Below are 288358 nucleotides of genomic sequence, written 5' to 3'. Positions count from 1 at the left end.
TCCTGTATCCATGGCCAGGCTTCTGCACACAGTGGGTGCTCAGCCCAGGGAGAATGAGGAGGGAGGCCTCTCTTGGCATGGGAGATGACTCTGTGTTTCCATTCAGGGAACCTCAGTCGACGACTCTTCCCATACCTAGTGGGGTCAACCTTTCTCTAAAACTCAGAAGCCTAAGAATGACCTCTCTATTTTTCAGTAACTGATCTTGATTTTTCATTTTGTACTTCATTTCTGCCTGGTAATGGGGACTTCATCTCAGCCAATGCAAGATCTCAAGCTTGTGGGCCAATCTGGCCTTCTCTGTGTTGCCTCCTCTCCGTCTCTGTTGCACAAGACTTGGCTGGGACAGAGTGCTCCTGTGAATGTCACTCAGGTTAGGAGAACCTGGCTTCAGGGAGCGGCCTTGAGAAAGGGAAAGATAGAAAAGCCATTGTGTTTCTGTGACTAAAAATGAGAGTTTGCTATGCTCCTGCCAGGCTGGCAGTCCCCGTTCCCACCCACTGTGGCCAACAGCTGGAACATAGCAACACCCTGGTGCCACCCACTCGGAGCATGCAGCAGAATTTTGATTGATGTGTGAAATTTGGGGGACAACTGAATCCATTCAAATGGTGAAGAGGGAGGCGATGTGAAGAATCCAGAGCAGGCTGTGTGTTGCAGGAGCAAAGATGAGGGAAACGGAGCATCAGATCAAGTGTGCACCAAGCTTTGAAGGAGAACACAGTTGGGAAAGGAGATGGTCCTCAGATCATAGCACAGGGCCCTGGTGGTGCTGATCAGGGCTCCTGCTTGCAAAGCAATCTAGTTAATCATCAGACTAGAAATGCATTAAAAGGATATCAAAGATCTATAGATAAATGATTGCAGAATTGCTTTGGGAAAATGGTGAGGATTAACTAGGTGACCAGGGCCACAGTACCATTTTTTGTGTCTAGAATGCTATCCCTACCGAGCATGAGCATGCCAATGCTCCCTGTGCCCAGGGTACTGATCTACTGCCTCAGCCACTTGGGAATGGGGGAATGAGCTCACAGGTCTTCATGCTTGCTGGGGGCAATTGATTCTGAACCCTGCTGCCCTCCAGGGATCAGGGAGGACTTATTTCTGTCCCCTTAGGGAAGCAGGGTCTTGCTCTGCATCATACAATTGACTCCCCAAACATTAGAAGGCCATTCTGATGCTGATAAAGCTCATCATTCACTTTTCTGTTAGTAATAATACAATACCACAGACTGGTAAATTATAAAGAAAAGAGGTTTAATTTGGCTCATGGTTCTGGTTGTGCAAGGCCAAAGCACAAGGCATTACATGATAAGAGCAGGGAGTGAGCCCACTTTCTGGTCTCACTCTTTTTATAAAGCCACCAGTATTCAGTTGTCAGGGCTCCTGCCTGACATTTCAGTCACCACCGGAAGACCCCCCACCTCTAAACACTGTAATTGGCTTCAGCTTCCACCTTCTTTTCTTTTTTCTTTTTTAATATTTTTTAGTTGTTGACAGACCTTTATTTTATTTATTTATTTGTATGTGGTGCTGAGAATTGAACCCAGTGCCTCATGCATGCTAGGCAAGTGCGCTACCACTGAGCCACAACCCAAGCCCCCAGCCACTTTCTTAATCTCACAAGAGAATGAACTCCAGGAATTTCAGAGGGAAAAAACCATAGTCAGACCTAGCAACACACAGAAAATAAAAAGTGGAAAAAATTCCACAATAACAACCAAGCGACCACTCAAGGGCCGTGGATGTTTCTAGCCCTTGAGGCTCCCTGTTTTACTAAAGGAGAACCATAGCTGATTGCTTTAATGTTGCCTGATCTTTTAAAAATCTTTTCAAGTGTTCCTCCATATTCTATTATTCTTAATTATGCTATGAACACAGAAAGTTTAGGGACTATTTTTTTAATACCTTAGACACAAGATAGTCTTGTATCTAAGCTATCAAAATAATATAAAACATATTTATGTTGTGATACCCAGGATTGAGAATCTACCCAAAGTTTTCTTCTAATAAACCAATAATTATTTTTAACAAGGATTAACACGCAGTCCCCTAATTCTTACATGAATTCTTTGGAGCAGGACTCTGTGTTCAGCATTTCATCCTTTACAATAAATGGCCAGGTGTGTAAACAGTTGGAGTGGCCAGTGGGTCAAGGTCAAATGCGGTTTGGGCAAGTTGGCAGCGGCATGGCAGGAGCCCAGGGTTGTGGGTGGAGGGTTGAGCAACTTTTCAATCAGCATCCTAGATAATGCAGCAGGGAGCTGACCACTTCGAGTCACATGTGGTCCTGACCATGGCCCCTGGGAGGCAGTGTCAGAATTCTAGATGGCAGCAGTCCTTGGTCTTGAGCTGGATTTTCACATTCAGCTAAGTTTAAGAGTGGGTGGTGCCTAGTTCCATGAGGGAGCACATCGGGGGTGAAAGAATGGTTGGAAGTGGGTGCAGAGGAGTGAGGTCTGAGGCGGGTGAATTTTTCCCCCTCTCCTGGCCTAATTTATCCCAGCTGGATGAAGATGGCCAGGCTTATAGGAGTGGAAATTTGTTAGGAAAAAGACTCCTATCCTATAGTCCCTAAAAATAGGCTATCTTATCATCTCTGAAAACAGTCTGGCATAGTGTCCCCAAAGGTCCCAGTGTGAGCTGGGAGCTTTTCAAGCAGGTCTCTGATTCTTCACAAGCCCCTCTGCTTGTGGACACCTGCCCCTGGCTTCCTGCAGAGTGTCTGCCTGCAACAGTGCATGGGGCCAGAAGGACCGTCCAGCCAGGGGCTGCGGTGTGCAGCTGCTGGAGTGAGGGGCAGGCCAGCCAGCTAGCAGGCACCACCCAGGCCCAGCTGCAGGGCTGGGTTTCCTGCAAACCACAAGTCTGGAGCAGGACAGCTGACCCCAGGCTATGTGTTTACAGTTTTCACCGCACCCCAGAGACAGCCATGGCCTCCCCACGCCTGTGGCCTCGTGGTGCTGTGCACCCTGACGGGAGCTGCTAGGATGTAGAAACACGAGCAGCTGTTTGTCCCCTGCAGCTTTGAGCAATCGGGGATGTTTGTTCATATCTCCTGTAAACAGTTGCTTTCCCAGTGACTGCCCAGCTCGTGTTAAATATTAACAAAGAGCTGCCTCCACAGCCGCTCTCAGGGCGTCTGCTTTAAAATATTTAAGTCATTGCTGTTCCCATCCCTGAGCGGCTCTTTGGCTCCAACTGCTCTGTAAGTGTTCTTGCCTCCCTGGTTATTGAGTTGTGTGAAATGTCCAATATTCTTTCCTCAGCACTGTCTGTCTGTCTTTCTCAGTGAACAGTGCTAGAGAAAAAGACAAAGAATAAAAGTAAACAGTTATCTCACTCACCTTTGGGAACACAGAAGGACACATTTGGTTCCAGAGTATTCTGCAAGGGACTGTGTGTGACGCCGCCCATTTAGATGCTTCTGGGAAGCAGGTGGCCTGTAAGCCTGGCTGTCTCACATGCTCTTGGTCAGATGTGAAGAGCTATGGTACCCCCACCACTGCCTCGCAGCTGGGGTGTATGCGTGCATATGTGCGCGTGAGCCGGGTGGGTTATGATTAAATGCAGTCACTGTGCATTTAATTACATCTAAGACCTCCTTACTGTCTGCACTCTTGCTTCACATCAGGGTTTGTGTGAGATGCATTGGTTTTCTTCTGAAGGGTAACAATGAAGAGGATTAGGACACCAAGAGCAGAAGAAGCACACAGGGCTATGTGGCCTCAGTCTCACAGCTGGGGGCTTCATAGCTCCCCAAGGATGGCAGCCTTTGCCCTTCTCTGAGTTACTCCATGATATATAGAATAGCAGTTTTCAGACGGTACCTGACCCTGAGTTACTCCATTGTATGAAGCAGTGGTTTGCCATCAGTTACTCCATTTTGTCTGTTAAGTGCCAAGGTAGAATGACTGTATACCTTGTTTGTAGAAATAAACAACCACCATCTGCCCAGTACAACCATAAAGCACAAATTGATCATGTCTTTGTGCCAATAAAATTAACGGATTAAATTAAAGCAGGTGCACACAGACATCTCAACTCATATAGAAACACCAGACACAGGAGATTATCAATATCACCGGATGTACCCACCTAATTCAAGGTTGGATGTGGCAGTATGCTGACCTGTCACCTGATCATTCATCTTAAGCCTTGCCCAGGAAAATTGATACAGCAATGAACTTTCGACTCTCTGTCCCCAGGCTTCAGTTCACTGTGGTTTCTCCTGCCTGTGGTGACACACTGTCCACTTCAAGTGGATGCTTCAAGCGGACAGTTCAGGCTAACACTTTGAAACAGCCTGCTTTCTGGACCTTTACTTTGACCCTGCCAGTTGGTTCCTTAAGACCTTTATCTGACCATCTGCAGGGACTCCACATTTGTATTTGCTCCTTTGTTCTTGATACAGGCTCTTAAAACCATGTGGCCACCTCCACTCCTTTTTAGCCATTCTATAATCAGTATATCACTGTGTCAAGCATGATGTGTGACCCGAGTATTATGGTGTTAGTAATTAAGATTGGAATAGAATAAAAGAACTTGTGTTTGTCATGGTTAGGGTATCAAGTGAGCCAGGAATACATGGTGAATTCAAGCGGATGAAATTGATGAACTTGTGAAATTTATTCTTATTCAATAAATTCTGATACTGCAGAAAGATATGAAAAACATGCCTGGTCTATGGTAATGGCATAACTTGCTCATAGCATTCTCCCAAGGATGAGTAGATAGAGGGGCTGAACTTGAAGGAGCTGGCATGCCAGGTCTCTAGGAGCTGTACTGGATGTTTCTGTCTCTGTGTGACATTTGATGGTGACCACAGGATTTTTGAATATTCAGCTTAAAACTACAACTCTACCTAGACTTAGCTGTGAAAATGTGAGTGAATCCAGCCTCAGACAAACACCATGGGGAGCCACAGGCAGTTGAATTTTTTCCCTCCTTCCTGGGTGAAATGTGAAGATGGAAATGCTACTGCAGTTCTCTCTAGAAGTGAATTTCCTTGTCCAAAGGAAGAGACAGGCTCTCCTTCCCTCCCTCCTACCTCTCCCTTAGTAAGGAGCCTCAGGTGTAAGGCAAAGAACAATCTTCCTCTAACTTGGCCCAGAGATATCTAGCTTCATTTCATGAGAAACCAAGACAATTATGCATTCCTAAACAGTTATTGAGATCACCACAAAATTAACTTAAAGTCACTTTGACTTATCTCAAGGGCTACCATGAAGGTTTCGAAAAACAAAAAAAAAAAAAATGAACTTCAATTATCTTTAATTTTTGAAAAAAAATACTTACATACATATAGGTATATATGTGTGCATATACGTATGTATGTGTGTGAGTATTCATATATATGTGTACATGTATGTGTGTGTGTATGTTTATTTTTTTTAGTTCCATTTTTAAACAAGGAGAAGGGATGGTTGTTGCAAAGTTACAATTTCTGCTTGACTCAGGTGGGAAGTCATGGTGCATCCCAGGGCCACTGTGTATGGGTGGAGTCTTCTAATAGAGGACAAATGTGGTACAGAACAGGTGCCTGGTGGGAGGTGTGGAGCCCAGCTGGGTGGCCTTTCTGCATCTTACCCGGGAACCCCATTCACTTTCTACATGAAGAAAGCAGAAGTACCTTTCTCCAAGTGTTGTTACGGAATTGACTTTGACCTTGTCAGTGACTGTGGAACCTGTACACAGAGAGTCAGCAACCAATGAGCTACTACTCCAGTCAGGACGACAGCAGGAGAGTGGTATTGTCTTGGGGCACTGGAAGCATCAGAGAGGCACATAGTGGTCAGTGGTAAAGGATGAGTGGACTTCCAGGCTGGGTGGCCTGGGGATGGTGGCATCTGCTGTCAGAAGATTTGTAAAAAAAAAAGGACTTCAAAAGCTGGGCAAAAGGACAGGTTGAGACTGAGGAGAAAGAGAGTCAAACTCACAGCTTAGAACATTGTCCAAGGGAGGCTTCAGAGAATGGTGCCTCATCTTTCCTGAACCCCAGCGGGGACAAAGGCCAGGCCTGCCAGCAGATTTGGAGGGTTGGAGAAGAAAAGTGCCAAAAAAGAACAGGACTAAGTAGAAGTCTGTTTAGGAAGCTGCTCAGGCATTTGGCCTCCCTGGTCCCAGACTCCAAGCAATTACGGTGTCAGCCTCCCTCTCTACCATGCCCTCAAAGTCCCTTTCAAAAGAAATTGAACAAATTTCCAAGAAGAGCTAGGCTTCCAGTGTAGGCTGACTCACTCCAAATGTTTTCTGGGACCAGCAGCATCCACATCACCTGAAATCTCCTGAAGGGCTTGTGAAGACATGGAGAGATGGGCCCAACCTGCGGAGTTTCTGGTTCAGAAGGCCTAAAGTGAGGCTGAGAATTTACATTTCTGTCAAGTTCCCAGGAGAACTTTGAGAGATACTGATACCTAGACCTCCATCCCCCAGAGGTTTTGACTTAGTTGGTTCTATACCCAGCCTGGATATCAGGATTTAAAATTGCATCTGGTCTAGATGCATCTGGATGGAGAACCACTTGGCACTTAGCCCTGCTCACCCCCCAAAGGAAGCTTCCATTTGTCAAATTATAATAATTTTGGGGGTGTTGCTGAGGACTGAATCCAGGGCCTTGCTGCTCTGCTACTAAGCACACCCCTAGCCATAATCTTAATTTGCTTTATCTTCAGTTCCAGAATCAGGCAACACTTAGTTTCATAAAACAGAACAAGAGCTCCAACAAGCCAAGTAGAGGAGGTTGGTTTTATAGACAGAAAAGTGCTGAAGAAATCGGAAACAAACAAACAAACAAAAAGCAGATTGGTCATTTCAAAATTACTTTCCTTGTAAGGTGTGGACAGAGAGACAGAATAATATGAGAATAACTGATCAGTTAATATCAGGTTTCTCCAGGTTACCATTTTTTGCATAAAGAGTAAAGCAGAGGGAACTTCATTATCATGCCAATTAAAACTGGTCTATTTGAGAAATTTGGCTGTTATCTCTCTAATCCAGATTTCTCAGAATGTAAGATAAACAGCTTAGTTTTAGCTCGGCGACCAGATTTGAGCATGGGTGACTCCATTTTTATTTTTAGCTTGGTCCAAAACAACCACCTACTATAATTTAATTTAATTTAACACAATACGCAAACGGTGTCCTTACACAACATTCACTGTTAGAGCAGTGGCCTCATGGGGACACAGACCTGCTACAACCCCAGACAAGCTGCACACAGGGTGCCAAGTCAGTCAGCCTTGTGCTGCACTCTTTTTTTTTTTTTTTTAATTCCAATCCTGGGGATTGAAGCCAGGGGAGCTCTACCACTGAGCTATAACCCCAGTTTTTTTGAAAAATTATAAATTTTGAGACAGAGTCTCACTAAGTTGCTAAGGTTGGCCTTGAACTTGGGATCCTCCTGCCTCAGCCTCCCAAGTCACTGTGATTATAGGCATGTGCCACTGTGCCAGTCCTTCACTTTCATCTATGACAGGAGGTCCAAGGTTTACCAGACACATAGGAAGACCGCAAGTGTGAGAGAAAAACATGAAATACAAAAACAACCAACCCCATAGGAAAAAGAAACAATTAAGAATTAGAGGATAATTCCTCAAAATCTTAACAAATATTTTCAGAGAGATATGAGAAGTATTGAGTCTATAAAACAAAAACTGGATGATATGAAAAAGAAATTATTGGATTATAAAGAAGGAAGCTTAGAAATTAAAAATCTGAACATTTAAATGTTTTCAATTAAAAATATGAATATTTAAATGTTTCAAGTAAGCATTCAAAAATTCTCCATAAAATAAAGTTGGGCAGCTTCCTAGATCATAGAATGAAAATGAGAAAGAAACTAAAACCATGAGTGAAAGACAAAAAGTTGTAGTAAATCAGTCCAGGATGTCTAACACTTGAGAATTATAGTTTCAGGAAATGCTGAGGAAAGAAAATAATCTAAGATATAACAGATTTTTCCTCAAAGATAGAAGACTTCAGGAAAAAAAAAAAGGCCTAACAAATACCAGTCTGAATTAATAATAAAATGTCTACATTTAGACACATTCACATGAAATTTGAGAAAACTAAGAATAAAAAGAAGATGTCAAAACGGCCAGAGAAATAAATAATTAAATAAAACAGAATGCCCAAAAAGAAATAAAACCCAGGCTTTTTAAGGAAAGTGGATTCTAGAAATCAAAGAAGCAAGACCTTTAAGGTTTAAGAAATATTTTTGAATATAAGATTCTATACTCTGTGAAACAATCTTAAAAAGCATTAGTACAAGCAAATGCATTTTTTCAGACAATTATGAATTCAGAAATTTTACAATATTTTCTCACAGAGTTTCTTGAGCAAAACAAAGAGAAATAAGAAGAAGAAAAAGAAGAAAACACAGGATTCAAGAAAACAGTAGGTCTAAAGCAACAGTTCAATGGCAGAACGTCCCCAGAGACACTGATTGCCTACGGAGCAAGGAGTCCAGATTTGAGCATGAGGTCTGGTGGTTGAGATGGATGCCTCCAGGCAAGGAAGAGTCAGTGCAATAGGTTGGCATATCAGTTAATGCCCATTCAGGAATAATGAAGCATCTCCAAATATTTCAATAGAGGAGGGTTTGAAATCAGACAATTGCTTTAAATATTGAAAGCAACTTCTGGTTTCTGGTTTAGCATGAAAAGAACTTGGAAGACATGATTCCTGTATCCACAACAAGAAAAGTGCATAACAAACTGAAAATCAACAACTCTTCTTAGATCTATTGAGACCTGAGGTCACAGACCAACTGCTGGCCCCAATTTGGAGAGACGGACAGATGGATACAGAGAATCACAATTTACCAGAGCAGAAGCTCAGAAGCAAAAACCTCATGGGAGCCAGGGATGGTGAAACATGCCTATAGTTCCAGTTACTCAGGAGGTTGAGGCAGGAGGATTGCTTGAGTCCAGGAACTGGAGGCCAGTCTGGGCAACACAGCAAGATTCCGTCTTCAAGAAACAAAACAAAATCTTCCATGGGAATCAGTGCTGTTAGGGTGGGAAAATCTAAACTGTAATTGGCAAGTTGCTGGAGATCCCATGTGGACAAGTTTGAGAGAAACTAGGGGGCCCAATATTAGAGGTTAGTGCACATTTTCATGAGTTTTTATCTCTAAGATCCCTACAGTGAAGACAGAAAATCTTCTTGGTTGACTCTGTTAGATGAATGGGAAACGTAGCCATTTCCCAATGTACCCAGGGCATTCTGTTCCCTAAAAGTCTGCTTTCAAAATAAACTATCTTGTCAGAATCTAATTGGCTGGAGTTTTGCTAGAGCCCATTGGGTCTGGGGAAAGGAAATACCCAACTCTATCTCCCTGCAGTCTTCTTGTCTCCCTTAAGTGAGGAAACTAAATCAAAGCACTTGTGAAGGTCATAGTCTGGGGACACAGTCTCACTAAAAGACTGAGACCTAATCATAGAACTATAAGTCCCCCTACATGCACTTTTACCCCCACAATAATAGGACTCATGTGTACTAACAGGGGATTGCAACAGAAAGAGATGCATGCCTCAGACTTATTTAAGAAGAATGCTCTAGAGAAACCCAAAGGCAACAGTAGAAATAAAAATAAGAACACTAGAGAAAAAGATAGCCTTTGACTCCTACACCTACAGTAAGTAGTAAACACAGCCTAATCCCAAGCCAAATATTCATAAAACCTGACAGTAAAGTCCTACTTACTTATTTTCCTTTTACCTGATACAACATGTCTGGCTTTCAACAAAAATGTACAAAGCAGACTAAAAGGAAAAAACACAATTTTTTTTTGTACTAGGAATTGAATCCAGGAGCATTTAACCACTAAGTCACATCCCTAGCCCTTTTTTGTATTTTATTTAGAGACTGGGTCTCGCCAAGTTGCTTAGGGCCTCGCTAAGTTACTGAGGCTGGCTTTGAACTCACCATCCTCCTGCCTCTGCATCCCAAGCCACTGGGATTACAGGTGTGCACCACTGTGCTCTCCAGAAAAACACAATTTAAAAAGACAGAGAAAGCATCAGAAACAGACTCAGCAGAAATGTTGGAATTAGAAGGCTGGGAAATTAAGATAATTATGAGTAATATAGTAGGGATTTTAATAGACACTAGACACCATTTGAGAACAAACAGGAAACAGAGGAAAACTCAAAGCATCATAAAGAAATGCTAGAAATAAAAAATACCATAACAGAAATAAAGAAGACCTTCAATAAGTTCACAAGCAGGTTGGACATAGCTGAGGGAGAAATTAGTCAATAAAAAGTTACAAAACTAGAATTCAAAAAGAAAAAAAGGTATGAAAGAACAAAGAAGCAGTAACTACTCAGTGTATTAGTCTGCTTGAGCTGTAATAACAAAATGTCAAAACAAAGCACCACAGACTGGGGCTCTTAACAGCCATTTGTCATAGTTCTAAGAGGCTAGAAGTTCATCATCAAGGTGCTCTTTGAGTTGGGTTTCTGGTGAGAGCTCTCTTTCTGGCTTACAGACAGCTGCCTTCTCACTATATCCTCTCACATGGCCTTCTCTTTGTGTGTTCACTCAGAGATCTCTGTTCTCTCTTCCTCTTCTTATAAGGACACCAGTCCTACAAGATTAGGGCCCCACCAATCTGATATCACTTAGCATTAATGAGTTCCTAAAGGCCCTCTCCAAATACATTGAGGGTTAGGGCTTCAACATATGAATTTGGAGGGTCACAAATATTCAGTACATGATACCCAGAGATGAGTAGCTACAGGAAGCCAGTATCTCTCTCTAGAGGAATAAAATGTAAATTGGGGTTACCTAGAGTACACTGACTCCTTTTATGGTTTTGACCTGGAATTTCCCCCCAAGTCTCATGTGTACAGAGGTGGGGCTTTCGGGCAATGATTGTATCTTGAGGGGTCTGATGATGATGGCTGCGTGGACCACTGGGAGCTGGGACCCCGTTGGAGGAAGTAGGGTAATGGAGGCATGCCCTAGAAGGGTTGATCTTCTCTCTGGCCCCTTCCTGTCTCTCTGATTCCTGGATGCTATGAGCTGAGCAGCTTTTCTAGGCCATGTCATTCTGCTATAAGGTTCTGCCTTACCTCTGACCCAGAGCAATGGAATCAGCTGACTATGGACTGAATCCTCCGAAACCAAAATAAATCGTTCCTCCTCTAACTTGTTCAGGTACTTTGGTCACAGTGTGAAAAGCTGGCTAACACACCTCCCATCCAGAAACCAGAATTCATCCCTCCAGCTGCTGCTACAATGCCTTAAAACAACATCCAGCACCACCACGTCTGCCACATCTACTACCAGTAAAGTTGCTGGTTGCGACTGTCGCCAGAGTTTTAGGCTGAAGGCCTGGCTCTAGGGGTCCCAACAGACTAGGTTCTGCCATCCATCCCAAGGTGCCAATCCAACAGATGAGCAGTGGCGAAGGCAGGAAAGGAAACTTAATCAGTATAGCTATACTGAGATGACAAGGAGACCTGTGTCCACAGCCCTGTCTCAAGAAAAATTGGTATCAGCTCCCAAATTATATAGGGAAGAGGCGATAGAAGTAGACATAGTCAAATAGTCTTGATCAAACTGTGATCTGATTGATCATTATCTCAGGATTTGTCAAGAGAGTCCTTGTCAGTGGTGGTGATAAGAAATTGCTATTGTCTGGAGGTGGGGAGTGGTAGGTAGTTTTGATTCATCACAAGATGTTCATGGACTGATCAGACCTATTGTTCCTGGAATTCAAGTGACTGCAGGAAAGAGTGACTCAGAGCAAAGAAGATAGATGCAAACGGAGGCAGAGAAGCCAAGTTTTTTTCCTGCTTTTAGTTACTTATTGAACATTTGCAGGCCCAAGTAAAGAGTCAGTGCTTTTAGCAAAAGCAGCCTCAAAGTCCTTATTATCTTACTATGGGAACAGAAGGAGAAATGCTTCCTTCATCTGCCTGCATTCTAGCATCCAGTGACTCTCACTGGCAGAAACTTGCAGGTAAGGGAAACTGGGAAATCGAGCTCACAGGCTTCCAGCCCTGACGGTGTATACGGTAGTATAAAAGGACCAGTTTGGAGCTGTGTCAACAGACAAATAAAAATCACATATGAAAAAATTCAGAAGCTTGAGAATCAGGAGACAGCAGTTATTCTTTGTTAACAAGAAAAAAAAGAAAGGCAATTAGAACATTATGGGGGGAAAAACCCAAAGAGCTCTCTGTGATAACCATGATCTTATCATAAATAAACTAAAAAACGTGTCATGGTTTTGAGTAAGAGGAAGATGTACAAAAGGAAAAAAAATCCATTTGACCTTGATGCTAAAATCATTACTCTTTGTGTGGCTCAGAGAAAGTCCTCAGCCCCATAGACAAGAAAACCACTCAACTGCTGTAAGTGGTGCTTGTGAGTGGTACAAATGCAAATGGCATTTATTCATTTTAACACATAGAGAATAGTATACATCCTTTGTGTTGTAAAAGGAAAAATCAGCTGATAAAGGAAGAGAAGGGAAGAAGAAAACAGGGAGATGGAAAAGAGGCTCCAGTGGCTTCCGCTCTGCGGTGAAGATTCAGTACTCTTTCAAATGGAGAGAAAAGCAAAGAGTGTGCAAGTCTATATTTACAGTTATAAATTTTAAAAATTGCAAATTATGATCTGGAGGAGGTGGGGTTAGAGTAAAATAAGTAAAATTTGCCTTTTAACAGTGCAGAATCCATAGATATTATTTAAAGTGAAAAATGAAAAAAGTCCTAAGCATATTAATTAGAGTTGTAATGGTGGAAAAAAACTTTATTATTTTTATTTAATAATCAGGTATTAAACCCAGGGCTTCACACATGCTAGGCAAGTGCTGTACCTCTGAGCTACATCCCTACCCGACCACCATTTTTTGAGATAGGGTCTCACTGAGTTGCCCAGGCTGACTGACCAGGCTCCTGCCTTGGCCTTCTGAATAGCTGAGATAACAGTTATGTGCCAACACGCCAGGCTTCTATAAACTATTTTTAATAATAGAAACAAGACCAAGAACTAACTGTAGGACTAGTCTTGGAGGGCTTTTCCTCCAGGATCCCGGGGTAGAAGGTCAGCTACCCCACGGCTGGCAGATACTTTTGTGGTCTGTTTAGTTCTTGTCCTTTGTCCTTTGCCTCTTAAAGTATTCACACAAGTTTCTGCATTTCGTTGAACTATAAGAAGGTGCTGGGGATTTTCTAGGCCTGTTTCTAGGCCTGTTTGTTTTACTGCGATCACCATGAAACTTTGAGTCCTCACAAATTAGATATTATTTGCTTAACTTCTCAAATTTACACTCTTGGCCAAAGTTACATTTTGCCTTTTCTTTCTTGCTTGCCCAGGGCAGGATAGTGAGCCTCGGTACAGCTTCAGATGCCTCTGAGGAGTAAACTGGCTGCTTTCTGCAGAGCTACGGCACGTGCGCTTCTGTCTGGGGGACTCCAAGTTGTTTCTAGCTGGGGAGATGGGGCACCTTCAGTAGCCAGTCGAGAGGCTGACCACACCAGCAGAGTGGGCCAGCTGGGTATTGCCCAACCCTGCAATCCTGCTGGACACATGACCTCTGACAATTTTCTCTACACACCGCTGGGCCCACTTCCCTGTCCGACAGGTATTAATGGTGCTGCATCGTGCATGGCCACCTAGGGAGGAGTGGGCCTCTCCTACTCCTTGCTTGAGACTTCTGTCTCCACCAAGGGCTGACACAGCCATCAAGTACCCTTCTGTTTTGCCCTCTAACAGGAAGCTGCCTACCAGGCATCTCTACCTCTTCCTGCCTCTGGGTCCTGCTTGCCAGGACTTGTGGTCACCTGCTTTGTCCTCTGGCTCAAGACTGTGTGTTGGTATTTCCAACATGCTGTATGTCCAGGTCCTTACTCTGGACACTGCTGTTGACTTTTCCTGTCTGGCTTCAACTCCTGACCTTGCTTCAACTCCAGGGACGGGCTTGATCTTTCCAACCCTGTGTTCATCCACCTTCACTTCAATGAGAGAGACCATTAGGTGACTCACTGCAGCCATGCTGTAACCAAAGGATGAATGAGGCATCAGAGGTCATAACAACCAAACTTTGTCCTTAGCAAGCCCTTACTATGCACCAAACATCATTCTAGGCATACAGCATGTGTTAACTCATTTGCTCTTCCACAAAAACACAATTTTATCTCCTTTCTCTAGATGAGGTTATTGAGACACAGATAGGTAAAGTAATTTGCCCAAGATCACACAGCCAGGAAGAGGCAAAGAAGGGGTTTGAATTCTAGTTCCAGAATCTTGTAATTCCCAGACTCCATTTCCTCTCCCTGAGAATTGTTGGTGACCTTGGCCTGACGTAAGGACGAATCCCATTAGATTGCTTCCACCCATGCCCAATTTGAAAGGAATATGCAGACATCCTTAGTGTCTCTGCCAAGGTCTGGATTTTTTAAAAATGTGGTTCTATTAGTTTCCTATTAGTATTGTAACATAATACCACCAACTGGGCAGCTTAAAACAACAGGAATTTTTTGTCTCAGAATTCTGAGGTGTCAGCAGGGGCCATGCTCCTTCTAGACCTCTATGGAGGAATTTGTCCTTGTCCTTTTCAGATTCTGGGGCCCCAAGCATTTTGGGGGCTTACAGTTTAAACACTCCAATCTCTTCCTCCAATAGCACCTGTTGTTATCCCTGTTTCTGTCTTCTTTTCTTATTTTTTTTCTTTTCATATTTTTTATTGGTGCACTGTTGTTGTACCTAATGGTTGCTACAAATTCATACATGCACATATTATAAAAATATATTTGGCTAATATCATTCCCCAGTATTTCCCCTGTATTTTCTTTTTATAAAGATACCAGTCTTGTCAGATCGATGTCCACCTTAATCCAGTATGACATCACCTTTACTTGATTACATCTGCAAAGACCCTATTTCCAAATAAAGTCATATGCACAAGTCCTGTTCAATACACCTTTTTTTCCTGTTCAATACATCTTTTTTCTTTTTTCTTTGAGGATGCAATTCAACTCATAGTATAGCCATCTTTGTTGTGCATTGTTCTTCATGCCCAGGAATAAATATAATTTTAATAACAGGCAGCCATACCATCTCCAACTTACAACTTACTTTCTTAGAAAAATCATATTTTCCTCACAAAATTTTCATTTGTGAAACAAGCTAATATAATTCTTCTGGGGCATTTTATCCAGGTAAATGAAACAGAAATACAAGAGCCTCAGCTGTCATGGTTGGGAGGGACCAATTAGTTCTCTTGTCAGGCCACATCATTGGAATGAAGAGGAAGTCAAAATCCCACGGGATCTGCCCTAAGTCACTCAGCAAGTCTGGAGGCACAGAGGTAGCACACATCAGATGTGCTGACATGGTCTAATTATCCCTTGTACCCACAGAGATCTGGGAGGAGAGGTTTCCAACAACTTCTGGTGGCCAAAGAGTCTTTCTTAGGCCCCCATAGGCCCGGCAACCTTTTTATTTTTTAGTCAGTGAGACAAAAGTGGGCATTTGCTTCTCCTTCCCTAATTAAAAAAAAAAAGCAGAGGTGCAGTTTGAAAGCTTGATGTGCAGATCTTGGCAGCCATCTTGTGATGGCTTCAGAGGAAGGTGGCACAACAGCTGAGGGAACATAGCAGAAGGGTCAAGGAGAGGCCCCATTGACACTGCGGAGTCCTGTCTAGGGACTGCCTGCCCCTCAAGTTCTTGGTGTTTAGTATGTATATGCAGAAACACTGTCTTCATTGTTTAAGCTGGATCTTCTGGCAGGCCCAAGGAGACTCACTTCTACCAAAACTCCTCCCAGTGCATTCCTTGTGGAAGGTACCCTGCCTCACAGGTCAGCCCAGGCAGCTGCAGGCTTGCTCCCAGGGGGATCTCGGGCAAGACAGAAGAGGTGCTTTGTGGATTCATTCATTCAGGTGTTGGTTCCCTCAACAAACACATGTGGGAAAACTATAGTGAGCAGCACTGGCAAGACACAGATGACCATGCCCTTGTGGTAGGGTCCCTGTGTGTCTCCCCCATTGCTGTGCTATGTGGTGTTGACCCATTACCTGTTTGTCTTCCCAACTTGACTGTGAACTTCTCAAAGGCAGGACAGTGGCTTGTGTGACTTGAATCCTCAGCAGTCACCCTAAAGAATTGAGGTGTCTCTCAAAAGCTCATGTGTGAGAAAATGCAAAAATTTTCAAAGGTGAAATTATCAGATTATGAAAGGTGTAACCTAATTAGTGGATTAATCCTCTGATATAGATAAACTGGCCAGTAATCTATATCAGTGCCTGGTAGGCAGGTAAGGTGCGGCTGGAGGAAGGAGGTCACTGGGGGTGTGCCTTTGGGGTGAGCAAAGCACTCTCTCTGCTTCCTGGTTGCCCTATCCTGAGCTGCTTTCCTCCTCCACACCCTTCTGCCCTGATACCCTGCCTCCCCTCAGGCCCAGAGCAATAGAGTTGGCCGACCATGGACTGAGCCTCTGAATCATGAGCCAGAATAAACATTTTCTCCTTTAAGTCATTATTGTCAGGTATTTTGGTCACCGCAACATAAAAACTGACTAGAACACTCACCATCTAGCAGGGAGTTGGGCCCTTGTCAGAACCCCTAACCCACCTCCTACAGACAGTGATGCTGACAGCCAATCAGGGCATGCCCCCAGCTGCTCAGCTGAGCTCCTGTGGCTGGAGACGCATTACAGAGGTAACTCAGTGGCTGCTGTTTGTACGCTGCTCTTCCCTTGCCAGGTCCCTCCCATCAGGGCCTCCTTGCTTTCAGGGCCCTGACAACTCTGCTCTCTTCCATGCCTGTCCATTTAAACAGGTCCCCGGATTCCTTTCCTCATCCTTCTCCTACCTCTTCTGCAGTGCCCTCCCCTGATCCTGTGGGAGTGCTGAGAGGGACCCCTGAGTAAGTTGCTGCAGGCCTTGCCCTGGATTCGAATACAGTCTGGGCACAAAGTGGCACTTAATTTTCCACTTCCCATCTGGAGTTCCAGCTCCTTCCTGGGAAGATACGAAGGAAGGATACCCAGATGGTGGCTACCCCTGGAGGGGTGGGGCTGGGGAGCAGACCCAAGGACACCTGAGGGGGTGCTGCTGATGCTCTGTCTTGGTCTGGGTGCAGTTGACATGGAAGGGTTCAGTTTGTGAAAATTTATCAAACTGTGCATATGACACATGCACTTTTCTGGCTGAACATAATGTCAATAAAAAGTAGATTTTTTTTTTTTTTTTTTTTTTTGCTTTTAGTGTTTGGTTAAACAATGGGAACATGCTGATTACCATTTTGCTTGTGAACAAAGAGAACACCAAAAACTGCTTCCCTCTGAGCCCTGGGTCCCAACCACTTTCTGAAGGGGACCTACTTCTGCCAGAGCCGGTTCCCCTGACAATGGCTGGAGGGAACCTGTGGGCACCCAGCTATCATCGCCATAGTCTTTGCCTCTCTTCCAGGGCTGCCTTTAGGGACTGTGGCTGGATCTGAATGCTGCTTGTTTACTGCTCTGGAATTTCCGTTTAGATGGTTTTGTGGGGTGTTTGCTGTGGGCCTGGGGCTGTTGGGCGTGGGTTTTATCAAGCACACTAATGTTTATGTGCATCCACAACTTTGCAACATTTGTATAAAGAGAATTAAAACCAAAGTAACTGCCATGATAAATGTCCATACCCTTGGCTCTTACCAGACCTTCTGGTAGAACTGGAGCCTGGATCAGTTCCAAGGAGGATAAACTTAATATTAATGATAATAATACTTTGCACTTGGTCTAGTAAAAATATTTTGAATGCAGCGGAGGCAAGGATATGAATGTTTGCTTGGCGCTATTTATCAGGAAGTGCTTCTGCTTGTTTATTATGTTAGGGCTTTGTGTACAGAAACTATTTTTTCCTCTCTCACCACCGGGGGCCATATTTCTTGTTGGTTGCTACATCCAAAGTTGAACAGGAAGCTGCTGTTCATATTTAAATGGTATGTTTTTAAAACATATCTGCAAATAGCCGAAGACAGAACGGCCCAAGGTGTGGAGTTGTTTAATCTTCTCCCTGACAGATATTTTTGCACTTGAAATTCCATCTCAGTCATTGTGAAGCAGGGAATTTAAGAGCACCACATGCAGGAAATTGGGAGACTGTAGCACTTATCTATCTTTGATTCTGTGAAGGTTCAGAGCTACTCGGGGAATGAGGACTTTTCTTTTTAATTGGAGGGTGAATCTGAAAAGGAACTCTTAGTGATATCCAAACATACTCCACGAAGCAGAAGAAATAAACTGGGATCTATATTCTTTCCTAGTTGACAGGGGAAAAAAACAAAACTTTTTATATGCAGGATGGTAGCTGTCTTCTTTCCAATAATTATTACAGAGTTTTCTCCTAGATCTTTCATTTCCTCCAGGGGCCATCTCCCTGATGTGTAATACATTATCCTGGGGACTCTCTGGCATCAATAAAACAGCAGCACAAGGATGATGGGTCCGAGCTGCACACATCCGAGCAACAGGTCCCTGAGATGCGTATTGCGGTAATCTGTCTCCAGCACCTGGCCTCGGATAATGTATTATTCACAGGCTGGAATCGCCCAAGGAGCAATACACTCAGGCTCGAACTCAGTTTAATTCTATGATGCAGCTTCAGGTTGCTTATTGGGTCCACATTGCAATAATTTTCAGTATTTGTAAACCTTTGCCACAACACATTTGGCTTTAGACCCATCTCAGATGACTATATTACCCCCCTTTATTATAAACTTTGTGCATCCAGAAACATAGAAGTGGCTGACTCAAGAACCTATAAGGTTCATTGACTCCTAGTTAGATATTTCTCAAGGTTAAAAAATAAACCAATTATGTGTGTATTCTACAGAAGCTTAATGACTTCTAAAACTAGGGGAAAACAGACTTCTGATTTAAGATGGTAGATTTCATATATAGACTTCTTCCTTCTGCTTTGGTTGGATCTTTTTGTTGTTGTTGTTGTTGTTGTTGTTTGGTATTAGGGATTGAACCCAGGGGTGCTCAGGCACTGAGTCACATCCTCAGCCCCCCCCGCCCTTTTTTTATGTTTTTATTTTTTGAAACAGGGTCTCACTAAGTTGCTGAGGCTGTTCTCAAACTTGCCTCAGCCTCCTGAGTTGCTGGATTATAAGCATGTGCCACTGTGCCAAGCTAGTTTGGATCTTGACTTTCCCCTAAATGTCCATGACTCTCCCCCAAAGGTCCATATGTTAAAGGCTTGGTCCCCAGCTTGGCATTATTGGGAGTGGTGGACTATTAAAGAGATGAGGCCCAGGGCAAGGTCTTTAGGTCATTGAGGGCATTCACTCAAAGGGGACAGGAAGACCTCAGATGTGTCCTTTGTCTCTCTTTCAATCCTAGCCATTAGATTGCACTGCCACACACACACACACACACTATGATGTGCCCCCATGGACCCAAAGCCGTGGGGCGCAGTCATGGACTCAGACCTCCAAAACTATGAGCCCAAATTCTGTTTATAAATTTATTTATCGCAGATATTGGTTACAGTACCAGAAAGCTCAGGAGCACAACTTCCAAGTTTCAATGAAGAAGTACAAAATGAAATAACCTTCCTAAACAGGAAGAGGGTTGGGAGTTATATGTATCAAGGCATTCAAACAAAGGGAGATGGGAAGCAGAGGGTAGAGGTGACAGATGGAACAGAGCCTAGGAGGGGTGTGCCAGTGCAGAGACAGGAGAGGTGGGGCTATAGCAGTGGTCAACTTACCCAACAGAATGTGGAGAGGGTTGGGATCAGAGCTGGAAATAAACCAGCCCCTTCCTTACATCCCACTCGGCTTCACAGGCAGAGACTGACAGACACCTACATCCACCCCCCAACCCAGGAAACAAAGTAACTAATAAGAGTGTCTTCTGTAAAAACATTTGACTAGGGAAATCTAAGGCTCTGGTGTAGATGTTGGTGTCCTGCTATTCTAATATCAAAGGATGGCCTCAAGACCATGGAAATTCTACCAAGCTGACTAAGTGCCCTGGTGCTCGAGTGCCTGCCTCCCACATCAAGCTCCCATTCAAGTCCTTATTCACTCAAGGGCGAGGCCCATCAGAGAGATGCAACATGCCAGCTCCTGTTAATTTGGTCCTTATGATATTATGACATATATTTGTTTCATGCATAAACCTTCATTTATAACTCCCTCCCCAGGGCAGGCCATAGAAACTAGAATTTCTCTTCTCTGGGTCATAGAAACTCCAACCTTCCTCTATCTTATTGTCTTGGAGCTGACCATCAAGAAATTCTCTGACCTACTTTCTTTGATAGATGATAAGACCCCCATTTCAGAGGGGGCCCTGCTCCATACCCACAAGGAAGGATGCTGCAGAACGTGAATGGTAACGGACTGTTAGCCCAAGGTCAGAACCATTTTGTCCAATCACATTTAAACATGGTCGTTTATGCTTCCCTCATGCCCACCTGATGAAGCCTCCATAAAACCCAAAGGGGCAGTACTTGGAGGGCCTCTGGACAGTTGAACACGTGGAGGTTCCTGGAGGGTGGCATGCCAGGAGTGGGCACGCGAGACCCACACCTTGATTAATGCATCTCTTCATTTGTATCCTTTTATGTTAAACAAGTGTTTCCCTGAGTTGGAGGAGCCACTTGAGCAGATTAATCAGACCAAGGAAAGGTTTGTGGGAACCCCTCTTCATGTCTAGCTGGTAAGAAGCACAGGGAAAAACAGCCTGGGGCTTGCTAGTGCATCTAAAGTACACGCGGGAGACAGTCCTGGGCCTGAGCCCTCGACCTGTGGGATCTCACACTACCTCAGGCAATGGTTTATCAGAGTTGAACTGGATGTGAGGATGCCAATTTGGAGTCTGCTGCTGCAGGGTTGATTGCTTCCTGGTGGGGAGAAGCCCCCACAGCTTTTGGAGTCACAGAAGTGATCTGTGTCATGAGCATAGAGTAGGAGAAGCTGAATCTGTACTGGAGTTGTTTTTTTTTCTATATCCACAATCTTTCAACCTCAAATATGAACAGAAGACAAAGGATCACCAGATACATGGGAAAAGCCAGTATCTGAAAGAAAAAACCAAGAACATTGAGCAGAGTAGCTGACCCCATAGGAAAAAAGGATAATCCAGGGAACAGAGAGGACTTGATAAAACTAATTAATCTTCTCAGAGAGATTGGAGGAGATTCTGTGCTCACAAATTCTGAAGTGGATGTTATGAAAAGAGGATAAAAAGAAGTTCTCAGAAGTTAAAAATAAAACAGAAGGACTGAGAGATAAAGGTGAGGAGAGCTTCCAGATGTGAAATACAAAGTCAAAGAGACTGCAAATAGGAGAGAAAACACAGGAGACCCAGTAGGTTTCTACAAGAGGTGCAACACCCAGCTAACAGCTGCAGAGCAAATGGAGAGAAGAGTGTTATCAAATAAAAACTAGGTACACTTTAGAAAGGGATCTGTCTTCTGATCAACATGGAAGACACACATGAATTAACTGCTGCTTTCTCTCCAAACTTCACTAAAATGACAATAAGAGGTGGATCTAAAATGTTCCCCAAAGACCACACGGTAGAGGTGTGGTCCCCAGCCTGTGATGCTGGTGGGAAGTGGAGGAACCTTTAGTAGATGGGACCTGGTGGAAGGAGTAAGGTCACTGGGGGCCTGCCCTTGAGGGTTTTTTGGAAACATCGCCCCTCTCCCTTCTCTATCTCTTCCCCCTTCCTGGCCTCTGCAAGGTGAATAGATTTGTTTTACCACACCCTGTCCCCCATGATGCTCTGCATTGCCACAGGCCCAGAAAACAACAGAGCCAAATGACCATGGACAGAAATCTCTGAAATCATGAGCCAAAATAAATACATCCCTTTAAGTTGATTTTCCTCAGGTATTTTGTCATAGCATCAGAAATTGACTAACATGAGGGGATACACCTGTCAGGACAAAGCAAATGGTGGAGGGAAAACCTGAAGTAATCCATTTGGAGGCTGGGAGGTAGATGGGTGAGTGGTCACTGTCAATGGGTCCAAGAAATCCAAAGCCTACAAGGTTCTAGGGAAAATCCAGATGCTTAAGGTCCCCCAAAGACTCAGGAGTTGGAAGCATCCATTAACTATGAGCAAAGGGATTGAGGAGGTCCAAAGAGAAAGACTGGTTAAAATCTGCACAAGACATAGGAAGACTTCCCAGAATTCCCTATAATAAATAAAATGATTCCAACTCTATACAAACTCTTCCAGAAAATTGAAGAGGAGAAATGATTTTCCTCACTAATTTTATGAGGCCAGCATTGCCTGGCAAACTGAATCTAAGAGTAAATGCAAATGATAATGCATCATTACCAGTTATACTTTAACCCTGAAATGTAACTTTGGTTCAACATCCAAACATCAATCACAGTAATTCATCATATTAGCAAAAAAAAGATGCAGAAAAAGTATTTTAAAAAATCCAACACCCATTCCTGATTTTAAAAAAAAAAAATGTCAGCAAAATAGAATTAGAAGAGAACTTTCTCAGACTCAAAAAGGATAGCTATAGAAAAACACAAAACTAGCATCCAACTTCACAGTGAAAATAAAAATGCTTAAAAGAACAAGAAGACACCACTGTACATCTATCAGAATGACCAAAATCCAAAGCATAGACACCACTAGGTGCTGGCGAAGATGTGGAACAATGGGGTCTCTCATTCATTGCTGGTAGAAATGCAAAATGGTAGTCATTTTGGAAGGCAGTTTGGCAATTTCTTACACACAAATCATATTCTTACCAGGTAATTCAGCAATTGCATTCCTTGGTATATACACAAATGAGTTAAAAACTTGTCTACACAAAACCCTGCAAATATTTACAGTACAGTTATTGGTAATTGCCCAAACCAAGGAAGCAACCAAGATGTACTTTTATAGGTGAATGAACAATAAACCATAGTCCATACCTAAAATGAACTATTATTCAGCAAATTTTAAAAATGAACTTCAAGTCATGCAGAGAGACATGGAGGAATATGAAATGCATACCACAATGTAAAAGAAGCCAATCTGAAAAGGCCGCATACTGCATCTCTCCAGCTATGTGGCATTGTGAAAAAGGCAAAATTATGGAGACAGTGAAAAAATTTTTTAAAAAAGAAATAATCTATGGTAACCAAAGGTTAGGGAGAAAGAGAGAAGAACAGGAGAACTGAGGAATTTCAAGGACAGTGAGAATACTTTGTATGATTTTATAATATAGATATCTGTGTCATCACACATTTTTCCAAACCCACAGAATGTATATCAAGAGTGAACCCTAATGTAAACTATGATTTCGGGTGATGATAATACATCAGTGTGGGTTTGTGGATTGTGAAAAATGTACCACCTTGGTGCCGGATGTTGATAGCAGCAGAGACTCTGAGTCCAGGGTGGGGGCTAATACGTGGGAACTCTCTGTATTTTCTGCTTAATTTTGCTGTGAACCTAAAATTTCCTCCCCAATAAAGTCTGTTTTAAGAAAAGGAAAAGCAGCCGCAATGTTTCAGTACATTGTGTTGCATCAAAAGAATTCACCTCATCCTCACAAGATTTCTTTTATGATTATGACTTTGTACCTCTAATAAAATGATCTCCTAAATTAAAAATATAGCTGAATGTTTTTCCTCTAAGATTAGGAAAAAGCCAGCATGTCTGCTTTCACTGCTGATATTCAGTCTCGTCCTGGAGGGTCTAGCCCACTCAATAAAGAAAAAAAAGATGGGAAAAAGAGAAAGGCTACTGATTCCAGACGGAAGAAAGAAAACCATCTTCCTTTGCAGAAATGATCATCTTTGTAGAAAGTCCTGGCAATCTACAAAAAAAAAAAAAAAGAAAAATCTACTGGAACCAAGAAGGATAGCAATGTAGTAAAATGTAAGATTAACACACTATTATGGCTTTAGACATGAAGAATCCCCCCAAAAGTGTCTGTGTGAGACAATGCAAGAAAGTTCAGAGATGAAATGATTTCACCTAATCAGTGAACTAAACCACTTGAATGGACTAACTGGGTGGTAACTGTAGACAGGTCAGATGTGACTGGAAGAAGTGGGTTCTGGGGCCATACCTTTGGGGATACGTATTTTGTCCCTGGTGAGCTCTCTCTCTCTCTCTCTCTCTCTCTCTCTCTCTCTCTCTTAGCTTAGTCTCTCTCTGCTTTCTGATTGTCATATTCTGGGCTGATTTCCACTGTCACGCCCTTCTACATGCTGTTCCACCTCACCTCAGGCCTGGAGCAATGGAATTGGCCATTTAGGGACTGAGAGCTCTGAAACCATGGATACCAGATAAACTTTTCCTCTCCTAAAATTGTTCTTGTCAAGTCTTTTGGACATAGTGGCAAAAAAACTACCTAAAGACATACAAAAGAAAATCACATGTATTTCCATAGATCATACATTGAAAATTCAAAAGCGATACCATTTAAAATAGTAACTAGCAGGGCACGGTTTCACATGCCTATACTTCCAGTGATTCAGGAGGCTGAGGCAGGAGGATCAAAGGTTCAAGGTCAGCCTCACCTACTTAACAAGGCCCTAAGCAACTTAGTGAGACCCTATCTCAAAATAAAGGGCTGGGGGTATAGTTCAGTGGTAAAACACCCTGGGGTTCAATCTTCAGAACCAAAAAAAAAAAAAAAGTAAAATAGTGTCCAAAATATAAAACTCTTAGGTGTAAATTTGACAAAAGATGCATTAGACATTTCCACTGAGTGGTAAATAATCTCTACAGACATTTTTCCAAAAAAGACTTACAAATGGCCAAAAAATATATGAAAAAAATATTCAATATGACTAATTATCAGGGGAATGCATACAAAAACCCCAATGAGTTATCATCTCATCTCATTTTAAATGGCCACAGTCAACAAGACAAAAAAATAACAAATATTGGATAGGATGCTGCAAAAGGGAAACTTCATACAGCAATGGTAGAAATGTACATTAGTACAGCCATACGGAAAACAATACGAAGGGTTTTCATAAAAACAGAAACCATAACTATCATATGATCCAGCTATCCCACTACTGAGTATGTAGCCAGAGGAAATGAAATCAGTATATCAAAGAGATACCTGCTCTCTCAGGTTTATTGAAGCAGCATTCACATAGCCAAGAAAGGGAATGAACAGATACCAAAATATTTTTACAGAGGAAGATTAAACTCTAGTGTTCTATTGCACAGTAAGGTGACTATAGTTTACAACAATGTATGTCTTCCACTGGAAACTACAAAACCACACAGACAGAAATTAAGGAAGATCTAAACAAATGGAGAGATATGCCAAGCTTATGGAGAAGACTCAATATTACTGAAATAGCAATTCTTTCCAAATTGAGATATAAATTTAACACAATTAAAATCCCAGAAGACTCTTTTGTGGAAAATGATTAACCATGCTAAGGAACTAGTTGAAATATGAAAAAAATGAATAAATTTGGAAGGCTTTCCCTACCTGACTTAAGACTTCTTATATAGCCACAGTAATCGAGCAATGTAGTTCTTGGTGTAGAGATGTGCAGACAGATTAATGGAAGACAGTAGAAAGTCCAGACATACATTCACACATATACTGACAATTGATTTTTTTTTTACTTTTTTTATTGGTTGTTAAAAACATTACAAAACTCATATCATATTTCATACATTAGATTCAAGTGGGTTATGAACTCCCATTTTTACCCCAAATACAGATTGCAGAACAATTGATTTTTGACAAGAATGCTAAAGCAATTTCTTTAGCACCCAGCTAAACTATACCTGGACTTCTGATCCACAGGAAAGGAATTCTGAGATAATAAATACATGAATTTAAGTTAGTAAGTTTTAAAAGTAATTAGTTACACAGTAATCATTAATATAAACAGTTTCTGTAAAAAGTAAACACACATATAAGTATTCTACCCTGGATATTTCTGAAAACATATTTCTATACAAAGTCTTATACATGAATGTTCATGGTAGATTTATTTTCCATAGCCCTGAACTTGGAAACAACTCACATATCAATCAACAGGTGAATAAATGAATAAATAAAATGTGGTATATACAATATACATTGGAACATGATGTAGGAAAAAAAGTAATAAAATGTTGACATGTGGAACATGGAAGAATCTTAAAATCCTTAGGCTGCATGAAAGAAGCCAAATGAAAAAATGGTATGAACTATATGTTTCAATTTCTATGAAGTTCTAGACCATGCAAACCAATCTACAGTGACAGAAAGTAAATTAGTGGTTATCTAAATACGGAATGGGATGGGCAAGGAGAAAAAGATTGTGGGGATTTAAAAAAAAGCATAAAAAACTTTGGGGTTCTAGATATGCTTATTATATGAGTATGTGTATGTTTTCATGGGTATATACATATGTTAAAAACTAATAAATGTTTTAAAAGTGTATGATTACATATTTATTATACCTCAATAAGGCTGAAAAAAGAATATTGTTGTGGAAAGGAACATTTTGAAAACAAAACTAAATTTAAGGAATTTAAATTTAAGTTTTTGGAATTTAAAACTGATTTTGCAATTTAAAAATTCAAAAGCAGAAATGAAAAATTCAGTGGAAACTCAGAAAGTAGAGGAAATATCCCCCAAATTAGAACTATTAGGACAAAGAAACAGAAAATGGAAGGGAAAAAAAAGTAAGAAAATTAGACTACAGAGAAAGTACAATAAGTCTAATAAGTCTTTAGAAAACAGAGAAAAAATAAAATGAAAGGGAACAATTTACCAAAGAAAAATTCAAGAAAATTTCCTAGACATTAAGGACAGGGGCCTGAAGTTCCCCAAGCACCCAGCACAATGAATGAAAAGGAAGCCACCCCAAACCCATCAGTGAGAAGTTTCAAAAGACTGGGGACAAAAGAAGTTACTAAAGCTCCCAGAGAGAAAGAACAGGTCTAATACAAAAGGTCTAGAATTAGTTATGCATTCAACTTCTCAAAAGAAATGCTGAAAGCTAATTGATAATAGAGTAAAGTTTTCAACATTCTTACTGACAATGATTTCCAGCTTGCTCAGCCAGCAGTCAACACACTGCCTGGATACAATAAGGACTATTGGACACTATTGGACTTGCCATGTCTCCATTTTTTTTTAATTGCTCCTGGTTTCTTTCTCAGGAAAGAGATTTTTCTCTTCTGTTGCAGAGTTTAGGAATGGATTTGTGATATATATATATATATATATATATATATATATATATATATATATGACAAAACCGGACAAGAAAGGAAATTATGAGTGCATCAGTACATGGCCATGACCTCAAATAGTATCTACATAGTCATAATCACATAAATGACAAATATCAATTTGTCCCCATTTTTTTTTTCAGTACTGAGAATTGAAGCCACTATATTCCTCAGCCCTTTTTATTTTTTATTTTGAGACAGGGTCTTGCTAAATTGTTGAGGTTGACCTCAGGCTTGTGATCCTCTTGCCTCAGCCTCCCAAGTAGCTGGGATTACAGGTGTGTGGCACCATGCCCAGCTAAAAATGAGAATGCCATTCTGCTAGAAAAAATGGGATGGAAAAGAAATATATTTGAGGGCATGAGAGTGGAGTAAGAAAGCTAAACCCTTGTTGTCCACTGCCTGAAGTAAAAATATATATGTGTACATATGTATGTGTATGTATGTATACACACATATTTATATTTAAAAGTTGATAAATAAGAATTGATGGGCTAGGGTTGTGGCTCAGTGGTGGGGTGCTTACCTAGCACATGTGAGGCACTGGGTTAGGTCCTCAGCACCACATAAAAATAAATAAATAAAATAAAGGTATTATGTCCATCTACAACCAAAAAAAAAATCAAAACAGGCAAATTAGAAATAAAGATGCAAATACCAGAAGACTGAAAGTATTGGAAGTTGTGGCTTCTGGGGCATTGGGGAGGCAACTGCTAATTTCACTGTTAGAGTTGTAGAACTATTAAGTTTTTAGACCATTCAATTGTATAACTTTTATCAAAATTAAAATAAGAATAAAGACATGACAGAAGGAAGCTTCTCAGAACTGAAGAAAGGCAGTTATCTCTGAACTAAAAGACCCTTCAAGTTCTGAGAAGGGCAAAGAATAAAAGGATCATGCCTTGATATAGATTCAAAATCTTTCAGAACATCAAATACAAAAAGAAAATTCCTAAGAAATTTCCAGGGAAGAAAAGAAAAATTATCCTCAAAAAGAACAACAAAATACTGGTCTCAGACATCTGAGCAGGAACCTTGGATACTAGAAGAAAAACATTCTGGAAACAGCACTGAAAACTCAGAATTCTGATACTCAGAACAAAGCATGTGAACAAAATAAAGGTTTAGACTTACAAGTATGAAGAGAATTTACCTGCAAAGCACCATTTCTGATGCTACAGATTGTGGCCCAGCCAAAAGAAATAAAGTAAAAAACTTCAAGAAACATGAGCTGGGCATGGTGGTGCATGCCTTAACAGGATTCAGTGACTTGAGAGGCTGAGGCAGGAGGATCACAAGTTAAAGGCTAGCCTCAGCAACCTAGCAAGACCCTGTCTCAGAATAAAATATAAAAAAGGACTAGGGATGAAAATCATCACTACAAAAAACAAAAACAAAACACCAAAAAAAAAAAAAAAAAACAACAATAGATATGAGTCTCTCACGTAAGAGACTCATATATATGTCTAGTATGTCTAAATAAAAACGAAACAAAAAAATGTGACATCAACTTAATAATTGTCCCAGTATGTTGCTTTTAGTTGATGACACAGTAGAAAAAGAAATAAAATGCTAACATACTGATTGCCTTTGATGGAACAATATTTATAGTCACAAGAATGTTCCCAGGGTTTGTTGGTATTTTAGATTTCTAGAATCAACATGAAAGACTTATGCTTATAAGACAGAATATAAAATTATCCACTCTGACAGTGAAACGTTAAGGATAGAGGAGAGAATCTGTGGTATTATCTGAACAAGAAATGAGACTTGGGCATGAGATTGAAAGTTACAAAAGTAACCAAAGGAAAAACAAAAATAATAATGCAAACTGTCAAAATTCAGCAAAGGATAGAGTATAAGTCAGCTGAAGTCTTGGGTTTCATGGCAAGGAATCAATGGATGCTGCCAAAATCAAAAATCAAGATAAAGATATAAGTATGCCATTTAGAATCAGGATGCCAGCCACCGGAAAAACCAAAGGCAGAAATGGTTAAGGGTAGTGACCTCTGGGACTAAGGATCAGGCAAAGGAATGGAGTAGGTGATTTACACTTTTCAAAATATGCCTTTTCTACCATGTATATTCTGCAAAACATTTTGAAATGCTTTAAATGAATAAAATAAAATGTTGAATGTTATGAAGACATGTTGATAGTAAGAGCCAATTTCCCAGATGAGTGTGTTCAGTATTCGTCATCCATTTGTTATTAAGTTCCAGGATGGTGACCCTGTCACAGAATGGAAGCATTAGAGCTTCTGGTCCCCCAGTTAAGGACAAGCTCACAATGGGCATGAGGTGCTATTTTGGTACAATGCATGGGTGCACACGTGCTGGAAGGTAACAGGAAAAATGAAATGTCCCAGTTCTGAATCAAAATTGCCAAGTTGTTTTTGTAAAATGTGATTCAGAAGAAGAAACCTGGAAAAAGGTTAAATATACATGAAATTCCATTAGTATGACCTGTAGATAGAGCCAATCACTCTATCCACGGGGACCCTCCATTCTAGTGGAATCCTGCTATGACCTCTGGTCAAAAGGAGAGTCCCTTATGTGCTGGTCTTGCGAGACAGCCACATGAGTGGCCCAGTTTAATTCAAGAGACTTGGAATCCCTTTTGTTTTTCTGTACATAACCAGTAGGCGTCCTCGGGGTCCTCACAGACAGCCCTTCCACTGAGTTGTTCCCTTGACTTTCTGCCTGGATGGAGTGAATGGACTCCTGTCGGACCTCTCTGACCACTGCAGGAGCAAGTTCCTTTTTGGTATGATTTTTTATACACATTCCCAGCAAAACTTTCTGTGTACTATCCCAGGCACAGTGTCCCATGCACCCTGAAACAGCAGGGACGTGGGCACACACACCCTGCTGGCTATGTTGTGTGAGGATGTGGGCAGACTGGGGGATGCTCAAATCTCGGCATCAGTGACTGTGATGACCTTTAAATCAAATCTGGTGCTTCGGGGCAATGACAGAATTTGGTAGATGACTTACATGTTTCACATGTGACCAAAAAATATGGGCTATCAATACTAGTGAGGATTCTCTAGGCCGACAGAACCAGCAGAACGGATGGAGAGAGAGAAAGAGAGATTCAGACGGTGGTGAGAAGAGATTTATTAAGAGAATGGACTCAGATAGCTAATGGAGGCTAAAATGTCACCACAGGCTACTTGCAAGCTGGGCACCCTCAGATAGATGCAGGTAGCATGACCCAGCCCAAGTCTGCAAACCTCAGAACCACGGAAACCAAAGGAGTAATTTTCAGTCTAAATCCAAAGGCCTGAAAACTTAGGGGACCATTGGTGTAGGTCCTGGAGTCCAGGGCTAGAAAGTCTGCAGTTATTATGTCCAAGGGCAGAAAGAGGACCGTCCCCAGTCCCAGGAGAGAGAGAAAAAAATCCTTTTTCCTGCCTTTTTGTTCTGTCCACGTCCCCAGCTGATTAGATGGTGTCTGCCCACACTGAGGACAATCTTCCCCACTGACTCACTTGTCAGTCTCCTCTGAAAACACCCTCACACCCATACACACCCAGAGATAGTGCTTTACCAGTTCTCTGAGTATTCCTTAATCCAGTCAAGTAGACACCTGCTGTAATTTGGATGTGGAATGTCCCCTCAGTCCCCATGAGTTAAAGTCTTGGTCCCCAGCATGATGTTATTGGGAGGTGATGGGTGATTTAAGAGGTAGGGCCTCATCAGAGGCCTTCTGGTCACTGGGGCAATGCCCTTGAAGGGAACAGAGTAATCCCTCTGGACGCTGGGTCCAAAGATGGTAGGTACAGCCTGCTCTCTATGACAAAGTGTTGATTAGTCAAAACTTTTGATTATCCTGCTACTGTGTATAGCTGGAATCGCAGCCCCTTCCTTTTTCTGTCTTTTGCATCCTGTCCACTTTGTAAGCAGCTTTGTTCCACCAGGCACACCACACCCTGTTGTGCTGCCTCACCACAGGCCCAAGAGCGATGGGGCCTCAAAACAGTGAGCCAAAATAAACCTTTCCTGTTTATAAATTGATTATCATGGGTATTTCTTACAGTAACGGAAAGCTGACAAGCACAAGATCTGAAATGTATCATCACACCATCTTATTAACTCTTTGAGGTTACTTTCAAAGTCATGATCTTTTTTGCCCACACTGACGATCTTACTCTGATTGTACTTTTCTGGGTTTTTATGACCCATAGGGATCTTTCCCTTTGGGGCTATGGCCTTGCATCTGATGGGAAAAACTCCTAACATTTGAACTAGAAGGCAGTGTTGGTTTGTATCCTTAATGTCTGTTAGCAGGAGGTATCCTCTCACCAATGGAGCTGGGTCAGGGGGGAATGTCACTGAAGATGCACTCAGCTAGAAAAGTGTTCAAATGATGGGCTAGGAGCAAAAGTTTGTGACATTTAGATAGCTCTTTGCCTTTTAACATGCTCATTTGGGGACAGCACTTTACAAGCTTTTCTGCCTTGAACCATCATTTTTTTCTTGGAAAAAATTAAAAAGCACAAAATAATGTTGAATAGAAAGAACTCAGGGTCCAAAGCCTGCTCCCTGTAACCTGCTAATCAAAACTTGTGGTTATCATACTATGGTGTATGGCTGACACAAACAACCAATTTAAGCAGTTAAAAAACAGTTCTAAAAAATATTCTGCGGTGGGTGCGATTTAATCAGTGATTCAGACAGTTCTGTGACTCCATGCAATTTTGACATTGACCACTGATGGGCTGAATATTGTCATTACTCTGTAGCTTCTCAGAAGAATGGTTAATGTTGAACTACAGCTAACAGACTATTGGATAAGCCCATTTTGTAGGCCCCTTGCCCTGTCCTTTCCCCCCTCTACTCAACAGCCTAACGTGAACTTGAAGGCAGTGTGGCCGACATTTCACCACCATGCTGGACTCCTCCTTAAGGGCAAGGGCCTCCTGTGTGGTGCTGGAGCTGCCCATGGTCATGTCTCCCATGCTAAATGTGGCTTGCTATGGGCACTGGGGACTGGCAAACAGTTGTTCTGTCCTTACCTGGTGGATCCACACAGGGCTGGGCACCTCTTCTCACAGGAGACACACCAGGAATCCACTAAGGATTAGATACAGGGATCTCATGGTCCTTCCATGGGAGACAAATGTCTTACAGACCCTCAGGAAAACATGGGGGGGGGGGCAGTAATAAGCAAGAAGAAAATGGAAGAAATGCAGGATAGAGCACTTAAGGAAGACACAGTCAGATATTAAGGAAAATGATGAAATAAAAGGAATAATTGTTGGGAAGGGGGTGCCTCTGGTTTAGATGATTATCCAGGTGGCTGAGGTATCTGGGGTAGACAGTGGGAACAGGGAAAGAAGTAGAGAGAAGGGTGAGAAGCAAACACACAGATGATGTGTACTCTCTCCCGGCTAGGGCCCTTGCAGGTTCTGGACAGTGGACACTTCTTGCCTCTGTCCTTCCCAGTCATGGAGCCTATGAAGACCAGGATCAGAAGGAACGGACAAGCAAAGAGTCTCTGTTCTAGGTCCCCACCCCCACCAAGTCCTTCTTAAAATAGTAGCAAAACCTCCCTAATGGGCAAGGTTTCTGAGCCATTGCTGTTCTAATGAATATTGGTGCTCAAGGCCCCAAGAGTTGGCATCTCTTTAGAATTTCACTTAATCTTGGTCTTTCTCCTCCTTTGTCTTTTTTTTCATTTTTATTTAGTCTTAGATTGTTTTTATCTGTCTAGATGTCTAACGGTCTGTTTTTGAGCTCAGCAAGACACTTTTTTTAAACATATACAGCATGATTTTTCATATCACTGGTTGTATATAAGGTATATTCACACCATTTGTGTCTTCATAAATGTACTTAGGGTAATGATAGATATCCATTTCATTTTTTACCCCCATACTCCCTCCCTTCCACTCCCATCCCTTTGCCCTACCTAGAGTTCATCTATTCCTCCCATGCTTCCCCTCCCAACCCCACTATGAATCAACCTCCTTATATCAGAGAAAACATTCAGCATTTGGTTTTGGGGATTGGCTAACTTCACTTAGCATTATAGTCTCCAACTCCATCCATTTACCTGCAAATACCATGATTTTATTCTCTTCTATTGCTGAATAATATTCCATTGTGTATATATACCACATTTTCTTTATCCATTCATCTACTGAAGGGCATCTAGGTTGGTTCCATAGTTTAGCTCTTGTGAATTATGCTGCTATAAACATTGATGTGGCTGTGTCCCTGTAGTATGCTGATTTTAAGTCCTTTGGGTATAGACCAAGGAGTGGAATAGCTGAGTCAAATGGTGGTTCCATTCCCAGTTTTCCAAGGAATCTCCATACTGCTTTTCATATTGGCTGCACCAATTTGCAGTCCCCACGGACAATGTATGAGTGTATTTTTTCCCCCACATCCTCGCCAACACTTATTGTTGTTCGTATTCTTAATAGCTGCCATTCTGACTGGAGTGAGATGATATCTTAGAGTAGTTTTGATTTGCATTTCTCTAATTACTAGAGATGTTAAACATTTTTTCATATATTTGTTGATTGATTGTATATCATCTTCTGAGAGGTGTCTGTTCAGTTTGTTGGCCTGTTTATTGATTGGGCTATTTGTTTTTTCGGTGTTTAGCTTTTTGAGTTCTTTATAATCCCTAGAGATTAGTGCTCTATTTTATGTGCAAGTGGTAAAAATTTGCTCCCAAGATGTAGGTTCTCTATTTACCTCACTGATTGTTTAACTCTTGATTTTAATTCTTGTGCTATAGGAGTCTTATTAAGGAAGTTGGGGCTTAACCCAACATAATGGACATTTGGGCCTACTTTTTCTCCTAATAGGCACAGTGTCTCTTGTTTAAATCCTATGTCTTTTATCCACTTTGAGTTTTTGTGCATGGTAAGAGATAGGGATTTAATTTCATTTGTTGCATATGAATTTCCAGTTTTCCCAGCACCATTTGTTGAAGAGGCTGTCTTTTCTCCAATCTATGTTTTTGGTGCCTTTGTCTAATAGAAGATAACTGTAATTGTGTGGGTTGGTCTCTGTGTCCTCTATTCTGTATCACTCAGCAGAACACTTTTAATAGTTTGAATTTCCTCAATTTCTGGCCCCAACAGAAAATGTTCTGTTTTTAAACTAAAAATTTAGCTTGTCACTTACTTTGAAAATATTAGTGGGCTGGAGCTATAGCTCAGTGGTAATGTGCTTGCCTCACATGTGTGAGGCACTGGGTTCAATCCTCAGTACCACATAAAAATAAATAAAGATACTGTGTGTTCAACTAATATATAACATATATATATATATATATATATATATATATACATACATATATATATATATATATATATATATATATATATATATATATATGTATATATATATATTAGCAATGCATTTCCTTACCCAGTTCCAACTTGAGCATTTGACACTCCCCACTCCCTGACTATGGTTGCTAGATTTAGTAAATGAAAACACAGGACAAACCAGACATGATGGTAAAGCTCATGAGTTTGAGTCTAGTCCAGACAAAATAGGAAGACCTCATCAAAAAAAAAAAAACCCAAAACAAATTAAAAAAAATACAGGACAACCAGGTTAGTTTTCTTTTCAGATAAATGACATATAATTTTTATTAGTATAATTATATCTCAATTACTCTGTGGGATGTACTCATACAAAACAAAAACTTTCATTGTTTATCTGAAATTCAAATTTAACTGACATCTAGTCTTTATCTAGCAGCACTACCAAACTAATTCCTCAACCAATTTACAATAAAAGCGTTTGATCCAAAGCTCAGATACAGTACACACATTTAGCCATTTTTATCTCTAGCAAGTGCCCATATTATTCATTGGTGGTATCTCTGTTTGGGCGCGTGCAGGTTTGTCTCAGATAGTAGTACAAAAGAAGCCCTCCTCTAAGTGACCCTTTGAATCCTGTGCTCCCAGGAGGAGGTTAATTGCACAGGTTGCTTTGGAGAGGTATTGAGTCCACTAGAGGGTTGGAAATGGGACACTTACCAGCTTTGCCAGAGGCAGGGTTTGGGCTCATATGGGAGTGGGATTTGGCACTGCTCTCACTGAATTGGAGAATTGTGGATTGGCCCTGGGAATCATGAGCTCAGCTTCCTGGAGGGTGGAGGAAACCTTTGCAACAGATGCTCCTCAGCCTTCCTTGAATGCTTCCCAGCGTGGGAAGCTCACCACCTCATGGGCAGCACACTGCCTCTGGGAGCGGCACTACCTGTTGGCTCACCCTCTGCCCAACCCATTCATTTTTCAGGTTTGGAAAAGGCGGCTCAGAGAGGCCAAGGGAGCCTCCCTCTATCGAGGAGTTCTCATCCGGACTTCTGTCTCTCCTCCCGCTCTTTTCCCATTGAACTCTGTTCTTTTTTTGCCCGTTAGAAGCTCACCAACAGTTGTTGTTTTTTCATGTCAAAAAGGACACACACATCCCAAATCTGTGATTTGAGCTGTCTGGGTGTGTGCACATGACGGCACAGGGCAGGGGCTCTCCCGGGTGATGGACGTGTGGTTCTGGACTCTGCCCGCTCCTCGCGGCCTGAGGGTCTGTCAAGGGAGACTGAAGTGACTGACAGGAGGATTTATTCCTGCCAGGGAGAGAATGGCTCATAATTTACAGCCTGCTGAGCCAGCTTCCTCCACGTCATTAGAGCCTGCTTTGTGTCGACAGTAATAAATTGTCTTATCACCAGTGCTGACATAACATGCTCCTTTTTAAGTGCACCATAATTTTTATTTTTAAGAGAATATTCATATTTGATGGTGGAGCTCCTGGGCATCTGAATGCTGCCCTGGAGAGGAGACTTTTTTCTTGGTCTTCTTTTTTAGGACAGTATAATCCAACTCCTGAAAGCCACGGGCAGTAGGTTTGACTTCTAAACATATGGAAGAGGGTAGGCGATGAGAACATCCTGGACCTTGATAGAGTGATTTGTCCCTCAGCAGGGAGGCGTCCAAAGGATCCCAGTAACATCAGGAGAGGGCTCCTCCTCACACCAGGCCATGTTGCAGCCTTTGGGGGAAGGAGGCAGGGGAGCTGGTGCATCTGTGGATTCTCCATCCCAGAGAACTGGTTTTGCAGCCACCTGGGACCCGCTCTCCTAAGCCCCCCTATAGGGAGGGATCTGGGGAGTGTGACAGTCAAAACAGCTCCGAGGTCTGCAGCCAGGCAGGTGGTTCCCAGCTTGGGCTCTCTGGGTTGGAAAGACCAGGCATCACGTGACTCTCCTCTGTCTCCTCTAGGGGGCGTCGGTGCGGCCTGCGGGTCCCGGGAGAGCACCCCAGGAGCACAGTCCTGGATGGGTTCACCACAGACCATCACTGATGACCTGCCACTCCCCAAGGCCTGTCCAGATCTCTGCACACCTGTGGATAGGCCAGCCTGTGGAGGGTTCTCCTACCCCTCCCTTCCAGGCTGCCGCCTTGGTCCTCCTTCCTTCATCCTTGGTTTGGCAGGAGAACTCAGGGACCTCTGGGCACTTCTCGGCCCCCTCCCTTTGCCTCTTGTCTTCCACCTTCACAGCCGTGGGAGCAGCCCCAGTCATCACTAGAGCCTTCACGATGGCCCTAACAAGTTGAGGAGGTTGGAGGCCTTAGGCAGGGCCCTTCCTCCTTCTGGGTCTGGGCTTCCTTCCTGTCAAAAGAGAAAAATGAGAAGCACAGCACCAGGCGGTTTTAGAAACAGCAAGATGCAGTGTGCTCCAGAGCCGTGCAGAGGGCTCAGTACACGTGAGGCCCTCGGCCCCTGCCACTCTTCTTTCCTTTCTCCCTTGGGTGCCCGTTTGCTCTTTTTTAATTACACACATTCAAGAATGGGCTAATTCCCCTGGGCTGTGTGAACCTTAGAAGTCTAGGATGTGAAGGGAGAAGGGAGGTTGGTCCAAGGGTCTTTTGTGGAAGTGGGGGATACAAGGTTGTCTGTTTCCCAGGGGGCTGGCTAGTCCCAGGTCCAACGGTGCCAACAAAGCTGCAGACACACATGTACTTCCAGAACCATCTATGTTACAAGTAGCATTTGATATTGCCAAAGCTCTGGTCCTATGATAATACCTCTCACATAATGTTGTCTAAGTGCCAGGCACAATTTCGGAGCACTTTACACTAATGTATTTGAGATGGACATTTATTGAGATACCCATTTAGAAACGGAGGCCCAGAGAGGTTAACTGACTCACCTGAGGTCACACAGCTAGGAAGTACAGAGATAGGATGAGGACCCAGATGGCCAGCCCTAGAATCTCTGCGCTAACCACAGTGCTACTGTCCTCTCATATTCCTGCCTGGGCAATCCTGCTGTGTGTGCTAGGACCATGCCCTGCCAATTCATGGGTCAGGACTTGAGTGTCACTTCTCATCACGCTGTCTATGGCCTTGCTAGGCACTGTAGAAGTCCTCAGCAAGCTTCAACCTGAGAAGTGTGAGTGAAAACGTTCCAGACTTCCCGTCTATCCAAGCTGAGGACTGAGTTAGGCATTCTTCTTGACGGTGACCCCCTGTGGCCCGTGATGAGCCAGTGCTCAGGAGTCCTGTGCTGATCCATTTAGCTTGTTTCTAATACAAGATCAGTTTTACAGGACGGAAGAGGAAAGGCTTCAGAAGGAGAAAGAAAAAGAACAACAAAGAGATTGGCCCTGATCCAGTGAAGAGCCCCATTAATTCAAGCCACAGAAATAATTAATCACCAAATTTTCAATCTTTGGAACATACAGTAAGATGGCAGGAATCAACGGCACTGTGGGGAGTCCTACCAGCAGGAAGAACTGGACACTGTGGCAGGTGACCCCTGGGTTCAGTGTGGCTGAACCTACAAAGGGTAAAGGACTTCCTGGGTGTCACTCCTGATGGGACAGGTTTGTGGGGAGCCCCAGAGGCTGCAATCACGCAACTGGTTCTCCTCCGCTGCTAGTGAGTTTGATTTAGGAAAAATATACAGCAGAAATGATTTTGTTTGGGCTGGGGGCTTGGGGAGTTTAGACTATCCATGGTGAAGAATATATAAAAAGCCTCAAGAGGATTTTTGGAAGGCCTAAATTCACCACATGGATGCAAGCAAGACAACAGAGATCCCTGACATGGCGGCCCCTTCCCACTGCCCCAGTGGACCTGCACAGGGTTCACCTCCGGCTGTCGAGCATCTGCCAGCATCTGCCAAGCCAAGGATGTCCACCTTTGAGGTTGGCTGCCAGCCTTGTCCTGCAAGACCAGTTCACTCACTCTCCACTGTCAGCCTCACCTGCAGTAGAGGAAACTGAGGCAGGGAGGTCCGTGCCCCGCCCCAGTCTCACAGCCAGCAAGCCGTGGGCTGGGTTCCACACTCAGCTGAATGAGGCCCACGCTAAAGGGCGCCCTGCAGGAAGTCACCCTAAAATCTGCAGAAAATCACGGCAGCACCTCTGAAGCAACACACCTGCCTCTGTGCCTTGCTTCTGGGACACTGGTTCCCTGGGACGCTCTCATTCTATTGGCCCTTATCTCACCTTAATGTACTGACCTTGTCCTCAAACCCCTTTGCTCTCCCACCAGCGCCTGCTCGGGAGGGTACAAGCCCATCCTGGGCACAGGGGTGTTCAGAACATACTGAGACCCGGAGTCACAGCCTTCCTGAGCTTGGCCAGTGTCCCCAGAGGCTGCTTCTAGCTCCTTGGTACCTATAAACAAACCTTCTGTTCTTGACTCTTTAAGGAAAAGCATTGTGACCAATATTGAGGGAAAGATGACCCAGAGGAGGTGATGTTTAGGATCTAAGTTGGTTGTCACATGTCTAGGAAAAACCCAGGACTCTGATGGATTTTTTAAAACCTGCTGGGTCCCTTTCAGAGCCCTCCTCCTGACACCATCCTTACCAGTCTCCTCTGCCACCTTCTCTCCCATCACAGCCCGTTCCTCGGCCTTCCCTCTTGCTTCCTACCACACCACGCTTTCTCCTGCCCCAGGGCCTTTGCTCATACAGGTCTCACTGCTGAGCAGTCTGCCTGGACACCTCAGCTGCTGCGGGGAGGGAGAGACTAGGACCTAAAAGAGGCTGCTGCAGGTAAATCCTAGATCAGAGGTTCTGAACCCGGGCGGAGCAAGATCATGGGGTCTGAGGCCGATCTTATCAGTGGGAGGGAATCAGGGCAGGGGCACAGGGAGCCCCTCTGGATGGGAAGCGGCTGCTGAGACTCCACCAAGAGCCAGGCCCTGGGCTGATGTAAAGGCTTCCCTGACCTCGGGTGGCAGTGGGGCCCCAAAACCTAAAGGCAATGGGACAGGGAAAGCAAATCTGCCTGGGACGACGGAGAGGAGCCTGTGGCTGAGGCACTTTCCCAGAGGTGACCTGTGGGAGGAATGTGAGTGTGGGGGGGTGGGCAGAGGGAGGCCTGCCCCAAGAGGGAATGGGGAGAGCCCAGGCGGCCGGGCCTGCATGGCCAGTCTGTCTGGAATCAGCCACTGGCCCTATGGCGGGGCAGGAAGAGCAAGAAAGACAGTGTCAGCTCCCTGTGGGCCGGGCCCCGGGTTTGGCCTCCACCCTGCTGGCTGGGAAGGTTCCACAGGGTCCAAGTAGGCTCATGGGACTTCCTGGAGACAAGGCTCTGGGACAGCTGGGACCGTGGTGGAGGGGCAGTGGCTGGAGCCAGAGGCCATCTGGGAAGTTATCAGAGCTGGGTGTGCCTGAGGGGGACCCTGCTAGGACAGCAGGGGACTGGCAGGAGAGGCAGAGTGGGCAGAGACCATGCAGGTCCCAGAGTGGGTGACACCTCTGAATGCTCAGGGCACCCTGGAGGCCGGGGTCCAGGAGGGGTGGGGTGAGGAGGTCGACACAGGCCGCTCTGGGCTTGAGGGGCCAGAGAGAGCAGAGATATTGTGTAAGGATACTGTATATGGGGGAGCCAATGTGTGACCTTCAAAACAAAGTAGGCCTGCAGACACAGGTTTGAGAGTCACAGAGGCCTGCCTGGTTGGGGCACGTGAGAGTCCCTTCTCTGCTTTCCATTCCTCTCAGGATGGAGTCCAAATTCTTGCCAAGGCTGACAAAGCTGTAACAGCCTGTCCTCTGACAACTCCTCTTGTCCCCAAATCCCACCAGCCTCCCTTCATTTTCAATGCCCCGTCTCTCTGCCTCCCCTCTAGTCCTTCCACCACACCAAGTTTCCTCCTGCCTCAGGGCCTTTGCACATGCTGGTACCGCTCCTGGGCACTCTGCCTGATCATCTCCAATCAGGAGTGAGAGAGACTAGGCTATTCTTGGGTTGCTTGAGTCATCGATTTCCCCCACCATAAATATTTAAGTGTGACTTCTGTTTTCCTACTTGGACCTGACTGATGGACCACTTATCTAGCAATTTCCTGTTTATTTCTCCAAGCTCAGCTTAAAAGTCACTTCCTCCAGGAAGCCTTGAGCATCTAGTTCAATTCTCTTCTAGCATCTGACAGGCTCCATTGTGTGTGCATGGTGTGTGGTGGGGGACATACACCTGTGGGAACTTTGGAGCCATGTAAGGAATGGGATTTTTCTCTGTATGAGACTAGAAGCTGTGGAAGAAATTTTGGGCCAAGGAAGTACCTGATCTGACTTCTGTTGCACATGATCCGGTGTGTTGAGGATTGATTAAAGAGGGCAAGGCAGAATAGAAACACCAATTAGGAGGCTATTAAGTTGCACTAAGTGACAGGTGAGGTGACTTAGCCCAGGGTGTAGTGATGGACATGAGGAGAAGTAGTCAGACTCTGAAGGAATTCTTTTCTTTTTTTGTTTATTTTTTATTGATTTTTTTAAAAAATACAAACAACAGTGGAATGCATTACTGTCCTTATTACACATATAGAGCACAATTTTTCATATCTCTGTATATAAAGTATGTTCATGTCAATTTATGTCATTATACATGTACTTTTTTGCATTACAATTCTTAATTCACATATATACCACAATTTTTCATATCTCTGTTTGTGTATAAGGTATGTTGACACTCAATTCAAGTCTTCATACATGTACTTTGTATAATGATGAATGGATTTTGAATGTAGAAACAACTGGATTCACTGAGAGCACAAACATGGTTAAAGGGGGCAGCATTAAAAAGGACCTTTGGCCTGAGCAATAGAAGGACAGAAACAGCATTTACTGGGATGGGAAAAACTGGGACAGGACAAAGGGTGTCTATTATCCTGTCTTGCTTTACTATAATAAAACACTCAAGGCTTGGTGACTTTATGAAGAAAAGAGGTTTGTTTTGGCTGATGGTTCTGGAGGTGCAAGGTCAAGAGGCCACATCAGGCGATGGTCTTTGTGTTGGCATAATCCCAAGCTGGCACAGGGCATCCCATGGTGAGAAGGAGGGAGCACACAGGTGTGTCTGTTTTCCTCTTCTTAAAAAGTCAGCAGGATTCCATCCTGGGGGCTCCACCCTGGTGACCTTCCCTAATCCTAATAGCCTCCCAAAGGCCCCACCTCTAAGCACCAGAGTCACATTAAGTTTCCGCCCTCTTAACACGACACAATGGGGATTCAATTTCAACCCTGACCCTTTGGGGGACACATCCAAACCATAGTGGGGGGGCTTGGGGGGGGACAGGCGCTCCGTGTTTGTGACATGCCTTAGCCCAGTAGAGATGCTGGCCGTGCGGAGTTCCGGAGTGAGATCTGAACCATGAAGCACCTGGGAGCCACCCACACGTAACAGGTTCGTGTTCTCCCTGAGAACAGCTGAGGTCATCAGTAGAGCAAGGTCAAGAGGAAAGAGAAGCCCGAGAACTGGGGCTTGGGGCAGCCAGGGACAGCCATGGACCTGAGGAGGGGTGGCAGCTGAGGTAGGAGGAGAACCGGGAGAGTGGGGACAGGGCAGAGAAGGGTGCTGGAAGTCAGGTGAGGACCAGGGTCACCAAGGCAAGGGCAGCTTTGGAGGGAGACAGGGCAGGAGATGAAGCACGAGGTGCTCAGGCCTTCTGGCCTTTGTCTCCGAAGGGAGAGAGGGGCGCTACGGGATCTGCAGGAACTAGCCCTGGAGCAGGGGCTGCCCAAGCCCACCCGCCCAGCCACGTCCTTTACGCTGCATCTTGGCAGTTCCTCTGCGATGAGCTCTTCCCCTTGGCTGTCCATCCAGCTTGTCAAAACCATTCTTTTGTAGGAAGGAGTGTTTCTGGCTCCTGCTTCTGACTGTGAATCCCCCACTCCCAGCCTCTTCTTCTGCCTCACCCCACTTGCCCCGACTAGGGAGGGAGCTCAAGTTCTAAATGATTCTCCCTTAGAGAAAAGCACTTAAGACGACAAACTCAAAACCCATCCTGAAGTCGCTGGATGTCTTCTCACTGGAGAGAGAGGCGTCTTCTACTGCTGGGCTGGAGTGAAGTGCAACCGGAATCCTGGCTCAGCTTGGCAGGAGGCTGGGGGAAGTGGGGACGGTCAGAGCGGCAGCTGCTTGAGGCTGGTTTGTGTTGTTGTTGTTGATTATTGAATGTATCCATTCCAAACAATACTTGAGACTTCCTCCTCTCCCCCCCTTTTTTATCACCCCCTTCCTTTGTTCTTCTGCACCCCCATACTGCCCTCTTCTCTCCCTTCCTTTCTTTCAGTAAATATTTGATGGAAGTCTGCGGTGTGCCTATCAGGATCTATATGAAAGTGATACAACGGAAGCAGAGAAAGGGAGGCGGCAGACCCACTGGGAACCCCCAGCAGCCTGCCTGGAGCTGCCTCCTGCTAACAGAATACTCGGTTTGTGCCATTGGGGGCAGCAAACGTGCTCAGGGGAATGTTTCCCCAGGGAAAAAGCAAAACGGATCCGAAGCAACCTGGGTAACCCTGTGCCCACTGTCAATCATTACTTGGCTGCAGAGCGAGGATCTAGGACCCAGTTTTGGTCAGTGGAGCCTGAGAGGAAATGGTTGGGGGTTCTGGGTGTCTCTTTGCTAGGGAGACGAGAGACGTTCAAGAGATAGGGGGAAGTGGGGAAGGTCCGAGCAGCCGCTTCCTCCCTTTCTTCCTTTGGGGCTGTCTAGAGAGGACATGATGCTTTAATTTGCAGAGGTCATCTAGGAACCGAAGGAGAAAGCTTGGCAAAGTGAATAAGAGCCATCTTGAGTCCTGGGATCTCTGGAACTGCTGAATTAACAACTCTAGAGCCACCTACCACCAGATTCCTGTTTGTGGAACAATGAATTGTATTTGTTGTTTGTGTTCCTTTTAGTTGGGCATTCTAGTATTTTGTGACCAAAGGCATCTCAGCTGTTACAAGAGGGAGGAAATAAACAGTTGTGCTTTTCTGTCATCTGTGGCCCAGAGCATCCTGGAAGTCAAGGCAAAAAAGGAAATCAGATAAATTGAAAAGCTCTCATTCTTAATGAGGAAGAGCTCCTCAGGGAGTTTCAGCGTTTTGCTCCTAAATTCCCTGTTTGACACTAAGTTTCTACATGGGAGTTTATGAAAAGAATGCTGAGAAACATGATTGCTAGATCCAGGATAACTGTTTCACAGGAAAAAGCAGTTTTTACAGCCTCTTTCTTAAGACAATTTTCTTAGGATCTAAATATAAAGGGAGACTCTAACCAGAGAGGCAGAGAGTGGGGTGAAAGCTGCTCCATGCCATCTGCACCCCACCCGGATGGTCACATCTACTCCCCGAAGAGAGTTCGGGGTAGTCCTTGTATCTTTTCTGTAGGATGTTAATAGATGCCACAAGGGGTTAAAATTAAAAAGGCAAATACATTTGAGAGAGTTCAATAGTTATCTTTATTGTGATATGTTTTGAAGGCATTGATACTATGACATCAAATTTGAGATACTCTTGATTGGAAAGTACATCATTATTTAATGCATCACTAAGAAAGAAAAAAAAAATGTCTAAGAATGGGAAGTGTCACAGGAGACCCCTCAATAAAGCTGGGACAATGAAAAGCTACACTCTCAGTATAGAAGAAAATGAGAAATAAACCCACTATAAAGAAAGAAATGACAAGGAACGGTCTGGCCTCCTCCTTCACCCTGGTGGAGGAGGAGAGAATTAGGGAGAAAATCCCTGCACTATCACTGGAACCCGAAGCTGGTTCTCAGCCTGAGGTCTCAATATACAAGTGGTCCTCAAGGAGTCCCAAAAGCTGGTGCCACCGCATCACTGGCAGAAGCAAACACAAACCCTCCCTGGAGAACTCAATTTGAATCCCAATCAGCAGTGAATGCAAAACACCAATTAAAAGATGTTCTGGACTTCAGGACGTTAAAGGTGGAGAGATTTAGCATGGATGGAGGTCAGTATACAGAGACGCCTGTGAGCAATGCAGAAAGACACAGCACATAGCCCCAACCACTCCATCCCACTGGGGAGTTCCAGGTGCTCAGCTGGGGCAGTGGTCACTGTTGCTCCCATTTCTGAAGTGTTTGCTGGCACCAAGTTCTGGGTTAGTTCTGGGTCAGTCAGCTCCTATTATCCTCACAGTGCCCCTGCACAGGGACAGCAACATCACTGCCATTTATAGCAGAGGACACAGAAGTGCTTAACTCACCTGAGGTTGAACACAAGTAAGGAGCATGGTGAAGCTGGGTTTTGAATGCATGCTCTTCTCTGATATCCTAAAGGTGGATGCCTATCAGACACTCTTCGAGAAATACCACCCTGGCCGCTGAACCTAGCACATTCTCCAAACTGCAATATGTCAGTCAACTGTCTATTGCCTAAGTGGAGGTAATTCTGAATCAAATTCTGTTCCAAAACACCCCCACAAGGTGTTTTGGAACAGAATTTGATTCTTCTGCTCTCCACTGGTCTTGGCTGAATGGGTGATGCTGGATCCAGGCAGGGCAATCCTGTAATTTCTGTAAAAGGTCAGCCATGGGCACGAGAACACAGTTTTAATACTCCTGGTGAAGACTCCTACCTTCTGGTTTGGAAAGATGCTGTATAAGTATCACATCTCTCTATTAACATTTTCTAACTTCTGAGATACAGCTAGGCTCCAGTCACCTTTCTGGTCCATGTCTGTCCCTTCTCAGTCTGGCTGACCTTAATCCAGGAAAACAGTAGGCTCCCCTGGCCCCAGAACTGAGCAGGGTGGCCAGGGCCATCTGGAGAGCGGGAGCTCAAGTGAGTAATAAATCCCCTCCCTGCAGGAAGAGGAGCCAAGTTTTATTACAGATCTTATCACAATGCAAAGGGTTGGTTCACCTATGATTGAGTTAATCCTGTCACTGTATAAATCAATAGGAAACTCAGAGGAGGTGATTTGATTTAGGATGTTCATTTTGGGAAGCTGGTCTTCTTACAATTTTGGAGCCAAGCTATGGCCCAGGTACTTCCATGACAAATGGAAAGTTTAGCCCCCAAAGGACCAGACTTGTTGATAAAATAAATTCAGATCCCTACAAATAAAAATTTCAGATGCATTTTAGTCTCCTCAGTTCAGTAGGCTGAATCCCTTAATCTACCAAATTATTATGGAAAAACTCTTATCTCATCCTGTCAAAATCACTGTTCTCATGGGGGTACTCTCTTGAGAGACATGAGTTGCTTCATAATCACTTAGATTATGCACAGTGTGCAATATCTTGAAGCAGACCACACACTTGAAGAAGTACAACATGGGAGTGGAATAAGTCCAAGAGACAGGCTGAACAATAAGGGCTATAGTGACACATATCACCAGGAGGGTTTGCTGACAGAGAAAGGATTCTAATTCCACCTCTGACTCAGTCCAGTGTCCCTTCTCTGTGGGCCAGAGACTGGGCAGTCAGGGGAACACTGGGTAAAGATAGGCCAAGCTAAGGGTTCTGAGTATTGTTTCTTTTTTTCTTTGTAGATAGACACAATACCTTTATTTGATTTATTTATTTTTTATGTGGTGCAGAAGATTGAACCCAGCACCTCACGCTTGCTACGCAAATGCTTTGCCATTAATCGACAACCCTAGCCCCTGAATATTGTTTCTGCCCAACAGGTGTGGCCTTCTCCTCTAGCACTAGCCAGTTTGTGTTAGGGCCTTGGGTCTTTCCCATGGGCAGTGTTCAGTGAGCAACCAGGCTGTGACACAAGGGACCTGTATTCTGCAGTGTGGGCAGCTCTGGAGTGATTTCCCAGGGAACTGCCCCATCTTGGTCAGGGGAGAGAAAGTATATCTGGTGCAAAAAAAGGGAAGGCCAATGGCGTGGGACATAGATCCTCAGGTTCCAAGGGGCCCTTGTGAACGTGAATATGGCTTGTCCGGGTTGGGCCTCCCACCACGCCTCCTGTTCTCCCACCTCCATTAGAGTGACTCATGCCTGCAGAAAGGATGAATCATGTGGGTTATGAAACCCAAGGACTCCTAAAAGGGAGACTGGAAAGGCCCTCAGGTAGCCATCTCTACAGATCCTGCCCTCTCCCTACCCTCTCTTGCCCCTGGTACACCACCTCTACCTGCCAAGCCACAGACTCAAGCAAGTGAATTATGCATAGCACTATAACCAAAGAGACTGCTCCTGGAATCTGAGCATTAGATAAGCAGTTTCTTTCCCACCTCAAGGCCTTCTCTACCTTTTTTGATTTTGTTTTGTTTCCCCTCCTGTATTAATCAGGCTGAAGGTTTGCATTCTGTGTGGAGTCAGTTGGGACCAACAGGTCCTGGGAGGAATAAGAGATCTTGCAGCCATCCTCACCTCTCATCATTACTTGTTCTTAGTGTGAACACTTCCATAATTCTCCAGGGTTCTCCAAATAATTACCTACTGGATATCAGGCTGCTCCAGGCAGGAGGTTGAGGATGATTCAACTCACTTTCTCACTGACTAGTCCCAGCTCAATGGGTGCTTTTTAAGAGTATACACAATCTAGGGACTACCTTCCACGTGGTGGCAGGCCCTGGGCTCATACAAAGCAAATATTTATCACAGCTGATTGCATGGCAAGAGCCGATGCCATCCTCAAAACAGCCATATGGAGTAGAAACCACAGTTACCACTATTTTGCAGATGGAGTGCCTACTCATCAAGGACAATAACTTGCCCAAGATCACACAGATGCTCCCTGGTCAGTCTGGAGATTCATCAGAACAGTCTGCCTCTCTAGGTGAGTTCTATAAACTAGTTGAATGCAGCTAATAGGCCTATGCCTTTGCCCAATTCAATGTGCCCCTTCAATCAGGCCGGGTCCTGGGACACCTCAGTGCTTTCGGGGAAGCCTTTTTCGTAGGATCCTGCACACCGGCAGGCAAGCCCACTCTCCGGTGGTCAGGTGGGCAAGGCTGCCTGGCCTAGGGGAACCACAGCCAGGTGAGTTCTGCCTCCCGGTACGCGATCCCTGGGAAGGCATCAGCGGAAACTCCTTGGGGAATGGGGAACTCACCTGAGATGTCCCAAAGACCTTACTGGCTCGCAGCAGAACTCGCGGGGACAAGGCTTCCGCTCAGGGCAGACCTGTGTGCTTAGAGCCCCAAAAGTCTGCGGAGAAGTTCCCCCGGTGGGGGGCGTTTCGGGCCTCCTCTGCGCCCAGCCCCGGGACTGGACGCAGGCTCCGGCGCCCGGCCGAACGAGCGAGGGCCCAGGGGCGCCACCGGGCCGCGCGGGCGGGAACGCGCCGCGGCCGCCTCCTCCTCCCTCGCTCCCGCCCGCGGCGGCGGCGGCGGCGGCGGCGCTTCCCCGGCGCGGAGCGGCTTTAAAAGGCGGCACCCCACCCCCCGGCGCACTCGCCGCTCGGGCGCCGCGCGAGCCTGCCGCTGCCATGCCTCCGCGCGCGCCGCCTGCGCCCGGGCCCCGGCCGCCGCCCAGGGCCACCGCCACCGCCGCCGCCGCGGGCGCAGGGGGCGCAGGGGGCGCAAGGAGAGCCGACGGACCAGGGCTCCGGCCGCTCGCACTGCGCCCCTGGCGCTGGCTGCTGCTGCTCGCGCTGCCCGCCGCCTGCTCCGCGCCGCCGCCGCCGCGTCCCGTCTACACCAACCACTGGGCAGTGCAAGTGCTGGGCGGCCCGGCCGCCGCGGACCGCGTGGCCGCCGCGCACGGCTACCTCAACTTGGGCCAGGTGAGTGCGGCCAGCCCAGCGCGTCGAAAACTTTCCCGGCGGCCGGCGGGCACGCGCGAAGGGGCGCCTCTGTCGCCTGCCCGGCCCGTGGCGCCGCGTGGGAAGGCGTCCGGGACGGCTTGGCCGGCTTGTTTGGGAGGGTGGTGGGGGCGTCCCGCCGGGAGTCGCCCGGGAGTGCGGCGCGTGGGACACCCTGCGGAGAGGACCAGGTGGCTCGGGTAAGCTGCCCGTGCAATCCGGCAGAGCTGGACGCGGGTTCCCTGGCAGTGCCGCCCAGCTCTGGCGCTCGGGAGTGTCGCCTCGGAAGCGGGCCCGGCACGGACACCTGCCCGTCAGAGCAGCACTAGGGAGCTCTCTGGAGCGTCGCACTCTGCTCACCCGCGCTGTCTTCATTGCCCACCCAGCCAGCCCTTTATGGCCTTCCAGTCCCAGTTCCTCCGCTCGGACCTCCTGCCCTCGACGGGCGGCGCGGGACTCTGGGCCTGGTGCTCGCGCTCCGGAGGCCAGTCGCTCAGTAGGTGTCATGCGCGTGGCCGGGCGTCCCTCGGGGACTCGCTTTCCCTGTATCCGCAAGCTCTGGGAGGCAGGGTGTCCTGGTACCTGCGCGGGAGCCAAGTCTCTTTCAGGAAGATTTCCCGGGCAGTGTAAGACCCAGTAGCATAGCCCGGGGGTTGGAGGCGGGGCTGGGGGCTGCGGGTCAAACCTTTCTAAGCCCAGAGGGTTGTTTTGTTTTTGCTATCTGCCTGCATTCTAGCTGTGTGACCTTAGGGAAGTCATTTCCCTGACTTGAGCATACGCTTAGGGATGGTGACAGTGCACACTGAATGCAGGTACTGGAACTAACCAATGTTGTTTGGAAGACCCAGTGTTTGGAAGTAACGTTGTTCAGAGAGGCAGAAGCACCCCTGCCCTCAGCCTCAAGCTATCCCTATCTTCATTTAGTAAGAAAGGCTGAGCCTTGGGCAGGAAGGCTGCATAGCTCCTCAGGACTCTCAAGGCAGTCCCCCTTTTTACTGTTGTAACCCCACAAAAGGCTGATGGAGTGGGCTGATCCGAATTTATGGCCCGTGGAGGACCTCAGCAGGCTGAAGTGTGCAGTCCCACCAGGGGACCGCTCAGTGCAGTTAACAAATATAGGAACTACACACTCAAGATGAGCAAGTGAAGTGACAAGGAAGCACTGCCTCATAACTCCAACTTGGTGCCAGGCGGTGTTAAATTTAGTTTCATCATTAACCATGACAGAAACCAGCAAAGTGTGGTGCAACCCTGATCTAACATTTCTCCCTCATCCCAAGTTGGGTGTTGATACTGCTAGTGTGGAGTATAAGACCTCTTGGAAGGGTAGATTCTGCCTTTTCAAGTTAACTTCACAAGGTGGTTCAGAGTTTTATCTGAAAAAACATACTCACATCTTTTGTATGTCTTTAAAAAAAATTTTTTTTTTGGCCCCTCAGGTCTCCTCAAATAGCCTGTGATGTAAGATTTTGCTTTGGGTAGCACTGTCTGTTTCTTTCTATAGCTTTCACATCTCCCTGGCTGATTGTCCAGGCTGTAGAAGGCACTCCTCCTGTTTGCTTAAGGGCTCTGGGTGCTCCTGCCACACTCTGCTGCTCTGCCCAGGTGGCCTAGCAATTTGTCTTCAGCTACAAGTGACTCTTAAACTGCATGGTAAATTACAAAGTGCTTGGATTTTGGGTTCCCATAATTAAAAGAGAAGAGGGGAGCTGAAGTTGAACTATAACTTCTTGGATATTGCAAGAGACAGGAAGAGAGGTGCAGTCAACCCTCCCTTGAAATTTCTGTCCCCAGAAATAAAACTGTCCAGCCCCTCCCTGATCATGCAAGGCCTTGGAATCAACTGTTAGATTAAGTTGCTTTCTCATAAAGTCTGCTCTCTTGATTTTGCCTGTGGGTGAGAAGGGTCCCCCCCTGCATGTAACCCTGTACTCAGAACATTCCAAGGTGTCTCTGAGGGTTTCCCCAGCTCTGCTCAGTGCAGTCAAGGTGGACTCTTACAGTCTGGTCACTCAGCTTGGTAGGCAGGCATGGTGTTGGTGGGGTCACTGGGACATTCACAAACTGAAAGATTACTTTGTTGGAGATAGGAACTGTCTCAAAGGCCTGGGCATGATTACTCAAGGGAGGCCTATTACTCTTTATTCCCAAACTGGCTTTCTGTCCCCACCTCTAAGTGCACTGCTAATGTGGAAAAGGCCTGGAGCTTTCCAACCTCTACCCACTCAATGAGAACTCTTTAAAAAGCTTATTGCCTTTTTTCAACCAGGAGAATTTGTGACTCATAAATAAGATGTAGATGTTATTACCTTTGATTTATAGATGAGTAAATGGGGGTAAAGCAAGGGAGGGAAGCTGTTTGTGTTCACATGGTAAGCCTGTGTCACCTCTGACAATTGCACTCCCTGCTCTTTTTTCTCTTGCTGTATTCTTTGGTCTGAGATCTCCTTTGTGTGACTTTCCAAATCCTTGATGAGCAATTAGCATTATGCTCTGTACCTGCCTGAATCACAGCACTGGTTTCCCCTCTATCATTGTGGCTGTGCTCTGAGTTCTTGCTTGACTATTTTACACAACTGATAATCTGACTCAGTTTATCTAACATGGTCCAAAGGTAATTTAGACCAGTGGTTATTCACTTTTTTTTTGAATCATAGATCTTTTTCAGAGTCTGATACAGTCTCTGGATCTTTCCCATTAAAAAATGCATCGTGGAGCTGGGGTTGTGGCTCAGTGGTAGAGAGCTGGCCTAGCATGTGAGAGGCCCTGGGTTCTATCCTTTAGCACCACATAAAAAATAAATAAAATAAAAGTATGAAGTCCAACCGCAACTAAAAAATAAATATTAAAAAATATGCATCACTCAGAAATAAGGCAAGCTAGCTACTCTTTGCCCCCTCTAGCCAACATTCCATATAATGCCAAAAAATAGGGTGGGGAGGAAAAAAAAACAGGAATAAAAATTTGGAAGAGTCAAATGTCATTATTGACAGATCACATAACTAAACTACTTGGATAATCCAAAGAAATATAAAGATTAACTATTAGAACTAAAAGGAAAGTTGAGTGTGCTGCTAGATCAACACGAGCTACCTGTATAACAGCAACTTTTATCTGAGAAGATAAAACAAATTGTAATTAATTTTAGTATAAAAGCTATAAGATACTTATGAATAAATCTAAAATAAAAGGAGACTTATGGAGAAATCTTAATTAAAAAAGAAATCTTTAAGCTTTAATGTTGCTAGTGATAGAACCCAGAGCCTTGTGCATGCAAGGCATGCACTCTACCACTCAGCTACATTCCCAGCCCCTGAAAATTACAAAACATTTAAAGGAAAGATTAAGGGTAAAAAAAGAGATGCATTATGTTCATGTATGGAAGGATTAAATATCATAGTTACTCCTAAATTAATCTGTTAATTCAGTGTAATTCTGTTTAAGACCCAACTGGATTACATGTGGAATATGAAATCCACCGAGGAACTTTAGAATTCATATGGAAACATGAGGTCTAAGAGTATCTCAAACAAGTATGAGAAAGAAGAGCAAGAAGGGAAGCTCTGGCAATCCTAGCAGTTCAGCACTGGCCCAGTGATTGTCCAGCCCCTTAGTGGAATGGACTCAACCAAGCATGTAGGGGAACCTGTATATGTGAGCAGAAGTATTACAAAGGGATGGGAAAACATGGACCACTTATTTAATGGTGCTGGGAGAACCAACTCTCCACATGGAGAAACAATTGGATTCTCACCTCACACTCCACAACAGTAAATTCCAGATAGTGTTAAAAGGCCTGAAAGAAGCTAATACAAAAAGGAAGGGATTGATACATTAAAATAAAAATTCTATATAAATAAGGACATCCTAACAATTAAAAACCAGTCATAGACCAGGAAAAGTATTATAACAAACCAATTAGTGCATAAGGTATTTTAAAAATTATAAGTCAGTGTGGAAAAGAGAAATGTCAGGTAAAGTGTGGAAGTATAAGAAGAGAGAATTCAAAAGAGGTGATCCAAATGGCCAATAAGCAGAAAAGATGCTCAGCCTCACTGGGAGTTACGGCAGCACAACAGCTTAAGGCAATAACGAGATACTATTTCACATCTATCAGATTGGCAAACATGTAAAGGCATTAGCATCAAGAGTTGGCAAGAATGTAGAGCAACGAGAACTTTCAGTTGCTGCTGGTGGAATTAGTATAAGTACTGAGGAGAGCATTTTGGCTTCTATGGCAAGGCTGCATTGTGCCTGTAAGTCCTCATCTAAGCTCATACTGGACAGACTCTTGCACACATGCATAGGGAGCCTGATATAGGAATGTGCTTTCAGGAATTTCTTAAGAAGAGAAAAACAACCTAAATACACACCAGCCGAAGAATGGAGAAATAAAAGTCACACCATGGAACACTATACAGTGGTTATAGATGAATAAACCAAGATATATATCTGTCGGGTTTCTGTTCACGACTAAAAGGCTCAGGGGTCATTCCAGGTGAACTGGGCTAATTGGGCTGCACGAAATAACCACAAAGAGATACAAATACCTTTTTCTTTGGGGTCACTGTGACGGCTCCTCTGATCTTAAGGGTCCGCAGGAAGAGAGAGAGAGAGAGCGCACCGGCTGACCCCTTTTATTGGGGAGAAGCTATTCAATGAGGCAAGGGGTCAGGTTTCAGGGGACTGAGTCTATCTTCATGATGTCCACTGTCAGCAGATTGACTGACATGTAGGTAGGCCACACACAAGGGCACAGTAAGAGAAGGGGACACACACAAGGCACTTCCATGAAACATTCTATCCTAAACAGGGCAAAGGGTTATATTACAAAGAACAGGTGAGCATAGCTCCACCCATGGGGCTGTAGGAAGTCACGCCCAGGCATAAAGACACAGTCACTGGAACACTAGAAGAGCGGGGCAGTCTAGCAGCATGGGTGCCTGATGCCACATCGCTCAGCAGGGGAGTTAACTCAGTCACTCGCGAGGTTTGTCTCCCACATATATCTACATGGATAAATTTCAGAAAGAATGTTGAGTTAAAAAAGGAAGTTGCAGATGTACTATGTAATGGTATTTATGCAAACTTTAAAAAATCCACAAAACAATAGTGTAATATTTATGGATGCTAACAGATGTAGTAAAAGTTTAGAAGCATGGGTTGCAAGGATACCCATCAACTTGTAGTTGGTAGTAGCCTCTGAGAAAAGAAAGAGGGAAAAGAAGCTGGGGGAAAAGATGTCAAAATTGACCTGCATTGTTCTCATTCATGATATACACGTGCATTCCCTCCATGTCCTTGGGTTTCTTGTTCCTGGCCTTAACCAACCCTGGATTGAAAGTGTATGGGGGGGAAAAATGCATCTGAACTAAAGATGTACAGACTTTTTGTCTTATCTTTGTTTCCTATGCAATAAGGTATAACAACTACTTGCATAGCATTTACATTATTTTGGGATTATATGTCCTCTAGAGATGGTTTTAAAGTATGTACAAGGATGTGTGTAGCAATTACTATATCATTTTATATAAAGGATTTGAACATCTGTGGATTTTGTTATCTGAGGGAATCCTGGAGCCAGTCCCCTATGAATATTAAGGTACAGTGCATGCAAATATGCATATACAAAATTGCATTTAGACATTCTATACTTTCTTCATATCAGAAAACATTACATATGAGAATTAATACATGTGCATACACACATGCTTATATATGTACACATACATGTATTGACATGTACATTACACACATACACACCTATATACAAATAAAATGTCGAAAGTGTAAAAAAATGTACATTATACATATATGCCATGGTGTTCCTGGACCACTTGAATCACATCTGTAGATGCACAGGTGCCTTTGGACCCAGATTGAGCATTCCCTGCTTTCGGCCTCTCAGCCTGGGCTGATCTGCTTATCAAGGAATGGTGACCTGGAGAAACAGAACGCCTGGCTGCAGATCATGTGGCTTTTTGGACAGAGCTGCACCCAGGACCCAGGAACCGTGGCTCCCAGCTCTTGTCCTTCCCTTCTATCAGATTCCCTTCTCTTTTGACTCATCTCTTGGCTGGGGGGAGGGGTGTCATTCCAACCCATGTGCATAGTTGCCTTTGACATTGATGACTCTGAGAAAAGTTAAGTTGTTTATGTAAAGAGAGCAAGATACTCTCTACACCCTGAATCACAGCACTCAGCATCTGCAACTTTGGGAAGTGATGCTTATCTGAAGGGTGACACTTAGACACCCTACTTCCCCTTGGATTTTTGCTTTGCCCGGGGTATTGAGCTAATTTGTTGGTTCTGTGTCTGAACATAAAAAGGCAGGCTGGCTGCCAGGGCCCTAAAAGATCTAAGAGCCTTAAATGATTTTGAACTTGCCTTAAATAGTTTTCTTAAAATAGCTGCTGAGCAGTTTGTACCTGGCCCAGAATTTCAGGTGGACCTGTGGAATTCATTTGTCAGCGGAGGAAAATTGTCATGATGCGGACAGCTTGTTCTCACAATGAAAAACCAGCTGAGGCCTTAACCAGGTGTTAGAATAATGTCCAGAATGTGTTCCAGCGAGAGTGTCAGGGGCTTGATAGGGACAAGGGGAAGCCCAGAATAGCAGTCACCTGTGACTAATTCTTGAATGTTCTTGGTGTTATGTGCTCTGAGCCAAGAGCCATGTGCATGGCTGGCCTGGGAGAGGTCCTGGGTGTGAACTGGGGGACACAGACAAGATTATGATTTTGAAGCTGCTTGTGTCATACCCTCTCATTTGGCATTTTTACTCAGTTGGTCACATATTTAAGCAGACAGGATTTAATTGAGTGGACTGCCCTCCTGAGTCATTGGGACTAGGGTGGAGAGTGGTAATGAAAGCTGAACTAGGTGTAGTATGTGGAGCTAGGAAGGCCCCAGAAGGCAGTGTTTGTCCAAAGGCAGACCCAGAATTAAGCCTGAGCACATGTTCCAGCTGACTGGTCCTTGGAAAGGGGTTGAGTTTCTCTAGGTAAAAACCAAGGGAGCAAATCTGAAATACTGAGCTGTTCACAGGGTCAGTGAGACTGGACTCATCAAGACCCCTTTCTGCCCTTGCAGTTTGAGTGGCCACAGGTCCATAAGGCTGACAAGACTCTGTTCTCCAGTGTCCACCAACTCCCTGCCATCCTGGGAACATCCTGAGCTCTTTTCCACATAGATTTTTCCATCCAAAAAGTAATTCCATGAATCCTCTCCAGTCCAGTCCAGGCTGCAGATGCCTCTCCCCTCCTCCTTCAAGTACCCTGCACATAATGTGCTTCTGAGTACTTATCCTCAGTCCCTGTGTCACTCCTGGCTCACAGGATCTGTGTCTGGCCTTGGCACTGACCAGAAGCCCAGACGTGTGCTTGCCCAGCTGACGTTTCTCACGTAAGTGCTCTTACTCAGGGAGCCTGTACCAACCCTGCAGGGAGGTGTCACCAGACTATTTAATGGTAATGAGGCCTTAGGTCCAACTGGGTTCTGACAAGCTGGTGACTGATAGGCTCCAAACCCGCACCCTCCAACTTGTCTTCTACCTTCATCACCTTTGACAGATGGGTCTTTCTCCTGCTTCTGAGTGAAGGGCCAGCCATCCAACAACTGGAAGCCTTTCAGCTCCTACTGGAATGAACAAATGAATGACAAATGGACCCTATCAGCCAGTCTTTCTTCTTCCTTCCACCTGGCACACACATGCACAGGTGCACACACACACACACACACATACACACACAGTGCTGCACGTTATGCTAGCATTATTCTGTCTGGCTTCTTATCAGCACTGAAACGTACATCTCTCCAATTACATAGAAAACATAAACTCATGTAAGAAAATAGTTTTCTTAAGGGCCTCAGTTGTCCCTTAATATTTTTCAAGTTAACTCCTTCATTCCCAAATTGGGAAAAATCTTTTCATGTAGACATTAGTTGATGACTTGGGTTAATGCATTGGCAGCTTAAATAGTGCCATTGGTGGGAGAGTGAGTGCCCTTGCATTTTTCCTCGCTACCTTTTCCTCACTAACTTTACTGACTATTGAGAGTAAAAGAAGAAACATTTAAACCTTTCCTTATCTTTGTAAAAGTGGCACATGCTTCTGAAGTTATTAAATACTTCAGGAAACAAACTGAAAGAATTGAATATAGCAGGGTAACTGCATGGACCATTGTTCTGCATTAGTACCCATTAACTGTTAATTCGTGATTTTTTTTTTTTCTAACACTATCTTTGTACAGATTCTAACAAAATGTGACACCATTAGATACTTTAAAAAGCTCTTGGTATTCAGAATGTTCTATGTATTGAACAAGCTGTAACTCAGGAAAATAAACACCTTTCTCATTGTTTGCCAACCCCCGCCCCCCCCCCCCAAAAAAAAAAAAGAAAGAAAGAAAACATAAACTCAACCCATCTGGTCCTCCTAGAATGATGTCACACTCAGTTACTGAAAACACACATTATCAACCACACTGATTGCCCTTTACTGCAAACCTCCTTCTGTGTGGGTCCCTGTCTCCAGAGAGGGATCCCCTGACCTGGTGCTTGAGACAGAGGCCTGGAATCCATCATTACCTCCACCTGCTCCAGTCATCCCATCTGGCCTATGATTAAACCTGTCTTATCTATCATTCTCCTGGTTCTTGGGTCCCCTGCTTCTCTGTGCCGCTGTCCAGTGCAGGCTGGGTCCTTGTCTTACCTATTTCATTGCTGTGACTAATGGACCTCACCAGAACAATTTTAGGGGAGGAAATGTTTATTTGAGGGCTCATGGTTTCAGAGGTCCTAGTCTATAAAAGGCCAGCTCCATTCCTCAGGGCTTGAAGTGAGGCAGAACCTCATGGTGGAAGAGTGTAGCAGAGGGAAGCAGCTCACATGGTGATTGGAAAGCAGAGAGAGAGACTCTACTGGTCAGATACAAATATACATCCCAAAGCCATGCCCCAATTCTACCTCTTCCAGCTATACCCCACCTGCCTCCAGTTACCAGTTAATCCCATTAGGTATGAATTACTTATTAGGTTAAGGCTATGCCCCAATCATTTTTCCTCCAAATCTTCTTGCATCGTCTCACAAATGAGCTTTTAGGGGATGCCAATCTAAACCCTAATAGTCCTCTTGCCTCCCACCTGCCTGCATTGCTTCCGGGCCTCTTGCTGTACCCCAATCTTTCTACCCCAGTCCCAGCCCCAACTCTGCTGAACCCTGTTCTTCGTGCTCTTGCTTCCTTTTAGGCTTTCTTATTCTGTTCTTTCTGCCCAGTGGGGTTTTTCCCCATCCACCTGGTTATCCCTCCTTCCTGGCTCAGTGCCATCATCAGATCCATCAGTGGGCCTCCCTTGATTTCCCCAGCCTAGTGGATGTGCCCTTCTGAGCTCCCCAGCCCCTGTCACCCTTTTATTTATGGCCTGCTGGCTTGTCTGTTCTGCCATTGGACTTTGGGCTTCCTGGGTGAGTCAGTCCAAAGTTGGTCCTCTGGCTGCTCACTATGATCAATTCCAATTCTGCCACCTCCATGATGGCTGCGAAGTTACACCAGGGCAGTCTGTGGCCACGGGACATGCATGCATTTATTAAGCTAGTGTTTGTTGTATACTCTCCCTTGGTGATCTTTGTGAAGAAGCATGGTCAAGCTCCTGCTCTTGCAGGTTAATTACTGAAACAACTCTACCACTGCCTTTTAATCTTAATTCCTTGTTTTTTGAAGTCATTCAGTGACTGATCCCTCCTGGTGGGTGTACCTGTGACACCTCCTTTAATTCTGGGTCAGGTCAGCTGCACGCAGAGCCAGTAATCCCATGGACCCTGGCACTGTTCCGGAGCCTACTATATATGCTTTTAGGATAGATGACTCCTGTCATCCTGTCCGATCATGGGTCTTCCTGATGTCATCATGACTCTGCTATTTGAGAATTTTGAAGCCCCAGTGGCAGGCATAAGTCCCCTGTCCAGTCCTGCGAGAAACGAGGATGAATAGCCATCAGCTGTCGGGAGCCTCATGCTCTGTGGGATGGGATTGGCAGCCTTGGGTGACCATGGTAACCAGCCCATCAATGCCCTCAGTGTCGAGATGGTGGCACTGCAGAGAGGAAGAAATAGTCTCATTGTCTCCCCCTTGGCCGCTTGGACACAAACAAGCCGCACCCCGCAGGGCCCCGCAGCCTGGCCAGACGTGCAGCTCTGCTGTGCTGTGCACAGTTCCCCTTGCTGAATTGGGCCAGGAAGGGGCTGTCAATGTCAGTTCTTTGACCCTCCTTGGGGCCTCTTAAGTTTCTGCCAGGAGCTGACATCACTTTTTCAGAGTTCTTGTTGGGTGAAGCCATCTTCTTAGTGGGAAGAAACAGCCACAATGGATCAGCCTCCTGAAGCTCAGAGTGGTCAGCCAGGTTGCTTCCACTATGAAGATAAGTAAATCAGTGACTGATGTTAGTGCTTGTGTTTTTGCAAGGAACCTTAATTTCTAAACTTTCCCCCTTTGGTTTGAAAACATCCTGGTGACAACTCTGAGAAATGATCAAGAAGAGCCAGCTTCTTGCCCACAGAGGCCCAAGTCCACCTCAGCAATCTTTACCAGACTCTCCTCCAGGTGCAGAATGAAGGAGGGCAGTGGAAGGGGAGGAGGGGCTGCCCTCTTGTCAGATAAGGGCCCTCTCTGCAGAGGCCAGGCCTGTCACTCTCCCTAGCCCACAACCACAGCCCAGAATGGACCTGCCCTCTTGCACTCTGGTAACACCCTGATTACTGCCACTCTGTTTTCCCTGCCTCCCTTCCGGGCCATTTCCCACACTGCCACAAGAAGGTCCTTCAGTGTCATAAGCCTCATGCTGTCCTCTGACTGCTTTAAAATCAGCAGAAGCTCCTGCTCAGCAGAGCACAATACGTTCAGCTGTTTGTGAGCAAGCTGTCCCTCCCTCCTGCTCCGTCTTCAACCCCAAAGGCCTCATTTTTACTACATTCTACAGCTCTTCCAGACCTTTGGTGTTCTAGAAACTCCCTGTATGCATTTTCTTTCTTTCATGCTTGCTATTTGTTATTGTTTTAACCTAGGTACCCATTCCCCATACAGTTTACCTGGAGAATCCTGCTCTCCTTCAGAATTAGCTAAAGTGATCTTTCCTGACCTTTCTGCTACTCAGCAGGGCTGGCAGTGTCCTCCCAGAGCTCCTTGAAAGGACTAGACCCTGGAATGCAAGGGTATCTGTCTCCCCACTAGACCACAGCATCTTGTGGTCAGTGTTTTTACTCTACTCATCTGGATTTTCTTGGGCCCTAACATGATTCCCGGGAATAAAAGTTTTAGTGAACAAGACACCTTTAGAAATTTTTTTTTTAGAAGGGAGTACTAGGGATTGAACCCAGGGGTGCTTAACCAACTGAGGCACATCCCCAGCCCTCTTTATTTTTTGAGACAAGGTTTCACTAAGTTGCTTAGGGCCTCACTAAATAGGTGAGGCTGGCTTTGAACTTGCAATCCTCCTGCCTCATCCTCTCGAGTTGCTTGAATTATAGACGTGTGCCACTCTAGAAATTTTTATATGAGGACTTGTGATTTCTTGATTCTACTCATCAAAGGTAAATGATCCTCAGAGCATGAGTAAAGGGAACATGTTGACTTTATTATCTCCCCTTCTGCTGAGCTCCAGGAGATTTCTGAGTGGCAGACATTTGGATGTTTCCTTATAGTCAAATCACTTGAGTTTTTCCTACCCAGTGACATTTCCTGGAACATTATCATTGGGCAGCATTTTCCCTAGCACTAGGTCTTATTGAGTGATCTTTCAGGGTCTCCTTCACTTGCAGGGCTTTGCAAATCAGATCTTTAGTCATCTATACCACATGACTGCTCCAGGGCAGAACTGGCAAATCTGGCAGAACCCACAATTCTGGACTAGTGTTCTCTATAAATGGGCAGTAAGCCCCTTGCTCCTAGGTGGGCAGAAGAGTAGGAAGAGAGGAAACCAACAAGAAAACCAGACTGGGGAAGCCCAAGAAGGGGAAATGTAGATAGTAAAGGAGAGGGTAGAAAAGCAGGCATAGACTTGTCCCAGGGCCTTAGTGGGAGTCTTTTCTGTGAAGTTTAGTCTGTAAAGAAGAAGCCAAGTCCTTGGAGCAAATAGCCTCTCCATTCCTAGGTGTAGCTGTATTTCATCAGAATGCTATCCAGATTGGTGAGCTCCAGTATCCCCAGTGTGACTGCCACCTTAGCTCTTACATAGTCCTTACTGTCCACCAAACAGTGATAATTCCCCAAGTTCTAGTATTGAAACCCCACTACTCCTATGAGCAAACTAGGCCCAGAGGACTTGAATAACTTACTAAGGTTTAGAAGGTGTCAGCTTGGTAAATGTCAGTGTGGACAACTTGAATTCATAGATAGTGTCAGTATCCTGTGTCTGCAAATTGCAGGTGGTACCTGAGCCAGTCGGGGGGCTGGAGTTGGGGTTTTCTAACTGCCTACATCAGAGAGGTACAATCCAGGCAAATGGGAGCCCGGGCAGGAAGGGTGCCCTGTGTGGTCCTCCTGGTGTGACAGTAACAGGATCCTCTCTTTTATTCAAGCCTCTGGCCTGGAGCTCATTTCAAAGGCTCATCTATGCAGGAATGAAGAATGACCAGCATTTTTTTTTTTTTATCATGATGCTACAGGTTCCGACCTATGGCCTCTTTCATGATAGCCAGTGCTCTACCACTGGGCCACACCGCAGCCCTCGATCCACATTCTAGATGTTGGTTCTAAGACTCTCAAGGGCAGGGAAATGTTCTTGGATCCCCTCCTCCCAGCATACCAGAGCCCACTGTGTTTCTCACGCCCTGGGAGGAGTAGGAGAGTGGACCACTGTGGAACTGAAAATCAGAGACAGAAAGCAGAACCCAGAGGAGAGAAGAGGCCTAATGAGGACCCAAGACTGCACAGAGGATGGCACAGCCTCGTTATGAAGTTTTATATTACTTGATCTTTCTCATAATACAAAAAGAGTACATGTATGTGGAAGATTTTGGAAACACACACACACACACACACACACACACACAAAATCATTCCTAATTCCACCAGCCAGAGATCATCATGGTTAAAATTTAGACCATGTCTTTTTGTTGTTTTTGTAATTCTGTCTTGAGTACATGTGTGCGTGTGAGCATGCATGCTTGTGCTCATATACAGACATCCACTTACACCTGTATATGCAGAAATGTCTTATACACATGAGATTATCCCAGTTTTCAACTTGACCCTCCCAAGCCAGCAACTGTCCTGTGGTATAATTTTTAATGGCTAATCAGTGTGCCATTGCATGGCTGGCTCAAATCTTGCTTAATCTTTCCCTGACATTTGGGTCAGTGGCTTCTTTGTGAGGCCTTGGGGAGGTGAATAGTGCTGTTGCTGGTTTGGAATGTCAGGACCTTGTAGCACCACTGCCCCGTCCCCATGATGTGCCCTGGGCCCCTGGTCATAGCAGCCTCTTCTCCCATTTTTCTGTCTCCCCATCCTATATCACTGGTCTTGCAGAGGGTCTATGATTGGGTAGTATTTTTTCAAGTCAGGATTTTAATGAGAATTATTTTTAAAAATTGCACATGTACTATATAAATACTCTCCTATTTAATTAGTTAATTAATTTATTGGTACCAGAGATTGAAACCAGGGGTGCTTAACCACTGAGCCACATCCCCAGCCCTTATTTATTTATTTATTGTAATTTAGAGATGGTCTCACTAAGTTGCTTAGGGCTCACTATGTTGCTAAGGCTGACTTTGAACTTGTGATCCTCCTGCTTCAACCTCCTCTACCCACCACACCCAGCTACATTCCCATTTTAAAGAGTTCAACTAGACTTGTATAAAGAGGAGAAATCCAGGTCTTTTCTCATCCCTTCCTCAATTTTCTCCTCCTGCAGATGTAACTTCCATTCCCACCTCAGTGTATGAGTGTCCTTTTTTGTGCCTTTAAGGATATGTGTATGTACACACATACACACATGTATAGTATTGGAGGCTTCATTTCTTACAAAACTTTGATCCAGCTAGCTTTCTTCTGCACCTAGTTTTTCTTAATCATCTTGAACATCTTTCCTTGCTGGTACATAGAGATCTACTCTATCCTTTCCACATAGTTTTATGACATTTTTATGGACACATATGTATTTTGTCATACCATTTACCTAAGACGGTTCATTTGATTTGCCTCCAGTTATTTTTCATATAATAAACAGTGTCACAGTGATCATCCTTGTTCATGTCTCTCTGGGCACATGAGTGAGATTTTCTATAGGCTGTATTATAGCAAAAACGAGACATAATAATAAATGATGGTTGCAGACACTGGTCTGGCCCTTATTATGTGCCTGGTAATTTTCCAAGTGCTTTCCTTGTATTGGCTCATTTAAGTTTCTTACAAGACATATAAGATAGGTGTTTTTATTATCCCCATTGAGCAGATACGGAAATCAAGGCATGGAGAGGTTAAGTAACTTGTTCTTGATTACACAGCTTGCAAATGCCAGAGCCAGGATTTGGATTGAGATGGTCAGGCTCCCAAGGCTGGGGACTGCTGCATCAAAGTATATATACATGTTACATTGTATGAGGCATTAGCCGTGGCTTTCCAGGTTTGTGGTGACAATTGACACTGTCCTCAGAAGTGTATGAGTGGAGGTCATTCATTTTGGGTGGAGATAACCAATTGTTATATTTGTCAATTCTTATATTGTTTTAATTTGCTTTTTTCCTGATGACTACTAAAGTTAAATATCTCTTCATGTATTTATTAGCCATTTTAATTATTCTCTGAATTGCTTATTTGTATTCTTTGTCCAGTTTTTCAATTGAGTTGTTTTTTAGTGATTTGTAGGTGTTCTTTCTATGTTATGACTGTTTATCCCTTGTTTTTAAGTATGTTGCAAATATTTTTCCCATCTGTCATTTTTCTTTGAACTTTGTTCAGAGGGTTTGATTGCTTGCTTATTGTTTTTTGAAGTAAAATCTGCAGTGCTGTTTGCAAGGCTCTGGGCTTGTTACTTTGTGTAATTCAGAGACAAACAGGACAGGATCCCTGTCTGCAACAGACAAGAACTCAGTCACCATTGAAGAGGAATAGGGGTGTGAAACAGAGATGGGGACATAATGTGCTTTAGGGGAGCAGAGGAGAGCAGGTTAGTTTCTGCCTAAGGGATTCAGGGAAGGCTTTGTAACCAGGGATATTTGAGCCAGACCTGAGAGTCCACCAGAATTTTTTATATAGACACAGGAGCAGCAAAGGAGGTGCCATATGGGCAGATGGATCCTGAGTATTTTCATCTGCATCCCATCAGAAAACTATTGGGAAACTACTCACCTTCCATGACTCAGTCAAGGAGAGTGTCAGGAATGGGCTGCAAGGGAACCAAAAAAGGGTCTTGAGGCACCCAGGGTCTAGCGGAGGTTGGGAGCTGCTGACCCACCTGTGGGAAGCAATAAGGACAAAATATTAGCAGAGCCTTGAGGGACCTGGAGCCGTGGAGGGTGCACCTTCCTTCTGGTGCCTCCCATTGGCCCAGATCATGTGGGCTTGAGGGCCTCACCCTTCAGGGCCTAAAGCAGGGTAGAGAGGGTGCAGACTAGCATGGCAAGAAAGGAAAGTTCTGGGAGTGTTAAGATCTCAGCAAACACCCTGATGCTATTAAGAGGGTAGGGACTCTCATTGTTTTTATTTAGCATTTTTGAGTGCTGTTATCAAGCCTGGCATAGTGCACGCAAGATACTGAGTTTTGAAGGTGGCCCGTGCACCCCAGTGATCCCTGCCATGGTGCTACTTTTAGCTTTGCATGCGTGTTCTCCGAGGGTCACAGCAGAAGCCTGTGGTTTTGTGTCTGTTAGCCCCCACATACCTGGATCAGTGCCTCCTTGTCCCAGTCAGAGTTTACTTAGGTGTGTCTGTCTGAGGACAGATTTTAACACAGAAAAGTAAGTCCATTTTTGGCCATCATTGCACTGGGTCTAACACACATCTTGATTTTCTGCTGTTTTTTTTTTTTTTTTAACTTAAACAAACAAGCAAAAAAAACCTCAATTTGTGTTCTTGATAAATCCTAATTTCTGGAAAAAGGAAAGAAAGCATATTCTGTCCTTCTATCAAGGTAACTAAGACCATTAACAGCAGTTACTCTTCTTATGCATGTCTCTTTATGTGTCACTTGCAGGAATGTGACATTATTAACCCCAGATAAGAAGCTGGGTTAGTTTCAATGGCGTAAACAGGTTTTTGTACCATGAGTTTGTCTATTAAAAACCCTCATAACCCTTCAGTTTATTTTTATTTATTCATTTGTTTATTTTGCAGTGCTGGGAGGGAACTCAGGGCCTTGTGCGGTCTAGGCAAGTGTTCTGCCCCCGAGCTACACCTCCAGCCTGTAACCCTTCATTTCAGCCCAAGATGCAAAATCTGTTTGTGGGAATGGATGTTTTCCATTCCCACAAATTTCATGTCACTGGACAAAATTAACTCATTAGTGCTTCCTGGTTTTTTGTTTGTTTGTATTTGTTTTTCCAGGAACAAGGACTTCTATCTTCTGATATCTGGTCACACCGGGAACATTATAAGATCAAGTTGATGCCTTCCCACATTAAATCATCTTAGAAACCAAAAGAAACCTCAGAGGCAGATGTGAATACACTGACTGTAGCAACATCATGAGGCTCACGTTGGGGAACAAGAACTCAGAAACCCACTCAAGGACGCATCCTGTCTTAGTATTCCTAGTCCAACTAAGTAAATTCAGTTGCAAAACCTCACCGTGAGAATCCACTTCCCATTTTTATTATCCCTCACAAAGAGCCCTGGGTGGATTTTCTGTTTTCTTCTGTCAGAAGTTCAGTGCAGAGAGCTACAGAAAAATCCTATCTATTTATTTTTTTGGACTCCAAGTTGGTTCTACTTTCCAGCAGTCGGTTTTCTTGAAGTAAGTCATTTACAGTGCTTTGTACTTGCCAGCCTGGGCTCGTCTTCGTGCCAGGCAGTGGCTCAGCCTCCTCCCTGAACATTGATCTCCTCAGTGTAGCCTTTCAATGGCCAGACGTTGCCATCGAGAGATCCTTTTCCCCCAAGGCCACAGATACTTGTGCGCTTGCTGCTGCCATTCTCCCTGCAGTGTCTGTGTTTTATTTGAATTGTGCTGTCAGATTGCATGAATAGATTGCAAGTCTCGAGGCTGGACCGTGTTTCTGCATGAACCTTGGGCGTGAAACTGATGCTCCAATGACCATTAGGAACCCTGGACACAGCCAGGAGGGAACAGTCATCTTGCCAAACTTACCCAGTCCATTTTAAATGCTGTGCCTTTGTCCAGAAGTCCGCTATCCTTGAACTCAGTTTGATTTCTTCATTAGCCTGTCACAGCAACAGATGACATGTTGACTGATGTGACCAGGCCCTCCCGGGCCAGCAGGGACTGTGCTGTGGCTTCCCTTCTTAGTCATGGGGCTTTGATGAGAGAATCAAGCCAAGTGCTTCCAGGACCAGTGTGCCTGACCTACTGATGTATTCTCAGCAGCCTGGGGTACGGCCTCTGTTTGATTTTCACCCCCAGAGCATTTTGGAGTTTCCTGGGTCATGTAACATGTAAAATTGTTTATCATAATTTTAAGTTTCTTAGCTCTATCCATAGGCAAATAGATAAATAAATGTGATGCAGTCATACAATGAGCAATAAAGAAGAACAGGCAGACTATACACATAACAATGTGGATGAGTCTCGTGGACTTTCTACCAAGTGAAAGAAGCTGCATACTAGAGCTAGGTGATTCCATTTATAGAAAGTTCTAGAACAGATGAAAACATTCTGTAGGGAAAACTAATCTATTGGGGCAGGTATTGGCTGGAAGGGTACACGGGAGACTTCTGGGATGATATCTTCTGAATCCTGGTAGGGGTTTGGGGTCACACAGGTGTATACATGTATCAAAACTCCACAGGTATAGAATGAGCATTTGCTTATTTCATCATAGGCAAATTTTACTTCAAAAGAAGAAAATCCATAAGCAAATACTTAACTCTTTGTACTGATGTGTATGTTGAAGTATTTAGGAGAAGTGTACTGATACTGCAGTGTAGTTTGGAGTTCACCAGAAATATTGAATCGATGGGTGGATCAATGGAGAAGAATATGAGTGATTTCAGTGAAGATGTTAATAATTGAATAGAGTGATGGATATATGGATGTTTGCTACACAAGCCTTTCAACTTTGCTATATTTGAAAATTTTTCAAAACAAGATATTGGGAGGAAAAGATTGGTAGGGCGGGGGTGGGGGGGGATGAGTTGGACTTGGGAGAAATCTCATGCTGTCTGTTCTTGGAGACATAATCACTAAGTTATGTTTAGAGATGATTAGAAGCCTTCTAGGGATTTAACAGGACAAGTAATGTCATCAAAGAAATCCCCATGGGATCTGGGTTTGGGGGCATTAACTTCAGTAGAGTCTGCTCTGGGGCCACAATGGCACCTGAAAGGATTATGTGGCTCCCGTGAGGCCCTCACTTCTTTTCTCTCTGGCAGAGAGTTTCAGCCCCAGGAGGTAGCTTCCCAAGAAATGCAAATGAGCAGAGTCCTGCAGTTGAAGGACCTTCCTGTTGAGGAGAGATAAGCCTGCTGCAGATACCCCTGGCATGCCAATGGGAGTTTGGGTTGCTTGCCTGCTAATTATCTTCTCCTTCTTGCTCTGTAGTATTTTTTTTCCTGGCTTCAGAATTTGAATTATTGACTTTCTGTAGACTTTTCAGCCTCTTTTGATTTGTTGAAATCGAAGGGCAGGACCAGTAGCCATTCTGCACAGATTCCTAATGGGTGGGCATCCTGAGTTGGAATCCTGCCATTGTATTCCCCAGGGTTCAACCCAGATCAGAAGCAGCCAAGATACAGCAATCACACTCCTGGTAGAAGAACCTCAGCCCAAGAGGGTCTGCTGGTAAATTTAGGGCATGCTCCAGAAGTGGGGGGTGGGGAGAGAGGAGAAGAATGAAAGCATTATTCTAAGAAGCTGCTTTTATTTATAGATTCTCCTAATTCTATTAAAATGAATGCCGGAGGGATATAAAACTTGGAACACATAACACATAATAGAAATGAAAGGACGTTAAACTAAAATAGGGAACAGTGGTGAAATTAGAAGAGAGTCTTAGCACCAAGGGGAAGATGTGACATTTTTCTGAAATAAAATCATCTTAGAGAGCATTGTATGGGGAAAGTGAATTAAAATAAGGACTTGGTCAGGAGAAAACTTGGAAGGAAACATAAAATATTTCATAATGAAAAGGAGAAAGTGTTAAGCTGACTCCAGGGGAAAACAAATATGGAGATTACACTAATTACATTATAAAGACAAATAAAATGCTATTGTTGTAAAAGGAAATAAAGCTAATTAAATACTTAATGTGCTTTAAGAGACGCTGGCAAAATAAAAATGTATTAAATATGATAAAATATGTAAATAGCCACAATTTGCTCACTTTGTTCCAGCAGCCAGTACAGTGCCTCACCTCCTGCATATGAAATGAGGGATTTTTGACTCCTGATCTAGGACATTGTGGGGATATGATACAAAATGAGTCCTCACTAACATTAGAAAAGCTTGAATCAAACAAGTGCTTTTAAATGAATGAACTGATGGTTGAATGAGGATTCCTTAAATTAGGAGATTAAAGCCACATATACTCAATGGGGAAAGCAGCAGAACTCCCTTCCAAGATTAAAGTCTCATGAATGAAGGCATGAACACTGTGCTTCTCTTTACTGACAGACACTTCCATTCCCTGTGCCTTAGCGTTTCTTTCTTTTTTTTTTTTTTAAAAATGGAAGTTAGTGGTACCTTCCACAACCAAAGGCTTGAAATTGTGCCAGCCTTATCGTTGTCATCATCATCATCACCACCACAGTGATTATTATTAACACTAATAGAAAGAGATACATGTCCTCCCTGAGTCAGACATTGGGATCACACTAGGAAGGGGGGTTACTTTTAAAAGCAAGAATTCAAAGCTAGTGAAAGGTATCATGGAGAAGTGCCTCTTTTACCTTTGGTTTCTTTTTGGGGAAAGGTGTCTTGTTGTAAAGCTTAGGATAGGACAGGCAGAAGTTAAGCCAGGTTAAGAAGGAACCAGTGGGTCATATCTTGTGTGTAGGGAACCTCCCTGGCTCCCATCTAGGAGCCTGGTTGTGGCCCCTCCATTTAGCAACATGTGAAATGTCCCTCCTTAGCCTTTTGCCTGCCTGGCATGTTCAGCAGAGCTCATACCCACCACTCCTGTTGCAAAAGAGAACCCCTTTACTTGAAATTAATTAAGGATTCTCTCTTAAAGATAAGAGAAAATAAAACTTAAGAGCCAACAGAGCCGCTTGTGTAGAATGGTTTATGGCATGCAGACCTAGTCAGGGCTTATAGCCACTCTCTACAAGTGTCCATTTGCCTCTTGATTTCAAATGTTTGCTATCTTTTTTTTTTCTTTTTATTCCTACAAAAGCAATGTACCTGGTGGTGCTAATTTTTTCTCCTTCCCTAAACTTTTTTGCTCTGGGAATCATTCAAGATGGATTACATAGAACACTGGCTGTCTTAATCAAATGAGCATTAGTTCTAAAGGGACCCCAAAAATGCAAAAGCAAAGCAAAAAGTGGAATGTTTTTCTCCTTCTACTCTAATTATAATAGCCAAATTTCTCCCATCATGTATAAAGACAGGTGTGTTTTCTCTTCATTTTATAGGACTAATTTGATCTTGTAGCTTTTGCAAACAGAGCCAGTAGCCAAAACATAAAACACAAGATTTAGATCTAATCCTAGAGCTGTTGCCTACACATTGATCAACAATTGGCAAAGCCACTGAACATCCCTGGGTGTCAGATCATTCATCCATAAAATATGACTGCAATTATCAGGGGAAATGAAACTCTGCAGCTGGCTGTTGTGAGGAGTGCAGGGTAAATGGTAACCTCTGTGTAAGGACTCTTGTTATGAATATGAAGTTGGTCCGCTTAACTGATGGCCTCACTCTGTGATGACCTTGGGGAAAGTCATGCTTTCCTACAAGGACACCTAACAACAGTCCACATTGTGATCACTGGCTCAGGGCCAAGGAAGGTGGGTACCCAACCTTATTTATTAATACCTACTATGTTCTCCCCCCCACATGTTTCCTGGGTTGGTTACATTTGGATTTGGAGGAGCTGGTTACATTTGGATTTGGACTTACATGTTTATGAAGTCCCCGAGTCACAGCCCACTGTCTGACACAAAAGCTGAAGTTTGAAATGATCAAATTGCAGCAGTTTAGTTTAACCAAGCAGCCTAAAAGATCCCTTCCAAGAGTAGATTTGCATTATACTGGGGAATAAAATATACCCTGTGCATATGCCACCTGTGACCAATTTCAGAGCATTGTCAAATGCTTGCTAGGAATGCATTCAAATGAAAAAATATATATAAGAAACAGTTTAGACAAAGTGAAGATTTTCTTTTTATTTTTTTTTTTCGCCCAGCAAATTTGGGTGTACTCATCCAGGGTTGGTGCTGGGCAGTGTGTTGTCACCTTTTACCACATTGCCACTGTTAACAGAAAGGTCTTGTGGCCATTGCCTCATAGCAGCATGGTAGCTATTATACTTGTGGGTCTCATGTTCAAGTGTCAGGCAGGAGGCAGGGCTAGGAGCAAAAGGTGAACGCTTTTTCCTTTTCATTAATGAATGGCCATCCTTCCCAGGAACTTTTGTCAACATCTCAGAATAGAACTATGTCACATGGCCATGCTAGCTGCAAGGGAATCTGAGAATTCAAGATTTTTGCATTTGGCAGAAGAGGCACGCAAAGGAGAAAGGGTTGGAAATAGAGGTAGGATGGAGCAATCAGTGGTGTCTTCCACACATCACAAGGACTGTACTATACTTCCGCTCTCTTAATGAATGGAAAGAAAGGCAGGGAGAGAGGAAGGGAGAGACCCCTATGTTATTCCAAGGGAAGAATGGCCTCTTAATATTCCTCAGATTAAGCTGCAATTCAGTGTGGGTCAGGCTCTTGACAAGGTGCCTCAATGGCCTAGCTGGTCTCAAGGATTTGCTGTCTCGTAAGGAGGCATCTACATCAATGATCACATCACCAGTAGAATGGTGCAAATTGTCTAGGTGAGGCACAAGTGACCTGGCAGGACTGGACAGTCAGGGATCCCATCCATCAAAGAAAATCAGAATGAAGGTGAGGCCGGTGAGAGTGGCAATGTCAAGTGTGGTGAATTTTCACGGGGCAAGGAACTGTCCTAAGGGTTTGACCTCATTTACTCCCTACAGCTACTTCACAGAGTAGGTCTTTCTCCCTGTTTCCATGTACAGGCAAAGAAACTGAGGTGCAGAGAAGTGACTTATCCCAATTAGAAATGGAAGAGTCAGAGCCAACACCAGTTATTTCTCCCTTATCTTTAAAGCATGTTATTTCATATATAGAAAATATTCCCCATAATTTGTTAGTTATAAAAAGTTTAATGGAACCTGTGAAGTCATAGGATTATTAGCAATATGACCTACACATTCCTCTTCTGTTCTACCACCTGCCACCACACCTCTAGTAGCCCTATAGGCAACCGCTATCTGTGTGGTGTGTCTCAGGTATAGATATGCTTGGTAAGTGTGTTGCTTGGTTTTGCTTTTGAGCTCTGTAAGAAATACCGTGTGTGGTGTTCTGGGGCTTGCTTTGATTTCTTGGTTCTTCCTCACATAGCGTCCCGTTTCTAAGCTCAACCACATTGCAGCCCCAGCCCCAGGTTAACTGTGGGTCCTCTACTTTCACTATTCCAAGAATACAACGGATCACATTGTATCTGTCCATCCTCCTGGCAGTTAATATTTGTGATTTTTTTTTATTAAGAACATTGTTGCCAAGAAGAACCACATATTTAACCTTTGATGCACACATACCAGTTTCTCTTGGATATGTGCCTAGAATTGGAAAGACTGCTTTATGTATATCACGTATAAATCCTTCATCAGTTACAAGTGAAATAGCATTTCTAGATTTGAGATTTTTTTTTAACCTGTGTGGGTGTCTTCTGATTAAAATGGAGAAATAGCTTTGATACAATTGTATATATAAATCCTCTCTCTCTCTCTCTCTCTCTCTCTCTCTGTCTTTCTTTGCTTGTGGTGGGGATCAAACTCAGAGCCTCCCACATGGTAGGCAAGACCTCTACCACTGAGCTACATTTCCAGCCTCTTATCTTAAATAATAGCTTAAATAATTGTTTTATTAAGATATTCTCATACTACATGATTCACCTATTTGGTTAGGAGGTGGTAGAGGATAACTGGGGATTGAATTCAGGGGCATTCAACCATTGAGCCACATCCCCAGCCTTATTTTGTATTTTATTTAGAGACAGGGTCTCACTGAGTTGCTGAGGCTGGCTTTGAACTTGCATTCTCTTGCCTTAGCCTCCCAAGCTGCTGGGATTACAGGAGTGCACCATCACACCTGGCTATGATTCACCTATTTAAAGTGTGCAATTCAGTGGGTTTTAGTATATTTGGAGTTGTGCAAACATCACTATAGTTAATTCTGAGACTTTTTTTTTTAATCACCCCTTACCCATTGTTCCACTCCCTGGCCCCTGGCAATGGCTAACCTGCAGTCTCCATGGACATTTCATGTAATGAAATCATGTAATATGTGGTCTTTTGTGTCTAGCTTCTTTCACTTGCCTTGTTTTCAAGGTTCATCTAAGTTGTAGCATTTGTAGTACTTCATTCTTTTTATTGCCAAATAATATTTCACTGTATGAATATGCTAATATATGAATATTTTATTTGTCCATTCATCAATCAATTTACATTTAGGTTTCTACTTTTTGTGTTAATGTGAATAATATACCTGGGAACATTGGGGTACAAGATTTTATGTGGACATATGTTTTTATTTCTCTAGGGATTATATCAAGGGTGGAATTGCTGAGTCACTTGGTAACACTGTGTTTGCATTTTGAGAACCTGTCAGATTGTTTCCCACAGTGGATCCATTTTACATTCCCACCAGCAGTGTATGATCGTTCCAATTTCTCCAAATCCTCATTAAGCTTTGTTACTACCTGATTTTTTTTTTTTTTAATTGTTCCCATCCCAGTGCATGTGAAGTGACAACTCTGTGATTTGGGCATAGTGCCTTGATGGCTGATTATGTTGAGCATCTTTTCATGTGCTTATTAACCATTTGTAAAACCTTTTAAAATGTCTATTGAGATACTTTGCTCATTTTTAATTGGCTTATGTGTCCTTTATTGTTGTATATTCTAGATAGGAAATACTTTCACCCATTTATTGGCTTGTTTTTTTCACATTCTCAAGAGTTTATAGCAAAGAAGTTTTTGGTTTTTAAAAATCTACTCTAATGCTGTGTTATTGCATGAATATATTTAGACCATTCACATGTAAAGTGATTGCTGGTATTGCTGGATTAATATCTGCCCTGTCTACAGCTGTTTTGTTGCATTTCTCTTTTGTCCTCTCCCCTATCTTTCTCTGCCTTCTTTTGTTTTAATTGAGATGATTCTGTTTTATGTTCTTGCTTAGCATATCAATTATACTTCTTTTGAAGAAACTTTTCATGGTTTCCTTAGAGTTTACAATTAATTAATTTAAGTCCACTTTCAAATAACACTGTGCTACTTCACCTGTGTAGTATAGGTGCCTGTAACCAAATGTTCCCAGTTCCTCCTCCCCCTCTTCTGCCCTGTCCCTGACAACACCACTGTCTTCTCTCGTGGATAGTGTATCCTCTGTTCTTGTTTAAGAAATACTTCCTGCCACAAGATCAGAAAGATCCCTTTTAGTATTAGCCAATGGCCCAGGAGGCAGCATATGGCACCTGGGGCCTCCTTTTATCATGGCCCTCATCCTGCAGGTCTGGAGCCTGTGTGGAAACTCAGCCATTCCCTGGTGTCTGCTCACGCTTAACCCACTAGAGCTGGGAAACAACCCCAGCAGGGCCCTGCAGTTGTACTGGATGCCCTCCAGCTGTATCTGTCTTCATGGGCAGAGTAATAGGGGGTTTTCATCAGGACCAGACCCTGTGGGTCACAGTGGCATGTCAGGGTTGTGGAATTGATACAGGTTCAGAGTCCCTGTCTAGCAGCTACTGGGAGGTCTGGATGTCCCTTTTCCCCACTGCAAGCCACCTGAGAAGCAGTTGCAGGAATCTGGGGAAGATGTGAGGAAAGACTCCTTGTACAACCCTGTGACCCTCTGTAGGGCCCCTCCTTAAAGGAACCCTGCATACCTGTCATTAATTCAGAACCTCAGGTGTGGGAGGCCAACCTTACGGGTGACTCAGTTACACTCCCCAGCTGGGTGCTAAGGCACTCAGTCACAGAAATGGTTGTGTCTTGCTACAGCCCCATGGGTGAAGCTATGCTCACTGTTCCTTTGTAATATAACCCCTTGCCCTGTTTAGGATAGAATCTTCCATGGAAGTGCCTTGTGTGTGTCCCTTCCTCTTACTGTGCCCTTGGGTGTGGCCTACCTAGATGTCAGTCAACCTGCTGATAGTAGACATCATGAAGATAGACTCAGCCCCCTGAAACCTGACCCCTTGCCTCTTTTGAATAGCTTCTTCTCAATAAAAGGGGTCAGCGCGTGTGTGCTCGCTCTCTCTCTCTCTCTCTCTCTCTCTCTTTCTGCGGACCCTTAAGGTCAGAGGAGCCGTCACAGCAACCCCAAAGAAAAAGGTATTTGTGTCTCTTGTGTGGTTATTTCGTGCAGCCCAGTTAGCCCAGTTTAACTAAAGTGACCCCTGAGCCTTTTAGTTATGAGAACAGAAACCCGGCACTCAGGGTCTGGGTGCTGCTTAGGTATTGTGAATCCCCACTGCAGTGCTGCCCAGCAAAGCGAGTGGTTTCCTGCTTCTGTGTGTCTTTAAAATCCTTACTTCCTTCCAATGAAGTACCGTGAGTATTACAGCAGCCATTTGCCTAGGGTGGCATTCAGGTATGCTTGCTACTCCGTGCCTCCTTCTGTCAAGATCCCACTGTTCCCATGGAGAGTGAGGACCAGATGTCATTGGAGCATCCTTTGGTCATCTGCAATACAGAAAGGATGGCTCCCCAGGAGTTCTTTTGGAGGTTGTTGACCCTTACCCAGGGAACTTTTCTAACTCCTTGAGAGTATTGGTAGTTTAGCAGATAGGTGTCACATAATCCCTTCATTATTCCCATTTCCCCCAAGTTCCTACCAGACCAACAGCATCAGCATTTGGGACTTAATTAGAAATGTAAATTCTTGAGCCTCACTACAACCCTACTTGATCAGAAACTCTGGGAGTGGGCCAGAGGTGTCCAGAGGGTGGAGACCCATGGCAGCACAGGATGTCAGAGAGTTCTGGCATATCAACCTCATCAGCTTTTGGTTTTTGTTCATTCTAGATTTGGTTAGCCAATTTTGTGGACTCTACAGATCCTTTATACACATTCAATAATCAGAAAGTGAGGAAAATGCCCACATCCCCACATTTGGCTATACCTAACCTATTTATATTTTGTCTTCCTGGCGCTCATATTATACAGGCCACTCCCACACACCTCCCAGGCTCCTGCACACTGTCCTCCAGATGCAACTCCTGTGCCTCTGAGGTCTGATCTTTTTATTGACTTAGGCAGCTGTGGTAGGGGTGGTCCTGAGCGAAAGGGTTCCAGCTTGTGACAAAGTGGCCTCAGAAGCAGGACAGCTTTTTGCAAAGGAGGCTGTTTCTGCATGCAAGGAAGGGAAGGTCATATCTGCAGATAAGAGAGTCAAATTGCTGCCACAGGCAGTGTCTGCTTCATGTCCACTGGGCCAGCGTCTTCCCACCCTCCTAACTGTAAGGGGCCTAGATGCTGAACATCTTAATGCTCTTTGACTCTGGAATCTTAAAAAATCACACCCTGGGGTTACCATTGGGCCTCTTGTTCTCCTTGTACATTCTTGGTTGAGTGTTTATTGCTTTTAATTTCTCTTTTCCCTATATATGCTCTTTAGGACCTTAAGAAAAATCTGCCTGACCTTACGACCTTTGCAGTCACTGTTGTTGCCACCCCCTGTTCTCCAGTGCCTCTCCCTCCCCCTGCCCTTCATCCTGTGTGTCATCCTGAATGCTCTGGATTTACATATCTGGCTTTGGGGTGGCCTTTATTCACACATGCACACATGTGTGCACATGACCCAAGGACTTCTGGAGTCTGAATCCCATTATGAAGTCCAGTTGATGAGTACTTCCAACAATTACTTCAACAATCAAGGTCTTAGAAAGGAAGTCAGGGTACTTTAAGTAAGGTTAATAGACTTTTTCTAAAGATAAGGGCAGAGTGCAGAGGAACCACCAGGGACTATTAATAGCACAGTTGTTTCCACCCCTTGGGTCCAAAGGAAAGAAATGGGAATGTTGATGGGACCTGGAAAAAGAGATTGTGCTGACCAGGAACCTTGAAAAGGGCCATAATCCTCAGGGCCAGACTTAATGGTGGAGGCAACCCTGAAGGGAAGGGCCAGGGGAGTCAGGAAGCCAACCTCACTCTCCTCCTGCCTTCTTCTGTCTCTTTCCAAGGTTCTGCATTACCAGGTCCAACCCACAGCCAGGGGGTGGAGGAGCCCAGCTGAGGCAGTTCTTATCCTGGGAAAGAGAGCTAGGGCAGGTGGGGTTGCAGAGTGAACTCAAGGAACAAATAGAAGATACCTGGCCCACTCCCATGTGTTCTGAAAGCTTTACATTTACTTCTCACTTACTTAATCTAAGTACTTACTCTAGCTCAAATTTGTTTTTTGTGTTAGATAATAAAATAAGGATTTAGTTGGTATTGCTGTTGTTTTCTTATGTGAGTAGTCACCTTTCCCCATCATTAGTTGATTAGGCCTCCTTATACTACTGATTTTGTGTCATGAAGCAAGTTATGGATTTGCATGGATCTGCCTCTCTTCTATGTTCCATGAGTTAAATTTGTCTGTCCTTGATGCAGTGGTTCAGAATCTTCAGTATTGTAGCTTCATATCTGGTAAGGCAAGTCTTAGCTACTAGCCACATCCCCAGCCTTTTTTTGTATTTCATTTAGAAACAGGGTCACACAAAGTTGCTTAGGGCCTCACTAGGTTGCTAAGGCTGGTTTTGGACTTGTGACCTTCCTGCCTCAGCTTTCCAAACCCCTGGGTCTACAGGTATGTACCATCATGCCTGGCTCAAGGCAAATCTTGTTTTCTTTTCCTATTTCTTATTGGTGCATATAGTTGTACATAATGGTGGGATTCATTGTTATATATTCATATATGCACACAATGTGACAATATAATTTGTCCAATATCACTCCCCAGTATTTCATCTTCTTTTCCCCTTAGTTTGATTCTTTTTCACTAGGCTATTTTTGCTTTCTTGTTCTCCATATTCTTTTGAATCAATTTGACAAGCTCCACAAAACAAGTAAATAAATAGCCTGTCATGATTTCAACTGAAATATTATTTAATATATAAATCTACTTGATATATTTAACACACATTTATGGTACATTGTTTTTCTCTTCATGAACATGGTATGTCTTTTGTTTAGGTGCCCTTTAATTTTTAGTAAAATTTAATAATTTTCTATATGCAAAACTTACAATCTTTTGCTAAATATACAGGTGCCTTATGTTTCCTAACAGTTGTTGCTAGTAAATGGAAAGACAATTGATTTTTTTTTTAAATATTGATCTCCTCCTATCCATTCTCAATGCTATAAACCCCCTTATTTTTTTCAAATAATGTGTCTCTAATTTTCCTATATAAACTGTAAGAAACCATAGATTTGTTATGATTTCCCATGTAGGTAGTTATATCATTTGCAAATAATTTTGTTTTTTCCTTATTAGTCTTTAAGCTGTTTATTTATAGTATCTGGTGTTGACTTGGACCTACTGTGTAATGATGAAAAAAAGCATTGATTTGGTGCATCATTACCTTGTTCTTGATTTTATTTTATTTTATTTTTTTTTTAAATTTTTTATTGTTGGCTGTTCAAAACATTACATAGTTCTTGATATATCATATTTCACAATTTGATTCAAGTGGGTTATGAGCTCCCATTTTTACCCCATATACAGATTGCAGAATCACATCAGTTACACATCCATTGATTTACATATTGCCATACTAGTGTCTGTTGTATTCTGCTGTCTTTCCTATCCTCTACTATCCCCCCTCCCCTCCCCTCCCCTCCCCTCCCCTCCCCTCTTCTCTCTCTGCCCCCTTTACTGACATTCGTTTGTCCCCCTTGTATTATTTTTCCCCTTCCCCTCACTTCCTCTTGTATGTACTTTTGTATAACTCTGAGGGTCTCCTTCCATTTCCATGCATTTTCCCTTCTCTCTCCCTTTCCCTCCCACCTCTCATCCCTGTTTAATGTTAATCTTCTTCTCATGCTCTTCGACCCTACTCTGTTCTTAGTTACTCTCCTTATATCAAAGAAGACATTTGACATTTGTTTTTTAGGGATTGGCTAGCTTCACTTAGCATAATCTGCTCTAATGCCATCCATTTCCCTGTAAATTCTATGATTTTGTCATTTTTTAATGCAGAGTAATACTCCATTGTGTATAAATGCCACATTTTTTTTATCCATTCATCCATTGAAGGGCATCTAGGTTGGTTCCACAGTCTAGCTATTGTGAATTGTGCTGCTATGAACATCGATGTAGCAGTGTCCCTGTAGCATGCTCTTTTTAGGTCTTTAGGGAATAGACCGAGAAGGGGAATAGCTGGGTCAAATGGTGGCTCCATTCCCAGCTTTCCAAGAAATCTCCATACTGCTTTCCAAATTGGCTGCACCAATTTGCAGTCCCACCAGCAATGTACAAGTGTACCCTTTTCCCCACATCCTCGCCAGCACTTGTTGTTGTTTGACTTCATAATGTCTGCCAATCTAACTGGAGTGAGATGGTATCTTAGGGTGGTTTTGATTTGCATTTCTCTGACTGCTAGAGATGGTGAGCATTTTTTCATGTACTTGTTGATTGACTGTATGTCCTCCTCTGAGAAGTGTCTGTTCAGGTCCTTGGCCCATTTGTTGATTGGGTTGTTTGTTCTCTTATTGTCTAAGTTTTTGAGCTCTTTGTATACTCTGGATATTAGGGCTCTATCTGAAGTGTGAGGAGTAAAGATTTGTTCCCAGGATGTAGGCTCTCTATTTACCTCTCTTATTGTATCTTTTGCTGAGAAAAAACTTTTTAGTTTGAGTAAGTCCCATTTGTTGATTCTAGTTATTAACTTTTGTGCTATGGGTGTCCTATTGAGGAATTTGGAGCCCGACCCCACCGACTGTAGATCGTAGCCAACTTTTTCTTCTATCAGACGGCGCGTCTCTGATTTGATATCAAGCTCCTTGATCCATTTTGAATTAACTTTTGTGCATGGCGAGAGAAAGGGATTCAGTTTCATTTTGTTGCATATGGATTTCCAGTTTTCCCAGCACCATTTGTTGAAGATGCTATCCTTCCTCCATTGCATGCTTTTAGACCCTTTATCAAATATAAGATAGTTGTAGTTTTGTGGATTGGTTTCTGTGTCCTCTATTCTGTACCATTGGTCCACCCGCCTGTTTTGGTACCAGTACCATGCTGTTTTTGTTACTATTGCTCTGTAATATAGTTTGAAGTCTGGTATCGCTATACCGCCTGATTCACACTTCCTGCTTAGCATTGTTTTTGCTATTCTGGGTCTTTTATTTTTCCATATGAATTTCATGATTGCTTTCTCTATTTCTACAAGAAATGCCGTTGGGATTTTGATTGGCATTGCATTAAACCTATAGAGAACTTTTGGTAATATCGCCATTTTGATGATGTTAGTTCTGCCTATCCATGAACAGGGTATATTTTTCCATCTTCTAAGATCTTCTTCTATTTCTCTCTTTAGGGTTCTGTAGTTTTCATTGTATAAGTCTTTCACCTCTTTTGTTAGGTTGATTCCCAAGTATTTTATTTTTTTTGAAGATATTGTGAATGGAGTGGTTGTCCTCATTTCCATTTCAGAGGATTTGTCGCTGATATACAGGAATGCCTTTGATTTATGCGTGTTGATTTTATATCCTGCCACTTTGCTGAATTCATTTATTAGCTCTAATAGTTTCTTTGTAGACCCTTTTGGGTCTGCTAGGTATAGAATCATGTCATCTGCAAATAGTGATAATTTAAGTTCTTCTTTTCCTATTTTGATGCCTTTAATTTCTTTTGTCTGTCTAATTGCTCTGGCCAGTGTTTCGAGAACTATGTTGAACAGAAGTGGTGAGAGAGGGCATCCCTGTCTTGTTCCAGATTTTAGAGGGAATGCCTTCAATTTTTCTCCATTCAGAATGATGCTAGCCTGAGGCTTAGCATAGATTGCTTTTACAATATTGAGGTATGTTCCTGTTATCCCTAGTTTTTCTAGAGTTTTGAACATAAAGGGATGCTGTACTTTGTCGAATACTTTTTCCGCATCTATCAAGATGATCATATGGTTCTTATTTTTAAGTCTATTGATGTGGTGAATAACATTTATTGATTTCCGTATATTGAACCAGCCTTGCATCCCAGGGATGAATCCTACTTGATCATGGTGCACAATTTTTTTGATATGTTTTTGTATCCGAGTGGCCAGAATTTTATTGAGGATTTTTGCATCTAGGTTCATTAGAGATATTGGTCTGTAGTTTTCTTTCTTTGAAGTGTCTTTGTCTGGTTTAGGTATCAGGGTGATGTTGGCCTCGTAGAATGAATTTGGAAGTTCTCCCTCTTTTTCTATTTCCCGAAGTAGCTTGAAAAGTATTGGTATTAGTTCCTCTTTAAAGGTTTTGTAAAACTCTGCTGTATACCCATCCGGTCCTGGGCTTTTCTTAGTTGGTAGTCTTTTGATGGTTTCTTCTATTTCCTCAATTGATATTGGTCTGTTTAGGTTGTCTATATCCTCCTGACTCAATCTGGGCAGATCATATGACTTAAGAAATTTATCTATGCCTTCACTATCTTCTAATTTATTGGAGTATAAGGATTCAAAATAATTTTTGATTATCTTCTGTATTTCTGAAGTGTCTGTTGTGATATTGCCTCTTTCATCCCGTATGTTAGTGATTTGAGTTCTCTCTCTTCTTCTCTTCGCTAGCATGGCTAAGGGTCTGTCGATTTTGTTTATTTTTTCAAAGAACCAACTTTTAGTTTTGTCAATTTTTTCAATTGTTTCTTTTGTTTCGATTTCATTGATTTCAGCTCTGATTTTAATTATTTCTTGCCTTCTACTTCTTTTGCTGTTGTTTTGCTCTTCTTTTTCAAGGATTTTGAGATGAAGTATGAGATCATTTATTTGTTGGTTTTTTCTTTTTTTAAGGAATGAACTCCAAGCAATGAATTTTCCTCTTAGAACTGCTTTCAATGTGTCCCATAGATTCCGATATGTTGTGTCTGTGTTTTCATTAATCTCTAAGAATTTTTTAATTTCCTCCTTGATGTCTTCTATAACCCATTGATCATTCAGTAACCTATTGTTCATTCTCCAAGTGATATATTCTTTTTCCTTCCTTCTTTTATCGTTGATTTTCAGTTCCATTCCATTATGATCAGATAGGATGCATGGTATTATCTCTACTCCTTTATATTGTCTAAGAGTTTCCCTGTGACATAATATATGATCTATTTTTGAGAAGGATCCATGTGCTGCTGAGAAAAAAGTATAACTGTTTGATGTTGGGTGGTATATTCTATATATGTCAATTAAGTCTAGGTTATTAATTGTGTTATTGAGTTCTATAGTTTCCTTATTCAACTTTTGTTTGGAAGATCTGTCCAGTGGTGAGAGAGGTGTGTTGAAGTCTCCCATGATTATTGTATGGTGGTCTATTAGACTCTTGAACTTGAGAAGAGTTTGTTTGATGAACATAGCTGCACCATTGTTTGGGGCATATATATTTATGATTGTTATGTCTTGTTGGTGTATGGATCCCTTGAGCAGTATGTAGTGTCCCTCTTTATCCCTTTTGATTAACTTTGGCTTAAAATCTATTTTATTTGATATGAGTATGGATACTCCTGCTTGTTTCCGAAGTCCATATGAGTGATATGATTTTTCCCAACCTTTCACCTTCAGCCTATGTATGTCTTTTCCTATCAAATGCGTCTCCTGTAGGCAGCATATTGTTGGGTCTTGTTTTGTGATCCATTCTACTAGCCTGTGTCTCTTGATTGGTGAGTTTAAGCCATTAACATTTAGGGTTATTATTGAGATATGGGTTGTTCTTCCAGCCATATTTGTTTATTTATGTTACTAAACATGGTTTGTTTTCCACTTTGATTATTTTCCCCCCTTTAGTGTCCTACCTCCCACTGTTGGTTTTCATTGTTATTTTCCATTTCCTCTTCCTGTAATGTTTTGCCAAGGATGTTTTGAAGAGATGGTTTTCTAGCTGCAAATTCTTTTAACTTTTGTTTATCGTGGAAGGTTTTAATTTCATCTTCCATCCTGAAGCTTAATTTCGCTGGAAACACAATTCTTGGTTGGAACCCATTTTCTTTCAGTGTTTGAAATATGTTATTCCAGGATCTTCTAGCTTTCAGAGTCTGTGTTGAAAGATCAGCTGTTATCCTGATTGGCTTACCCCTAAATGTGATCTGCTTCCTTTCTCTTGTAGCTTTTAAAATTCTCTCCTTATTCTGTATGTTGGGCATCTTCATTATAATGTGTCTAGGTGTGGATCTCTTATGATTTTGCACATTCGGCGTCCTGTAGGCTTCTAGGATTTGGGGTTCTGTCTCATTCTTCAAGTCTGGGAAGTTTTCTCGAATTATTTCATTGAATAGATTGCTCATTCCTTTGGTTTGAAACTCTGTTCCTTCCTGTATCCCAATGACTCTTAAATTTGGTCTCTTGATGTTATCCCATATTTCTTGGATGTTCTGCTCATGGTTTCTTAACAGTCTTGCTGAGCTGTCTATGTTCTTTTCAAGTTGAAATACTTTATCTTCATTGTCTGATGTTCTGTCTTCTAAGTGTTCTACTCTGCTGGTAGTATTCTCAATTGAGTTTTTAAGTTGGCTTATTGCTTCCTGCATTTCTAGGATTTCTGTTTGTTTGTTTTTTATAACCTCTATCTCCCTGTATAGTTGATCTTTTGCTTCTTGGATTTGTTTATGTAATTCATTGTTGAAGTGATCTTTCATTGTCTGATTTTGCTGTCTGATGTCATCCTTGAGACTCCAGATCATCTGAAGCATGTATATCCTGAATTCTTTATCTGACATTCCATCAGCTGCAGCTATTACCTCTTCTAAAGTTGAGTTGACCTGCAATGCTTGTGGTCCTTTCTTTCCTTGTCTCTTCATACTGTTCGCGTTCCTTTCTTCTTGGTGAAACTGTTGTGCTATTGAATTTTCCCCCTATATATTTATATTGGTCTTGTATAGTTGCAAAGTCTCCCTCGCAGGCGCGGGCGGCGGCTCTGCCCCTCCGCCAATTGGGGCAATGTGCCTACCACGCCGGCAGGCCGCTGGGCCTGCTCTGCCAGTCGGTAGCAGGTCCGCCGTCCTTGCAGGAGTGATTGGAAGCTCTGTCCCGCCGCGGGCCACTGGGCCTTTTCTGTCGGTGGTCGCAGTTCTGCCTAGTTTGCAGGCGCAGGCAGCGGCACTGCCCCTCTGCAGGCCTCTGGGGCTGTACTGCCAGTGGGTCGCAGGTCCGCCTACTTTGCAGGCGTGGGGGGGGGGGCGGCTCTACCCTTCCTCAGGCCACTGGGCCTGTTCTGTCTCTCGGTTGCAGGTCTGACCTGTTCTGATGGTGGTCTCAGTTCCGACTACCTTGCAGGCGCGGGGGGGAGGGGGCAGCTCTGCCTCTCAGCAGGCCGCTGCTCCTCTTCTGCCGGTGGGTCGCAGGCCCGCCTACCTTGCAGGAGTGATTGGAAGCTCTGTCCCGCCGCGGGCCACTGGGCCTTTTCTGTCGGTGGTCACCCTTCCCCTACCTGGCAGGCGAGGGGGGTGGGGGGCGGCTCTGCCCCTCATCAGGCCGCTGGGCCTGCTCTGTGTTTGGTCCCAGTTCCCTCTACTATGCCGGCGCAGGGGGAGGGGGCGGCTCAGCCTCTCAGCAGGCGGCTGCACCTCTTCTGCCGGTGGGTCGCAGGCCCGCCTACCTTGCAGGAGTGATTGGAAGCTCTGTCCCGCCGCGGGCCACTGGGCCTTTTCTGTCGGTGGTCACCCTTCCTGTTCTTGATTTTAAAGGGGGATTCTTTCAGTATATCCATTTGGATATAATAAATATTTGATATCTGTTCTGTAGACTACTTATTAACAGTTTAAGGAACTTCTTTTTCTAACTTGCTAAGAATTTTCAATCATATGGGTTTTGAACTTTACAAATATTTTTACTGTATCTCCTTTAATCTGTTGATAAAATGGATTGCATTTATTGACTTTGTGTGTTAAATACCCTTTCACTTCTGGAATACACCCACCTTGGACATGGTGAATTATCCTCTCTAGTCATTGCTGAGTATAGTTGCCTAATAGGCTAGTTAGGTGTTCATCTTTTATCTTCATAGCCAAAGTGGACCCATAATTTTCCCTTTTTATACTGTCCTTGTCTGGTTTTAATGTTATTCTGGCCTCATCAAATTTTATTCTTTCTATCCTCTGAAAGAATTTGTGTGAGAACAGGATGATCTACTTGAAATTTTAGTAGAGCTCACCTGTAAAAATGTCTGGGCCTGTTTTGTATGAGAGAGATCGATGTCTAACGACTTCAGTTGCTTTAGTGGAAAATATGACTAGTCCTTTAAGTATTTCTTATTTAGTTAGCCTTCATACATTATAATTTTCTAGGCATTTGTTCATGTTTTCTAAGTTTTAAAATTTATTAGCTTAACATCATCAAGAGAGGTTCCTTATTATCTTTTGAATCTCTGCTTTATCTGTGGCTATATATATCTTTTTATTTAAAATATTACTTCTTGGTGCTTCCTCTCAATTTTTCTTTATCAATGCTGCTGTAGATTTGTCTTTTTTGCTGGATTTTTAAAGAACTACTTTCAGCGTTTTCAATTTTCTCTATTGTGAATTTATTTTCTGTTTTATAGAGTTCTCCTAACTTTAACTCCTTTCTCCTCTATTTTTCTCAAACTTTTTAGTTGGCTATTTAATCTCATGGGTTTTCAGCATCTCTCTCTAATGCAAACATTATACATTGTCCTTCCAAGGTCATGTTCACTAATGCTCATGAATTGTTTGAAGCAGTATTTTCATTATCATTCCATTCTAAATATTTTTTAAATCTCCATTTGATGCCTTATTTGACCCATATTTATATAAATATGTACCTGTTAATTTTCAAACATGTAGGAATTTCTCATCTTTCCTTGTGTTGTTGACATCTAACTTAATTGCATTGTGATCATAGACTGTGCTGTCTTGGAAATCCATTCTTTGATGCTGGGGGGATTTGCTGTAAGTCCTAGTACTGGGTCAGTCTTTGAAAACATTCTGTGCCCCTAGAGAAGAAGGTTGTTCACTGTTTGGTGCAAAGTTAAGTCTGCTAGAACATGCTTCTTGGCAGAATGACTGTCTCCACCTCTAGTGACTTTTATCCCCACAACCCTCTATTGTTGAGGGACAGCTCTGTGCCTTGTGTCCTCTGGCATAGGAGGAGCAGGTGTTTGGACTGGCCTTGGGGAATGAGGAGGATCTGGCCTGATGGAGGTAGGGGAAGGGCCTAGGTAGAGGGAACAACCTAAATACTGTTGAGGGAAGGCCAGGGGAGGGACTAGAGAGAAGGGGACAATTGGAGTCAGTACTAGAGGTCTTTGAAAAGGACCTTCTTTAAAAGAGTGACAGGAGATAGTTGTCTTGGGGCGAAGACAGAGGAGAAAGGACAGAGAGGAGGATGCCCAGGCAGTTGGAGCTGGGTGGGCCTAGACTGAGGGGGAGAGTCTGCAGTGGTCACTGAGAAGGAGGCCTGTGTGATGGTGACAGTGTGACTGTGTGGTGAGGATGTGGGGATTGGGAAAGTAGATGTGGCAGAGGGAGGAGTGTAGGCCGTCTAGGGCTCTAAGCTGAACAGGGTTGACAGCCCAGAGGATCCAGGCTGGGTTGAAAAGTCAAGAATGGGCCAAGACCCAGGAACAACCAAGTTGCAATGAGTTGTGGTGAGGAAGGGGCTTTGGTGTGGGGCCTGGCTGGTACTGTGTTCACGGGTGTTGGGATTGAACAGTTAGGGAGAGATTCAGAGCATCAAGAGAGCCATTTACCAGAGTTTTGAAGTCCTGAACCAGTGTCAGAAAGGTGATGAAGGGGGGTGAGTCCGTCAGCAATGGTGGACAATGTGGCAGGGTCGGGCACGAGAGTGATGGTGAGGGACCATGAAGACTTAGGAGCTGCGACAGCCGCATTGGCCTGGAAACTTCTGTGCTTCTCTGCCTGGTGAGATGTCCATGGCCACAGAATTTATTGCTCAAACCAAGACATTTCTAAAAGCCACAGACACCTAAATAGGGACAACAGGACTAAATAAGCCAGGACATACACTTTTACTTGGGACAATTGTCAGGCAAGCAGGGACTACCAACTAAGCTGAGAATACACAAGGTAGACCAGTCTTTTATTTGTCCAGAGAGGTAGACCAGTCTTCTATTTGTTGATTTATTTATTTATTTTTTCTTTTCTTTAATAATAGAGATGGTCAAGTTCTTAGAGGGTATAGCTAACCATGAGGTTGGGGGAGGAGAGGTAGCCCAGAGAGGTTTCGTGTATGAAATGAGTCAGGAACAAACAGTTGTCACCTGTGTCTGGGACATATTGTGGGTCTTGATCGGGGGAGGCAGGGCTGTCCTGTTGGAAGGGCAGTGGGGATGATGGACCAGATGAAGCAGGGGCATGAAGAGCTGACCAGTCTAGGAGTTCCCCAGCATGGCTTGCTGCTGTGACTTAGAGGCCATCCCAGAATGGCATCTCCAGATGCTTTGGGGGCAGGATAGCCTGTCAGACAAATTTGTGTTTTCATTTCTTCTTCTGACCTTCATCTATCCAAAAGCCTTTCTCCCTTGGCTGAGAGAAGCCAGGCTCACAGCTACCATCTTGGAGTATGTGGCATGCAGAACCACAGTTATGCAACTGTTGGTAGTAAACCTCCAGGCACTTAAAGCCTTGGCAGGAGAAGCTGAGGTGGGCATGTCAGGGTAACCAAACGGAACGGAAGGCAATTTGTTTTTTTCTGAGTGAGGCAGATGTGGGGGAATTATGTAGAAGCTGACAGAGAGAGACTCAAAGCTGCTAAATTTAACTAAACTCAGGGGGAAAAAAAAGGTTACAGAGTGGTGTGCCAAGTAATTAGACCCATCATTGAGAACCTGAGTGATCGTTTGACAAAGTTTGTGACTATGAATGTCACTGGGAAGAAATACAACAGAATGGCTCCTCTCTGAAAGGAGCCAGTCTACAAAGAACTCTGGAGCCTCCGGCACTGTCAGACACACTCCAGGCCACTGTGGGAGACTCCCAGGGGGATACACACTTGTGAAACACAGAGAAGGGTATAGTCCTTGCAGATGGAAGATGATCTGTGAATGTGTGAGCAAACACAGCCAGGACCTGTTCAGGTTCACCCTGAGGGCTCTCCTGGTGACTCAGGGACTGTGTATCACCTGGCTGGCTTCTTTAGGACTTTGAGGTTCGTGCCCCAGGTCAAAGCCATGCAGAAAACCCCTTCAATGGGTTGATTTGTCCACATAGTGGAAAAAATGACAGCACAGCCCTGGAGTTGAGTTTCCTGACAGCCATTCCTATCTCCACAACCTGTGCCCACTCACCAAAAGCTGAGCGAATTTAAGGGTCATTCTCTGAGAGAAGGCATGTGGCAGCCACATCAGTTCTTCACTGTGTGATGCCTGATAACTCCATGTGAAGAATAGCCACGAAGCCACCAGAGAGCAGGGTGTGTGAGGCCCACTGTATTACGAGTCACAGAAAGCACTGCCGAACCCAGCCCCACCTATGGAGGAGGTGTATCAAGGGCACCAATCTGTGAGGGTATTTGAAGACACCAGCTGTCAGCTGTAGCAGGTGGTGAGCATATATCAGATAGGATTTCACCAAACCAGATGAGCTTCTCCCTCACTCCAAGTGAATTTATCTTTACAGACTTGTGAACATAAGAGGTGACATACGGCATGAATTTGTTTTATAGAAGCAGAAGTCTAGGACTCAAAAAACATTTCAGCCCACAGTCAGACATATATTGCAGACTCATAAGGATTTTTTAAAAATAAATGGATAAGAAATAAGTTCATTTCAGGGAACTGGAAAATCCACTGGATTGCTAGACATGGAACCACTCACCTGAGAGGTGGCTTTCAGGGCTGCCTGTGTACCGTCTGTCACCTCAGCGTACTCCTCTGCTCCCACTGCCCTCCTCCAGGTGCAGGCCTGACCACTGAGTGGTGATGTTTACTTTGGCCTTTTTTGACTGTCTAGGTGGGGTTGTATTTCTCACAGGGACCACTGATAAAGAAGTATAGCCATCCCTTGGTATCTATAGAGAACTGGTTCTAAGACACCTCATGAATACCCAAATCCACTGATGTCAAGTCCATTATTTTAAGTCCATCCCATTTATTGATTCTTTGTTTTAATTCTTGCACTATAGGAGTCTTATTAAGGAAGTTGAGGCCTAATCTCACATGATGAAGATTAGGGCCTACTTTTTCTTCTATTAGATGCAGAGTCTCTGGTTTAATCCCTAGGTCCTTGATCCACTTTGAGTTGAGTTTTGTGCATGGTGAGAGATAGGGGTTTAATTTCATTTTGTTGCATATGGATTTCCAGTTTTGCTAGCACCATTTGTTGAAGAGGCTATCTTTTCTTTAATGCATGTGTTTAGCACCTTTGTCTAACTAATATAAGATAATTGTAATTTTGTGGGTTAGTTCTCTATTCTGTACTATTGGTCTACCAGTCTGTTTTGGTGCCAGTAACATGCTGTTTTTGTTACTAGTTTCTTCTCAGCAAAAGAAACAATCTGTGAGGTGAACAGAGAGCTTACATCCTGAGAGCAAATTTTTACCCTTCACACATCAGATAGAGCTCTAATGTCTAGGGTACATAAAGAACTCAAAAAGCTAAGCACCAAAAAAACAACCCAATCAATAAATGGGCCAGGGACCTAAACAGACACTTCTCAGAAGATGATGTACAATCAATCTACAAATATATGAAAAAAATGTTTATCATCTCTAGCAATTAGAGAAATGCAAATCAAAACTACTCTTAAGATTTCATCTCACTCCAGTCAGAATGGCAGCTATTATGGAGACAAACAACAATAAATGTTGGCGAGGATGTGGGGAAAAAGGCACACTCATACATTGCTGGTGGGACTGCAAATTGGTGCAGCCATTATGGAAAGCAGTATGGAGATTCCTTGGAAATCTGGGAATGAAACCACCATTTGACCCAGCTATCCCTCTCTTCCGTCTACACCTAAAGGACTTAAAATCAGCATACTACAGGGACACAGTCACATCAATGTTTATAGCAGCACAATTCACAATAGCTAAACTGTGGAACCAAACTAGACGCCCTTGAGTAGATGAATGGATAAAAAAAAAAGTGGCATATATACACAATGGAATTTTACTCAGCAATAAAAGAGAATAAAATCATGGCGTTTGCAGGTAAATGGATGGTGTTGGAGAAGATAATGCTAAGTGAAGTTAGCCAATCCCAAAAAAACAAATGCCACATGTTTTCTTTGATATAAGGAGGCTGATTCATAGTGGGGTAGGAAAGAGGAGCATGGGAGGAATAGAGGAACTCTAGATAGGGCAGAGGAGTGGGAGGGAAAAGGAGGGGGCAGGAGGTTAGCAATGATGGTGAAATGTGATAGACATCATTATCCAAAGTACATGTATGAGACCCGAATTTGTGTCAACATACTTTATATACAACCAGAGATATGAAAAATTGTGCTGTATATGTGTAATGAGAATTGTTATGCATTCTGCTGTCATTTATTTTTTTTAAATCAATAAAATAAAAAATTAAAGTTCATTATTTTAAGAATAATGTGCTTGCTTAGAATCTACACACATCCTACTATGTAGTTTAAATGATCTCTAGGTTATTTACAATCCCTCGTCAAATGTAAATGCTATACAGATAGTTGTTACATTGTATTGTTTAGGGAATGACAGCAAGAAAAAAAGTCTGTACATGTTTAATACAGATATGACTGTAACCATTGAGGCCTTAGCACATAGTATACACCTCAGCAACAATGTGACATCTTTTATTCTGTATATTTTCATTGAGTAGTTGGTTGAATCCACCAATGTGAAAGCTGTAGATACAGAGAATCAGCTGTGTACTTTTTAAAAATAAAATAAAATCAAAGGGTAACTTGTTATCTAACTTTACAACTAATTTGCTGCTGATGATCCATTTCTCCCCCCCAAAGTGAAATGTGCCCTTGAGCCTTTCTTTAAGAAATAAATAATGTGGGGGAAAAAAAGAAGAAAAACAAAGCTACCTATCTAAGGACAGTAGTATCCTCATTGTGTAGAAAGGAAAATGAAGACAGAGAGAAATCAAGAAATTTACCCAGAGGTGTTTTGTTTTTTTTTTTTCCCCAGTTAATCAGAGCTGAGATTCAGGTGTGAGAAGCCTGGACCCAAGCCCTAGGTCTCCACTGCTGAGTAGGGTCCCCTTGGAGTGTCCTCTGTAAGGCAATGATGACTGGGGTCCCTCCCTGCCTCTTACCATCCTCATCTCCCTCTCCCAAGCCCCACTTTCCTTGAAAGATCAGTAGAGAAGTTGTTTTCTCCACGGAGCCTGTAAGAAGATGGATCCCTGCTTTGATCTTAGGATGCGTTTTAGCAGGTTGTTGTGTTTAGTTGCTCCTTTGAGTGCTAGGTGGGCCCTATGGCTTGTGCCCCTTCATCTCACACTATGGTGCTCACTCTTATCAACCTCTCCCCTGGAGTCAGGCCCTGGGCCCAGGGGACCTCAGGGTGCCTGGTTCAAGTACCTCCTCAAATACTTGTTGAGGGAATGAATGAGGGAGTGTTCAGGTGTCTACAGAGACTTGGTGGCTTGAGAAGATAAAGACATAGATCCAAGAAGGAAGAGAAAGAAATGGTCAGTGTGGCCCAGCAATCAGGATGGGCCTTGCTATGAATAAACACGCAAGGAGGAGACTGCAGAGGACTGTGGTGGTCTTCCTGGGTCCCAGTTTATAAGAGGCTGTTCTGTGCACTATCTCAGTGAATCACAAACAGAGGAGAGAGGGCAAAGAGAGAATAGGAAGATCAGGTTTCTCCTGTTTTTCTTTCAAGTGATTACTTTTGGTCTATAAATTAGCGCTTCTGAAGTTTTACTTTGAATATAAAAGTCCTGCCAAAATCATTTACTGAAAAATTTCTATAAACCACAAATATTAGTGTGAAAGGGATGGAGATGCTGATGCTGCTTCTCCCTGACAGCTGGAAACTGAGGCTGCAAGGGCGCAGAGACAGCTGGGACCCTGGTCTCTGACTCCTTAGCACCTCCAGGAGTCCCAAATGCTAACATGGAAACAATTGCACTAAGTCCTATTTTTAATGGACAAGCCTTAGATATCCATGAAACCAGGAAAGGGTATCCCTGAAGTTGTCCTTTTATTTTTATTTTTGCTGTGCAGGGGATTAAACCTCACTGAGCTACATTATTTTTATCTTGAGACATTTATTTTATCTTATTTTTATTTTGCTAAGTTGCCCAGGCTAGCCTCAAGCTTGCCATCCTTCCACCTCAGCCTCTGGAGTTGCTGGGGTGCCGTCTCACCCTGCTCGTGTTAATTTTTGGTGAAGTCGTGTGACAGCTGCTCGTCAATAACTTCTTCATTTTTAATCACCTGCACAGGGATGAGATTTTAATCAGGGACACAGAATGACAGCGCATCTCTATGCCTGTTCTTAATTGGCATTATTGAGTTTGGCCGTTGATGTCATTAAATTGAAGTGTTCCGTATTTTCATGAACTTTGACCTGCCTGTCTCAGCAGGTCAAGCCCTGCAGGCTAGCCCAGGAGCATGGCCCCTTGGCCATCTGGTCAGCAGGTCTCATGTCACCACTCCGACTGAAGGGAAATGAGGCTTGCAGTCCTGCTTGCCGGCCTTCGTACTCTCAGTTGGGGGCTGCAGAGTTGTTGAGGGCTCAGGAGACTCAGGCTGTTTCTGAGAGCATTGTCACCGCCTTCTCGTGTCCTTTTTCCCTTAAAGGGCAACCATGATGGAAAAGGAGGAAGGCAGGGAAGAGCCGTTAATAATTAGAGCTGGATGGCACTAGTACACTCTGCCCGCTGTCCCCCGTTCCTTGTGGGTAGCATCATATGTCCCTGGACATTGGAGCCAGGTCCCCAGCATCCTGAGCAACATATGAGACGCATCAATTTTAGGTAAGGTGGGGACAGAACATAGAGGTCTTGTTTTTTTTTTTTTTTTTTTTTTTAATGATAGTAAATATACATAATGTAAAATTCACTGTTTTTAACCATTTTTAAGTTTATTAGCTCAGTGATTTTAAGTACATTCACATTGTGTAGCCATTACCAGCATAAATCTCTAGTACTTTTTCATCTTCCCAAACTGAGACTCTAAATTCCCCAAACTCAGACACAAATTCCCCAAACTCAGACACGAATTCCCCATTCCCTCTCCCCCAACTACTGGCAGCTGTCACCCTACACTATGTCTCTGTGGATTTGATGATGCTAGGAACCTCATAGGCGTGGAATCATACAAGCATTTTTCCTTTTGGGACTGGCTTTTTTCACTCAGGATAATGTTTTCAAGGCTCATCCATGTTGTAGCATGTGTCAGAATTTCCTTTCAAGGCTGAATAATATTCCACTGTATATTGGTATTCCTTTGTGTATGCCACATTTCATTTATTCACTCAACCATTGAAGGACACTTAGTTTGCTTCCACCCATTAGCTGTTGTGAAAAATGCTGTTTTGAACATGGGTGTGCAAATATCATCCAGCTCCTGCTTTCATTTCTACTGGATATTGGAGAAATTTATTTTGGAAGTGAAAAATTTTGAAGATTAATTTTTCTAAGATAGCTTTTAATTTCCCTTAGGATAACTAGTCTCAAGTGAGGGTGTTTTATATATTCAAATTTGAATTTCAAGCACTTTTTTTCATGAAGACAAAATCCTTCTTTTTTTAAATCTTGCAACCTCTTCCAACATAGCCTTTCTCCAAGAAGTAGCCCCAAACTACAGGCCAGCCTAGCCCCTCTGTCTGTTCTGCCTTGCCTTGGTACCAGATCAGTGGAGTTGCCCATCCATCTACTGGACCTCTGAAATCATGAGCCCAAAATAAACTTCTCTGTGGGGCATCTCTACCACTGTGATGAAAAGCTGCCTAACACACTTGCCCAGGTGTGCCTTGCACAGCCACTGGTGCCCCAGGCAACACACATACTTTACTGCATTCAAGATAGAAATGATCTTTGCTGAAAGACAATCTGGGCTTTTCCCAGACCCTCTCTTCCCTGGAAGATTTTCTAAATAGGACTGGAAAAAAAAAAAAAAATAAACAGCAGAACCCCTTGGAATAGGAAAGTTTGTACCAGATGTCTAGATTCTCATTGCAAGGACCACATACTTCCAGCAACCTGAAGGCACATTTTGGGCAGGCTGCAAACTAGCGGTAACATTTAAAATGAGTTGCTAATACTAAAAGCTAGGGACAGCTCATGTGCAATCTGAGTGTTTCCTGCAACTCAGTTTTCCAGAGTCTCCACCCACCCTCCTCCTTCCCTTGGAGTTCCTGCATGGGGGATTCCAACCAAAGAGAGCAAACCTCACAGGGCAGGCAGCAGGGACAGGTGGACTGAACCCATCCTCACTCCCAAATCAGCTGCAGAGCCGGCAGCCTTGAGAAGGGCTCACTTGCCCTTCCTGCAGCAGAAAGCCCATCCCTGGGTACGTGAGGGGCCTCAGGCAGCATCCCTATTCCAGAGGTCACCTGCTATGGGGAAAACAAAACATATTATTTCTGTGTCTTCTACAACATAATTCCTGGGCCCTATAAGTTCTGCAATAACGTGATTCTAAGAACCCATCTGAGCATCTAGTTAGAAGAAGATACTCTGAGCAAACAGGTATAGGAGTTTAACCAATTCAGCTTTATCTTCTGGACTGTAAATTCTTTAACTTCCGTTAGGAAAGGGACTGGGAGGTCTGGATATCTTGTTCTAGTGCAATTTAATTTTTTTTTGAATTTTTGAAACAATCACAAAACTTACAGAAAAGTTAAAAATACAGTAAAAGACTTTATCTGAGACATTGGCAAGAACATTGCTGACCTGGCCTCATCAGCCCTACCACTCTGGTATTATCTTTCACATAAATAAAGAGCCATCTCCATAGACTCAGAACTGCGCACCCCATAGCCCATCATGGAGATGAGGACGTTTTCACTGGTCTGTTAATAATACCCCCTGGTCCTCACCCCAATTCAGTTTCCTTAGTTGCCCAACAGTGTCCCTCACAGGTGTTATGGTTTAGATGTTGAATGCTTTCCAAAGTTCCCTGTGTTAAAGGTGTCCCCAGGGTGGCATTTTTGGGAGGTGATAGAAGTTAAGTCATTGGAGCATGCCCGCAAAGAGGATTGTGGAACCCTGGCCTCTTCATCTCTCTCTTTTGCTTCCTTGGTACCATGAGGTGAGTAGTTTCACTCTGTCATGTGTTGCCTCGACACAGACAATGGGGACCAACTGATCATGACTTGTGCCTCCTAAAACCATGAGCCAAAAGAAACCTTTTCTTTTTGTAAGTTGGGAGGTCTGGATAGCTTGTTAATTTTCTCAGGTATTTTATTACAGTAACAAAAAGTTGACTCACAATTGGGAAGGATTCTGTTTAGAGTCAGGGATTACATTTGGTCAGCAGGTCTTGTTAGTGATTAAACACTAGTATAAATGAGGTTTGCATTTGCCTCAGGCACACAGTATAAGAGAATGCTAAGATATTTGGTAATCAAGATAAATAATATTTAATGAAGTATTAAAAATTAAAGTTAACGAATGTCCACAGTGAACAAAATATCAACAATTAAAGTCAGTCAGGCTCAATGTGACTGATTTGTCCTTTACCTCTGGCTCCCTTGTGACTTTGCATGGCACTTCTGTTGAGGGTCCTTTGGTCTGGAGCATTTCTTAGTATTTTCTTGATTTTCATGACCTTGACTCTTTACATATCAGGTTTGCTGAGGGATCCAATCCAGAGGCTCTCACATGCTGGGCAAGCACTCTTCCTCTACGCTCCTCCTCCGGGCGTGTTGTACACTGACAGGAAAGTCATGAGAGTGGCACTCATTATCACCGTGTTTGACCATGGCTTAGCCGGCTTCCTGTTGATACTATCACAGTGCCACAGACTAGGTAGGTTGTAAAGAGAAGAGGTTTATTTTGGCTCATGGTTCTGAGGTCCAAGGTTGAGGGCCAGCACCTGGTTGGCTTCCTGCTGGTAGAGTCCCAACGTGGTGCAGGGCATCAAATGGCAGAAGGCAGGAAAGCATGCTTGTGTGTTCCATGTCTCTCCTTCTAAAGCTGACAGACTCGATCATGGGGGCTCCACTCTGTTGACCTGATTGATCCCTCATCACCTTCACACACCCACCTCTAAATACCGCAATTGGATTAAATTTCTACCCTCTTCTTACTTCATAGTGGATATTAAAACTCCAACCTGAGTTTCAGAGGGAACAAACCATATCCAGACCACAGCCCAGGTGGCTCATATTTTAATTTGTCCCATTGCTAGTGATGATCACTTGATTCAGATGATTTGTACCAGAATTTGCACTGTGAAAGTTCTTTTGCATTTAGAATTAATAAGTATATTATAGAGGGATACTTTGAAACTATGTAAAAGTAGCTATGTATTCCTATAAAACTTTCAGTTATTATTACTTTACTTTTATCTGTAGGCGCTCAGGGTTTCTTATTTTGGTCAATATATTAAAGCATACTAGAATGATTTTCTTGTGCCCAGTTTGATCAGTGGGTGCCCTTCAGTCTGGTTTGTAAGTTCTGTAACCTTTTGATGTCTCTAGAATTTGGGCCTTGCTTTCTGCTAAAACATGATAGTACAGGTTCCTCTTGTACTTTCTCTGTCCTAATGCTGAGATAGCCACGTCTCCAAGGAGCCCTGTTCCTTTTAGTATTAAAATAGCATTTAGAAGCCAAAATCCAAGCTATTGGTGGGTTTGTTGCTTTTGTTGGTCTCATGCCTGCTCAGCGGAGAGAGTTGGGATTACGCATCTGTGTCTATATACACCCACATTGTAATAATTAGCTTTCTGTTACTGTGATAAAACACTTGCTATAAAGAACTTAAAAGGAAGAAAGGTTTGTTTCGGTTTATAGTTTTAAGGTTTCAGTCCTGGGTCAGTTGATCCTGTTGCTTTGGGCCGGTGGGTGAGCATAAGGTTCATCATGGTGGGAGTGCATGGCAGAATGAAGCTGCTCACCTCATGGCAGCCGGGAAGCAAAAGATAGAGAGGAAGTAGCCAGGGCCCTAATGTCTCTTTAAAGAAGTTAGAACCCAGTAACCTAGCTTCCTGCCACTAGACTTCACTTTCTGGTTCTTCTGCCACCTCTCAGTAGCACCACAGGCTGGAGACTAAGCATGAGACTAACACATGGACCCTTGGGGGATGCTTATCCACCTATATTGAAATGTATATTCCAATACCATAGGGTCTTTCTAGTGTTTCTCTTTCTGTGTATCACTCTCCTCTCCAATAGTTAAAGGTCTGGCTCCCATTGCTCTTGATGCATTGACATATTTGATCAGTCCCTCTGGGGACAACTCATCTGCCATGTCCTCTGACGTACCTACCCTGCTAGGCATCCTCCTCACCTGCTTGGACTCTCATACCCATGTGGGCTGCTCTCTCCCATGGATCCTATTGGATCCCATCCCCCAGCATGGACTCCTTGGTCACCCGCTGGGATCCAGCAGTGCCTTGCTCTGGGCTGCTTAGGTCTCTCTCTTGTCCCCTCCCCACACATGCCACATTCTGCCCCTTAGATAGCCTTGGATGGGATTTTTCAGGAAGAGAAAGATTTTTACACTTTATTTTAAAATCGAAACATAACAAAAATAAATACTAAAGGGGCACTAGAATTAACAATCTGGTAAAATGACTTAATTCCAGATAGCGATAAAGAAATCTCTCCCTGAGCCCTAATGAAACTTTAGCTAGTAAACAGTTTTAAATGAAAATCTTCAAAGTAAAGATGGTAGGATTTTTCAGATAGCTATGTGGACAGTAAAATTATAGGCAAAGACCAAGTTCCTACATTGAGGGTTCTCATCAGAAGCCAGACCATTTGCTTTGGAAACTTAAGGGAAGAGAAAATGAAGTCTGCTTAGTAAAAATTAATGATTTTTTGAGGAATTTGTAGGAAATTGAATAGCTTAATTGCACAGTTTGGGTAGATGCATGTTGAAGAAAGTAATTTTAGGGGACTAGGAAATTGTGCAATAATCTTGACTTGGGTCAGGATTGTAATTACTGCCATAACAGAATGTTGTTATGTGTATATGTGCCCGAAAATGGGAAGCAGTTTTTTAAAAGTGCTTTTTTAAAAAACAACAAAATGTCCATTCTCTCCCCCTCTGTCTCTGAGCTTCCTTAATTATAAATACCAGGTAACCCAGTGCTGGCTAAATATAGGTTCGGTGGCCATCTATATTTATAACTTTTTTCAGGCGGAAGTCACCAGAGCAATACAGAATTAATTTGGTGTGTAGGTTTTTATGGGCTCTAATTAGTTTTGTTTTTCTTAAGCAGACCAACTGGGATCAATAGCATTATATAACTGAACTCAGACGACCATGACTTTAGACATTGACTCTTCCAGGAAGCCAAGGCCCTCAGAAGATGCTGGCCCCAAAGAAACAAGCAGCTCCAGAAGCCGGCACACTGCAGCTGCAGAGTGGCCAGGGCTTGGAACATCTGTTTCCAGCCAAGGGCAGGCTTTAGGAGTGATAAAGTGAATAGTTTTTTTGCAAAGTCAGAAGCCTCATCTATGGCCCATTCATTTTTGAGACCTTGAATTGTGACATTCCCTGGCTGCTTATCAGCTGTTCCCCTGAGGCAGGATTGAGCTGCGCTGGCCTGGAAAGATGGGGTGGTGTTTGGTGGACTGACCAAAGTGTGCATTTAGCCCACACCTCCCCCCAGAGCCAGCTTGCTGGCTTGCAGGCTGACAGACGTGCGCCTGTGTCTGCAGTCATGTCCATTGGAGAGCTAAGTGGGCGGGTGGACCTTTGGAATGATCTAATGTTATTTGAGGTAGACTCAGTGTGCTCAGCAGTGGCTTTGCTGCAAATCAGACATGGTAAATTAGACGGAACTGTCCTCTTCTTTTTTTTCAAATAATGCTAAGTTTTCATCTCCTCCTTCAAGAAGGCAGGGAGAGTCTGGGCTGACAGCACCCACTGAGATCCGTCAGATCCTCTACCTGCCTTATAGAAGCAGTAAGGGAATGTGAAGCTTGTATTTAAAAAAAAATTAGTAAAAATTAATGATTTTTTGAGGAATTTGTAGGAAATTGAATAGCTTCTCACACTTGGCTTCTGCCCCTTGGGATTTGGCTTTGCAAGCTGTGCTCAACCCTCCTGAGGCCAGTAGAGTCCTCCTCTGGAGGATCTGCTGGGTGTGCTCACCATGAATAAAGACTGTAAGCCACTTGAGTGGAATCTCAATTTATGCATTGCCTGCCTCTTGTCTTCTGAGTAGAGAGGCCAATGGGGGTCTTGCCCAGGTCACACTGCTGTAGGTGATCTCCTTGATTCCACTGCATGGTGCAGTCTAGCCTCGGGACTGTCTAAGGAGGGGCCCAGGAGAGCGCCCAAAAGCAAGACAGCAGTGCCTGGGAGGCACTGAGGTACAGGTCAGCTGCCTCTGGAAACTCGAGCCTTGCTGGACAACTAGCTCTATGTAGGTGGAATGGGGAAGACACTTCACCTGTGTCTATCGGCTGTCATTTGGAGCTGGAATTCTAATCATTTCACTAGTATTTGAGCTCTTCCTATTTAGCAGAGTCCCCGAGGAATGACAGATGACACAGTTTCTGCCTTTGAGGAGCGTATGGTGGAGGGAAGGAATGGCGAGGGGTGTGATAGTCACATAAGGGCAGACTCACTCCTCCTGGAAGGACTTCGTGGAGGCAGTGACACTGAGGTGAAGGTTGAAAAGAGAGTGAGAGTTAGTCTTTTCAGTATGAGGGAACCAGCAGTTAGGGCAGAGCCCCTCACATTCAGTAGTGTCACTACAGGACAGAGGTGATGTGGGCAGGGGCCAAGCCTGCAGGTGGAGTGGTAACCTGGCCCCATTGTGGAGACCCCTTCATGTGCCTGTGAATGACTCTTATTTTGTCCTCTGAGAAGAAGAAAATCTGGTGCCAACAGTCCTAAGAGGCATGTAGAGGCAAGGGGCTGTCAGCACTGGGGGGAATGGGTGGCAATGGATGGATCAGTTTTAGAAACCATTTAGGAAATCACTTTGGAAGTATTTAGTGGTACCTTCCACCAAGACTTAGGAGGAGGAACAGATTGGGAGTAGGGAAATAGGTTGGTGGCTGCTCTAGTTTTGGTGGGGTCCTGTGCTTACCCCAGAACTCTATTAGGAGCCAGGGACAGAGATGGGGTTGGGTATGGCTCAGAGGGCTCAGCCATTACAGTGCTGTGTGCTTGGGACTCACAAGGCTGTGCAGAATTGCTTATACATGCTGAGCGTGAGAGATCTGTGGGGATTGGCCAGTAGGAAGGGAGGCATAGCTCCCTGGGAAGGGCTTGGCTTCTCCTGGAGAGAGGCTTCAGAATTCGCATGCCCAGTGCAGCCCAGACTTCTACAGCCAGAGCCTCCATCTGGGGTCAGGTCCAGCCCATGGTGGGTTTACTTGAGCTGCTTGGGTGGTTCTAATGTACACCAAGGTGGGGAACCACCAGGAGTTCTGAATTAGGCCAACTGGCAGTAGCCCCAGAGGCTTATTCAGATGTGGAGGCCTTGGGAACATCAAGAAGTCATCTGGTTGTGTTTTAGAGCCATTTGTTTATGAACCTTGCATAAACACCCATAGAGACCTCAACATGTGCATTATATGCATATACATACATAAATACACATATGCTCACATCTGTATATATACATACTCAGGTACATATAAACATGTATACATGTAACACTTGCACATTCCTATACATACAAATACCTGAGCATATGTACATGTGTGTTTCTACACATAAAAGATTTACAGACAGAGAGACACAAACATCTGAATACTTACATGCTGCACAATGATGTTTTGGATAATGATGGCCCACATATGTAAAGGTGGTCCCATAAGATTATAATGGAATCTTTAAAATCCTTCCCACCTTGTGATATAGCTGTCCTAAAATCCTAGAGCAATGCATTACCCACATGTTTGTGGTGATTCTGGTATAGGCCAACCTACCTCACTGCCAGTTATATGAAAGTATAGCGCATATAGCTATGTGCAGAGCATAATGTTAAATAACAGTAAGCAACATTGTTCCTGGTTATCTACTGTACTAAACATTTTATTATTTTAGAATATATTCCTCTACTTACAAAGAAAAAAGAAAGAGCTATAAACTGTGTGGCACTGATCCAGCAGCAGCGTCTCCAGATGGCATCCAGAGGCCATGTTAAGTGATTGGCTTAAACCATTAGTTTGTGTAAGTGCACCCTGTGATATTCCAACAACAAATCACCTAACAAAACATTTCTAAGAATGAGTCTTTGTCTTTAAATGATACATGGCTGCACGTGTGCATATATGTACATATATACACAAACATGCACACATTCATATACATATATACCCACACAGCAGAATATGTACATGTATATATGTGACCCTTGCTCACCGACATGCACACACACAGTCATCGTGGAACGTAGTACATGGAACAGTGCACATATCTCCTGTCGTCTTTTTAATGGAATGAAAGAGAGTGAACACTTGCTGAGGTGTTTGGCTCTGTGTGAAAGAACCTGCTGCTGAGGACAAGGACCAAGTGCTTGGAATCCTCCACAGCAAAGACTGGCTTTCACTGTGCTAAGAGGTAGAGGGTTGATGGTTAAGAAGCCTGGCTGTGCTATTGTCATGATGTGTGATCTTGAACAAGTTATTTTTTTGCTCCGTGCCTCAGTTTCCCCATCTGCAAGATGAGAATAAGCCTAACATCCAGCTCCAGGAGTGTTAATTCATCTGAATTCGAAGCTTGCTGCCTAGGGTAGGCATATGCTCAGTGCTTGCCAACTGAGCCAGGAACACTAGGGGAAAGTTTTACTGAGCTGGGAGTATTCTGCTAAAGTTAGGGAACTCCAGTTGGAGACAGAAGTTTGGGGGAGATTATTGTTTCCTATTAACTCCACACACTATATTATCTAGGTTTTTTTTTAAAAAAAGATATCTAATAGAGGGTCCTGTTAAAGAGAATTAAACTACATCTAACTCTTCTCAATGTGGGTCCTTCAATCTCATTTCTTCCAGTGTTCTGTTGAGAACATTTAGCAATGTTTTAAGTGACATATTAATGATGTTACCGATTTTATATTCTAATATGTGTAGTTACTTATCATTATTGAAGAGAGACATGATCATTCAATATTCAGCAAATGGTATATTTTCTTGGATGGTGTACTCAGACTGGCTTCCATGAATGCAAATATCATGGGCAAGAAAGAGAAGAGGAACATATTGAAATTTTATGTTGGATCTTAAAAAACAATGCCTGCAGCCAGTGGTCAGATTCATTGATGAAGAGCAGATGGAGTCCTGGGAAGGGTGCAGAGCTGAGTAGGATAGGAAGCCTGCCCGGGATGATGGGATAGTTTCTCCTATTCCCCTGGAGAAGGAAGAGGAGGAAGGCACAGCCTTGCAGACAGCAGTATTCCTGAAGGTGGTGCTCTCTGTGCAGAGAGGCAAGCGACCAGCATCTGTGGGAGCAGAGCCAGTGCCTGGCATAGACCCCATATCAGGATACCACCGAGAAACAGCATCCCAGGACAGCAAGGCAGCCAAGCTAGGAGAGTGACGGCTATAATATCAATGTAAATGTCAAACAAAAATCAGAATATATCTGGACTGGATGTGTAGCTCAGTGCGTGTTTATGTGCAAGGCTCTGGATTCAATCTTCGGAATCACATACACTCACGCGCACATGTGCGTGCACGCACACACACACACACACACAAGAACATTTGTTTCTTTAGAGAATCACCTTGAATTTTTAAAATGTTTGTACTGCTGCTCCCACCTTTTTGTCTGTAGTAGTCTCCTCTTATCTGGTGTTTTATTTTCAGCCAACCTCAGTTTAATAATATTAAATGGAAATTTTCAGAAATAAACAATTCGTAAGTTTTAAGTGACTTTTTTACAGCATACCGTTGCAGTTATTCAGTTTTATTTGTTAATCTCTTATTGTGCCTAATTTATAAGTTAAACTTTATCATAGATACGTGTGTATAGGAAAAAACACAGTATATGTGGGGTTGGTGCAATCTGTGGTCTCAGGCATCCAGTGAGGCTCTTAGACTATCATGCCCTGTTGGACAGCATGGACTATAGTATTCTTATGAGTCCAGCCTCTGTCAGTGTGGTGCTGAAAGTATACCAAAAGGGAAGCAGCAGCTCGTACCCTTTGTTTGTCTTTATGTCATTTGGTGTCAAAGGTTGTCACATGGGGAGGTTGTGGTTCAGAACTGGGTTTACCCTCCCTGGCTTCAGTCTCCCCATCTGTAACATGGGGCCATCTTTTTCCAGAGATGTGGCTCTGTTTTATAGTTAGCCCTATCCATATAATGAAATATTCTTCAGCCTTGAAAAGACAGGAAATTCTGACACATGCTACAACGTAGATGGATCTCAAAGATGTGAGCGCCAAGTGAAATAAGCCAGGCAGGAAAAGACAAATGTATGATTCCACCAGAGTAATCAGATTCCAGCCTCTTCTGCAGCTGGCTTTGCAAGGTCAGGGGTGTGGCTTTGGCTGGTGTTCTTTTTTCTCCTGCAGAGAGATTTACCCTCCCTAGGCCCTCAACCCTCTTGCCGAAAGTCTCCAAACAGATGTGGCACTGGTACTGCTACCCCCAGAGACAGTTTTTCTGGTTAGCCAGTGGGGACCATCTGTTCCTTTCCTGCTTTGCTCTGAGAGAACAACTTTCATCAGCTGTACCCTTTGGTACAGCTTTGCTAAGGATGATCACGGTGGCCCAGAGGCAGGGGGCTGGAGGGTCTTGGAACTTTCCTCAAGGGGAGGCTACCCCTGGCCTGGCTTAGCTAGCTGCCCAGAGTCCACTGCCCTGAATGGCTTCCAGAACCTCTCTGCCATGGGCCTACTGAGGGTCAGCAGCTCTGCAATTAATCCATTCCTTTGCCAGTGAATTTTATTAAATTCATAGTTTCTCTATGTCCCCAAATGGGATTTGACCATATTTAAAAGAACCAAAAATTATGTAACACCTCCCAGGGATGGTGGCCACTTAAGCAAACATGTTGATTAAATAGTGCTATAGACTGAGGCTCCCTGATTGCCTGTTGCTGAAGAGCAGGTCTCACATTTCAGGAGAAGTCTCTGGATGCATGTAACAATTCATTGAAGAAGGAAGAAGCAAGGGGACTTGACTTACCTGTGGGAGGATAAAAAGAAGTGCTTATGTGTAAAATAGGACAGAAAGAGTGAGGTTTATGATGGTAGAACAATGTATTGAGGTAGAAAATGAACTGAGAATCAGAATCACAGGAAAGGATACATCAAGTGCTTACTACCTGCTGGGTGCTCTGCTGAATTTTATTTCATTTAAATTTTGAAGCAATCAACCTGCAAGATGGTCTTTATTAATCTCATGAAGAAAGACTCTGAGAGGGTAAGCTGAGGTCAGTCGGCAGAAAGGGGTCAAGTTAGGTGCAGACCCAGATTTGATCTGAGAGGGAATAGAGGAGCCTTGGAGAGGAATTAGAGAATTCCAGCTCCCAGAGCCAGCCACCACTTGTTGAGTGCCCTCTAGGCTCTAGGCACTAAACTAAGCACTGTAGATAATACCTACTTGGATCAGCATGACTTTCATAATATTTGATGTTTTATGGTTGTAAGCAACAGAAACACACCAGAGCAAGCTCAAGTGAAAAAAGAAGTTCTTTATTGGAAAATCAAAGGGATATCACCTAATGCCAAGTATAAGAGGTAGCCAGACTGCCAAGATTGCTGGAAAGGAGAGCTGACAGGTGGTTAAAAAAAAAAAAAAAGGCTAGCAGGTTCTCTCTTGCATATCTGCTTTGTCTTCTTGTGTGTAGATATGGAATTTGCCACTTACAGCATCCAAGTAACTCTGGGTCTCTGCCTGGGCCACTCAGCTCTTTTGGGGTCAGGTCCAGGCAAACAGAATGACTGTGAGTGATGTTGGGGCAGCCAGTTGGGTGCTGTGTTTTTGGTAAACTTTAGTCCTACCCAAGTAAGTCCAAGGGTTAAGTAGTTTTATTCCCATTTTACTCATATTGAGTTGAGATTCACAGGGGTTGAATGGCCTTGTCCAAGGTCATGTGGCTAATAGTAGGAAGGGTTTTAAACCAGGCTTATCTGACTGAAACCCATGTTTGTGATCATTTACATATAAACCACCGGAGAGCACAATCATAGTAGGTCCTCCTGTCTGTAGAGGACCCTCCAAGAATGCCTGAAATTGCTAATAGTGTATGTGCGTGTATATATATGTATAAATACACATATATGCACAGACACATGTATATACTATGTTGATAGTATACATATGTACTATATAATGTATATGTATTTGTATATTTTATATATGTAAAATATATAGTATGCCAATAGTATTTTGTGTATATGTGTACATGTATATGTACATGTATATGTATACATGTATATATATGCACACACAGATGTATAAACACATACTGTTTTTCTTAAACATACATACTCCAGTGATAAAGTTTAATTTATAAATTAGGCACCATCAGAGATTAACAACAACAGCTAGTAATAAATAGAATAATTATACCAATATACTATAAAACATGAATAATTTATTTCTAGAATTTTCCATTTAATTTTTTTCAGACCCCAGTTAACTGCAGGTCACTGAAGCCTCAGGAAGTGAAAACATGGACAACAGGGAACTACCATTGTCTTAAATTGCTCCTTTAATCAGAAGATAGAAAACAAATGAGGATGATTTCACCTGAGAAGGGCAACATGAGAGTCTATGTGAAATTCAATCCATGTTTGTTTTAAAAGCTCTTCCTTCGAGGACAGTGACTAACTAGCAATTTCCTTCAACCAGTGAAAGTTAGAACAAGGAGCAGACCTCTGAGAATGATGTCCACACTTCAGGGTCATCTGACATGAGGGAAAGTTTGCACTACTGGGAGGGCCATCGAGGGTCAGAGCTTCTTGAAGACCAGGGTTTGGGCCACCTGGCTTTTTTTGGTTCCAGCCAGCCCTTAAGCTGAAATCTGTCCTGAAAAACTGCCCCTGGCAGAAAATTGGGACACCCCAAGGGTTTGGATGTTCTCATCCGAGCTTTTCACAATCCCAGAGTAGATGATGGTGTTTTCTTTGGCTTTCTTGTTGCATTTGAGAGTGAGTGTTCATTCTTAGATATTTCAGTTTACCCATGGGGTGGAGAGGATGGAGTTTGTTTATAATGAATATTTTGGTGTAGACCTGACTTGACACCAACTTAGCTACTTCAGGGATGCTTGACCCGAAATGAACACTAATTCATGTCTAGAAACTTGGCAAAGATAGTACAAACTTTAAACGATATTAACCTACCACAAGATTTGATGGAGTATGTGCTTCATTGGAAGTTACTTGGGTTGTTTATCTAAAAAGAACTATCTAAACTCACTTTCCGGTTCCATAAACACTGACTGTGTGCCAGAGATACAGGTAGGTAGCACGATGAGGGGTGGTCTGTTTCTTGGAACAGAATAAGCCTCTCACTTAAGGGGAAGGGCGTTATGGGAAGGAAGAGTTTTGAAGCTGTTTGTAAGACAGTATTAATGGATGATATCTTGCTTCTTGTTTTGCAGATTGGAAACCTGGAAGATTACTACCATTTTTATCACAGTAAAACCTTTAAAAGATCAACGTTGAGTAGCAGAGGCCCTCATACCTTCCTCAGAATGGACCCCCAGGTACACACGGGCAGGATACTTTTCCTAAGGACAAGAGTGTACGGGTCTGCAGTCCTAAAAATAACCGAGTCTGCGTTATAATGTCACTCTAGATAGATGTTAGTTTTCCATATCTCCTTTAAATGAAACAAGGCAGAGTGTAGCAACTTATCAAACCATTTTAAATGCTCCAAAAAAGAGGGTTCCTCATCAGGCTTTGAGAATATAAATTCTTAGACTGAGAGTGTAGCTTAGTGGAAGAGCAGTTGCTTCACATGCATCAGGCTCTGGGCTCAATCCCCAGTACTGGAGGAGGGAAAAGAATCTAAATTATTTAATTGGAAAAATAGAATATAAATTATTTAATTGGAAGCAACATTCACGTGAGGGTAGATCTCTTAATATTTTAAAAATCAACAAATACACAATAATTACAAGAAATGCATATGTAAATTGTATCCATAAAGCAAAGCCACTAAGCAATTTGAGCAGGTATTTTAATCATAAAATTAGAAATTAGACATATTAATGTTTTTGTGATTGTCATTGGCACATTTCATAATGGTTATCATGAATTTTAAAATAGAGGCAATAAGTTTAACTTTTTTTTTTCCTTAAAATTTATGTGATGGTCTGGGGTTGTGGCTCAGTGGTAGAGCACTCGCCTAGAATGGGCGAGGCCCTGGGTTCGATCCTCAGCACCACATAAAAATAAATAAATAAAATATTGTGTCCAACTAAAAAATAAATATTTAAAAAGAATTTATTTCTGGGCTGGGGTTGTGGCTCAGCGGTAGAGTTCGCGTCTAGCATGCACGAGGCCGTGGGTTCGATCTTCAGCATCACAATAAAAATAAATAAATAAAATAAACGTGTTATTTTTTAAAAAAATTATGTGATCTGTGTTTGAGATTAAAACTAATATGATTTGAAAAGGGGCTATTTATTGGGGGTGGTTAATTATACTACCTTTCTGTACAAAGTCAATATTTGACAAATATCAGTCAATAGATACCTGGTAAGTTTAAAATTTTAAGATGGCCAAGTGAACCTTTGATGAGTTCATTTATTCAACAGGCATTTTTGAAATCCCTGTCCTCTGGTAAGGCCCATGGAGCTGGTCGAGGGCTGACTGAAAGTAAAGCAAGAAATAGAAAAAGATGTGATGAATCATGGGGCAATGAGTACTAGGAAGGAAAACAAGGTTCTTGTGAGAAGCAGTAGCACCACCGAGAAAGAGATGTGGCTATGGTTGATAAACCATAGTTTCAATATGGAAATCATCTTTTCTTAAAAGCGATGTGCTACATGCTAGTCTGGGCTCCTAGCTAGTATACAAAATTATTTCCACAGTCCCAGAGAACATTTATAATAAATGTTCCATGGAAGAATGGTTTCTCCGTGTTGCCCCAAACCACACCCCTGACAAGCATGGCTTCTTCTGTGTTGACAGAGCTGGGGGAGGGGGAGAGGTGGTTTATCCCTGGCACTGTACTGAATTACCCTTCTCTGGGACATCTCTCTCTGAAGAGTTCTGGTTTGAAGCACATGAAGAAGTGGTTACCATGAAGCTCATTCCTGTAAGTGGGCTGTGAAAAGGTAGACATGTCTTAAATGCATTTCTGAATTCATTTTGTAGATGGATGGATACACGCATGGATAGATGAACAGACTGGCGGACAGATGGATGAGTGAGTGGGTGGATGGATGGATAGATAGGTGAATAGATAGAGATAGATATAAAACATTCTGCAAACCCCATTATTCCTTCATAGCAAGGAAAGGAATTTAATGTTTATTAAGGGATTCCTGTGTGCTTGGGCACTTTGATATACATCATCTCACCTAATGAAAGGGGCTCTGATTATACCTACTTGCACTCACACCATGGAAAGTGAAGGGATAATTTTCAAAGGGACAAGTATACTTTCTTTCACTAGGAAGCAAAGCCAGACTGTAGTTTCTCAATTCCAATTGGGGAAGGACAAGCAGACCTGATGAATGCATTGGTAGGAAAAACAGCAGCATGGGTACTCTGTGAAGACTGTAATATGGAAAATGTAGACTGTAGTATGGATTTTGTGAGGTTGAAAGTGGCCTATCATCTGTCATCTTGGAGAAAATCCTAAGCTAGGAAAGAGTTGTGGCATTGCCCCACTTTAAGCAACCAGTCCATCTGTCCTGTGAAGACAACATGCTCCTTCTTCATCTGAAGTCTTCGGAGCTGTTAAATTGCTACCACACACAGTGTTACTATGAAGGGCATGCTGTTTGCATGCAGGAAGCCTCCTGCCTAGGTGCACTCTGAAAAGAAACCAGGGCAGTGGATTTCTAGGTCCCCATGGGTGCTTCCAAGAATTAAGCTGTTTCCCAATTGTTAAACTGGAGGCAGAGTCAAAATAAGAGCCTTAATCTGTAGTTTTTCTACATCCTCTATTTTTGGTGGCTAAATTTTATAACTTTAATGGTATTCAACTTAGTGGTTCTTCCCTTCCTTCCAAAAATATTAACCTGTGAATATTGATGTTGAGTGCAGAGTTGCCCAGCTGGTCTCTATAGTGGCGAGCCCACAGCAAAATGTGGGACAGGAGACTTGTGCATACGTGATTCATGTAGGTGGTGGAGACAGGTTTCACAGAGGGCTCAAGTGCCGCAGTCATACCTCCCTCTGCAGTGTCTGACCTGCTCTGTTGATTCATTTTAGGTGGGTCTAAAGTTCTGTATCCAGTTTGAGTCTGAGGGCAAAGTATTCCCAGTAATCAGCTGGGCCCTTGAAGGAAACAGAAGGAAGGAGAGACTTGTTAGGCAAAGGTTCTGGCAGTTAAATTTTTTCAAATAAAAATCCCTTTTCACAGAGTTTTTTAATAAGCTTCTGGCAGGGCTGCTATCAAAGCATCTTGCCAATAAAGAAGAGAGAAAAGGTAAATAGCCTGACCATCCCAGTCCTGCCTGCACCCTCCACGTGATTGGCTGATTGTCTCCCATAGTTCCAATTAAAGTTCTAGCCCCAGGGAAAGCATATAGACATCTGAACCAATTATGAATTCAGAAATACCTCTGTTTACATTAGTCCAGTTTTAAGGCAAACCGAATCAATTAGCTGTCAGTCTGATGAATATTTACTTTGCCTAGTCATTCCAATTGAATATTTGGTGAAATTAGCTGTTTTGTGTAAGTATTTAGTGTTATCTTTCACTGCAGTGCATCTGAACCATCCTCCTACATTAGAAGAGCCTTTTTGTGACACCTTAACATCTGGAGAGTTGTGTAACTAATATTATTAGCAAAAGGAAAAGATGATTTATTATTATTAAGACATTGGAATGCAAAGTTACCATTGTGTTGGAATGACCAAACTGGAAATGAATGTTATAGGGCTTAGGATAAAGTTCAATCGAATACAGATGGTATTTTATTTTAATTAGCTCCAGTCTCTATTGTATAAAAGTGTTTGTTAAGTGATAGAATTTATAGTCCACCCCAACATCAAATAAAATCTGATAGAGTGTACATGGATTACAACAAAACAAAACACACAGCAAGGGCAGGCAATAACAGGACTTGCTTCTTCAGTCACACACACACTCACATACTTATTAAGCATCTTTTTTCATGACCCTGTGCTAACATTGTGCGATCATTTTCCTTACATTTTTAATTACCTTTACTTGATTTTTTTTTTAAGCCATCTTTGAAAAGGGACATTTTGCTCAAATTGCTTTGTTGCTCAGCCCTATCCTGGAGAGAACAGCCCAAGTGTTCTCAGCGTGCAGTATCAGTCACTGGGTTTTTCCAAGGGCTGTCATTTAAGCAAACTGAAAGCATTTGTTTTTAACTTGTTCTTTTGCCAAAAGTCTGGAGAAGGGTGGATGTTACAGGAGCATCAGCCAATAGCTGAAAGGATTCACAAATTTTTTTTAAATTACTTGTTCTGATTCCATTCCAAGCTGGCTTATAGTTAGACGTTGCTGCCTGTGTCTTCCAAACCTTACATTTTAGCGTGATGACTCGAGTTCAGCCCTTTCCTTCCCTTCAGTTTTCAGCCAGATGGATGACGGAAATGGAAGGATAAAGATACTATTAGGGAGGCCCTCAGTGGCTCCTTCCTGGGCACTGGGAGCCTTCGGTTTGACTCTTCATTTTACTACTTAAATGCACCAAAGTTGCAAAAACCGATTTCAAGTACAGGAGTAGGCATTCTATTTTGTAGGATGGGACTTTGCCCCCAGAGTTTAATCAGAGCTCAGGTTTCTTTCCAGAAGTGATGCAACATTTAAGCAGATCTTTCCATTAACCACAGATGGAATTTTATCTGACAATTTTGTGTGCTAGAGCCATTCGAAGTGCAAACAAACAAAAAGTTCCTGGCAAATAGCAACACATAGGCAGTAAGTGACCAAATTGGTCTCAGGAGTTGATGAACTGTTGATGGGCTGGGAGTGGGAGCAGGCTTCTGCCCAGGATGGTTCTCACACGTGGGGAAGGAGAGAATGCAGGCCATCCTACCTGGCAGTCCCCTCTGGACAATGCAAAAGACAGGGACGAGCCATCTTTCCATATTTTTGGCACAACTCAATGGTTCTAGTGGCATGATTCCTCTGAATTGGTAAAAAGGTTGAATTTTAAAATATACCTTAAAAGACTGTTTTATTATTGCACCTGTGCACTCTATACTTCCACTTAGTGTCTCAAAGACACCTCAAAGTCAACATTTCCAACACTCAGGTCATCATCTCTGATGCTACCTCTGACTCAGAGAGAAGCATTCCTCTGCATTCTGTAGGAGGAGCCTGCAGCTCCCCCCCCCCCCACTTGTTTAATAGGTTGGAGCCTTTCCACCTCCTGGTCAGTTGGCCCTACTCACATCCTGTATCTTCTGCCTCAGGCCACACACATATCTTCCCTCACCTAGATCACTGCATGGTCCTTTTCATGGGCCTCTTGTGGGCATCCTCACTCCCCCCCACCTATCTCCTCTTCAGGCTTCCAAGGGATCCCTCCCTCCCAGACCCTCCTTGGTCTGGGCCCCAGTGGCCCCCTGAGCCCAGACACTAGCCTTTAAAGTCTTTCTCCAATGACTTCACACGTCTCTCCATTCAGTCTTTACACAGACTGCTCCCAACCTTCCCCCAACATTTCTCTCTTCCCCACCCTCCCTTTGCGGCTCCAATATCCCTGCTACTGGGAAGCCTGCTCAGAGTCCTCAGACTTGGCTGCTCTTCCTAGCAGTTGTATGTTTATATTCTGGATTTAGCCCTGGATTGGGAGCACACAGCAGTGTTTGGTGGAAACCTTGAAGACTAGTTCAGTGTGCTTGGGATGGTCAGTGACAGCACAGGCAGGAGAGCTGCAGAAGGTTCCTGGGAGGCTTAGAGCAGCAGACTGGAGAGTGTGTCCAGTATTCCAGAACTGTAGAGAGACGATGGGAAGGTGAACTGACCTGGTCTGTAGATAACTGAGAGAGAGGGACTTGTAGGTAGGATCCTAGGCTGAGTTAGAACATCTTTTATTCTTGAAGCATGCAAGCCCATCTCTTAACAATATAGTACAAAGTTCTTGAGAGCCAAGGCCACGTCTCATTTGTTTTTATTCCTTTATCAGTTCAGCAGCTTTCTAATCTGATGTAGATGGATGTTTAGTAAATGTTTATTGTAATGTATCTCAATTTTCACAGATTAGGCTCATGTATACAAGTATATCTGTTGTTGTTTGCTTACCAGTTTCTATGTAAATATCTTAGATATAAACTGTTTACCTTGATTAACTTACAACAAAAATTCTAAAGGGAGCTAGAATTAAGCCTTATCCTAACTTGCTAAAGCTAAAATAAGTACTAACAATTGCTGGACATTGGGCATGCTGACTAGTATCTGACTTCATATGTGTATTACTCTGCTAGGGCTGCTGGGGCCAAGTGCCACAGACTGGGTGACTTAAGCAACAGAAATGTATTATCTTCTAACTGTGGAGGCCAGAAGTCTGATATCAAGGCATCACAGGGTTGGTTTCTTCTGGTCTTTTGCAGATGGTTGCTTTCTTGCTGTGTCCTCACATAGTCTTCCCTCTGTGTGCATCTGCATCCTAATCTCCTCTTCTTATGAGGACACCAGTCAGATTGGATTAGGGCTGGCCTTAATGACCTCATTTTAACTCAATTACCTCTTTAAAGACTATCTCAAGGGGCTGAAGGGTGTGGCCCAATGGTAGAGTGCTTGCCTAGCATGTGCAATACCCTGGGTTGATACCCAGGACAGACAGAGAGAGAGAGAGAGAGAGAGAGAGAGAGAGAGAGAGACTGACTGTCTGTCTGTCTGAAAATACTGTCACATTCTGAGCTACTGGGGCTTAGGACTTCCATGCAAATATCTAGGGAGGGACAGAGGTTATTCAAAACAATAGATGAAACTGGGCTATGGCTGCCTATTCTTTTGTCCATGACTGCAGGACAGTGACAGGTGTTGGGAAGAAGGGTACCTCCTGATTCCTCTCAGCAAAATGAGAACTAAGTTACAAATGAATGAACAGCTTCAATTTCCCAAAGTGCTTTGGCACTCACTGTCCCATTTCCCAAATTAGCAGAACAAGTACTATCATCATCTCTCTTGCTAGTTACACAGGGATCTTCTGGACAGATCTCAGAAAATGGTCTATGCAGTGTTTTGCCTATGGCTGCAGATATGGAAGTGGCAGGGAGCTGTGTTCTCTTTTGCCTTGCTGATATGGGAGGAGGAAGATGGTGGATTTCTAAGTCAGGATATCTTTTTTTTTTTTTATTAAACTGGGAATTGAATTCAAGGCACTCAATCACTGAGCCACATCCCCAACCCTATTTTGTATTTTATTTAGAGACAGAGTCTCACTGAGTTGCCTAGTGCCTCGCTTTTGCAGAGGCTCGCTTTGAACTTGCAATCCTCCTGCCTCAGCCTCCCAAGTCACTGGGATTACGGGAGTGTACCACCACACCCGGCTAGGATATCTTTTTATTTGGGGGGTTCTTTCACTGCCATGGCTCACCAGGTTCTGGCTGCGCTTTGCCATAGCAGCCTGGCATCCCTCATTCCCACCCCAAGGTGATAGGGTACAAGGCTAAATATGGACTTGAGTGTCTCATTGAGTCTGGTGCTTATGAAATTGGTGCTAATTGACTTCCTCTTGTGTATGGCACAGTTCCCCTGCCCTCCAGGAAGAGGATGGCAGTAGTATCTATTTCTCACACATGAAAAGGAAACCCTTTCTATCTCCATGAGCTTTGCTTATTAGTTCAGTGGTCCTTCACCACTACAGGCCCCTTTGAAAAGTTATGAAGATTGTGGGCTCTGTCTGTCTCCAGAAGGAAAACAAAGTCATATGCTCATGCCTGCATCATTTTTCATATGGTTCCTGGGGTTTCTCAAGGCTTACTCCTGTCCCTCCTTCCTTGAGGGACCAAGGGCCCTAGGATAAGAGGTCCCAACTTAGTTTCCCACTCCATTCATTTGGGCCTTAACCATTGGCGGTCAATAAGAGGACCACCTTGCACACTGTAAGGTGACAGGCACTTAGCAGGGAGCACTGTTTTTCTCTGTTTACATTTGTCACAGAGAAAGGTAAGTGGCTAGGATTCTCCTAGAAAATAAATACTCTGCTGTGGGTACGGCCTCTAGCTTCCTCCACAGATTGGCCCTGGGGTGCGGTCAGGACTGGATTCCCCTTGCCCCTTCACAGTTACAGAATACAGTATTCTTCACTTTAATGAAGCTACTGGAAAAAGAGAAGAGAGCTGGAAGGAGCTGTCTCCCTTGTTCTGGATACAGCTGGGCATGGAGCACAAAACCTGTGCAAAACTCTCATGAGGCCCAGCTGGGAGTTCTTTTTAAAGGAAGTGTAGCAGCTTGATTCAAAAGTACCCCTCCCCCATGGTATTGTATGGGACTCCTGGGGGGAAGGGTCTCTGCAAATGTCCTTTGTCACCTTAGCTGCATCCAGAACAGAGACTCTGGGCCCCCTTTTGAAGAATCTCCAACTTCTGGGCTGGGGTTGTGACTCAGTGGTAGAGTGCTCGCCTAGCACACGTGAGGTACTGGGTTTGATCCTCAGCACCATGAAAAAATAAATAAAATAGAGGTATTGTGTCTATCTACAACTAAAAAAAAAAAAATTTTAAAAAGAATCTCCAACTTCCAAGAACTTCCTGGGTCCTCTGGAGCCATAGCAAGTCCCTTCTGAGCAGGAAAGAGCTTGAAGGCACATGGGCTTTTATTTGGGGATTGAACCCAGGACCTTGTGCATGCTAAGCAAGTGCTTTCCCACTGAGCTACATCGGGCTTTCACATGGTAGCTTTGGGTGGAGCACAGTGGATTTCATACTCTCTGTGGTAACATTGTTTCATGGGAGGAAGTTTCAAGATATGCCCTTTTGGGCTTATTACATGCAGGACTGACATATCAGGTGGGCTTCTGATCTGGCAGAGTGCCCATGGCCCCAAGGAAAGAGGACACAGCTAAGACTGCCACTCAGATAGTATTTAGAACTCAGCAGCACTGATAATCCTTGATATCTGCAGGTCATTTACCAGGACCCAGACAAGGTTCCTCCTGGCCTCTGCTTATTTATGTTGGCTCTTTATGAGTATCTGAAATTTTATTTCAAATTATCTACAGAACATTTGAAAGATGCCTAATTTTAACTTAACTTCTAAGAAGAAAGTTGGAGAAGGGCACATATTACCAAAGAAAGTGTAGGGCTGGGGCTGTAGCTCAGTGGTGGAGTGCTTGCCTGGCATGTGCGAGGCCCTAGGTCTGATCCCCACACACTCACACATACGCCGTGTTGCTGTCCTTGGGATCTTGAGAAGATTGTGAAGTGTTCTTTATGTCTAGAATTCCCTTTCTCAGAGCAAAGACATTTCTAGGATAAGTATGCGGCATGTTTAGCAGGAAACATACAAACAGAAAGTGGATAAATGGAAAAGGGTCAGAATAATGTTCCATCTTCAAAATATGACTTCAAAGAAATCAAGGCTTGTAAACAGATAGGACTTGTGTTTGGGCTGGAAGTGACATTTGGCAAACCAACCTTACTTTGCCCCAAATCACCTTTAGTTGATTCCCCCCCCACACACACACATGCACAAATGTCATCCAGTAGTCATTAAGACCTGATCACATTTTCAACTCAGAAGTCAGGTCTATTTGTGGTTGTACTATATTTAAAATCTAAAGTATAACTTCATGTCTTCCTTCAGGAAACTTAGTGGTCTCCTATTGAATCCCATGTATTACCCAGTACTCAAACACATTGGTGAGCAAAATACAGATCCTGTTCAGGTGGGGAATGGGGGGCAACAAAGGATAATTGGATCACTCCTGTGCTAGTCAGTTTTCTGTCATTGTGACAAATATCTGAGATAAATCAACTTAAAACTAGGAAAGGTTTATTTTGGCTCATGGTTTCAGCGGTGTCATCAATCGCTTGACCTTGTTGTTTGGGGCCTGATGCAGCACAGTACATTATAGCAGGAGTGCATGGAGGACATCTTTGACCTCATGGCCACCAGGAAGCATTGAGTGAGGCAGGAAGAGGCCAGAGTCCCAATATATATCCCCAATGTCCCCAAAAGGGAATTCTCCAATTGCCCTGAATTCCTAGGCTCCTCTCCTAAAGGTTCTGATACTTCCTAATAGCACCTTGGGCTGCAGACCAAGTCTTCAACTCCTGTTTTGTTCAGAAGCAATTCTAAGCAATAGCAACCTCAAATCCATCCTGTCAGAGATGGGGATCCAGGATCACTCATTTTAAGGCTTGCTTGGGTTTAGGATTCATTTTCCAAGTTGTGTCTCTTCCCATATATTTTACACAGAAGAAAGCCTGAATACCTGTGTAGACATTTTGAAGCATCTGGTGAATAGGCCACGCCTGAAGCTGCAATGAAAGGGAGAGTGCAAGCACACTTGTTCTGACCTCCCATTGGTACCAGCCCTCTCAGGAGGAGGAGAATTCTTTAAATCCATGTTACTTTTCCTAACACAGATAATGGCATGCATAAGATAAAATAGTCCCAGAGTGGAGTCTCCCACCCTCTTTTCCTCCCACCTGACCATTTGCTCACAGGTTGTATGGAAGAATCAATCCCATGAGTGACACATGCTCAGAGACCTGCGATGGTGTAATCCTTTATTTGAAATGTTACCACCACGTACACAAGGCCTTGAACGTGGTTGAAAGTGCAAGCATACCCCTTTAGCTTGGACAGTTGCTGACTCTGTTTGATGGGAGAGTTCAAGTTTCAGTTGCTTGGTTGGGTCATTGCCACACCTCTGGCCTTTCCAGAGTGGCCAGGTACCTCCGACCTGAGGGGCATCTGAAGCAGAGCTTTAGTATCTGAGGTGGGAACCAGGTGAATTCACATTATCTACCCCGGAACCTGGGTGCCAGATACATGGGAAAACGCAGTGCATCTTTGTCGGTTGTGCAGAGAAGTCAGGGACAGTGAACCTGGAAAATGGTCTTTTTAGGGGGGTGGGAAGGAAGGAAGATCAGGGATTCAGTGGATTCCCAAGGACAGGTAAAGAGCAAGGCAGTGATTAGAACCGAGGTGCCGCTGGCTAAGTTCGCCTCTCAGTCTGTGCTGCCCCCAAAGCTGGCAGATAATCTATCATACTCAGTTCCATCAGTCTGGCACTACCGTGGCTGTGATCAGAGACTTATAATGAGCAGGCTTTTTAGCAGAGAGTTGAGGAGGGCTGAGATCGTGCCTTTGGGAGAGCCCCCAAACCATGTCCTGGACCCTGTGTGGTTGTAGCCCACCATCAGAACTGTGTGTCAGCATGGGGTTCTTACCAGAGCCCTGCAACAGTAAGGAGCTCAGATGCCCACGCCCTCTCATCCCACAAGGCAACAATTTTATGACTTCTGGCAAATATGTCTTCCTACATCACCTGGTTCTAGGAGAGTTGCTCACTTGTGTTTGGAACAGTAGAGTTCACTCCTTCTCTGACAACAGTTACACTTTGGTGGGCACAGAAGTTGGAAGGTGCTGGGTGGCATTAGGGCGAGTAGTGAATCCACGGCTCAGCCTGGCAGCAGGGATGGGAACATCCCAGGGAGCTTGGAGCTGTGAGGAATCTACATTCTGCCGTGTTTTATAACAGGATGTTTAGCAAATTATGAAATATCACCCTCAGTACTTTACACCAGGTAAAAGCATTCTAGTTCAGGAGTAATATATGGGGAGGTTGAAAAATGCCATCAGTGGGCATTATGAACAAAATATCTCATTTTATAGTTTTATTTTCTGTAGGAGCATCTATCAGTGGTAATTATAAATTATCTAAGACTTATTGCTGAGGCCCTTTCAGTGTCTAACTCAAAATTGATTTTTGAGCTCTCTGTGCAGTGTTTCTAAGGAACCAGTCTATGGGTGTTTTATTAGACAATCACATCAGTGACGATACTTCTTTCTAAGCATTTTGTCTTGTCCCCAAGGATGAATCCTCCACCCCAAACTGTGAGGCTGCATATGGGGGTTTTCTGCCCTCTACCTTCAGGACACTAGGAAGCTGAGGATAGGAGAAGAGAGGAAATATTACCCCAGGCCTGAGGTCACTCTTATTCCCTGCCTCTTGGCCTTAAGTATCACTTTACTATGATAGCTGGTCAAGCTTCCAGGAGCAGCCTGGAGTCCCCAGTCTTGGGCTAGTGGCCTCCAAGTCACCTTGAGCCCCCTATTCCTCCTTCTATCTTTCTCCCCATTCTACTGCCCTGCCCCCCACACACACACACACACCCCAACTCTTCCAGGCAGCCTGCCCTGTTCAGAGTCACACCATACTCTCTTGCCTGCTTGGCAAGAGCCCCAGAATATAGCACAGACTCTTTGAGAGCAGGGTCTGGGTGCCCATCCTCATCCTCATGCTGCTAGTCTTGGGCCCCAGCACTGGACTAAGCCCCAGCTTCCAGCATTACTGAATTAGGTAGGACCACCACAGCAAGACCAAAGAAGACACTTCCATGAATTCTTTCCCCAATGTCCTTTATTAAAATGGTTAAGTTTCTCCAGCTTGAAAAGAACATGCACATATATAATGATAGTAATAGTTGTGCCAGGCAGTGGCCTGAATGCTTAATACACACTGTTCATGTTCTAGCCCTCATGACAATGCATGGTGGTCCCCATTCTGTAGATGAACAAACTGAGGCCAAGGAGGGTAGCTACCTGTTCTGAGTCTCACATCAGGTGAGTATGGAGCTGAGTTTTGAATCTGGGGAAGCTGGCTCTGGATCCAGGGATCATCTTTCTTTTAATTTGTTTTTAGTTGCAGATGTATAATACCTTTATTTTATTTATTTTTATGAGGTGCTGAGGATCAAACCCAGTGCCTCACATGTGCCAGGCAAGTGCTCCACCACTGAACTACAACCCCAGCCCTCAGGGATCATCTTAAATAACGTAAATCACTTTTCAAATGTTTTTCTTGATCACAAAGGCAAATCATACCAATTAAAAGAAATTTCTAAAAATCCCAAAAGCAACACAAAAATTTAAAATTAGCAATAATTTAACCACCCAGGAATTGCTGCTAGTAACATTTTGCTGTATCCTTTTCTAGATTTTTCCTTGTACATGTTCTGATACCATGTTTCCAGTAGCGGCTGCCAAAAATTCTAATGTATGAATTATCATAATTTAATTATTCATGTCCTCACTGTAAATCAATTTCTGATAACAGTTTGACCAAACAATTTATTTTCTCTCTCCACTCATTCCTCTCCCATACATGTATTTCCTTTTTATTTGGAGCAAGTCACTTGTCAATTTTTTGGCAACTTCACAAAGTCCATTTTTTTTTTAGTAGAGTAACTTCAGAATATATCAGTGCATTATTATTTTCCCCTGCACGTATAACAAGCAAGTTGTCATTTTCCAAATGCAGTCACCTTGAAATCAACATCTCCCAAACATCTACTATGATAACAATTCTTGTGAAAGGAAACCTAGGGCACTTACAGAGTCTGCATAAAATCAGGAACTTGTTTTTAAAATGAAGAGTAATTGTTTTTTTCTTGGCAGGTGAAATGGCTCCAACAGCAAGAAGTGAAACGCAGGGTGAAGAGACAGGTGCGAAGCGACCCTCAGGCCCTTTATTTCAATGACCCCATTTGGTCCAACATGTGGTACATGGTGAGTAGGGCGTGGGCTTCTCAGCCCCAGCACGTTTGCATTACCAGCTGGGTTTCTGGCATGGGTTAATTTCCCCCAACTAAGCTAAATTCCCAGGACGACATCAATGAGACACACTTTATTTTGTGTGTAAAGCCCCTGCTCCAAAGGGTAGCGCTCTCAGTCTTTTTTTTTTTTTTTTCCTCTTTAAGTATGTGGAAGTGAATAGGGAAGTGATTTGATGCAGGGTGTAGGTCTAACAGCATGGTGAAGACTTGCCCTGGACAGAGCCCCTTCTGGGAGGTATGCCTGAGGAAAATGATAATTGTCAGGTGCAAAAAAAGCCAGGGGAACCCCCACCTTTATTCTTCCTGGGTCTAGGTGGGAGGAAGAGTGTCTCACCTGCCTAAGGCAGGGGCTGCTGTTTCCTGTTACTCGTTGCAAGCATAATCACCTCTCTGCTGGTCTACACGGTATGTCCGTTGTGCGTCAGGAGGGTCCATATGTGGGGCTTTGTGTCTTCTGTGCATACAGCATTGTGGCGACAAGAACAGCCGCTGCCGGTCAGAAATGAACGTCCAGGCGGCATGGAAGCGGGGCTACACAGGAAAGAACGTGGTGGTCACCATCCTTGATGATGGCATAGAGAGAAATCACCCAGACCTGGCTCCAAATTACGTAAGTCACGCCTTGGAACTAAGTGTGAAGATGTTCAACCATGGTCATCCTTAAATAAATACAAAATTTAAAAAACAACAAATTGATTTTCACCCTTAGTTCCCATTAAATTAGGCAAAAACAAATTGTAAAAACCCCACTGTGCTGAGGAGCACTGGGTAAATAACCATCCTGCCACCTACTACTGTCCTGGCCAGAGAAGGTATTTCAAAGTGATTTACCTACATGTCTGAGGAGTCACACATATTTCTAGGAATGGAAACTAAAGAACTGAGAAGCATCTACATAGAGGTGTTCATCATATGGAGAATAGCTACATGGACCATGTTTAAACATGGGCTTTGAGCCAGGTGTGGTGGTGCCCACCTACAATCTCAGCAACTCAGGAGGGTCACAAATTTGAGGCCAGCCTAGATGACTTAGTAAAACCCTGTCTCAAAATAAAATATAAAGAGCTGAGAGTGTAGCTCAGTGGTAGAGTGCTTGCCTAGCATGTGCAAGGTCCTGGGTTCAATCTCTAGTACAAAAAAGAGAGAGAGAGAGAGCCTAAAATCATGGGCTCTGAGAGAGAGAGAGAGAGAGAGAGAGCCTAAAATCATGGGCTCTGGACCCAGACAGCCTGGGTTCCAATCCTGGCTCTGTGACTTACCAGCTGAAATCTTGTCCAAGTTGCTTAACTTCTCTGTGCCTCAGCCTCATTGTCTATAAAATGGGGTTAATAGAGGATTATCTTATAGGGTTATTATAAGGATGAAATGAGTTCATATATGTAAACAAGAAAGCCTGGCACATAATAAATGCAATAAAAACATTAAATACTATAAGGAACCTGGGCATCTAACAGTGATTAAATTAAACATACTTAGTAGATAATTGTATAGCCTTTCTAATTGAGTTTTGAAGACTGTCAGTAATACTGGAAAGCTTTTGTGATATGTTTTCAAAGGAGGATCCAAATTATATGACTACTATTATTACACGTATGTAGAGGAAAAACGTTATGTATTAAATATAAAGTTAAGGAAAGTCCGACACTTATGTCAACCCTGTTGAAACTTGATGACATCATGCTGAGTGAAATAAGCCCATCACAAAAAGACAAACGCTGTATGATTCCACTTATGTGAAGAATGTAGAGTTGCCAAATTCACAGAGACGGGAAGTAGAGTGCCAGGGGCTGAGGAGGGAGGAATGGGGAGTCAGTGTAGAGTGGATACAGAGTTCCAGTTTGGGAAGAAGGGAAGTTCTGGAGAATGATGGTAGAGATGGTTGCACAGTCATGAGAATGTACTTACTACCACTGAACCGTACACTTAAAATGGTTAAAACGATAAATTTAATGTTAGGTATATTTTATCATCACATATGTATCAATATCACATAATTTATATTATTATATATTATAATAATATAATTATAAATAATAGAGAAACTATATAGTTTTATTTTTCAAGGCAGGCATAAAAATAATTTTCAAGGGTGCTGTAATATTTTATGCCATTGCTCTTCACTCACCAAGATTTAATTCCTAGGATTCCTACGCAAGCTATGATGTCAACGGGAATGATTATGACCCATCTCCACGCTATGATGCCAGCAATGAAAATAAGTGCGTCCCTTCGTCTCCCCTTGCTTCTCTGTTCTCTCCGCGGTTGCTATTGTGGTTGCCCCTGAAGAGGTGGAGGGCTTAGGTGTTGCTCCAGCTGCCTGGGCACTGTTGAGGGCTGACCCAGGAGTCAGAAGCCATGCCTGGCACAGCCCCTTGGGCACAAGTGACTTCTGTGGAGTTAGCCTCTTTCTTTAGGGGGGTGTCTCCTGTGTTACTCAGCTAACAATGCATGTTAGCATTGCTCCTGGTACCTCTCTCCTTGGAATATTTTAGAAGACTTACCCCTAGGGAGTCTAATGGTCTCCATAACTGTTACATATCAATCTGGTCTATCGGAGCACATGGGTCACCTGTCTGAACTTTTGTGACTCCATCTTTGACCTCTTGAGCAAGGTGGGAGGGCACGAGCAATGCTGGACAAACCTGGGTTCAGATCCCAGCTCAACTACTCCCTGGCTATGTGGCATTGTGTACATTAAAGGACCTGGTGAGACGCTGTGTCGTAATGCCTTTGAGGCTTTTCCATGGAGATGACATACCCACTTCACATAGCTGTTGTGGGTGAAGAGACAGTGGCTGAAGAATGCATGCTGTAGATGCTCAGGAAGCCACAGGGACTGTCTACATTGCACAGGTCACCTGATCTCTTGGGGGGATCAGCCCTGCAGTTGTGCCGGGAGTTCATTTGCTGCACTGACTGTCCTTCCTTGTCAGCATGCCCTATGCCCTGAGTTCTTACCATTCTTCAGAAATATTTAGAGGAAAATAATAAAGGCCTTTTCTTCTTTCCCTGCTGTGCTTGCTCAGGTGTGTCCCCTCACCAGGGTTGTGTTCATTAGCTTTCCATCACTAGAATAAAATACCTGAGATAACCAGTTTCTAAAGAAAAGTGAAGTTGGCCCCATAGTTTTGGAGGTTCAAGATCATGATTAAATGGCTCCATTGCTTTGAGCCTGTGTTGAGGCAGCACATCATGGTAGGAGCAGAACCATTCACCTCATGAACCAGGAAGCAAAAGGGGAAAGAAGGAGGGACTAGGGTCCCACAATCCTCTGCAGAGATGTGCCCCCAATTACCTAGGCTTCTTTCACAAGGCCCCTGCTTCACAGTACTTCCCAAGCACCACGCTGGAGACCAAGCCTTTATACATGGGCCTTTGGGGGACTTTCAGAATCTACACTATAGCAAAGGTATGTGAGCTTGCAGTTGATTGATTTCAAGGTTCAAACCCCAGTGCCCACACCTGGCACAGTGGTACTATTCTGTAGACCCCACTATTCAACAAGCAGAGTTGGTAGGACCTCTTGAGCCCTGGAGTTTAAGACCCGCCTGGAAAACATAGTAAGACTCCATTTTAAAACAAAAGAACAAAAACCCTGATGACCACACAGTACTGTGCAGGGAGATTTGGCTGGACTGCTCTGTTTTGCACTACAGGCTTCAGAGGCCCAGCCACGAGGGCTGCTTCCCCTGACTCACGTCCCAAGGTGCCCTTCCGGCCCAGCAGTGAGGACGCCTGGGGCAAACGGGCCTGTTTCCTGGTCACACATCGGGGAACAGGAAGGCATGATCCATATCCCATGCAGTGACCCTTGAAGGGCGGGATTGAATCCCAGCTTAAGCCATTGAGCTATGTGACCCCTTAAGTGGCCGTGGCCATGGGGCAGTGAGAGTTCCAGAGAAGGACAGATGAGTCCCTTGCAAAGGCTGGCACGCAGACCCAGGGCCATTTTTAAAGGCAGTTTTAAATTTGAATCAATGATTCTCATCCCCTGTGTACTCTTCTCAAAGATGTGTTGTTTAGAGTCACCCATATTTTGGCCTCTGCTGGGGCAACTGACCCAATGTGGCACAATGGAGAATGGGGTCATTACAAAGTAAAGCAATTTGTTTTTCTGGTAATTTCTTCATTGTCCTCCTGCTGCTATTGAGTGTTCAATTTGGAGTATTCTTCCTCAGTCCCTGCTAAATGGCCACAGAAATGGTGGGAGGGCTGTCCAGGATGAGCATAGTGTTGTAGGTGACAGGGGACAAACAAGTACCTGTTCGTGCTTCCTTTCATCCCCCTAGTCAGGCAGGTGTTAACACTGGACCTGTGTGTGCCAAGTGCCTTGGTGTTAGTCACAGGAAACACAGAGCTGAGACCGGGGGTGGGTGGGTAGGTGGGGCCACCCCGGTGAATGGCAATGGCAGTGAGCCAATGACAGGTGCTGGGAGGGGGAAGCATGGGGTCATCGGTGCTGGGACCAGGTTTCCTAGACTCTGACCTGGGGGAGGCATCCCAGAAGAGACAACCTGTGAGCAAATGCTCGCCATGTGTGGTAGCAGGAAGGGCTGGGCAAAGTCTGCTGGCTGTTTCCTGCAGGGACCTCCCCCCTGGTGTGGTGTGGTGGACAGGGGATGCAGAAAATGGGCTTCACTAGCATCCCTTGGCACCAGGACAACTGGCCTGTTGCAGGAGAACTGAGCGGTGTGTGGAATTCATTAACAATGGCTGGGCTGGGGCCTCACTTTGTTTTTTTCCTTTGCTTCAGACACGGCACCCGTTGCGCAGGGGAAGTTGCTGCTTCAGCCAACAACTCTTACTGCATCGTGGGCATAGCGTACAACGCAAAAATAGGAGGTAAGGCTGGGAGCGCGCAGCCCCAGGGCAGAGGGGTCCCCCTGGAGAGCTCCCTGTCTGCAGGCTTGGCAGCTTCGCTCCTTTGGCCCTGGGCATGTCAAGACCCTGGAGTGGAAGCAGCAGTACCAGCTGCGCCATGGCCCAGACAGCCCGCAGAGTGGTTGGGGCCTTGAGATAGAGAAATGGCTCACTGTTTTACTGAAAAGCCATCCCAGGTTCCACCAGAAGGCTGCCCTCTTTCTCTACTATGGTCCCACTAGCCTGGCCGCTGGCTCACCTTCCGCCATCAGACCACCCCTTCTGAAAGCCTGCATTGGGTGCTCCCAGGCCTTTGGTGGCTCCCTTCACTTCCCAGATAGACTTAGTCTTTCCCTGTTCCTCACTCCCATTCAAGCATCCTGGCCACTTCTATGAAGCATTTGCTCACAGGTTGTCTCTTCTGGGATGCCTCCCCCAGGTCAGAGTCTAGGAAACTGCTCCCAGCACCCATGACCCCATGCTTCCCCCTCCAGCACCTGCTCCTGTCCCTTGACATAGCCAAAAGGCATTTGTCATAGTTTCCCCTGGACATGTCCAGTCTTCTTGTTCATACCTAGGATTGCACGATTCCTTCCCTTCCCAGCCTGTCCCTGGCTTTCCATTGGCTCAGTACACCTGTGGCATAAACCGTTTCATGCCCACTGATCTTGGTGAAGAGAACCCCACCCCCCAGCCCCATCTTGTTCCCTGGGGTCTACTTTTCCTCTACCTGACCCCAGGTGCATCTGCCTTTGTTTTTTGGCTTCTCACATGGTAAGTCAAGTGCCCTTTGCTAGGATGGGGCCTTGGAGCAAAGGCTAACATGTCCTTCTGTGCACCACTGGAGTCAACAGTGTGGCAATTCAGTTGCCAAGTGTCCTGAAGTGCCCATTAAGTACCTATCACTGAGCAGGTAGAGGCAGAGGACAGGGGTGCCAGGCAGGCTTGAGACGGCTAGTCTCACCTGGGAGGCCTGTCCACCTCTATTGGAAGGTGCACTTGCTCATTTCGATGGCTGCCACTGTGCCTCCTCAGTTCCACATATGAGCAGCACAAGGTAGGGAAGTTGGGCCAGGGGTTTCCTAGATGACCCAGTCCTTGAGTTTCAAAAAAAATGATCCCCAGCTTTTACTTAATAAAGATTCTCTGCCTCTCTGGGATTATCATTTCATGACAGAATTAACCCCCAAAGGATGTATTCTGACGAATAAATGAAGAGACTTATCAACCAGCCTCCCAATTTTATGATAGTTATTTTATACTGAGATGTATAGTTCTCTCTGGAGCCTTTGATGATGACTAAAGACCACTGGGAAGTCTCCCCTGGGTTGTAGAATCATGCTGACCTGGGCAGCAAGCCCATTCCCACTATTTAATGGCTGTGTGTCCTTCGACAGCTTATATAACGTCTTTGAGCCTGTTTCTTCACTGGGTGGAGGGATTGTGGTGATGCAGCTGCCTCTCCAGGTTTGTTGTGAGGATGAAATCAGCTGTCAAGTTCACCAGCACTGCCTCAGGGCTCAGTCTGCAGGGAGCCCCTGAACTCCTCTTCCCCTCCTGCTGAAATTCTCACAGAGAGAATGGAAGTGATTTGTTTTGCTTCAACCCCACCTTTGGAGTTTTTTGAGCCTTGCCCTTCAAAGTCCCTAGACTGGCAGCCTGGACATCATCTGGGCTCTGTTAGAAATACAGAATCTTTGCTCCATACCAGATCTGTCAGCCAGAATGTGCATTATAACAAGATAATCACAGGATAGGTCTACAAATGGCAATTTGAGAATGCTGACTTAGAGGACTCTGGGGTCACGCAGGTAGGTAAGATTGTAAGGAGGAGTCATGGGGAAGAGTGTACATACAGCATCTTCCACAGAAGATGCACAGTTAATATAGCTTGTTATTATTTCCTAGCTCGACACTCACTGCAAAATTGTAAACATAAATTTTGCGGATTCTAGAGAAAGAGTGCCTCCACTTGCAGGGCTTAAGAACAGGAATATTTTTAAATGAATAGATGAAATACCTTTAAGTACATGACACGTGTATAATTATGGCTTTGCCACTGAAGGAGAGAAGATGGAAATGACAGACACAATTTGGGACCTCCAGGAGCTTAGCGTGTCTTTAGGATGCACAGTACCAACATGGAAACCAGTACAGGGCCAACCGTTGAAATGAGAAGGGCAGACATGGGGCCCTAGGGGCTGCAGGGCAAGCCCTCAGTGAAGGCCTGGGGCGTGGCTTGAGCACTGTGGAAGAATTTGGCTGCAAATGGACGGAAGACTAAGGAAACAGTGGGGTCTGCCACATGGAGCTGAGAGGGAGGGTACTATACAGAGACAGGGGACAGGAAGTGTGGCTGGACCATGTGAAGACATGTGGAATTGAGGCTGCCCTTGATCCAAGGAACCTGTGACTACCAGGCTCCAAAGTTTCTGTACACAGCTTCAGCCTCCGCAGAGGCAACCACCCTATCTTCCTGTCACTCCCTTAAAGTCACCCCTGGGCAGAAACCATTGAGCACCCATCATGGGAAAGCCTCCTGCCTTTAGTGTGTTTGCACATAGCAAGGAATCTTTCTGAGATGTCTTTAGATCCTTATTTATTTTTTTCCAGCGGCTTGCTCAGGAGATTATGTGCATCCTAATTTATCCCAGACTATCTGGAATTAATGGTACACTACTTATATAATGTATAATGTGTGACTCCAAAGCACATTGTTCCAGTTCACACACACTCTCATCCTCTGTGCTGTTACTCTCATGTTTTTCATTCCCCATGTTAGACACCCACAGTGCATTGCTGTTCTTCTTCCTTTAAACACTCAGTTGACTGAAAAGAAATATAGTTTCCTACCCATATACCATTCTCTTCCTTGCTTTCTCTAGCTTCAGATTTTCATCTTGTTCCCATTTTTCTTCATTCTGAAGAATTTCTTTTAACATATTTTGAAGTTTGTCCCTCCAGCTGGTGAGAAATTCTCTCAGATTTTATCTGAAAGTGTCTGCGTCTTCATTTTGCTAAACACGGAGTGCTTTTCTTTCCACGCTGTAACCATGTTATTCCCTGGTCTCCTGATATCCACTGATGAGTCAGTTGTAATCCTTATCACTGTTTCCCTTTATGTAATATATTTTGTTCCTCTGGCTGCTTTTATAGAATTTCTATCCATGCTCTGCCTGTGACTATAATGTCGTTTTAAATAACTTTCTTCACCTTATCCCAGCTTGGGGTTTTGCTGTGTTTCTTAGTGGGTTGTTTTTTATTTATTTGTTCCAAATCAAATTTAGAAAACATTTTGTCAATTTTCTTCAAATATTTCTTAATTCATTTTATCTCACCTGTCTTTGGACATCAGATACAGTGTTTGACTGCTTGATACACCTCACAGGTTATTGAGGCTCTGCTCATTTTTGGAAATCCATTTTTCTTTATATGCTATTAATGAGGTGATTTCTATTGCACTATCTTCAGGTTCACTAATTCTTTCTTTTGTTGTATCCAATATGTTCTTAATTCCATATGATGATTTTTTTTTTCAGATACTGTGCTCTTCTCTTATGGTTTTTCTCTCCATTATTTCCATTTGGCTCTTTTTTTTTTTTTTTTCTAACCATTTCCAAATCTCTCCAGAGATTCCCCATCTCTGCATTCATTATATCTATCTTTTGTTTTAAACTCTTTAACATGTTTGTAAGAGTTATTGTTAAGTCTTATGTACTAATTCCAGTATCTAGGTCAGTTGTATGTTTCTAATGATTGATTTTACTCTGAATGGGTCTCATATTCACATAAGTACTTTGCACATAAGTAGTAACTTTTTATTGTCTACTGGACATTTTTATGCCACATTGTAGAGATTTCGGATTCTGTTGTCTTTTCCTGAATACTGTGTAATTTTGTTCTAGCAGTCATTTAAATTTGAAATTTAAAATTCTTGGTTATTCTTTTTTTTTAATGGTTGGTCTCTTTCTGATTTGCCCTTACCTTGGGGAGAATCCCTTAGCTCAGGCATGTAGTCTTTATTCCTCTGCCATGACCCTTTTGGTATTTCAATGGAAAACCTGAAATATTTATCAAATCTCTAACTTAACAAAATTCAGTCTCTAAATTGATTCCACTGCAGTAGATAGCAGCTGACATATCTGCCCAGATCATTTAGCCTTTTAGCTGTTGTTTCTGTCCTGGACTTTTTTCGAGTGTTGCTCAAACATGTCTAGTTCAGGGTCAGCCAGGTGGTTGAGGGGAATCTATGTGTCTTTCTCTATAGCTCTCTCCTTTTTTGCGATTTCTCCTCTACCTTCTTTGACAGTTCCTAAAACCATTCCCTGACATCTCAGGTGAATAAGATTACACTTTCCTGGTTGAGTTCTAGCCTCTCTATACCAAGAGAAATGGAAGTTCCTGCAGAGGAAAAGTCATCTAAACATAGATCATAACCAAGTATGGTTCCTTCTTTCAGCTATTGAATCCTTGCCTTCATCTGATTGCTCTCCAGTGTCCTTATGATTTTTTTTAAATAAATATTTTTTCCAGAGCTAATAATTATTATGTTTTGAAGAGTCACTATGGTATGAACTACTCTGCCCTTGTTGAAACTAAAACTAGTGGTTTATATTTCTTTACCAAACAGATTTGTGTGTTAGTTATCCATTGCTGCATGACAATCATTCCAAAATATAGCTCCTTAAAACAACAAACATGGGTTATCTAACACAGAGTGGTCTAGCTGAATGTTTCTGCCTCAGGGTTGCTCACACAGTTATAATGAAGCTTTTGGCTGTGACTGTAATATGAAGGCTGGACTAGTGCTGGAGGATCCACTCCCAAGATGTGCCACTTAGGTAGCTGTTAGCTAGGTGCTTCAATTCCTTCCTGTTGAGGGGATGCATTGATTCCTCACCATGTGACCTCTTTATGGCATTGTTTCAGGATCACCATGATATTGAAGCTAGCTTCCCCTTGTTTCAGGTGATTCAGGATAGAAAATAAGGAGGAAACAACAATGTCTTTTGTGACCTAGTCTCAAAAGTTGCTCACTGTCTTTTCAGCTCTACTGTTCATTAGAAATGTATCATTGAGTCTAACATACCCCCAAAGGGAAAGAAACTTGGCTGCTCTTTTTGGATGGAAAAGTGTCAGAGAATTTATGGGTATAGTTTAAAATCACCACAGATAACCTCCTAAAATAGTGAGTACATATTCATACAAGTGGAATTTTTTTAAAACTTTCTTCATAAAAATCACATTTCTTTTAAGTTTTATCACATAAAGATAATTAAGGGAAGCAGTGGAACTGACCAAATTATATCTTATGAACCACCAGCATCCCTAGCATCACCAGTCATACTGCCATTGGGTTAATCACCTCTGATGGGGAGAAAGTGTGTGTTCTCAGGGATCTCTGGGGGCATATGTTATAGTCTTTGTTTTCAGAGAGGAGAGTGGGATACTCTGTGTTGTGTAACTGGAAGTCCTTAATGTATTTAATTTTAGAGAAATTTCAACTTTTTATTAAGTTGTGTTGCACATGGATGATTTGTGCACCTTTTCTATACATAATACTTCAATTTTTTTAAAAAAAGAAAATTTATGATGTCAAATTTGTTCACCTTCTTTTCTGATTCTGGGGTTTAGGATTTGGCTTAGAAAAGCTCAGGATGAAAAATTGATTCTCCCTTACTTCCTCTAAAACCTTAGTTTTAGAACAAGAGTTTATCTTAAAGTTTTTATGTTTTTGTTTTTTAGCTTCCTAATCCAATAGAATATATATCTATGAAGGAGAGATCTAACCTAATTTCCCCCCCAAATTCATATTCAGTGATCTCCATGGGCTTCCCTTATTCCATCCCAATTTCCCCATGGATGCTGGATCCTCCTTTATGTTTATCAGACTGTTTCTTTTTAAGCCCTGATAATACCACCCATTTGTTATAGTTTAGAAGAATTTTTTTCTTGTTTTTTGATAATTGATAGGACAATTTTCTCATGGTTCTTTTTCAAAATTTTCTTGGCTATTCTTGCACATTTTCTCTTTCAGATGAGCTTGAGAATCTGCTTGTCAAGTTCCATAAATAATCCTGTTGGGATTTTGATTGGGATTGCATGGAAATTATAGATTAATTGGGGGAGAATTGACATCCTTACAATATTGAGTCTTCCCACCCAGGAACATGGTATGTTTTTATTTATTCAGGTCTTCTTTTACACCATTTAAAAAAGTTTTCTTACTTTCTCCATTGATCTTACACACTTCTTATTAGGTTTATATCTAGGTTGATTGGTTTTAAGATTATATTTTAATGGGTCAATATTGAAATGAATTTAGGAAAGTTCTTGATTTTTGTGTGTTGATTTTTGTTTCTGGCCACCTGATTGAACACTCTTGGTGCCACTGTTTTACATTTAAGTCTCTTTTCTAGATTGTCATAAATAATAACTATCTGTAAATAAAATGATGATTTACCTCTTTAGTATTAGTAACTTTCATATCTTTTTCATGCCTATTTCAATATATAAGGACTCATGATGAATACTGAATAATGATAGTTCTAGGTTCTGTTGATTTATTTGATGCATATAGGAATGCTTCTAGTTTTATAGAATTTGTAGATATCTTCTGTAGATTTCTTATATGTAGGAAGGCCTTTACCAAATTAAGAAATTTTACTATATTCCTAGATTTCTAAGCAGTTCAATAAAGAATGGATGTTGAATTTTATTATCTGCTCTTTTTTAAGTCTTTGAGATAATTATATTGGTTTTTGCCTTTAGTATTTAATCTGTTTATTGTAGTAAATCACATTAATAGATTTCCTAAAGCTGGAATTTCTTTTGTTCTTGGAATAAGTTCTTGGAATAATGATTATGAATATTTTCTTTTAATACACTGCTGTATTCAATTGGTAATATTTTATATGTGGTTTTTCATTTTATTTATAAATTGAACTGTGGTTTCTGTTTCTTGACATGTCTCAAGTTTGGGTGTCAGAGTTACATTGGTCTTGTGGAATGAATTAGGAAACTTTCTGTCTTCTAATGTGCTCTGAAACAGTTCACATATCATAGACATTGACTAGTATTTTTGTTTTTTTAAATGTTGGTAGAACTGTTTAATCAACCTTCCTGGATATACTGACTAATTAAAGAACTAGGTCTATTGGGTTTTTATTCTAAGGGAAATTTCGATAATGAAATTTTCCTTAAAAAAAATCAACAATTTCTCTAGTTTCTAAATATACACATAAACTTAAGATCATATTCATATAATTTAAAAATATACCCTCCATATTTGTAGTTATAGTTGTTCCTGATCTTATTTATGATCTTGCTCCTTTTCCCTTTGATCAATGAAAAATTGTGGCTTCCTAAAAATGTTTTTTTCAGAGAACTAGTTTGTTTTTTAACTGCTTTTTGTTGCTTTCTGTTTCATGAATTTCTATTTTTCCTTGTTTATCAATTCCTTCAATTTTTAAAATTTTATTTTATTTTTCTTCCTGGCTCCTTAAATGGAATGCTTATTCTTTTTAGGCTTTTATGTATCCGAGTAAATAAATAAATGTTACACACATGTTTCCTCTGACACATATCACTGGTTTAACTGTATCATGCTCTTTTTGCTATTCATTTCTGAAAACTTCTTAATTTCAGCTTTGATTGTTCCCTTTAAACCAGGAATTGTTTCAAAGTGATTTATGAAATTTCCCAACTGGATAAAATTTTTTGGTGTTCCTTTTGTTGCTAATTTGTAACTTTATTGCATTGAGATCGGAGTCTGTTCTATGTAGTTTCTGCCTTTTGGTATTTATTGAGAATTTCTTTGTGGCCTAACACATGTTTGGTTTTTATACATATTGCAATGGATGTTTAAAGAGCATTTTTAATCTATGCTTTTTGAGTACAAAGATCTATATTTATATTAGATTAGAGGTTGCAGCTGGTCATCCACGGGCTGCCTTCGGCCTACAGATGTGCTTTGTTTGACCCTCATGGTATTTTTTTTTTAAGTTGAACAAACATTCATAAATCAAGAGATTTTATGTAAAAAACATGGATTTGGGCCTTCTCTTAAAAAAATCAAAAGCTTTGGCCATGCTCAGCCCTTACTCCTACATGGCAATGGTTAGCTGAATCTGCATGGCAGCTGCTCCTACTTAAAGGACAGTTTGCCGTCCACTCTGTTAATGAGCCTGGATTCCTAGTCCATTTCCCTGCCTGCCTGGTTCTTCCAGGCATCAGCATTTGTCACCAGTTTTTAATCAAGCTTATTCACAATTTCTGGAGTCTTTCTTATTTTTTTTGTCTATCCTATCAATTTCTTAGAAGGTATATTGGTCTCCATAATAATTACTGACTTGTCAATGTCTTTTAATTTTTCCTGTGTGCATTTCATACGTATGTTACAAGGTGCATTAAAGATGCCTCTTGGTGTAACAAACCTATAAATCAATATAAAAATCCTTTCTGTGTCTTTTTTTTTTTTTTTTAACTTCAATTATACGTTGGCTGGTAGTAATATATTTCATCCTCTTATTTTTACCCTTATTTTTAAAGCAGCATGTGTCTGGATGGATTGATTGATTTTTAAGTACAAATGAAGATTCTCTTTAATGGGAGAATTTGATATATTCTTACATATGCTGATTTCATACATATTAGGATTTATATCTGTTATTACCTTTTGTTTTTATATTTTTATTTCATGTATGTCTTATAAACACGTATAACCTTACCATCCTTTTGTTGGAAATAGTTTCCTTTTTTCTTCTTTACTTTCCTTCCTTTAAATGGGTTGAAATTTTTACATTTGAATTCTGCTTTTCTATGACCTTGAAACAGAGTTTCTATTTCTCTATGATTAACATTAATCAGTACTTATCACCTTCTCCTGAGCAAAGCAAGAACCTCATCACAGCTACACTTATCTTTGCCATCATCTCTCTCCCCTCACTTCATTCAGGACCTTTCCCCCCATATTTTTATTGATGCATTATAATTATACATAATGGTGTATTCATTGTTTCACATTCATATTTGCTCACAACTCATCCAAGATTTTAGCTCCGTATTATTTTTAATAGTTTTACATTATATATCAACAATTATATGAGCTGAACTGTAACAGTGACCAGTTTCTATGGTCACCATTGTTTCTAAGCTCTTTCTTTTATGTGATTTAAAAAATTTTACTAGATTTTTCTGATCTGGTAAATCATTAATTCTTTAAGAGATATGTTTGAGTGCTTGCTATACAGATGGAAAGTTTTATAAATAGTAAAAGTTTTTGAGTCCTTGAAGTCTAAAATTGTCTTTACTTTCTTCCTACAAAGTTGACTGGATTTAAATTTTAAATTCAAAATAATCTTCGCTAAGAATTTTGAAACATTGTTTCATGGTCTTTGGTATCTAGTGTTGCTGATAAGGGGTCTCTCTCTTTGCTAATTTCCTTTGCTTTGGAGTTCACTTTATCTGATATTAATTTAGTTACTCCTACTTTTCTTTGATTAGTAGTTGCCATTCTTTTACTTTCAACCTGCCTAAATTATTACACTCAACTTGAGTTTCCTGTAGATACCATACAGTTGAGCATATATTTAAAAATCCACACTGCCCATCTACATCTTTTTTTCAATCTATGTCTTTTAATTGCACTATATTTAGGCCATTTATGTTTACTATCATTATTGGTGTGTTAGGGCTTAAGTCTGACATTTTATCTTTTGTTTTCTGTATTTTTCGCTTCTGTTGTTTGCTTTCTCTGCATTCCTGAGATTATATGAATGCATTTTAGAATTCCAGTTGGCTTATCTTATTGTTGGAAATAGTTTCCTTTTTTTTGGCACTATCTTTCTGTGTGGTCTTTTTAGTGGCTTCTCTAGGTATGTGATATGCATGTAACTTAATACAGAGTGCTTGTTGTCATTTCACCAAGTCAGGTGAGGTGTAGAAACCTTATCTTTTTTTACAGCTCATTATCCTCCCCCATTTATAATACATATAATTTTCTTAAATATACACTCTAGAACCACATCAGACAGTATTAAAATTTTTGCTTTAAGCATCAAACATAATGTAGAAAACTCAAGAGAAGAAGGAAAGCCTCCTGAATCCATAGGTTTATGTCTCTTACCAATCTGAACAGTCTTTAGCTGTTATTTCTTTATTTTTTCCAGCCCTCCCCTCTTCCCTCTTCTTCATCTCCTTTTGGGACTCCAGTGACATGAATTTTAGGTCTTCATTATAGTCCCACAATACTTGAGGTCCTGTTCATTTTTAAAAAGCAGAATCTTTTCTTTCTGTTGTTCAGATTTGCCGATTTCTGTTCTGTTCTTCAGTTCACCTTTCCTTCAGTGTGTCCCCTGAATCAGCTGAACTAGTTATTTTGATAATTGTATTTTCAGTTCTAATAGTTCTATTTGGTTTTTCTTTATATCTTCTATTTCTTTTCTGATACGTTCCATTTTCCATTTCTTTTTTTTTTTTTTTTTTTTTTTTTTTTTTTGAGGTTTTCTGTTTTTTCACTCTGTCAAGCATATTTGTAAGAACTCATTAAGGCATTTTTTTTCTCCTGACTTAAAGCATTTTTGCTTTAAGATCTGTCAACTTATCTAGGCATGGTAGCACAAGCCTAGATCCAGTAACTTTGGAGGCTGAGGCAGGAGGATGGAAAGCTTTAGGCCAGCCTGGGTTAGTTTAGACCCTGTCTTAAAACAAAATAAAAAGGGCTGGGGATGTAGCTTGGTGGTGAAGTACCCCTGGCTTTAATCCCCAGTATCACAAAAATAAATAAATAAATAAAATCTGTCAGACTTTCCCAACATTTTTATTTCCCCAGTGTTGGCATTAATTGATGGTCTTTTTTCCATGCCTCTGAGACATTCCTCGTTGGGATGATGGCTGATTTTCATTTTAAACCTGTACATTTGTATTATGATACTCTAGGTCTCATTTAAACCTTCTGTTTTAGCTTCTACGGCAAACGTAAAAGGGACACCACTTGGTTTTTGTCAGGTGAAGGTGTGCATCCAGGCTGCCCTTTCATCCTGCACCCATACCTGAGGGGGATCTGCTGTCTCCCTGGAAATAGAAGTCCTCTGTTGATTTTTAACAGCTATTGTATTATTCTATGTCATGTTGTGCATATTAATGATCCTTATTTTGGAAGGTATTTATTTTCCCACTTGTTCTACTCTGTCTCTTGAATATATATGTGTGTGTATAAATATACATATATGTGTGTGTGTATATTTTAATTCTTGATATTGTTTTTTTCTCAAATACTTGCAAATTCTTGGTTGTCTACTCTTATTTCTGCTCACAGATCCCAATTTGTCTGTGAGTGTTGTTTAGCCTGATGGCAGGGGTCTTCCTGTGATGTGAGAGGACAAGGGACTATTGCTGGACCTGCCCTTCTGGTGGGGTGGTGGGTAAATTCCCAACCCTGGCACACTGTCCTGGTTCTCTGGTCTACCACTCTGTCTTGCCATATGCACCTCTGGATAAATCCCACTGAGGCTCACTGCTCAACCTGCAAGAGTAGACAGCTGACCTGCCACCACCAGCTCTCACACTGATGCCTACCTGTCCATGCACATCAGTCTTTGGGGTTTCAAGCTCTTCTGGAATTGCTCACCCATAACAGAAGACTCTTCCCACCAAGGTGCTGCCTCCGTCTCTCAGCTGATCTCATTGACTTGCTGTCTTTCCACAATTCCTTAGAATATCTCTCTTGCTGATTTTTCTTTTTCTTTACTTTCAAACATTCTTTCTAGGAATTTGGGCCCAGAGGAGAGATAGGCTGTATGCTTGGTCCATCTTCTTGGTCTGGTCTCCTTAGTTTTTTTATTGTGATGACAGTAGCAGCTATCACTGGCCGCTGTTAGATGCAAATGCTACATCATAAGTCAACCTGAATCTGATCCTCAGAACGATTCTGTGAGTTGCATCTTATTACATCCATTTTATACTGGGGAAAATAACAGAGGGGTGAATTCCCATGTTGATGGTCACACAGCTGCTGGGAGGCAGAGAGAATATGTGAACACAGCCGACTTGACCTGAAGCCTGGCCTTCCCCTTTGCTTCCCCATCAGAGCCATAATTTTCTGATGCCAGGGCATAGCACTGACCTCATGAGGATAGCTGCCACCGAGCCCAGTGGCTGGAAACAGAAGCAGAAGGGAACCTTCTTGGTCTACAGGTACATTGCTTTTCTCGGCAGAATTCATATTCCTTCCAAACATAACTTGACCTTGCTTCTTTCTCCTGGCCTAAAAACGAATGGTAATGGGAATAACATAGGTAGTGAGGGAGAGTAGTAGTCGTCTTTCTCAGCCTCTCTGCTTGTTTAACATTTCTTTTCTCTCCCACTGTTAGCCCTTTTTTCTTTTAATTAAATTTTAAGGGACTGGTGCTACATATAGTTCTCCTTCTTACTTCCTGTGATGCTCCTTCCCTCCTAACGTGTCTGCTTCTGGTTGACTTGGGTGGTGGGCAGCTATGAGACTTGCCTGTAGCCCCATCAACCCAGCAACAGCACAGCTCACCTGCAAGGTGATCTCCAAGGTGAGTTCCCTGGGACACGTCCTTCCTTCCTGTGGTGTCTCCAGAGGAGTAAATGCCCCTCCCAAGCTGCTGGCGTGAGCCTACTCCTTGCCTCTGCTACTGCTTAACAGGATTCAGATTCTCCTGGGGCAGGAGGGGTGCCAGGGGCACAGAGCATTTTTGGTACAGCATGCCCTGCTTCTGAGAAGCATTCCAAGCCCAGGGGACCCAATCCCTGAGGCTGCATGGGGGCAGGCAGCATCTGGAGTATGCAGAAAGGGAGCCCAGCAGCTGGAGGCCACCAGGACCCCATCGGGCCTGGCGAACACTTTGAAGCAGAAAAGTGCCTACTGTGGCGCATGCAGCGCGGGCATGTGTCTTTTCAGGCTGTTTACTGTGTATCTGGGAAGAAAAAGTGAACGGCAACAGCTGAGTTTCTGTTGGTGTTTTTGCTCCATATTTTGATTGGGGAACTGAATCATGTTTTTCCTTTCATAAACATGAAAATGTTAAGTACATAACAGCTAAATTAATCTGTGCTCATAAATTGGTTAATTATGTTAATTCTCAGTCACGGAATTCAGTCTCATTAGCGTTTCCATTAAGCAGTTTGGGCTTGTGAGCATTTTAAGAGAACCGTTTAAGCTCCAGATTAATCTTCAAAGGCTCCAAGTGCACTTTTAACTGCAGTAGGATTTAAAATGCACTGGGAGGTTTCAGCAGGGGATTTGGTGAATGTTAGGATCTAGTGCCTTCAGAGACAACAGGGTTCCCACTTCCCCTTCCCTTGCTCCTCATGTGCTTTTATTTTGGGGGGGGGGGGTGGCTACTGGGGCTTGAACTCAGGGGCACTTGGCTACTGAGCCACCTCCCCATCCTTATTTTGTATTTTAGAGACAGGGTCTCACTGATTTGCCTAGTGACTCACTTTTGCTGAGGCTGGCTTTGAACTTACAATCCTCCTGCCTCAGCTTCCGGAGCCACTAGGATTACAGGCAAGTGCCACCAAGCCTTCATTCCTTACATTCTTACCGAAGGCCCCTGGGTCTGAGCATCTCTAGGAATAGCAGGAGCCGTGGAAGAAGGAGATGGACAAGAATCAGCTTTGCCCTTCACCCTGTCTCCTGGGGGCCATGCCGTCCTCAGGCTGCACTGCTGCAGACCCAGAGGAGAGGTGATTGGCTCCAGAATGCCTGGGATACACTTCAGGGTTCCTGAGAGGAGGAATACTAAGGAGGAGCAGCTTTATTCTTGGATGTATGTGAGAATAACAGACAGAAGCACTGACTCAGGGAGAAAGCACCTTCAGGCCTGATTGACAAACTCTCAGGTGGCCTTTGTTCATGCTAGTGTGATGCCTTATTTCAATGTCTGCCTGTCTCATTCAGAAGGCAGTTCAGGGCAAGCATTGGCTTTCTTTGTCTCAACCACTCATCTTGGGAGTTCCTTCCCGTCCTCATGGTATAGACACATGGGTGCTCCATCTGTCTCTGAAGCATGCTGTTCTGCCCTGTGTCCTGAGCTCTCAGCTCTCACTGAATTTCTGAGTCTCTGTGCAGTTCATTTATGTTTCTAGTCTCGTTCCCAAGTGAAGAGATATGAAAGAAATGATCCAGACATCAGCCCTCTAGATGGTGGCGGAAGCTTCTCTTTTACAATTCTTCAAAAAACCAACAGGACTTGAGTATGAAAGAGAAACATAGTTTTTTATTATCATATATGTTTGGCAAGGACATTTGATGAGAGGTGACTGCTGCTGATTAAAAAGGTAACTTGTGACTCACAGTTCCCAAGAGGATGGGACACACTGCATCACGCAGCACCTCACTGAAGCACTGGATGTCAGTGAGGTCCCTTGTCATTTGATACCTGCCTCTGGAAACATCAGGGTGGGGAAATAATGGCCAGGACTGTGAGATCCCAGTGAAGAGGTGGTCGGAGGTGTAGACTCTGGATCTGCTGGTTTGAAAGACATGCTCCTGGGTGAGTTGTTTACTATCCCTAGGAGTTGACTACTCCTGGAAAGGGGCAGACTCTTCAGGGTTAGCAACACCTAGATATCAAAGCATCAGAATACAGAATGTCAAAAGACACAGTTAACACAAGACTTAGGAGGGGCCACGTGTCACTGGCCCGGGATCTCATGGCAGGACTCCCCATGAGTTTGCTGGTGTATCCCTGGAAGGAGATGGAATGGCTCCATCAGGAGACCAGCAGCAGAGCAGGAGGCGTGTTGGTAACCCATCGCAGGTCTCCATGTGACAGTGCTAAATGTACATGTGCCTTGATATCTCTGCCCACCATGGTTCCCTGGAGGTTCCAGACTAAGGTTTTTGGCATGGAAGCATATTTAGAGATTGAAGAGCCCTGTTTTTATCTTGAGTATTAACGAGAGTTGGCAGAAACTTTTCAGGATTTTAGCTTTTTTTTTTTTTTTTTTGTAACCAGTATTGAACCCAGGGGTATATGACCACTGAGCTACATCCTTTTTTCTTCCTCCATTTTTGATTTTGAGACAGGGTCTTGCTAAGTTGCTTAGGGCCTTACTAAGTTGCCAAGGCTAGTTTTGAACTTGCAATCCTCCTGCCTCAGCCTCCTGAGCCACAGGGATTACAGGTGTGCATCACCGTATCCAACAGGATTGTAGCATTTTAAAACAACTATTGAAACTTTTTTTGTTCCAGAATGGTTGCTTATAGAACAAAATGTAGTTTTACGGGGGGGGGGGGGGGGGGTCAGATCTCTGTGGATTTATTAAAATCAACTCAGGATTAATGAGCAAAATTTGTTGGGTAGGCCTATTTGTCGAACTCAGGACGCTACAATCTAATTTTTACTTGCTGCTGTTCATTGCTCCTGCATTGCCATTGGGTTTGCTGAAGGCAAGACACATTATTTCTCAATAAACAAAGTGGCCCCTGCATGGCCAGCTTCCCTGCCTTCCTCCACACTGTAGTAACTCAGGTAGCATGCTGACTTACTATATGTGTGTGTGTGTGTTTATGTGTGTGCGTGGTCTTCCCGTTCCTTTCAACAGTGAGCTTGCTCAGAAAGTTTTCAGTGCAAATACTGTGCCTTGTGCAGCTTTAGAGGGCCGATTGCATGTTGTAAGTTAGCCTTGCCTAACATAAGCTGGTTATTTGGAAAGTTGAGATATAAATTAGAAACAGTAGAAGAGGAGGAAGGACGGGTCACTATGAAAAAAAAAAAAAGTGTTTTCTTTTAACTTTACCAAGAGATCTATAAAATCATTCTTTTCAGCAAGTTCTCCTGAGGCATTTAAAATATTATTGGACTTAAGCAATTTAATAGGAACACATATATTATTGAAAGTGATGTAAACCTGTCTGATTCTTTCCTAGATGAAGCTTCTGGGGGGGACCTAGGATTGTCTATTGGGAGATTAAGTACCAGTGGCAATCTGACTTGTTCACCCCACCCAAAGTCATGAGGCCCAGGAAAGCAACCATCTTCCTTCTCTCAGCACTCCTTCCACCTTGTGCCCACAGCCTCATTCTTAGAGTGGACAGACGGGTCAAGCGAATTTATCTTGCTACCATGAGCTCTGAATTCAGCAGGCAGAAAAGCAATCCATTAGCAAGCTAACAACAGGGAGTTAATTTGCCATCAAAATGATTTGTCTAAATTATTTTCGTACCCAGCAATTTATAGTAAATGGGTCTTTCTTTTTTCATTAGAGGAATGATTGCTGTTTTTCTTCTCCTTGGCATTTCCAGAGAGCCAGTCACATTTAAAGCTAATGTTGGAACAGCAGGTTTCTACTGAAAATATTTACCTTTTCTCTGTTGGCAACTTGTCAGTGTTGGGGAAAATAGATGCTCCGTTCAAATCTAAATACATGATGCTTGCTTTCTCACACATCCATCAGTCTTCTTCCAAGATAAAAAGCATTATGAGAGGTGTTGGGAAATCATTCTGGTCATATGTTTTACATATTTTTGAATTTCTTCTGCCATCGTGTTCTTCTTGTTCAAAAATAGACATTTTACCACCTACAACTTGTATGTCAAGTTGTAGAATAGCAGGTTCAATTTCAACACTAGAACACCAGAAGTGACTTTGGCTGCTTGTGGTCAGCAAGGTCTACCACAATGGAAAGTTCATTTCTAAATGGAAAGACATGAAGAATACTGCTACCATTTATCCAGAAGCCCTGGGTACCAGGTTATATGAGTATGTTTTCTGTTGCTATAACAAAATACTTGAGGCTGGGTAACTTGGAAAGAAAAAGAGATTTCTTTTTTATTTTTTTTTACTTGTAGATGGACACAATACCTTTATTTTATTTGTTTATTTTTATGTGGTGGTGGGGGGGATCTAACCTAGTGCCTCACACATGCTAGGCAAGCACTCTGCCACTGAGCCACAACCCCATCCAAAAAGAGGTTTCTTAAGCTCACAGTTTTGGAGGCTGACATTCCAAGTAGCCTAGTGCTGGCCCTGATGAGGGCCCCCTTGGTTACATCACATCATGGTGGATAGCAGGAGCACATGCAAGAGGGAGAGAGAGCATGATAAGACAAGAACCCAGAGAGCAATTCAGGGGTCAGGCTCATTCTTTATAACAACTCATCTTTTTAGGAGCTAACCACGATCCTTCAAGAACTACTTAAATTCCTTCCAAGGTCACATCCCCAATGACCTTACCACCTCTCAGTAGGTCCTACCTCTTAAAGGTTCCACCATTTCCTTATCACTATATGGGGAACCAAGCTGCCCACATAGGAACCCTTGGGTGACACATTCAAACCATATAACCATATCCAGACCACACACAGGGCCTCAACTTATATTCTTTTCAACTACCACCTCAGATAAATATTGTAGAAAACAAGTTTTAAAGAGGTTGAGTCTGTGGCCCAAGGTCATGCAAATTTAAGACTCCACCCAGGGTTCCCTGACCCTGACTGTCTCCCCCACTGCAAGCTGCTTTGTATCTTGTCAGGTACCATGTCTGTGCCATACCACACTACCAACTTCCTGTACTGGTTATAGCCCCTCTTGAAGGCTCATGGCTGAGTTAGCTGGGTGTCTGGGTATAGTGTGCCTGAATCAGCCATGGAGATGGACATGCTGGGCACCCAGATGATAGACTAGGGAAAGACAGCAACCTCGTGGCCATCCTGACTTCTCCTCTCCCCAGAAAGGAAAAATGCAATGAGCTAGTGCTGTAGCTCATGTGGGCTGTGGCTAGCTAGAGTGGCTCTGCCCTGCCTGTAAAAGGAAACTTACAATAGATGCCAACAAACCCAGGGAAGATTTGGGCCCCATTATGACTCCCTTGATCGTCAAAGGGAAATGAGCTCTTAACATTATTAAAATTAAAGACCTCTGGGGAGAGGGGTGTAGCTCAGTGGTACAGCACGTGCTTAGCATGCACAAGGCCCTGGATTCAATTCCCAGAGCATGTGCATGCACACACCCATACATATTAAGAACTGCTGTTTATCAAGAGATTCCATAAACAAAGTGAAAAGACAAGATATCACTAGGAGATAATTGTAATCTGTGTAACCAACAAAGGACTAATTCCCAGTAGAGGCAAAACTATACTATATATTATTTAAACACACAATTGTATTAAAACACTTATTTTTAAATGGAAATAGGATGAATAATCTAAAAGCCCAACATTCCTAGCAGCAAAGTGCTGACTCTGAGCAGTTTCCTGTGAGAGGTGGGGGCCACAGGAGGACACCCAGGTAGAGGACCCAGTAGGTCATGTCCTCATTCTGTATTGGATAGAGGATTCATGCATGTCCGTTATTTTATAAGGCTTTATTTCATGTGTGTGAATACCACTCTTCATACATACAGACAGCCTATCTTTAGAAAACAAAGGGAAGAAAGTTATTATTTTTACAGATGGAGAAACTGAGGCTCAGCAGAGTCAAGCTGGCAGTGGACACTTACACTGAGTGCTTTCTGTGCACCAGGCACTTTACACTAATCATCCTTTTTGGTTTGTTAGACATCTCTATAGAGACAATGACTTTCATCATCACAGTGTACATAAAACTAAGACTTCATAAGATATGAGAACTACCAAAGTCATTTCCTAGTCACACTTGGTGATCATGGCAGAAGTTCTGCACACGGCATGCCCATCTGCCTCCTGCTGGCTTGAGGCACACTACTGTGAGAGCTGGGCCTCCTCTAAGGATCCGATGACACGGCATCAAGCCCCTTGCAGTGCAGTGCCATCTAAGTAGCAGGACAGTGGTATCTTCCCTGGGCCGTCCTGCAGCCAGGTAGCTGGGGTAATAAAGAGAAGAAGAGAAAAAGAGAGCGAGCCAGAAGAGAAGATGGATGGTGCTAGTGTTAAATTTATTCCTCTCTCTCATTTTTAAGACCTTAGAGCTATGAGACATGGCTCTTCCCATAACTTCAGCCCCATCTTCCATCACTGCCCACGTACGTCTGCCTGGCTAGCACTCCCCCATGGCCCTGGGCACTGTTGTTGAACTTCTGATGGCCCCCACACCTCAACTTCGCTATTGCTTTGCTGTAAATTTCTGACATTGATTTTGAGTGTAGTTCCCAGGCTTTCAGAGCAGGAGTTTCTAGTTAAGCTTGGTGTCCCACAGCAGTGTGGGGCTAAGATGCTGTGAGACTAGCCCTACCCCCCACTACCACCACACTAACGGTGCCCCTTAACCTCACAAGGACCCTCTGTAGTGACTCCTGTGTTATCTCTCTTCCTCATGACTTGAAGCTTCATGACAGATAGTAAGGAGAAACCTTAGGGAAAACTGAACCTTCAAAATTGGATAGAACAAATTGGGAAAATGAGTGCAGTTTAACTGTGGTTAAATCTTTAAATTCCCTCTTTAAATATAACAACTATGTACATAGCACTTACATTTTATTAGGACTTACAAGTCATCTAGAGATGATTTAAGTAAAATACTTTTCTTTGGAAAGAAAGTATATAATAGGCAAGAAATTTCTCACCATAGCAAATAATTAAGTGCACTCAGTTATTTATTTGTAACTCATGTGCTACTGAGCAAGAGAATATAGAACAAGAAAATTGAAAATGTACATGTTAGGGATCTCTGTTTATCAGTTTTTCATCAGAAGTGACAGCAGGGTGTCCCCACAATTATAGTTTGAATGGTTAGGACAGTAAGATTTAATTCACATGAAACATTTGTTCCTGAGCACCTGGGGAGGGCTTCTGCTTCCGGGGTCTCCTTCCTGCGGCTCTTATTGCTTTTGTCCTATACCATTTCTTATGCTCAGGGGAAGCTGCTATAGTTATCTCTCAGTATGCACAAGGGATTAATTCTAGGACCCCCTGTGGATGCCAAAATCCTTGGACTCTCAAGTTCCTTATATAAAATAATGTAGCATGTGCATAGAATCTCTGCCTCTTCCTGGATACTGTAATCATCTAAGATGACTTATAATACCTAGTGCAATGTAAATCTATATACATAGTTATTGTATTGTTTAGAGAATTATGACAAAAAATGAATCTGTTCATTTTCAGTAGACAAAAATTTTTTTAAGTAAGTTTCACCTGTAGTTTTGGTTGAATCTGCAGTTGCAGAACCCATGGATACAGAGTGCTGACTGTATTTTACTTTTTAAGATGACTGTATTCAAAGTTTCTGCTTTTGAGCCCCCACTATGTGTTAATGTACATTCTGGAACATAGTTCCAGTACAGGTGAGGTCAGGGGACCCCTGCTTGGGGAGGTGGCCCTAGAGGGAGGGCTGCCTGGGCTGGGTGCATGGGGTGGACACTACAATCATGTCTTGAAATTGAGTCATTGATGGCACAGGGAAATGAGCCATATAAAGTTCAGATTTTAAAACAAGGACTTGGAAAGAAACTATATGCTGCAGGCAAAGAAAAATAGTAGAAGAAAGTAACCAAAATATTATCAGTGGTTATTTCTCTATTTCCCAAACATTCTTCCAAGAACATATATTATACTTATAATCAGAAAAAGCTCCCTTTTCCATGATATCTTCAATAACTCTAGGATATAGTATTTGTTTTGACAAAAGACATGGTCATTGCACACACAGATCTGGGGCCAGAGTACGAGGGGCTTGAGGGGCCTCTGAGAGGGGTGGCAAGGTTTCCCAAGCCTCAGAGAGGTCTGACTTTATGTATCTCTAGGACACAGAAAGGATGTGCTGGTGGCTGTGTTACTCACCGCTTCCCAGTTTCATGCTGTGTGTCCACCCCACCTTCTCTGGGTGACATGCTGCTGGAAGGGGCACACCTGCTGGACACAGAGTAATGGAGGCAAAGGCTGGGAAGGGGACCAGGATGAGGGGCCTCTAGATGGGTCAGCAGGCATTGGAAGAGGCTTGTGGGAACCCACTCCTCCCTTAATTTGGGGGATTCTTGTGAAGCTAGACTCCCCACCTCTAAGGATCCCTCCTAGGAACATGGAACCTGAACCCAGAGGGAAAATAGATGGCTGGCGAAATCCCAGACTCCCAACTCCCTCCTCCATAGACTGGGCTCCCGTCTTCCAAGTTAAAAACTCACTGTGTGATTCATCATAAATTATACATCAGGGATGGACTCCTAAAGGAAAGAGAAATAAACATAAGTGATGAACAGCTGGGAAAGTGAAAAAGAACTCCTGAGTCCTATTATACCAGTGTGCATTTTTAGATACCTGCATGACATCATGTTACTGAGGACAACCGTTTGAATCCTCCCTTGGAAGTTGCTGGTTTTCTTATGTCGCTGCCACACAACACAACAGGAGCAGTTTACAATGTGGCCTGCGGTGTCGTGTTAATTCTTTCACATCAGCCAGCTCAGAGAGGAGGAGCAAGCTTTCCACAACAGGGGAAAAGCTCCATCAGGGGAGCTCAGTGACGCAGTATCCCGATCTCCGCTGTTTGGGACTCTTCTGTCTCGCTCCCCTCCCAGCCCTGGGCGGCCCTGGCTGCGTGCTCAGGATCATGGGCACTGACGGTGAGTCTCCCTCTGTGCTTTCAGGCATCCGTATGCTGGACGGCGATGTGACAGATGTGGTTGAGGCCAAGTCCCTGGGCATCAAACCCAACTACATTGACATTTACAGTGCCAGCTGGGGGCCGGACGACGACGGGAAGACAGTGGATGGGCCTGGCCGACTGGCTAAACAAGCTTTTGAGTATGGCATTAAAAAGGTGTGAGTAACCCAGGACTACAGGGGAGCTTGTGGGGTGGGGGTGACAGTGAACAGTCTTAATTTAACTAAATGTCAGAGTGATACCAGCCACAACCCGAAACAGGACTGGCAGGGCCCTATAGTGCCAGGACCAGAGTGAGGGAGGAGTCACTTAGGGGCTCAGGGAAGTGGCTGTTTACCCACTCGTGGGGAAGGTTTCAGCTGCTCCAGTGAGAGTCAGCCTGGCATCTGCCTGCCCGCCCTCTCTGTCTTGGAGCCTGCCTGTCCTGGCTGAGAGGACTGCAGGTGGATGAGAGATCACCTGACTTGTTCCTTGGACTGTATAGGTACGAAAGGGTATCTTGGGCCCTGGCCATCTACCCACATCAGTACCTAGCCATGGAGTGTTCTGTGCCCATCACAGGGTATATGCTAATTCAGTATCCCACAGTAGCAGGAAGCCACTATCTAGACACCCCCTGGCCCCCACCAGCACACAGCCCTGCATACTGTTTCAGAGTAGAACTTCATCAGATGTGAAGCAGAGGAAATATCCTCGAGGTCGGTGTCTGCAGAAGCCTGGGAGGATGGCAGGCTCCTCCTAGCAGGTTACCCACCAGCCACTGATTGTCCATTCAGGATGAAAGTCTGGGAGATGGGAAGTGGGTAGCTGGATGAACCAGCTCTTAGAAGCTGGTGGCAAGAAATCTGGGTGAGGACAGCTTCTTGGAGCAGGCAGACAGAGCTGTGATGGGCATCTAGAAGGTCCTGGGTGGTTCAATAAGCTCCGGTCCAAAGCACAAGTTATGGCTGATGAGTGCTGGTGGGTGCAGGGAGTTCCAGAATGAAATCCAGGCATCTCTGATTTCTGAGGAGGAGAGGAGAGGAGGTGAAGAGAGGGAGGTAAGCCCATTTTATTAGTCATATAATTCAAAACAATTTTTTAAAGTTCTTATGGTATTATAACCCATACATAGTGATTAAAATGTGGTCAATAATTAGTTAATAAATAAATAAATAATGTTCCAGAGGATTATAATGAAACAGCCTTCTTTATTTCCTTCTAGCCACAGAGGAACAATCTTTTTTTTTTTTTTTTTTTTTTTTTTGCTTTGTTCGTGATTTCCATTTTTCTGAATAATATGATTGGATTTCTTTATAGGATACATTGAGTTTGGTTGCTGTCTATGAATTTCTTCTAGTGGATGTGTCTTTTTCTCTCAGAAGGCCCCCCACCTTGCCCCCTCCCACTGTGCTGAAACCCTGGAGTCTCCCTCCATTTCCGTAGACCTCCCAGGCTGGGAGTCTGTACCATGTCTACACTTCCTGCCTGGGGCACCTGGTCTGCAGCTCCTCTGATGGATGGGGTGCTGCCCTGCAGTGTGCATGAAGGTTTCCTCTTCCACTGCCCTTTCCTGCCACCATCCAGGCTTTCACAACCAAGAAACTAGTCACCCAAAATGGGGGTGTCGATTTTTGAGATTATTCCTCACCTAGATACTCCATGTAAGAAGAAAAATAAAGGAGGAAAAGTAGACTCACAGCACGTCAGCATGTAACCTCATGCGTCGGGCTTGGGTTGCTTGACACGACTCCAGGGAGACCCAAAGGTGGCTTCCGTCAGGCCGCTGAGCACCTGAGCTGGGCCTTGTGCTGAGCTGGGCGCATGCTGGCAGATTCAGGGATGACCAAGTGAGCCTCTGCTCATGAGGGACCGCTGAATAAATAAATCATGTCTTTCCATGACTCAATTCCCCCTCCCACCCACTAGATCACTTGGATCTCAAACTTGATGACAAGTGAAACATCCTAAAAATTAAGCTGAATTTCAGCTTTCAGGGAGGGTGACTTAAGTTAGAGATCGCTTCTTCTGCATGAAACATCCCTTTGAATGGTGTTAATACTGAACATCTGGCATTTCTGAGATGATTTCTAAAGATCTGAGCTCTGAGAACGAGGCACCCTGTTTCCAGGGGAGGTATTGATGGTTTTTAAGAGATTATTTGGATTGTCCCCTCAGATCTGTGTAGACGGAGCCCGTGGAGACTTTGAAAAGTTGGAGCTGCAGAGAGGGGAATCTGCATTCTGAATTCTGAGCAAAATCAGCTTCATCAAGCTGTCAGGGGGAGTAGGGACTTGCAGAGGAGACCATGTGGCTCCCCGTCATTCTTGTCATGGTTTCTTAAAATACTGAGGTCATTTAATTTTCTTTTTTTAGTCATTCTGAAGTAAAATATGTCATAGAGGGAGCCTTAAATTGCAGCTGTCACGGAAAATCCTCCTAGAAATCTGATGATCTCAAACCCAACCACATTTCCCCATCTGTTTTTCCTCCTGCCGCCCCGTTTGTCACCTATGGTCTTTTTCTGTAAAAATCTGACTTCATCTCTGGTAGATGATGTGGTCTGGTGGTAGGAGACCTTCAAAGCCGTAATTTGGCACAGGGATCTGTTTAATGTCAGTCCTTGCTCCTCCCATGGCTTGTTTAGAAGGGAGACGAAACCCCACTGGGCTAAAAACACTGGTCTTCACCAGATGGCGGGTGTTGGCCAGCGGTCAGGAGAAGTGCTTCTGAGCTCATGGATAAAGTCACCACTCCCCCCAGGAGGACGTCGAAATATGATTTGATCAGGTTGAAGTTGTGGCTTTACTGAGTAGAATGCAGGTTTATGCTAGAGGGATTGACACGTTCCTGTGGCTTCTGTCCTGGGAGACCTGGAGAGTGAACATAAAATCCTCAGGGACCCCTAAGACCTCTCTTACACCTCAGGTCGTCTGGGTGTCTCCTCTGCCTCCTTCCCGTGGTCCCTTTCCAAGAAGCATTTTAAGAAGAAAAGGAGGCTGGCGATACTGCAGTGCCTGTGAGAGGGGGCTGGGCTGGCAGTAAATGCACAGCGTAAGGTGGGAAGACCAGATACCAGCAGCACTGGCATCGCCTGGGCCCTCCCTCCTAAGGCAGGCAGAATCTGAGGCCCATCTACTACAGTTTGGATCTGGATTGTGGCCCAAAGGCCCAAGTGTCAAGTCTTGGATCCCAGAGGGTGTTATTGGGAGGCGGTGGAGCCTCGAAGAGGTAGGCCTAGTGGCAGGGCTTCTAGTCACTGGGGGTAATGGGACCCAGCCCTCCTCTTTCTTCTTTCATTTCCAGCCATAATGGAAATGGGCTTCCTCTGCCACATATTCTTTTTGTGAAGTGCTGCCACAGGTCCACAGCAGTGGTACAATTGTTCATGGACTAGGATCTCCAAAACTGTGAACCAAAATAAACCTTTTCCCTTTGTAAGTTGATTATCTTGGGTATTTGTTACAGTACAAGAAAACTGACTACCACACCATCCCAGACCTGACACATCCAAGTCTGCATTGTAACAGGGGATTCACAGGGGACTTAAGTGCGTGCACATTTAAGTGTGAGGAGCACTGTTTTAAGCTATTCTCTATACCTTCAGGTCAATAAGGATGCTGCTCCACTTTGCAAAATGATAACATTTTATAAATTTTTTGAGTGGGATGGGGAGAGTTAAGAGTAACTATGTCTTAGGGATGATTCTCATGTGGCAGAAAGATAGGCTCCAATGGGTTAAATTCCTTTTTACTTGGATTTTGGTTGTTTTAAACTGCTTCTCTGATTAATCTTTTCCAACAGGTAATTATAGTCTTTCTTTGCTTAATGGTGGGATATAATCTGAGAAACGCATTGTAAGACAATTTCATCATTGTGTGAACATCACAGAGTGCACTCACACAAACCTAGACAGTCTAGCTTTCTCCACACCTATCTATATGATATTACCACGGTCCTACATGTGGCCCATCACTAATTGAAACATTCTTATTTGGCACATGACTATAATTGCATGGACACACCCACTTTCCTTAGTACTTTGTTCCTTTAATCTAGAAGTTAACCTTTTTGATAAATGAGGGTAACCATTTTGGTGAGCTCTTGACTACTTGGACAAACCCATCTTAGAAATACAGAAAGTTGAGTGAATGTAGCTACTTGAAGTAGCTTGGCTGGGTGAACCTTCCTGCCTACTCTCTTAGGAAACTTGGGTTAGAACTAGAATCCCCTTGGCCCACAAAGTGGAGTGATGCAAAGCTTACAGAAGAAATGGTCCACTTAGCCAAGGACAGACTTGAATTCTATTTGTATTCAATCACAGTAGGGCTTCAAATTGTATCCACAGGGGTTGCAAAATTAGGTTGAAAGTTATCTTTAAATTGACTGATTTGGGGACATGTCATTTGGTTTGGAAAGGAGGGTCCTCAATAAGAATGCAGAAGTCAGGAGCCTTGGGGGCCCTGTTTCATGTGGGTGTCGGCACCACTCACTGAGGCTGGCTGTGCACCACCACCAAGTCCAGCTATTTGGACTGAATCAGTCATTCCAGGCTTCCATTAGTTAATCATTAGTTAATGTTCATAGCTGGGATGTTAGAGTTCCCTGCCATGGGAGAGTGTTGGTTTGGTTAGAAATCATTGATCCTGTGGATATGGGATAGAACAGAAGTGCTGGAATCTGCTCCTGACCTGTCACTGTCTCTCACAGGCTTGCTTTCACGATTAAGTTCTTAACAATGGAAACCTACACAGGGATGAAGCCACTGGTTGGGCCTGTGTTGATGATCTGACCACTCCAACACTCTCCCATGGCAGGGAACTCTAACAGGACACCTGCAGGCAGCCACCAGCATTTGGAACCATAACTGTATTACCTTTTCAGTCTTCACCCAGAATTCCTGGTCTCATCCTTCTTTGCAAAATTAGCTGGCTTTCCAAGAGGGGTACCTCTTTAGCAATGTTTGCAGAAAATTCCTGATTTTTCCCATAAGACTAGCTGCTTCAACCCAGAGAAATTAAAGTTATGAATTCTACCATCATCTATATTATGGTATTATTGTGGCACTACCAGGTCTCTTTGATTCTTGGCTATTGCAATGAAAATTAGAGGCATTTCTCTGAAGTGGAACAGCTTGTGTTAGGCCCTGGATTTTCCTGAGAAGAGCAAAGGATTCTTTCTGCCTCTCCTCCCCTTACATGATCTGGGGGTTTTACAGTTTTAAAGCTGATGCCACAGGCAAAATTGCCCCATTAAAATCAATAGAGAGGTTTGCACCTGGTTGGTCTCAGTACATCCTTCTTAGTCCCTTTGGTTGAATATTGAGAAGGTGTGACTTCAGGCCGGGAGGTTCTGGCTGCCCTGGCTCATTCTTTGTTCTTCTTGCTCCCATCTAGGGCCGGCAGGGCCTGGGATCCATTTTCGTCTGGGCCTCTGGGAATGGTGGGAGAGAGGGGGACTACTGCTCCTGTGACGGCTACACCAACAGCATTTACACCATCTCTGTGAGCAGCACCACCGAGAATGGCCACAAGCCCTGGTACCTAGAGGAGTGTGCCTCCACCCTGGCTACCACCTACAGCAGCGGGGCCTTCTATGAACGGAAAATTGTAAGTTTTCCTGGAAAGTTAGAGGGTTTATAGCATGTATGTCATCTCTCTGGGACGAGGGTGGCAGCGGGTGGGGAGACCTCCTTTTCCCTACAGGTGAATTAGAATGAGGCCAAATTGTGCTGGATCCCAGGTTCCCAGCCTCAGTCCTTGGCAAACCATTTGAGCCTTGAGGTCAACCTCAGTCCCTTGGCAGCCTGCCTCCGACCCTGCCTTTCTCCTCTGTGCCCAGAAATACCAATTGAAACCCTCTCTGGCTTTAGTGATCCAAAAATATCATTTAATAATGGGGTTCATTTCTCATCGTTTCTCCTTTTAGCTCTCTGAAATTCTGTGGTTGCATCACTCAGAATCCAATTGACCAGTCCAGTTCCCACGTGTAAAATAGAGTAAGAAAAAGTCTTGCTTTTATACTGGAATATTCTAGAAATCCAAGTGTTCTTCTAGGCTTTCTGCTGCTACTAAAGGGCACATGGTGGCCACTTGGAAGTCAACCAATGATTTCTGTCTGTTCTGCTCACTTCACTGAACATGTGGGATTTATCTTTCACTATTTCTTTTATTTTTTTTGTGGGGTGGGTGGTGCTGAGAATGGAACCCAGGGCATTGCCCAGGACTGTACCACTGAGCCACATACCCAGCCCCTGACTGACCTTTCATACGGTAATGGTTTTCCTATATGGGTGGAATTTGTTCCACTTTCTTCCCTATACACTTTCCTAATTTAAAAAAAAAAAATGGAGAAAGGGAGGGTTTCCCATCTAGTTAATGCAGAATTCAAATGTACTAACTTAACGACTGTTAAGTTAGTTTATAGACATTTAAAAAATGAGACCACAGAGCAGGCCAGACATGGTTTAATTTTAAAGCTCACTAGCATCTTTTATTTATCCTGGTGCTTAGCTACATCTTTAGAAATTATTTGCAAATTTATTTTTACATTTTTCTGGGGAAGTACACAGGCTTCCCATTCTTTGCTTTGCTCTGCACCCGTGAAAGGTCAGCCACCACCATTCCACTGCCCGCCTGGCCACAGCCCAGGCTGCTTGACTAAGGCATTAATTTAAGTTGTTACTTTCCCTTTCTCCTGCAGCCCTCGCCCCTGGGATGGGCAGCTGAGATTCTAAATGATGTCCTTTTCATTTAGGCATCCAGCTCATTTGAGCATGGACTTGCTGGAGTCTTATTAAACAGATGTTTGGGCTGAAACCCAACTGGGAGCAAGTCGAGGCTCGAATTATTGAGCATTTTTGTACCATTGGCTGCGTTCTGGGAGGATGGTGTCACTCAACTCTGGAAGCAGGACTCATGGCTTTATTTGCTTATTTAATCATGCTAGCATGTGTGTATTTGTGCATGCATGTGCACACACTTTAACTACAAGATCCTTTAATACAGGCTAGGATTGTGGCTCAGTGGCAGAGCACTTGCCTGGCTTGTGTGAGGCACTGGGTTCAATTCTCAGCAACACATATAAATAAATAAAATAAAGGTCCACTGACAACTAAAAAAATTAAAGAAAAGAAAGATGCTTTAATACCCCCACACACACACTTTTTTTTTTCTTTTGAAAAAGAAATTCTCTGAGCAATAATGTGTGGGTAAGAAGATGTAGTTGGGAGCACAATAAAAGAGAAAATGGAACCAGTTAGAGTTACTGTCCCAGAACTCTACTCTGACAGTATGGGTGGCATTTTCCCTCTGCTCCACTAGAGCCCAGTGTTTGCTTTGAGTCCACTCAGATATCCTGCAAGGGGACAAGCAACTGATCTGGACAGTCAGCACCTCGTAGTCTTGAGTTCGGCAGATCTCTGACAGTAGTCAAATGTCTGTGCCCTTGTGTGCTTCATCCCTCTCAGTCCAATAAATGTCAAGCTGTGTCTTTCTGGTGTGAGGGATGACCCCCACTGATTGACTCGTGATCAAAGAAGGAAAACCAACAGCTTGCATCTCTGACCTCAGCAGAGGGTTTATACGTTCAGTAAACATGAACCATGTTTCTGGCACAGCACTAGGACTCACAGGGGGCTTCCCTCCCTGTTTAGCTGTCCCCCTGGGGAAGATCCCTTTGCTCACTCCTCACCTTCTCTGAGGCTGGAGAGCAAACCTTGGGCCTCACATGCTCTCAGTTGCTTGGCTTCCTGCCCAGCCACCCTTAGTTTCCCTTGTTGGCCACCATTTACCCAGCATGAGTATGTGCAGTGGCCTATCATTGTGCCTATTTGCATATGAAGAGGCTGGGGGCAGAGAGGTTGCATCCTGGGCCCTTTTCCCTTGCCCTCAGCTGCTCTCTCCATGTCAAGGTGCCTTAGGCTTTCTGGACTGGCAGGGAGGAAGGCAGCCTCTGTGGACATTCCTGTCAGATCTTCCTGTGCATGTGTGACACAGATCCCCCTCCACTGCGGAATTGTCAGCCCAGCTAAAGTGAGACACGGGAAACATGTGGAAGGACTGGGTTGTTATCACTGGAGAAATTTGTTCTCAAGGCTTACACAAATTGGCTACTGGAGCCTTGTGGTGGGCGGGTGGGTGGGTTAGTTTCCTGTTCCTGCCATAACAAATTATCACTAACTTAGCAGCTTAAAACAGTACAAATTTATATCTCACAGTCCTATAGGTCAGAAATCCAGCAGCCTTGCTGGGTCTCTGCTTGGAATCTCATAAGCCTGAAATCAATATGTTGGCAGGCTGTGCTCCTTTCCGGCAGCTTTGGGGAAGAACCTGTTTCCGTATACATTTAGATTGTGGGCAATATTCAGCTTCCTGTGGCCATGGGACTGAGGTCCTCCTTTGCTCATGGGCTCTGACTAGGGGTACTCTCATTCCAGAGCCACTCACAGTCCTTGGCTTAGGTCTCCCCAGATCTCCCTTCCAAGCCAGCAGTGCTAGGCAAGCACTCTACCACTGAGCCGCACTCCCAGCCCCCTTTCACTTCTCAGGGCCCTCCCAGGTAACCCAGGATCAGCTCCCCGATTTACAGCTGGTGAGCAGCTTAATTCCATCTGCAAAGTGCATGGAAGGAACACTAAAGATCTAAAAGCAAAGATCCCCAGGAGGCATGATCCTGTCCACAACAGCAGAACACACATGCTGATCCTAATGCCACCGCTCCCTGTTTCAGTTCCAAGACAGGGTGCAGATCAGGATGAGCAGCAAGGCCCATCCCACCTTGCTTCTCAGGTGGGCCAACAGACACCCCACACACACACAACTGGTAGAGCCAGGCTCACGTTCCCAAAGACAGCAACTGGCTCTTCATTCTGCTCAGATGCCGAGGACACTCCAGGTTTATCTGTTTCTGTAGACAGAACTGAGGTGCTTTGGGCCTACTGAGGGGGACATCAGGGTGGAGACTTCAATATGTAACTTTGAGGCTAAATAACATAACACTATCCAGCCACTTGGGTACACCATGAACAGCTGGTTTTCAGTTGCCCTAAAATTAGGAAATCACTGAGGTGGGCTCTGGTGGATGGTCTTGCTGTGGGAACTCTTAGGCATTAGTGGAAGACGCACAGTGCCTGGTGACTCAAGGAAAGGACTTATGGAGGGTCCCTCTTTGTTTCAATTTGCTTTTCCTATTTCTCTGCACATACTTCTGCAGTACTAAAGAATAAGCTGAGCTCATGATATGTGTTTGCCGGCTACTTGTCTTTCCCTGCCTCATCCCCTTCTTCACCCTGAGGTTAGCCTGTTCCTGCAGCACTTCACACGTGAGACAAGCCATTGCGTGGGGAGCACCAGACAATGCATTTGCCCAGTGCCTTTTCTGTTCCTGGCACCCAGGGTCACACTCTCCAGCCTGCAGCATGTTGGGTAGTCTTGATTCCTCTGAGACTGAGACAGGCCTCATGCCTTCCCTGTCTCACATACCTTTCTCTCACCCAGGTCACCACTGATTTGCGTCAGCGATGCACAGATGGCCACACCGGGACCTCGGTCTCAGCCCCCATGGTGGCGGGCATCATCGCCTTGGCTCTAGAAGCAAAGTAAGTTTTCACTTTCCTTTCTTTTCCTTTTTTTTAAAATTGTTTACATTGTGGCAAAATATACATAAAGTTTACCATTTTAACCACCTTTAAGTGTATAGCTCAGCAGCATCAAATGCATTCAGTACATTGTTGTGCAGCCATCATGATATCACCCACCTCCAGGAGTCCTCCACCTTCCCAAACTGAAACTCTGAACCATGAAGCACCAGCTACCTATGTTCATCTGCTCAGACTGTCATAAAAGGCAACTTATATCACAGAAACTCATTGTCTCAAAGTTCTGCAGATTAGGGGTCCTAGATCCAGGTGTCGGCAGAGTTGGTATCTTTTTAGCTAGCAGACAGCCACCTCTCTATGTGTCTCCATGTCATATCCCTTGTCAGGGTCCAGATTTCCTCTTCTCATAAGAGCACTAGACATAGTAGATGAAGGTTCCCCCAAGTAACTTCACTTACCTTAATTACCTTTGAAAGTCCTGTTTCCAAATATGGTCACATGCTAGGCTGAGGCATTCATCATATGAAACAATTCAGCTTATAACACTCTCTCCAGCCCCTGACGACCCCCACTTTCCTTTCCATCTCTATGAATTTGATTATTCTACAGACCTCATATGGAATCTTACAGCACAGGTAGAGTATCTCTAAAATTAAAATCTGACATCCAGACTGCTCCAAAATCCAAAAACAAATTGAGTGCTAACACCATGGTCAGGAATTGTCATCTTTTGGAGTGGTTTGGATTTCAGATTAAGGATCCCTAACCCATTAAATCTATGCAAAAGCTCCAAAAATCTCAAAAAGAATATAAAAAATCCAAAATACTTCTAGTCCTAAGGATTTTGGATAATAGATACTCCACCTGTATTTGTCCTTGTGTAGCTGATTTACTTCACTTAGCATAAGGTCTTCAGGGCTCATCTGTGTGGTAGCATGTATCAGAATTTCCTTCCTTTTTCAGGCAGTTCCAATGGTTGCAAAGTTGTTTCTTCTCTACTTTTTCTTTTCCCATTTTTTATGGGTGCATAATAGTTATACGTAATGCTGGGATTTGTCGTTACATATTTGTACATGAATACAAGTTGACAATACAATTTCACCAGTATCATTCCCAGAATTTCCCCTTTCCTTCTCTCCTCCCTCTCCCTGCTTCCTTTCCTTGCTCTACTGATCTCCCTTTGATTTTCATGAGACCCCCACCATACCCACATACCTTCATCCCCCCTTTTCCCTCTCTAGCTTCCACATATAAGAGAAAACATATGACACTCGACCTGGGTTTGGCTTATTTTTCTTAACATAATATTCTCAAGTTCCATCCATTTTATTCTTCTCTATGGCTGAATGGAACTCTATTTTGTACATATACCACATTTCCTTTATCCATTCGTCTATTAATGGACACCTAGGTTCATTCCACAGTTTGGCTATTGTGAATTGTACCAATGTAAACATGGGTATGCATGTTTAGTTATAATATGATGACTTTAATTCTTTGGGATAAATAAATATCAAGGAGTGGTATAGCTGGGTCATAGGGTGGTTCCATGCCCATCTTTTGAAGTGTCTTCTTTTTTTAAGCCCACTGTTTTCTCCCCTTTGGAGGATCCTGGGGACTGGATCCAGCATCCATTCTACGCCACACACCAAAGGCACGCTTTAGCTTGTTGTGTTCCCTTTAAGAACTTTAGTTCATAAATTGATGATAAAAGGGTGATGCTTTGTCTATTATAAACTCAATAGAAATCCCAGAGTTGCTAGTGTGTGAATGGATCAGAAAGAAAAAAGAATTAACTCCACATGCAATAATGGGGTCAAAAGCAAATTTTAGCTTTAGACATCAAAACAGACATGGAACAAATGAGCCATTCTTCAGTAATCGTTTGCTGTAGATGAGCTTTTCAATGATTCAAAAAGAATGTTTGGGCTGCGTAAATCTTTGTAATTATGCATGTTTGCATGTTGATTTCCACACAACTAAAGAGCACAACACTCAAATGCTACCAATTTAACAAAGAAACAGCTAAATATTTTTCAATTTCCAGGCCACAATGTCAGCTTCTGTGTCCTGAGGCTCTTTTTAAAAGTCCTAAATAATTAGTTACTTGTGTGGAAAATTGCATTCACATACTTAGCAATTCATTGCTCTCTATTTTCTTCTATTTCTTATTGGAAACATGCGAGGAATTTTGTTAGAACCAAATAGAAAACAAACTCTGCTTCGTGACCGAAGGTTCTACTCAACTTGCCTGTGGATCCATGAAAACCCAGATAGCCATCTTCTTCATTGTCACAGCACCTTCTCAGACATTTAGGTGACAAGTCAAGCAAAGCTCATTTCAGATAGTGTCTGCCTAGAGCTCTTAAAAACTTATGGCACTGGTCAAGGAAGGAACAGTGACATCCAAGGAACCTGCAGGCCTGCGTATAGGAGATTTGGAGACTGAGTCCAACCTGCCTAGGGTGCACAATCTCAGAGTTGCCTTCTCTCTCCATTCACTGTAGGTGTAGAAGGAACCAGGGCAAAGCAGATGTTCCTGGGAGGAGAAATTCCCAGGGGAATTGGGAGGATCTAAGGACACCGTGTGATGAGAATGAAGGAAGATTTATTTGTAAGAATTGTCCCATAGCTTAAGGCAGTCTTAGGACTTCCCATCCAGCCATTCCTTCTTCACTGAAAAACACTTTCAGGCCTAGGGCATAGCTCAATGGTAGAGCACTTGCCTAACTGCACAAGGCCCTGTGCTTGATTCCCAGTTCTGCAAAAGAAAGAAAGAAAAATATTTCCAACACCCTTTCCTTGACATATTTTCCATACATTTACACTGTGATCTTATTAACTGGAATCAAAAAGGAAACGGATTTCCTCATAACAGAATGGTTTGTAGCCTCCTCTTCCCACAAACAGCCTGGGGTAGTCTGTGAAGATGGTTCAAAACTCTATAATATCATGGAAATTAAAAGATCCCAATCTTCATGCTCACTTTAAGGGCACCTGTGAAACTGCCTAGGCCATTGAGGGTATGCAAATCCAAAAAGCTACCAAGTATCTGAAAGATGTCATTTTTAAAAAGTAGTGTGTGCCAGGAATGCTAGCGGAGCTGATAGGTGTGACCAGGCCAGACAGTGGGGCTGGACACAGGGTCAATGACCAAAAAAGAGTGCTGGATTTTTGTTGCACATGCTTAAAAATCCCAAGACTAATGCTGAACTTAAAGGTTTAAATGTAAATTTAGATGTATGGTCATGGAGCATTTCCAGGTGAGCAAAGCAACCAAGATTCACCACCAACAGAGCTTATGGTCAGATTATCCTGCGCATGAGCTGCCCCTGCCACACTGAGATGATCCTCACTGAAAAGCAACAAATTGCTCCTAAGCCACAAGAGGAGGTTGCATGGAATAAAGTCATCCTAGAAGAAACTGAAGAAATAAAAACTTATAGGAATAAATTCATCATAAAACAAATGCAAATAAAAGGCAAAGGCTAAAAAAAAAGATTTTTAACTTTATGCCTTTCTGTCCTTCACTCTAAATCTCATTTTTCCTAGTACCTAAATGCTAAGCTTCCCGGAGGATTGGCTTAAGCCATCCTTCAGTAAGCCCCATAACATGCAGCAATCATTTGACATGCAGTAATGATTTTCCAGGTCACGTAGCCAAAAATGACTACAGCCACATCTCCTCCATCTGAACTCCAAAGCTTGTGCCAATAACCACTACACCAGGGTGCATTGCTTAAGACTACTTGGGGCCTCAGAATCTTTCTCTACCCTTGAGGTTGGTATGTAGGTCCTCAGGAGAAAGAGCGTAAGAAGAAAGTAGCAGATCAATCTGTGCCTGACAGAGAACTGGAGATTGGATGAGTCGGCATGGTGGGGGTAAAACAGCAAGGAGGCCAGTGACTACCCAGTGACAGGCAGGCACAGCAGCAAGAGCACATCAGAGAGACCAGGGAAGACCAGAGTGAGAGCCTCCAGGGAGGAGGGTACCCCAGGATCACAGCACAGGTGAGCTCCTTATGGGAAAATAGGCAAAGCAGGAGCTACTATGGAAACAGCAACTGGAGCAACCACTGAGGAAAACAGTAGGGCAGTTCCAAAAAAAAAAAAAAAAGTACATGTGGAATTACCATATGATCAAGAAACCCCAGAAGAATTGAAAGTAGGAAGACAAAAGAAAAAAAAGGTTAATATACCCATATTCATGGCTGCATCATTAACAGGAGCCAAATGATGAGAGAAACAACCCACATGTCCGTGGATGGATGAATGGACAAGCAGAATGTGGTCTCTACATACAATGGAATATTATTCAGCATTAAAAAGGAAGGATATCTTGACACATATTATAATAAGAAATGAACCTTGAAGATACTATCCTAAGTAAAATAAGGCAAATAGAACAGGATTCCATTTATTTTAGGTACCTACAAAAGTCAAATTCATAGGAACAGAAAATAGGATGGTGGTTATCAGGGGCTGTGAGAAGTAGGAATGGGGCGCTAGTGTTTCATGGGTAGAATTTCTGTTTGGGAAATGACAGAGTTCTGGAGATGCATCGTGCTGCACGATGATATGCATGTACTTCATGCTACCAAACTGTACACTTAGAAATTGTTAGAATGGCAAATTTCACATTATGGGTATTTCAACACACATGAACACATGCATGCACACATGTGCACACACACAGTGGGAGATTGCCTTGGGTCAGGGCAGGCACTGTCCTGAGGAGGTAGCTCAGGACATCAGAATGCCTCAGCATTTTGATTTCCTTGTGGTAGCAGCTGCTCCTCCAGGTTCCAAGCATGTCACATGTTCATAGGTTCACATTTGCTGTAGGAGCACACATAGCACAGCAGGGATCTGTAGCAAATAGACACATACGCAGATTAAGTTCCTGGGGTAGTCCTGGGGATTGTTTGGGTCATCTCCACTTGAATAAATCCTGAAAAGATAGTCTGGAAAGAAAGAGTATTTGGGGCAGAGGGGATGTTAGGGATTTCAAGTCTTAATAGATGTTCATTTGTTCTTGGTTAACTCTCTAGTTAAAAGTTCGTAGATATGTGTCAACAAACTAAAAGAAGAATGAAATATAACTATATCTCTGTCAAATTGTGAGTGGATTCATGAATCTATGCTTCTATCTTACTACTCAGCTGTTAGTTTTATGTAGCCATAATATATTCCTTTTATTGGCGACTCGTATGTAGATATCACCTGTACCATATTTTAAAAAGCAGCCTTGCAAAAAGCGTATACGTGCAAATATCCAGAGTTCATGACAATTAATACTGAGTAGAGGAAGTAATTTTGCTTTATACTCTCTTTCTCTGCCTAGAGATAGTAGGAAAAATAGCTTCATCAAATCCAAGATGCCATTGATCATAAGATGTACCCTTTTATGTACCACAAAAACCAGAAGTACTGACAAAAAAATATATATATACTTCCATATCTCTTTGAAATTTTGTGACTATCAAGGAGTTCATTTAGACTCAGAGTTATTTAGACCTGGAAGTGACAATAAGAACAGCCAGGATCAAGTTCAGCACCCCCCAGGCGATGTAACAAGATCCCAATTGCAATGGACAGAGTTGGGTGGTAAGAGACATCAAGTGGTAAGATGGATCCTGTTTTTAGAGGAGTTATAAAGGCAGGAAAATGTAGCTGAGAATCAAAGAAATATGTTCTTTGAATGACGTGTTTCTATTTTGCACTAAAATGCATGTATTAGAAATTTAGAATTACTACAGTCTGTACCTGGATAGAATCTGGCTCCATCATGGCTTGAGGATATTTTTGTGCATTATGACAAAGAATTGCCCCAAATACTTAATAAATTAAATTTTTTCTCCTTGCCACTTCCAAAATTTCCTGTATGGCCCTATACAAACTGACAGAGCTTGGCAGCAAAGTAAGGTTTTTTTGTGCTTATGGATTTTAATTCATCTTTTGTGCTCTTTCATCTCAGGAAGACATTCTTTATGAAGAGCTTATGAAGTCAACCCTTACTGAGGCTGTGGCTGTGAGCCTGCGGGCTTGCTCTAGTTCAGGGTGGGGCTGGCTCCCCACACATCACTCTGAATGGGCCTGTGTGGCCAGCCACGTGCACCTGTGTGGGCCTCAGTGGGCTGTTGTTGTGTCATTGCAGCAGCCAGCTAACCTGGAGGGACGTCCAGCACCTGCTAGTGAAGACATCCCGGCCAGCCCACCTGAAAGCCAACGACTGGAAAGTGAACGGCGCTGGGCATAAAGGTGCGGCAACTCCTGGTGGGCTGGGCAAGGACCAACATGTCACCACATCCTAGTGGACCCTCTGGGTGATCTTTGGAATCAAAGTATTCTGGCACCAGCATTGACATAAAGGGAGAACCCGAAAATCTTAACAGTTCAGATTCCTTAATTTCATGACTTTTGCCATATCCGGGACCACCTCTACCAGCATTTACTGAATAGTTCTCTTTAAATTGACACCCCCTTTTTTTTTACATAAAGAAATACATTTTAAAAGTAATTTTTTTTTAATAATTAGTGAATCTAGATTTTGATTTGTGGCTATTTTTATATACATTAAAACAAATCCATAATTTTAAAATAAGTGATACTTGCTATCTAAGCGCAGCTTGCATTCTTAGCCTTGAATAGCTCTGTCATTGTGAAACTCACCCTTAATGTCCTCATCTGCACAATAAACAAGGACATTGAGATAGTTATATAAATTACTTTCTAACTATAAAACTTGCTGGCCAGTCCCTGTGTTATAAAAGCAACTCATAGGACAGCAGACCCTCCACCCCTAGCCCAGTATTGTATAGACCCAGGTTCCATGAAGCCATTGTCAGGACTAGATCAACCCAGAAACTTGGCACCTCTGGAGTAGGTAATTGTAAGACTGGATCATTGGCTTTGTTTGCCTTTCAGGGATACTTGGAAAAGATTTTGATCAGCCATGGTGTTATTAGGGAAGACTTTCCCTTTCTTTTCTGAAGTGCAGGTCCAGCTATTTTGACACCAAGCCCAATACTAGTATCTATAAAATATAGGTCAAGTATTGTTACCATAAAGGCCAATGAGCATTCCTTTTAATAAGGAGCTGTTGATTGGGCCTCATTTATCCCTGCGTTGCAGGAATGTTGGTGGTAGTGGTGTGCTGTAACAAGAGCTGACCTACATTTCAGTTTTGGCCTAATTAAATAGGAAAATAGATTGTATCTAGTTCTTGACCTTGCCTCTTAAATTAAACTTTGAAACTCTCCTCCCTTGGCCAAATTAAACACTGGAGCCGCCAGCTCTCAGCGCTCTTGTCTGTGGGCTCCAAAGTGTGCTTGCCCTGAATGCCTGGGGAACTCAGCAAGGAAGAGGAAAAATGACAAGTGCCGCTAGCCTTGTTTATATTGTGCTTAGTGCACATGGTCAGTTTTGTCTGTTTTGAGTTTTGTTTTATCATTGGTGGGGATGGAGCTCAGATCCTTGGATATGCTAGGCAGGTACTATACCACTGAGCTAAACCCTCAACCCTGAGGTCTCAGATTTTTTTTTCTCTTGTCTGGGCTAAGATTCAGGAGGCACAGATGCCAATAGATTATTTTAATGAAAATAAATCTGTCCTTGTCCCCTCCACCCCCTACCCCAAAAGAAAGTCCTAGGCCCTCTCACTCCTCCTACTCTGTACCAAAATGGTACATCTGTCCTGGCCCACTCTCCTAAGTGGAAGAAGTTGGGCTCAGAGAACAATGCAACTGAGACCCTCTCAGAGGGACCCATCCTTCAGCCTGGGGCTCTCAGGAGCCCTTGAGGTGACTCCATTGGCATGGGTTCCCTGGAAGCCCAGCAGGGTGGGAGAGCTGGCTTTGCTCCCTTCCTGCAGGGAGGCAGGAGAGCCTGGCTCTGAAGGCCCTGTCTTTTCAGTTAGCCATCTCTATGGATTTGGCTTGGTGGATGCAGAAGCTCTCGTGCTGGAGGCAAAGAAGTGGACAGCAGTGCCATCCCAGCATATGTGTGTGGCCACTTCAGACAAGAGGCCCAGGTAAGGCTCCGCTCCAGCACTGGTGACTACTTCTCAAACTTGTGAGACCTGACTCTGCTGTATCATGTGGTGGGGGAGGTGTTGACACACACATTCCTATGCAGGTAGGCAGGACATGGGCGCATGTGCTTGGTGGTGCATGTCTATACATGCCTGCATTTTCTCTTGTGGATTGTGCAGCTAGGAAAAAGTTTCCTTCTGGATCCATGACCATTTTTAGGCCTCTTCCTCTTCTGCAGCAGATTGTATGATGGTAGGGAGCTGGATCCCCAACCTGAATCCCTTGGCCTGGTGCAGGAAATTCTTATCCATAAGTTTTAACATAGCAGACTGGACCAAGGATCTGCCCTGCCCCACAAGGTGTAATGAAGAGCAGCCACAAGTGTCTTTCTGTCCCCACCCACTAGAAGTTGGAACCATAGCCCCAGCCCAGTCTAGCTGCCCTAGAGTCCACAGTGTGAACCTCCTGGGCATGGGTAAGAGTGGCAACATCAGTCCTCTTCTCTGTTGCAAGGGGCACAAGACCAGGGGTTTATAATCCAAAATGCAGAGCAGCTCTGCGTTGCTTTTATCAGGCCTCATAAACCTTCTTAAGGTTTAAGCACTGGGATTTTTTAACAAGCTTCGAGCAGTTGGCTACAGGACTCTGACTTCATCTTTCTTCCATGCATTGCCCTTTGGAGGAAGTTTTTCTAAATCAATTACATGTGTTCATTGAGATTTTTATTTACAAAAAAAAATCAGCTGGAAAGCAAATCAGACGGTGAGAACCCTACTCCATTGAGGAAGGAAATCAGATTATCCTCCTGAATTTTGCTGTTGCTCCTGTGCTAAGAAGGCTAGTGGTGCTTCTCTAGACTTTAATATCTGATAAAGAATGGAGTGGATTTCCAGCTAGGTCTATTTGTTACCTTTGGAAAATGGGTGTTTGTAAAAGAGATGATGAAGTGATTAGAAGTGGTACATTGCAGAGCTGGGGGAGTAGCTCAGTGGTGGAGTGCTTGCCCCACCTGTGTAAGCCATCCAGCACAGAAAGAAAGGAAGGGAGGGAGGGAGGGGAAAAAGAAGGGGTACATTGCTTTATTGACAAATATAGGTCCTTCTCTTTGAGATCACCTTTTCTGGGAATATGTTTACCTCTTATACTAGGTTTTGTCACAAAATGTTGAGAAAAGTGTTTTTCATGGATACCTTGCAGAGGGTAGGAATTCAGAAAGTGTTGGATGAATAGCTTCTGAAGGATCTTTTTAAAAATTTGCATTTTCCAACCTATGGCTAATTGCACAGACTGACCACTAGATGATCTAAGACCTGACAGCCTGACAGGTCAGCTGGCCAGGAGGCAAGATTCTATGTTGGCTTTCTTTCTTTCTTTTTTTTTTTTTTTTTTTTTTTTTTTTGTAGTGCTGGGGAATAGAACTCAGGCCTCACACAAGCACTGTATCACTGAGCCAAATCCTTAGTCCTTCAATGTTGGTTTCTTAAAAATTCATTTTCTTTAAGGAGTCTTAGACTGTCAAATTCAAAAGAAAGGGGAGATTTGGTGAGATAAACAAGGACTTTCACCCTCATTGGCTTGGTTTGTTGCCAGATGCCCACAACATGGATGATCAGATGCCAGGTGAGGTGGTGTGGGCTCCTGGGGCTGGCTCCTGACCTGCAGAGCTGCCCTCTTCCCTCTCACTGTTCTCCCCGTCAGGAAAGCTCCTGAATGAAGCTTTCTTCTCCTGCCAGAAATCATTTTAAGATGGTAGAGTGGTGCCTCGGTGGCGAATGGTTGTTTTTATTTTTATTTTATTTTGTTTTTTAAGTGAAAGCACACAGAGTCTAGACAGCACAGGTTGAGGGAACCCGCCGTAACACACAGTATGACATTGTTCCTGTCCTTTGAGGAAAATAAGGACTCTACAAATTCCAAGAGGGGGCAAGAATCAGACTTCTGTTTCTGAAGGAAAATCATCTTTACCTTTAGCAGTTTCAGACTCTTTCTGGAATTTTCAGCCCACTTACTGTCTCAAACCCTTACCTGACTCCACTTGATTGTTTCTGAGGATGTAAGGGCCTCCAGAGGGAGAAGAGTGCCTCCACCAGCCTGTCTCCTGGTGGGAAGCTCCAGCCAGCTCTGCTGCCATCCTGCTTGCCTGTGGGCAGTGATTTGAACCAGAGCTGCTGAGTTCCTTACCACAGTTATAGCCAGTTTCCCTCACCAGGGTTCTCCTCTAGCTTTGCCACAGATGAGATGAGAAGGAAGGATTCCATGCATCTGCTTGTCCCTCCTCTGACTGCTCCCTCATGTGCATTTCTCAGTCCAGCTTCTACTGTCTTGGCCTTGCTCAAGTTTCTTTCTCTAGTGGGGGAATTCTAGGACTTTCTGAATATCCCAAACCTGGCTCAGCTGCTTCCCATGGTAAATAACAAAATAAGATAACAAGAGAGGAAGAGGCTCTGCGTTCTGTGTGCACCTTTGTGCGGCACATAGGGTATTCTTACCTACCTTTCCCTTGAGCAGAAGGGAAACATCACCCTGATGTGAGGCAAGGTCAGAAGGCTATGTTCCCTGGACCCCAAAACAGACTGAGCCCCTAGAATCAAGGCATCTGAGCTGCCTCTGCAGGAGCCCCCGTGGGTCAAGGCAGCGTCCAGGGAATGCTAAGTCTTCAGTGCAAGGACAAGGGGAGATCACTTTAACTGAAGAACAGGTACTTCCTACAGGAGAAAATGACTGCAGCTAGGGTACAGCTCAGTGGTGGAACACTTCCCTAGGACGCAAGAGGCTCTGGGTTCCATTCCCAGCCACCCACACACACAAAAAAAAAACAGGATTTGGGGGGGTTCCAAGTTAAAACTGAATGAAAAATGCAAAGTATACCTGAGTGAGTCTCTGCTGTAATTCAAACACATGTAGAGGATCAAACACGTTATTACTATTAATATGTAATAATCTATTCAGAACCTTCTTAAACTAAAGGATGGTAAATAGGATTGTGACCAGTGACATCTACCTGTACAGAATTATTTAGAAATCTATGTATTACACAGAGAAAATGCTAAAATTAACTCTTTTATGGCTTTTCTTCAAGTGAAAAAAAAATCAAGCTTAATATAATCCCTTTGAATGAAAAAGAGTTCCTGCTGTGAAATATCTTATTTGATTGTTTGGATTTGTGTAGCCAGTACTTTCCTTACTTCTTTAAAAATCCAGGCTACTGTGAAACAGTTTACGACACCCATGACCCCCAACTCAATGCTGAGAGACGGCCACAAAAGTGTCTTTTAAACCAGCGGGAAACAATCAGACCTTACCTACATGTCCTAGGTTTTGACTGATTTGGAAAGTTCCCATTCAGACAGAGTTAATAGTTTAGTTTGGCGTGTGTGTGTGTGTGTGTGTGTGTGTGTGTGTGTGTGTGTGAGAGAGAGAGAGAGAGAGAGAGAGAGAGAGAGAGACTCTATCCCTTTCTCTCTCTCTCAAGATACTTCCACCCCAAAAGCCATTATGTTGTTTTGAATATTAAGGATTATCTATACAGCAGATAATCTATAGATGCTCAGGGATTATCTTTGGATCAACCACATCCTGCTTTCTATTCTGATAATTGATTATTTGTGTAATTTCATTAAACCAGACTGTGTATGATTCTTGTCTTCTAGCAACTCCACATGTAAGGACATATGACCAGTGATGGTTTCAAAGACACTGACTGTGTTCCAGGCATTGTTCCAAGCCCTTCACATTATTAAGTCATTCAAAATCCCAAACAAAGATGAAGGGTTCAGGTACTATTTTTATCCCCATGTTATAGAGGAAGAAATTGAGGCACAAAGGAATTTAGAAATTGGACTGGAGCTGAACTGCTGCAGGGCTGAGCTTCTGCCCCAGACTGCTGTTTTCACTATCCATCTTGCCCCTCTAGGTGGGAATTCAGCCTGTACTGAACCAAGCAGAGAAACTTCTACATCCCCAGAGGAACTTTCCTCCCATTTCTCCATGTCCCCTACCAGCTGCACATGCTGCTTCCAAAGACAGAAAAGCACCTTGGTCCTGGCTACCTGGAGGTTCCTCCAGTCTTGGCCATGAATCAGCACCCAAGAGGCCAGACCCTGGGTGGCCCCTCTGTAGCAGGTTAGCGAAGCAAGAAGCTGGGGGGTCCTGATGGAATACCTATGAATTGGACCCAGGTCATCTGGACTCCCATCTGTGCCCAAGCACACAACCTATTTAGGAAGCTAAAGGCCCCTATTCCCTTTGGGCTTTCTCTGTATTCCACAAATTCCTGCATTCTTCCGTCCCTTTGCAACCCTCCCTAGTGTATCCCTCCAGGGTTTCTGACCTCTGTGCTTACCTAGGTACCATATGAGGCCCTTGCTTTTGATTTCTTTTTTTAGATCATTGCTATTTAGGGTGTCCCCTAAAAACTTGTGGGGTACTGTGCAGTCCTGTCCTGGAGACAACTATACTGGGCCCACAACATGTGTTCTGCCTCCTGTTACCCCATAGGCTCTGGTAGACTTTGACAGCTGCCTATTTTGTTGCAGCCTTTGCCCTTCCTAGCTTAGTTTTCAAAGTAAACCTGTTTTCTCCAAATTATAAAGGCTTCTTACTCCTAAAATTAATATTTGAATTAGAAAAATTGTTTCTCATCACTCATGGTAGTTACATTCTACAGAGCTGCCATGAACAATGGGTTACTCATCCTGAACCATTGCTGATTTGGAGTATGCAGGAGCTTGGCTTCCTGCCATACACAGAGTTTGTGGCTGACACCCCTATGCCAAAAAAGCAAGCTAACAAGAGGAAAAGCACAAAGCACTGATCACGGTTTTCTATGACATAGGAGCCTTCAGGTCAAAGAAGACCCAAAGACTCAGAGTGAACTTCTCGTGTTTGTAGTTAGGTTTGATGACGCATGGACAGCCATGTGGACAAATGACTGGATTAAAAAGGTGACCTAATAGGAATAGACTGAGAGAGGAACCCTGAAAGGCCTGTCTGTTCAGATTCTTCCTGGCCTCTCTGCAGCATTCTTTCTTCCCAGGGAAGGGGTGGCATCCTTCTGCAATAGGATTGACCATCAGATAAGGTAGGTCAGAGAATCTATGGCCAGCTCCAAGATAGAAAAGTTGGGAAGATTTGATAATATTTTTAGGCTTTGTGACTGGGAAGAGGGGTTCTAGATTCAGAGAACTATATTCCCTGGACCCCGGAACAGACAACCCCTAGAACCGTGGCCATGGCATCTGAGCCACCTCTGCAGGAGCCCACATGGGGCAAGACCATCACAGGCAGCATCCAGTGAATGCTAACTCTAAGTGCAAGGATAAGGGAAAATCACTTCAACTGAAGAACAGGTACTTCTTACAAAAAAAAAAAAAAAAAAAAGTCTTCAAAAGTCCTCTGAGGGCTTGAGTATGCAGCCCTCATACTCAAGGTACCAAGTGAGGCCCTTACTCAAGAGCCCAATTTCTCTTGAGGAAGAGAAATTCTAATTCTATGACCTGCCAGGTAAGGGAGCAGGAAACAGGAGGACAGAAGAAGGTCAGAGAGAACCTTCATTCCTGAAACTGCATCTGAGGTCTTCACTTTGGGTCTCATTTTGGGGGAGGTATACTGGGTTTTGAATTCAGGGACACTTGGCCACTGAGCCACATCCCCAACCCTATTTTGTATTTTATTTAGAGACAGGGTCTCTGAGTTGCTTAGCACCTCGCTTTTGCTGAGGCTGGCTTTGAACTCGCAATCCTCCTGCCTCAGCCTCCCGAGCCGCTGGGATTACAGGAGTACGCCACCACGCTCGGCTTGGGTATCATTTTCTGAGTCCCAATGAGGGTATATTGATTCAGATTCCTTCAAGTCCCTGGCCACAATATTTTTTGCCAACTGATAGTACAGAATCTTGTTCTATGTGTTTCTATTTAAAGACACCTTATTTGCTATCTATTGTTGATTCATTAACATTGCACTCATGGCTATCAGCACTGTAACTCATCTGAACTGAAAGCAACACATATGTTTTCTTTGTAAGGCCATCACAGCTTTCTTGCACTTGGGGACACTAGACAGTACTGTAGCACTAAGCTGGGGGCGGCGGAGGCGGGGGGGGGGGGCGGCTTGTAAACAGCAAATCATCAACAGAAAGTACAAAAATTCAAAAAACATGCCACTGCTTACACTGTGAAATGGACACTTAGTTTTTGAGTATGATAGCTGAAACAAAGGCAGAAGGTGGCCCTGTTTGACCTCAGCTAGAAAGTGCAGATTAGGTGACTCAGATATTTTGCTCTCTGTACATTTCCACATGTGACCACAGAAGCGCCACAAGTGTTGATTTTAAGTATACAAAATAAACTTTAGCAAGTACATATGCAAATGTAGATTCTATGAATAATGAGGACTGACTATAGGTTTTACTGTCTTTTTTAATATTTATTTTTTAGTTGTAAGTGGACATATTACCTTTATTTATTATTATTTTTTAATGTGGTGCTAAGAATCAAACCCAGTGCCTCATGCTTGCTAGGCCAGCGCTCTACCACTGAGCCAGAACCCCACCCCTTATTATCTTTTTAAAATTCCTTGTCTGATAGGATCTTAGACCACAAGCATTGGAAGGAATATTTGAAATCAGCTAATCAACCCCTTTATCTCACACAGAAGAAAAATGGGTGCTATAAACTTCAACATTGTATATTAACACCTTATGGTTCAATTAATCATGCACAGCATTGTCTCAATTAGTGGAATAGATTACCTTCTTTTTTGTGGTTAAATTTTATTTCCAGCCTAAATGCTGTGCCATGGTTTGATAATCAAAAGTAATTTCATCAGGAGCTGGGGTTATGGCTCAATGGTAAAGCACTTTCCTAGCACTTGTGAGGCCCTTGGTTCAATTCTCAGCACCACATAAAAACAAATAAAATAAAGGTACATCAACAACTAAAAAAAAAATATTTTTTAAAGAAAAGTAATTTCATCAAAGGAAGTTCTAACTGTGAACTAATACAGTTGAGAAAGTCCACCAAGAAACAAAAGAGTCCCTACTTCAGACCATCCTGTGGAGAACATCCTAGAACACAGATCCAGGAAGTGACTCAGGGCCTCTTGTGATGCCCATGCAGATGACTCTTTGCCCTCCAACAGACCAAATTACTTTCTTATAGTTTAATTTCATGTATCTGCTCCAGTAACCCCTTTCCACCCACTTGGAAGGTCTGTGAAAGGTTTTCCTGGTTAACCTTCTGCTCTGATGAGCCTGAGCTGTTCAGCTACCTTTTCTCCCCCCAGCCAGATGCCAAATACACCAGAGGGCAGTTGCCTTCTGATTCTGGGTTTCTCATGTGATCTCAGCTTTGTCTAATGAAGAGCTAGGCCCAGCTCAGCTCTTGCCTCCAGACCTGAAGTTGAAAGGTCAGCATTGCCCCAGAAATGCAAGGATGCTAATCTGCCCATGAAACTGAGCTGAAGTGAGGTCTACAAGGGGAGAATGAGAAATACTTACCATAGTGGCTTCCTAGCAACTCTTCCCAGTGGAGAGTTGGAAGCTCCCAGAAATGGGAAGTTTCTACCCGTGACCCGCCTTCCTCTGTTCTTTTCTACTACTTAAAAATATTTATCTTTCACTTTGAAGGTTACTCTGATGCCATAAGCTTTTCAGAATTTGATGTCAGTGAATCAGGAATCATTCTACAACTTTACGCACTGGAGAAAACTATAAGGAAGCCACCATACTAGTGGCCTGGATGGAGATACTAAACTGTTGTTAGGATAGTTACTGTTGGTAGCCTTCTACCTCCTCAGGAGAAGCGAGTCATTCCAGAGAGCTTAGGGTGAATGGAGAACATCTGGAATATGAGCATAATTGATTCTGAAGTGCAGCTCAACAGGAAGTGGTGTTTCTCTGTCATTAGATATAATTTCCAAGTCTTCAGTTTCCCTGGCTTAAACATTGCTCAGTCTGCAGACCGGTTCCATGAGATCCTTTAACTCCTTGAGTTTCTCTAAGGTCCTAGGAAGGTGGCTTTATGTACAGATAGCAATTTCAGAATTTAATAGCAGAAGAACATTTTCAGTTATCTGGGGACCTTTAAGATCTTTCTAAATCAATTTTCATCTTTAAACTACAATTTAATTGTATTTGTATGACAAAGGTAATCCCTGCAGTTGTTTAACCTAAAAAATAAATTTCTTCACAGTTGACTTGCATTTTTATGTATTATCTTCCGAAATAGTTACAGATAGAGAGTGATTTCTTTTTCTTTTTCCCCCCCCCACCCCCAATCTCCAGTACTAGGGATTGAACCCAGGACCTTATACATACTAGGCTAGTGCTCTATCACAGGGCTGCATCCTCTGCCCATTTATTTGTTTGTCTGTTTGTTTTATAGACAGTCTTGCTAAGTTGTGGGGGCTGGCCTCAAACTTGTGATCCTCCTGTCTCAGCCTTCTGAGTAGCTAGGATTATAGGCATGCATCACTTTTCCCCCCTGTTTTTTTCATTGGAAAAAAGTGTTTTGCTTTCTGTTTTGGAGTTAAGGGATGGGGTTTTGTGTTTGGTTTCAGTACTTCTCCTTGGAGTTTCTGTCTGACATACATAGTAATTTCAATGTAGATTATCATGAAACATTTCAAAGTTTTCTTTTCTTTTAAGAAAATTAAAAAGCCCCCTGACTTGGGATGTGAGACTATTTTTTTCCATAGCAACTGCAGAAGTAAAGTACATAGGCGGGTAACAACTTGCTGTCTTTGCAGTCAGTGACTCCTAGCTCCCAGCTCTCCCCTAGAACTTGCAGAAATGAGGAGTCCTGGTGGCCTATAACTGAGTGATTTCATAGTTAAGAGATTTCACATAAAAACTAATTGTTACAGTTAGCCTTGTTCCCCAGGCGGGCAGGCTAGCCCCCAGGGGAGGATAATGCCTTGACTTTGAAAACCAAACCAAGGGAGCCCTTTAACTTCTAAAGGAACTGAGGCTGCCTACCCCCAGCCAGCCACCCTGGGACTGCAGCAAAGGGGCTCCCTGTGGATTAGACCCAGGCCCGCCTTTCTCATCCACCAGCTGGAGTCCTTAGCTAAGTCAGATGCAGGAGACTTGCTCCTCTCATTAGGATAATTTGTTTTTGTTTTGTTTTGTTTTGTTTTTTCCCTAAAAAAGGGTGTTATTTGCTCTGCAATGGGAGTATGGCAGCCTGGAACTTGGATTCAGGAACATGGCAGTGGTGCATATGAAGGGTGGGATTTGACCTTCTTTTATTTTACACCGTTCCTGTTCTCTCTTAAGTCCTGTGTCTTGTCTATAGGGTTAAGGTTTCCTCTCTGGGACTCTAGGTCTATTTCTGGAGTACAGTGGTTCCTCCCCCTACCAATTAGCAAAAAGCTAGGGATGGAGACAGTGTTTTAAACTTGTCTGTGGCTTTTGTTTTTCACTTTGTTCTAGCTATTCAGCCCTGGAAAAGTGTTAGAAGTTTGAAAGTAGATCTCAGGGCCTTGACTGGGAGCCACATTTCAAAGCTGCAGGGGAACATTAGTGAATCTGTTTCTCCACCTTCACACCCAGGGGCCTCTTACCCCCAACACAACCAACTTGCATTCTTAGTACATAAAGACAGGTGGGCAGTTTGCCGGGAGGTGTATGTGGGCCCTGGAACTCTTCAGAGCTTTCCAGTGTGTTCTATATCTGCTATAGCAAGGGGGCCCTCTGACCAATAAACACAGACAGTAAAACGTGGAGAAGGCAATGAAAGAAGTCAGCACCTCTAAATCAATTTATGGTGCACGCAAAGCATGTTTTCAAATATTTACAGAGTCTCCGAGGGAATTACATCACTGTTTCTAACTGTTTTGATTGTTTTTTATGACTCAGGCCTAGTAGAGCGAAGCGATGTAATTCCTGAGAGGCCCTAAGCACACGCTTCCAGCCTCCCCAGAGGAAAGACGGGCATAATGGGAAAAGCACTCCCCATAATAAACCAAGCACCGCCGGCAGCATAGTGGGGAATTACCAGTGTGCTTCTGAATGGCAGTTGGGTCTCTACTGAAGAATGCTCTTTCTTCAGTTTGCAAATCAGGGGGGGGGGGGGGGTGAGAGGGCCAGGCTTTGTGGAGATGTGAACTGTGGCGACCCAGAAGAGTTGGGATGGCTCAGCCTGATACAGGAACAGCCTTTGGACCCAAACTCTGTGTCTGCTTTGTGTGTCAGATAATTCTAGTTGAAGGTGACTCTTGAGCGATGGGTTCTTTGTGCTTGTCCTCAGATTTGGTCCCATGTGGCAAAGCTGCCCAAGTTTGTAAAGAAAACCATCATCTGGTTCAGGGACAGGAGGAGATGTCCTGCAGTCTTTATGTAGGACATCTGGGAACAGACCAGCTCCAGAGACTTCAGTCTCTTGAGGGCGGGAGTCTACATGAGCATCTGTGCAAGGTGACATGGAGGACTGGAGACTCAGATCCCAGCCCTACCTCTCATTAGCCAGGTGATCTCAGTACAGCCCTTAATTTCTCTCTGGGTGAAATGGGTTAATCCTGTAAATTTTCATACTGGTGCCTGGAACAGGTTAACTCAGGAAATCTCTGCTGCTGTTGTTATTCAGCATTGTGACTTCTATTTTCAAGACAGTTTGTGAAACAAAGTAGTGGGGTATTAATGCCTTGAAGACCTCAGGCCATTGAGAAAGTAAGTTGGCCACATGCTACTTAGAAGCTGCCTCCTGGGCACTAAATCTGGGACACCTCCCCCCCCCCCCCTAGATACATTGGCTCAAATCTGCACAGGAACTCATTCTCTAAATCTCTATAAACAACTTCCAGAACTAAGAAGTCTTTCTGGGCAGGTAATATAACACAGGGTGACACATCCTAGAGGGAGACCTAGGCTGCTCCTTCAGGGCCCGAGAACCAGAGACCTCACCAGGAAGGAGCAAGCTTGTCCACTTGAGTCCATGGCCCTCCATATACCTGGCATTAAAGACCCAGGTACCAGGTTCTGAGCCTTTCTCTCCTCCCTAGGAGCATCCCTGTGGTGCAGGTACTACGGACCACTGCCTTGACCAATGCCTGCGCTGACCATTCAGACCAGCGAGTGATCTACCTAGAACATGTGGTAGTCCGCATCTCCATCTCACACCCCCGCCGCGGAGACCTCCAGATCAACCTGATTTCTCCCTCAGGAACCAAGTCTCAACTTTTGGCAAAGAGGTAAGGCTGGGCTCGCTGGGATTTGTGCTATATGCAGGCCTTTCCAGTTTAGGCCCACAGTGTACCTAGGGATCCTGCACATGGGGATCTTACTGGGTCTGCTGGCAGCCTCCTTCCTATTGGAGACTCCCACAGACCTGAAAAATAGTTCTCTGAAAGCTTGCCTTTAAAACAGTCCTGGAAAACTTTGTCTGAGGGAAAGATTAACAAAGGCATTGTTGCTGTTTTGTTATATAGGGGGAGGTTGATGGAGTTCCAGCTGTGCTTTCATTGCTCTTAGAAAAGCATTGAAGGTCAAGTGCAGCATATTCAGCTGGCATTTGAAACAAGAGTGTATAACCCCAAGCAGCATCATTGGTTTCCTGAAGTGATTCCTACCCCATGATAGGCTGCTCCTTAAACTTGCATGGCAGGTGCTCTGACCCTCAGGCTTGCATGGGATATGGGAAAGTTGCTTCCAGGCTCTCTCTACAGCCTTCTCCCCTAAATGCCAGTGCTTTAACACAGACTCCAAATTCTTGAAGTTTCTTGTGTTATTGTGGAAGAGTATGGAGTCATTTCTTTCTTTTTTTATTAAATATTTTTTGGTTGTAAATGAACACAATACCTCTATTATATTTATTTATTTTTACGTGGTGCTGAGGATCGAAACTAGTGCCTCACACATTCGAGGCAAGCTCTCTACCACTGAGCCATAACCCCAGCCCCTGGAGTCATTTCTTCAACAAACTTAGAAATCAGGACAAGTGCTCAGTGCAGTTATATGACTTGCAGGTAATTAGAGTGGAGGAATTTACCAGAAGTTGGGGGGACTGGGAGAGAATGGGGATACCTTGTTTGTCTCTTTCTAGTTAAGAGACAGACAGAGGGAAAAGCAGGCTTCATGTACAAATCAACATTTCCAAGTTCTATTAAAAATGAGAGCTGGTGACTGTGCCTCCCAGCCCAGGAGGAAGCACCTGTCACCAGGGTTGCCCTATCCACAGTACCCATGTGACTCATTTGGTTACCTGTCTGGGGCTGCAGCCCTTTTCTGGGCTTTGGAGATTCAGAAACAGTGGGTAAGAAGTGAAAGTTCTCAGACCAGGCCAGACAGAAGTCACCCTTTCTCTTATCTGCTTCTGCCCATGCCCCTTGCATAAGAAGAGGGGGGTCTATATTATATACCCTCCACCCTCTGCTCAGCTTCCAGGTCCAGCAGCCCAGAGAGTGGGCACAAACAGCAGGCAGTGGGCCACACACCAGCTTTGTCCTAAATGCACTGGAATCAACCCTGAGATCAGACCCTGGCTTTATGGGTTCCAAGAGCTTAATCACCATGCCCAGCCCCTACTGGGTCCCACTTTCCTAATAGAGCAGGAGCGTGGAAGTGTCTCCTGCTCCTAAAGCTGGGTCTGGCCATACTTTGCCTCTGCCTGTGGGAGGCCAGCATGGGTGTGAGCAGTTTGGGGTTGCCAGCAAGCTGAAGCTTCCTGCTTCTTTGCTTCCAGAATATTCATTGTTATTATTTAATTTTAAGAAATTTCATCTTAAAGCCCACATTTCTAGAATTTCTTAAAAAGTTGCAAGTTCTCCAACCAGGCCCATGTCTCGTGTGCATCCTGACCTAGAATTGAGCAAAGAGGCAAGTCTGCTTCCGTGCACCCCATCCTCCTGCTTCTTGGTAGAGCCCCACTTCCATTCACTTTTAGGTGCATTTACACCTGGAAGCATCCGAGTTTGTGATCCCTGATTCAGAAGCACAGCTGAGTTCCTGTGCAGGTCATGGCCAGAGAGCCCAAAATGAGGCTTAGAGGTTAGGGCAGCACATGGCAGGCAGACAAGGCAGCAGTGACCAGAGGATATTACTTTGTAATCTGGAGACTTGAGCTCATGCTCCAGTCCCTTCATTTTCCAACTGGGTTCCCAAGAGCTGGTCATTTAACCCATCTTTATTCCTTATCTCTGGAAATGTCATTTCACTTACCTATAAACATTGAGAATATTACAAGAAAAAAAATAGAATATTACAAGAATCAAATGTGATAATACAGATAAAAATGTTCAGCACAGGTGCCTGGCTCCCTTCATGTCCTGCTGAAGTCCATCTGGCCATCTGACCCTCAAGAACCTTCCAGCACCCCAGCATCACCTGACTTGGGCTCTATTTTCCTTCCCTTCTGCATCTCTGGCCCAGTGTTGAGCCCCTTGGGATGGCACAGAGTACATTCTGCTGGTGTATGTGGATCTGCTTGATTGCTGGGTACTGTTTTTTGTACCTGTGCCACAGAGCACTTTAAAAACTGCCCTGAGGCCACTTGGCAGTCACCTGAGTCTTGAGAATTTGTCCCCCCCCCCCAGACAGATTTTGTGGTTATATCAAGATTCTGGTTTTAGGATCTATTACCTTCTACTTTATTCCACATCTTACTTAATTTGGCAGCCTTTTTAGGTTGCCAAATTTTTTCACTAAGAATAGGTTGATGTTTGTAAGGACTTCAGCACTTAAAAGACAGTTTGTCCTTGTTCCAGCCACAGTGTGTCGGGTTCCACTTGGCTTTGTGTTTGAAAATCAGCCTCGACCTTGGCAGTTTCTTTGCAGAAAGCACAGAATATCCCCACACCAACCCCGCACTATTCTCCCTGCAAATAATGTTGTCTTGATGAACGTCTTTGTACTCCAGTGTTCAGAAAGCCCTTAAATTGGAGATGGATTCTTACATCACAGGAAACATATGTATGTAAATTTCTAATAAATAATAAAGAACCCTAAGTTAAAAAATTTTTATTCCAAAATAAAAATAGAAAATTAGACTATGAAGAAAGAGGAAGAGAGACGATTTCGGCATTTTTCCTTTGAAGACAAAAGACTGAGGAGGACACTCAAGCTTGGTAGAGAGAGGGTGTTGACTAATTGTGTCCTGTTTCTACTTGAACAGAATATGAGAAATGGATAGAGGGAGCTAGGGTTGTAGCTCAGTGGTAAAGCATTTGCCTAGCACCAGTGAGGCCTTGGGTTTGATCCCCAGCACCGCATAAAATAAATAAATAAATAAAAGTATTTAGAAAGGAAGGAAGGAAAGAAGGAAGGAAGGGAGGGAGGGATGGAGGCTGAAGGCCCAGAGGCTGGTGAGAACCGTCAAAGACCTTTCAGTCTGGAAGACAAAAAGAGGCTCATCAGTACCTCCAAGAGAGCTTCACTGGGGTAGGTGCAGGGGAGCCTTCTCCTCCTCCTCCAGCCCAGGAGTGCCTCCCACTGGCCCTGGAACACAACCAGGTCTGTCATCATTGTCATCCTCAAATGCAGCTGTTCAAACTGGTCCATCCCTGGAGGTTCAGGGGCATCACTTTTCCCACAAGTTTGAGTAATTGTTCATTTTTTCTAATTTGTAAGAATAGTGCACAGAGCTATCTCTAAGACAAACATGGACATTTCATTCGTCCAACAAATACTCATTTTCGAAAGCCTTCCTCTGTGAATACCCTTTGGGGGCTTACATGGGTCCTGTGGCCCAACCTCTGTTTACTTTTGTGCATCTAAGCTCCGGGGTCATGGGTTCTGTGAGATCAGTCCTGGGGTGGGAAGGGAACAAATAACTTATTCAGGAAAGTGGCATTGGGGACATTGGTCAGTGACCTGTTGGTGGTAGAAAGAACATGGAGGAGTCATGATGCCCCTTTCCCACATGGAGTCCCAGCTCAGCTAGTTACTGGTGGTTGGGCTGCAACAAACTAGTAGTCTAGGATCTCTCCTCTATAAATTAGGATGGGAGGAGCTGGGCATGGTGGCACACACACCTATAATCCTAGCAACTTAGGAGGCTGAGGCAGGAGTATCATAAGTTTGAGGCCAGCTTCAGCAATTTAGCAAGACCTATCTCAAAATTAAAAATCTAGCTAAATAGATCTGGCTATAGATGGTAGATTACCCCTGAGTTCAGTCTCTAGTAACCCCTCCCCAAAATTAGGATGAGTGGGAAGAGACCACACAGAGTGATTCCCCTTCTTTTATTGGGCATGTGAGGCCAACCTGCCACTCTGAATGTTAAAACAGTTTGGGGAGATAGTGGAGGTGAGACTCAGCTATGAGATTTTGAGAATAATCAACATTTGAAAACTGCATGCTTTCCTTTCCCCTCATCTCACCTCCCTGGTATAGGGGTGTGCTTCAGCAGGTCTGTAAGGGATCCCAAGGAATAATTCCTCTGGTGCACAGAATCCTCCTTGAGCTGGTCCCTTTGCCCAGCCACCCCAGATCAGGGCCTTCTCGTTTTCTAACACTGCATTTCCAACTGCAGATTGCTGGATTTTTCCAATGAAGGCTTCACAAACTGGGAATTCATGAGTGTCCACTGTTGGGGAGAAAAGGCAGAAGGGGAATGGACCTTGGAAATTCAAGACATGCCATCCCAGATCCGCAACACAGAGAAACAAGGTCAGTGACTCTGGGGCGTTTCATTTAAACTTTTATATGTTGGCCTTTTTAACTCTAGGCCTTTATTTAACTATAGTGTCTCTGCTAACTTTTTGTTTCGAGGAGGCAAAATTCATGGAACATAAAATTCGCCATCTTAATCATTTCAAAGTATACGGTTCAGTGGCTTTTGGTATACTCACAATATTGTATAGCCATCACCCTATCTAATTCCAGAATATTTTCATCCCCCAAAGCAAAACCCCATACCCATTAGGGAATCAATCAGTCTCTAGTCCCTCCTCCCCTCCCAGCCCCTGAAAGTTTCTAATGCACTTTCTGACTCTGTGAATTTGTCTATTCTGAACATTTTATATAAATGGAATAACATAATACATGGTCTTTGCATCTGGCTTCTTAATGTGTTTTCAAGGTTTGTCCTTGGTGTAGTATGCATTGGAACTTCATTATTTATGGCCAAACAATATTTCACTGTATGCATATTCCATTCATTGTTTACCATTCACCCATTGATGTTTGGGTCATTTCTACCTTTTAGTTATTGGAAATAGTGCTCGTTTGAACATTCATGTGCAAATTTTTGGGTGGACATGTTTTCGTTTCTCTTAGTTATATAACTTGGAATAGAATTGGTAAATTATATGGTAACTCTAAGTTTAACTTATGTATTTTGTATGTTGCTGAGAATCAAACCCAGGACCATACCAGTGCTAGGCAGGCAGGCATTCTAACGCTCAAGTACTTCTCCAGCCCTATGTTTAACTTTTTCAGGAGCAGCCAAACTATTTGCCACAGTGGCTACGCCAATTTACATTCCACCAGTGATGTGTGAGAGGTCTGGTTTCTCCACATCCTCCCTAACACTTGTTATTTACCTTTTTTTTATAGCCTTTCTACTGGGTGTGGAGTGGTATCTGTGGTTTTGATTTGCATTTCCCTGATGACTAATGCTGTTGAGCATCTTTTCATGTTCTTGTTGCTCATTTGTGTATCTTCTTTGGAGAGAGATTTATTCAAGTCTTCTGACCCTTTTTAAAATTGGATTGCTTTGTTGTTGTTGTTGAGTTGTAAGAGTTTTTATCAGATAAATGATTTGCAAATATTTTTCCCATTCTTTTTTTTTTTAAAGATAGAGAGGAGAGGAGAGAGAGAGAGAAGAGAGAGAGAATTTTTTAATATTTATTTTTCAGTTTTCGGTGGACACAACGTCTTTATTTATTTTTATGTGGTGCTGAGGATCGAACCCAGCGCCCCGCGCATGCCAGGCGAGTGTGTTACCTCTTGAGCCACATCCCCAGCCCATTTTTCCCATTCTTTAGGTTGTCTTTTCACTTGGATGATAATGACCTTTGTAGAACAAAGTTTTTTAATGCTGAAGAAGTCCAGTTTTTTATAGTTGTCATTTATACTTTTGGTATCATATTTAATAAATCATTGCCTAACCCAAAGTCACAAAGATTTACTTCTATATGCTTTTTGTTTTCTTCCCAGTACTGAGGATTGAATTCAGAGGTGCTGTATCACTGAACTACCTCCCGAACCCTTTTTTAATTTTATTTTGAGACAGGATCTAGCTAATTTATTGAATTTGCCATCCTCCTGCCTCAGCCTCCCAATCACTGGGATTACCGGCTTGCACCACCTTGCGGTTCTCCTGTGTTTCCTTTCAATGGTTTTAGCTCTTATATTTAGGTCTTCGATTCATTTTGAGTTAATTATTGTATATGATATGAGGTAATTCATTCTTTTGCATAGGGTTGTCCTGTCATCCAAGCATTATTTGTTGAAAGAACTCTTCTTTCCCCATTGTTTGAACTTGGCATTCTTGTCAAAGTCAGTTGGCCATAGGTATAAGGGATTTCATTCTGGACTTTCTGTTCCGTTGACCTATGTATCTGTCTTTATGCATACCAAATGTGAGTCTTTTATAACTTTGTTCAGCTATACATACATATGTTGAGGGGTACCGGGGATTGAATGCAGGGCCTCACATGAGGCAAGTACTCTACCAATGAGCTACATCTACAGCTCAATATTATTTTTTGGTAGGTTTTAGTATACAAGCTTTTTTAATGCCTTTGTTAAACTTATTCCTAAGTATTTTATTTTATTTTATTTGGTGCTACTGTAAATGGAATAGTTTTCTTAATTTTGATTGGTACCCTTTTATAAATCCTTTTAGTTAATAAATAATTATTACTTAACCAATCTTTTTTGAATGGCTATGAAGACCCAAATACTGATCTAGGTGATGGGGGAATAGTCAGGAAAGAAAACCAGAATAATCATCACATCTTACTCTAGAGTCATTTACAAAGGGCAGTAAATAAGCTCCTCCTGCAGCTCTTGTGGATTATTTTTTGGTAGGTTTTAGTGAACTGTGCTCGAGTCTTGCTTTCCTGTGGAGGACTTTTCCAAGACTTACTTTCACTGTTGTCTTCTTCTTTGTGCCCTACTATGAGGACACATCCCATTTCTTGATCACTCTGTGGGTATTTAAGAGCCTTCTCCTGCCCTGGTTCTTTTCTAGTTCTCTGTAGCACATAGGTTCAAGGGTGTGTTTTTGTTTTTATTTTTGTTTTTTTAACTAGGGAGGGGGAAAAAAGAACAATGTCTTGCTTTCGGCAGAAAAATTGACTTTAAATGATCAAGTTATCTGTAGGTTTTCATCTCTCCCCAAATCACTTACTTTCTAATATTTTAAGAAAATATTACTTCTGGCCTCCCTCTAACTGCCATCCTACGCATGCGCCTAATCTCAGCTGGTCTACCAGAGACCCCCTGAGCACCAACCCTAGTCCCCCCATGCAGCCCCATTTCTGCTCCAACAAGATGAAAGAAACTATCATGAATCAGGAAAAACTCACCAAACTGCAGGCACAAGTGCGCATTGGTGGGAAAGGAACTGCTCGCAGAAAGAAGGTGGTTCATAGAACCGCTACAGCAGATGATAAAAGACTTCAATTCTCCTTAAAGAAGTCAGGGGTAAACAATGTCTCTGGTATTGAAGAGGTGAATATGTTTACAAACCAAGGAACAGTGATCCACTTTAACAACCCTGAAGTTCAGGTGTCTCTGGCCACAAACACTTTCACCATTACAGGCCATGCTGGGTCAAAGCAAATACAGAAATACTACCCAGCATCTTAAACCAACTTGGTGCAAACCATCTGACTAGTTGAAGGAGACTGGCTGAGCTCTGCTCAAACAATCTGTGGATGGAAAAGCACCACTTACTGCTGAAGAGGATGATGATGATGAAGTTCCAGATCTTGTGGAAAATTTTGTTGAGGCTTCTAAGAATGAGACAAACTAAACTGATCAACTTCTGAAGAAGATAAACTTGAATAACTTACTGGGAGCTGCTATTTTATATTATGACTGCTTTTTAAAATTGTTTTGTTTATGGATCTGATAAAATCTAGATCTCTAATATTTTTAAGCCCAAGCCTCTTGGACACGGCAGCTCTTTTTGGTTCTTGCTTATACACAATTTATTCTTTGCAGCTAATTAAGCTGAAGAAGCCTGGGAATAAAGTTTGAACCAAAGTTGAATAAAGTTCTTTGCCTAGTAAAAAATAAGTAAATAAATAGTGCTCTAACAAACTCTAAAAATATAAAAACCTAAAACTTTAAGTGACCTGAGGTTTACATGTTGAAAATGTAAGCTCCTAAATTCTTTATTTTTAAAATCCCAAAGTATATCAGCCTAGTATGAACAATCAAGGGTCAACTTCCCACGCCAGCTGCGCCCTCCAGCAGTCATTGCTCTGGGCACTGGGAGCATTCCTGCACTAGTCCAACCTGCCTGCTTGCCTGGGAGCCTGGTGGCTCTTCTCTTCACTACTATGGACCTGTGATGTTCACTTGTACCATGAGCAGAATGCAACAAGCCCTACCTGTGTCCTAAGGCATCATCCTTCCTTCTCCAGCCCGTTAGGCTCATACCCATGCTGTGGGGCCTTCTTTGGCTCTGCATCCCCTGTAGCCACTGCTTACTTCTCTGCAGTGAAGTGGCCTGCTATGGCTGTCCACCACTGACTCCCAGCCCACTTCTGACCACGTCAACAAAAAACTGGGGCTTTTTAGGGTCCTGCAGGGTCTCCATGTGCCCAAGCCAATGTCCCTATCTCTGTCCTCAGCAGGCTGCTAAAGCCAGAGCCTGTGTCTCTAACAGGCTTCACACTCTCTATGGTACTCTGGGCTTTGAAGCCAAACTCTTACTAATACCTGCAACCATGAACAAATCAGTTAGCCTCTCCGGGCCTCTGTCTCCTCATTTAGAAAATGGGCTGCTGATGTCCACGCCATTCAGTTGTTACAGGATAAAATCAGTCAACGAAGGCAGGGTGTCAAGCACAGAAAACAACACATAACAATACTCAGCAGCTCACCCCTTCTAGAAGCACCCTCCTCATGCAGCTGCAGGATGCCATGTCACTTGGGCTCTCCCTGCCTCACCTGTCTCTCCTGTGGATCTCCTGCCCCTGTGGATCCTTCCCCCACACAGCCCTGGGCATGCTCCTGGGTCTCCCGCTTTGGGATCTCAAGCAGCCACACTCAGCACTCTGATGACAGTGCCCATTACTGCCCCCCATGCATTCCAGACCTGCTCTGCAACAGCCCCCAAAGCTTCTGCACATGGGGTCTAAGAAGCTAATCTCTTAGCCTCACCTGCAAAGCTGCCAGTACCCCTCCACCATGTTCCATTTCCCTGTGCATCTCCGGCAGAATTTTCCAACTGCTTCTCCAGTGTTCTCATTAACGTAAATAGCCTCCTTGTCAATTACTTGCTCAGCCAAAACTCAAGAATCAACCTCCAGTTCTTCTCTTTCTCTGTCAGCTACCCCTAGAATACATCTTCATCTGCCCACTTCCTCCATCCAGTCCCCTGCTGACCATTGCTTCGTACTTGCCCTGGCCTCCCTACCTCTACCTCTAGCAGCTAGTCACTCCCCACACAGTAGCTGATAATATTTTAAAATACAATTCATATGACCATAAACCCCTGATAACTACTCCTTGACCTTCACAACTTAAAGCAAAACCCTAATCTCTTAGCCTAACCTGCAAAGCTTCCAGTACCCCTCCACCATGTTCCATTTTCTCTGTCCTATCATAGTGACCTCCTTTCAGCTCCTTGAATATGTTCAATTTTACCCAACCCAGGGATTTTGTATCCGCTGCTCTCCTCTGGAAATGCCTACTCTCCCCAATGATTCCCATGATTGAAGTTCAGACATGGTCTCCTCAAGAGGTCTCATCTGAACATCTGTGGTAGAGATCCTCCTTGCCCCACTAATGCTCCCACTCCATGTTGCTTCTATGAAAACATAGAGGTTAGAGATGAGAATGAGAGGAAATCAAAATTTGCTAAAATTCTTATTTTTACCTTGACAGGGCAGGGTAAAAGATCATGTTTGATTCTTAACCCTGCTACAAACGTACCAAATCAAATGTCTATGTATAATCTAGTGATAACCAAAATTCAAAACAAGATGCTGACCTTCCACATCACTAGAGGAAAATAAGGATGAAGAAAAATTGATCAACATAACAAAAGAAAATAAATGAAAGAAATAAAGACAATTTTGAATAGATCCACAAAAAAAATCCTAAATAAAACATTAGGAAGTGGAATTCATTGGACTATTCAAAAAATGATACTCCTCTTCAAGAATGGAGGCTTAGCCTCAGCAAAAAGCAAGGCGCTAAAGCCCTTTCCTGCTCAGCCCGGTGCTGCCACATCAGCTCCCTGCTTCCTGCCCCCACCGCACTCACCAGCACCACCTTTTCTTTCATGCTCTCTGGAGCCTTGTTGCATGGTCTGTGATAGGTACACCATAGATGTTGACAAAATTGATTAGTGCCATTGAAATTGTCTGTAATCAACACATGACCAGATGCTGTTCATGCTACAGAGGACATAGGATCAGTAGATTCAGGAACATTTTCCAAGACTGGCTCCAAATTAAGTCCTGACATAGGCTGATCTCCTTACTTATGCACAATTAGAATCTGGGTCTTTGTTGTTAGGTTGAGATGAGAGCAAAACAAACATCTTGTGGGTGTTAGCAGCTCTGACCTTTGGTGACTTTTTAGAATTCAAAGATGGGGACACATTCTCCAGTCTTGTCACAGAGACCAATGCACATTCCCACAGTGGCTTCTGGGATGCGCTTGTTCTGTGTGAGTTTTACCCTGTACAGAGACTCCTAAACGAGGTCTTTGCCAGAAAGGGCAGTGTCAGCAGGTGGCCTGCCATGGTTGGGGCACAGCAAACCCTTCCTTCTGTGCCTGTGGGGAGGGATTCCTTTCTCTGGGCCTCATGCTCAGCACATCCAGGCATCCAGCTGCCCGCCTCTTACACAGCTGAAGTTCCACCTTAGTTCCGTTAGCATCTTTCAACCTTGGGAATCGCACCCTGTGGCTGCGGTCAAGCCTCTCCAACATGCTCCACTTGTACTTCTTACCTCATTTGAGCATCAACCTCAGAATTTGGTGCTCAGGTGGCAGCTTTAGCCTCCTAGGATATGCAGTGAATAAGGTGATGGGATGAAGAGCAAAACATGAAGCCAGGGGACTCAGATAAAAATGAAGTAGCCTTTTCCTGGACTGTTGTGTGAGCCCAGCACTTTTTTTTTTTTTTTTTTTAAGTACCGGGATTGAACTCAGGAGTACTTGGCCACTGAGCCACATCCCCAGCCCTGTTTTGTATTTCATTTAGGGACAGGGTCTCACTGAGTTGCTTAGCACCTCACTGTTGCTGAGGCTGGCTTTGAACCTGCAAACCCCCTGTCCCAGCTTCTTGAGCCACTGGGATTACAGGCATGTACCACCACACTGGCAAGCCCAGCACTTTTTTTTTTTTAAGTTTTGAAAAGTTTAGTTTTTAAAATTTATTTATTTATTCTAATTTGTTATATATGATAGCAGAATGCATTTCAATTCATAGTACACATATAGAGCACAATTTTTCATGTCTCTGGTTGTACACAAAGTAAAGTCACACCATTTGTGTCTTCATCCATGTACTTAGGGTAATGATGTCCATCTCGTTCCACCATCTTTCCTACCCCCTTACCCCCTCCCTTCCCCTCCCTCCCCTTTGCCCTATCTGAAGTTCCTCCATTCCTCCCATGCTCCTCCCCAGATCTCATTATGGATCAGCATCCTCATATCAGAGAAAACATTTGGCATTTGGGGGGGGGGGGGGATTGGCTTACTTCACTTAGCATTATCTTCTCCAACTCCATACATTTACCTGCAAATACCATGATTTTATTCTCTTAATGCTGAGTAATATTCCACTGTGTTTATATACCACATTTTTTTTTATCCATTCATCTACTGAAGAGTATTTAGGTTGGTTCCACAGTTTAGCTATTGTGAATTGTGCTGCTATAAACATTGATGTGGCTGTGTCCCTATAGTATGCTGTTTTTAAGTCCTTTGGGTATAAACTGAGGAGAGGGATAGCTGGGTCAAATGGTGGTTCCATTCCAAGTTTTCCAAGGAATCTTCATACTGTTTTCCATATTGGTTGCACCAATTTGCAGTCCTAACAGCAATGTATGAGTGTGCCTTTTTCCTCACTTCCTCCCCAACACTTACTGTTATTTGTCTTTATAATAGCTGCCATTCTGACTGGAGTGAGATGAAATCTTAGAGTAGTTTTGATTTGCATTTCTCTAATTACGAGAAATGTTGAACATTTTTTTATATATTTGGTTGATTGATTATATATTGCCTTCTGAAAACTGTTCAGTTCCTTGACCCATTTATAGATTGGGTTATTTTTTTTTTTTTTTGGTGTTAAGATTTTTGAGTTCTTTATATATCTTAGAGATTAGTGCTCTATCTGATGTGCATGTGGTAAAAATTTGCTCCCATTCTGTAGGCTCTCTGTTCACCTCACTGATTGTTTCTTTTGCTAAGAAGAAGCTTTTCAGTTGGAATCCATTCCATTTATTGATTCTTGATTTTATTTCTTGCACTCTAGGAGTCTTGTTAAGGAAATCGGAGCCTAATCTGACATGATGAAGATTGGGGCCTACTTTTTCTTCTATTAGGTACAGGGTCTCTGGTTTAATTCCTAGGTCCTTGATCCATGTTGAGTTGAGTTTTGTGCATGATGAAAGAGATAGGCAGCCCAGCACTTTTGAGGTCAACCTATAATAAACCCTCTCCCTGTTGTCTCTGCAGTGTCAAATCGGGAGGCTCTGTGTGTCCTAAGCGGCATTCTGATGAATGGTTGAGGACATTCTGCCATGTGCCAGAGCCATACAGATATTCAGAGGGCACAGAGAGTCCTGAGATGCAGTTCTGTTTTGGGGAACCAATAATTGCATACACAAGGCCCCCTAGCATCAATGACTCAGGAGTGACCCTGAGTTCAGCAGAGCAGGTGACCCCCAGCTGAAGGAAAAAGGGCTTTAGGAATACCCATTGTACACTGTAAGGCCTGCCACATTTCAGAATTTCCCTGTGTTCATTTGTTCTTTTTTACCTCAGTAAAACAGAAAATAGGTATCCATAATAACTCATTAATGTGCACATAGGGCCTAGTTCCTCTCTTCACCCAAACACTGATTATAAATGCCCTCCCTGTAGGTTACTTTGTCCACCCTAGGAGATGGCCCTAGGTAAAATGAAATGTCATGCAGTACCCATGGGTCACCTGCTTCCTACCACCTGGGGGTAGGAAAACTCAGGACTGGCTTTGCTCACCAGACAGTAGATGGACCACAGATGGAGGTCCCCCATGAAACAGCAAGCCTTCCACATCTGATTGGAGGGCAAATAAGGGAGGGGAGTGTCGGGCTGAGATTTGGGCCTCAGTGACAACCTTCCCCAACTCTCCTCCTCTGGGCGCAAGTCTAGGGCTGCCCCCAGGGGCTTCCTTGAATGCAGAGCAGAGATGAGGGGTTTCCTGGGAGATGACCCGAGGAAGGGCTGGCTACCAGAGTGAAGACATTCTTGTGCCCAGGGATGATTTGGTCATAGGCAGGTAAGGCTGTAGAGGAAGGAGAAATCAGGACATCAGTCTAAAAAGATCTTTAGAAATGGTGATAGTGCCAGAAAACACCATCTAGCAACTTGGGTTACAGGATGCTCAGGGTGAAAAGGTACTGTAAGAATCAAGTGCTTGTGTGCCCTGAAAGTTCACTAAGGCATTATTCCACTGTGCCCATGAACCTGGTCCCAGAGTCAGTTTACTCTGAGGTCACACACAAGAGGCTACATCAGAGGTGACAAGATAGCCTACTGAAGGGCATTTAGAATCAACCCTTGGGTGATGAGGGGAACTGGGCCCTATGTGCCCATTATTACTCTGTTGTGGTTTCATGATTGGTATACAATAGGAAGGAGGAGAGGGAGGCAGGGAGGACTCCTTCACAGCTAGTGTTCTTCATGAGGCAGGGTGATCCCCAACTTGAAGCGTGCTCATCAGTTTGCACACCTCAATCTGGAAGGGTGACCAATGACCAGGTTTTCCACCAGTTCTGGGATCCAGCTCCTGGAGTTTAGGAGCCCAGGAGGATTGTCAGGATCAGCGGCCCCATTGGTATTAATGGTGTCAGGGTGTGAACTGATCTGAATGGTGTGACCTTTCATGCCCTGGTCATCTGGTGAGCGGGGCCTGTGAGAGCAAGATCACTGCTGGCCTTGGTGCCCGGCATAATGCAGCAAACACCCAGGCGTGGTGCCCGGAAGAGCAGCACCATGCTCATTTCTTCACAGGAATCCCAAGAACCTGTTTTTAGAGCAAGGTACCTCCCTTCGTAGTTATTCATTTCAACCTCCCTTAAAATCTCTGCAACTCAATCACTTAAAAAAAGAAAAAAGGCAGGGAGCTGGGTTTTAATGGTATGCTGAGTAAAAAGTACTTGAAAATCTCAGCTAAGACCTGGGGTTTATTAAGTAATTAAGTGATCTGAATCATATGCTAGCTGGAATAATGCTCACCTCGTGTCAGATTGAACTTGGCTTATGTAATTACTTTTAAAACCATTTTCTAAGACTAAGATTAGTCATCCCTTTTCCTCTTTAGTTCCTAGACCAAAGGAAGGGTGTTCCTTCTCCCAGGATCACTTTCCTCCAGGAGACAATTAAAGAATGGAAGTGAGTGCAGATCCCGCTTCACAGCTGGGCTGCATGTGCAATTAGCTTTTCATTCATTCTTGCATTCAGCACAGTTGATTGAACTTTTCTTAGTATCAGATATGGTAATGCCAGAACTGTGCCGCTCCAGAGCAAGACATATTTAGTCCTTGCCTATTCAGGGTTGGGGGCAGTTTCCATGCAGAGAGCCCACAAGGCCAAAGAAACAGGGAGCTGGCCGCAGTGAGGTTGGAGCAGGAATGCTTTAGACAGCTTTCCCACACTATGACAAAACACCTGAGACAAACAACTTAAAAGGAAAACATGCTTGTTTGGGCTCATGGTTTCAGTGGTCCAAGGTTTCAGTGGTCCATAGTCATTGGCTCCATTGTTTCTGGGCCTGTGTTGACACAGAACATCATGGTGGGGAGCATGTGGTGAAACAGAGCTGCTCACCTCATGGTGGCCAGGGAGCAGAGATAGACTGAGAGCAAGGGACTGGAGACAAAATATACCTTTCAAGGACATGCCCCTAATGACTTATTTCCTCCAACTAGGTCCCTCCTCCTAGTGATTCCAATACCTCCCGATAGTCCACTTTGCTATGAATCCCATCAATGGATGAATGCATTCATGAGGCCAGAGCCCTCACGATCCCATCATCTCCCAAAGGCCCCACCTCTGAATACTGTTGCACTGGGGACCAGGACTTCAACACACGAGCTTTTGAGGGACATTTAAGATTCAAACCAGAACAAGGGGTAGGGGGTCTCATTCTGCAGAAATATCTTTCAGAGAAGCTTGGCTGCATTTTTAAGAATTTCCATCCAGAATGCTGAAGATTTTCCATTTGGGTACTGAGTGCAGGGACTTTCCATTCCCTGGAAACATGTATGCTTCATCTTATTACATCAGGTTTGGACAAACCTGGACCAGGATCTTCTTACCTCCAATGTCCACAACTCTCCCTTAGTGCTGGGCCCCTTCCGTTAGATGAGGCTGGCTGTGCAAGAGGTGATGACCCAGGCTTCCCCCACTCACCTCAGAGCCTCATTTGTGGTCACACCTGGGCCACAAGGCATAGCCTGTGCACCTGCATGGTCAGGCCCACCTGGCTGCCTGGGTGTGCATCCCACTTGATACCCTTAGGCAAAGGAAGGGCCCGGCACCCCCTCATGACCTGGGGCTTCTGTGGGCACTCTGATGCCTATGAAGCATGGGTCCTCCCCTACACAGCAGGAATTGGACTTGGCTTTGTGGAGCACAGGGGTGTCTTTGCTTGGTGCTTCTCTCATTCATTCAGCACTCACATAATTACTGTGTGCCAGATCTTCTGGGTAGGCAGGAGAGTAAGCTCTGCTTTCTCATTCTTGGCCTTGACCCTCCGATGCTGAGGGTCGGGCCTGTTTTACCAGGGGTATGGTTTCTCTCTGTGCAGGGCTCCAACCTCACTGACATAGTCCAGGTCTCCTTTTTTTTTTTTTTTTTTAGTTGTAGATGGACACAATACCTTTATTTTATTTATTTATTTTTATGTGGTGCTGAGGATTGAACCCATGCCAGGCAAGCGCTCTACCACTGAGCTACAACCCCACTCCACCCCACCCATGGCTTCCCTTTATAACCAAGTGCCACTTCAGGAGCTTGGGTATCTCCCACCATTTCCCCCTGGGAGGGGAACTGTGGGGCATCAGCATTCAAATGGAGGAAATAATCCAGCGTGCTTCACAATCCTCTTTCTATAATCAACATCATGTATCTTACTTCATGACTCCAAAGGGTTTTAGTTTTAATACTTGGGATTCACACAGTAATAAATAGACTGTCTGAGACAATTGATGGCACGCTTTAAAATTCTGTGTCATTCTCTCGAATGCTGAGAATTCACTTTCTGATTAAAATTTCTTCTTTCTCATTTCTTTCCACTGTTTCCAAAAGAGTGACCCACGTGTGCTGTTTTTCCCAGTGTCACCAGCCTTATTTCTAGATGCCCACCAATCTAGGGAAGAAGTCAGATTTATCAAAAGAATGAGAGGGGATTAGGATGATTGTTTGTGTTTGTGTTCTCACTGGACACTGGTCCTAGTTGATCTCATTATTAAAAATCAGTGTAGAATTGTGGGCTCCTAAACAGTAATAAATTATAATAAGGAGTTATAAGGTTTCCAAAAATGTTCAAACGAAATATTGCTACCATGTCTGGGATTTGCTTTAAAATATACCTAGGAGTATGGCGTGGAAGATCAGGGAGGGGTGGCAAAGCACGACTGGCAAAATATGGATGGTTTTGGGGGCCAGGGATGTACATTGTGCTATTTCCTCTATTTTGTATATATTTGAAAATTTCCATGATGACAAGTTGTTTTAAAAATATGAGGATTATCTCTTCCAAAAAGGTCAGAATGAAGAACTGTTAGAGAGATTTAGGTGGCCCAATTGAAAAACCATAAAGATTAGTTGTTTTATGTTTAGTTGCTAGGGAAAAAATGCTCAGTGCACCATGGAAAACTAGTTTCTTTCTTTATATTTTTTTAATACTTGAGCTTTTTTTTTTCCCTTTAATCTCCAGTTAGCCAGTCTGACATATATCTATAAATATAGAAGGGTGCATATATGTGGACATGTATGTATGTATATCTGTGTATGCACATGTGTTTGTGGTATTTGTGTGTGTGTGTGAGCGCACGCGTGCATGTCCATGTATATAGGGGTGTACACATTTGCTTGCTTTTAAAGACCCACCACAGCATACAAGTCAAGCCACCTGTTCATCATATTCATATCTGGCTTCTTTCCAGCAGTAGCCCTGGACAGGGCATTTCCATGCTCTGAGCCTTAGGCTCCTCCTCTGCACAGGTTGTTGAAAGATTAAATGAATCAGTGCCTGCAAAGTGCTTAGCATCATGATTAATGTGACTCCTCCATAATGTGCTTTTATCCTTGTTTTATGGAAGAGAAAACTGAGTTCAAGCTATATCCACAAGCCCAACTGGACTCACCCTTGTGTAAGCGAAGAGCCTAGACTCAGGGCCTGGCTTCTGGCCCAGGGCCACCCTCCTCACAGCCCAGCATGGTGCATTCTCTCAGGTCCATCCAGGGGGCACAGGTAGCACTTAGTTGATTTATTCTTTGTAACCATGCAGCCAGTGGTTTTCACATATCTGGCTTTAGGATATTTTTGGTTGGATTTTTTTATTTCATATGTTGTCCTTAGAAGACAGAAGTCAAATGGAATATTGCTAACTAACAGATGCCTTGTCCCAGGAAGGATCTCTCCTAGGAGGCTGCCTCCCCCATAAAAGATCCAGGAGATCCAAAGGACTTCTGAGAACTTTCTGTGACCAACTGGGTATACTCTTTTATTTTTTTAACGCACTAGAACATTTGAAACACACACACACACACACACACATATATACACCCCCACTCGAGGCCCACTGATTGTTAAAGGGTTTTCCTAGGTACTATGTTCCTGAGTGGGAGGACTCAGTATTGTCAAGATGTCTATTCTTCATAGTCTGCCGTATTAGCACAATCTCCTTCAAAATCCAATGAAAGTAAGGGGGAAAACATCACTGTATGTTTGCTTATAAAGCTTATCTGAAAGAGTGAGCATAGAGACTAGCTAGAGAAATTCTGACAAAAAATCAGCTGCAGATATTTAAACATATCTTTAAAAACTATAATTAAAATGGTATGGAACTGTTACTAGAATATACAAGTAAGTCAAGGGAACAGTAGGACAGTCCATAAATAAGTCTATATATACTAAGTACAGCCATCCCTCGGTGTCTGTGGGAGATTGGTTCCAGGACCCCCATAGGTATCAAAATCCTTAGATGTTCAAGGCTCTTGTATAAAAATGGTGCAATATTTGTGTGTAACCTACACACATCCTCCCATAAATCATCTCTGAATGAATCATCCTCCTGTATACTTTAAATCATCTCTGAATGAATCATATTGGGTACCATTACATGGTACCTAATACAATGTAAATGCTATGGAAATGGGGGGAAATAAAAAGATAAAAAAAAATCTGTACATGGTTGTCAAATATTTTTGATCCACAGTTGGTTGAATTCATGGATTTAGAACCCACAGATACAGAGGGCTGTATAGCACTTCACATTGGTGGGGAAGGAATAAAGTGTTGAGTAAAAGCTATTGACAACTGGCTAACCATTTGGAAAGGAAATAATTATCATGATAAATGAAAACACATAAAATTAGAAACTTCTGTTTGGAAAAAATACAATGTTAAAATTAGAAAAATATTTATGAACTATTTTAGACAAACTCAAATAATTCACAGATGGCTCTTTCACTTCTATCCCATGGATTGGCAAATTTTGGGGGGAAAATGGCCAGATAGTAAATATGTTATACTTTCTGGCCTCTGTGACAACTACTCAATGCTGCCATTGTATTGCAAAAGAAAATATGGAGCTGAATCGTGTGCTGTGTTCTAATATAGCTTTACCCCCAAAACACAGTGGGTCTGTGGTCATCATTTCTGCCCCTTGCCCTACCCTATTTACAAGTCACAGTTGAATTTAACATTGGTTCTTAGTAGTGAAGAGGCCTGTTTACTTGGGTATTATTTGAGGCATCCATCACATCCCCATTTTCCTATGCCTTCGTTCCATATTGTGTAGCATACAATTTACAAATAATCTAATATACACCATTCACATTGTAAGTTCCATGTAGCTATTCGATTCTCAGAGAATGAATTCACTGGATTTTGCCATATCCTTGAATGCATAGCCAACTTCTAGTAGAAATTCGTAACAACTGTGCTTCTGACATAAATGCTGGTTAAAATTTTTGTCAGAGAGACAACAAAGACATGTAGGAACTTCATTTGTCAATGATGTAAGCAACTTCTTCTGCTATGCTGGATAATAGTTTCCAAATATGGGAAGAATATTTCCCGTTTTTATGCCACTCACAACTCACACTCACAATGGCTGCAAACAAAACAGGCTTTTAAGTTTAAACGCCATCATTGACATTTTCTCCATCACTTTCTTAAGTCTAGAAATAAATTAAGCCCTTATTTGTAGAAGTTGTCCATTTCACTGCGGGAATATTCCCACCATGGCTGATTTTAAGTATTAAAAGATACACAGAGGTGTGTTAAAATTTTAAGGAGTTTATATGAGCAAATAGTGATTAATGGACAAAGCAGCACCAAACCCCAGCTGTGAGATGCCTGTGATTAAGGGGGAAACTCTCATAGGGTAAGGAAAGGAATTCTTTGATTAGTTAAAAGTTTAAAAAGGCACCTTATTTGGACAATCCTGGTAGGAAGTTCAAGACAATAAAACTAGTGCCCGTTGGCCACCCATGATTGGCTAAACTTAAGTTTCATTTTCTTTTAAATTAGCCACATTGAGGAGAGAAATCTGAACAGGTTTTGTTGTGCTCATGTAGGAACTTATGGGCTGTAGCCTCCAGTATCGGGCTCCCATTTAATATTTGAATACAAGTTGCCAAGGTGATACCATCAGAAACAGAACTGAAGGATGCACAGCTGCCACCATTGAAGAGCATTTCCACTGAATACACAGAGTAGACAAAAGCGACCTCCAAAGCCTAAATAATGATGAAATATAATAAAACAATTAGGAAGTGATGACTTTGGGGTATTCGTCCCCACCCCACACCCCCCAATACTGGGGATAGAACCCAGGGCCTCACATGTGCTAAGCAAGTGCTCTACCACTGAGCTACGCCCCCAGCCCTCTTTGTTCAACATGTGACTGAGGCTCAGGCCTTACACAGAGCTCTGCTCCACACCCCCAGTTCATCTCTCTATGAAAATAGAACCAGCCCCTCCAAATAGAGCTTTGTCCATACCCAAGACCATACATTCCAGTCAGGGGCTCTTGTTTCATTGGTTTATTTCTTTTCATGGCCCTCTGAGGTCTAGTGGCCATTGATTTAACTGCTTATTTAATAAATTAAACTATTTTTCTGACTAAATCTTTGCTAAACAGTAAACAGTCATCCTCTGAATTCTCAATATTTCCCCAAATCATTTTTTTCAAAGAGAGAAATTAAAACAATAGCATAGAAAATTCTAGCCAGGCATGGTGGTACACACCTGCAATCCCAGCAATTCCAGAGGCTAAGGTGGAAGAATCACAAGTTTGAGGGCAGTCTCAGCAACTGAGCAAAGCCCTTTTGAGACCCTGTCTCAAAAGAAAAAAAAAAAATTGGGGTTGAGGATATGGTTCAGTGGTTAAGTGCCCCTGGGTTCAATCCTCAGTACAAAAAAAAAAAAAATTATAAGAACCCAGGGAATACTCCACCACTGAGCCATATCCCCAGCCTTTTAGCCCTTTTTATTTTTATTTTGAGACAAGATCTTGCTAAGTTAGTGAGAGTCTCAATTGCTGAGGCTCAGCTCAAACTTGAAATCCTCCTGCCTCAGCCTTCTGAGTCACTGGAATTATAGGTATGTACCATTGTGCCTAACAGGTAGGTATTTTCTTTATGTCTAATATCTCAACATCCCCAAGGTTGATGATCACAACAGAGCTTTATACTTTGTTTTAGCCTTAATATATAAAGAGTATTTATTTGCAAATCACTAAGAATACTTAAAGATCTGTTGTGACAAACCATGCTATTAAGATAGACCTGACATGTTTATGTCTTTCCACAATGTCAGGATTTATTGAATAACAAATACACAAGCTGTATCACTTTAATCAGCTTTAATTCACTGAAAATATCCATAGGTGTTATGACTGAGGCAATCACAAGTTATTTTACTCCGTTTTATTTTTAATTACTAATATCTCTAACAATCAAGTCACACAGCTTGTTTCATACCATTATATATGTGTAAGTTACAGAAAGGCTAAGAAGGCCACAGGGTTTCAGGGTCATGCACAGACCCTTGAAACAAAGGCAAAGAGCAGGTACAAATGCAAAGAGTCACTGCAGGTGGTCACATAAGGGTTTTAGCCCACCAGTTCACATGGCAGAGTAGAGGAAGTGTCCTAAGGACAGGTGCTTTCACAGTGCCAGTTGCAAGTGTCAATTCAAAATGGTCCATTTTTCACAGGAGAAATAGCATTGAACTGAAGCCCAATACAGAGTTGGAGTTGCTGTGGCAATGGTCCTGGGCAAAGGTTCTGATAAGTGACCAGGTGACAGGGTCAGTGTGTTGCTATACCGCTATCGTACGTGTCCTTCCTTTTATGTCTTTCAGAAGAGAGTTGCATCATTCAGTGGTCTGATGTGTTTGATGAGCTCAGAGTCAGGTGTGGTTTCTCTGATATTGTGTTTGATATGCCCAGGCATCTGTGTGCTTCTGATTTAATTCATTAAGCTCACAGGGGGTTAGTGCTATTTTTTTGTTAGTGCTATTACTGTATCAGTTTTAATTTATGATTGTGCTGTGCATCTGGGTATTGTTCAGTAAGTACTGTGTGTCCAGTGTCTAGTGGTCATCTATTGTCCAGTTACCACATCATTCTGCCTTCTCACTCGAATTCAAAATGCAGTAGCTCATGTCAAACTACTATTCTCTACAACATGGGGTAACTCACAGCAGGGCACGGCCTGCTCCCCGTAACACCTCACTAGAAGAACAGGCAAAGAGCCATTTATACAAAATAAAAATAACCAATCAATGAAAGATATTTAATCTTTGTAATAAATCAAAGAAAATACAAATTGAAACACAGGAAGGTAGGTATCACAATAGCAGACCAACAAACAGAAGTTCTAGGATTGCAAAACAAAATCCAGAATGTGAATGGCATTCTCCCCTTGGGGCCACAGTGTGGGCCCCAATACCGCTCTATCAATTTCAGACTGGGAGACCTTGTGGCTAGGAATAACTCAATCATGAGCACGTTACGAGCCCCTGATAGGAGGCAGGTTTCTAGTGCCACCTGAACTAGGTTGTCACAGACGCTCAGGTCCTTTTTCTTACCTCTTCCCACCCTTGCACAAGTGTAGGTTTTACCATAGATTTTAGGAATGGGTTCATGGGCCCTGTGGGGAATTCCAGCCCAAGGGCCACTAGTAGAGACCTGTCCATGTGCCTTTGAGGAAAATTAAATTGGCTGTGACTTCAGGAAAAAACAGGAATTTGAAAACAATAGAATCCAGGATTTGTGAAGGCAAACTGGCTTGCCCTGGGTTAACTGGCCAACCCAAGACTCAGAATTCAGCAGGTACTTCTCTGTGCTTCCTTTTTCTTTTTTTTTCCTTAAGCAACATTTTTTTTTTTGCAAGCAAAGCAAACAAAAATTTGCTTATCAACAGCTTTGTTTCCAAACTGCTCTGAGGAGATAATAAACCAGGATTTTGCACTGGCTTCCCACTGGCTTTTGTGTTGCACTTGGGCGCATTCCCCAGGGTCAATGCTATTAAAGCGGTTCCCACACATCTTGGCTTTCTTTGGAGCTCAGCCCGGTACACCTGACTCCTCCTGTTCACTTCCCTGGAACTCTGTCTTTGGTTCTCTCCTTCCCATGAACTTGAAAGTCGAAGCTGGGCAAGATCAAAGAGGTCCACTCAGAATGGTAGCGCTTTTGTAAGCTGTGGAGAGAGAGGCCGAGATACGTTAGGAAGACTAAACCTAAACCAGGGTCCAGTTGACCTGACTGAAAGGAGAAGTGGGCAGTGGGAAGGTGAGCAGGCTGCTGGATACACTGAAGTCACTGTTGGGGGTTTGGGGTTTGGAATGGTGATGTGGGTGAGCCCAGAACAGAGCCTCTGGCAGGTGTAGCCTGGGTTCCAACTGGTCTAGTCATGAAATTTCTCAGTCCCGGTTCCTGCACATATATGGTGGGAATGATGGTATATATGTCCCTGAGTCTGCTTGAAATTCAAATATAGGAAAGCTTTATATAACAAACCCTCTCTGAAGAATTTCAGTGGTTTTAGGATTATAACCTTTGTCCATAGTGCACATGATGTCAACACCAATAAATATTTCTTGATGTTAAAGTTCTCCAGAATCAACTACATGTACCAATAATTTTACCGAGTTTTGCAACCACGCCTCCTGCTGTTGGGTATGAAGTCGCTGCACTCACTTGAATAGAAGACTACAGAAAACCTAGGAAAAGAGGTTCTTTTCAAACATTGCTCATGATCGTTTATTATTCATACCTTGAAGCAGGCTCATTGATGATGTTTTACTCCCTAAATACCTCACTAGACTCCTGATGTGCCTCCACAGATTAGCCCAGCCCTGCCCACTCCCTACCTGGGCCTCACCTCTGGCCCCATGGGGAGGTCTGGCCCTCACTTCCTCTTCTGGGCTCTTCCACAGATACAGACTGGGCTGTGACACGGCCTCCCTTGTTCCTGACCAGGTAGGAGCTGCAGTGGCTCCAGGGGTCAGCCCAGCAGGACTGACAAGGCTCCGGCTTTGTCTCTTCACTTCCAGGTGAGGCATGACACCTGGCCTCCTCAGTATCTAACTGCCCAAAAGGTTTGCCCAAAGACAGGGAGGAGAGAAAGCTCATCCCAGCAGACAGTGTAAGGCACAGTGTCCCATGAGCTCAGTTTCCCTGCCCAGGCCACCTGCTCGCTGTTTGGTTCAGCTTGAAACACGCCACCTCACATTTGTCCCCCTTCTCCCCCTCAGTCTCATCGCCTTGATGGCACCTCCCAATACAGCCTCAGCTTCACTTTAGACCCTCATCTTCTAGGGAACCTGGGCTAAAACACATGTTCAGGTGGCAGATTGGACAAGAGCCTTGATCATCTCTGGGAAATATTGCACAGGAATAGATATCTAAAGCATCATGGGTAGAACTGGTCCACTGTGACTCCGCCATGGCCTTTGGAAGCCCCAACAGGTCTCTGTCTCTCTCCCCTGACAGCACAGCACTGAGAACATGGTTCATAAGTAGTTGTTGAATGATTGAATGAGCAAACGTGCATGCAAGCATGAGCCTTATTTAAATCAAAAGCTCATGTAATTTTAATCAACTCTATTTTTGGCTGTGCATCCTGAGTGAAATGTTTAATAATCAGTTAAAGCGGGAAGGAATTAGCCTCTCCTGTGTGACGGATTTTCCGTTTTTCATCATAAAGTGTTCCATGATTCCTCAATTTCCATTGGTGTGGTTCTTTCATACACGTCTCTCTGCCCACAAGTGTAACTGTTCTCATTTTACTGCAAGCTTTGTTGACCTCTGCTTTATTGACATCTGTTTTGAGCTAAACTTCATTTCCAAGATAAGAGTTAGAATTTGGCAATCCATGTTCGATGATGACTCAATCTATCTTGTGCTCAATGCTAAAAGGGAAGACAAATTTGAAGCACAAACCTTCTGTGCCAGCTTTAAAGTTTTTCACTAAATTCTTATTCTGGAAAGTGTGATTATAGAGTGTCACTCCTGCTTCCTTGGATACAGCACTGAAGAACTTGGTCCCATTTTCAAATAGTCACCATGCACATGGCTGTCAGAAAGTTCCATTTTTAGCTCCATTTGCATTAATATTGTAGTTGATCACATTTCCTCTCTTTTACTCTTTATTTTTTGGGTTTTTTTCTTGTTGTTGTTGTTTGTTTGTTTGTTTGTTTGTTTGTATTAGGGATCAAATCCAGGGGCATTTAGCCACTGAGCCACACCTCCAGCCCTTTTTTATTTTTTATTTTGAGACAGGTCCTTACTAAATTACTGAGGCTAGCCTCCAACTTACAATCCTCCTGCCTCAGCCTCTTAATTCACTGGGTTACCACATGCACCACCATGCCTGGCCCCTTCTACTCTTTGAGGGGATCATTGCAGAATCTTTTCCCCTCAAACTCTCCTAGTTTAAAATAAGACAGGTCCACTCTCCCATATTTAGGTGAAGTAGAAACTCAGCTGCTTCTGTGCATATGTGAGGATCATAGTATCGCTGAGTCAGTTCTGTTTCTCCTGATAGCAAATGTAACAAAAAAATGAGGTTGATCTTTCCTCATATTTATTTCTTGCAAATAAAATACTTAATGTTGATGAATAAAAAATAGGCACAGGGAAGAGGAAAAGCTCTCCTGCAATGCCTTTCTTAGTGTCATCTATCAGAATTTAGGGACAAAAGTGTGCTTCAGGATTCCTGCTGCCCGTCTTGGTCATCATTCCAACAACCAGATCCACCCCAGAAAATGTGAATGCATTTAATTTTTGAACATAAGTAATACAACTTATTTTGAGAAACACATCAGATTCAAAAATATCTCTGTATTTCCATTCAGGCTTTTTTCCCTCACCCTAACATTTTACAAAGCTCTAGCGCCATGTTGTACATGGAACTTGGTATTTCTCTGGTTGCTTGGATATCAAACAATTTTAATGTCATTATAGATTCTTTTTCAAAAATAATCTTAAATTTCCCTTCAATAATATTGAAAATTTCTTTTCTCTTTTTTCTTTCTTTTTTTTTTTTTAAATTCCCAGTTTGCTTATGCTTTTGATTTTCTTATTATTCTTTTTGGAATTTTTTTTTAAGTAAAAGGTAATTTAAACATTTTTTCCTAAATTTCAAAAAATTACCCCAAACAAAAAAAATTACAATGTTAAAAGATATTGTGAACAATTCAAAAGATCAAGAAACTTGAAACCTGCCTACCACCAAAAAGAATTTTGAATAATAGTAGAAATGTTGATAACCAAAGAGCCAAAGAAGTACCTGGAATATTGGGGCCAGCTCTCACTTTGGGGCATTTGCAAGTGTGTGGGGCCCACCTCAGGTGCAGAGTCTCTTAACAGACTTTTAATGACACTGGGACTTCAAAGGCACCCAAGGAAGAGAAAGAAACAGAAAAGGCAGAACTGAAACACAGAAAACAGGCTGTTAGGAGGCCAACAATAGGGGTCATGAGTGTATGGGGGTATCAGTGGTGGAGTGTTTGCCAGGCATGCAGAAAGCCCTGGGTTCAGTCCCCAGCACTGAAACGCCCAAACAACAACAGCAGTCGTTTCAACAAAGAAGAGTGATCGCTCCGCTTAAAACGCCAAGATTGTCATATTATTTTAAATGCGTTTGTTGTTGTGCCAGACATATTCCATTTACCCGGCAGATGTGTTCTCCACTCTGGGGAGCTGACCTTGCCCCTTATTTGTGGTTGAGTTTAGCAAGGGGGACCTTCCAGCAGGAAAGTGGATGGAGGATGGAGCTGTAATTTATTAGTTATTCTCCCAGTGCTCCAGGAGCCAGCATCCCTCAAGGCTCCCGCCATTCCCGCTTGTTTGCGAAACACTAGCCCCAGGGACCACATCATCCTTTGTAGCTTCCTTTGGCTTAGCTCACACCTTGTAAATAATCCATTTATTGAAAGATCCTTGGATTATTCTACTTCAATTATACTGTCTGCTTCCTGCTGGAACTTACTATTATAACTATATGTAAGAAAATAGTTATAGTAACATCAGACAAATAGAAATGTTATGGTTAAAAAGAGCCATGTGTGTAGCTCCATGTATCAGTATGTAGGGGATCCCTGCATATTGATAAAAGGTTTGGTTCAATTCCGTAAGTTCCACTTCTAATCTTATATGTAATTCATAACAGAGCCTTAAAATATATAAAGCAAAAACTTGTTAAAACTACAAAGAAAGGATAAACACACACAACAAGGTTATATAGTGTGCCTCAAATATATTTGGTAGATAAAATAGCAAAGATCCATAAGAATAGAAAATTTGAACATCGCATTTTTGCTTGAAAAGCTAGTGTGGCTGGGCACAGTTGTGCATATACCTTAATCCTATTGACTTAGAGGCCGAGGCAGGAGGATCATGAGTTCAAAGCCAGCCTCAGCAAATTAACAAGGCCCTAAGCAACCCTGTCTCTAAATAAAATACAAAAAAGGGCTGGGGATGCCTCAGTGGTTAAGCGCCCCAGGATTCAATCCCTGTTCCCCCTGCCAAAAAAAGAAAAGTAAAAGAAAAAAATGGAGTGTGAGTGAGTATCTGGGCATAGTGGCACATGACTGTAATCTTGCCTACTCAGTAGGCTGAGGCAGGAGAATCACAAGTTCAAGACTAGACTGAGCAACTTAGCAGAACCCTGTCTCAAAACAAAATAAAATTTTAAAAGGACTGGGGATGTTGCTCTGAATGTTCATGGGTTCAATGTTCAGTACTGAAAAAAAAAAAAAAAAAAAAGCCAATGTGTTCTTGGGTACAATTTCCATTAGGTCCATTAAATCTAAATTGTCCATTGTGATATTCTAAAATCAGGTGAGACAGTTACCTTTCTGATTTTGATTTCTAATTTAAGTATAATGCTAAATATCCAACTTAAGATGATAGAAAAAGACCAACCACATAAATTCAAAGAACACAGAAAGATTTTTAAAATAGCAAAAATTAATGAAATAGAAAATAAACGTAAGTACACAAAATCAACAAAGCCACAGATTGGTTCTTTGGAGAAATTGATAAGACTCTAAGAAGACCAATTAAGGAAAAACTAAGAATACTATATAATTTCAGGAATGAAATGAGGAGAACATTATAGATCTCATAAGCTTTAAAATTATTAAGAGGATATTATAAATAATTTTATGACCAAAAATGACCTCCTAAGTGAAATGAACAAATTTCAAGAAAAAATGCAATTTAGCAAAATTGAAACAAGTTGAAATAAAAATTTAAAATGAAATTGATTCTATAATTTAAAAGAAAACTCACAGCCAGATAGATTCACTGGCATGTCTACTAAACATTGAAATGGAAGAAGTGATGTCAATATTCCATAAACTATTTTAGATGGTAAGAAAAGAGGGAAAGAGCCCCCAAATACTTTGATAAAGCCAATATATCCTTGATATCAAATCCCAAAGCATATAACAAGAATGGAAATTTTTCTGCCAACTCAAGAACACAAATCCGAAAGTTCAAAGTCCAGTATCATCAAACTAAATCCAACACTGTTTAAAAAGTAAGATACTCTATTTCTGTTTTTCCTGCCCTACTTTTGTTTAGTCAAGTACTTTTCAGTATTCCATCTTATTTCCTCTGTTAGCTTGTCAGCCTTCCTTTGAGCGGTTGCACTCTGGATTACAATATGCACCCTTAAATTTTTGCAGTTTCCTTAAAATTAAGATTGAAGGGCCAGGTGCAATGGCACACACCTGTAATCCCAGTGACTCAGGAGGCTGAAGCAGAAGGATCACAAGCTTGAGGCCAGTCGCAGCAACTTAATGAAACCCTGTCTCAAAATTTTAAAAGAGGCTGTGGCTGTGGCTCAGTGGTAGAGCACCCCCTAGGTTCAATCCTCAGTGGGACTGGACAGTTTCACACTTCACAAACGATAGAACCTGGTGGCCCTGTGATTCCATCCCCCACTCCTCCCTCATTTGTGCTCTGGTATCTATTCTACCTCTGGGTACATTATAAACTTCCTATTACAGGGATATTGTTGAAGCAATCTTTTAAATAAATGAAGAAATAAAAAAGCTACTCTTCAATGTTTACCTATACATTTGCCATTCTCAATACTCTTTCTTATTCCCTATAGATCCAGATTATCATCTGGTCATTTTTGCCTCAGTTTAAAGAATTTCTCATCATGCTGGTTTGTGGTAATGAATTTGCTCAGCTTTGATTTATTTTTAAACATCTTTGTTTCAACCCTTATTTGAATGGTATTTTCACTGGATGTAAATTTGGGGCTTAGTAGTATTTTTTTTTTTTAGCATTTTAAAGATATTAAGTTTTCATGTGACCTACATTGCTTTCAATGGAAAATGTTTACATTTACCACGCAGATGTTATTTACCTCAGAGCCAACTGGTATACTATAACATTTCCTTTCTCATATAAGCTAGCAAGTTGGCTGTATACAAAATGAATAAACAAACAAAAAGCACATTTTCATTTTCCAGGAACAAAGGAACTTCCAGTTAGCTTTTTAGTGCCTCCCTACTAAATGTGAAAGAATGCCCAAGAATCCCCAGACATTGGAGGAAATTACTCAGCATTAAAGTAGACAAACTCTCACAGAGAATAAACTTGGAGGGAAAGGAGCAATTCAGACAGCAAAAGGAAACTTCCAACAACTCTGTCATCCTCTGGGAAGAGAAAATACTTTGTAGAAACAGGAACAGGCTGCAGCATTTTTTAAATGAACATCAGGAGAACCAAAAAAAAATGCATTAAAATATTTAAATAGGAGGCAAAAATTAAAAGTTCAAGCCAGGCCTGGTGGCATCCACCTGTAATCCTAGCTTGTGGGGAGGCTGAGGCAGGAAGATCACTTGAGCCCAGGAGTTAGGACCAGCCTGGGTAACACAGTGAGACCTCATCTCAAACAATAATAATAATAATTCAGTAGATAAGTTATAAAATAAACTTGATAAACCCCCCAGAAAATGAATCAAAAGTAGAAGATGCTAAATATTGACCCAGTAAGAAATTATGTATTGGAGGAAGAATGGGGGAGATGTATGTGTGGGATGGCTTAAGAGAATTGGATTCTCTGCTTGCTGGCTAAGAAGTCATCAAATGATGTCTCAAATTAAGAGACTGATTTTTTTTTCCTGTGGTACTGAGGATTGAACCCAGGGCCTTGTGCATGCTAGGCAAGCACTCTACCAACTGAGCTATATCCCCAGCCCTCACATGAACATTTTTAATGGGGTGGTAAATGCTAGAAAAACTGGATTAAAATGTAAAAGAGGCTGTATGTGGTGGGGGTAGCAGGATTCCAAGAAGTAGAAAGGACTGAAGCAAAGAACTGGGTTACATCCTCTGTTATAAACCTTGGACCATTGTTTGACTTTTCAAACTATTAACATATTACTTTGAAAAAAACAGAAAAATATTTAAAAATGGTATTCCTGTGTTCCCTAACCTTGTAGATGCTATTAGGAAAAGTGCTATGCTGTGCACTGTTCACTGTACTGTTTTTCACTATATGAATATAATAGTTCCCCACTTTTCCACGGTTTTGATTTCTATGGTTTTAGTTACCTGTGGCCTGGAAAAATTAAAAGAAAAATTCCATAAATAAACAATTTAACTTTACATTGCATGCTGTTTCTGTAGGATAATGAAATCTCATGTTGTCCTACTTATCCAGCTCAGAATATGAATTATCTCTTTCCCCAGTATATCCACTACAAATATTAGCTATTTAGGTTACCAGATCAAGTATCTTGCTATCACAGTGCTTGTGATCAAGTAACTTTTATTTTACTTAATAATGGCCCTAAAGTGTAAGAATAATAATGCTAGCAATTTGTATTTGCCAAAGAGAAACCAGTAAGTGCTGTTTTTTTTAAGTATAAAGGTGAAAGTTCTCAATTTACTAAGGAAAAAAAGAAAAAGTGTATGCTGAGGTTGCCATGATTCACAATAAGAACAAATTTTGTATCTGTGATATTATGAAAAGGATAAATAAGTTCATACTAGTTTTGCAGTCAGACCTCAAACTGCAGAAGCTATAGCCACAGTGAGGGAGAAGTGATTAGTTAAGATGGAAAAGGCATTGAATGTATGTTGTGCATGTACAGGAAAATCATAGTATTTAGAGGTTCAGTGCTATGTGTGGTTTCAGGCATCTGCTGGAGATCTTGGAACATACCCCCACAGATAAGAGGAAACCACTGTCTTTGTTTCTGTACCTTACCCAAATAAAAACAGGAGCTTAACATTCTGGGATTCCTTTTCTGGCATTTGAAATACCATCTATCTGGGGTTTTATGGCTACAGGAACACAGGGAAGACACTTCTGTGTCTCCTTTCTTCTGTCTCTAAGGGTGTGTGTGGGGCGGAGGGTGGGGTACACACTCTTCCTTATCCTCCTTTCCAAGTCATTTCCTAGATTCCCTTTATCCTTATCCATAATGTGGACTTAAAATGCACTTTTAATTATGGGTTAAGTTTATTGAGTAAATGCTGGCATTTCTCTGTGTGTATAATATACACACGGTACTTTTAATAACAGCTTTATTGAGATATAACTCACATACCATAAAATTCACCCTTTTAAAGTATTCTTATATGTACTTTATAAATAGATGGAAGGGAACCGTCTTCATTTCTTACGCCCAAAATTCTACCTTAAACTTTGTGGCTTGAATATAGCCCTCAGGTGACTGGTTCCCTGTACTGAGAAGGAAAATCCTTCCAACAGAGCGTTAGACTGGAACATATTTACTTGATTTTTCTAGGCCTTTCTTCATTTACTGCTTCAGATAAAGTCTTCCTGCATGGTATGGTGGTGCAGGTGGAGAACTGATAAATTCTTTATTGTTAATAACTTCTCTTACGGCTAGGAAAACCTAGGAATTCAAAGTATTAGCTCATAGTCTTTAATCCAGCCAGACCTTTCCCCCACCCCTACCCTCTTTGTCTCCAGTTGTAACTTCCCCTCTCAAGGACCTTTAATTCTTAATTCAAAATGCTAGGCAGAGAAAAGCTTGATTACTGCTGGCTCTTTCCTATTGGCAAACTCAACCTTAGACTTTCCTTAATTCTGGTTCTTTCTTGAATAATAGGAATAATCCTGTTTGTTCATTAGGAATTTAATTCATTGAGGGGACATGCTGCAGTGAAGATAGTGAATGACGATAAAGCCCTTTATTGGCAGCCTCACATGGCATTAGCTGTGGATTATCCTCTGCCTCTCGCAATTACAGTCGCCTGGGCTTCACTGTTGACATGTGGGGGCCAAGTGCTACAGTGCTGGCCCCCGGGGTTTAAGCAGGTGGATTTGCAGTTCTTTCTTCTACAGTCTCAGGAATCTCATGGCCAAAAAAAAAGTGAAAGAATTTGGATTTGGACATCTTTTAAGAACCCCTCCTACAAAGTAAAGAATTCACAATACTAGTCGAGTTTTTGTCACAGTAAACTTGACCAGGCTTGCCGCACATCTTGAACGGCAATACATTCTTCTTGAATGTTTTGTCCAAAGCAAGGCCAACACTGTGCAATCCTTCTGCCTCTGGGTGGCATTTCTGTTAATCATGGACTCTGGTGGGGCCTGGGGTGGCCCTGGATGTGGTCTGCCTTCTCCTCTTCCTTGTATATGACTAAAAAGAAGAAATTAATAATAATAAAAAAAAAAACTTCTATATCCACAAGTCTCATCTTCTTTCTCAGCTAGAATCTAGCCTCGGGAGTGACCAAGGGTGGAGGGAGCTGGACTGGGGAACCTCATTCTGGTGCCTGTGCGCAGGATGCCAGAGGTGAGGGACAGTGTTGATTTTTTTATGAGGACAGGGACCCCCTGAAGACCAGAGCTTCATATCAGCTCCTTCCTGTGCACCTCTGCTTTGATCTGCTCTGCTCAGTCCTTGGTGACTGACCCTACTGACTCAGTCAAGCTAGGGCTGCAGCTGGGGCTGGGGTTGACCATGTGGAGACGTGATTCTTGTAAAGGAACCGATTCCCCTAGATGGCCTGTGCGCTTTGGAATCAAGGATCCAATGATGACAAATGCTTGTGAGATAGCCATTTGGCATTACATGTTAAGAGCCCAACTGTATCTTCTTCTCTGAACCCATTGTTCTACTTGTCGGACTCGATCCCGAGAAAGTAGTCCAAACTGATATTTCTGGCAAGTGTGTATATTTTCTTAAAAGAGGTAGGAAAAGTGGAACAAATGTTCTGGTATGATCCATGATAAGAGATTGGTTAATGAAATGGTTACATTCTTGGAAATCCTGTCTCAAAAAGGAGGCATGAGGAGACTGGATGTAGTTTTAATGCCTCTGGGTTAAAATCCCCAGTACCAGAAAGGGGGGGGGGCAGGGGGGGAAACAGTTACATTTATATGGCAAAATGTTTTCCTTTCTCCAAAAATTAATATTTTAAAATATTAATTCATTCATTTAGAAAACATTCAGCACCTACTATGTGCCAGAAATTTGCCACATACTGAAGCTAATGCACCAGCTAAAAAAAGACATTTTGCCCCAAAACAATGAGCAAGTAAATAAGTAGGACAGCTTCTGAACCTAATGAATGTGATGCAATGCTGAGGGGAGAAAACGCACTCGCAGAGAAAACAGCCCAGAAGAAAGTGCGCCGCAGGAGCTATCGATGATTTGTACTTTCTTCTTTATTTGTTTCAATATTTAATAATTTGTCTCCTTTTATAGCTAGAGGAAAATAACTTCAAGTCATACTTCAAACCCAGGCTGTATGTTTTATGCCGTACACTCAATGCCATAAATGTGGAATGATTCTTTTTATGTCCTAGGAAAGCAAGGGAAAATAGTGACTCCCCTTGGTAGAGAAAGCGAAAAAAGAATATTTAAGTATGAGAGAGAGAGAGAGAGAGAAATTGTCATTATCTAAATCACAACCTGAGGTCATGTTTCCAGATCCTTCTTGTTAGGAAAGGTGGGGTTTCCAGGTAGGTGAAGGCATTGCCTGGAGCCCCCTGCCTTCAGGGAACCAGCTCTTCTTCAGTGCTTGGGAGTCAGTTCTGCAGCTTGTTAGCAAACTACGTGGCCCTCATAGGCTCTGATAAATATATTTTTTTTTTTTTTGGAGGAGGAGGGGTGGTATTATGGATTGAACCCAGAGCACTTTAACCACTAAGCCATATCCCCAGCCCTCCCTTTTTATTTTTCATTTTGAGACAGGGTCTTGCTAAGTTGCTTAGGTCTTCGCTAAGTTGCTAAAGCTGGCTTTGAATTGCAGTCTTCCTGCCTCAGCTTCCTGAGCCACTGAGATTACAGGTGTGTTCCACCACGCCCAGCTCTGATAAATATCTTGCATGTAAAAGGAACAAAAATAAAAGCCAGATGTGAGCAAAACACTTTCTCATGCCCCTCGGACTTGCCATGAGCATGGCTACAATGTACTTTTAGGCATCTTTTGAAAACTCATCATTTGTTCCCAGCAAATAATTTTGGTAAATTGAGCTTCAAATTTTATCAAATCAGGAAGGGGTCTAGCTCTTAATTATATGAGAAGATGCTCAACTTCTCACGTAAGAGAAATATGAAGTTAACTTCTCTGAGTTACTGGGTTGGCAATCCCAGCCATGGTCTCCAGTGTGGAAGAGCATGCCCCTTTTAATGCCTGGTCTTGCTTCTATGAATGTGACCTGAAGGTCCCCTTACAAACATACAAAATGATTTGGTCTTCAGATTTTATTTAACAAACACACAGGAGGCAGCACTTGGTTGCCAGTCACTGTTTCATGTGCTTTGTTATCATTAATTGTTTAATGTCCCAGACAACTCTGTAAGGAAGAATTATTACTACCCCTACTCTTTAGAGGTAGATACTGAAGAACAGAGATGAAGTCACTTGTCCAAGGTCACCCATCAAATAGAGGGCAGAGACAGCATTCAGATACTGTTGTTCCAGAGCCCTTGATCTCTCTCCCTCATTGAATCCTTCTTTGCATGACCAAGTTTGCAGCACAGGTTAGAAGGTGACAGGACTGTCTATAATTGCAAAAGTCTGGAAATAACCTAAATGCCCCTCAGTAGGGATTTATTTAAGTAAGCAATGCTACATGTCCCTGGTACAACAAGGGAATGATTCCCATTGTTAATGGGAAAAGCAAGGTTCAGAAAGTGCTATGAGATGTGTTAATAAAAAGGACAGGGCAGGATATATGTTCACATTTCTATTGAGTAAGAAAAAAAAATACCTCTGGAAGGATGCACAGGGAGTAAGTCACCGTGGTCACCCATGGGGTGGCGATGGGAGAGAGAATTCCACTGTATTCCCTTTTATACTTTTGGATTTGGAACTATCTTTGTATATTACTTATTCAGAAACATAAAAGCTTTGACAACTACTGCTTTTTAGTGTTTTTTTAACTATGCAACAGCTTTGTCAATAGATTTTTTTTTTCATTGCAGTTTAATTTTTTTTTAAGTTTATATATGTGAACAGGTAATATAGTACATGCTTATGGCTTTAAAAAAACAATCAGTCCAGTCTAGGGTTGTGGCTCAGTGGTAGAGTGCTCACCTAGCATGCATGAGGCACTGGGTTCGATCCTCAGCACCACATTAAAATAAAATATTAAAAATAAATATTAAAAACAAACAGACAATCAGTCCCTAAGGGAATATACTAAAAGCAAAGTGTCTTTTCCCTTTCTGGGCCCAGCCTCGTTTCCAGCTCCCTCCCCAGAGGTGGCCCTGCTGCTGGTGCTGGGATTCTTTCTTCTCCCTCTCTCCCTCCACATGGGGAACACCATGCATCCTGAGTGTGGAACAGACCCTTCTGTTTGTTTTACCAAAACTAGATCTAAAAATAAGAACCTAATCTCAGTGAGTAGGCCTTTGTTGGGTGTATTTGAAAATACCCTCCAGGGCTGAAATAAATTTCAACTCCAATTATAGCCCACAGAGCCCGTGGCCTCTGTCCTTGTGTCGTTACACTCCCCCCTTAATCACCGTTCATCACTCAGTGGTTAAAAAGCCCAGATTCCTTTGTGGTTTTGAAATGCAGCTTTAATTTGATCCTGAGGATTTGAGGATGGATGAAGACTCATCTCCATGACTGTTTTCTGCGCCTGCAACTGCATGAGGCACCTCCTATGTTACCATTATCAAATGTGCGACCCGGGTTAGGAAGCATGTTAGAGAAATGGGCCACCATGCATGTAAAAGAACTACGCCTATTGGAAGATCATGTACTAAGAAATGGTCTACATGAGAATGTTTTTTCAAGTCGAAGGACCTTGCCTACATCCTCTGATGCTGGCCAGGCCAGGAGAGGTTCAGGCAGTATAGGCTCTGATTCAGGGCAGTGTCTTAGTCTGCTTTCCGTTGCTGTAACAAAATATCTAAGACTAAGTAATTTATAATGAACAGAGGTTTATTTATTAAGCTCTTGGTTCTAGAGGCTGGGAAGTCCAAGAGCATGTGCTGACATCTGGGAAGGGCCGCCTTGCTGCATCATAACATGTCAAAGGACATCACATAATGAAACAGAGCAAGCATGCTGGCTCAAGTTTCTCTTCTTTATCTTTTTTTATTTTATTTTTTATTTTTATGTATTTCTTTTTAATTATATTTAACAATAGAGTCTATTTTGACATATTTATACAATCATGGAATATCTTCTTCCTCCTATAAATATCATCATGGGGTCCCATCCTCATGAGATAAGCTAATCTCAATTGCCTCCCAGAGGCCCCACCTCCAAGTTACTGTTAACATGAATTTGGGGCTTAAGTTTCCAACACTTGATTTGGGGGGGCTATTTAAATGATAACTGGCAGTTTAGGGGCTGGAAGCTTTGGAATCTGGTACCTCAGTCACCTAGGGCAACAGTTAAAACAAAACAGTGCTTCTAATATGCCACACGGTGTAACAAGATCAAAGTCTACTGAGCTTGGACTGGTGAGCTATAGGACCAGTTCTGGCTGTCGCTTCAGCCCACCTACCTAGGACTATATGGTTTGCGCCCACAGGCCTGTGGTATGTTGATGATCAGGAGTCCTCTGATTCGGATTTAAAGAGTCTAAGAAATTCCCAGAATTGGAGCAAAAGATAAAGTTGATTGTGGCAGAGCTGCCCACGATGCAAAAACTGTCTGTAGGCAGTTCTCTGCCTGCCATTTGGAGCAGAGATGGGAGTCTTTGAGATGAGCAGAGTGAGTGACAGTAAAAACACAATACATATCAAAGAATCATCATGATACATTTTCTTGCCTAAAGCATCCTGATTGGCAAGAAACCTCATGACCGAAAAGGAAATGAAAGCTAGAGATGTTCCCAGCTGACACGGATAAGCAGCTGGCAAAAGCATTGTTCATAGCTGGTCACAGTGAGGATTCATCAGGGTCATTCATGGTGGGTATGAGAGCATCTTGTTTGGAGCTAATTCAGTTATAAATAAACTCTGAGAGCCCAGGCAGCAGAGTCCTGTTGGCATGAGCAGTGTGTCCTTGGGCAGATCACTCTGGCCCATGGCCCCTCATGTAAGAATGATGGTAAGGACCTTCTTAACATATATCCCCTGCCCGAATGCAGGGGACACTATCACAAGAAAAGGACACCTAAACCAGCCACATGTAGCTGAGCTTGCCCACAAGTACATGTCACACATCTGTCATGTGTTTTATGACATCAGCAGTTCACCTGGAAATCACAGGCCAGATTTCCCACTTCTCTTTATAGCTGAGCCAACCTCATCACATGAGCTGCCATTTCCACATGGAGGCTATAAGCAGAGCAATGTCTGCACTACTCCCATCACAGACTGGCTGCCTTCACATCAGCTTCTGTCCTCCCCAGGCCTGTCTACCGAGAATTCCCCAGTAGAGCCTGGCATATGTATCATTCATCCTCCTCTTTGCAAGCATGTTCCCCCTACACTCAACCTCTGTAGACTTTTGAGTTTGTACCAGCAATACTATCCCTAATACTGCCCTGGGCTGGCTGTGGAGGAAAGCACAAGACCAAGTCTTCTGTGCTCTAGAGTTGAAGATCCAAGTTGCAGGGCCCCTCAATACAATCTAGTGATCACAATTGGAGGTTATGAGACAAAGCTCCCAGCCAGACTGACACCCAGGTTACCACTGAACATCTCAAGGGGGACAAGTTGCTATTGCCATTTGTGGGGGAGGCAGCATCAAGAGAATCTGCTGTGAGACCAGAGGAGCCAAAGACACTCTCCAGGAGGGTGGAGAGTATAATTCAAAAACACCATTACCCCTACCAACACCCCACCCCCGCCACCAGCAAAGACAGAAGCATAGGGCAGCTCAATAGCACAAGAGTCCAGGAGTGCTGGCTTGCAGCAGTGGGACATACAGAGAGAGCAGTATGTGGCCTGGTGGTAGAGGTACACCTGATTAGTAGGTGAGCAGGCAGTGAAAGCCATGGGCCACAGCGATGGAGGCCTGTGCACAGGTAAAGGAGCACACAGGTGTATCAAGAGCTTCCTGAAATAACTCGGTGTGTCTGTTGCCTTCCAGGGAAGTTGAAAGAGTGGAGCCTCATTTTATATGGCACAGCGGAGCACCCCTACCATACCTTCAGTTCCCATCAGTCCCGCTCGAGGATGCTGGAGCTCTCAACCCCACAGCTGGAGCCACCCAAGGCTGCTAAGTGGCTGTCCCAGGCTGAGGGGCTCGAGGATGAAGAAGATTACACAGGTAATGAGCCTGAAACAAGAGGACATGGCTAGCTTCCTCGAGTTTGGTTTCCCACTGTAACTCTCTAAGGTGGAGCCATTCCTGGCAAAAGGCAGGGTTGTGGTTGTAGGTCCTCTCTTGCCCAGAAGTCATAATAATGACAATCATTTGCACTCACACAGCTCCTCCCATCCAAGTCTCTCCTAATGTTTTACAGACCAGTAAGTATGCTTCAAACCAATAAGTATTCTCTGACCTTCCCAGGCTGGGACACTGAGCCCCTCTATGCCCCACCAGAACTGGGATGTGCCTCTGATTAACCAGCTGCCCCCAGGGACACTTGCATTTCCTCAGAGGTCCCCATCACATGGCTCAGCCTCCTGATGCCCTCAAGTCCACGCACTTTCAGTGGCCAGAATGTGGGAAGGAAGCAGGTACTATCAAGGCCTCAAGAAGGTTAGGTTCTGGGAGCATAACCAGGAAAGGAGCTGGAGGTAGACATTCCACCATCCTTGAGGGTAGGATTAGAGACCCAGAGAAGGGAGTCATCAGTAGAAACTTATACTACAGAAGCATCCTTAAAAACTCACAGAACTTAAGGTGCCTGTGCAGATCCTTTCTCTCTAGCCATCTTTTGCTAAGATGGTCCTTGGCTCTGAGCCACCAGCTCATTTTCAAGGTAGCCAAGAGCCACAGTCCCCCTAACAGGGCTTTGGACATCTCCTGATACTGTTCTAGATACAGGTTTTTTAACATATTAGGTCAAAAGTGGTTCCTTTCCCCTTGAGCCACCCATCTCATGGTGATTTGTGTGACACCAGGTGTTTCTGGTTGGGCATATTTTTCTTAGCTAAATATTCTGGCTATTTGATAAATGATGGGTGATATCACAGAATATGGATGATTTGAATTATCCAATATCCTCTGAAAAAATAATAACAAAATGGAGAATTCTACCAATACAAATCAAGCATAAATTATAGTTGATTCCATTTTAAATTTCTTTCACCATTTCTTTAAAACAGAGCATTGAATTATGTATGGACTAATCTGCTCTGTTTCCCCCTGTGATTTATAAACAGTGGCAAGATTCAGTAATTATTAATAAAGAACTGATTTTTTTTTCCTTAAAATCTGCTGCTGACTCCCAGCCTCATACACTGGAACCTCAACTGTCAGGCTGTTCTCAGTCTGCATCACTGAGCATGGCCTGAATGGATAGAGGGGTTTCCATGGGAGTGAGATGCTTTCCTGGCTCTCAGAGAGGCTCCCTGTGATCTCAGGGGCAAATGGAAGGGTGAACCAGCACTAGCAGAAAGAGCAGGCCCAGAAACCAGGACAGAGGGAATAAGAACCAGAGGGTGGCCGTGATGTGAGGGACAAAGGAGAAGGAGGGGGGACAACAAATTTAGAATCCAAGGCAAGTCAAGGAGGATGTGGAATGGAACTTCCAGAATGTGGGGAGCTGACCATGGGCAAACATTGCATTGAGGGTGTTGGACCCAGAGGTTTCATCTGGACCCTATGGACAGAAGGGCAGGGGAAATCTGACAGAGCAGTGGTACCAGGAGCCAACTGCAGAGAGGACCAACTTTCCCCGGGATGAGAAATAGAGGATATGAACAAGGGATGGAGAGGGAAGTCTAGGGACTGCAAGGACCTCCAAATAGCAGCAGGCAACATGATCCACTAAAAGGGAGCAGGACTCTTACAGGGGATGTTGGATATAGCATTAGTCCATCTTCTGTTGCTATAACAAAATACCCAAAGCCAAGTACTTATGAAGAAAGAAATTCATTTAATTCACAGTTTAGAAGGCTGGAAATCCAAGATTAGGAAGGTCCATCAGTCTGACCTCTGGGGAAGGCCTCATGGCTACATCACAAGATGGCAGAGAGGTGTGTGGAGTGGCCTCACTTTATAACAACTTGCTCTTGCTTAAACTAACAGGTCCAGGGAGTTAGCATTCATCCCTTCCAAGAGCAGCACCCTTAATGACCTTGTCCTAGGACCTACTGCTTAAAGTTCCACCACCTCAATACTGTCCTACTGAGGACCAAGCTTCCAGCTTATAAACATGTAGACATATTCAGAGCATCTTACCAGACCAGGACCTGGCCAGAGCCAGGCAGAAAAGCTGCCCTGCAAAGGGAGCCCTCATGAGGTGGACCAGGTGGCCACCAGACACTCTCAGCCCACATGGCTCCCTGGGAATGGAGGCAGAAACAACAACCAGAGTTATTCTCCAGGCCGAGGCAGGAGGAAGGCTAAGGCAGTGGTGAATTCTGGAGTTCCTAAGGTAAGGGAGGGTGTGGACAGTGACTCAGCATGGTGGTGGGGGTCTGGGGACCAGAGGGCCTGGCAGGAAGAAGTAGAGCAGCTACAATGAACAGAGTGAGACACAGGAAAGACATCAGGGGTACTGAGGGTGGACAACTTTGCAGTGAGGACCAGCCTGCCGGACAGAGCCACCTGGTGGCCACAGTAGAGATAGAGTCCACCACCAAGACACTTGATTAAAGAACAGGCTCTGGGCTGGCCCCACCCCAAGAACTGGAATTCAGTAGGTCTGAGGTGCTAGGAAGTCTTCACCTGTAGCCAGCACACATATGATTCCAGGTGGTGTGGCCTAGGGAGCCAGCAGATGCTGAGACAAGCAAGGACATGGTAAGACACAGGGAGGGGTTTAGGTTCCTACCAGAGAGTGGCAGAGAGGCCAGGACAGAACTATTGTGGGAACAGAGGAAAGCCTGGGCTTCAGGAAAGAAGCAATTGTTGAGCTTCTTGGAAGGAAGATGAATGGGTGGAGGACAGCTCGGGACAGTGTGGCCATCCACAGAGGACCATGAGGGGAGTCAAGAGAGCATGTCCTCTTGTCTAGAAAACAGACAAGGTTCCAGGACAGCTGACAGGTACAAAGCAGTTGGTTCACAGTGTGCATGGTGTGTACATGTAGGGATTGAATGGGATCATAGGCTCAGTATAGATGAGACCAGGGGCTCAAGAGCATTAAATAACTCACTTAGGTCACCTAGTAGTCAAGAATGAGAGCCGTCTGTTATTCTCGTTGGCACGTCTTTACCAACCAGCTTAACTTTTGCATCTGCTCCAAGTCTGATAGTGTTAACGGAGGTAACTTTCCCTGGGTGCCCTTTTTGGGATAGGGTGAAGGGCAAAATAGGTGCCAATACCTTCTAAATCCGCCTGTTCCTCCAGCACAGTCTGCACACTAATGACAAAGTCCGTCGAGAACTCCCAAGCTGCTGTCTAACACTTGTTTTATTTGTGTATTTTTTAAATTCTGGATTTGCTCCACAAAGTTTCTAAGATGGAGTTTTTAGTTAGCCTATGTCAGTTAACTCCGTATGCAGGTGGGGTCAGCTGTTAGAAAGCCTGTTCTGCACATTAATCGAGCATGCCTTTTACTGGGAGCCTCTGCTAGGAGTGGTAGAAAGTGGCCCAGGAAGACTGTGGGTCTTGGAGGAACTTTCACTAATGAAGGAAAGAGGAAATGCAGGCATAAATATAAATTGCAACACAAAGAACCCAAGCTCACCCAAAGAATGAGTAATGGCTGTACCAGAACATTCTTAGAAGTGAAGGAGTGATTGGGACAAGATGACCAGCCAGGTTTAATTTACAGTGTTTCATGGAAGAGATGAATCTGGATATTTGGCTTTTTAAACAGTCCCAACAGAGAGTCCCGTGTGGGGAGGTTTGTTTACAGATATTTATCTAAGTATCCTCAGCCCTTGGATGGGCAGTTTCTCCTCTTGACCTTTCCAGCTAGGGCTGGATGTTGCTGGAGACCTTGATGCTGTCTCAGAATTCTGCTGCCCTGCCTTGCCAGGGGTTCCCCTCTGGATTGTCATGAAACTTTCCACTACAGAGAGGCTGGCTCCAAGGGGGACTCTGGGGGTGATATCTACATCCCATGTACCAGCAGCTATAAACACCAGTCTAGGCCCTCCCCTCAGGCTGTTCCTCTCCCAGAACATCCTGGAACCCTGTGTATACAGGTGGTGGGGACATTGGCACTTCTGTTTCTGTCCAATCTTCTTTCATCCATACTCTAACCCCTCAGCCTTTCAGCAAATATTTACTGAGCACCTGCTCTGTGCCAAATGCCATTCTTTTTTTTTTTAAAAATATTTATTTTTTTTAAGTGTAGATGGACACAACACAATGCCTTTATTTTTATGTGGTGCTGAGGATCAAACACGGGTCCCGCCCATGCGAGGCAAGCTCTCTACCACTTAGCCACAATCCCAGCCCTCCAGATGCCATTCTAAGCACTGAAAATGAGTAGGCTAGACCAGATCCTGCCTGTGTGGTGCTACCATCTCCAGTGCCTGGAGGAAGAGAAGATTGGTCTGTCACCCCCTCTTCCCAACACACACACCCAGCTCCCTTAAGATGGAGGGAATTCCTGCAATCTCAGCCTCTTGGAAGGCTGAGGAAGGAGGTTCACAAGTTCAAGGACAGCCTGGGCAAATTAGCAAGACCCTGTCTCAAAATTTTTAAAAAAAAAATTTTTTTGTTAGAAGACTGATGTGTAGCTCAGTGTTAGAACACTTGCTTGGCGTACATGAGGCACTGTTCAATCCCCAGTAAAAAAAGAAAAAAAAAAAGATATGATGGAACAAAGCATTCTGAGACTACCCCCACAACTGACCCTGGACACAGTGCACAGAAATCCAAATCAGATGAGAATCGACTCCAAAATAGTAAAATAGTCCAGAGCTGGAGGGGAGGGTGTGGTTCAGTGATAAACTTTGGAAATGATAGGCTTATCTAGAACACCGGACTAGCCAGCCAGGACCAGAAGAGGCAGCAGTCCAGAGCGTCCTGGAGATGACCACGGCTCTGAAAGGAGTGTGCAGTGGGAACACAGGCAGGCGGAGACCCACAATGAAAACTTGGGAAATATCAACAACGGTGAACCTCCAGGAGGGTAGCAAAATAACCCGCGTCTGACATTGGGAAGGCCGGAGACTCTTGAAGAAGGAATGAAGAGAGCTTTGTATGCCTCAGCAAAGACCCATTGTGAGCCGCTGAGAATGAGGACTTTTGTCTTACCCTCCCGTTTCCCCGTGAAATGCGGGTGGCCAGCAAATTAACTCTTCTTTGCTTCTGAACTCACTCCCCACCCCTTCCAACAACTCAAACCTTGCAGAAGGTTTTTTCCCTTCCAGAGACTCAGGAGCCTTCATAATGCCTCACTCAGTCCCTCCCTGGGTCCCCTCTCAGCTATCCAAGAGGTTTCCCCGAGCAGTTTCCCCATAGAAGGGATGGGGTTGGTGGGTAAGTCTGGAATCCCAGCACAGACTGGCTCCCACGGCTGTCACTTATGCAGAACAGGAGGGAGAGGAAACCTACAAACCTGCCCACCCCCGGCCTGAAAGGATGGACGTTGAAAGCCAGCTCATCCCTGACTCTTACCAGGAAGAGACCCAGAACAAGGAGTTTGCTGGAATCTTTGAGCTTCCCTACATTTGTGTCACTTTTCCAACAACATACAAGCTCAGGGTTAGAATTCAGGGACCTGAGAGGACTTAAGGGAAGATATTGGTGTCCCACTACTGAGGGCAAGAAGCAGGGAGGCCAAAAAGAAGTCTGCAGGAAGAAGCCCACAGCAGCAGCACCCCACTCCCACCCCCATGTGCAGCCAGCTCCCACTCACCCAGTTTGACACGCTCAGGCTCTGGCTCTGTCCACCCTGGCTCTTGAAGCACCAGCTGTACCAGGTGCTCCAAACACGTAGAAATCCATCCTCATTCCCGCTGGAGCATGTACAGAATTCTCTCTGTACTCTTCCTCCTGCCTAATTCTTGTTGCCTCAGCACCCTTGGTGGCAGCTTTCCTAACACCTAAAACACCCCTAGATTGCATTGCTGGGTCCTTCACAGTGGAAATCAGAGAGCTGTCTGGTCCCAACATAATGACTGTGGTGTAAGTGAATGAACTTAATACAGGTGTTCCCTGCCTCTCTCTCCTCCATCCTCCTGCCTCTCACAATCCCCATCTCCTCACTGACCTTGGCTCTCTCCCAGGGTTGACTGCGTTACTTGTTCTCATGGTATTGCTGTCTAGAGTGTTGGGCCCTCTGACCCTAGATCCCTGGCTAGACCCAGCTCTGGCTGGGACCATATTCCATGGGGCCTTGTTGTCTGTCCACCCAGCCCTCACAGAACCACCACTTTAAAGGGAAATCCTCCCAACCTCATCAGGCTGCCACATGCTCTGTCGGGGACACAGGGGACTGGATTGGATGGAGAAGGCATCTCTCTGGATAAAGGAAATGTTTTTTCTTTAAGGTGTGTGCCATCCAGAGTGTGGGAACAAAGGCTGTAATGGCCCCAATGCAGACCAATGCTTGAACTGTGTCCATTTCAGCCTGGGGAATGCCAAGACCGGCAGGTAATGTATTGGGGCAGCCATCGGCACATTCTGGAACTCTGCTAAGGTGGCCCATTTCAAGCTGTGTAACACCCCAACAAAGAAATCACATTGAAGTTAACTGCCTTTTAAAAACTGTTAATAATTTTCTGTTCTAATCAAATGAGTAATACGTGTTTATTACAGAGAAATCTGAAACTGTGGCACTTTTGTGACCATGCTTATAAAGCTTTCTTCATCCATTTGTGAAACAAAAATGGATCATATGGAATATGCAAGTGTCCTAGGGGTATTGTAGATACGTGTGACTCAGGGGCGGCACTGTCAGCCACATAGGGCCAGATGGGACGCTGTGGCTCTGGGAAAGCATGCTGCAGCCTCTGGCTAGTGTGGGGTTTTCCTGAAAGCTCCCTGGAAAGCCTGTGGGACTAAATGCTCCTGGAGGGAAGGAACTGGCAGAGCTGATGTGGGAGCCCAGGCATATGGCCAGCTGTGTAGGCTCACGCTGGCCCTGCTGAGGTGAGCGTGCACACCTGCAGGTCCTAGCAGCCAGGACCTGAACTGCTGGCATCACCACCCTCCCACATTTCCCTGTCAATCTTGCAGCTGCTATGCTTTTTATTCCTTGGTTTCACAAACCTTCCTGAGCACCTGCCACATGCTGCTCAGGCCAGGCCTGGTAGGCCAAGATGACACTGGGAGTTTCCTAACAGGCCTGGGTGCCAGATGTATCTGAAAGCTGCTGGTGCACACCCATGAGGTCCAGGCAGGGGCTCCCTGTGCAAGGTGGAGGTGCAAGCCTCAGTGTCTGGAGTTCCCAGTCCCAGGGCGGTCCCAGTGCACTCAGCACAAAGGCAGTTGTCCTGGAGCTTTATTCAGTGCCCAAGAGACCTACTTCCCAAGGGCACCTTTGGTAGGATTTTTGTAGAACCAAAAGTTCCAAAAGTCAAATACCAACATCATGGTGCCTGTGGGAAGCCACAGGTACCTCAGAACTTCCCACCAGGATGGCTTCCAAGAGAAAATAAAACTTCTTACCCAAGTCCTCAAACTTCCATCTGTGTCCTTAGGAACCTCTCAAGGGTACTCACCAAGACAGGACACTCCCTTACGACTTAATATTCCCCCCAGGGCCCTCATGTCCTCAGTGTCTTGCTGAGTCTGCAGGGGTCTCCAAGCTCTGGGATAGTATTTCCCCCATCCATATGCAGGGGCCACACAGGGGTGGGAGGTTGATTCACAGGAGCTCTCACCTGTACCTGTTCCCACAGGAAGTGCGTGAGCTCCTGTCCCTTAGGCTACTTTGGGGACACAGCAGCAAGACGCTGTCGAAGATGCCACAAGGGGTGTGAGACCTGCTTGGGCAGGAACCTAACACAGTGCCTGTCTTGCCGCCGCGGGTTCTATCATCACCAGGAAACGAACACCTGTGTGACCCTCTGTCCCGCTGGATTTTATGCTGATGAAAGTGAGTGGCATGTCTGAGGGCATGAGAAGGCATGAGCCCTCTCCCTGTCGCTAGGCTGGCATCCCTTCCCGGGGGGGGGGGGGGGGGGACTTCCCTGGCCTTGGCTTCCTCTTGTACTCTGTTGTTCTCAGCAAGGACCTTTCACAGGAAAGGCAGGAGGGACCTACATGAAATCAGAGTGCTCAGACCTGTCATTTGGCAGCAGATCACCCACACACCTGGCAGGAGAAGTTCAAAGTGATGCTGCAAAGAATTCGGCAGACCATGCAATTCAAACGTGTGCAAGTCAGTGTCCGCTACTGAGGGCGGGCAGATATGTGGCTCGGCCACAGCTCTCAGACACCAGGAGAGGATCCCCTGCTGTCTCTGCTATAATTTCTCCTCTTTCTTAGAGGAGACAGGTGTCCTGGACTGGGGCCGGAGCCTCAACTTGAATTTATGGAATTGAGAATCAACACTGGGGAAAAAAAACCTCCTGGATAGAGCTGCTGAGCTGAAATTGGGATTTAGGTGTAGGCAAAAGGTTTACAGTCCTCTGAAGATGAAGAAGTACCTGAGGGGATAAGAATTGGGCTCAGAAGGGTCTGTTTTTTTGTGTGGGCTCTTTACAGGAAGTGAACACACCCCTAAAGGGTGGGCAGTATTTTCCTCATCTTGAAGCCGAGAAATGGTAAAAGACCCACAGCTAGTAATGACAGGTGGGACTTGAACTTGGAGCAGCCCCTCCAGGTGTCCTGTGTTTAGAAGGTGGGTAGAATGGGCAGTGTTATCATGTACCTTACCCTAAAAGAGACAGCAGAGGGTTTGGGTTAAATTGATGGAGATAATGCTCAAACAAGTGAAAGGGGTTACTGTTTTGATATTCAGGATGTTTTGGTAGCAGGCCTTCCTGCAGGGCTCCTCTCTGGGCCCCTACTGTGCAGGATCCAGCCTGTCATGCCATCACTGTTACTCCTGGGGAGAAGAAGCCAGGAAATCTGTAACGACATACAAAGCTACCAAATAACCAGACACTCTTCAGAGGGGAAACAGTCATAAGACACATTTCATAGCCTTTGCGAACACCTGCCCTGGGCTGCCAGCCAGACCTGTTTTCAGGCTCCCTCATACTACCCCCCTCCCAGGGCCAGAATCAGCCATCCCCTCATTCACTTCAGTCCTTGCTGAGCACCTGCCATGTGCATGTGATGCCACCCGTGGCTCCAAGGAGGCTGCACTGAGGTGGAGCAAGCAGCCCTCTGCTTCCAGATTCATAGCACTTAGTAGTGGCACAAGGCAGTGTCTATGAGATACCGACCTGAGTGACTTATGTAAGTGAAGGTGGGAGTTGAAATGACCCAGAATTTCCCTGGGAGACATGATGGCTTGTCATAGGTTCCTATCTCCCTGTATATAGATGCTGAGTCTTCAAAAAAGACCCCTGTGAAAGCTCTAGGGGAGAAAGGTCAGCAGCATCCAGGCTCCCCCGCCCCATGAAGTTTATAAAGATTTGCACCTGATTAAACTCTACTCAGCCAGGAATTGGCTTCTGTCCCTGTTGCAATAAGCAGAACCAAACCATGCCTCCTCTGAACAAAGAACCACCTCCAAAATATGGTAGTTATTTAAGGACTTTGACCTATCCCAGAAAAGAGTGGTAAGACACTCACCAGTGACACTCTCCACACCTGAGCACAGGGTCTCTACCTGGCCTCTGGGTGTTTCATTATTATTTGATCCTTTCTGGAGATAGACACTGGGGAAGAGCCGCCCTCCCGCACCTGCTGTGAAATGCTGGAGGCTCCTTTTCCAGATTTGATTTCCTCTAACCTGCCCCTTCTGTTTTCCTCATCTTGCTGTTTTTCTCCAGGTCAGAAAAACTGCCTTAAATGCCATCCAAGCTGTAAAAAGTGTGTGGATGAACCTGAGAAATGTACTGTCTGTAAGGAAGGATTCAGGTAACCCTCTGTGCTTTAAAAACATGAAGAATGACAACCTGTTGAAGCTGCATTTAGTTTCTGTCATTGATTCACCAAGTTTTTGCATCTTTTCTTGAAAGTTAAAATGTCAGAAGCCCGAAGCCTCTCAGAGTAAATATTCCCAGTCTCTGAAAATCATGTGTCCACTTAGGAACTGGTTGTTTAAGAGGGAAATGTGAAGACAGGTCTAATCTACATTTTTTGCAACATTTGGAGAGTTGTTTAAAGTAACAGTGGGGCTGACCATAAAGTAGGGCTGACCACTGGAAGGTGAGTCTTTGAGGGAAGCTCACATCATTGCCTTCTTTGCACCAATAATTGTTCCTACTCCAGTTCCTCTCTAGGCCCAGCCCAGGGGTGGGCTGCCATAGCTCATGCATCCTTCCTCTTTTCCATCATTGTCGTTTCTCCCACACACACCCCATTTTCTGGCATCTTCATCCTAGTAGGAGAAATTGCTCCCTGGGGATGCTCTGTAGATTCCCAGTCTTCCCTGCTCCACCATGCTCAGCCCTGTGAAGTTCAGCACCCATTTCTTTAAAAACACAATGCAGAGGGGCTGGTGTTGCAGCTCGGTGGTAGATTGCTTGCCTCACCACCACATTAAAAAAAAATGAATTAAGGTATTATGTTCATCCACTACATATATATGAGTTTCAAGCTTCTCTGAAAGCTTATCACTGATACACACACACACACACACACACACACATCCTTCATTAAAAAAAAATGCAGAGTTCATGATTTTTTTTTTTTTTATGTTTGGAATTGTTCGTTAGCCCATTTAATGCAACCAAATTACATTTAGGGCAATCAAATGTACATAACTATCTAGAAACTGTCTAGAAACTCAGAAAGCATTCTGTTTTGAAATTATGCTGTGGACACTTCTGTACTAGAGGGAGTGTTAGCACTGTGGTCTGCATTGGAAAGAAAGAAGGGATGGGGTTGGAGAGATCAGTGCCTCTTTCCTATGAAGGGCACAAGAATCACTAAGGTTCATGTCTAAATGTGGATTTTGGTACAGCTGCTCTGGGGGAAGCCTGAGACTATTTCCAGTAGGCTTTCAAGTGAGGGAGACACTGCCCATGCAGACAAGGAGCAGCGTTTGTACAGTGAAGCCCTGTGAGGTGACAGCCCACTTTCCTAGTCCAGTTTCCCTTCCTTCCAATGCTATGGGACTGGAATTCACCACAGAGATGAATTTGGGGAGGGGTTAAGGAATGAAGGAGGAAAACACTAAGCATCAGCTCTTATCCAGGTGTTCACCCCAATGTCACCCCATTTGATCTTTGCAGCAACCTATGATACTATTCTTCACACTTTACAGACAGGGAGGTTCCGGTTTTCCCCAGGAGGCTGTACGTTGGCGTCAGCCTATGCCATTCTTTTAGATGAGTACTGGGGAGGAGACAGTGCCAAGAACCTGGGAGCCTGGGGAGAGGAGGGAAAACAAGACCCCTCCCCCAAAGTGACACGTCACACCTACCGTTATTTAAACTTATTGGTTGGACTAGGCAGGATTAGAAGTAAAGGGTGAACTGGTCCAGAAAGGAGACTCCCCAAAGAAAAAAAGCTAGAAGAGAAAGGAGACATTCCACTGGTGGCCATGACCAAGGGCCTAAGAGAGGCCAGCTATGATGTCCTAGGCCCCACTGGCAGACTCCTTCTCCCCAGGCTGCTAACTGAGGGTGTCAAGGAGGAAAGGCTTTGCGGATCCAACTCCCTGGAACCCATTTCCCTGTGAAGTGCTGGGGGGTCCTAGAGAACCTATTTCTTTGTCTGGCGGGTGGGGGAAGCTAGGTACTAGGCTCAGGAATGGTGTTCTGGGAGAAAGTGTCTGTCCAGCAGTAGCAGAAAGCAGGAGCCAGGGTTCCAGCAGTGATAAGCTTTCAGAGAAGCTCGAAAACTCTGGAAACATCATCAGCCATAATCCACAGAAAGCTTCCTTTTATTGCCCAATATCCACTTAAGCTGTGACTTCAAATCATTGCTGTCATGTTGAAGCCGTGAGAGAGCAGCCGAGCTGCTGCCTCCTGGCCATCCATCTTTTTAGGGGGATAATCTCAGGGGAACGTCAGTTATTAAAGACATGATTTAACTGCCTCACGTAGCAGCCCTGGCCCCATGATGAGCAAGAGCCCTGGGTGGGCGTCTGCCACTGCTGTTACTAGAATAGAGAACCTACAGAACTTTCCACTAAACGTAGATGTAAAGAATCAGAAAAATCAAAGTGTTTTTCCTACTCTCACGTACTCAGTTCAACACCCTTACCCTTGGTCACCAAAAAGTGTGGGCTTTTTCCCCACACACAAAAGAATTCTCCAGAGGACACCAACTGAGTGTCCTATAATCTATTTCAATTCTGACACTAGCTACCTGCAGGTAGGTCAGATCCCACAGGTTAAGGGCTCAGTCCCCAAAACTGCCCCCACTTCAGATGACAGTCACAAGTCCCAGGTTATAGCCATACTTCTGTCCACCTAGCTATAAATTGGAGTTCCCCTGACCTCCTTGGGTTTGGTTAATTTGTTAAAGCAGCTCACGGGACTCTGGGAAACACTTTGCTTACATTTACCCATTTATTGTAAAGTGTTACAAAGGAAATGTATGAACAGCCAGATGAAGAGATGCATAGGATGAGGTCTGAAAGGGACAAGAGTGCAAGAGCTTCTATCCTGGTGGAGTTGGGGTGTGCCAGCCTCCAGCAGGTGTTCTCATTCACCAACCTAGAAGCTTTTTTTGAACTCTATTGGAGTTTTTCTGGAGGCTTCAGTATGGAATCATGAGTTATTATCATTGACCACTGATAATTAATTCAACCTTCAGCCCCTCTCCCCTCCTCTGAGGTTGGGGTGGTAGGCTAAAAATCCCAGTCCTCTAATCATGAGGCTGGTTCACCTGGCAACCAGCCCCCAACCTGAGGCTACTTAGGAGCCCCCAGCCACCTGTCATCTCATTATCATGCACAAAAAATATTTATTATTTTATTGATTCCAAGGGTTTTAGGAGCTATGTAACAGGATGAAGACCAAATAAATATTTCTAATTTTAAATCACAATATCATAGCAGGAGTCTCTAGATCTGACAGATGCAGCCCAGAGAGTTTGTTCAATAATGTTTTGTGACAAACCCATTTAAAATGCATGTATCAGACACAGTACAATCTCAGGAACTAAAGAAATCATGGTGGGTGATATTTATGTACTTTGCTGTGTGCCAGATGCCAAACAGTTACATATATTTGCTCAGTGAGTCTTCCAAGCACGTTATACTGTAGGAACCAATTAACAGGAGGAAACGGAGGTGCAGAGAGGTTAGCTGGCCTGCCTGGGGTTACAGGCCGGGAAGTGGTGGAGCCAGACCCAGTGTGGGTGGTCTAGCTCAATTTGTGTCCCTGTGATGCCTGGCTGGGCTGCCTGGCTGGAGTGAGGGGAGGGCAGGCACTGATGGGGTGAAAGAGGAAGCAGGAGCCACATCAAGCAGACCTGCCAGGTCCCAGGAGGGGATCTTATTTCAAGTTCATGGTGAAGTCAGGAAGGTTTCAAGCCCAGAGAAGCAGGGGCAGATTCAGGGCTGAGGGTCAGCCTTGTGGCAGACACCCCCCTGATACACTGCAAATCTGACACTTCAAGGGGGACTCAGACCATGCAGCTGAGCCAGCATGCCACCAGTGGTAACCCCATACACTCCAGTTTTCCTTTGAGAATCAGCAGTGAAGAGAAGCTGGCACAGGAAAGAGCCTGAGGCCTGGGCCTCCTGTGCCAGGACCAAGGCACAGTCTACCTCTAGCTAGCTTCAGGAGAGCTTTGCTAGCTTTCATTAGCTGGGAGCCTTCAGAGACACAAAGCCTTGTGCTTCAACAACTTTCATTTCCTCCTGTGAAAGATGTTTGAAGGCAAATTATAATTTCATTAGAATTTTGGAACAGATGTGGAAACCAGCCTCTTTTTCTTTTCAACAGCCTTGCACGGGGCAGCTGTCTTCCAGACTGTGAGCCAGGCACCTACTTTGATTCTGAGCTGATCAGATGTGGAGAATGCCATCACACCTGCCGAACCTGCGTGGGTGAGCTCAGGGCCTGCAGAGGCCTTAGTTTCCTTGGACAGTTGCAGTCAGGGTTACTGAGAGGATTAGGCTAGCTACCTTGAAACCTAGAAAGCAAACCTAGAACATCATGGGCATATGCATTTATTAGAGCATTTAAAAAACAAAGGCAAGGGACTGGGATGTAGCTCAGTGATGGAGCACTTGCTTAGCACGTGCAAAGCCCTAGAGAAAATTCCTAGCACTGCAAGGAAAAAAAAAAAAAGACTATAAAAACAGGAAGGCAAAATAAAACACAAAGGCTCCCATGGATGAGAGGAGGTGAATGAAGAGTTATTGTTTAATGAATTTAGGAAGATGGAAAAGTTCTAGAAAAGGAGGGAAGTGATGGTTGCACAACAAATGTGAACGTACTTAATACCACTGAACTGAACATTTAAAATGATTAAGATGATGGTAAATTTTATGTTATGTACATTATTCCACAATTTTCAAGTTAGAAAACAAAAAGCAATAAAAAATGCAAAGGCCCACTGAGCAAGCAGCTTGGGTTTCCCAGCATTAGAAACTCAGCCAGGCCAATAATTATAGGTGCATATCTGTAATCTCAGCAACTCAGGAGGCTGAGGCAGGAGGATCACAAGTTTGAGGTGAAGTCTCAGCAACTTATCAAGACTCTGAGAAACTTAGTAAAACCCTGTCTTAAAATGAAAGGTTTTTTTTTTTTTTTAAAAAAAAAAAGGACTGGGGATGTAGCTCAGTAATAAAGTGTCCCAGGGTTCAATCCCAGGAAGGAAAGGAAAAGGAAGGGGATCAAAAGGAAAGGGGAGGGGAGAGGAAGGAAATATGAGGGCAGGGAGGGGGAAAGGAAAGGAAAAGAGAGAAAAGAAATGCAGCCAGGCAGTGGATGCTTTCAGGCAAGGGATAAAAGTTACTGAACTGCTCATGAGCCATCTTGCCTTGGAGCTTGGCTCTTGCTGCATTATTGCACTAAAATTTAACACCATAAAGATTCAGAAGCCTCCTAGAGAAGCTGAAATGGATCCAGGTGGGAATAGGGATGGGGATGTTTCAAAACAAAACCTTAATTCTTTGTACCTGTGTTCACTTATTTTGAGCATTTTATTCAAAGAGGAAAAGACTACTATAAACAATTTTACATGTATTGTAATTCCCCACAAAGATTATAGCACAGATGTCTCCAGGCACAGTTTTTATGCAGAATATCTTGGAGATTGCATTCATTTTATTGAGTTTAATTTTGCAGTTATCTGCACAAGTAACTTGAGGCACACCATGAGTTTGTGGGCTCAGATATATTTCAGATGAAGTTTTCTCCTCTTTGTCCTTCCTCCTTCCCCCAGCACAGAATGGTGTATTCTGAGAAACTCACATAAGTGAGTTTTCATAGCCTAAAAATTTAAGAATTAGGTGTCTGCTAAATCAGTTGCCATGACACCATTCATCAGAAATTCGACAGGATGGGGCAGCCCACCCTTCCCAGTGTGGCCAGCCTAGCCCTTTGTAGCTGCACCTGGGCTGTTCAAGAGTGGACATGCCAAGAGTAACCAAGGATGTGGTCAGGGCCAGAATCACAAGTGATGGTTGGGGCTGACCCTAAGCCACCTCCATACCCTCCTGGGACAACCCCAGAAGGAACCAAGCTCAGCATCTGGAAGAGTTTCACCTGTGGTCAGCCCAGCAGCTCTTCTAGCATGTTGCCCTGTCATCTTTTCATCTGTCATCTTTATTTTTTTATTTTTTGTTTCTTGACTCATTGTTTAGTCCATGTCAATTAAGAAGCATCACTCGTGATGCTTATTTAAATGTCAGAGTCCCTTGATTCGTAACATTCAGGCGTGTAGTTTATAACACTTTTGATTCAATAATTCAATTCACTTCTTTTTCTCCATGTCCCCAGACCACTTGATGAGCTGTAGATGAGCTACACTTGTAGGTTTTCTCATCTCAATCCCTTGTCTTCTCTATCACTTCAGGCACTTAATTCAACAGTATGCAAGTCTAAAGCTCTTGGGAGCTAGGATTCTCCATACTTCCCCATTTTCTCTGCGCCTTGGTTCTTTCTTTTTCTTTTTTTTTTTTTTCTTTTTTTGCCTTGGTTCTTTCTAACCTCCTAGGAACAGGTGCAACCCCAGGCAGCTGCAGAAGTCTCCCTCCCCCCACTTATGGTCACCTGGAAGCTGCTTGCTCCCCATCAGGTGTGGGTGTCATTAGAAGCACCTGTTCTCAGCTGCCCACTCCCTGCCCCCTAGAGCCATGGGGCTGCCTGGCCTTCCTCTCCCAACTCTTGCACAGTGACTGCTGTTGTCCACCACCGACACAATGTGCTAGACACCATCATGGGAAAGGTCAGGGTCAGTTTTGAGTACCTGGTGGCATCCAAGTAGAGCATAATATCACCTGTCTTCACCCTGTACCCCCCAGCACACTCAACAGGTGACTTCAAGGGAATGAGCTTCTTTTGCATCTTCAGTGCAGGTGCCCAGTGCATCCTGGCGTGGAGCTTGTGATTCCCTTGGGGATCAGTGTGTCCACCATGGGTTGATGTAGTGGACCTGTGGCACTAACCTGGCTCCACTTACCTAACTGGGACATTGGTCAGCAACTGGCAGCCAGTGGACACACACACATCTAGGCACCTACAGGTCTGGATGAGGAACAGTGCCCCAGGGACCTGTGAGGGTCAGTCGTCACCATGGGCATCTTTGGCCTAGCAAATGAAATAACAAATAAAAACACCATGACAGCTCAGTAGAGAGATTTCAGAGAAAAGAGATTGTTTCCTGTCTTAGTTCCTGTAATGGCACGCTGCTCTTGCTTTCTGAACAAGGGCTCTGCATTCATTTTGCGCTGGGGTCCATGAATGAGGCAGCATAATGGGTTAGCGAAAGCGCAACCCATTTCACTATTATCGTTATGATCATGGGTGCCTCTAAAGCGTTCAAAGCCTATAATGACTTGTGACTTAATGGAATCCTTGAGAGACTTTGACTGAGTTATAAAAGTCATTTTTAGTAGTTGTGAAAAAAACCTTTGCTTAGAAAATGTGTGTTCAATCAGCTTTTTTTTATTGCAGTAGAATATACATAACACAAAATTTACCATCTTGACCAGTTTTTTATATTTTCATAAACATATAATATTTGTACTTATTTATGACCAAATCAGAGTAATCAGCATTTTTATCTCCTCAAATATCATCATTTCTATGTGTTGGGGACTCTCAAACTCTTTTCTAGTTATTTGGAAATGTATAATTGTGGTAGACTTTAGTTGCCCTACTGAGCTGTACAGCGTTAGAACTACTCCCCTTCGCTAACTGTGTTTGATGCCCATTATCCACCTGCTCAGTATCTCCGCCACCCATCTTGACCAATTTTTGATGTATAGTTCAGTAGCATTAAGTACGTTCACTCTTTTACAACCAATACCACCATCCACCTCCAGAGTTTTTCATATTCCCCAACTGAATGTGTATCAACTCTTTTTTTTTTTTTTTTTTTTTTTTTTTTTAATGGTGCTAGGAACAGAACCCAGGGCCTCACACATGCTGGGAAGCTGGGAAATTGCTGTGCCACTTGGCTACACCCCAGCCCATAATCAAATTTTACATTTAAAAATTTGAACATTAGACTTGAGGTGTAGCTCAGTGGTAGAGTGCATGCTTAGCATGCACAAACCCCTGGGTTTGATCCACGGCACCACCAAAAAGTAAATAAATTGAGCATCAAAGGGATGACCAATAAGAACAAGCTTCCTTTGCCAACACAGAGGCTCCTCGCGCATTAAGTAAAGATTGTAGTGTGGAGGAAGAACAGTGGAGGTGACAGAGTTAAGCCAGTAAGGCAGGAGGGGAGAGGCAGTGGTAGGCACTGAACATCCTCTGAGTCCCAACACAGAATGAAGGCCCTTCCAAGTACACAGAGCCCACCACCTTGACCTGCAGATGCTCCCTAGGGATAAAGTATAGGAAGGTTGGTTGGTCAAAGCTAGAGACCAGCTTCCCACTGAGAACAACATAAACCTGACTGAATCCCTACTGTACCTGGGGCAGTCTTCTTCAATCACAATCACAGGGGGAAAAGGACCCCATTTGGAGACTCTGGACCATTATAGAGTCCCCATTACCCCCAGAGGATCCTGCTTCTACTTCCCACTCAAAATCCTGAGCCCTCTGGGTTTTTCTCTTCCTGATTATCTAAGGATGAGCTTAGCCTGGAAGAGCTCATAATTTCTTCCTAGGGGGTTCTAAGATATAGAGTAGCCCCAGATCCTTGAGCCCCCAGGGCTCTGGAACTTCTGCAAAGAATTTTCCTTTGATGCAGCAGAGAAGCCTCAACTTAGTCCAGTTATTCTAAGAAGAGTTGCTATCACTGTGTTAGCTTTCAGTCCACAGTCTAAGACCAAAATCATATTAAATTGGGATAAAAAAGTTTACCATAATTAAGTGGATTAGCCTGTTTTCTGTTACTAAAACAAAGTAACTGATGTGGCATGCTTATAAGGAAAACAGGTTCATTTAACTTACCGTTCTAGAGTCTAAAAGCATGGTGCCAGCATCAGCTCAGCTCTGGTGAGGATCTCATGGCAGATGGCATCACGATGGCAGGAGCCCTTGAGAGGAAGGGATCACATGGCAAGACAGAAAGCCAGAGAGAGAGGAGGGACCAGAAATAATTACTAGGCCCCACCTCTTTAAGGTCCTACCACTTCCCAACACTGCCACACTGAAGACCAAGATCCCAACACATGACATTTGGGGACACTCTCAAACCATATCCAAAACATAGCAGCATCTGAGATGATTTCCTTCCCATTCTCAGCCTTCTAAACTGCCAGCCAGTGGCCACCTCCTTGCCTCTGTCTAAGGTCCCTTGTCAAATAGTTCTTGGGGATATTTGTCTAGTCACTATAATACAGCATCTGACCAAGGGCAACAATTCCACTGACTCTGGGCCAAGCTGCAGGATTTCCTCCATAATTTTTGATCCTTAGCTCAGAAGTTGTGTCTCTTCAGGCCATGCCTCCCCACCCCATAAGCCCCTACTCATTTTTTTTTTTTTTACTGAAAATGCCTTGATAATCCAGTGAGACTATGATATAGGCTACAAATACCAGCCACAGGTGCAATTTTAAATGTCTCAGTAAACCTCTCTCTCTCTCTCTCTCTCTCTCTCTCTCTCTCTCTCTCTCTCGTAGATGGACACAATACCTGTATTTTATTTATTCATTTTTATGTGGTGCTGAGGATCGAACCCAGCACCTCATACATGCAAGGCAAGCTGTGCCACTGAGCTACAATATCCATATCTTAAAACAGTGAAAAGAAACAAATGAAAATAATTTTAGCAATGTATCTTCTTTAACCTAATGTATTTAAAACTATCATTTCAACATGTATCAATATTTTTAAAAATGAACTATGTTGCATTCTTTTTTAACAGTAGGACTTCGAAATCCAGTGGGTACTATTTTAGTTGCAGCACATCTTGGTTGGCCACAGTGGCTGATGGGTGGCTACGGCACTGGCTGTAGCAGAAGTGAGGCCTAACTAAGCCTGGCAGGGAAAGAAGTGTTTGGAATCTGGGCCAGTCATCATGGTATGGGCCATGGGAAGGCATGTTCCCTACTGAGGTCAGATCATGTGTCTAATGACCCCATCTGTGAAAGGGGAATGGCAATACCCACCTAAAAGTTAGTGAGCACAGCACAGTCCTCAGTGAGCAACTGGTAAATGCCAACTGTGTGGCTGGCCTGGGACATCTAAAACATTACCATAAACCTCACAGGGCAGGACACTGGAACAAGCCTAGGATGGGACCTTCAGCAAGTAGTCCCTGACATCTGCTTCCTTTCCTGTACCTCTCAGGGCCCAGCAGAGAAGAATGTATTCACTGTGCAAAAAACTTCCACTTCCAAGACTGGAAATGTGTGCCATCTTGTGGTGAGGGCTTCTACCCAGAGGAGATGCCTGGCTTGCCCCACAAAGTGTGTCGAAGGTACAGTCTTCCAAGCTCACGCCACTGGGGAATGGTAGCATGCTGTGTCCAACAGAGGAGTGGCCAGAGGGCCAGGTGTTGTGGCACCTTTTCTGGGGCCTAGAGAAGGGACGTGCAACATTACCTGCTATTATAGGTACAGTGGGCAGATAGGAACCCATTTACTGAGGAAGGAGTGACTACAGTTAGTGATTGCCAAGATCACAAGCTAGTCAGTAACCTTTGTGCCTTTGTTTATTTAATGCATACTTATTCGATGAATACCTGCTATGCACCAGGCACTGGGTAGCAGCTGGGATGGGGCAAGAAACAGAAGAACAAGGTGCCTGTCTCATGGTACTCACATCCAAGTAGCAGACTACACTGGATGGCTTCACACTGGAAACCACATTTGGAGCTTTTAAAAACATTCTAAGGACCCTGACCATCTCATCATTCTAACTCCATTTCTTCTGTAGTGAATCCACATATATTTAACCCCCTCATTCTCCATTTACTCCTGTGTATACACACACACAGTCCACCTTCCTTGTGTGGTAATGGAAATTTGGCTGTGTTACTGGTCCTTAAGGGAGAAGCCATGTGCTTTGGTCTCCTCTTGTCTTGCTGAAGATTGCCTCATATTGGAACATCATAAACCCAGACCCAGCAGCAAGACAGGGCAGCCTGTTATATTTGTGGAGAGAACAGCAGGCAGGAGCTGAAGGTGATAATAGTGATGTGACAGTGGGGTGGGCTGTGAGGGAAGGGGTGGTACCCTCTGTCTGAAATAGACTCATAGCAAGAGAGGCCTGGGACAATCATGATCAGTGGGCAACACATAGGCTTTGGTAGGTGCCCCCCATAATGAGGCCTGTCCCCAGGCAAATCTGAGAACTGCTGTGGGTTGTCACCTAATCCCTTAAAAACACACAACTGTACAGTAAGCCAATGAGATCACCAAGTCCTTACACTTATGTAACCCTCAAGAGGCTCTGGTAGGGGTCCCATGTCTGTGCAAAGTCCAGCCCTTCTACTGAGTCGGTTTGAAATGGGAAAGTCGCCACATTTCTTCCAGCCTTGCTGAGTCCTACTCAGGGCCCTGAGCACAGTTGTCTGAAGTAACAGTTTCCCCAGACAGCTGGTTTGCAGATAATTAAAGTAAGAATGGCATCTGGGGAGAACTTGGAACTAAAAAGTGATAATCACTTTAATTTGTCAAATATCTTGGATTCCAGGGAATGCTATGCCCACACCTGTGGCAAGCAGACCTATTATGTGGTGCCCAGAGGCCATGGTGTCTCCAGCCTCCAGGAGGCAGGATGCAGACAGCCACTGTACGCCCCTCCTTGGACATGAAGGATCAGGAGTTTCTTATTTGAGGAGAAGCTGTTTACCCCAAGGGGAGTCCAGTGCTGGGGCTGACACACCGGGTGTCTAGGACAGACACCCCAGGAAGAGCCCTGCAGAGCCACCAAGTGATAAAGTGCTGGCTCTTCACAGAATTTCCATCTTTCAAGCCAGGGCAATACTGAACACCTGTAATCCATCAACTCAGGAGGTTGAGGCAGGAGGATTGCAAGTTCAAGGCCAACCTGGGCAATTTAACGAAACTCTCAGCAAGTCAGTGAGACTCTGTCTCAAAATAAAAAATGAAAAAGGACTGATGATGTAGCTCAGTGGTAGAGTGCCCCTGGGTTCAATCCCCAGTACCCGGAGGTGGGGTGGGGGAACTTTCATCTTTCAGAGTCCTCTGGCCCTGAAGAACCCATCAGGGTGGACTCCTCCCCAGGAAGAAGGGTCTTGGTCCACTTAGTTCTGTAGGTCTCTCCCAATGTGGACAGCATCTGCTTCTAGAGAGCCGCAGTCTTCCTCCAGGTCCCAGAATGTTGTCTCTCTGGCCATCTCTGTGGGTAGGACAAGGCAGCTAGGACAGAACACTGGCCTGTCCAGGGGGCTGTATATGGAAGTCAGGTCAGCACACAGGCCTGCTGGGTTAGCAACCCAAATGCAAAGACGGGGAAGCTGTGGCCTGAAGCTCAGAATAGTCCATGAAAAGTATCTCAAAAGAGGTTCTGGTCACCCCCATGCCTTAGTAAGAAGACCTTCAGGAACAAGCAAAGATATCTTGGAAGAAAAAGAGAGCAACTTGGTAGGATACTTGCCCAAGGGGTAGACTCATTTCTCATCCCCCCACCACCTCTTCCCACTGGATGCCCAGTAAGATAGAGACCCTCGGGGACATGCATTCTGCTTTAGTCTGTACTTAAACTGAAGCTTGGCAAAGGCTCCTGGAGCAGGTGGCCTGAGTCCAGCTCTCACATGCAGATCCATAAGGTGGGAGGCTGATGGGAGTGGCCCCAGAATGGTGCAGGGAAAAGGAGCTGCAGGGCACGTGTCTTCCCTTCCAGAATGTGGCAGGGGAAAGTTGCCATGGGGTTTTGGGGTGAAATAGGGATTAGAGAAGAACCAGGGGCATCTGAAACACCCTCTGCCCAAAAAACCACCTGCCAGCACAGTCACCTGACAGGAGGAAACAGGAACCACAAGGCAGCTGAGGCGGGAGGACACAGGGGCAGCATCACCCCTGTCTCAGGGCAGGATGATGCTGGATTCTTCTCCCATGCCTCCAGATAAGAGCCCAGGTCAGCTTGCCACCATGCCCTGGGCCTTGTGAGACCCTAAGCAGGGAACCCAGCTGAGCCTGCCTGGGCTTCTGCCTGCAGAACTGGGAGCCATTGAGAATGAATTATTTTGTTGGCAGTTTGAGACACAGCAACAGAAAACCAAGGAACCTTCCATCCTACCACATTCAAGTAGGGTCATATTTGAAGAAGAGAAACTGTGTCTTACTGGTTCTCAACCATAGCCCACTCCACACCCATCAGTCATGACCCGAGATGCCCAGGTCTACCAGCTAACTGACATTCATTTAAGTGACTGGGCTTAGGCCTAGCTCCCATCTCACTGGTGTGCATGTTGGTAAGAGATGCCAGGAGGGTCCCCCAGGAATAATCATCCCTTGTGCACTGGGGACCTGTGGCTGGACCATCAGAAGGTGCAGAGGTGTGTTTAGGGAGGTTGTGTGACAGGGACCAGACTGCAAGAGCTTCCCAAAAGAGAGTTAGGAATAGAATCCTATATGGTTGACTCTGGCAAGTCCTCTGACCACTGCCCCCCACCTTCTCCTCCCCTCCTCCCGCAACCCAGGGGCCCTGGAGAGAGTGTGAGGCGTCGGCAGGCTGTTATTATTGGAGAAATAAGTTGGAAAGGCTCCTGCATGCGGGTTTGCCCATGGGGTTAACACACTGACATGCAGAAACTAAAGGTCTGAACTCTAATTTTGGCTTCCTCAGGAAAACTAGGAATAAAAAAGTCACCTCTTATCTAGCTGGAGGGATGCCACAACTGGGCCCAGTGGTGGCCATTTTAGACCCTGTCAAAAGATTACTTTGGAAAGAGGCCTTCATGGGACCTGTTGGCATCTGGTTACTGAAGGTCTCACATATGAGGCAGGAGGAGCAATCCTAAGCAGGCCCATACATTGGCAGAGCCAGGCTCTTGCCCCACATGCCTTTCCCATTTGCTCTGAGATCCGCTCGTGGGGTCTGTTCCCTGCTTCTCTGGCAGTGATGGGGAGGTGGGCATCAGCCAGGAGCATTATGGACCTAGTCACCAGGAGCTAGAAAAAGCAACAGGTATGGTGTGGCTGTATACATGGCCCTGGAGAGAAAACATGCAGATTCAAGCTCTTGTTTCTTTGAAGGTTTGGATAGAATCTCAGTTATGGAGAGACAGAGGCAGGATTGCAGGTTTGAGGCCAGCCTTGGCAACTTAGTGAGACCCTGTTTCAAGATTAAAACTTTTAAAATAAAAAGAGCTGGGGATGTAGCTCAGTGGTAAAGCACCCCTGGCTTCAATCCCAGCACTGAAAAAATAAAGTATCAGGTGGTAGGTACCTTAGACTTTGGGGGCCATACCACCTCTGTCACAACTACTCAGCTCTGCCACCAGAGCACAAAAGCAACCACAGACCATATGTAAATGAAAACATGTGTTCCTGTAAAACTGGCAAATGTGACCTCAACTATAGTGTACAGACTGTCCCTGAGATCATAGGACTCTGCATTAATAATATCTCTGGGTCCAGCTCTGGGCCACACTGAAGTAGGACTGCCCTAGGAGGGGAAGGAATTAGAAGGGCATTCCCACCTCTTTGAGGTACGTAGGCATGGCAGCCAAGGACAGTCAGCCTGTGGGCAGCAGCAGCCCTCCTGTGAGCTCTGGAATCAGGTTTGTCACCTCCCTGGGAGAAATCTGGCCCCAACCCCAAGCCTATAGCCACTGCAGCTGGCAGCCTGTAGAGGAAGCACATGCCCATCCAGCTCTGGGAGCCACACTTCAGGTGAGCACCAGAGCCCAGGATGGTGTCCAGATATGCCACAGGGAGTCTCAGAGATGCAGGCCAGGCCTTCACTCATGGGCATGCTCCAGCTAACCGGCCATGGCTGTCTTCACCCTCCTGGGAAAAAGTCAAGTCAGACAGGAAGGAAGTCTCGTCAACACGTGACCTGTGTTTCAGAGCATCCTGGGGGACACAGTTGCAGCCTCTCCAGAGAGGACCAAAGCTGAGGGGGCTGTGGGTGTGCACAGGGAAGGTGGGAGGGTGGGAGAGCCCCAGGAAGGGAGCCTGGAGTGGCTAGGCCTCTTCCCCAGGCCTCAGCTGGTGTCTTCCCACAGGTGTGAAGAGAACTGCTTGAGCTGCGAGGGCTCCAGCAGGAACTGCAGCAAATGTAAGACAGGCTTCACGCAGCTGGGGACCTCCTGCATCACCAACCACACGTGCAGCAACGGTGAGCCCCAGCCCACCAGCCTCTGGTCAAAAGGGAAAGCAGGCATGGCACACCCTGAACAGGCACACTTGTCCCTGATTCAGCGGGCTATCTGGGGCTTCTCAAAGCCCTGTAGGGTCTCTCACACGTTGACCAGCCCAGCCACAGCTAATGATGAGTGACTCTTAAAAGTGATTTTGTTCTTGTACTTCCAATTCTCATGCCATAGGGCCCCCAGAAAGCCTGAGTGTGGCAGCTTCCTTGAGGGGAGAAGTCCCACTCAGTCTTGAGACTAGAAGGACAGAACCCAGAGTCAGCCCCACACTAGGAAGCAGGAATGCCACCTGTGCACAGAGAGGCCTCACATTTGTGTTGTGGGAGAGCTCTTACTCTCCAGGTAAATAAAGAGACAAGGATAAGTTGTGAAAACAGAAACTCACAAGGGAACCAAAGGTGGTGCCCAATTTGGGGATTACAGGCAAGCAGGGTTGGCCGAGGACTGCTTCCTAGAAGTCTGGTGTAGGAGCCGTTCCCAGATGCACTATGATAGAGAGGATACTGTGGCTCAGCAAGCAGCAGGGAGGAGCTACACGTGTAGCTCTAGGCACCACGTCCTGGCACACAAGGGAAGGAAACAGTTCCAGAGTGTCCAAAGGGCACGGCAAATATGTGGTGCTGTCCCACCCACCAGAGCGTGAAGCCCACAGAGAGAGGCCTCGAGGTGCTCTGCAGAACACACAGTGACCTCCCTGCCTTGTGGATTACTTTTTTGTTTTGCAGAATTGTGGCCCTTCAAAGGCCAGGAAGCTTCCTGTTTGGAAGTCACCTGCCCAGGTTATATATCCAGCCCAAGAAAGTGAGGATGCCACACTAGAGATTCCCAGATCTACTAATAACAATGCATCACAATGATAATGCAGCTGCCCAAGGATTAGCCTTCATTTCTCCTGTCCCCAGCCTCAGCTTTCCCATCACTGAGTTCTGCCCTTCTACCTTGATGTCTCTCTTCATCCCCACACCTCCCCATTTGAAGTGTCCCCTGAACCTGGCAGCAGTCTGCATTCCTGCCTCCCTTCAGCCCCACCCTCCTTCTTGCCACAGTTGCTTCTTCTTAAACCTCCCACCAACACAGCACAGACCAGAAAGACAGGTCCACTTGTGCACCAAAGGCCATACTGGCCCAACCCAGCTGGAATCCCAGGGCCCCCACCCTATCCTACTTGTTCCTGTCATGAACCTTCCTCTTGTCACTTAGACTCAGCAAGAGCCTCTGCACACCAGGTGCTACCTCTGCCACACTAGACTTGCACAGTGAAACACATGGCAGGAGCAGGACTTTGTGTGCCCCCCACCTGATGCACCATCAGTGCACAGTAAATACAGAACTGTTGAAATAATCCTAACAGATCCCAGAGTCTCTGATCTTTCCCTTCTTTTCCTTTCCTGATGCGGGGCCCCAGCTGATGAAACCTTCTGCGAGATGGTGAAATCCAACCGGCTCTGCGAACGGAAACTCTTCATACAGTTCTGCTGCCGCACGTGCCTCCTGGCTGGGTAGGGGTACCAGCTGCCCACAGAGTGCAGGGCCTCTCCTGTCCATCCATCTACCCATCCACCTTCCTCTACACTGTTGGCCAGAACCTGTTGCAGGGGCAGTGCTCAGCATCTGACAGTTTTATCTCCCCAGGAGCCAGATCCTTCTGCAGCATCTGTAGGTACCTGAACCAGGTGGGTGGTGGCCCTTAAGGACATGCTCCTGAAACAAGGATACCCTCTGAAACTCTGCTTGCTGGCTACAGTCTTCTGGCAAACTCAAAATGGGAACAAAATGAATTACAAGAATCCACAGCTCCAGCTTCAGAGCAGCTTCTAAGACCCTAAGTTTACTGAATCTTTAAGACCAAAGCAGAAAGGAAATTCGCTTGGTATCACACATTGCTCTCCCTCCCATGCTTTTGTGCAGCTCTGTAGTAAATCTCACCAGCCTGCTGGCAGGACCCTGGGCTGTCCTCACACGTGATGAAGAGCCCAGCCACCTACCTGTGCATCACCTGCCACAGCACAGCCTGGGGGACAGTTTGGTCAGACTGTAAATAAAATAGTCATAAAATGTATGACCGCTGGGGATGGAATCTACATAGTCAGCTCCTTTTGAAACTGCAGTGGCAGCTTAGAAAGTCCTATACCAAACCCAGATCAGAAGACTCTTCCTCTCTCTGCAGCATTCTCTGAGTGAGCCCAGCTGTCCTGTGACTGTGTTCTGCCTGTGTCTCTAGGAGTCCCCTGGGCCCAAATGATCACTCTACCTGATGCAGAGCCTTTGGAGGAAGGTCCCAAGAAGGCATTCCAGGGCCAGCCAAAAGATACCCCAATGACCAAGCAATTCCCCTTAACAAAATGTAAACCGAGCCCATGAATCTAATCATCCATTCCTTCCCATTTTATGGAATTGCTTTGAAAATATGTCTGGCACGGCCTCAGTGCTTCAGGAGACTTGCTCTCAAGGTGGACGCTCCTGTGTCTGTATAGTATGAGCCTACGTGACATGGCTGGATTTATTTCTGCCAAACCTGTGTAGGCATTTTATAAGCTACGTGTTCTAATTTTTACCAATGTTAATTATTTTGACAAATATTTCATATATTTTCATTGAAATACACAGATCTGCTTGATCAATTCCCTTTAATATGGGAATAACATTTGCCTTAAATTTTTTCAACCTTGTCTCTCTCCATAGTGTCCTGCTCCCCTCTTTGACGATAATGTGTTTGCCTTCTCACCCGTGAGCTGGCAAGAACCCAGCTGTTGTCTATTGAATCCACAACTCTGAAAAATAAATCAGTGAAGCAAATACAATGTTAACCCTAAATTAATAAAAGAGTTAACATCTCCTGGAAGAAGAGCCTGTATTTCTTTTTTTAAGACCTAAAACATTAAACTTGAGGGTTGACCTGTCTGTGAAATGGAGATTGCTTTGTGGTTTCTGGATCTATTTGATGTCATCACATGGAAATCTTTACATAAGGAAGTAATGGAGGGTCTCTTTGCCAGGTGTCCCTTTGGCAAAGAGACCCTCTCTATGCAACCAAAGCCTGGTTGAGTGGAGCAGCTAGAGCGTCTCCAGATAGAAGGTCACCTTCCATTTGTCAAAGGGAGCTCTTTACATCTCAGACTGACCTTGTCACCTGTAGTTGGCAAACATGATTTATTGATAAAAGATAAGCTGTAACTTGTCTTTTGCTCAATGAGTGAAACCCCTGCACCCATTGGTTAAGTGCCACTTGGGATTTCTACCAAGGCCTCTCCGTAAGGTCAGATGCTTGTACTTGTTAGAATTCTTCTGCAGATAAAGAAAATGCACCAGTTAGAACTCAGGTAAAAGCAAAAGCAGGTGAGAGGCGTTATTTCAGGAATACGGGATTGATTCCAAATTTCAGGGAGTGATGTGGCCAGACACTAGGAACTCTGAACCAGCACTGAATGTCACCTGGACCCTGTTGGTACTGCAGCAGTGCCCTTCCCTCTCTCTCCATAACCTGCTTCTCCAGTTGATGGGACAAATGACAAGATCATTATCCAGCTTCCAAGTAAAACTGGCACAAGTCCAGTTCCTTGAACAAACTCTGGGTCTGCTTCTTGGCTGTTTTCCCCCAGGACAAGACTCCAGTTAGCCTATTTTATATTGGTTGTCACCAGTACATCAGTAGTGGCCACAAGGATAGCCTTATGTAGCAGAATGTGGCTGCAGAGAGCACTGTGCCAGAGCAAGAAGCAATGTGCCCCTCTCAGAAAGGCCACACAATCTGAGAGATGTCCACCAGAATCACAAATTGACCAAAGTTGACACCATGAAACAATAGAATGAATGAGTGCATTTGGGATACTATAGCCAGTACTGGGAAAATGTCCATAGGATTCCATTCTCTCCCATGAGACTGATACTGAATTAAAACTAGCAACTTGCTAAATATCCCTGACGCAGGGCACCATTTGAGCCACTAAGGCCTGGAATTGAAATCTGGGTCCACTGAGAACTTATACTCTTATGATTTGATGAATCATTAAAAAAAACATATTCCCAGGCTGGGGATATAGCTCATTTGGTAGAGTGCTTGCCTCACATGCACAAGGGCCTGGCTTCAATCCCCAGCACCAAAAAAAAAAAAAAAAAAATTCTCCCTTTCTATCTCCCAAAGAATACCAACTACAAGATACCAACCAGGCAGGCTCAGTAGCACCTGCCCTCATTGCAGTGGCCAGGCCTGACTTCCTGAGGGGAAAGTTAAGAAGCTAGGAACAAAGTCCTAATGACTAAATGCTACCTCATTAAAATAGCCTGACTAACTTGATGCCTGTTCACAAATGGTCCAACCTCAAGGTAAGGATTATCTAAATTTAGCTGGGGCAGGATCTTAAGTCATCTACTCAATTTGTCATTTCACGGACACTGGCTCACAAAGGTGAAGTGACTTGCCTTGGGCCACATAGTGGCAAAGTTGCTGCCATCCCTGTACCCAGGAAGGAGGTTCGCTGTCTCCAGGAAAGGTATCACTCTACAACTGACCAAACACAGCCACAATGCTTTTTTTTTTTCTTTTGTACCAGGGATTGAACTCAGGGGAACTCGATCAATGGCAACATCCCCAGCCTTTTTTTTATATTTTATTTAGAGACAGGGTCTCACTGAGTTGCTTAGCACCTCACTGTTACTGAGGCTGGCTTTGAACTCACAATCCTCCTGCCTCAGCCTCCCAAGCCACTGGGATTACAGGCATACACCACCACGCCCAGCCACAGTGAACTTTTTAAACTATCATCTCCAGGAAGTGACATTTTTCAGAATTTATCCCAATTTTCTAGCAACGCACTTCCCATCCCTCCCAGGCAGGCTACTGCTGATGTTATATCCTATCTTTAAAGGACTGGAGATAACTGCACTTTTTATAGAATATGCACCTATAATGGGAAAGTGAGTGAACAGAATTTTAAAAAATTAAAGGGAAACAAGGTCTAAATGTATCCAGGATTGGAGTGTCCTTGAACTTTGGGAACCACCATCCACTGCATTTACATCATTGGTAACAGGGTTGGAAGGCATCTTACCTGGAACCTAGGGTATGCTATCAGGTGCCTAAGTACAGCAGACAGGTGGAGGTTTAGCAAAGAAGATGGAAAGGAAAGGAGGTGGGGAAGTACAAAGGGATATTTTAATGTCTTCCATCATATTGTGGTGATGGAAAGTAACATATGATGGCTGATCTTCAGCTTTTTAAAGTTCTGCCCAGCCATGTAGAAGGAACTGGACACTAGCTGCTGAGGGAAAACAGGAGTTTCCATGCTGGAGTTGGCCTTGAACAGTGCTTTTTCTTCCATGAACTCAAGGCTTTATTCATCCTGGTTGGTTGTCTAAGGCCTTTCCTGATACTCTAAGCTCTGTTGCTTATCTGTGCATAGAAAAGCACCTTTGAGTAGCCCAGCACTGAGCACCCGTCTCAGGTTCTGGGGTTCTGTCCCACCATGCAAAACCCCACCACCACTATGGACCAGCCAAACTAGGTATGACCAGACATCTCTTAGCCACCCGAGAGGGTTATAAGCTACAGAAACCAAAATGCCCAAAACAAAGAATATATTATTGCGAAAGTCAGTAGTTCTCAATCAGGAGTGAATTTTGTCTTCCAGGGAAGCTTTAGCAATGTCTGGAAACATTTTTAACAACTGGAGGAATGTAACACATTGAGGCCAGGGATGTTGCTAAACATCCTGCATTACACAGGACAGCCCCACAACAAAGAATTGTGCAGCCCAAAATGATAGTAGTGCTGAAGTTAAGTTGAGAAACCTGGCCAAAAGAAATGGAATCAAAAAACAAAGTTGTTTCCAACTTCAAAGAGATACTCTAAAATGAATTAAACTGCCTCTGGTTTGATTTCTGTCCTTATCAAAGTGAAGAATACTCTGCCTCCTTGCCTTGCTTTCTTTAACCCAGCAGAAGGGCCAAGTAAATCAGCTCTCTGGCCCAAGGACTCCACCTGGTGGCCCTCTCTGCAATTAAGTGAAGTTTGGCTTATTTTCACTTTATTTTGAAACACAATGCAAAAGTATAGAAAAGTTGCAAATATAATTTTTTAAAATGTTCCTGAAAAATTTGAGAGCAAGCTTCTGAAGTGATACCCTATGACTTCCCCCAAACACTAGTATTTCCTATAAATATATTTCCTACATAGTCATCAGAATGGGGAAATTAATGTTGTTGTTTCTACCATCTAACCCTCTGACTAGATTCTACTCCTTCTAGTTGGGCCCAAAGATGCACTTAGCAAAAAGATCCACCTTATAATCACACTTTGCATTTAGTCATAATGTCTCTTTAATGTTCAGTCTGGAAGAGTTTCTTTCTTGAACTCTCATGACCCTGAACCTCCTAAAGACTACAGACCCTCAGTTTGTATTTGTCTGAAGTTTCCTCATGTCTCTATTCAGGTCATATGTCTTTGACAGGGATCTCACAGTAGTGACTCTTTGTTTTTCTCATTTCATTCTAGCAGTTGCTACATGATTTTTATTTGTCTCACTGCTGGTGACAAAAACTTTGACCACTTGATTAGGGTTTTTCCTCTTTGGCTATGAAATGACACTTTCTAAGGGATGCTCACTAGCACCACTTTTCAAATATTGTGCTGAAGAAGACAGTGAACAAGGTAAAAATTATCAGTATAAGAAGTGGAAAGGAAGAAACAAAACTGTCATTACTCCTTTTTTAATTGACACATAAAATTATATTAGGGCTCATGTGATATTTCAACTATCAGTATTCTCAAATGGCATAGTTATCTAAGATCCAGAAGAATGGCTGGGCATGGTGGCCCATGCCTATAATCCCAGTAGCTCAGACAGGGTCTTGCTAAGTTGCTCAGGGCCTCATTAAGTTTCCGAGGTTGGGTTTGAATTAGTGATCCTCCTGCCTCAAAATGAAAAATAAAAAAGGGCTGGGATATTGCTCAGGGGTTAAGCACCCCCTGGGTTCAATCCCAGGTACCAAAAACAAAAGAATGGCTACAAACTATTTGAATTAATAAGTGATTTCATAAGATTGCTGGATAAGATGCCAAAATACAAAAACCAACTGCAATTTGTTATACAGAAACAAACGCCAGAACTGAAATTTTTAAACAGGAGATTTTTACAAACCAGGCATTGGTGGCACACACCTATAATCCCAGTGACTTGGGAGGCTGAGGCAGGAGGATCAAAAGTTTAAGGCAGCCTGGGCAACTTAACAAGACCCTCAGAAACTCAGTGAGACCCTGTCTCAAAAAAAAAAAGAAAAAAAAAGGATAGGGGATGTAGCCCAGTGATAAAGCACCCTGAGTTCAATCCTTAAAACAAAAGATACTAATACAATTGCATCAAAAACTATCAAATAGGGGCTGGGGTTGTGACTCAGCGGTAGAGCATTCACGTAGCATATCTGGGACCCTGGGTTTGGTCCTCAGCACTACGTAAAAATAAATAAATAAAATAAAGATATTGTGCTGTGCCCAAATACAACTAAAAAATAAATATTTATTAAAAAAAATTATCAGGGCTGGGGATGTGGCTCAAGCGGTAGCGCGCTCGCCTGGCATGCGCTGGATGCTGGGTTCGATCCTCAGCACCACATAAAAATAAAGATGTTGTGTCCACCAAAAACTAAAAAATAAATATTAAAAAATTCTCTCTCTCTTTGAAAAAGAAAACCTATCAAATAATAAACTAAATTTTGTCAAAGACATAAAAGGTTTCTATCCAAAAACTATAAAACACTTCTGAAATTAAAAAGGACCTAAATAAATGTAGGGTTATACCATGTACATGAATTGGCATACTCAATATTGTAAAGTTATGAATTCTGTCCAGATTTGTCTGTGCATCCAGTACAAAATAAATTAAAACAGGCATTCCTTTTTAGATGTAAGATGTATCTACATTTTATATTAAATGCAAAGGGCAATAACAACCAAGGTAATCTCTGAAAAAGTGGGAGCCTTTGGAGATGAATATAAAGTCATGATACAAAATCATAAAAGTGGGCTGGGGATGTGGCTCAAGCGGTAGCGCGCTCGCCTGGCATGCGTGCGGCCCGGGTTCGATCCTCAGCACCACATACAAACAAAGATGTTGTGTCTGACTAAAACTAAAAAATGAATATTAAAATTCTCTCTCTCTCTTAAAAAAAACAAAATCATAAAAGTCTCCAATTTTTAAAATATAAAGCTTATATTATAAAACTATGATATTAGCCAGACACAGTGGTGCATGCCTGTAATCCCAGCAGCTCAGGAGGCTGAGACAGGAGGATTGCAAGTTCAAAGTCAACCTCAGCAATGCAAGGCACTAAGCAACTCAGTGAGAACTTGTCTCTAAATAAAATACAAAATAGGACAGGGGATGTGGCTCAGTGGTTGAGTGCCCCTGAGTTCAATCCCTAGTCCCAAAAATAAAATAAAATAAAACTATGATATTATGCAAGGACAGTTGACTGAACACCAAGAGCAAAGCATCCAGAGGCAGAATCTTATGTTTGCACAACTAATTTATGACATCACAGAGCAGTGATGGAAGGATGGTCTTTTCTATAAATGGTACTGGATCAACTGAATACCAATATGGGGAAAAAACATACCTTGATACCTACGTTGGAGTGTTCACAAAATTGATTCCAGGCTGACTGCAGATCCGAATGTGAAAATTGAAACAATAAAGCTTTTTGAAGAAAATATTCACAATTTGAAGAGAGTCAAAGAATTCTTAAAGAACATTAAAAAAAAATTAGGAGCTGGAGCTATAGCTCAGTGGTAGAGCATGTGACATGCCTAGCATGTGCCATGCCCTGGTTTCAATACCCAGCCCCACAAACAAAACTTAACAAATTTAGCCATATATAGCTGAGAGCAGTGGCAAACACCTGTAATTCCAGTGGCTCAAGAGACTGAGGCAGGAGAATTACTCATTCAAAGCCAGACCCCACACTGTAGCTAAACTATGGAACAAACCTAGATGCCCTTCAACAGGTAAGTGGATAAAGAAAATGTGGTAAATATACACAATGGAATATTACTCAGCCTTAAAGAAGAATGAAATTATGGCATTTCCAGGTAAATGGATGGAGCTGGAGAATATCATGCTAAGCTGAAATAAGCCAAACCCAAAAAACCAAAGGCCAAATTTCTTCTCTGATAAGTGGATGTTAATCCATAATTGGGGAGGGGGTAGGGAAGAATGAAGGAACTTTGGATTATGCAGAGGGGATTTAAGGGAGGGGAGGGGTGTAGGATTGGGAAGGACAGTGGATTGAGATGGACATTATTACCCTATATACATTTATAATTACACTACTGGTGTGACTCTGCACCATGTTCAGCCAGAGAAAGAAGTTGTGCTTGATTTGTGTACCATGTGTCAAAATGCATTCTACTGTCATGTATAACTAGTTAGAAGAAATTTTAAAATAAAATAAAAACAAAGCCAGCCTCAGCAACTTAGTAAGGCCCTAAGCAACTCAGCAAGAACCTGTCTCAAAATAAAAAATGGCTGGGGATGTGGCTCAATAGTTAAGCTCCATTGGGATCAATTCCTGGTACCACCCCACCCCCCAAATTAGCCTTATAGGGAAAAGTTCATAAATCTATTAAAATTAGCACCTAATATTCACAATTTAAAATGAAAAGATAAGCCACAGACTAGGGAAGTTATTCACTATTCACATATCTCATAAGGACTCTTATGGACTCACATCCAAAAGGCTAATAGAGATCCTACAAGAAAAAAAATAAATAAAAAGATATCCAAATAGGAAGAAAAAAAGGTAAAACATCAAAATAGACTTCACTAAATAACAATAAACATGTAAAAAGAGAAAGTTCTTAACTGTGGTATCAATGAGGGAAATACAATTAGAACCTCAACACTATACCACTACCTACCTACTAGAATGGCTAAAATTAAGAAGACACACAATGCCAAAAGTTACCAAGGAGTTTAAATCAGTACAACCGCTATGGAACACTAATAGCATCTTCTTAAGCTGAACTAAAATAAATTTCATGACCCTGCAATTCCATTCTGCCATATACATTAGTGTATGTTTCCTTAAAGATATGTATTTTTGTAACATTCATGGGTACGTTCTAATAGCTCCAAAATGGAAATAACCAAATGTTCATCAACAGAATGGATAGATCGTGGAATATTTACACAATGAAATACTATATAACAACGAGAATAAAAGAACTACATCTGCCTACAAACATAATATCAAGAAGATAGTAAGGTACAATTTCATTTTCATAAATGCAAAACTAGGTGAAATCAATCTATACAACATGTCGGGATAATGTTTACTCTTGGGGCAGGGGTGGTAAAGACAAAAGAAGGGTTTCTGGATTGTGGCACTGTCCATTGCTTGGTTGTGTTCAGTTTGTACTCTTTTGTTTGTATACCATACTTAAATAAAAAGTCAAAAAATAATCAACTCCAAATGGACTGGAAACCTAAGTGGGAAAGATAAAACAATCCTTTAGTAGATAATCCTTTAGTAGAAAAATATGTTAAGGTAAGGGAAGATTTCTTAAAGACAAACACACATATACATACACTATTCACTAACCCTAAAGGAACTGATAAATTGGACTACATAAAAAATAAGAACTTCTAATCATCAAATATCATTGGGAGAAAAGGGAAGCCACTGAGTGTGTTCATATCTAAAATATTAAGAAAATTCACAGTCTTTTATGGGCACCTGATAAAAGACTATATCAGAACACACAGGAGGGTTCTCAGCCTTCATTAGATATTAAAAGAAAAGCAAACTAAAGCAATAGTACTATACTTCTATGCAGCCAACATCAGAATCACTAAAATTACAGGCTGGGAATGCCAAGGAGGCTAAGGATGGAAGCCATAAATTCTCGTACACATCACTAGAATGTGTAAATTATTTCATCCTTTTAGCATCTGTTAGGCTTTACCTTCTGGGGCTACCATACACTATGTCCCAGCAATTCCATGGAGGGGAGAAACTCATACACAAGTGCATCAGATCCACGTACCAGAAAATTCACAGCAGCATTATTCAGAAAACACGAAATTGGAAACAACACTAATGTCCATCAACAGAAGAATGGTTAAATTACATTATGATAAATATTCTTTACAGCAGTGAAATAAAACCAGCCTTCTCTATATGCGACTCAGGTGGATTCCAGACATAATATCAAAGAAACAGACAAATAAAAACATACTTCATGATTTTATTTATAGTAAAAGCAAATGAAACTAATATGTGGTGTTAGGTTCGCGGTTGCCTTTGGGAACCGATAAGGCTTTCAGAATAGTGTAGAATAGTGTGTGTGTGTGTGGGGGGGGGGGTTGGACCCTACTGGCGACAACGTGGGTGTATGCTTCGTCACGTGGTCGACTTCTGTCGTGCACACTTTGCTGTGTGTCCTTCTTCAGTGTGGATGTTTAAATGTCTACAGATCGCAAGTCTCTCGGCAAACCCGAGCGTCGCGGGTGCCAGCTCGGATGTGCGGGGCGGTGGGGCGGTCCCAGCAGCTGCCCGAAACGTGTGACCTGGCCGCGGTCCTCACGTTGCAGCCAGAGGTCCACAACCTAAGCCCAGGACAGGAATTTGAAGTCCGGGACCATTCGCTAATTCCTACAGGTCCTCGCTTCTCCCGGTTGGAGAGAGGACGGTCAGCTTTCCCTCCCACCTCAAGCTGCAGTGATGTGTAAGAAAACTCCACTTGGGTGTTTGCACTTTTTGCTTAACTTTTGGCCACAAATGCTATATATCAGGAACTCTCCAGACGCCAAACATGCCCAGCAAAGAACTCAGAGACGTTCTCAACACTCGCGCCAAGACCCTGGCCGCCTGGTGCTTTGAGGCTGGGCGCAGGGTGGATGTGGTTCTTTCGATTGCTTCGGCCTGGTGGTCGAGCTGCGCGCGCACGCGGCGGCTGCGACTGGTGCTGCCTGGCGGCGGAGCGCGGTGCACGCTGGGACTTCTCGCTGGCGGGCGGCTGCGGGCGGCTGCGGGCGGGCGGCTACGGAAAAGGAGCGGGAGACGGCAGGATGGTGAAGCTGACGGCGGAGCTGATCGAGCAAGCGGCGCAGTACACCAATGCTGTACGGGACCGCGAGCTGGACCTCCGGGGTGAGTCGGGATCAGCGGAAGGGCTCTCCCGGGCCTCAGCGCGTGGCCTTGAGGTCCGCGCCCGGCCGCGTGCGCGGTGGCTGGAGCTTGGCCCGCGAGCCTGCAGTGTGGACTCCCAGTCGTGGTTGCCTCTTGCCGTTGTTGCCCAACGATCTTGCCGTTAGGCTCCTCAGAGTCTTATGTTGTCCCGCTCCTACTCACAGGCTTGACCGTCTTAATTACTTCCTGATCAGTACTCTGTTAGGCCTTGCCTGGCGTGTGCCGCAGTCTGAGCTGTTTTAGAGCCAGGAAAATAGGCTCGTTAATAGTTGTAACTAGAGCAGGGTGACAATGTTGGTTCTTTGTAAATAGTTAATAGATATTGTGGATTAGATATGTTAATGACGTTTGGGGGAGGAAGGAAGTTTGGTTACAAGTTAAACAAAAAAACGGGAGTGCGGGTAGCTACTTGTTAGTTTTTTAGGATACGGTCTTAGAAAGGGTGTAAAGAGCGCATTGGCTCAAGCCTGTAATATCAGATACTCTGGAAAATTGTAAAGACCAATTTCTCCGGGGTAAAATAATGTGTGATCACAGTCTGAGACACCAAGGTCAGAGTGCCACTGCTGCCACCTCTGCTTTGTGCTAATATTCCTTGCTAACCTTTAGGAAATCCCGGTTCTTTTTATTTTGTTGAAATTTAAATTTCTCAGTGGCATGGTGGCAAACGTCTGTAAACCCAGACACTTGGGAGACTGAGACAGGAGGGTAGCAAGTTCAGTGCCAGTCTTGGCAACATAATGAGACCTTTAGAAACTTAGACTGAGCGTGTGTGTGGTTCGGTGGTTCAATTCCCAGGACCAAGAAGGAGAAATTAAAGTTTCTCAAAAAAAAAAAAAAAAAAAAAAGGCCACATTCAAGAGAATCTCATCACTTTTACTCTTGGCACTATTTGAACCACTTGCAGTATCTTATTTTGGTGCAGTACTTACTTTGATATAGCCTTTACCGCTCCCGACTCTGTACTTTAACCTGGTTTGTGTTTCTTTTCTGCATTTAGCACCTAGTTCAGTAATTATGCCCAAATTACACAAATCAGTTGAATTTGTTCACACTGTGGTTTACTAGTTGTGTATAAAATGTTGACTTTGAACTCAGAATTGGAGCTAAAGGAGGTCACAAGGGAAAACTGTCATGATATCATGAGGATGTGTGGATGAGTTCTATGAATATGGCCTGTGGGAATGCAAGAGATTGAGAACTGTTCTTCCCAAATTCCGAATAAGGCTTGGACATTGATAATTAGCAAGTGTCAGTTTTTCTTATACTGCTTAATTAGCTCTAAAGCCTAAGAACAGTGAAATATCTTGTAAATGTTCTTATAAACATTAGTTACCAAGACTACCCAGGATGAATAGCCCCATCATCTTAGTCTTGTTCTCAGCATTTTCAAGTCCACTGCCAGACCATAAGCTTCAGGGCACTGGGGGCTTGTGACTTTACCTCATTTATTTTCAGTACCTTGCAGGGTGTTTGACATGGCATAGGGGATAGGTAACTATTTCCTGAATAAATGAAAGTTTTGAGGTAATTACCATGAAATACTGATACTATTTTAATGAACTTTCAAATCACATTACATTAATAATCTCTTATGTGGTTTCTCCCCCCTCCATTTTTAGGATATAAAATTCCAGTCATTGAAAATCTAGGTGCTACCTTAGACCAGTTTGATGCTATTGATTTTTCTGACAATGAGATTAGGAAGTTGGATGGTTTTCCTTTGCTAAGAAGACTGAAGACATTATTAGTGAACAACAACAGAATATGGTAAGTGTCTGCTAAGAGAGTGATATATTTTTTTTCCCCTCTAGAGTAAATGTTTTGGTGTACCTGGAAGAAATTGTAATACATACTGCCAGTTAAACCTACATGTTTCTTCCTAACAACAACAAAACAGTAACACTTTTCCCATTGAGATCCAGAGATTACTTTGGCAGTGATCTAGGTTATGTGTACCTATTCAGAAATCTTATATGTTTGTATATTTGTAATCTTCCATCATACTGCTTTATACATGTTTTAGTTTCTAAAGCAGAGCAGTCATATTTAAAAGTATATACAAAACCCAGTTATATTTTTCACTAATCATCTGTACCTCTTACCTTCTACTGTTTGTTTTTCTTTACAACCAATTTCTAAAATAAAACTTATTAAAATTGAGATCTTTTTTGACCCTCCCTTCATCAGCTTTATGCAAATTTTATTGGGAAAAAATATAATGTTTTTATAAAGAAGTACAAAGTCTTGAGTTGTTGTTTTTTAAGCTAGAAATAGTTTTCATGGGTTAACCATTCCCTTGTGGAATGATTATATCTTGTACCTGAGCTGTGAATGCAGTCACTAGTGTGTCCATGCTTCCTGAACCAAAAAGTAGTTATGAAGCAAGCTAAATAGTTTATTCTAACTGGAATTCTCAACCTTTTTAGGTTCTTCTGGACAGTATGGCGTTAGAAAGAGGGCTTGGGAGACTTAGGTTCTAAAATCATCCCATTCCTGTCACTGGTCTTGTGACCTCAGACAGGGTTTCCTCTTTGTGCTTCATTTCTCTTTTGTGAGATAGGGCATGATGGAAGGATTTCTAAGGTTGTTCGAACTTGAGGTCTGAGATCCTCTGAGCAAGGACAGGAATGAAATTATTAGTTTGTTAATTTTCACTTTCAATAAGAGACTTTCTGTTTTTATTTTAGCCGTATAGGTGAGGGACTTGATCAGGCTCTGCCCTGTCTGACAGAACTCATTCTCACCAACAATAGTCTTGTGGAATTGGTAAGTTGAACAGGGGGAAAATGTATTTAGGGGCAGGGTTAAAGGTATTACAAGTTTCTTTTACACTACATGCAAAATATATATATATATATATTTCGTAGTCTTTTTTTTTTTTTTCCTTGTATCATTTTCTTAATTATTTCAGAATCTGGACCTTTGGGTTATTTTATTTTTATATGGTACCTTTTTGTTGTTACTGTTCTAGGGAGTGAACACAGAGCCTCATATATGCTAGGCAAACTTCCTGGGCTATAAATGTTGCAAATACCTTTTCCTATCCTGGCTTTCCTTTTGACTTTGTTAAAGTATCCTGATGGAAAAGTTCCTAATTGAGTGTAGTCTAATATGTCAATTTTTATTATTAGTACTTCCAGTGTTCTTTTTTTTTAACCTTTATTTTGTTTATTTATTTTTATGTGGTGTTGAGGATCAAACCCAGGGCCTTGCGCATGCCAGGCGAACGCTGTACTGCTGAGCCACAACCCCAGCCCCAGTATTTTCAATGTTCTTATGTCAATTTTATTGTTAATACTTCCAATGTTCTTCTTTTTTTTTTTTTTGTTAATACTTCCAATGTTCTGTTGAAGCTTCCCTTTCTTCTCCCCAGATTATAAAGAAACACCTGCTGCACTGTTTTCTAGAATTGCAATGTTCCATGTGGTACCAGTAGCTACAAGTTCATACTTTGAATTGAGATGTGCAGAACTAGGGCTGGGGATGTGGCTCAAGCGGTGGCGCGCTAGCCTGGCATGCGTGCGGCCCAGGTTCGATCCTCAGCACCACAAACAAACAGGGATGTTGTGTCCGCCAAAAACTAAAAAATAAATATTAAAAAAAATTCTCTCTCACTGTCTTTAAAAAAAAAAAAAGAGAGATGTGCAGAATTATAAAATACATGCCAGGTTTCAAAACACAGTACCAAAAAGGAAAACATAAACTTAGTAGGTTTTTAATACTAACGTTGAAATGATAGTTTTTTGGATAATAGGTAAAACAATATATTATTAATTAGTCTCTCCTGTTTTTCTATTTTAATGTAGGTACTAGAAAATTTTAAATTGCATATCTAACATGCATTAAATTTTATTAATGATTCTATCCTAGAAACTTTATTGCTTTGCTCTTCGAATTAGATGAACAATCCGCCTGCAACTGATTTCCTTATGAGATAACAGGCAAATTTCAGTTTTACTTTATAGATAACAATGATTTGGGCCCTTTTTTATGCCCTTAAAATTTCCATTCTGGCTGGGTGTGTTGTTACACATGTATAATCCCAGCATCTCAGTAGTCTGAGGCAGTATAATCACAAATTCAAGCTCGAAATAAATAAATAAAATAAGTGAAATAGTCTGGGGATATAGCTCAGTAGTAGACCACCAGGGGTTCAATCTCTAATATCACATAAAGTAATTTTAAAAAAATCTGTTCTACATGTTTAATTTTTAACAAAATTGAGTTCATATTGAGTTATCCTGATTTGTAACCTGAATTTTCCACATTAACACTGAATGTTTAAATTCATATTACATAGTTTGATTTTGGATTACTAAGATTTTGTCTGCCTTCTCTATTTTCCTTATTGTTTAGAATGAACTGTCAGATTTTCAAAGGGGTATTTAACTCCAATAGTAGGAATGGACTGGCTTGAAGTCGTGTGCTTTCCAAAATCGGAAGTACTTAGCCCAGAATGCATGTTCATAGCAAATGCTATTTGAGAAGTTATGGTTGTATTTGAAGTTTATTGCAAAGATAAAAACCCCGTTCCTATGAGTTACAGAAAAAGGTGTGTTCAAGTCTCACATCAGTGATAGAGGATTTGACTACCTGCCTGGATTTCTGTCAGTCTTAGTTTTACATGTACTTTCCCAAACAATACAGTATAGTGACCTAAAACATTTCAGCAATTCCATAACTTCTTGTGTATTTAGTCTTTTTAAAACTCATTAATACATCATCATTGTGTTTTATTTATTTATGTGTAACAAACCTCGTTTTGTATTTCTTTTTGGATCATCTGTGGTGCTATGCCAGTATCAAGCTCAAGAGGTCCCTCTGGTGGTGTTTGTGAAGTAAAGATGAATGCTTGCTTTTTTGATAAGTGGCTGTGTTCCCTTTTGCTTTTGGAAGTTAGTTCCTTGTTTTAATATGGACCTCTTCCAGATTTTGTATATCATTCTTGTCCGGGCCATGCTAATCCCTATATCCTTCCAGTTATCGTATATGTGCTACAAAAGTAAACACTCTCCTGTTTTTATCAGTACTTCTTTTTACTGTCCCTCTTGGCAGCCCTGTTTACTAAATTTTGATCTGTTTTTAGCAGTTTTTTTCCTCAGTGTAAGGCTTTGTTCTGGAAGGGAAACAATTTCTGGTTAGTGTTTAGAGGGCCTAGATTGCTGTAATCCATTAGACCTTCTCATAGACTTGTACTCATTATTGGAATGTTCAGATCCTTGGACTGTTCTCAAACTAAGTACCTATTGGTTGTTTTGGAGTTCTCCAGTTTAAGAGATGCCTCTTTGTCTTCCCTCTGCTTCTTTCTACACAAATGATGTCACCGTGCAAGTCTCTTTTTTTTTTTTTATCTTTATTTTTATTTATTTAATTTTATGTGGTGGTGAGGATCAACCCAGGGTATCATGCATGAGAGGCAAGTGCTCTACCACTGAGCCACAACCCAGCCCACATACAAGTCTTGAAGCTTTCAAGTTGTTGTCCGTACTTATTTCGCTTGTAGGGTCATTGGAAATATCTTCTCATCTACTTTAGTTGTCACTATTGACAATAAGTTTTTGGTTTTTCTGTCCTCATTCAACTGTGGTTTATGGGACAATTTGGGCAGATTCAAAAACCATCCTGCCTTCTTACCATAATTTGGTGGGGGTTTTGTTTGTTTTTAACTATTCTGTTCACTTTGTGAAAAATTATTTGAAGAGATTTGGGGAGGCCTAGAATAAAGGTGTCTTTTCGCAAAGACCATATGTTGTTCCCAGGCACTTGGGGGAGGTACTTGCCAAAAAAGACCACATTACACCAAGATTATGGATTGAGATTCCCTGGGTAAATAGCTTGCTCCAAAGTTGCATCAGCTTTAGCATTGCTTTCTTTTCAGAATAATTGCTCAGTAGCCATTTTGAGATTGTCAGAGGAAATCAATTTTTTGTGTATGTCTGCTGCTGTTGACAGAGTTAATGCCAAGATTTTACAAAGCTTGAATTATAAGTATTTAAACATTTGAGATGTGCTAGTATGGGGCTAGGTGCTGGGGTAGTAAGAAATAAAAGACAATATGGATACTTTCTTCAAAATATCAAAATAGACAGCATATGGTATCAGTGTTCTTAATGTGTGCTCCTTATTTTTACAGGGTGATCTGGACCCTTTGGCGTCTCTTAAATCACTGACTTATCTAAGGTATGGAAATTATTTGTTGTGTTAACGAAACTAATGAAGTACTTAAAATTACATTTGACCCTAAAACAGTCAGTCGGTCAGAAAGTACCTTTTAAAAACAAATATAGGGGGCTGGGGTTTTGGCTTAGAGGTAGAGCGCTCACCTAGCGTGCTCCCCTAGCATGTGTGAGGCACTGGGTTCAATCCTCAGCACCACATAAAAATAAAAAAGATACTGTATCCACCTATAACTAAAAAATAAATGTTTAAAAAAAAAATGAGGTGCTAAACAACTCAGTCCCTATCTCTAAATAAAATACAAAATAGGACTGGGGATGTGGCTCAGTGGTTGAGTGTCCCTGAGTTCAATCCCCGGTACTCCCCGCAAAAAAATATAGATAGATAGATGTTTCCTTAATGTAAATAATTTTTTGTCCTTAATTTATTACACTGTTCAAATGGATCTCTTAAACACTAGCCTATGAACAAGATTGGTATTGTGTTGTTCTTTTTCTTGTAGCATTCTAAGAAATCCTGTAACAAATAAGAAGCATTATAGACTGTATGTGATTTATAAAGTCCCACAAGTCAGAGTGCTGGATTTTCAGAAAGTAAAACTAAAAGTAAGTATTCTTTGATTGTAGGTCATTATAGAGTTTTATGTTTTTCTTTATACTTTTGTTACTGACTTTTTAAATTTCCTAATTGAGTACAATTTACCATTAGTTTGCAGTTTAAAATATGGGAAAGAAAATGTTAAGTGAGATTTTTTTTTCCTCATGGTAGGATTTTAAATTAACATTTGCTGTTCCATAGTTGGCAAAATGTTAGAACCACGTCATTGAGTATCTGCTTAAATACGTTCCCACTAAAGATTTTTATCTATTTTTGAGCAACTATTAGCATGACTTACCCCTTATTGGAAGTGGTTCTGTTTTTGCTTTCCTCCCCTTTCCTGGTTCTTTGGGATCCCTCCTTAAAAGGAGGAGAGGGAACTTTCTTCAGGGAGCTTCACCAGAGAAGGCAAGACCACTATCTTCTTTTCAATGAAATTGGCTTTTTGGTATTTTTGCCAGCCCAGAGTATTTCAGGAGAGTTGGCTTCCATGTTTTCTGAGGAATGCATCTAAATGCATGTGGTATTCCTATTTCCATTAACTCTGTGTGTGGTGTTGCTGTAGGAGCGTCAGGAAGCAGAGAAAATGTTCAAGGGCAAACGGGGTGCACAGCTTGCAAAGGATATTGCCAGGAGAAGCAAAACGTAAGATACGGATATCCAACTTAACTCCACTTCACCTTCAGAAACACTGTCTGGCAGTTGGCCTCCTTCAAAATTAAGTCAAAAACTGTGATTGATGTGGTATTAAATTTGAGTGCTGATAGTTTATGGCCATCCATGGTCCATACATTAACAGGTTAGCAGAGAATATATTTCAGTTTGCAGTCTTAATGGGAAATTTTGTACATCCTGTTTTCTCTATAGGAAGATTAATTGGGAGGTGTTTCTGAAGGAGAGAGTTCTTGTATCAGTTTGTTAACAAAGATAAGATACTACACTGGTTGAATTACTTTCAAAAACCTTTGAAAGTAAAAGAGAAGCAACTTCCATTGGGCAGGATTTAACAATTATGTTCTTCCTTCCTAAGTTTTAATCCAGGTGCTGGTTTGCCAACTGACAAAAAGAAAGGTGGGCCATCTCCAGGGGATGTAGAAGCAATCAAGGTAATAATGTTTTGGTATTCTAGAACTGAAGAGAGCTGAGATGTGGTTAGGATATACCATGGTATAGTGAACCACGTTCTGAATGCTGCAGATTCCATAGTTGTTAGACTCCAGCTATATTTCTAGTTGAGGAAAAACTAGCTAAAAGTTATTATTTGACTTGAATTAATTGCATCAGCCAATCAAAGTGGGAAGCATCTGTCTTTCTTGTTTTCCCAGGATGCATTTGTCATTTAAAATAGTTAATTTCTTTGATATGCTTAATAGTTACCAGGGTTTGCCTTAATTTTTTTTTTTTTTTTAAGATTTTGGTTTTTTAGTTGTAGTTGGACACAATACCTTTATTTTATTTTTATGTGGTGCTGAGGATCGAACCCAGAGCCTTGCACATGCTAGGCGAGCGCTCCACCACTAAGCCCCAGCCTCGGCCCTTGCCTTAATTTTTGCTTTCAAAGATTTGCTAATAGATCCTGTTGAATACTCTGTGGAACATCCTTATTTTATAATACAGCCTCCTAAAGTCCCCAGTAATATAATTCCAATAGGTATTTATCTTAAATTTTAGGATATGTAGAATTATCATTCGTTCTCTTAGAAGAAGGCCTGTTTCCCTTCACTAATTTTGAAAATTTATATGATTGGCTTTTTGATTCAGTATGCGGATAAAATTCTTCCCCTAACACAGAGCTACATCATATTCCATATGAAAAGATACTGTGAATTTCTAGGTGTTTTCCGCGTGGTTGGTACTTTATTGCAACTAATTGTCTATCTCCGTTTTCCTCTGTCTTCTATCTAGAATGCCATAGCAAATGCATCAACTCTGGCTGAAGTGGAGAGGCTGAAGGGGTTGCTGCAGTCTGGTCAGATACCTGGAAGAGAGCGCAGATCAGGTTAGGGAATGGTGTTATGTGAACTTTTACCCATATGTATAGTCATGCTCCAGATAATGTTTTGGTCAGTGACAGTGCATACATAGCAGTAGTCTCATAATATTATAATAGAGCTGGAAAACTCATATGCTTAGTATTTTTACTTTATCCTTTCTATGTATAGATAACACAAATACTTACCTTTGCTTTAAAGTTGCCTGTAGTATTCAGAACAGTAACATGTTGTATAGGTTTCTAGCCTAGGAGCAATAGGCTATGCATCATAGAATGGGTATACAATAGGTGATACCATCTAGATTTGCAGGTATACTCTTTGTGCTATTCTGATTCACATAACAACAAAATCACCCAGCTATAAAGTTCTCAGAAGGGATCTTTGTCATTAGGCGAAGCATGGCTATCATATAATATAGTAGTTAGGAACACAGGTCGTAGAACCAAACAGCCTGAGACTTAAATATTAGCCTCATCAGCTCTATCCTTGGGCAAATATGAAGTATATTCCTTCATCTTTAAATCTGAGATGATAATAGTACAAGCTGTTAAAAGTTGTTGGGAGAGTCAGGCCTTGTCCACACCTGTAATCCCAGCTACTCAGAAGGTTAAGACAAGATACTTGTAGGTTTGAGGCCAGCCTGAGCAACTTAGCAAAATCATTCTCAAAATTTAAAAAAAAAAAGAAAGAAGCCAGGCACTGTGGCACACACCTATAATCCCAGCAGTTCAGAGGCTGAGGCAGGAGGATTATGAGTTCAAAATCAGCCTCAGCAACTTAGCAACTCAGTGAGACACTTTCTTACTAAGTATTTGTGTGACTGAATTTTCTTTATAGCCTTGAGTCAAAACGTGTTAGAACAGATGCACTGTTGAAGTCAATACAGGAGTCTAGTTGACTGTTATTAAGGCAGAAATAATGGGAAAATACCAAATAATGTCACAGAGTGTTTTGTAGTAGAAAATACCATTTCTATAAAAATGCAAACATAAACATGTAATTGATTTACTGTTTTAATAAGTTACTATTCTTTAAAGTTGTTTTAATTTCTGATACCTATCAACAGATATAATCGACATAATCAAAAGATTTTTAAGTCCTCACTCTAAAAGTTTAAGAACTGCTGAATTAGACAGAGGCAGCAGGACATTCTAGGCAGAGGAGACTGCCCTGCCAGAATCCTGTGTAGAAAGGTACACTTGAACTGAGAAAGGGCCAGAGTGAATGAGGCTCACATCTCTGGGAGGATGTGGCCTGATGAGCTGACAGAACCACGTAGACGCTGCAGGTTGTGTGATGTATGGTGGAAATCTGTTGAGCCTTTTGAGCTTAGGTGATGACAGATTGGGAAGTAAGAAAACTCCTTATTATACTGGGGGTGAGAGGCTGAGTGAGACAGGAGGATTGCAAGTTGGAGACCAACCTCAGCAACTTAGCAAGACCCTATCTTGAAAAGGACTAGGGATGTGACTCAGTAATGAAGCACCCCTGGGTTTAATCCCCAGTGCCAACAAATAATGTGTATTGTGACTATAGTGTGTCAGAGTTGTTGCATTGATTTGCTGCCATCCCCAAGTCCCATCCCTGGGATGTTTCAGTTGAGTCTTGGCTATCTTAGATTTTAAAGCATAATCAAAATCACAGTTCAGACATCGAATATGGTGCTCCATTGCTTGATTTGCTAGATCTCAGTGGGCCCAGGCTTCCAAGTAGCACTCTCGAAGCCATTCCTTCTTGTAGTTTTACATCTAGAAATCTGGTATTTGGATTCAACTGTAGAAGCAATAGACTTAAACATTATTTCCTTTTTTTTAATATATTGACCAAAAAATCTGCCATATATTGTTGAACCAAGTGGTTGTTGTTGCCATGTTTCCCTTGGAGACAGTAAAGTCATTGACTATTACCAGGATCTGGCAAGTAGTGAATGCCCAAATGCTTTTTGAGTATTTCTAGTTTCTTTGCCCATAGTAGTGGCAAGAATGAAACACATGCATATAACCTTTTTATTTTCACAAAAAAAATGAACTAATAACTACAATGGGAGGCAATAGTTTTGACTTTAGTTGGACCCTTTGTGACCTTTGTGACCCTTTTCTTGGAAATCGATCATCCCTTCCAGTACCTGCCAAAGACAGTTTGACCCTGGACTGTGTAAGCTCCTTAAAAATGGGCTGCTCCAGGTCTTTTTGTGCCTAGTCCAGTGCCGGGTATACAGTAGCCACAGAATGGGCACTCACCTACTAAGCAAACATATTCTCTCAAACTGACGTGGCTTTTGTTTTTTTGGGTTTTTTTTTTTTCAGGGCCCACTGATGATGGTGAAGAAGAGATGGAAGAAGACACAGTCACAAACGGGTCCTGAGCAAGGTGGTGGATGTCTACTAACAGGCAGTCTTGGGACAAATCTACTTTTTGAACATGGAATAATAGCCTTGTTTGTGTCAGCAAAGTGGAATCTCACCATTGTTGAAACGTTTTAAACTGCTGCCCATAATTTTGTATTATAAATTTTGAAGTCTAAATGTCAGTTTTTTACAAATGGTAAAAAATAAAGGCCACTCACTGTGCTGCCGAATTGCTTGTCATTGTGGTGTATTTGCACTGAGGTTTAAGGACAGATTTAAGTTGGAAGTTCAGGACAATGGTGTTTGTAGGTAGGCATCCCCATTATCTGTGAACTGTTTATATTTTCAGATTTTCCTAAAGGCTTTAGGATTCTAAATCAGCATCTTTTGACCTTTTTAATTAAACCTATCTGTAAATATCATACAAATAAATAAATTGATTTGAAATATTGCTGAGGGGAATATGACAGGAACCTTTAGTATGTGGTAGGGGAAATCTTGGCTTCCCTGGTGGCAGGATAAGTCATGCTTTCCTCAGCTCCTGGACACTATGACTTTGTTTATTTGGTGTTCAAAGTCTGGATTACATGGTTTCTTTGGTGGATGTAAACTCAAGGACAGATAAATGCTTAGGATAAAGAAGAAAGGTAAGAGCTGGAGTTGTGGCTCAGTAGTAGAGTGCTCGCCTAGCACGTGCAAGGCCCTGGGTTCGATCCTCAGCACCACATAAAAATAAAAAAGGTATTGTGTCCAATTAAACTGAAAAAATATTTTAAAAAAGAAAAAAAAGGACTAGGATGTGGCTTAGGGGCAAAGCATCTCAGGGCTTGATTCCCAACAGTAAAAGTAAGTGGTTTTTTTTATTTCAAGATTATCTTATTGTAGTGTTTGTATTAGAAGATTAAAGGCCCTGATTTTGCGGTTCTAAAAATTATTAACTTAGGAAACATTTTATTTGTGTACATAATTAACATAATTTAAAGCCCACCTTGGGGGTCTGCAATAATGTCAGTTAAATGTAGAGGTGTAGCTCATTGGTAAAGCACTTTCCTAGCACGCACAAGACGCACAAGATCCTGGGTTCAATCCTCAGTATTGCATGCAAAAAAAAAAAGCAATGAGACCTCACAGTACTCATTTTTTGGGATTTTTTTTTTGTGTGTGTGTGTGTGTGGTGCTGGAACCCAGGGCCTTGTGCATATGTGAAGCAAATACTCTACCAACTGAGCTATATCCCCAACCTGACACTGTTGATTTATTGCTCCCTCTTATCTCCTTTATCTACCACACCCTTAATCCTACCTTCTTGCATATACTTTTGTCTAAAGGAGACCTTTGTCACTTTATCAGTAGCTATTGCCACAATCATGCCTCTTAAACCACCCAAAACTGAAGGGGTTTTTTTTGTTTTGTTTTTAAGAGGAAAAAACTAGTTCACAGCTGGCTCTGTATTTCATTGCAGATCTATGGATTAACTAGGGTAGCTTTTCAAGTCTCTGTCTCTCCTTAGACAAGCCAGATAACCTAGCAATGTCTCAAGAAGTAAACATTAAAGGCTTCCTGAAGCTGACACTCAGAGCTGATGCACATTTATGCCCACTTGACATTAATCAATGTAAGCCACCTGGCCAGATAAAGTCAAAGGATGGAGAAACTCCTTCCATGTGAAGGTCCTGACATGGATATTGAAATTGTTTAAAATGTGTGTTATTTTCATGAATTGGTGCCATATTTTATTTTATATTACAAGGTCCTCAGTGGAAAAGATTCTCACTTTTTATTTACCAGCTATCTTTTACTACAAGAGCCAGAGTGTTGGTAAATGGTTTGTTTCACTAGAAAAATTGATAATTCCATTTTAAATAGAACAAAATCAGTAGAACTGCAAAGAACACTGAAATCCATATAATAAACAAGCTTGATATAATGGATACATAAAGAACAGTTGGAAAATATATAGAACATCTTCATTAAACACAAAGGATGTTTATTAATACTTCATGAACTTGGCCATTATGTCTCACAAAATATAAAGAATTGACTCAAATTATAATAGTCAATTTACTTTAACAGTGTCCCACTTTATGCTTTGAATATAACCCTTTCTGCTCTGCCACTGCACTGGGGTGGTGGGGCATGGTACTGGGGATTGAGCTCAGGAGTGAAGATAAAGCAAGGAACAAGAGACTGGTAAGCGAGAAATGAAAGATGGAGACCAGGCAGAGATACACATGAGAGTTTATTTGTCAGAGCTGACAAATAAAGGTCATCTCTAGAGGAAAGAGTTAAAACAGGCTTGAGTTCCAGGACTTTCCTGGGGCAGGCTCAGGAATCAGAGCCAGGCTGGTCCTAATGCTGGTTGCTAGGGGTTGTGGTGGTATGAGGGAGTGGTGAGCCTTTCTCAGAAAGGCCCTTGGACCGGAAAGTGATACTTTTTCCTTTGAAATGGCAGCTGTCACTTAAGATGGCCGTCCAGATGCTAAGCAAGGACCTTATAAGGGACACTGGACCACTGAGCCACATCCCCAGCCCTTTTTTGTATTTTATTTATTTAGAGACAGAGTCTCACTGAGTTGCTTAGCACATCATTTTTGCTGAGGCTGGCTTTGAACTCACAATCCTCCTGCCTCAGCCTTACAGAGCCACTGGGATTACAGGCATGCACCAACATGCCCAGCTGCAACTTATTTTTTAAAATGGACATGTTTCTTTCTCTTCCTCTCTCCCTGCTCCTCTATCTCTCCACATCCCTAATCTCAGGGGAAACAGGATTATCTTTCTTCCCCATCCTAGGCAGAATTACAGCCTTTGGGACAGGAGTCCCCAATGTTTCTCCTTTGCTAGCAAAGCAATAAACCTTTTTCCTTTTTCTCAAACTCATATCCTCATTTTTGGATTGGCGTCAGGGACAAGGACTGAGCTTCTGGCAACATTACTAATATAAAAAAGGTACCATATAGACTTGAAAGTCTCAAAACAAACTTGTAAGTAACTCATGGACCAAAAAATAAATCAGATCTGAATTTAAAAGTAGAGGCCCTTGTGGTCCAGTAGCATTTGGCATTAATTAATAATAGATACACTGAAATATAAGAAAAGTGGATTCATTAAGGGATTTAGAAATTCTAATATAAATAACTTACACCACAAGGTAATATGAAATAAGAACCTAATGAAGAATTGCAGTTAATAATTGCTAGGTTTGGGGGGAAAATATTAGTTGAGCTTGGGCTTACAGAAGAAATAGTTGTTCATTAAGGGATTTAGAAATTCTAATATAAATAACTTACACCACAAGGTAATATGAAATAAGAACCTAATGAAGAATTGCAGTTAATAATTGCTAGGTTTGGAGGGGAAATATTAGTTGAGTTTGGGCTTACAGAAGAAATAGTTGTTCTTTTAACAACTGACCATTTTTCTGGTGATGAAAGTGATACAATCAAATACCAGAAGGGCAAAGCAAATACTCTGTATGACAATAGAAGATTGCCCTAAGTGTGATTTTTATTTTGCAAACCTGAATAATACTTATAACAAATATGACAGAAAAATCAATAAGAAATTTGGACAAAGGTTTTGAGAAAGTTATAAGATGTTCTGTAATGCCAGATTCGTGGGACCCCAATAGACCTCCAGGAGCTGAATCCGATGCAATCACACAAGAGTCTTTATTGCAAGCTGGAGCCTGGACTCACAACCGTTTCCAAAGCAGTGGTCCCAGGGAGTGAGTCCCGGTCCTTTGTTGAGTGAGATTTTATAGGTTTGGGGGGATACTCTACTTGTCACAATATCACACAGCAAATCATTCCACAACACGGAAAAATCAAACAACTCTGAACATTGATTAGCACTTTCACTGGCGGGAACAAGTTGGGTAGGGGTGATTGGTTAGTACAAGAGGGGGATTCGTTTGAACTGATTAATCCGTAAGGGGTGTACATGCTAAACTACATAGTTTCATAACATGTTATCGATCACCGAGACTACTGGGGGGGGGTCATCTGGCATCCCAGGTATTTTCCCTGTCTCATGATGATTGGTGGTTGCTAGGGGGTTGCTATGAGTCCTCACCTAGCCTAACTGAGTCAGGGACACCTGGCGCTGCAGATCTCTTCCATTATTTGCAGACAAACAACTCAGCAGGGTGGCTATGTGCCTAGGAATATTCTGTGGGCTTTTCTAATGACAAGGGTCAGTCACGCCCCTCCCTCTGGACAGGCTTTGAGGTAGAAGCTGGTTTCTCAAAAATGGAGTCACATCAACAGCAGTTCAACAGCACATACAATCAGGGAAGGAACCAACAATGAACTATTTTTAAAATTTTTTTTGTAGTTGTAGATGGACAGAATGCCTTTATTTTGTTTGTTTATTTTTATGGGGTGCTGAGGATGGAAGCCAGTGCCTCATACATGCTAGGCAAGCACTCTGCTGCTGAGCTACAGCCCCAGCACAACAATAGAATATTGTTCATGTCAGATGGGCTAGGATAAAAGAGACTGAAAAGCTCATAATCAAAGGTTTATGCACACAGGGTTTATCCAGATATTATCTCTGTTCTTCATAGTGTCATTCAACATGGCTTATTCTGTCTCTCACCACCCCCTTTCCCATGCACAAAAATCTATTGTTTTGTAGTAATATTTTTTGATCACAAAGTTTTTTGTTTTTTGGTTGTTGTTTTTTTTTTTTTTCATGTTTCTTTCATGGGCTGTTAGCAATTTGACAATATATTCTATATTCTTTGACCTACGAATTCTGGGAATTTATATCTAGATGTGAAATAGTATATTATATGCAAGATTGTTCTTGCATATCCTTGTAAATATTAGTGAAAAACTGGGTAAAGTTCTAGGAATAGAGAATATGTTAAAGAGAATATGGCAGACAGATATACACATATGTCACACACACGTATATTTACCATGTAAAGAACTATGCAGTAATTAGTAGCCATTTGTGTTAGCAAGCTTGAGTAGTTGTAACCAATACACCTGACGAAAACAGCTTAGAGGGGCTGGAGATGTGGCTCAAGCGGTAACACGCTCGCCTGGCATGCGTGCGGCCCAGGTTAGATCCTCAGCACCACATACAAACAAAGATGTTGTGTCCACCGAGAACTAAAAAAAAAAATATATATTCTCTCTCTCTTTCTCTCTTTTAAAAAAAAAAAAAAAACCAGCTTAGATGTGAAAAGTTTATTTTGGCTCACAGTTTAATCAGTTCAGTTCACAGTCAGCTGACAGCATTGCTCTGGGCCAGGGGTAAAGCAGAACATCATGGCAGAAGGGAGTGGCAGAGGAAAGCTGCTCAGTTCAGGACAGCCAGGAAGCAAAGAGCAGAGTCTTACTTTTTAAAGAGAAAAACTAATGTTACAATTTATCCCATATTGATGATTACAGCACCAAGACAGAGTGGATGAATACATCAAATTCTTTCCTCCATTTAACTAGGTGAAGGTTGACTTAATTTGTTGATGGAGGGTGAAAGTTGGTAACAACACATCTTTGCATTTTTGTATCTTCCTCCATGGCTACTCTGAGCATCTTGAGTCCTGAAGTACACTGTGAGCTCGGAAGTGATGTGAACTGCAACATTCTTGAAGCTTCCAAATCTTAATCTGACACCTCTTGTTAAGGCAAAGGCAGGGAGCCTTCTATTAAATGCTATCTTCACTGTTAAGTACTATGTAAAAAATAAACTCTACTCCCAAGCATTGATTGAAACTGTTTGTACTGTGATCCCTTTTCTAAGCACAAGTTTCCTGAGAGAAAGGAGAGACACTACCAATTGCTGCCATGACCCCAGGGCAGTTTACCCAATGTCCTGACAAAAGAGGCCAAGTAACCTCATTCTTACCCATTTGTCACTATGCACAAGTTTTTTTGTTTGGCTGGTTTTGTTTTTTGGGGTACTGGGGATTGAACACAGGGGAATTTTACTACTGAACTACAACCCCAACATTTTTTATTTTTTTATTATGGGATAGGTCTCCCTTAAGTTGCTTAGAGCCTTGCTAAGTCACTGAGGCTGGCCTCAAACTTGGGATCCTCTTGTTTCAGCCTTCAGAGTTATATGACAGGTGGGTACCAACAAGCCTAGCAAGGGGTTTATTTTGTTGTGTTGTGGTGCTTGGGATTGAAGGGCCTGTGCTAGATAAGAGTTCTCTACCACTCAGTTATATCCCCCCAGCTCTAAGGTACATTAATCTCAGACCAAGTATTGATCTGATTATGGTTATAATCCCAAGAAATCATTCAGTTTTAACACATTGAGTTCCTGTAAGAACAAGTGGGAAATCATTGTAAAGTAGAGTAATGGTTCATCATTTAAATGAGAGAAAAACATCAGGAAGAAGAAAATATGGACTGGGTTGTAGCTCAGTGTAGAGCACTTGCCTGGTATGCATAAGGCATTGGTTTGATCCCCAACACAGTTTGAAAATTTAAAAAGAAGGTAGAAATGAAACTCCTTTCTAAACTCATCAAATTGGTGGCTATTTTCACAGCTTTAATTGACAATGTTCACAGTTCTCAATTTTCTGGTTTGAGGAATACATTTTCAAGGTGGTTATCAAGGTGAAGAAGAGGTTTCAGGTTTTTCTCTACTATCCCCAGGAACTTCAGTCCTTCAATAGGTATCTCTATTAGCTTTTCACTACTATAATAAAAATACCTGAGGAAGCCTTACTTTATAAAGAAGTTTATTTAGCTAAGTTTGGAGGATAAAAGTCCCAATAGCATGTTCTTGCAGGGGCTTCTCTTGGTTGCATCACGTCATGGTGAAGTACATGTGTAACTGTGTACGTGGTCTTTCTCCCACTCCTTAGGGTTCCACCCTAAGGCCCTAATTTAATTTAATAACTTCCCAAGGGCCCACCTCTAAATGCCACAGTCAGATTAAGTTTTCCCCCTTTTAATTCCACTAACAAGCCTTTGGAGGATTAAACTGCATGGATTTGGGAGAACAAACTGTATTCAAACTATGGTATCTTGCATGGTTGTGCATGCCTGTAATTCGAGTGGGTGGGAGGCTGAGGCAGGAGGATCACAGGTTTAAAGCCAGCCTCAGCAACTTAGAGGGTCTATAAGTAACTTAGTGAAATCCTTTTTAAAATAAAAAATAAAAGGGCTGGGGATGTGGCTCAGTGGTTAAGTGCCCTTAAATTCAGTCCCAACTACCAAAAACAAAACAAAACAAAAAAACCCCAAACCACAGCAATCTTCTCCTTTACTGATTCTGAATATACTGCTAGGAGCACTTGGTGAGTTTAAGTTCACTCTCCTGGTTGAAAAACTTCTTGGCAAACTGAAGAAGGACGAAGCATTGCTGGTCTTCCAGCTTGATGATGATGTAAGCCTTCCCACACCACTCCTGGTCAAGGCGGCAGTGTGACATTCCGACATTATCATTGTTACCCAACTCTAATCTTATATTGCCTAGGTGACCTAGTTGAATTTCTACACACCGCCCTGCCCCCAACCCTGATTATCTTTGAGGAAGGGATGCCTGAAGGCCAGAAGTTCCTTTTCAGGTGAGCCAGCTGAAACTTGGATGGACCTAAAATGACTGCCAGAGTGATTGCCAGACAACATCTAACTTCATTTTCATCCCATGTCCATGCTAAGTGACACCCCATGACAGTTGCCACGAGGAAGAACCATAAAAAGAGGAGACACCAGAATTGAGAGAAAACCTCCACCCAAAGAATATATGAATAGTCTTTCCCTTTATTAACCTATACTTCCCCCTTCATTTCTTTACATGTAACTATAATTTACCAATCCTCCAGGATTGAGAATGATTTTCAAGTCCATTTTCCCACCCCCACTATTCTTGGCCAGGAAGAAAAGTCTCCTTAGCTGCTCAATCAGCGCTGAATCTTGTTATTGGGTCCACAATTCCAAAAAGGAAGCAGTTCCCAATTTGGGGTAAAAATCTGCTAATAGCAACCATTGACTTTTTTTTGTTTTGTTTTGTTTCTAATTCTCGTCCGTTCTTTTGATACAAAGCTAGGTTAAATGCACGTCTTCAAAACCCAAAGGTCAAATTCCAAGCAGGGTAGTTATAATCGCCAAAGAGGTGGTGACATTTGAGTAGTTGGAGGGGGTGGAGGAAGGTATTGCCGGCAAAGGGAACAGCCAGGACACTATTATAAATAACTGTGATAATATCCTGTGACACACAGTAACCATGAACAAGTGTTGGTGCCACTGCTATGGTAATTCTTCCAAGAAGTTTTGATTCTGGAGAACTTTTAGGTTCAGTGAGACTTTCTTGGCCTTAAAGTAGGATAAAGAAGCTGCTGTATTTCGTGTTTACAGCTTTGCGGGACGGATGTCGCCAAAAGGTTGAGCTCTGTTGCCTAAAGGGCTCCGGCAAGAGTGTGGGCGCAATCCCTATCCCTGGGCGGACCCTAACCTTCTTGACTCAGTGTCCAATCAGTATAAAAGTACAAATTCCATAAGAAATCAGAATAGAAGTCTGATTTCCTCCCTCACTGAGGACACTACGGAGAGTAAACCTCCTTGCCCAGCGCAGCCCTGCTGGCTCGGGGTGTGTCCAGCCGACTTTCGTCCCGCCTCTCGGGGGCACCTACTTTGCGATTGGCCAAGCGTCAGGACGGGTCGAGACGCGATTGGTAGACACCACTGCCACGTCCAGGAGCGCCACGTGTACGTAAGGACCGGCCGGAAGTACCCGGATAGAGGCGACGCGGCAGGGCTGGGCCCCGGTGGTGGCGGCGATGGAGCGGGAAGGGGAACAGCTGTCCGCGCGGCCGGCCCTGGAGACTGAGGGGCTGCGCTTCTTGCACGTCACAGGTGAGTTGCCGCGGGCTGTGGTTAAGTGGGGCGCGAGTATCACCTCTTCGGCGCGCCGCCATGTTCGGTGGGTGGTCCCCGGCTCTGAGCTGAGGGCCCGGGCCCAGGGGCCTGACTCGCAGTCGGGCGTTAACCTCGCATGCAGGCCCTGGGCTGCGGCCTGTACCTCGGGCAGATGCCTTCTCTAGAGCCGCCCATCTTTGGGTGGCGCCCGCGGGTCTTGTTTGCTGTAGTCCTGTACTGCAGTCCTTTCTGTCACTCGACCCTTAACGTTTCTTTCTAGACCCCCTCCCCCCACCTTCGCCCGTACACACACCCCGTGCTGTCACTGCTTTATGTGTGATTTTGTAGTTCTGAAAGACCTTTGCCTGCTCGGGTCGGATAAGCTACCCCTCAATCTCCAGAACCCATTGCTGTGCCCTCCACCGGCCATACTCCCTAGATGGTTGAGGCGACTCCCTAGATGGCTGAGCCGACTACCTTAATTGTTGCGCCTCTCGCTCTTTTTGTTGTAAGAGGACGTTTTTTTTTTTTTCAGCTAAACCGAGAAGGTTTTTAGGGCAGGAGCCAATTTTTCTTTATTGAGATTTATGGAAGTACCATTTTTAGTATCTTATTTTTTCTTTTCAGTGGGCTCCCTGCTGGCCACCTATGGCTGGTACATCCTATTCAGCTGCATCCTTCTCTACGTGGTCTTTCAGAAGCTCTCCGCCAGACTAAGGGCCTTGAGGCAGAGACAGCTGGACCAAGCTGAGGCTGCTGTGGGTTAGTGTCTGATATAACCGAAACGAAGACAGTGGCTTGAAACGAAGACAGTGGCTTGACACCTACTTTTTGTACTATTATTTAAAAGTCCGTTTTTAAGGGTAACAATACATATGCTTCTTTATGTATGGGAAGGGGTACTTTGCCTCTAAAGTTGATTTTGGTGTATGTGTAATTATGTTTTTGATTCAGAGATTATTTTTTAGTGTCAATTTTCAAATTGTCTTAAACTTTGACAGTAGAAATGAAGATAATCTGGAAATTTTTTTTTTGCAAGGGGGGAGTGGTGACACTGGGGGATTGAAACCAGGGTCTCAAACATGCTAGATAAGCACTCATGTGGTGCCTAGGATTGAACCCAGGGCCTCCCATGTGCTAGGTGAGCCCTCTACCACTGAGCCACAACCCTAACACTGTCTACTTCTAAGCTACATCCCAGCCCTGTTTCAGAGATTTTAATGAGATTGGAAAATTCAACCTGTCTGCCTGATGATGTGTAGTGTGCTCAGTGCATATCTTATTAAATGATTATTAATTTTAGGAAGGATTAAAATGAAAACAGTTTCTTGGTACATATGGATCTGTCCACTGAGTTTTATCACAAGAACCTTTGTGAGTGATCACAAACAGCCTTAGCTCTTCATAGATAATTCATCATAATTTTTCACTAAATTCTCAGATCTGATTTTTAATTGCATTAGTTGTATAAAAAAATTCCATCTCAAAGTAATCTTTTCACTGGTTAAAGGCTACACTGGCATGTAGTCTTAGCTCCTCAGGAGACTGAGGCAGGAGGGTTACTTGAGCCCAAGTGTTTGGGGCCAGCCTTGGCAACATGTCAACACCCCAGCTCCAGAGCAAACACATATCTTCATGCATCTGAGTCACTACAGTACTGAGTTAGGGTGGAAAGCTTTATTTTACAAATTAGATAAAAACATAAACTGGCACTTGTTAATATTCTTAAGGCTAGTTGGGAGGATTTTTCTTTTCTGTAGAAATGAGGTTAAAATTCCTATGAATCTTTACCTTTTTTTGATATAGGTGTGGGCTAATTAAGTGATTGGTAAAGATTCAGAAAACTGGCTGTGCTTGATGTCTCACACCTGGAAATCCCAGTGACTTTGGGAGACTGAGGCAAAAAGATTGCAGGTTTGAGGCTAGTGCCAGCAACTTAACAAAACCCTAATTAAAAAAATAGAAAGGACTGAGGATGTGGCTCAGGGTAAAGTACCTGTGGGTTCAGTCCTTAGTACCAAAAATAAGGGTGGGAGGGAAGATTCAGAAAACTTTCTTTAACTTTTGGAGTTCTGGTCAACCTAAAGATTGGGTGTGAGTGAGGTATTCAATTTATATAATGAAATCTCACTGTGAATCTCACATTACTCATATTTCATTCACAGGCCCACTGTATACCAGACTTCCTGAATTAACATTATTGTAGGGAATACAGATATCTGCATTTATTTTTTGAAAGAGCCAAGTGAGACCCTAACTCAAAAACAACAACAACAACAAAAAAAAAAACCACAAAGCAGTACTGAGATTGAGGTAGAAAGCTGTTGCTGTTTTAGGAAACAAAGCTTACTGTGTTACCTAGGTTGGTTTTGAACTGAACTTAAGGGATCCTCCCACCTCAAATCTCCCAAGTGCAGAGATTTGTTTCTGATAATGTGGACATTTAGGGCTGAAGAACTATGGCTAAGGCATTGTCACCTGTTCCCTTAAGCAGTCAGATATATGTGCAGAAGTGGGTAGGATTTCTCACATAAGAATTTTTTTGTTGTGTTGAGCTGGGGATATAGCTCAGTTGGTAGAGTGCTTGCCCTGGCATGCACAAGGCCCTGGGTTCTGATCCCCAGCACCATCAAAAAAATAAAATAAAATTGTTGTTGTTGTATAACATTGTACATCTATACTTACAGACACTGAGAAGTTTCTATTTTATATTGTATAAGATGCCTTATCTCACATTTTTTTCCTGATATTTTAGAACCTGATGTTGTTGTTAAACGACAAGAGGCTTTAGCAGCTGCTCGTTTAAGAATGCAAGAAGAACTGAATGCACAAGTTGAAAAGCATAAGGAAAAACTAAGACAGGTATAAACTGGTTTTATTTAGTAAGTTTTTTTTATTATTATTATTTGCTGTTCTGGGGATTAAATCTAGGGTCTGGAGCTTGTCAAGTGAGTGCTCTACCTCTGAGCTGAATCTAATATGAATGGTTTTACTTTGAAAATGTAGTCTTAAAAAATGGTGTGAAGCTTAGTGGGTAAGAGTGACTTAAGTATATGTTCTTATTTGTAAATTGTTAGAACAGGGTCCTATCCTGTGAAATTCAACAGATGTTTTAAGGCCTACCATGTAAATATTGGTGATATGAGAAAATAATTCTGTTGTTAGGGAAGGATAAATGTGGATGTATTATTGTAATGCAAAGTACAGCGCTTAAGAGGGACAGACTGGAGGCAAGATGTGTGTATAAGTACCTGTGCCTGTTGGGAGTAGTAGGAGCAGAAGGGCTTCCACTTATTTTTTTGTTGGTCAGTGTGCATTTTCATTCTGTTAAGTGGGAAATACTCATGTGTCTAGGTCTTGAGTCACAGACACACAGAAAACACTTTTAGCTTTGTTTTAAGCTGTGTTGCACATGAGGTAGCATGAGGGAAGAGCACTCTTCAGTGAATTTAAGGAGAATGAGGGGAAGGCAGCTGAGGGGCCCAGCCAAAGTGGTGCTAATAAGAGATGGAAGGCAGGGGCTGGGGCTGGGCTGGGGCTCAGCGGTGGAGCACATGCCTTGCACGTGTGAGGCGCTGAGCTTGTTCCTCAGCATCACATAAAAATAAATAAATAAAATAAAGATATTATGTCCAACTACTACTTTAAAAAAAAAAAATGAGAGAGAGATGGAAAACAGGAGATGGCGTTTTGAAAGTTTTTTTTTTTTTGGTACCAGAGATTAAACTCGGGTGCTTTACCACTGAGCTATATCCCCATCCCCCACCCCCTTTTTTTTTTTGGAAACAGGGTCTCATTAAATTTCTAAAGCTGGCTTTGAACTTGTGATCCTCCTGCCTCAGCTTTCTGACTGCTGGAATTTCTGGCTTGTGCCACCACACCCGTGTTTTAAAAGATTTTTAAGGCATGGGATTTGGTTGAAAGAGAAGGTGGAAGGTGAGGTGGGGAGGAAGAACTGAGGATTGCCTTCAGCAGTCAGATGGAATGCAGTGGTATGATCACTGGGGATGTGATTGTCCTCATCTATGCCACTTGTCCTCATCTATGCCACTAAAATGACCTTTGTCATCTAATTTTAGTCCAGAAGTTTCTGGGCCTCCTTATCCCCTCAAAATGATGCCTCTGCCAGCAACTTTTAAGGTTGTATTATTGGTCTCGCTTACATCTATCCCTTGTTCCAGAGAAAGGTGTCTTTCTGCAGTCACTGACAGCTGTTCTTATTTCTCATGGTCATCTCCTTGTGGTTTGTCTGCCTCGCTTGGCTGGGACCACTTCCATACACTCCCCTTCTTGATCACCTGTCCCAACAGCCTTTTGTGTGTGTGTGTGTGTGTGGTGCTGGGGATTGAACCCAGGGCCTTGTGCATGTGATGCAAGCACTCTACCAACTGAGCTATATCCACAGCCCTCCAACAGCCTTTTCTTTTCTTTTTCCCCTGTACTGGGAATTGAACCCAGGGCCTTGCTCATGTTAGGCAAGTACTCTGTACTGAACTATATTCCCAGCCTTATATTGAGACAGGGTCTAAGTTTCTTTAAGACTAAGTTTCTTAGGCTGGCATTGAACACTCTGCCCTTCTAACTCAGTCTCTTGATAAGATGCAATTATAGACAATCCCCTCTGTGCCCAGCTCCAACAGCCTTTTTTAGTGTCCATGACAGTTGATCAGCTATATTCCCTTTAGTTGTCAACCTAAAGTGTACATTATTTACTTAACTTTTTTAATTAGAAAAAGTTGTGGGGCTGGGTTTTATCCTCAGCACCACATAAAAATAAACAAATAAAACAACAATAACAAAAAAAGTTGAAATGTAAAAATCTATACCATGGAAACTAAATTTTTATATTTCCCCACTCCCTCACTTTCCACTGCACAAGCATCCCATACAATGTTAAGTTTCTGGGACATTTTTTTCCAGAAATATTTGATCTATATATAAACACATGTATGGGCTGGGATTGTGGCTCAGTGGTAGAGCACTTGCTTAGCACAGGCAGGACCCAGGTTCGATCCTCAGCACCACATAAAAATAAAGGCATTGTGTTGTATCCGTCTACACCTAAAAAATAAATATTAAAAACAAAATAAACACATGTATTTTTTATTTTTTTGGTACTGGGGATTAAACTCAGGGGCACTCAACCACTGAGCCACATCCCCAGCCCTGTTTTGTATTTTACTTAGAGACAAGATCTTACTGAGTTGCTTAGCAGCTCATTTTTGCTGAGGCTGGCTTTGAACTTGTGATCCTCCTGTGTCAGCCTCCTGAGCTATTGGGATTACAGGCAAGTGCCACCGCACTCTGCAATGGGCTCCTTTTTTTTTAAAATTTTGGTGGACACAACATCTTTATTTGTATGTGGTGCTGAGGATTGAACCCAGGCCGCACACATGCCAGGCGAGCCCGCTACCGCTTGAGCCACATCCCCAGTCCCTGGGCTCCTTTTTATTGAAATGGAAGCATGTCATTTTGAACACTCCCTCCCCCCCAGTTTATAACCATTAATTCTGTGTTTGGGTGTGTATTATCCTGAGAATGGAATTTAGGGCTCTGCATATACTAGGCAAGTACCCTATCACTGAGCTATACCCCCAGCCCAAACCATTAATTATTATTGTTTTGTTTCTAAGAGCTGTACAATAAGTCGTTTTTCTTCTGTGCACCAGAATTCAGTGATTTCAGGGTCTTAGTTTGTGTATTGTAACAGTTCTATCATTCAGTTTGCTAATATAACTGAAAAATCTTTTTTTCCCCTTTGGAATCAAGGATTGAACCTAAGGGCGCTTGACTACTGATTCACATCTCCAGGCCATTTATCTATCTATCTTTTTATTTAAATTTTGAGATAGGGTCTTACTGGGTTGCTTACACCCTTGCCAAATTGCTGAGTCTGGCTTTGAAGCTTCGCTTTTCCTGCCTAAGTCTTCTACAGCTGCTAGGATTACAGGCATGCACCACCATACATGGCTGAAAAATCTTTTAAAAGACAACTTTAAAATTGTAATGAAAGCCTCCTAAAATTGCAAGAGGGACAAAAAGTCTGTCCGTATTCAAGTGTCTAAATTCTATGGCATATGTAATTCTGATTGGATCTGTGCCTTATGGTTACTATGAGATTTCTTGTGTATAAGGTCAGAATTTGTCTGCTATGGTTTCATTTAGATGTTCTCAATTACTCACTGAAGTATTAAAGAACTTTCATGTTTAGAGGTGATTGGTTTCTTGACCTTTTTTACTTGAGGACAGTGGAAGTATGATGTAATAGATGTTCGGGTGTAGCAGTGATAAATCTTGTATTCTATGGAGAAACTTGCTGGGTGCCCGCTTTTTAAGACATCTGTTCACAAATCCTTGTGACGTCAGTTATGTAGAACCAGAATGAATTACATTTCTGTCTGGATTCCATTGGAAATGAGAAATTTTAAGTACTGTTGGTATACGTGTCAGTTGTAGTTCTTGGTTGCTGGAAGAGATGGTATTTGTTAAGGAATAGAGAACAGAGGCAAAGGTCTTTCCTATGATCCTCACAGCCTCAGGCAGAGGGTTTTAGTGACTTCCCTGGGTGGCACAGCCAGATGACAGCCAGGTGATGACAAAAGGAGGCTTGCTTGTCACCTTTTCCAAGTCAAAATAGTTCCACATTCTAAAAATGTCCTATTAAGTGCAAGTTTCAGAAGACCTCAGTCATTGCTCTTTTTTCCCATGACACATTGCTTTTTTTTTTAATAGTGTAAAAAGCAATCAGGCCTAGTGGCATATACTTATAATTTCAACAGCTCAGGATGTTGAGGAAGGAGGATCACAAGTTCAAAGCCAGCCTCAGCAACTTAAAGAGGTCCTAAGCAACTTAGCAAGACCATGTCTCAAAGTAAAAAAGGACTGGAGATATGGCTCAGTGGTTGAGTGCTCCTGGGTTCAATCCCTGCTACCAAAAAAAAAAAAAAAGTACAGAAAAGCAAGAGTTAAACTCACACAACTAGATCACAACAGCTTTTTTAACTGAAGAAAATAATGGGTGCCGGTTTGTTTTGAAAAACATTTAAATTAATAATTATGAAAATAAATATTTTCCTTGAAAGGGTGGCACTTATGAGTACCTTCTTATGTGATTCTGTTTCTCAGCTTGAAGAAGAGAAAAGGAGACAGAAGATTGAAATGTGGGACAACATGCAGGAAGGCAAGAGTTACAAAAGAAATGCGAGAAACCCTCAGGTAACTATAGATTGGCCTGCCATTTTCTAATAGATAAAGATTTGTTAAGTAGAATGTTAAATTTTTTTCTTTGTGATTCTGGGGATTGAACCCAAGGTCTTATGCATGCTAGCCAAGCACTCTACCATTGAGCTACAGCCCCAGCCCCAAGTAGAAGGTTTTTTTTTGTTTTTTGTTTTTTTTTAAGTTTTCGGCGGACACAACATCTTTGTTTGTATGTGGTGCTGAGGATCAAACCCAGGCCTCATGCATGCCAGGCGAGCGCGCTACCGCTTGAGCCACATCCCCAGCCCTTTTTTTTATTTTTTTATCTTTTAATTTTCGGTGGACACAACATCTTTGTTTGTATGTGGTGCTGAGGATCGAACCCCGGCCGCACGCATGCCAGGCGAGCGCGCTACCGCTTGAGCCACATCCCCAGCCCCAAAGTAGAAGGTTTTAAATAATTCTTAAGCCTATGTGTGTTCAAATAGGAGGAAGAGAGTCCTGGGCCTTCTACTTCATCTGTCATCCCAAAACGGAAATCTGACAAAAAGCCTTTGCGGGGAGGTGGTAAGCACCAATGTCAAACGTTTATTTTTCAACACTTACAGGATGTACTTAACCTTTTAAAAGTAGATTCTATTTCTTTTGTCTCAATGTCCGTAAATTGACACTAATTTCTAAGCTTAGGGTTATGAAGATTAAATAAAGGAAACAGAAAATGCCACATAGGTCCTAAGTAATTAGAATTATGCTTGGGATCAGTATTCTCACTTGATCCCTCTGCAGCTCTATAAGAAAAGAGGTAAGCAGGATGGGGAACATTCTGCCCACCTGGCAAATGACTGTCAAGGGATTAAAACATAGTGGTTAAGTCTTATAGTAAGGTTTTCCTTATTTCTCATAAGTAACTTTTTCTCAAAAAAATGTGAACAGATGTTTGTTCAGAGCTTTTTTTCTGTGTGAAGAAAACTGGGACACTCTAGGTAATACCATAGCAGTCTGTCTTATTGTGTCTTAGAGAAACTTCAGATATACTTAGGAAAATGGAACTCATACCGAAATGGAAATCAATAGTCTTCTGTGATTCCAGCTAGGAGTTCCCAGTTAATTCTGAGCAAGAATAAAGATAAGATATGAGAACACCATGTAGGCACCAGTTCTAGGTTAAAGACATCCATGGGGGAAGAAGGACACAACAGGGGCCTGCTTGGCATCTTTGAGGACCAGGGAGGAGACAAGGATGTGGACTCTAGGCAGCATGGCAACAAACTTGGCAAAAGGCTGCCCTCTAATCCCCTCTGTGTCAGGAACCCAAAGCCAACTTGCTAGAATGGTGCAGCTGAGTAGAAAATGCTATTTTATAACTTTCCATTGCTGGAAGCCTTAAAAAAAAAAAAAAAAAAAAATATATATATATATATATATATATATATATATATATATATATGTATGTATGTATTATAGATGGGCATGATACCTTTATTTGTTTCTTTTTTTTATGTGATACTGAGAATCAAACTCAGTGCCTCAGTGGTGATATTTAGGAGAAGAATAGGAATTGTAGAAAATGTAATACATGACATGGCCCATTTTGGTATCCAGCATTTCTGAATCTAGGGCCTTTGCCCAGCCTGGTTTTACAAAGAAGGAAATAGGCATGGGGATTTATTGCCCAAAGATTCCACAGTAAGTAAGGAACAAAACCAGCTCATTCATTGTTTGGTTAACTCTGGGACCTGAGCACTCAACCTAGTCATCAGTTGATGGCTAACTTTGGGAAGCTAGTGGGGGAGGGAGAGAGGGAGAAATGATGTAGGCAACCCAGTTCTGACTCATAGACGTTCCATTATAGAACTTCTGCCAAGTTCCAACTGGCAAATTTCATTATGTATTTATCTATCTATCTATCTATGGTACTAGGAATTGAACCCAGGAATGCACCAAAAAGCTATATTCTCAGCCCTTATTTTTATTTTGAATTTGAAGCAGGGCCTCACTAAGTTGCTGAGGCTGGCCTCAAACTTGCAGTCCACCTTCCTGAGCCTCCCAAGTGTCTGAGATGAGAGGTTCATTCCACCATTCTGGCTTAAATTTATTGTCTTTTATTCATTTATTTTTTTATTTTTAATGTGCTTAGGATTTGAACCCAGTGCCTCATACGTGCCAGACAAGTGCTACCACTGAGCTACAACCCCAGCCTTTTAAATTTATTTTCTATAGCTTGAACTGCTCTTGAATATATACTTTTTATTAAGCACTGCAGTTGAAGCCTTCGTATAATTCATATACTCAAAGTCAGACTATCCTAAAGGATGGGGTGGGTTGTTGTGGCTTTTTTTTTGGCCCATGTTTTGGGGAATTAGAATAAAGACTGAATGCTTCTTTTTCCCCTTGCAAAAAGTCAATTCAACTTGCAATCACAGTGTAGAACATTTTTTAATATGGTAGTTAAAAGTTTTTGTTTTTGTTTGGTACTGGGGATTGAACTCAGGGGTACTCAACCACTGAGCCACATCCCCAGCCTTACTTTGTATTTTATTTAGAGACAGGGTCTCACTGAGTTGCTTAGTGCCTTGTCATTGCTGAGGCTGGCTTTGAATTCTCAATCCTTCTGAATCAGCCTACAGAGCCGCTGGGATTATAGGCATGTTCCACTACACCCAGCTTGGTTAAAAGTTTTTTGAAAATATCCATGAGAATACAATTTATACCTTTGCATGTGAGGCTTACATTTGTATTTTTGATATAAAGTATTCCCAGATTTTCAGCCATCTAGTGTTCTGCTTCTGTTCTCTCATTCCAGGTTATAATCCTTTGACTGGAGAAGGAGGTGGAACCTGTTCCTGGAGACCTGGACGCAGAGGCCCATCATCTGGTGGATGAAACTAAGATTCTTGTTAGTGTCACTTTTGACATTAGCAAGATCATCCCTTAGCCCTTGATTCGATTGCCTTACGCACACTTTTCACAGTGACTAGCCCAGGGGAGGTGTGGTTTATTTCTTTTCTTAACTACACCTGCGTGTTTAAGGGTTTTAGTCAGCATGGGATATAGACATTGCCAGTAGGTAACGCTCCACTGAAAGTCAGTCATTGCAGTTGTTGATTTCATGATTCATTACTAGCTGGTAGATAGAAGGCCTCTAGCTAAATAGCAATCTTGGTAAAAGAGGCCCAGCAATGATCTTTTATGTTGGAAGTCCTTCCTAATTAAGGACAGTCTCTGTGACAGGTTGCGTTGAATGATGTCTTCCTTATAAATGGTGAGCCCACCAGTGAGGATTACTGATGCAGATGGTTGATGGGGTTTGTTTCTGTATATTTATTTTTATGTACAGAACTTTGTAAAAAATGAAATTGTAAATATTTAAAACAAAGAATGACATTTTTAGCATATTTATTAAATTTAAGGAAATTTCTTTATGTGCTTGAATTTGTCCATTAGACATTAAGCAGCTTTTTAACATTCAGACTCCAAATGTTTGTACTTAACTTCTTCACTTACTATTTCTTACCAGAAATGAGAATCACAAATGGCAGACAGCTACAGTAGTTTTGAAAGTTGGCAGATTCTATTGGGCTCATGTACAATATCAGGATCTTGTAGTTTAGTTACTGAATTAATAGGATGAAGAAACATCTTGATTCAAGATAACTTGTAGGCTGACCAGGTTCCTAAAAGCCCTACGAGTCATTCCCAATTTGCCATGACTTATTGATTATGTTCATTTATTTATTTATTTATTTTTATTTGCAGATGGACAAAGTACCTCCATTTCATTTATTTATTTTTATGTGGCACTGAGGATTGAACCCAGTACCTCATACGTGCGAGGCAAGCACTCTGCCACTGAGCCACAATCCCAGCCCTTGATTATGTTCTGTGAGAGCCCTTATCAGGAATTTTCTAAAAGAACCAGATAGTTGTAAATAGTTTAGACTTCACTGACTACATAGGGTCTCCATTACATAGTTATTGGGTTTTATGGTTAAGTTTCTTTTTTTTTTTTTTAATATTCATAGCTCATGGACTAGATTTGGTCTACATGCTATAGGTTATGTACCACCCCTACTGTAGAGGTTATCATGAGAAGGAACAAAATTAAACTTTAGGTCTGGGTGTGGTGGTGCATGCTTATAATCCCTATGAATCTGGAAGCCAAGGCAGGAGGCTTGTAAATTCAAGGTCAGCTTCAGTAACTTAGCAAGACCTTATCTCTAAGAAAGGACTGGGGATAAACAACAGTGGCAAAACACCCCTAAATTCAGTCCCCATTGTCCCCCCTCCCCCAAATTTAAACTTCAGAATAGTGCTAATTCAGAAAAGTATTCTGAAATGGTCTCATAAATTAGTCAACATTTGGGCTGGGGTTGTAGTTCAGTGGTAGAGTATTTGCTGAGCATGTGTGACACACTGGGTTTGATGATCAGCACTACATAAAAACAAATAAAAAATAAAGGTTAAATTCTTAAAAATAAATAGTCAACATTTATTGAGTATCTGATGCAGGTAGAATATTCTGATTGTCTATCCTGGCATATAAAGGAAAAAAGTCTGGTCACACAGTACTTAAAATGTCTTAGGAAGTGCTACAGGGAAGAGTTGAGGAAAGCAGAACAGGGTATATAAAAATCAGTTACAAACAAAGAAGTTTCCATGAAAACCAAGACAGTTTGGAGAGATCTGAGTTCCAATTATACATTTTAAAAGTAGAGCAATATAGGCCAGGGTTTTGTGCATAGCAGAATCAGCTCTCTGGCTGCAATGTAGTGAAAGTTAGCTCTTGACACACAGTTTGTAATAAATAGGAACAAGCTACATAGAAATAGGAGTTGCAGAGGGAATAGAAGGGTGTGTTTTTTCTTCCTTCGTAAATTATGAAGTCATAAGCATGTAGGAAGAAGCAGTGCTTAAATTTTGAATGTCCTCCTTGCATCTGGCTCTTCTAATAATGGTAGTGGAGGGTTGGTATCATAGGAAGAAGTAATAAGCAGATATGGATATTATCTGTATATAGTAATATTATTTATTGGGGTGCTATTTATATGTGGTAGTATGTGAAGAGCATTTACCATGTGGTAGTTACATACCTATATATTTAGTCGTCCTCACTACAGTCCTGTGAAGTAGGTGCTGTTAATAAGTTTGATTTTCAGAAGCTGAAACTTAGAGGGGTTATGTAAGTAATCCAAGGCCCCTAATCATTGAAGTTCACTTTGTGCCTGTATTCCTGCCTACCAAGGGCCTTAGGTAATCAAGATGTGGGGAGCTTAAGCTAGTAAATGAAACAATTACATATGGAAGTTGTGTTACAAGACTAGTTCAGTCAGTGTTTCAAAGGATTGGTCAGAGAACATAGGTCTTACTGAATGTGGTGACACACACTGTAATCCCAATGATAAGGGGGACTGAGGCAGGAGAGGATAACAAGCTCAAGACCAGCCTCAGCAATTTAGTGAGGACTTAAGCAACTTGAGAGTCCCTGTGTCAAAATAAAAAGGACTCTGTGGTAAAGCACCTCAGGGTTCTATCCCCACTACTAAAAATAAAGGTCCCCCCCCCCCTCACCAGCTCTCCAGAAAAAACAAGGAATTGGGGGTAAAAGTGCAAGGGCCAAAACCTGAGACCTCTGGCAAAAGACAAGACTGGGCCAGTGCCATGAAAACTGTTTCAAACTCAGACTCTATTCTCTGCCGTGTCCATCTGCAGAGAAACTATAGCTGAGATGGAAACACATTCTAGCACAGAATTTGGAACTAAAGTGGTAGACATTTGGGAGCTCTTAATTATTTGTGGGATTTTGGGGTGAGAGGGGCAATAGGGACACTGCTAAGGCCTTATTTTCACATGACCATGTGCCCCACATGGAAGTAGACAGAGGACTGCTACAAACACTGAACACTAGATCCCCCTAGTTTGTGATTATTGTAGGCTGAATGGTTATGCTACCCCTACCCGTTTATGTTATGTTGAAATCCTGAATTCCCAAGGCACTGAGGCATGGCATTTGAGCTGTGATCAGCTTGTGATGGTGGAACCCTCATGAATGGGAATTGGTGCCCCTATAAGAGACTGCAGAGCTATTTGCCATGTGAGGAGGGTGAGGAGAAAGTTGGCTGTCTGCAACCCGGAAGAGTGTCTCACTGCGCCAGCACCTTGATCTTGGGCTTCCTGTGTCTAGAACTGTGAGAAGCTGTTTTATAAGCCACCCTGCTCATGGCACCTCCTTGCAGCAGCTAAGACAGTTATTCTTTCATCTCTGCATTACTTCCTAACATTTCCAATTCCTACATTCCATGAAAGTGCAATCTGTGGCTACAGAATCCACGTTGTTAGGACCTCCTAAATCAGACAACTATTTTTTTGGTACTGGGGAATGAACCCAGAGATACTTTACCACTGAGCTAAATCCCAAGCCCCTTTTTTATTTTAAGAATGGCTATGTTGGGCTGGGGGTATAGCTTAATTGGTAGAGTGCTTGCCTCACATGCAAAAGGCCCTGGGTTTGACCCTAGCACCACAATAAATTAAAAAAAAAAAAAAAAGCTACATTGTGGCCTCGCTTAGTTGCTGAAGCTGGCCTCAAACTTGTGATTGTCCTGATCCTCAGCTTCCTGAGCCACTGGGATTGCAGGCATTTGTCACCATACCCAGTGTCATTCATTTCTGTCACCATGCAATGTTTGCCATCACCCAGTATTGTTCCCCAGCAGACTACAAGGCTTGCAGGGCAGGGCAGGACCTGTGCTTACGCTGTTTACAGCATCTCCAGGCCTGCTTGAGTCTTATTTTCTACAGCACATCTCTTCTGCCACTGTAGTTTTCTGAGATGGAGCATTTGAATTGGGTTATGATACAATGACATTTCATCTCAAGCCATGAATGTCTACCTGTGTAATCTTTTTTTTTTTAACCACCAATATGTTTTTATTTTTGTCATTGTCAACATGTACAGCATTGGAATTGTATCATTTTATTTTATTTCTTAAATATTACTGGAGTGTGCATTAAAAAGATACTAATACATTTAAAGCCAGCAGCAGTGACACACACCTAATCCCAACTATCTGGGAGGCTGAGGCAAGAAGATCACAAGTTCAAGGTCAGCCTGAACAATATCTCACCAGACCCACCCAATCTCAAATAAATATATATAAATAAAGAGTTGGGGATGTGATTTAGTGGAATGCACCAGGGTTCAATCCCCAGTATCACCAAAAAACATTTAAGAAATATGACACATTAAGAAGGCCTCTGTAAACAATCCTTTCTCAATATTTTTTTCCTATTCTGCTTCATACGTAAATAACTTAACCTATAAAATCATACATAAAACTATCAACTCTTATGGCCTAGAACTGCATACACATTTTGGAGTTTGAGAATAAATGTTCTCTTTGATTTATAGATAACATGCAGTATTTGTAGTGTTTAGTTTCATTCAAATGCTTATCACAAATTCTGATTGTCTCCCAACTTGTTCTGCTAATAGACCTTTTCAGTTTACTGGTAAAGATGCCATGAATTAAAAGTCATAATGGTCAAATAAATATTAGAAAAAAGCAGAGAAAGTGGCTACCTAATATCACTAAATCTTATTAAAACCACTTCAGCTTGTATGAACAACAAAAAACATTAGTGAAGAATGAATACCATTCATTTAAAAGGTATCTAACAAAATCTAAAATTTAGTCAACAATGAAATTAAATCCATGCAAAAAAAATTCCACTGAGATTCTGTTACAGAAACAGAACCAATAACATCCTAATTTTCTAAAATTTATTTTTGAATTATCATTTTGATGAGTTAAAACTTTAAGGGTAAATAATGACACAAAATGATTTTAGAAAGGCAAACTATAATTCCTGATACACATTTCATTAGTTTTTGTTTAATGACTAGAAATCCTTATTCCTTCAGAAAATATTACATATTCATTGAAACACCACTTATCTAGTGATTTATTATATATCTTCATCATATTTATTAGATAAGAATTCCAATTACTTTTATGTAATAAAAGTAAAAAGGAATTTTGCATGTTGGCTGTGTTTCACTTTATACATTATTTTTAGGCCTTTATAGGTTATAAAACTTAGAAAAACATTCCCAACTAATATTCTTATTCAATGTAAATGACTCAAACTACAAACAATACTAAGCTAAGCACTGTTATTTTAAAATCTAAGTTTCTAGAAGTTTTATTTTTCAGTCAATACAAAATGATCTAGTTCACACTATTAACTGCCCAAAACTGTTTAAAAAACTAAATATTCTTTGTTAAAGAGAAGATTACAAGAAATGTTTTCTATGTTCTCATTTTAAAAAACAAGATTCTGGTATACATGGGGAATTTAAATACAAATTCTTACATGGTGGCTAAAATCTTGTCAACTTTCAGCCTGATACAACATAATTCAACAGTTATTATGCATAAACAATTCAAAATTAAAGTTTATAATGGAAATGTCAACAAGTCATAACTATGTCACGTCAATACTGATGGGTTCCACTATACTTCCACCAGGCACAGCAGATGTGCACATCTGATAGACAGACTGCTTAGAAAATTAAAGCTATCAGAACTATAAATAAGGAATACATAAATGTAAACATAGCAATGCCAAAACATTGGTCCTTAAAAAAAAAAAATGATGCGATGCAAACACATTTGATAGTTCTCTCTGTAAGCCACTTTCCACTGATTTATAAAGCTATGGTTTTATAATTCTTTTTAAAAGGAAAATTTTTCTACACTGCTGCATGCAGTAATTTCACTGTACATTCTTGACTAAAATGCAATCTTCAAATCCTCTTGAGGCATTTGACATATCTCATCAGGATCTCTCCAGAAAGTCAGCTTGTCATATTTTCAGCAGCCTTTAGTGCTTCAGAAGCCTTGCGGAGTTCCTTAATAACAGATGATAAAGCTTCTGGGTTAATTCCTTGTTTTCAAAGCTGTACACAAATAGACAGTGTTTCCATATCTAAGCCAGTATTCAAAATTCTTGAAATCTCAAGCAGAACATCCATGGTCTCCCTCACCGCATTCAGATTTGCCGCCTCGGTCGCTGATGACCCGGCGCCGCTGCCACTCGCCATGGCGGAGCTACCTGTGTAATCTCTAGAAAAGGCATTTGTGTACTTGAGTCCACATCACCACTTATATCAAGTGGCATTAGAGGGGTGGTTACCTTCTTGCCTGTTCTAACTCCATGAGGTAGGGCACTAACAGATATCAGCTCATTCTAGGTATCCAAGATGCATCTGCAGGCCAGCAAAATTTCTGGATTGGGGGAAAGATGTGATTACAAGGAAGTGTGATGATTCTACCCCAGAGGGAGAGTGGAAGCTGAGCAGCACACAGCAGTTATCCCAACGTGGTCTGTGGGCTTCCGGAAGATGTCAAACATTGGAGCTGAAAGGGCTGGGGTGGGGGTGTCCCTTCAGCCCCCCCCCCCCCCCCCCCCCGCCCCATGAGATTGAGCATAGGTAGAAAAACATAATAAGTTTAAAGACTGAGCTCTGGAGCACACCGGTGGTAGAGATTAGGAAGGTCAGAAAAAAGCAAGACTGAGGAATGGTCAGAACGGGGAAAAGCAAACAATCTAGGAGGCCCAAAGCCAGATGAATACTGTTTTTGAAGAGTGTTCTGGGTAATTAATTAAAAAAAAAAAAATATATATATATATATATATATATATATATATATATATATATATATATATTAGGATAACTTCAGTTGAGAATCAAGCCCATCACACTTACCATCACAAGTGACCTTAGGAACAGTTAGCAGGATAGATTTAACAACAAATGGACAAAAAGATGGGAGAGAATACAGAAAATATTTTCAAGACTGGATACCACAGAGAAGAAAGGTGTGGTCAGTCATTTGAGTAAAATCCAGTAGGTAATGCTATAAAAGAGGTGGGAATGTCACAAGGAGGGGCATGTATACAATATGTCCAGTGCTATCAAGTAAAATGAACCAAACATCCCTAAAGTCTGAAATTTATGGGCCCAGGAATGCATCTTCAGTGCACTTGGCAGGGCAAGAAACAGACATTAAGAGACCGCTCATCCAGAGGGAACCAAGGCTTATTTTTATGTGGCCTTTTTTATTTTTGTACCAGGGATAGAACCCTGGGGCACTCAACCACTGAGCCACATCCCAGCCCTTTTTTATATTTTATTTAGAGACAAGGTCTCCCTGAGTTGTTGGCTTTGAACTTGCAATCCTCCTGTCTCAGCCTCCTGAGCTGCTGGGAGTACAGGCATGTGCCACCGTGCCCAGCCTGACCTTGCTCCTTAGAAGAAAGACTTAGTAATGCTGTTTGATGAGGAGGAACCAGCAGAGATGATAGGATGGAGAGAGAAAGGGGCAACAAAGAGTCCCTGAGGCATGATTATTCAAGTCTCTCTCAAATCATTTGGCCAAAGACACAATACCATCTACCTAAAAGTTTCCATTGAAGATTTATGTGTTCTTTGCCCAACAATTTATTAATGCTGCTCCATGATTAAGATGGATGGGGGATTCATCCATCATTTAAAAGTTAAGAGCTCTGGGCTAGGCTGTAATCTCAGCAACTCAGTAAGATTGCAAGTTTGAGACCCACCTGGGGAAACTTAGTGAGACCCTGTTCCCCCCAAAACAAAAAGGGTTGGGCGTAGCTTGGTGGGGGAGAGCTCCTGGGTTCAATCCCTATTCACCCCCCTCCATAAAAACATAATTAAGAGCTCCCAAATGTCTATTACTTCTGTTCCAGAGGCCCAAGGGGACATGGGTGGCTATTGCTGATTCTGTGACAATCGTTGCTCTGATAACTTCCACTGTGGCAGCAACCACCAACACTTCTGCTCTGCTGACAGCTGCTGTAGCTTCTCTTACTGTTCTAATCACTGCTACTGCTGCCACCCTCACTGCAGCAAGGACTGCCACCACTGCTGCTGGACCCAGAGGCTTGCCAGGGAATTTTCCCACAGCCTCTTGGGGTGGAGGTAGTGAGCACCTCCACCATCTCCTGACAGCTGAGGGCACAGAGCCGAGCTATCAGGACAGAGCTGAAGTTCAGTGGCTAACTGCTGATTGTGCCTGCAGAGCCTGCCCCTTTTGCCTGTATAAGATTCACTACTCATGTCCTCAGAGACCCAGTCCCAGAACACTGTTTTGCCTCCCTTGTGCTTCAGAAAAAGCCCCATTCCTTTGGTATTGCTTAGTCTTTTTGTGATCTCTGCTTTGAATTGAGCAGAGCCCTCAGTAGAGTTGGTAACACTAAGAACTGAGAACTCCTAACACCAAAGGAGCTGTCTTTTGCCTTTTCATGATTTCTGCCTGAATTAAGCAAAAAGAACCCTCATCTGATTGGCAACAAAGTGACCTCTGATCTGGAAGATGTATATCCATTAGCTTTTCCCCCATCCCAAACCACTTTGAATGATTTTAAACAACCATTTATCCTTAAATTCTGCTGGGCATGGCTATATTGATTTTGGCTACACTCACTCATATGTCTGTGGTCATCTGGTGGCTCAGCTGGAGGCTGACTCAGCTAGTGGCCTTCTTTGTGTCTGAAGTTGGCTGGTTGTCAGTTGGACAACAGGTGAGTGGTCAGGCCAGGTTGGATGCATTCACATGGCAGTTCAGTTCCAAGGACAATGTGCCAAAGCTTTTCAGGTTATCTTGCTTCTCATTTTGCTACAATCCCATTGGCCAAAACAATTTAAAAGTCTACTCCCGAAGTGAAAGCTAGAGGAATATTCCCAATGAGAGGAGCTATAAAGTCACATTGCAAGGGAATAGGTGGAGGGGAAGCAACCAGCCATTTGCAGTAGAATTAGTGTACAGTCTCATAAGTGCTGTTAGGTGAACTCATGC

The 288358-nt window shown here is 43.1% G+C and overlaps 3 protein-coding genes, 1 non-coding gene and 2 pseudogenes across 6 annotated transcripts; 4 read left to right on the top strand and 2 right to left on the bottom strand.

Annotated features, from left to right (window-relative positions):
* Nucleotides 1–47858: 47858 nt before the first annotated feature.
* Pcsk6 (proprotein convertase subtilisin/kexin type 6) lies at nt 47859–239984 on the top strand. Of its 3 annotated transcripts, XM_027955265.3 has the most exons (22): nt 47859–48155; nt 105334–105438; nt 118467–118577; nt 119091–119234; nt 120767–120843; nt 123378–123466; nt 145018–145190; nt 150410–150622; nt 154511–154611; nt 160769–160872; nt 162526–162643; nt 173643–173831; nt 178109–178245; nt 212232–212411; nt 212573–212611; nt 218708–218810; nt 220061–220257; nt 222107–222194; nt 226181–226284; nt 232154–232283; nt 237003–237115; nt 238555–239984. In XM_027955265.3, the coding sequence occupies exons 1-22, from the start codon at nt 47859–47861 to the stop codon at nt 238650–238652; spliced, it is 2910 nt and encodes a 969-aa protein (XP_027811066.2). In that variant the 3' UTR covers nt 238653–239984. The 3 variants fall into 3 exon arrangements, with proteins under 3 accessions (XP_027811066.2, XP_027811070.2, XP_071464771.1); XM_027955269.3 differs by lacking the exon at nt 212573–212611; XM_071608670.1 differs by lacking the exons at nt 178109–178245; nt 212232–212411; nt 212573–212611; ... (5 more) ...; nt 237003–237115; nt 238555–239984 and having other exon boundaries at nt 162530–162643; nt 173643–173777.
* LOC114107832 (transcription factor BTF3-like) lies at nt 181093–181561 on the top strand (annotated as a pseudogene).
* A 9159-nt stretch (nt 239985–249143) lies between the features above and the next one.
* Nucleotides 249144–260681, top strand: Snrpa1 (small nuclear ribonucleoprotein polypeptide A'). Its single transcript, XM_027921658.2, has 9 exons — nt 249144–249293; nt 250955–251102; nt 252023–252101; nt 255469–255515; nt 256015–256117; nt 256675–256754; nt 257140–257215; nt 258015–258108; nt 260410–260681. The coding sequence occupies exons 1-9, from the start codon at nt 249212–249214 to the stop codon at nt 260466–260468; spliced, it is 768 nt and encodes a 255-aa protein (XP_027777459.1). The 5' UTR covers nt 249144–249211; the 3' UTR covers nt 260469–260681.
* Nucleotides 254244–254345, bottom strand: LOC114081304 (U6 spliceosomal RNA). The gene has a single exon (XR_003580772.1). It is a non-coding gene; the product is annotated as a U6 spliceosomal RNA (small nuclear RNA).
* Nucleotides 260682–269150: 8469 nt separating the features above from the next.
* On the top strand, nt 269151–279894 carry Selenos (selenoprotein S). The gene is made up of 6 exons (XM_027921910.3): nt 269151–269273; nt 269904–270038; nt 272032–272138; nt 276402–276491; nt 276965–277043; nt 279280–279894. Exons 1-6 carry the CDS (start codon nt 269198–269200, stop codon nt 279357–279359), a joined length of 567 nt encoding a protein of 188 aa, XP_027777711.1. The 5' UTR covers nt 269151–269197; the 3' UTR covers nt 279360–279894.
* Nucleotides 279895–285333: 5439 nt separating this feature from the next.
* Nucleotides 285334–285579, bottom strand: LOC114106831 (mitotic-spindle organizing protein 1 pseudogene; annotated as a pseudogene).
* Between the last annotated feature and the right edge of the window lie 2779 nt (nt 285580–288358).

The sequence above is a fragment of the Marmota flaviventris genome, chromosome 2, assembly GCF_047511675.1.
Source record: "Marmota flaviventris isolate mMarFla1 chromosome 2, mMarFla1.hap1, whole genome shotgun sequence".
Lineage (NCBI taxonomy): Eukaryota > Metazoa > Chordata > Mammalia > Rodentia > Sciuridae > Marmota > Marmota flaviventris.
The sequence above is the reverse complement of the archived record's forward strand: the minus strand, read 5'-3'. Positions and strand labels throughout refer to the sequence as shown.

Coding starts and splice junctions, on each gene's coding strand:
- Pcsk6 (XM_027955265.3), top strand. CDS start 47,859: ATGCCTCCGCGCGCGCCGCCTGCGCCCGGGCCCCGGCCGCCGCCCAGG. Junction 118,578..119,090: donor GGTCCAACATGTGGTACATG/GTGAGTAGGGCG, acceptor CTGTGCATACAG/CATTGTGGCGACAAGAACAG. Junction 162,644..173,642: donor ACTTCAGACAAGAGGCCCAG/GTAAGGCTCCGC, acceptor TCTCCTCCCTAG/GAGCATCCCTGTGGTGCAGG.
- Snrpa1 (XM_027921658.2), top strand. CDS start 249,212: ATGGTGAAGCTGACGGCGGAGCTGATCGAGCAAGCGGCGCAGTACACC. Junction 256,755..257,139: donor ATTGCCAGGAGAAGCAAAAC/GTAAGATACGGA, acceptor TTCCTTCCTAAG/TTTTAATCCAGGTGCTGGTT. Junction 257,216..258,014: donor GGGATGTAGAAGCAATCAAG/GTAATAATGTTT, acceptor TCTTCTATCTAG/AATGCCATAGCAAATGCATC.
- Selenos (XM_027921910.3), top strand. CDS start 269,198: ATGGAGCGGGAAGGGGAACAGCTGTCCGCGCGGCCGGCCCTGGAGACT. Junction 269,274..269,903: donor GCGCTTCTTGCACGTCACAG/GTGAGTTGCCGC, acceptor TTTTCTTTTCAG/TGGGCTCCCTGCTGGCCACC. Junction 277,044..279,279: donor AAAGCCTTTGCGGGGAGGTG/GTAAGCACCAAT, acceptor CTCTCATTCCAG/GTTATAATCCTTTGACTGGA.